The sequence below is a fragment of the Rhinoderma darwinii genome, chromosome 2, assembly GCF_050947455.1.
Source record: "Rhinoderma darwinii isolate aRhiDar2 chromosome 2, aRhiDar2.hap1, whole genome shotgun sequence".
Taxonomy (NCBI): Eukaryota; Metazoa; Chordata; class Amphibia; order Anura; family Rhinodermatidae; genus Rhinoderma; species Rhinoderma darwinii.
Window position 1 is genome coordinate 426,400,329 of NC_134688.1, and position 288,358 is coordinate 426,688,686.

Here is a 288,358-nt window from a genome sequence, read left to right on the forward strand (position 1 = left end):
TCTGTTTCACTTGCATTGAGAGCTCCTTTGACCTCATGTTGTGGGTTCTCAGCAACAGCTTCCAAATGCAAATGCAATACCTGGAATCAACTCCAGACCTTTTACCTGCTTAATTGATGATGGATTAACGAGGGAATAACCCACGCAGCCCATTAAATAGCTTTTGAAATAATTGCCCAATTAACTTTGGTCCCTTGAAAAAGAGGCAGCTACATATTTAAGAGCTGTAACTCCTAAACCCTTCCTCAAATTAAGATGTGAATACCCTCAAATTAAAGCTGGAAGTCTGCACTTTAAGCCCATATTGATTATATAACTGTATATTTAATATGTTTTGGTAAACAGCTAAATTGACAAAACTTTTGTCACTGACCAAGTAATTCTGGACCTAACTGTATGTGGCCATAGACAAGAGAATTTTGAAGGCCAATCCCTGACAATCTCATGTCTATAGTGTATGCCTAATGATCTCCGGACATCAAGCCATCAGGCCAAAAAAGGATTAAATAGGTTTGATTTTAACCTACATAATCCTCTGTTCCCTTTTGGAGATAAAAGGCATCTGGCTGATGCTTATATGCTTTCTTTCTACTGAAATGAACATGCAGGCTCTACCCATCTGAGCATGCATGTTTGTAAAGGAGTTGGGGCAGGATAGAGGTTGTTGGTCAACAGTTATCTTATGTTTATTGCCACCTTTGGAGTTCATGGAGAGAGTTAGGGTATTTTCAGACGGCCTATTCTCCGCTGTTTTTCAGGCCGTAAACACCCCAAAAAACATCTGAAAAAAGGGGCTGAGTGCCTCCAAACAGCTGCCCATTGATTTCAATGGGAAAAACGACATTCCGTTCCCATGGGGCATTTGTTACGCGGCCGTTTTTAAAAAGAGCACGTAAAAATATCGCTCTGCAAAAAGAAGTGCATGTCACTTCTTGAGTCGTTTTTGGAGCCATTTTTCATTGTCTCAATAGAAAAACAGCTCCAAAAACAATGCTTGATACTTAAAAAACGGCTGAAAATCAGAGGCTGTTTTCATTTGAAAACAGCTCCGTATTTTACAGCCGTTTTTTGTTAAGCGTGTGAACATACCCTTTGAAAAAAATGAATTTGCTCATCTGTCTTTGTTTTTTTTTTAACAAATTAGAACTCACGCAGTATATGATGTGTTTATTATTAATGTGTTTTTAATATATGTCGAGCAAAAGGAAATAATAATTAATAGTGGCATTCTCATCTACTAAGCTGTAAAGCATGGCTACATTTGCGCAGAGATCGGGCCATTTAAAATGAAGTTGATATATTGTTTCCTTGGCCACTGCTCTAGCTTATAATGAAGGATACTAACTGGGGGATCCTTCTCTAATACATCGATATGTCCAAAAATTTTGTATCTAAAGGAGTAGCAGACAACCCTTTTTAAGAGTAGGCATTTGTCATAATAAGTTTTTAATTTGTTATTTAAAGGGGTTGTCTCAAGATTAAAAGATTTCTCCTAACCACAGGATAGGTGATAACATGCTTGCTGATCGGTGGGGGTCTGACCGCTTGGACCTCCACCGATCACAAGGAGGAACAGCGGTCCTGTTCCTCCGAATGAACTGAGCTACAGATCGCGCATGCATACTGTCGCTCCATTCACTGTCTATACGACTGCCGAGTACAGCTGTCTATAGATAGCCGAGTACAGCGCTCTACTATCTCGGGCAGTGGCGTAGAGAATGAATGGCGTAGCAGGGTGCAAGCACCACCTGCCGCACCATTCGGAAGAACGGGACACCTAGTCTCGTAATCTGTGGGGGTCCCAGCGAGCGGATCCCCACCGATCATCATGTTATCACCTATCCTGTGGTTAGGAAATAACTTCAGCTTGAGACAACCCCTTTAAGGAGTGCTTTGCCTTTTTTTTATTCTAACCCAAACAGGCACATCATACACAAGATTGATGAACAAGTGATTTTACTATGATTTTATATATGCTCAGTGACAAGATGGCTAAACATAGTTGCCGAAGACCTCTAAAATGGGAAATAATAATTGCAACTTCTTGTCCCTGCTTACAGCAGGAACAGTGGGACTTTTGTTCCGACTGCTGATCTAAGTTGTGAAACAGTGCAAACTAAGATAAAAATCTAAGTTTCAATATTTGGGTGGAAATATTTAGCATTTTGTATAAAAAGAAGTTGTAATACAGCACACTATATGTAAATGACCAGAGAAGAGTCTTGAGATGAATGCAATGTGATCCTGCGTGTCACGGCCGTTCCTCACCTTGCAACGGCCGCGACTACAGACCGTTGTCATCCGACCAGCGTCTCCCTCCTAGCAGATGCCAGCAATCGAGGCCGTCCGGCCCTGCTTGGAGTGTTAAGGTATCTCCTGTATCCCGTGCTGTGTTTAATTCCTGAGCCTCCGTTGTATCAGAGTCGTGTCGTGCCGCCTTCTGGATACACCACGTCTAGTGTCATCTGCCATCCCTGATGCCATCCGCCACGTCTGGCGCAACATGCCACTCCTAGCCCCATCTGTGCCAGAAGCCCTGCCATTGTCTGGACTATCTCAGGTACCTTTGTACTACAAACCTCTTCCACAAGACTGTGCATAGAGCTGCCTCTTCGCTATGGCAGAGTGACCTAGTGGGTCCACATACACTAGACCGTGACACTGCGCATGCTCAGTGCTTAGATAAAGCCGAACCAGTACATCTTAAAACTCTTCTTACATATAGTGCATGCTATATTTTAACTTATTTTAAGACAAAATGCTACGGAAAGTTTTGAGAGGGGCATGTTTATGACCCTAAACCCCAGAAGTATAACGACATGCTGGTGGTTTAGTTCCTTAAAATCTAGTGACAGGTTCCCTTTAGGTACCTAGAATAACCAAATGAAAGATGGAACTTTAGGTTGGATATTTTTTGTGGACAGCCAGTCTCTATCCCCAAGAACAATATTCGGACCCAGGCATAGGGGCTAATCAACACACCTTTTGGCCTTAGCAGCAGCAGCAGCCTCCAAATTCATTGTAAACCACCACAAGTACTGGTACTTGGGGCTGTGCCATGATCAGAAGAGGAATATTTGGACTTCGACTGTAGACTGTCTCAAATGTAGTTTCACCTGATGACGGGGATGTGGTTGTTGTGGGCAAATACACACCAAGGTAGCAACTCGGACCAATTATCCTCATAAGTATTAGCATAAATTCAGAGATACTGCTCGAGGACTTGGTTGATCTGTTCTCTGACCAATACTCTGAGGATGGTAACCAGAGGAAATTCCAGAGAAATCCTTAAAGATTTACATAGTGCCCCCCAGAATTTAGAAACAAACTGTACTCCCAATCTGAGACAATATGAGCTGAAAGACCATGGAGGCTAAATATTTGCCATTATAGAGAAGGGATGCACCACTACTTATATGGTAGTGAATCCCTAAATACAAAGTAAATCGGTGACAAAATTCATTGAGATCACAGTCTAAGGTTTGAAGAGGCAAGGCCTGGAGGAGACATGATAGCACTTGCCTTGAAGGTTTGAATTAAACATAAGTAGGCCCCAAACTCTTTAACTTGTTATTATTGTGGACGCCAATAATATCACGAGAGTAATTCTCTGGTACGTTTGACTCCAGGGTGTCCCAACAACAATGAAGAATGAGCCTAAGATAATACCTTCCGGCAGAGATCAGGAGATACAAAGGAACATCTTCTGGGGAGAATTTCTGGAGAAATATCGGTAGCAGTCAGAATACAGTTGGGGTTGATGATATTTGCCAGATCTTCAGGAAGGGAATCAGACATATCATAGGATCTGGAAGGAACATCCATTCTACGATTCTTGTTGGTCAAGATAAAATCAAAACGTAAAAATAAAAGAGTCCAGCGTGCTTGATATGGATTGAATCTTCAAGCAGACTAGCGATACTTCAAATTTTTGAGGTCAGTAAAGGGAGTGACGGAAATTTTGGCCAATAGATGTCGCCATTCCTCCAGAGCAAGTTTCACTGCCAGCAATTCTTAGTCGTCGATAGAATAATTTTTCTTAGCAGAAGAGAACTTCTTACAGAAGAAGCCACATGGAATGTGTTTTTTTTACCCTTGGATGTTGAAAGAGAATCATTTTAAATGTGATTGAAGAAGCATCAACCTCCAAAAAAACAGCTTATTTGGATCTGGATGATGGAGAACCGGAGCCGAAGAAGAAACATGTCTTGACATAACAGAAGACTTGTACTGCAGAAACTGACCAATCCCAGGCATTGTCCTCCTTTTGGGTTAGGGCAGTGAGATGAGAGAGACATTTTTTATAATTTGACAATAATGCAATAACATTCACATCTGCATCGGGACACCATTCATGGGTTCCGTAGCGCAGTATTGACTACGGTATTGATTCCGTCAAAATGACAGAACCCTCACACAACGGTGACAAACGGAAACCATTTGCACTGGATCCGTCACCATTGAAATCAATGGTGATGCAAATGGAAACTTATGGTTTCCGTTTATTTCAATTTGGATTCTGTTCATAGGTTCCCCTGATGAAAAGCTCAGATGGAACCCATGAATGGAGTCCCGACGCAGATGTGAAAGAAGCCTAATAATTTCTGAAGCCCAGGAATCTTTGGAGTGCCTTAAAAACCACAGGTTGAGGCCAATTTAGAATATCAGAAACCTCGACTGGATCCATGTGGAGGCCCTCAGGGGAGATGATATAACCTAGGATTGGAAGTTCCGATTTTTCAAACAGGCATTTCACCAATTTGGCCTATAGGGATTATTTCGTTTGAGCCAGAGTAATAAAGAAGGGACACGAGAATGATGATTTTATTTTAGATCTTGGCAGTTAATTAAGATGTCGCCTAGGAAAACCAGGACCTATTGATTGAGAACATCCCTAATATGTCATTCACAAATTGATGGAAAACAGCAGGTGCATTGCAGAGACCGAATGGCATCACCGGGTATTCATTGTGCCCATTCCCAGTGTTAAAGGTCGTTTTCTACTTGCCTCCCTTCTTGATCTGGATCAAATTGTAGGCACCAGACAAGTCCAATATGGTAAAATAATGAGCTCCCTTGATGCAATCAAACAATTCTGAGATCAATGGTAGCGGGATCTCCCTTGATGCGATCTAACAATTCTGAGATCAATGGTAGCAGGTATTTATTCTTCCCAATGATCTTGTTCAGACTACGATAACTAATACATGGCCTCAAAGTTCCATCCTGCTTCCTGCCTGGGAAAGATGATTTATGAATAAAGTCTTTAACCAAATTCTCTTTGATACAGGCTTACATCGCTTCAATCTTTGGTAAGGAGAGCGGGTATACTCTACCCGTGGGACGAATGTGGCCAGGATGGAGCGGAAACAGAACAATTATAGGAAAAATGGTGTAGGAGACTTACTGCTGCCTTTTTAGAAACCATGTGTGCAAAATCTCCGTATTGTGATGGCAGCTCAGATAAAAGAGCAGCAGACCTGAGCGGCAATTCCAGGATGCGATCCAGACCGCAAAGCAAAGGTAATCCCAGGAGAATGGGACTGGAAGAGCGCGAAAGAACCAGGAAAGAGATTTATTTGACATGAACGACCCCCACTTGAAGCAGCACTGGAATCGTTTGAAGGGAGTTATATCCCTGGGGAATTAAAGATCTATTAACTAAATTAAACGTAGGGGCTTCTGAAGAGTCACAAAAGCAATCCAAAGTCTCTGGACAAGATAATATTGAGCTTCATTGTTCCATAAGTAGTACTACAGAAACCAAGTGACAAATCCATTGGGCGAGAGAGGAGCAAGGTCGAGGTCAGGATCAGGGTGGGTTGTGGACCCACTAGGCTATTCCACCGATGAGAGTAGCGGCTGGCAGTGGATAACCAGACACATGAAGTAATGGGTAGCTGGATACAGGCTGGTACAGAGATCTGAATACAAGCTGGAACCGGAGAGCTGGATACAGACTGGTAGCAGGTAAGTGGACACAGGCTGGGAATAGAGAGCAATAGCGGACTATATGCAGGCTGGTAATGGATAACTGGATACAGGCTGACCACACAGATAGCAACATCGGACTGGAATCCGGTGCACACAGGAACCTTCGCAAGATACAACTAGGTTGATCAAATGTTGTTCAGGCAGTGAAGTAGACTAATATACCTTGTGCAGTGGCGTAACTACCGCCATAGCAGCCGTAGCGGCTGCTACGGGGCCCGTGGCAGGAGGGGGCCCGTGTCGCCCGCCCGCACGGGCCCCCACAATGGCCGAAGGCTCCGCTAGCAGCTGCTATGGCTGCTACAGCGGGACGCCACTGAACACTATGGCAGAGCAGGGAGGTATCTCCACACTCTGCAATTAAACAAAAGACATGTATCCCCTATCCACAGGACAGGGGATACATGTGTGATCGCTGGCATTGATAGGGAGAACGGGGGACTGAAAGTCCCCTGAAGTTCTCCATCACAAACCTCGGACTTCCGGGGTCTGTGTCGGCAGCTCCGTAGAAATGAATGGAGCGCCGGTCGCGCTTGTGCGCATGCGTGACCAGCGCTCCTTTCATTTTTATTGAGCTGCGCAGACGCCGGAAGTCAGAGGTTAGTCATGGAGAACTTCGGGGGACTTTCAGTCCCCCGTTCTCCCTATCGCTGCCAGCGATCACTCATGTATCCCTTATCCTGTGGGAATACATGTCTTTTGTAGGACACACTGTAGGTCGGATTTTTTGGGGAGGGGGGACGCTGTATGGCGTTCCCTACAGGTTGCGGGCTGTATGGCGTTCCCTACAGGGGGGCTGTATGGCGTTCCCTACAGGGGGGGTCTGTATGGCGTTCCCTACAGGGGGGGGGGGTCTGTATGGCATTCTCCGCTGGAACTGGGCGAGATGAGTAACACTGAGAGAAAAATGAAAGCATGAAAATAGTTATCCCTGAATATTACTGCTCTGGAGATCCCCAGCTGTCCTCTACTAGACTGCAGCTGAAGCCAGTGTGGGCCATAACAACATCACAGCATAACCACACAGGAATTTGCATAGAAAATGCTTTGACTGTCAACAACCGTTGGCGCAGATGTTTTCATCTTTACTATCTTTCTATTACTATTATCATTACTATGCTATCTATGGACAGATTGGTCATCGATATAGGGAGTTATTGACAGCTGGGTAGCAGGAGGCATCAGAACATGCAGAAGGGGGAAGCACAGCAGCAAGGTGTAAAGTATCGTATTGTTATTAGAATGCAGAAAAGGGATTTTTTTTTAAGTGGACTTAGGCCCCTACTTTGCCTCTAATCTTCACACAGCTGTTTCTGTAACTCCCAAAAACTTAAATGGAGGGAGAGATGTGCACGTGTGTGGCCACCTCTCCATTCAGTCTCCACCAATATGTGGCCACCACAGCCTGGAGAACACTAGTCAGTAGACCCCTCTTCTCCCTATAGGTGGAACCTTCGCCTATCAGACCCCAACCTATCAGACATTTACTTTGGATATGCCAGAAATGCCTAAAGTGGGAGTAATTCCGCACTATGAATAGCATGTAATCGATTCAAATATTGAATTTAATACATTTTGCTAAACTAAACCTAAATTTCCTACACAGCTAATATTTCCTTGCACGCAGATATTTCGGGTTGGGGTTATGCTAGTTGTATTTTTCATCAGTGGAATTACTGACAGAATGTCCAGAAAAATGTCTGCCCTCTTTATCACTCTTTTATCTCTCATATCTCCAGTTCTGACAACCTCTATTACATACAGATTTGTGAATGATTTTAGCAGCTCGTTTTCTTGTAAATGTATTTTTACAAGCCTTATATATTAGATTTAGTGCTCAGTAACTATAATCTGCTGTTCCTACTAGCTAAAATGAGTTGCCTGCCATTGCGTCCACGCATTGTCCAAATATCAATTATATCTTTTTAAATGTATTGAAGCGTAAAAATTATTCCGGCAATTCCCTTCTGCCATTGACTCACGCTTTTGTTACACTTTAACGAGGGAAGGAATTAGCAGAGTGAACTGTACATCAGGTGATAATAGAAACAGAGCGCTATTGCATGACCTTTATACAATATAATGCAATAAATATCATAAGATATTATGGGATTATATAAGGTGACGTGCTGGCTGTGTGCTAAATTGCCCTGAGTTATTAAGTATGCCTATAAAGATCTGTCAGATGTCTTTCTGATGAATTTTGTGGAACTAGCAGGTCAGGTTTAGCACAATGGGAGATTTTTACATTAAAAAAATGCTTACAAAATGTGGAGCACATGATGTGTGCCAAATCTATTATACATTTAAGAAAAAGTTATTATGACATATGTACCATTTTGATCAATTTGGTGCAATTTGTGCAATTTTTTGCCGACTCTTAAATGCATGCATACTACAACACTATTGATTATTTGTTTTTGTATTTTTTGTCTGGATTCGAGGACAGAAAATTTGCAGCAGTATACAGTAGCATTAACAGTGGTGTAGCTATACAGGTTGCAGCGGTCATAGTTGCGACCAAGCCCCTGAGCCAAGGGGGCCCACAGACAGCCAATTGGCCATAGACTCTCTTTAAAAAAAAAGTATAATGTGTGGCTTATGTATTTTTGCAGGACCCCTTTGTATTGGAAACTCAGCTTGGACATGGACTCAATACATGGACATGGACCTTATTGTTATCATCATTGTGCTTATATTCACATAAGATATTGCATTGAATCACGCAATCTCATTGGAAGTCAACATTGTATTTACTTTCATATACACACAAGACTTGTCTTAAGGTGTTCTTACACCGGCCAATTTTGGCCGGTGCAACGAGCGTAGATCAACGAGACAGCTCGTTGATCGGCGCTCGTTCACTGCAATCACATGGAGCTATGGATGGGGACGAGCGGTCGTTACTCCGATCGCTCGTCCCTATATATTATTATCATGTCGGCAGAGCATCACTTTGTTTACACAGGGAGATGTGCTGCCGACAACGAGAATATTTAAGTTTTCTAAAACGATACGAACAGCAGATGAATGAGCGTTTGCTTGTTCACCTGCTGTTTGCTGTGCTGTTTACACAGGGCAATTATCGGCAACGAGCTTTCTATGAATGATCGTTTGCACGATAATTAGCCAGTGTAAAAGAGCCTTTAGTACAGGTAGTTGAATAACGCATTATTAAATGCCGGAATACGCACTGATAAGAAGGGCCATAAGACGACATGAATAGAAATAGAAGTTCTTTTATATAAGCAACTTCTGCTATTTCATTTCTAGGGGTGGCAGCAATCGCTGAAACATATCCTATTAAAATTTTACTTTTACTTCATACCAATAAAATTCCACATATCAATTATCACAGTGAATGCCATATATTACAATCGGGATAAATGAAGGATCCAGGCAATGAGTACAAATTACCATAAGAGTAAAGGCCCTTTTACATGGGCCAATGATCAGGCCAACTAGCGATCATATGAACGCTGATTTCCGAACATTAACCTGTGTAAACAGGGCAACGATCAGCCGATGAACGGGGAAAAGCTCAATCATCAACTGTTTACTAATAAATATTGAGAGTGTATTCCTAGGATATGCCATCAATATGTGATCAGTGTGGATCCGACGGCTGGGACACCCATCACACAAACGAAGGGGTTGCGAAGCTCTGCGAAGGGCCGTGGCACATTCAACTTTTACTAAACGCACCGCCTTGATGTGCACTGTGCCTAATACAGCAGCTCAGCTCCATACAAGTAAATATGACCTAAGCTGCAATACCAGACACAGCGCATGGACGAAAGTGGCGTTGTGGTAAAAGCCGGGAAACCTGCAGCGCTCCAACTGTTCTTGTGATTATATATTACCTATAGTAGGACATCGCCATATGTATGTACCCTCTGTTCATTATGTTGTTCTTCTTCATCCTAAATTCTTATGTATGCACAATAAATAATTTTGAATGCTTCCAATAAAACACATTTCCATCTAGAGTGAATAGTCGCTTGATCATACAGTTACATTAAACACAAAATTGCTCCCTGTAAATGGGGTTATTGAGCTAGAAAGAATGAATGTTACAGATTCTAAAACTAAATCCTTTTAATATTTCACATTTTTTATATGAGCAATTGGCAATAATCCACCACGATGGATGTTTATATTTTTGTTACTTTATTTTCCTTTGCATATTTGATCATAGGAGCATTGCAGGATAGTAGCAACAAGTTGTATGGTAGGAACATTTTATTTTCATGTTAAAACAATATCACGTAAATGTGAATGATCATTTTAAACCGTAATCAATCAATTTTTGAAGCGATCACTGTGTTGTTTATCATTCAGTCGTTCATCCTATTTACATTGACACATTTTGGCCTTTTTTTCTATAATTGTGCCGCTTATCGCTACATGTAAATGTCTTATTTGAACCGATTGTCCAAGATCCAGCCTTGAGTTTTCTCCAATGATTGCAGCTTGTCTTAATTGCTCAGTCATTCATTAGAGTTGATTATTGATGTGCCCCTATCTCCAGCAGTCTCACATTTACTGACATGGATTTCTACTAGATTTATAAATATTCGAATATTTACTAGCCAGCCATTGACTTTTTCTATCATGATTGTTTCCCTTCAGTCATAAAATTTCAATCTATACAAATAATTTCTCATCATCGTCTCTATTCCCAAGGGACGCTGATGGGATGTGATCCACACACTGTATAATGATCTGACATATTCAGCTTGGCAGTACTACAGCTTGCGGCTCATAAATTTGGACGGCAGCGGCAACTCAGGGGTTAAGCACCCTTTCCTTGCCGGCTGATCAGCGGTAGCCTCACTTTTTATGGATTAACGAGCAGTTTTCCTCAAATGAGAAGTAAGTGTGACAATAATAACGTAGAAAAGTGAACATATATGTCATTTCTGATAATTATATAAACGGGATATCCAGCGCTGAAGCGCTGCAGTGGTTAAACGGGTGTGGCTAAGTGACGGCTGACAGTCTGCGCATGCGTGGTCGGCTCATACACACAGCGCTGCTGCCTTTCCTCTCAGTGTGGGGATAGGCGGCGGGTGTAAAGGGTTTTCCGGCAGCAGCCACAGGATATAGGGCGCTGGACTACATCACAGGAATCCTTCTTCTCAGCGGGATATCAGCTCGCCTTCCATTATTCCATGGGATAATAATGACAGCCCGGTCGCGACTACAGTGTTCCTTCTCCAGCTACTAGATGGCTTTGGTTACGGTGCAGCGATCCCCCACCCCCAGCACGACCTCCAGCCCCTGCGTGTCGGTGAGTGATGAGGATGATGAGGGTCCAATGTTCTTCTATTGTCTGGTGCTGCCAGCTCTTCCTGCCTTCTAGTGTCCACCGGCGCCTTACTGCGCATGCGCGGGAGCTGCTGCTGTCTCCTCGCCATCCTTTTGCTTCCTTCCTTGATGTGCCAGGGCCTGCTCTGCCATTCTACACCCCAGGGGTACACTCTGCTGCCCGGTTATGCTGCAAGAGGGATGTACACTGCAGTTATTTGCGTCCCTGTCATTGTGACTACACTGGCTTCCTCTGGGCTTCTCTAGTGTTGTCTGCCACTGCCCTCCAGGGGTTCTCCTGATTCCATTGCTGCTCTTTCGGGGTACAACTGGACCGCCACTAATGCCGGGTGGTGGTACCTGGCAGGAACCGTGGCTTTTTGGTTCGGTTCCATAGAAATACACGGAGTCACTAAGTGTTTGCGTCCTGATGCATCTAGAAGCTGCCAACGCCTGCATATCATGCAACGTATTTATCGTACGACAATGTCAGATAAAGTCACGAGCGCTAGAAGTCGGTGGAAATTGTCTCAAGTTATCTCCATTGACTTCTATGAAGCGATGTACAAAGTCACATGACTTGATACGCACAAAAGCTGCATCTAATGTGAAGCGTTTCCTTGCTCAGGGCAAGTCGAGTTCTCATTTACTGATAAGTTTTGGGTTTTATGTGGCTTTTGTACGATATAAGTTGTGCGACTTTCTACTGTTGTCCGTGACCGGTCAATACTTGCGTGGCAGAGTTGTTTTCATCGACTTGTGGGGACAATAGTGTCGTAATATGCACGAATTTATAAGTTAGTGAAATTGGCACAAATTGCACCCAAAATCTAAATAGCGCACTTGGCATAATATAGTTGGGGCATTGTTACCCAGGCAGCTAGACTTTTTTTCTCGTGGGTATGTAATTTGTCTAAGGCCTAATTCACACGAGCGTGATAAACGTCCGTGAGATGGCCGTTGAAACAGCGGCCGTCCCACGGACCTATGTAATTGAATGTGGTCGTTCACACAGCCGTTGTTTCAAAGGGACCGTGTGAAGGGTCCGTGGGAAATAGGACATGTCCGTTCTTGTCACGCATCCCTGCATAGACTCTCATCTATGGTGGATGCGAGACATCTCGTCCCGCAGCGCCGAGCAAGGATGCACCTCGGACTTGAAAAACTGCAGTTTTTCACGTCCGAGATGCGCCACAATCGTGTGAATTAGGCCTAAGTGATTTAGGTCTATAAAGGGTTTTGTTAGGGCATCATAGGATGTGGCTGAATTTCGCCTCTGTACAAGCTCTGCGATGAAATACAACACCCAAGGAGTCCATATTACGTCCACGAGACCAGTGTTCTATGTCGATCTGAAACCGTAAATCACACAGGGTGATACTAATATAACACCAAAAATAAAATAGATGTCTATGCATGCGGTTATTGCTGTGTGATTATATATATATATATATATATATATATATATATATATATATATATATATATATATAATCTCTTTTAGTAATTTACTAAGAGGGACCATTCTTGGCAGTTTAAATGTTTTTGTGAAAATAGTCCAAAAACTTTTTCATAAAAGTATTCTTGTGGGTCGTATAACCGCTCGCAAGCCACACTCGTTTGAAGTAGATGGGTTCTGACCTGCAAGAACAGACAATGATTTGCGCTACAGTTGTTGACTAAATTAAGGAAATAATAAAACTACCTCCTTCATTTATGTTTCTAAACATTAAAACCACGTGTCCTAACGAGGCCATATGCGCAAAAAACACGCAGCCACGCACCAAACACTGATGCCACACGGAACTGCAACGCGCGCAAAACGTTTGTGGGAATTTGTAATCTACTCATCCAATCATGGAAAGCAGAAATTGGTCCAGTAGGTGTTTAAATCATTATCCACCATATATGTCCCCAATAACAGGGGACTTAGAGCAAGTCCAAATTGTGGACTTAAAGACGCTCTGTCACCAGATTTTGCAACCCCTATCTGCTATTGCAGCAGATCGGCGCTGCAATGTAGATTACAGTAACATTTTTATTTTTAAAAAACGAGCATTTTTGGCCAAGTTATGACCATTTTTGTATTTATTCAAATGAGGCTTGCAAAAGTCCAAGTGGGCGTGTTTAAAGTAAAAGTACAAGTGGGCGTGTATTATGTGCGTACATCGGGGCGTTTTTACTTCTTTTACTAGCTGGGCGTTCTGATGAGAAGTATCATCCACTTCTCTTCAGAACGCCCAGCTTCTGGTAGTGCAGACACAGCGTGTTCTCGAGAGATCACGCTGTGTCGTCACTCACAGGTCCTGCATCGTGTCAGACGAGCGAGGACACATCGGCACCAGAGGCTACAGATGATTCTGCAGCAGCACCGGCGTTTGCAGGTAAGTCGATGTAGCTACTTACCTGCAAACGCTGATGCTGCTGCAGAATCAACTGTAGCCTCTGGTGTCGATGTGGCCGACACGATGCAGGACCTGGGGCAGGAAGTGAGTGACGTCACAGCGTGATCTCTCGAACACGCTGTGTGTCTGCACTGCCAGAAGCTGGGCGTTGTGAAGAGAAGTGGATGATACTTCTCGTCAGAACGCCCAGCTAGTAAAAGTAGTAAACACGCCCCGATGTAACACACATAATACACGCCCACTTGGACTTTTACTTTTAAACACGCCCAGTTGTACTTTTGCAAGCCTCATTTGCATAAATACAAAAATGGTCATAACTTGGCCAAAAATGCTCGTTTTTAAAAAATAAAAACGTTACTGTAATCTACATTGCAGCGCCGATCTGCTGCAATAGCAGATAGGGGTTGCAAAATCTGGTGACAGAGCCTCTTTAAGTCCGTAGCAACGGCCATAGGATCGGTACAAATTCAGATGTGCTGAGCATCATGTATCGCCCCACTGGTTGAGGACTTGGACTGAGTTCATGTAGTTGGCTTGCAACTAATGCAAAATGCGATCTCCGTATTGGGCAGCAAAGCGTTCTGGCAAGTCCACGCCAAAAGAAGCCGCACCAGGATTGCTAGGCCACACTATTTACCAGTGGGACCGTGTATGAAGCGGTAACAATACACGGCAATCAAATGTCCATGTCTGAGGAGCCGCTTGTGAACCGTAAAACAAGCGGTTACATTAATCGTCCATAGAGGTCGCATGTGCAGCGCTAGCAGCAATACATTTTCCGAGGCTGTGCCCAGTCAAATCCGGGCGGGTGACATACAGGGTACAAGTGCTGAAGCGTTTCGTCACCACGTGAATTCATCAGAGCATTGTATGTGCCCACCACTCTATTCAATGTCTAAGGGACTGACAGAGCATTGTACTCCGCTTTTTCCGTAATTTCCATAGACTTTGAATGGAGTGGCAGCACACGTGCTCGACTGCCTCTCCATTCAATATGCGGTCGAGCAGTAAGGAGGAACAAGCGGTTCAGAACCCCTTAAGCAGTGGACCCCAGCAATCTGGTTATTATCCCCTTTCCTGTGGATAGGTGATAATCATTTATAGGGGTATTCCCAGAATCAATCCCTGCTAACTCCAGGTTTAAGAGACATTTGGGCGGTCCTACTCTGTTAGCTATTTCTGCCTTCACATATAGGGAAGCTGAGACCGCCCACTGGACTCTTTAGCCCTCAGTGAAAAGGGTTTTAAAACAATAAATTACATGTTTTCCTTTTGCACAAAATGATATCTCAATCTACTCTGCTTCTTCTGCTCTATAACCTGCTGCCTGGAGGCTTTTTCTTACAGTATTACATGTCATATTGCAAAGGTATTCTCCTCTAGAATCATTGTATCTTCGGCAGAATACAGTGCCTTGAGTTCGGTCCTAGCTCTCCGCATTGCCATGTGCATAAGATTTTCCCATGAAAACCGTATCTACTCTTTTTGGTTTATGGTTGAGGCATGTGTTAGTCGTTGTCTCATCAGATAATTCCCCTTTTATATTGAAGCTGCTGCTGTGTACAGCCGATCACCGCGGCACCGGCTCCCGACACCACCCCCCCCCCCCCCCCGCAAACATTGGATTTTTTTCTGGGGGGAAGCTTTCTCTGGCCAGACAGGATCAGGGAAAATTAGTATTACATGGCAACCATTCCGACTAATAGCCATCAATGTAATACATGGATGACTTGAGTGCAGCAGAAATGGATAACCTTTGTTTTGATTGATAGAGGGGTCCTGAACGTGGGACCACCCATGACGTCCATATTCCCTAATCCGGCATATGGACAGGGGTGGTCTGATATGAAGTAATGCTATGTATGTTTCCATGTGTATGTCCGGGGTATATGCTGGGAAATGCTCCCGGAGTATATGCTGAACGTATCCATAGCCTATAATGGGCCCAATTTATACCAAACAAGTATCCTTATGGCATGCATGTGGCTTTATTGGAGCTTTGTGGTAGACTTCTCTTCTTCCTCCTGCTGGGATTTATCCCCATCTTTGTAAAAAAATAAATAAAAATAAAATACATATAAAAAAATATTACGTCCTGGAATAAGTACTCACAAAAATGAGCCCAAACTTGTCTTTGTTTGGCCTCCTGTGCACGGTGTGTGTAGGGTCCGTGATTAGGGCATGGACTGGCCGCGGAGTGTCATCCGCGGGCCGGCCGCAATCACGAACATGTGCACACAGAAGATGTACTTTCATTTCAATGAACCTGTACCGCAAATGCAGACGCTATAATGACATGTCCTATTTTTTTGTGCGGTCTGAGCTCTCGGGCAATGCACGGACAGTGGAAACCACGGTCGTGTGCATTGGCCCATAGGAAAGCATGTGTTCTATACTATCTGCAATTGAGGATAGTATACGGCCGCCAAACTGTGGTTGTGTGCATGACGCCTCAGGCTTTGTTCACACCACGTTTTCCCTTCAGCGTATATGTCGGGAAAATCTCCTGATGTATACACTGAACGTAAAGACCCGATGTTTGCTATACAGTTGCATAGGTCATACATAGAACCCATGTTAAAAAAGTACACTTGGCTGTATTCGTTTTTTTGCAGTGACCCGCTGTACAGGAAAGTGCAGAGGACTATGCTTTTTCTTTAGGCCTTGTTCACACCGTGTTGATTTGCTGAAGATTTTGCATGCGTTTTTCAAGCCAAAACCGTATACATGCGTCCTCCGGGCTCATCTATTGATAACTTCAGCCTACTCTAATTGTATACACCGAACGTGGTGTGAACAGAGCCATAAACGTGTGTTAGCACAGCATGTGGGGCTTATTTTGGCTGTCAGTGCGATGTCTGAACATGTTATTTATATATTTGTAGAAATAACTTGTTTCCTTTTGAGATTTTTCTTTAGTAAAAAATAAATAAAAAAAAATATATATATATATATATATATATATATATATATATATATATATATAACCCCTTCTGATTTATTTGTCTCTTTGCATTGGAATGAATGACTTCCCGTATAATTATTCCTCGGTCTGCTGGTTAGCACCCACACTTACCTAGATTGGTGATCGCTGCCTGGAACAGTCATTGAATTTAGAACATTCATTGAGCTTTCATTTCCATCGTCGTTGTGTCTTAACCCTTTGCCTGCCAGGATGGAGAAAGCATTATCACCGTTTCCTGTTTTATTGATTTTGGAGCTAATCCTGTATTATCTGTCCTATAGTCCCGTACCACGCTGCATTTACATGATACGCCAAGCAGCTGGTTGTACTTTTGAATTTGGGCACACCGCTGCTTATGTACGCTGGTGGCAGACTTCAGTTGTGGAAAAAAACGTGCATAATTTATAAGTAGTAAACGTCGTGTTATCTTTGCTTTTCCTAAAGGAAGATGTGAATTAAGAGAGTGCCCTGTACGGTGCCGGCGCTTTATAATGATAATGTATTCTGCAGGCGGCAGCAGCTGTTTCGGAGCTTTGCAGATGACGGAGCCATTATAACCGTGCTTGAAATATGACTCGGCCCATTACGCCCCTTTGACATGCTGGCGTTACCGTGACAACCAAGTATGTGTAGTAAATTGATTAGCGCACTTCAAGATGGCCTCGTAGTTGTAACAACCTAGATTTATCTGTAGGATTAATAGTTTTGTGCTGCGTATGTTGATACGGATGCTTCTAGACATTTCCTCAATCAGTGTTTGTGCGCTACCAAGTTTTGGCACATGTCATTTTTTTATGCCATCTGTTTTTGCTATAAATCAGGCCAATTCCTATTCCTTGAAGAGCTCTTTTTCCTGAGGGAATTGCTGTTAATATAAGGGTATGTTCACACGGCTTCTGTACATTGATGATATGCAGTGTACTGCGTTGTCATATGGTTGTGTGCAGGTTTTCTACCCTAAGGCCTCATGCACATGTCAGTATTTGGAAGCCAAAACCAGAAGTGGAACATAAACAGAGTGAACCCATAGTGGAAAGATTTGCACCTCTTCTGTGTTTTTTGGCCTCCTGCACGTGACATTACGGTCCGCAGACTATACGCAATTGCAGATCCTATAGGACACGTTCTATTCTATGGTTTTCACAGTCCGTGCATTGGCCGGGAGCCCGAACCGCAGAATAATAGGACGAGTCATTTTAAGGGCCGCATTTGCGTTCCGGGCTACTTAGTCAATGCACATCTTGTATGTGCATGGTCCGCAATTGCGGACGGCCCACGGATGACACTCCATAATCACGGGCCTTAGGCCTCATGCACACAGCTGTGTTGGGTCTGTGATATACGGACCGCATGTCTGTCGCATTACCCGGACCGAACACTGTTCAGGGAGCCGGGCTCCTAGCATCATAGTTATGTATTACACTAGGTGTCCATGCCTCCCTGCAGGAATTCTGTCCTGTACTGAAACTGTGTATGGTGCGGGGAAATGTGGCCAACATGCAGTCCGTATGTCCTGGACCGAACACAGCCATGTGCGTGAGGCCTTAGGCTTCCAAATACTGACCAGAATACTGACGTGCGGGTGAGGCCTAAGGCCGTGTTCCCACGTAGAGTAAACGCTGCAGAATTTCCACAATGGAATTCTTGGTGGAAATTACACAGTATTTACAGTAGCAGCAAAGTGAATGAGATTTAGCAAATCTGCAACGAAATAGATCTGCGGTGCGGAACTTAAATCCCTAGCATGTCCCTTTTTTTTTTATATTGCGTTTTTTTCTATTGAATTCAATGGGGCTGTAAAACTCGCAATACACGTTGCAATTCTGCCACAAAAATTGCAACTCCAAAAAAATAAAATAATAATAAAGCTTCTACTTACCACCCCGGCTTTCTTCTGTTCTTCGTGCAGGCCGGCCTCCTGGGATGATGTTTCACCCCATGTGACTGCTGCATCAGAGGAGGCTGGATGGCACGAACAACGGAGGGACACGTTGCTATGACTATCGCCAGGGTAAGTGTGAACTTTTTATTTTTATTTTTTTCAAACGCTGCTTTTTGCAGCAGGAATTTTGCCCGAAAACACTACCACAATGTGGTACGTTTTTTTCTGACAGAATTTCTAGGTTGGATACGCTGTGTACCTTTTATGCAGCATATCTGACCCGTGGCAACCCGGCCTTACAAATTTGAATACATTTTCCAATGACCCTCTGTCAACCCACCACCCATCTAGTCCCTTGGATGCCGGATAAAAGGCGGTTTATTCTGGTGTATTATACGTATCATGCTGTTGACCATCCCATAGTGATCAGCCAGGTGCATTCCCACCTGGCTTGTATCATAAGCAGATATTGGGATAGCACCACAGGGTCACATTTAAAATAATATACTGGTTGGCTGTGCCAGCACTTGTCCATGAGTGCCGAATATTGGAGTCCTTTTGCTTGACGTAATCCAGGACAGTAAAAATTGGTTAATGTAGAAAGTCCATTAGTAGCTGTAGATCCAATCTATACGACAGCGTGTTTTGTTGATTAAATGGAAGACACTTTGATAATCCGCTTTTGTCCAAAGCGAATTACATAAGAGAACCTGAACCCATCCAATGATCACTCATTAAGACTGTGTACTTGATCCCTACTCCTCCGATTTGCGTCTAGATTTAGATTACATGTCTTCACGTAATTTTTTATTTAATCAAAATTAAAGTTTAGTTCTCTTATATAATAATGGGTAGATTGTGAGTTGAGGGGGAGAATTTAACAGCAATTCTATGCCAGTTTTCTGGCGTAGAAAAGTTTTGAACTGCCCAAAAGTCACAAAAATGCCCGCAGCTCTCGAACCTTTTTGAAAAAAAAAAAAAGTATATAGAGCTTAGTGGTAGAATGCATGGCCACTCGCTGCTGTTGTAGATTTCATTCTGTGACCTACAGACAGCAGAAAATGCGACCGTTATTAAGAGGCATGCGACTCCTAATAACGTTGCGTCTCGCTCCAGTTCGTTTCTTTTGAAGACTGCCGTATGAAACACCAGTCCGAATAAATCTCCCCTGAAGGGTTTTGCGCATGAAGTTGTGATTTTTAGGCACGCTTGGTATGTATATTCTTTCACGTGCACATTTGGTTTGACCCGCTACATGAATGCTAGTACAAAGGTTTTCACTTGTTTATTGCTGAAAAATAAAGGTCTGATAGGGTTAAGGAGCAAAAAGTCTTGGTATTGGATAATATCATAAATATGGATTCTTCTGTCTGGCACTCATTATACACATCAGGCACTGATAAAAAAAACAGTCAACTGCATTTCAGAATTTTCAGCGTGCTGGAAGTGATCAGAAGAGATTGGGGAAAATTTTCAAGAACAAGTTTTGTCATACGATGGTCACTATGCACCCATAGAAGTAGGAGCTGCTTTCTATGGCTGAATTCACACATATCTAGGTTCAGGTTTTTGGGGGTGATAATCCTACCAGTTTTTCATTGTGTGTGTGTGCTGTGTTTTTATATACGCTAAAAAAAAAAAAAAAAAGATATACTGTATGTGAAGGAGGCCTAAATACTTTTGCGGGACCTGTCTGGTGATCTTGTACAATCCGTCTTGAAGGACATTTTAGTTTTACTTTGCGTGCACAGAAGCTCTACAGAGACACGTGGAGTCCCTATGGCTCTGTATGGAAAAACATCTGTATGAAATTTGAGGCATATGAAGGTAAAGTATGGCCCTAAACTTTACTTTCATACGGTGCTATAGGTGCCCTATTACTGCTCCATACAACTCCAAGGATTTACAGAGTCATAATACATTCGTCTGCATGAGGCCTTAGGCTATGTTTACACAGGGTGGATACGGTGTATAAAAGTATGTAGCGTATCTGCCCTGGACCCTGCAGGCAATCCTGGCCGAGAAAACCCACCAAATTGTGGTGCAGTTTTTTTTTGTCCGGAAGGTCCGATGCGGAAAACATCCGTTAATCAGACCGACTTCCTGGGATGGCTGTTCATCCCGTGTGATCGCTGCCCCCTAGAAACGTCATCCCAGGAGACCGGGCTGCAGGATGTCAGAGGGACACGTCGCCACGACGGGTAAGTAGAGTTGTTTTTTTTTTAGTCGTCGTTTTTTGCGGCGGGATCGCAGCCTTTCCACAGCAAATATTGCACAATATACTAGTTGTAGCGGCTTTTACCTCCCCATTGAATTCAATAGGGGAAAACGCGCAACAGAAAACCAGCGATTCCGCAGCATAAATTGACATGCTGATTGAAAAACCGCACCGCAGGTCAATTTCTGAACGTTTTTTTCAGCAGATTTTTTTTAAGGCCGCATCTGGATGAGATTTGTTCAAGTCTCATCCACTCTGCTGCTACTGTATTGCCATGGCAATGTAAGTAGGAAATGTTTTTTGTTTTTTTTTCTGTATGTGCAGTTTTCAGCAGCGGACATTCCGGCCGAAAAACTGGACCACAATTTGATGTGGTTTTTCCCTTTTAGGCAGCATATCTGCCCTATGTGAATATAGCATATGGGTAAGTTCACACAGGGCGGATACGCTGCATAAAGGTACACAGTGTATCGGCCCCGGTGGCCGCAGGGAATTCCGCCTGAAAAACCACATCAAATTCGGCCGGAATGTCAGCTGCTGAAAACTGCACGTATAAAAAAAAATGTTTCGTACTTACCCCAAGCCATGGCGACACATCTGCAGCCCAGCCTCCTGGGATGACTTTTCATACCATGTGTCTGCTGCAGCTTTTGATTGGCCGCAGGGGTCTCAGGAGATGAAACCTCATCCCAGGAGGCTGGCTTGGATGTAGAAGCACAGTATAAGATTTTTTTTCTTCTGAGTTGCGATTTTTGCAGTGTAATCGCAGCTTTTCCGCTGCAAAAATCGCAACATCTGACATTTGTTGCGGGTTTTACCTTCCTATTGAATTCAATGAAGAAAACCTGTAACAAAAAAGGAGCAATTACGCAAATCCAATTGACATCCTGACTAAATAACCGCGCCGCACGTCCATTTCTGTGCGGATTTTCCGCTCATCATTTAGGCATCGTCTGGATGAGGTTTGTTCAAATCTCCTCCACTCTGCTGCTACTGTATTATGCTGCGGACTTTCCGCAACCAAATCAGTTGTGGAAAATCCGCAGTAAGGCCTTATTCACACGAATGTGTCCGTTTTGCGCCTCCAAAAAACGCTGCGTTTTGCGCGCGCTAACATTTAGTGTGACTTGTATATGGTGCGTGGCTGCTGCCGGCATCATTATGACACTCCCTTTTTATTTGACGACACCGTAAAGAAGGAGGGGATTTTATGTTTCCCTTCTCTTCTTTACCAGCTGTAGCGTGAATCACGCGCGTCACCCGGAAGTGCTTGCGTGTGCCGTGCTTGATTTGCACGCACCCATTGACTTCAATGAGTGCGTGCTGCGCGAAACACGGGCAAGTATAGGAAATATCGTGAGTTTTACGCAGCGCACATACGCTGCGTGAAAATCACTGACTGTCTGAACGGCCCCATTCACTAACCTAGGTCCGTGGGACGCGCGTGAAAATCACGGACGTATATCACGTTCGTGTGAATAAGGCCTTATTCTGCTACGTGTGAACCTGTTTGCATTTAAGGGCAATGTGTTTATTCACTGTACAATTACAGTGTAACAAAAGGCGGTGAGCACTTTACAATACAGGAAATTTCAACAATATAGGAAGAACAGTAGTATGACAGATTCCATAGCATATGCAGTACAACATATAACCTTGTGAAAGGAACATCTAAGAAAAAATTAAATAAAAAAAAAATGAATTTTTTTTCTTTTTTCATAATGTATAACAGAACTGTATGGCCCTCACGTGATCTGAACAGAGACGATCTGTCTGACAGACTTTGTAATGATTGCAGTCTTATTGTCTCATATAATGGCTTATAGAACCATATTTAACCTTTGTAGCAGTGGAAACGATTGTGCTAGAAATGCTTGGTATAACTATGGACGCTGACATGAGGGGAAAGCGGAGAGACGGAGTAATGGTCTTGTGTGCCCTCCCTGTGAGGTGCATGTTGTGTCCTACCGATGGAGTAGCCTTCAATTATTCACATATCATTTGAATCCTTGTCTGGCAATGATAATCATTTAGTCCTGTCTGTACTGCCAAACTGGTTCTCAAGGCCGTCGTGTTTGAAGCCATTTGACTGAGTTATTGCCTATTCAGACAATTACAGGCCTCATCAGATGTGGGGCTTTAACTGATGCAATTCTTTCTGAAATCTTTCCATTATATTAGAGCTTCAGCTCGTCTGAACAGTATGGCCTGGTTCACACGTGCCATCTGTCATGGACAATGGTTTCCCTGATGGCGAAGCTGACAAGACACAGGGTGTGACTCAGGGAAGTCTTGTGTCCGTAATAAGAAACGACCTCTTTGTTGATTGTAGAGGTGTGTGGGACATGGAGGGAGCTATTAATCTGGTGGCATCTTGCTGTGCAGATGGAGCTGCTTTTGGTTCTTTACCAAGATTATTTCAGGAAAGTCCAGAAAAAAAAAAAAATTGTGTGTGTGTATATATATATATATAGGTGTATATATGTCTATAAATTTCAGAAAATAATTCATTTTGTGATTTAAGCCCAATATCCCAATGCCCTCATATCGCATTCATGTTCATAAAGGTAATTTCCCTTTGTCTGCCTGTGTTATTGAGGGACGTGATGTCCTCCAGTGACCCCCCCCCCCCCCACCCCACGAACACTAATAATTCTTGATCTATTTTTTTTTATTAACCCATCAGTGCAGTGACCCAGTAAACAGAGGTATAGATTTCAGCTTTGTACACCCCATTACTTGGGGAGGTGATAAAAGGGTTAATTGTAGTCATGACTAAATTTTCACACAAATTCCATTCAACGCCCCACAGTTTTAAACTTCTTTCTTTTTATACTTTTGGTTTATGAAAAAAATGTCGTTACTATAGTGAGGGCTTCTGGCCATACTCCGTAGATAAACTTCGTCCAAACCCCCACAGGATCGGCCGACGATCTAATGTGTATGAGGGCCTCTCGACTGTTACCTGACGGCAGATGTCGGGGAGACAGAAGCATTGTGCATGTTGGATTTCAACATGCCCGAATCTTTGATCCTGCGTGAGATGAGCCTCTGTCGGACCCCTCCTACCCACTTAGGGGATATTCACACATGGCAGATTTGTTGCTTCTGCAGCATGCACATGAATGTCTGCCAGCCCCATTCAGATGAATGGGACAGTCACAGAAATGTATGCAACAAATCTGCGGTGTGTGTTTATACCCTTCTTTGCCATTGAACTGCATAGATTCGCTGGTCTTGATGAAACAACCCCTTTTAAGAATATTGAATTGTTCCTCCCATGATATGTCGGCACACTATCTTATCATGGCATAAAGTGTTCTGCGTGATGGAAAATGCTGATTCATTAATTGCATGTTTCTCTAATCATGTAACGCTGTCACTATATGTGTTCATTAATTGCACATACTATAGCAGCCAATTCAGTTGCTAAAGATGTAAAATGAATGCTTTATGACTCATGCCAGCCGGTAGTTTTCTTGGCGAACGTCCTGGATTTTAATTTTTCTACATGAGGCGTGAGACAGCCTTGCCAGAGAATCCCTTTTTTTTTTTTTTTTTTTTACCTTTTGATGTCCTGGTATCCGCTCCAATATTTAGAGAGATTTTTGTATCTATAAGGCTGGGTTCACACGTAGCGTAAATACTGTTGATTTTCCGTAACCTATTTCATTGCAGAAAATCCGCAGCGTAATACAGTAGCAGCAGAGTGGATGAAATTTGAACCAAGTCTCATTCACACGCTGCGTAAAAAAACAGCCGAAAAACCATCCATAAATAGACCTGTGGTGCAGTTTTTTAGGCTATGTTCACACGGGGTATTTTGCGGGAGGAATATCTGCCTCAAAATTCCATTTGGAAGTTTGAGGCAGATATTCCTCTCCCTGCATGCCGATTTTCGCGGAGTTTTTCGCCCGCGGCCATTGAGCGCCGCGGGCATAAAACAGCACGAAATACGCTTTCTCTGCCTCCCATTGAAGTCAATGGGAGGTCAGAGGCGGAAGCGCCCGAAGATAGGGCATGTCTCTTCTTTTTCCCCGCGAGGCAGTTTTACTGCTCGTGGGAAAAAGACGCCGACGCCTCCCATTGAAATCAATGGGAGGCATTTTCGGGCCGTTTTTGCTGAGTTTTGCAACGCGGTTTCCGCGTCAAAAAACTCGGCAAAATATCCCGTGTGAACATAGCCTTAATCTGCAGAATGTCAATTTTATGTTGTGAAATTGCTCCTTTTCTGTTTGCAAATTTTCCCCATTGATTTCAATGGGAAGGTAAAACCCGCAACAAATACATGATGTTGCAATTTTTGCTGCAGAAAAGCTGCGATTCCACCGCAAAAATCACAAGTAGAAATTTTTTATTGCCCATGCTTACCCAGAACTCTCTACTCCTGCGTCCAGTCCGGCCTCCAGGGATGATTTTTCATCCCATGTTACTGCAGCAGCCAATCACAGGCTGCAGGGGTCACACGGGATGAAGCATCATCCCACAGGAGGCCGGCCTGCAGGACGGAAGAGGGACGTGTCGCCATGGCTACAGGTAAGTATGGCCTTTTTCTCAAGGCACCCTCCATGACCACACCACAGGAGGTTTGACCCCGCCTCTAATATGGACCGGAAAAAGCACAAGAGATTAAATAGACCTACCCCACCGTTCATCCTCAGTATTTTTTCCTGTCCCTATCTGGCAACAAGAGAATACTACCATCTCTGGGCTGTTGGCAGGGAAGGCTAGTAACAAATAATCCACCAGGCAGTGGGGGTTTGGTCCTACCTACACCTTTTGCTGCTCCCATTCCCTTCTGGGTCTGGGACCTACGACAACCCCTCCTGCGCCGTTCTGGTAAAGCTGGGGTTGATACTGGCTACGGTCCCCTCTGGAGCTCCCTAGCCATGCTACTTCCACATGAGAAGTAGCGTTGACACCTCTACGTCTAGCGTGCGCTGCACTATGAGACGCACGCCGGCATCATCACATCCAGTCGGCATCATGATGCACTTCCGGTTTAGTGGCGATGCTCCGAAAAAACATGGCGCCCACCGCTAGCGTCAGTGAATATCCACATGGAATCTCCTTTCCCAGAAATCAGAAAGGGGTTAAAGGCCTACAGGAAGTCAAGCAAATCTCCCTCCTTTTAATGATTGGCTGATTTCCCTACGCTAATCCCGGTCACCTGGCTTAATGGTCTCCTGGACATAGGGTTCATTCTCAGGTATGATCTCTGTTACTGACAACTGTTTTTGGTTTTGTCAAGTCTTTCCTTGGGATGGATAATCCGACCCTCAAATCTGTTTGTTCTGAGCCTTGCGTGGCCTCTGGATCCGTAAATTTGTTCCAGGGAAAGGGGGTGAGATCTGCTTTTTTCTTTTTTAATACGCCGGCTTAATCCTGTTATCTTGTCTATTTCTTGTGTATATGCGGAAAAGGATCCCCCTTCAAAGCCTAAAAAAGAAACCCAGTTTTGTATATGTACTATTTTGCACCTAAAAAAATTATCTTCAATTAACAAGAATTTATGTCAAATGTGTATAGAAAAAGTTATCGGGGATGAGCAGCCATCTTTACTGGAGGAAATTAAAGGGATGGTCAAACAGGAGATACAATCCTGAGGATGCATCCTTTTCTCAAACATACCTCCCAACTGACGCCCCTCCCACACCTAAAAAACGAAAAATCATGGTGGAAGAGGATTCATGTTCTGAAGGTGGCAGTTATATTCCGTCAGTATCAGGTGTACTAGAGGACGCCACAGAAAGAAGAGAAATATTATTTCTTATCTGAATTTATGGTCGAACTGCTAGGGGTAGTGAGAAGTACAATAGCAGTGGAAGAAGTCCAAGAATCACGCTCTGTCCAACATGAGATGTTTGCGGGCCTAAGAACCTAGAGAAGACCAGTATTTCTTATACATAAAAACCTCAAAGGACTTATTGAGGATGAATGGAAATTTCCAGAGATCTCCATACCTCATGTAATTAGAGAAAGATTCCCCCTGGACGAAGAGAAAAGTAAATCCTGGTCTGAAATACCAAAAATTGATACTCCGGTGGCAAAGGTGTGGAAAAAGACTATTCTTCCGTTTGAAGACTCTTCCCAACTAAAAGAACCATCAGACAGGAAGGCTGACCGTCTCCTCAAAAAATCCTGGGAAGCTACCTCTACTCTATTACAGATGAATATCGGTGCCACCTCTGTAGCCAGATCTATGTTTAGATCGCTCTATCAACTTGAGGTTCACCTCCGAGAGGGCACTCCTAGAGAAGACATTATTGCGTCATTCCCCTTCTCTCCAAAGCCACCGGTTTTTTTTGGTGGATGCCTCCGCAGAAGCAATAAAATTGCTTATAGAGCTAGCGTACTCTCTAACACCACAAGAAGAGCCATGTGGCTAAAGAATGTGGTCTGGGGATCCACTATCAAAAAACAAACTCTGCGCAATACCCTTTCAAGGAGAATATGTGTTTGGTCCAGATCTGGATACCATTTTAGAGAAGGCATCAGATCAAAAGGAAACCATTCCCGAACCTAGAGTTACAAAAAAGAGAGGTTTTTTTTTCGCCCCTTTCCTAATCAACAACAATCCTATAGGGAAAAAGGTAAATCAGGCCGGTGGAGCTACCCCAAAGGGGAAGGAGGAAGAAATATCTTCCTTTACCAGAACAGACCTAACCAGCATAGACAATGACGCCAGGGTAGGAGGCAGAATTTAAATTTTTTTTTTTTCCACAATGGGAAAACCTCTCTTCTAATGAATGGATCTTGAATTCCCTATTAGAAGGGTTCAAAATAGGGTTCTCCTCCTACCCCCCAAACAAAATGGTCATAACCCATCTCCCATTCCTTACTCTTCAGAAATCTCCAGGCTCTGATACTGTCAAAATGGAACAAATCCTCCCTAACGCTAGACAAGAAAATACTCCTAACAGGTTCAGTAAAAAGTTCCCTTATCTGGTGGCTGAACCACAGGAGCCTGGACAAAGGAGTAGTTTGGCATCCCCCTCCTATAATCCGTGACAACAAACGCAAGCAAATTGGGATGGGGTGCAGTGGTATCCGGAAGAACATTGGCACAGATTTAGGGCGGATTTACACCACCGTGATTTACGTCCGTGCAACCCGCGTGATTTTCACACGGGTCGCACGGACCTATGCAAGTCTATGGGGCAGTGCAGACTGTCCGTGATTTTTGCGCAGCGTGAGTCCGCTGCTTAAAACTCACGACAGGTTCTATATTTCTGCATTTTTCGCGCATCACGCACCCTTTGAAGTCAATGGGTGCGTGAAAATCACGCGCACCCCACGGAAGCACTTCAGTGGGACGCGCGTTGTTCGCGCAACAGCAGTAAAAAAATGAATGTAAACAGAAAAGCACCACGTGCTTTTCTGTTTACAAACATCCAAATGGAGTGTCATTAATGATGGCGGCTGCGTGAAAAGCACGCAGCCGCGCACCATATGAACATGACACGGAGCTTTTAAGTGCCTTTTGCGCACGCAAAACGCCACGTTTTTTACACGCACACGCGCGTGTAAATCCGCCCTTAAGAGTATATTCAGGGAGGCACAAAAAAGAGAAATCTCCAACTCTTGGCCTCACAAATATTCTACTGGGCAGAACCAAGACTCTGGTCCATTTCAGCCCTCCATCTAAAAGGGGCTCTAAATACACAGGCAGACTTTCTGAGCAGGAAAGCTGTAAATTCCACAGTGGTGCCTGAATCAAAAGTTTTTTTTCTTCAGATTACCAGCAGGTGGGGTGCCCCAGAAGTAGATCTATTTTGCCAACCAGTGAAACACCAATACTATAATTCTTTTCTCTAAACCCCAAAGAAAAATCCATAGGGGTAGACACACTAACTCACAAATGGTAGTTCAGTCTAGCATATGATTTCCCTCCTATCCCCTTGATTCCACGGGTTTTACAGAAACTCAGGCTAGAGAAAACCAGTCTTATTTTGATCGCTCCTCTATGGCTCAAAAGGTTCTGGTTTGGTCTCCTAAACAATTTTATGATAACAGATCCTTTGATTCTACCATCACTCCCGGATCTTCTCTACCATGAGCCAATCCTACACTCCGAGCCGAAAAAATGTCACTTTGCAGCCAGGCTTCTGAGGGCCTGACAAAAAAGTAGGAAAAATTTCACTAACGCCATTTATGGGAAGGTCTGGAAGAAATTCTTATCCTGGTGTGGCGACTCCTTTCCTGAGGTTCATCATCCTAATTTTGCACAGATATTGGACTTTCTGCAATCAGGCCTTGAAAAAGGACTAAAACCTTAAAAGTTCAAGTATCCACTATGAGTAATTTTTTTTCTCAAGATCTGGCCTCCCATAGATGGATAAAAAGATTCTTTGTGGCAACATCTAGATTATCTCCCAGACCTTCTGTAGTTCTGCCTCTTTGGGATTTAAACGTAGGATTGAGAGGTTTGATGTTCTCTCCCTTTGAACCTATATCTTCCTGTAAGATAAATCATCTCTCTTGGAAGGCAGACTTTGGTAGCTATAACCACAGCTAGAAGGGTAGGAGAAATTCAGGCCCTCACTATTGGGGATCCCTTTCTTAGAATTCTAGATGATGGGCTTATATTCCATCCAGATCACGCCACCTTTCCTAAGGTAATGTCTAACTTCCACATGTCACAAGATGTAGTTCTTCCTTCATTCTGTCAAAATCCAACAAACAAAAAAGAAGAGTTTCACACACTAGATGTCGGCAGGATTATCCTACAGTATATGGAGTCCACAAGCTCGTGGAGGAAAGATCTTAATCTTATCATTCAATTTAATGGTCCCAATAAGGGAAATAAGGTGGCAAAAAATACACTGGCAAAATGGATTAAAAAGGCGATCTGTGTAGCTTCTAAAAACCTCCACATGTCTCCCCCAGATCTGAAGGCCCACTCAACACGCTCTGTCAGTATCCTGGGCAGAAAGAGCTGATGCATCCATTGAACAGATCTGCAAAGCAGCTACCTGGTCATCTGTTCACACTTTTACAAAATGTTACAGATTAAATCTGTTTTCCAGCAAGGATCTTTCTTTCGGTAGGAAAGGTCTCCACGCTGTTGTCGTCTCCCCCCCCCCCCCCCCCCTTTAAACCAATTATTATTTGGGAATTCTCCTGTGGTGCTGTCATGGAGGGTGCTTTGAGAAGATAGAATTAGACTTACGGGTAATTCGGTCTCTAGTGAACCCTCCATGACAGCACCCTTATATCCCCCCCCCCCTTATTTGTTATTTGAACATTATTTACGATGAGTAATAGATATGTAAGGTTAGAAGACCTACACTGAGGAGGAACGGTGGGGTGGGGCTACTTAACCTCTTGTGCGTTTTCCTGTCCATATTAGAGGCGGGGTCTTACCTCCTTTGGTACGGTCATGCAGGGTTTACTAGAAACCGAATTACCGGTAAGTCTAATTCTATTTTTAACGTGCTATTTTCCAAAGTGGACATTCAGGCCAAAAAACTGCACCACAATTTGGTGCGGTTGTTCAGTCGGCATTCACTGCGGCATCCAGGGCGGATACGCTGTGTACTTTTACGCTGCGTGTCCGCCCTGTGTGAACATGGCCTTAGGCTGGGGCTTCAAGCAGACACTTTCTAGTGCAACAGCAATAATTTTGACTGACCACAATGTGTTGATAGAATTGTTATGTACATGAGACGCCATCTCTTAGTATCCCTCAGTTATGCAGCATCACTTGAGTGAATCGCAGGATGCAATCGGTGCAAGACTGAAGCCCCACCCACTTTATCAGAAAAAACGTTGTGAAAAATAGCGTAGGGTCATTAAAAATATGGGGTCCGACAAGAGTCTTCAATGTATTTATATGCCAGAAAACATTGGTAGGCCATATTAACAATGTGAATTACGTGCAAATTTGCCGCGTGGATTTCCTGCAGCAAATTTGTAATCGTAATACAGTACTAGTGAAGTAGAGTTTTCAAGTAACATCATGGTAGTATTTTTCCCGCATGTAAATTGACCTGCGGGGATAATTTTAAAATCTAAGAATTGTATCTAACAAGTGTATGTATAATAAAAAATAAATAAAATAAATATATATATATATATATATATATATAGCTATAGCACCAAAGTCTGCAGCATCTGTTTCCGCATCAAAATGTAGGTTATGCACCTAAAATGTATTAACACCCCCAATATTAGGGATTTTTACCTGTGGAGTTACCTGTGTTTATCTGCAATTTTGATGCAGATTTTCCGCACCGAATTCCACAACATGTGCATTCCTATGAAATTCAAATGTCACTCAAGGGTTGAATTTGGTGTTGCTGCACAATAATACTGGGGGAGATTTATCAAATCTTTCTAAGGCCAAGATCACACAGGCAGTTTTGATGCAGTTTTAGGGGCAGTTTTTTTTTGAGCCAAACAAAGGAGTATCCGTCTATTCTTTATACCTCTCCTTCCTTTTTTGGATCCACTTCTAATTTATTAAAAAGTGCACTGCTGCAAATTCATTAAGAGGCTTGCACCTTTTAATAAATTTGACCCATTGTACTCGGGGCACTTCAGTTTAAGACTGGGGTATGACCTGCCAGTCTTTGGGTATGTTCACACGGCAGCGTCCGTAACGGCTGAAATTACGGGGCTGTTTCCAGTAGAAAACAGCCCCGTCATTTCAGCCGTAACGGCATGTGCAGGCGCTTGAACGCCGCGTCCATTACGGACGTAACTGGAGCTGGTTTTCCATGGAGTCCATGGAAAACTGCTACATTTACGTCTGAAGAAGTGACAGGCACTTCTTTGGCGTGGGCATCTATTTACGTGCCGTCTTTTGACAGCGACGCGTAAATATACGCCTCGTGTGAACAGACAAACGTCAGCCCATTGCTTTCAATGGGCAGATGTTTGTCAATGCTTTCAAGCCGTAATTTCGGACGTAATTCGGGGGTTAAAACGCCCGAATTACGTCCGTAAATAGGCCGTGTGAACATACCCTTAGGCCTCATTCACATCACGTTTTGGCCTTCCGTCGGAGTTATACGTTGGGAAGACTCAGATGAAAGGCCAAAAGGTATCCCGGTGTATGGTGGAATGCGTAGTCTGGGGACTGGCCCTGAGAACTCCTGAAGCCACTGTCCATCTACAAGCGCTATATATGGACAATGACTTCAGGAGCTTCCCTAGTCCCCGGGCAGAGCATCAGCTAGCGCTCTGCCCGGGGACTCTGGCACTGCTTCTGACGTCACTGTTTATATAGAGAAAGTGATGTCAGGAGCTTTGCAAATCCAAGGTCCCCAGCCTGAGGGTAGTCAACACGCCGGCCAGGCATTCCCGCGCTGGTAAAGCCCCAGACTTCGCTTTCAATATGTGGATATAGATGTCGGGAGCTACCCGAGGTATACATTTAACGTATACCTCTGATGGGCGCCATAGAGTGGCATCCATCACCCATAAGCTCCCATGTTAATTCTGTGCAGTATGTTTTGTCATTTTTTTTATTTATTTTTTGTGTGGGTTTTCTTCCAGATGGAATAGCATAGTCGTCTACGCTATTCCATGCTTCAAAAAAAGGTATACCAGCCCGACGCAGACCGATAAGGACTTTGTTGTGTGACCAAGTATTTATGTAGCTTTAGGGATCTTCCACAAGCTCATATTATGGATTCGTAATTTATCACCCATAGAATTCTATGGGCTCGTTTTGAGTTGGGGTTAATGCTCTGTACCCTTCCTGTCATGCACATAATTATATAATCCATTAAGGTTGCACTTAACTCTTTATCTGCCCATTCACTAGTAATTTTAGAAGGCAGATTTAGAGCATTTGCTGCTGTCTGTCGGTGCCTTTTGTGACGTGAAAGAACGTGGCCGATTCTAAAGTCAATTCTGTTTGTTGGATTATTTTCATTCGTGAAAGTTGTCTTGCCCAAGCATTCACCACTTCTGGAATCTGCACCGAAAATACGTCTGAACGTGCCCTAATGTCACTACGTTCTGAGAGGCTTGATGCGTAGTGTTAATTTTTTGTGGCATTTTTGGACCGCTGCCATTGAGCGCCGATGGTAAAAAAAAACGCTGTGAAAAACGTTTTCTCTGCCTCCCATTGATGTCAATGGGAGGTCAGAGGTGTAAACGCCTGAAAGTGCATGACGCTTCTCTTTCCCATGAGCGTTTTTCCGCTCACGGAAAACATTCGTCTCCCATTAAAATCGATGGGAGGCGTTTTTGGCACGGTTTCTGCATCAAACAGCGCCAAAAAAATTCAGTGTGAACTAGGCCTAATATGCACTAGACAATTGTCCTATGCTCGGTATTAAGCTACATTATGTATTATGCTACAGTCTGAAAGTGGAATTAGTTCGTTATCTAAACCATGCGGAAAGGTTACACATACACCGCATTCCAAATTATTATGCAAATGTTGTTTTTCGCTGATTTTCCTAAATAGTCGATGCAATTGACAGTCAGTATAATCTTCAAGCCATCAACCGTTGGAGTATAATGCGAATTTTATTGAACAAATCTCCTAATGATAACAGATTTTTTTTAGAAGTAAAAAACTCAAAATGCACTGTTTCACATTATTATGCACAACAGAGATCAAAACATTTTAAAGGTTGTAAAGAGAACTAACCAGCCTACCAGCTCTCCCCATGATTCCAGCCCAAAACATGACTCCGCCGCCACCTTGCTGACACGCAGCCTTGTTGGGACATGGTGGCCATTCACCAACCATCCACTACTCCATCCATCTGGACCATCCAGGGTTGCACGGCACTCATCAGTAAACAACACGGTTTGAAAATTAGTCTTCATGTATTTCTGAGCCCACTGCAACCGTTTCTGCTTGTGAGCATTGTTTAGGGGTGGCCGAATAATAGCTTTATGCACACTTGCAAACCTCTGGAGGATCCTGCACCTTGAGGTTCGCGGGACTCCAAAGGCACCAGCGGCTTCAAATACCGGTTTGCTGCTTTGCAATGGCATTTTAGCAGCTGCTCTCCTAATCCTATTAATTTGTCTGGCAGAAACCTTCCTCATTATGCCTTTATCTGAACGAACCAGTCTGTGCTCTGAATCAGCTGAAAATCTTTTCACAGTACGATGATCACGCTTAAGTTTTCTTGAAATATCCAATGTTTTCATACCTTGTCCAAGGTATTGCACTATTTCACACTTTTCGGCAGCAGAGAGATCCTTTTTCTTTCCCATATTGCTTGAAACCTGTGGCCTGCTTAATAATGTGGAACGTCCTTCTTAAGTAGTTTTCCTTTGATTGGGCACACCTGGCTAATTATCACAGGTGTCTGAGATTGATTACAATGATCCAAAGAGCCCTAAGACACAATACCATCCATGAGTTTAATTGAAAAACTAATAATTAAATGTTTGACACTTAAATCCAATGTGCATAATAATTTGGAACACGGTGTACATTAAAAAGAAAACAAAAAAAAAAGCTGCAGAAAATAATTTTGCACATTTTGTTTCTTAATGCATTACCCCTGATGCTATGTTAATCTTTTGATGCATAATATTTGACTAGGTGCTTTTCCCATGTAAAAAAAACCAAACGTTGTCACTACTTAGAGGTGGATATCTTGTTTGCCTGCTCCCTTTTTTGGATGTGGTAGCAGATTCTCCTCTCTGGAATTGAACCTTGATTACCCGTTACCTGTGGTCCGTACGGTAGGTGCTGAAAGTACCATCAAAAGTTCATTGGACAGACATCTGATTGTCATTTCGTTTTTCTTAGCTGAAGTTTTCAGGTGAGTGGCCCACTTCGAACCCTCTACTGTTTTTCAAAGTAAAATTTTTTGGCTCCTGGGATACTCTACCAAGCGCCTCTTGATCTAAAGACCCAACTACAAGCTTTTTAATTGCAGCAACTCTAATATACGCTATTGAAGTTGGAATTTTCTGCATCTGCTGGCACCAGACTAACTCTCCAGTGGATCCTTGTTAAAGGATTTAACGTTAAGGCTTCATGCCCACTTCAGTCTTTTCCTATAGTGTGCTAGCCATTTTTCTGACCGCTAGCACCCTGACCCATTCATTTCAATGGGGCCTAGCACACTTCAGTTTTTTTGATGGTACCGTTGCTCCGTTCCGACAAAAGTAGAGCATGTCCTACTTTCGTCTGAGATTCCGTGACCGTGAGGCCCATGCAAGTCAATGGGGCCGTCAAAAAAACTGAAGGCACACGGAAGGCATCTGTGTGCCGTCCGTGTGTGACTGAGCCGTTGCCTAGCAACAGCCGGGCGGGCAGAAGTACATTAGAGATATTACACTAATCGGCAGCCACTTTTCTCTATCCAGCACTGATAGAGAGAAGAGGCTGCTCATAAAAATAAAAAGCAGCTCATGCGTACCCCGGTCGTTGTCTTGGTGACGAGTCCCTCTTCTTCCTCCAGTCCGACCTTCCGGTATGACGCGGCAGTCCAAGTGGCCGCTGCAGCCTGTGATTAGCTGCAGAGGCAATCACATGGGATGAAGTGTGTGATCCCAGGAGGCCGGCCTTCTGTTATGACTATTATCCCATGTGACCGCCACTACAGCCTGTGATTGGCTGCAGTGGTGACCTGGGATGAAACGTCATCCCAGGAGGCCGGACAGGAGGAAAAAGCAGGGAGTTCTGGGGAAGAATGAACTGATTTTTTTTATTTCATTAGAATTGTACTTTGCGAGCACTGAGCATGGTCATTCTTCAGCGCTAGTCACTCACTGTCCAGGGTGCTGAAAGAGTTACCGCCGATCAGTGCAGCCCATTAACTCTTTCAGCATCCTGTACAGTGACTAGCGCTGAACAACCATGCTCTTTCAGCACCCCGGACAGTACCATGCTCGGAAACTGAAACACGGAGTGCACACGGATAACAAAACGGGCACACGGATCCGTCAAAAACGGCCTATAAAACCGTGAAGGAAGTGTGCATGAGGCCTTACTCATTCCAAATACAGGGCCTGATAAGCGTTCTGTATCATAAAATGGAGCAGAAATTAATGGATGGGTGGGCATTTCTAAATTAGATGAGCCGTTTATAGAAAAAGTTTAGGTGATTGTTCAGCTCTGGGCAGGACAAGGGGAAATGCTCTTGTACAGGAAGGAGTCGCTGATATTCGCAGTGCACTGGAATGCCGTTACCAACTATGTCAACATAACAATGAACTGAAATGACTGTTTCTACATGTTCAGCTGAGTGTTACAATAAGTAAAAGGTGACTTTTAGGTGACAGCAGACACTTGACTTGTTGGGAAACGCTGTCTTATACAAGTGCAGGGAAGGTTAATGAGGATTCGAGTGGTGAGATGCTTCATTATGTGACACACCTACAGGTGAGATCAACCAGGGATCATTTGTGTGTACATGGTGTCATTCAGCTTATAGCCACTTGAGTTAGGTCCATATGACCTAATATGAGTACCCTCATTTTATAATTAAACAGGAATCCCGCTCCCGAAGTGCACAAACGCATTAACGTTTGCTACAAACATTTGTGTAGTGTGCCCAGCAGTCAGAGGCTGCCAAGGACCCTGGAGAAAAGAGCGAAGCATTTTTTTTTACCGATTCTGTACCCCTGTACACGGCACTCAATGAGCGTTGTGTTTAGAATAGCGGCAGCGGCAGCGCTGCTACCTTTATTGGTCGCGGTTGTCTTGAGATTGGTCACGTGATCGCCGGGATGGCAATATTAGGAATCTACTGTTGGGTCTAACTAGACCTAGCACAGCCGTATTATTGACAATAATCATTGTAATGTCTGATTCTCCATGTATCTGAGGCTGCTGTGCAGCCCCAGTGAGGCTGGATTCACACGAGCACATTAACGTCCGTAATGGACGGTCGTATTTCGGCCGGAAGTCCCGGACCGAACTCAGTGCAGGGAGCCGGGCTCCTAGCATCATAGTTATGTACGATGCTAGGAGTCCCTGCCTCTCTGCAGTACAACTGTCCCGTACTGTAATCATGTTTTCAGTACGGGACAGTAGTTCCATGGAGAGGCAGGGACTCCTAGCATCGTACATCACTATGATGCTAGGAGCCCGGCTCCCTGCACTGAGTTCGGTCCGGGACTTCCGGCCGAAATACGTCCGTCCATTACGGACGTTAATGTGCTCGTGTGAACCCAGCCTTACAATGGAAAAGTTTAGTCTAAAAAAAAAAAAAAATTTTATTAAATAATCCCCCAATAGTCTTTTCTGACCTTTTGAGGGACAGGCCATAATAATAAAAAATGATTGTTATTTTTTTCAAATAAATAAATGTGACGCATGAAATATCTCCCCCCCATTAAAAAAAAATTGCCTAAAAATAGTATTTGAAAAGTACATCAACTTTTTATCCAGATTCAAATTAAGTTGGTACAAAGAAATGACACGTTAAAATCCAATGACTCAGTTTGAGGCTTACTTGCTTTCTGGCAGCTATTGTATTTTGCTACAGCAGACAGATGTTATGTTATTAAACCGTTTTTTCAGCAATCTGGCTCACACACTGTCGTCCAGAGACATACATTTTCTATGATTTACAGCATTTCTGCTCTATAAAGGCCACTTTCAGGGTACCCACATGTAGTGGATTTATTGCAGAGTTTTCCACAGTGAATCGGCTGCAGTACCTCGTAATCCGCACGTTATTTTGCTGTGGATTAAATGCGGATTTCACACTTTCTATGTTGAAATGAGTGAAATCCGCTGTAAACTTACGCCACAGAATGAGCAAGCTACGGATCAGAAAACCTGCAGCATGGGGGGGTTAATATGGCGCCCATTGACTGTAATGGGCCCATATTTAGCTTCTGATTTTATACAGAGGCCCACGGTGGTTTTTGCCCACAAATTTCATTTGGAATCTGAGGAAAAAAGTAGTTGTGACATGCTATATTCTAGAGCTATTCTCTCCTGGCAGCATTTACATAGCGGCACATGGTGTGAATATAACTCATTAATAGATGGTCCATGTGCATGGTCCCTGATGAACTCTTTCTAGTAGCTCCCTTTTTAAAAAAATAATAATTTGTAAGACCCACATTTACTAACCTGCTGTTTTAGCCACTATTTGGTGCATTAGTGTCGCGGCTTTGTGCTGTACCATGTGTGGCATACCTTGTCTAACTTTAAGGGAGAGTTCACACATAAATACTTTGGATTTTCCACAACTGATTTAGTGGCGGAAAATCCGCAGCATAATACAGTAGCAGCAGAGTGGATGAAAATTGAACAAATCTCATCCCCACTGTGTAAATGAGTGGAAAAAGCGCTCAGAAATTGACCTGCGGTGCGGTTTTTTTCATCTGTAGCACGTCAATTGTGTTTGCGTCATCGCTGCTTTGTTGTGGTTTCCCCATTGAATTCAATGGGGCGTTAAAACCCGCAACAAATAGCAGATGTTGCGATTTTAGTTCTCCATTGACGTAGAACAGTTAGGGTATGTTCACACGCAGAGTCAAAAACGTCTCAAAATATGGAGCTGTTTTCAAGATGTTTCTTGTGCCACTCGCGATTTTCGCTTCAATTTTCACGGCTTTTTTTACGCCCGTTTTTGGAGCTTTTATCAAAAGTCTACGGAAAACTGCTCCAAAAAACGTCCCAAGAAGTGTCCTGCACTTTTTCGAAACGCTCCGTCGGAACAGAACGCTGTTTTCCCATTGAAATCAATGGGCAGATGTTTGGAGGCGTTCTGCTTCCGATTTTTCGGGCGTTTACGGCCTGAAAAACGGCCGAAAATAGGCCGTGTGAACATACCCTTACTCTTTTAAGGGAGCCTGTCACCAGAATTTCACCTATTAAACCAGCAATATCTGGTGGTAGTGGGTGAAAAATCATTCCTATATAACCTAGAATTGTCTTCTTAGTCGGCTCTGTAGCTTTGGTATTCCGTTTTTTTAGTGTTCCCACACCGTATGCTAATGAGCATAAGAGTCAAATCTTCATTCCTCAAGTCTTTCCGAGTTTACCCCGCCTCCTTACTTTTGATTGACAGCTCCTCGCCTTCCCCAGCACACAAAATCTCGCGCTTGTGCATTGATGTCCTCTTCTGGTGTGTGCGCACAAAGGGACACCGGATTGTTACGGTAAAAGGCGCAAAATGTTTGCAGACCGTTATTTACAGTCGGAGGAGGAGTTTGGGAGAGGGGATAACGGCAATAGACTTTTGATAGCAGCCGCCAGTGAGGGATAAGTAAAGTTCAACCGGTGAAATGCTGGTGACAGGTTCCCTTTAAGCTGCTCTTGTTATGGGCAGTCTCTACTATTGACATTATGTACAGTTTGCGATACAACATAGAACTGTGGATTGCTGCATGTTTGTCCTCAGATGTTTTTACTTATTTTCAGTAACTATTTGGGTTATCCTTTATTAAGTCGAGACCTCTGCTGCCCCCCTGGATGTGGCTGTGGGTCTTATGATGGAAGCATGTGAGAGCACATGCAGTAACATATTTTTTTTTTCCCTCTCCAATTAAACCTCATGAATTCCGGGCATCAGATGAGACGTTCCTTCCAGTATAAAAACCCGTCCTTTTTAATGAAATTCAGATCTGCAATGTTTTCTTCACACTGCTTCAGTATTGTTACCTTGCCCGAAAGTTGGAAAATGTACACTTTTTAAATGTACAAAGCCCCAACTTATCACCCATGTATAAATGCCATCTTCCCTTGCCACCAAGTACAAATTTACGTAACCGTGCACAATAATGAATACTGTAATTACAGTTTAACATTTTAACAATTCCATTCTTGTATAAGATTGGAAAAAAAAAAAGTCCTGTACCCTCAAAACAACCCCGCAGTTGTCCATCCAAATAGTGCTAAACTGCAATACCAGACACTTACCATGTGTCGGGTTGGTATATGTCGACTATAATTTTTCATCCCTCCCAAAAAAGTTTAACGTGCGGTATTCTTTTCAACATTGGAGCCAATGGGTAATGTATGGCACACGTCGTACACACAGGTTCTCTCTCGATCCCAGTTTGCAATACAATCAAAGTCTATGGTGACTGACCACTGTTAGGCATCTGTCCCAGCCTATGTTTAACCCCTTAATGACCGCCGATAAGCCTTTAATGGGCTGTATTCTACAGCGCTGCCATTCCACGGCGCTGCATTAGAATAAAGTAAACAAAGCAGGGAGCCGTCAAATCTCCCTGCTCTCAGCTGCCAGAGGTAGCTGAGGGCTGGGGGCGTCCCTGCTCGACCGGGTGAGATTGATATAAGTATCGATCTCACCCGTTTAACCCTTCAGATGCTGTACCACATCGGAGTGGTTTTGGAGAGAGGGAGCTCCCTCTCATCCAACTGACACCCGGCGATAAGATCGCCGAGTGTCTGTGTCTCCGATGGCAGCCGGGGGCATGCCCCAGGTCTGCCTGTAATGAATGCCTGCTAGGCTATGCCGGAGGCATGACCTAGCAGATGCCTGTCCGTTTTAAACGGACAGGCAGTAATAGACTGCAATACAGAAGTATTGCAGTGTATTATAAAAGCGATCGGATGATCGCATATGAAAGTCCCCTAGTAGGACAAGTAAAAAAAAAATATGAAAAACCCACTTTTTCCCCTTTACAAAATGCAAAAAAACATAATAAAGCAAAAAAGTTACACATATTTGGTATCGCCGCGTCCGTAACGACCCCGACTATAAAGCTGTTACATTATTTAAGCCGCACGGTGAACGCTGTAAAAAAAAAAATAAGAAACCATGGAAAAATTGCTGTTTTCTGTTAATCCGGACTTTAAAAAAAAAATGTGATCTAAAAGTCGCTTCTACTCCAAAATGGTACCGATAAAAACAAGTCGTCCCGCAAAAAAAAAACCCTCATACAACTGCATCGGCAGAACAATAAAATAGTTATAGGTCTTCAAATATGGAGACACAAAAACAAATAATTTTGAAAAAAAGCGTTTTTACTGTGTAATAGTAAAACATACAAGATCTATACAAATTTGGTATCTTTGCAATCGTAACAACCCGCTGAATAAAGTTATTGTGTTATTTATAGCACACGGTAAACCGTGTAGATTTAGGACGCAAAAAAGTGGTGAAATTTCAGGTCTTCTTCTATTCCCCCCCCCCCCTCAAAAAAGTTAATAAAAGTTAATGAATAAATTATATGTACCCCAAAATGGTGCCATTAAAAAGTACAACTTGTCCCGCAAAAAACAAGACCTTATACAGCTATGTCGACGCAAAAATAAAAAAGTTATAGCTCTTCGATTGAGACGATGGAAAAACGTAAAAAATGGCTTGGTCATTAGGGCCCAGAATGCAAGCAGGGGGGGAAGGGCTTAATGTATACGTCAGATTCCCCCCCCCCCCCCCCGGCTTATATGTTAAATGTAGGCCAAAAATGTGATGTGAACATAGCCTTTTTTGCTTGTTTCATTAGAGGCTACACCTCTGACTGGAGGATCCATTTAACTATTTCAGGCATGTTGTTTCTGCTGTAGTGATTGACACTGGGTTTATTTGGATTTGTATACTTTTAGTATTGTTATACTTGAAAGAGTTTTGCATTTCAAACTGTATAGTAGATTTAACTTTTAGTTTCAGTTGCTGCCTAGAACTTTTAATAAATTTAAGGCTTCGTTCACATCTGCGTTGGGGTTCCGTCCGAACGGGACCCTGAGCAGACACATACTGACACAGACGGAAACCAGAGGTTTCCGTTTCCTTCACCATTGATTTCGATGGTGACTGAGCCGGTGCCTGTGGTTTCAGTTTGTCTCTGTTGTGCACCGGACCCGTCGTTTTGCTGGAAGCAATAGCGTAGTCTACTACGCTATTGCTTCTCTATTGCTTCCGACCAAACGACGGGTCCGGTGCACAACAGAGACAAACTGAAACCACAGGCACCGGCTCAGTCACCATTGAAATTAATAGTGATAGAAACAGAAGCGTCTGGTTTCCGTCTGTGTCAGTTTGTGTCTGCTCAGGGTCTCGTTCTGACAGAAACCTCCGACGGGACCCCAACGCAGATGTGAACGAAGCCTTCAACTGTTTAGGTGTAAAGGCACATCTCCGTTTTATGTTTTTTTTTTGTTGTTTTTTTTGCCGTGTTTATTTCAAGTTGCAGCAAAAACTTTAGTTTTCTTTAAAGAGGTTTTCCGAGTTATTTAAAGTAATTGGCCAATATAGGAAGGATGCAATTTTTTTTTTTTTAAAAAGCCATTACGTTCCTCACAGATCCCCGTCGTTCCTCCCTTCCCGCTGTTTGACATAGCTGCAGAGATGATGTGCCGTATACCCCCGAGATCGCTGCAGCCAAGCACTGGCCTCAGCGATCCTGTACCGTATACTCACCCAGTGATTGGCTGTAGCAATCATATGGGTATACAAGCACATCATTGCTGCAGCTATGTCCATACACAGCGGCGAGTAGGAATGGAAGCTGCTGCGCTGGAACGATGGAGGTCCTTGAGGTAAATAATGTTTTTTTGTTTTTTTTCTTCATCCATCCCTCCCTCCCCAATTGGGCAACTTTTTTTTTTTTTAATCCCTCAGAAAACTCCTTTTAGAAACGGGCTTGTGCGGTGTTTTTTTTTTTTTTTTGTTTTTTTTTTTTTAAACATTTAAAACCAGCATGTTGTAAATACACCCTAATGTGCAAGCAAATCGTAATTTACACCCATACAGTATTTGATTTGTATATTTGATTACATGGAGAAACTGGCTAAACTGAATTTCAGTAATTCTGTGAATGTCTATCTGGTTATAATTGTCTGTAATTGAACGTTATTAAATCTTTTCGGTAATTGATTATTGTTGATTTAAAACGCTCCTTCAGCTTGGAGTTACTTACTTGCCATAAACAGCAATTAAAAATAGTGTTATTGTAGGAAAATTGGTGAAAACTGGAGATTCCTATTGAAACTATAGTCTTCATCCTATACCCTAATGCATAATTGTTTGGTCGTCAGCAGCCGGAATTTGTCTGTCCACTACATAATGCAACCTATGGCCAATGCGAGATCCTTTTGTGGAAATCTTGATGTCCCTTATATGTTCTACAAGTTCCAGTACTTCTTGTTGGAGAGGACAAGATGGATGACGCTTCTCTGCGCTGAATGCCAACTAAAGTGGGTTTCCTATTACAGCATGGCACATCGCTAGGAAATACAATTACTTCATGATCGGTGGGGGTCTGACAACAGGACCCCCACTGATTGCTATAATAAATGAGCCAGTGCACTTGTAAAGCACACGGTCCACTTCAGATTTTTTTTTTTTCCCATGCACATTGGCACTGTAGACCAAACGCTGTGTAGGTACTACTACTCTGTACAAAACTATAACACCAGCAAATGGTGCCGTCTCTTGTCGGATGTAGTGCTATGCAGAGAAAAAGACTAAAGAGCCTTGGCCCTGCATTCTAGTCGTGGTTAGCAGTCAGACTCTGATCAATGTTCTATTCTTCTTTTTTTTTGCTCTATTATAGTACAGTGGGAAAGCGTGTGTATGTATGTTGACGGGTGTTAGAATTGCGCGCAATAAAGACCAATTTACACACGCAGCAAATCGGTTAGATTTCAAAGTTAATGAGCTATTGCGCACAATAATCTCTTAAAAATAGCTAAACTTTTGGCAAGTCATAACGACCTATCAGACGTCTTGATCGGTTTGGGTTCAAGTACTGAGAACCCCATTGATCGCTAAAATGAAGCAGCAGAAGCGCTCCGAGGAGCCCGTTCGTTTCTGATCTGCTTTCCTCAGAAAGCTGAGCAAGCCCTGTATGGGCTCATAGACTTTTTCTATTGAGCCCCTAAACTGCTCGCTTGGCTCTGCTCAGTGGAAAGCCGATCAGAAACTAAGCGGTTCGTCTGAGCGCATCTGCCGCTTAGTTTTAACGATCGGAGGGGGTCTCCGTTCTTAGACCCCCACCGAGCAAAACTTTTGACATGTCACTATGACGTGCCAAAAGTTTTTTTTTTTTTAAAGTTTAGTTTCCGTTTAATGTGAATAGGTGTAGAGACTAAACGACAAGCGATAAAGCGCTCACTAATCGTTCAAATTGTTTGTGCGAGCATAAAAATTTATCGTCCTGATATTGTAGTATGTAAACATGAATAGTTTGATAGCAGATATGTGACATTTAAATAGGTGACCAAACGGTAAATTTGTAACAATTATTGAGACTATAACGTTGTGTGTAAGTACTCGTCTGTAATCACGATTTGATTTTGCTTAGATCTATCGTATGGAAGAGCGCTATTACGAATATCTGCTTCTGTAAATGAACCTTTTAAGGCCCCTTTACATGGGCTAATGATCAGGCAAACAAGCGTTCATACGAACCCTCCTTCCTAATAATTGTGTAAACAGGGCAAAGATCAACCGATGAACAGGCAAACTCGCTCATCGACTGATATCTTATGAGGCCAATAAAAAGGGTCGCTAGTCGGCAGCAGTCCCCCCCCCCCCCTATGTAAACAGAAAGATGTGCTGGCGACGTGATTCAAATGCATGGGAACGGGCGATTGTAGGGATGGTCATTCGTCCCCGTACATTACCGATCATTGCTCCTTGTGACTACGAGCTGCATCGTCAATCGGCATTTGTTTTTCCGGCCTGTATCGGGAAGTGTAAAAACACCTTAAAGGGTGTTTCCGTAATTCCCATAGTATTGAATGGCCGTTACAGAAGCAGCGTAGCATGCGAGCTACGCCCTTTCTGTAACTACTATTCAGTTCTATGGGAGTTTTGGAAACCCGTGTAGCTCAGCGAGTAACACTGTTTCCTTAACACCCGACCATGTGATCAGTAAGTGGCCGGGAGTCAGTGTGAGCACAAAAAGCTAGAACAGGGTTTAGGGGGCCCTGTTCTAGAGATAGGTGTGGGCCCCAGGGGTGCGACCCGCATCTATCTGACATTTGACATATCCAGTGGATATGTCCTAAATGTCCCTCATGGGAAAACCCCTTTAATGCAACTGCAGAGAGGTGATGTCAGGCATTCCCATACTCCTCAGCTTGTCGGCAGAGTATTTCCATAGTTACTGCTTGTTATATGGTTAATTTTTCCAAGTACAAATTTTTTGAGAAAATTATAGAGCAAGGTATTGCAATGTAGACGGTGCTCCCCTAGAATTATAGATTTGTATAGATGGCATAAGAGTCCAACACAAAAAGCGCGCGCACACTACTTGTGTATATTCCATAGATGACTTGTTTAAAATGCCATTGCGGCGGGAGAATGAAATGTAAGCGGTCAGTGCGACTACAGCCAAGTGCATCTTAATTAAAAATTGCATGTTATCCGCCTCTGGAGCGCTCGCAGTCTGAGCTTTTAATAATCTGTCTGCTTCTTTACAGAATAAAATGTCCTCCGATAGAGATTGCCTTGAAAGTGCCCGACTTGTCTCAGTCTAATCTGATATTAAAGACTGTCTGGCAGAGGAAACCTCAAAGGATAGCAAACAGAACTGCATCTTTCCACATAAATATAATTATGACATTAGAGCGATTAATTGAAATAACCTGACTATGGGAATGTGGAACTACGTGTCTGCTCAATATAGCATTTTTTTATTTTTTTGAAACTCATTTTATTGAAGGAGTCACTTATACTCAAAGGCTTGAGAATAAAATGGGTTCCTGCGCAGCGGCTATACCCATCAAAGCATTAATCCGGATTGTGTGTTACAAGAAGTTAGATTTAACAGTATTATTCAACAAACAGCAGTCAAAACAGAAGTAACATTTGGTGTTTGACGTCTTCAATGACTAATGATCCACAGAGTGACAAAATACCAGTAAGTATAGATACAGTAGCAGCAAAAACTCAGACCCACTGTAAAATAGTACCCTATTAACCAGGTAAATGAATAAGCACTAACCGCAGTCAGGCCCGCCACCGCCGACCCCCCCCCCCCTCGAAAAGCAGAGCAAGAGGTTTACGTACTCATGGACTTTTTGTATTGGGTCCACCTTTTGCTGCATATTCAGATGTAAGTCTCTTGGGGTCTGTCTCTATTCGCTTACCACATGTAGACACTGGGATATTTGCCCATTCTTCCAGGCAAAACTGCTCTAACTCCTTCACGTTAGATGGGTTGCATTGGTGTACAGCGTCTTCAAGTCATGCCACAGATTCTAAATTGTCTGGATTTGACGTGGCTATTCCAAGACCTTTTAAATGTTTCCCTTTTAAACCCCTCCAGTGTATATTTAGCAGTATGTTTAGGGTCATTGTCCTGCTGGAAGGAGAACCATATCCCAGTCTCAATCCTCTGGTAGACAGAAACCGTTTTTCCTGAAGAATTGTCCTGTATTTACGAACATCCATCTTTCCTTCAATCCTGACAAGTTTTGCAGTCCCTGACCATCATCCCACAGCATGATGCTGCCGCCACCACCACGCTTCACTGTGGGAATGGTTTTCTTGTCGTGATGGAAAGTGTTGGACTACCATGTGTTTGGAGAATCTGCCACATGCAGTTTGGACTCAAAACGTGTTTTTTTTTTTAATATTAAGCAATTACTTTAATCCGGCCATTCTTCCATAAAGCCCCACTGTCGAGTGTACGGCTTATAGTGGTCCTGTAGACCGATACTCCCATATCTGCTGTGGATCTTCAGAGCTCATTCAGTGTCGTCGTTGGTGTCTTTGTTGAATTTCTGGTTTATGCTCTTGTTGCCCGGTATGTGAGTTCGGTGCGTGAGCCTAGGGGTTCGATAGCAAATGCGGTGAATACATATGCACTCACAAATTTTCAGTATATATATACCGCGTTCCAAATTATTATGCAAATATTATTTTTCACTGATTTTCCTAAATAGTCGATATAATAACAAACTCAAAAAGGTTGTAAAGAGAACTAAAATGGTAATTTGTTGAATTTGCAGCATCAGGAGGTCATATTTACAGAAATCAAAAGCTCTTTCAATCAAAAAAAAACTTAGCAGGCCAAGTTACATGTTAACATAGGACCCCTTCTGTGATATCACCTTCACAATTCTTGCATCCATTGAATTTGTGAGTATTTGGACCGTTTCTGCTTGAATATCTTTGCAGGATGTCAGAATAGCCTCCCGGAGCTTCTGTTTTGATGTGAACTGCCTCCCACCCTCATAGATATTTTGCTTGAGAATGCTCCAAAGGTTCTCAATAGGGTTGAGGTCAGGGTAACATGGGGGCCACACCATGAGTTTCTCTCCTTTTATGCCCATAGCAGCCAATGACACAGAGGTATTCTTTGCAGCATTAGATGGTGCAATGTCATGCATGAAGATAATTTTGCTACGGAAGGCATGGTTCTTCTTTTTGTACCACGGCAGATGGTACAAAAAGTGGTCAGTCATAAACTCTACGTACTTTGCAGAGGTCATTTTCACACCGTCAGGGACCCTAAAGGGGCCGCCCAGCCCCTCTCCCCATGATTCCAGCCAAAAACATGACTCTGCCACCTCCTTGTTGGGACATGGTGGCCATTCACCAACCATCAACTACTCCATCCAACTGGACCATCCAGGGTTGCACAGCACTCATCAGTAAACAACACGGTTTGAAAATTAGTCTTCACGTATTTCTGAGCCCACTGCAACCGTTTCTTCTTGTGAGCATTGTTTAGGGGTGGCCGAATAATGGCTTTATGCACACTTGCAAACCTCTGGAGGATCCTACACCTTGAGGTCTGCGGGACCCCAGAGGCACCAGTGGCTTCAAATACCTGTTTGCTGCTTTGCAATGGCATTTTAGCAGCTGCTCTCCTAATCCTATTAATTTGTCTGGCAGAAACCTTCCTCATTATGCCTTTATCTGAACAAACCCGTCTGTGCTCTGAATCAGCCACAAATCTTTTCACAGTACGATGATCACGCTTAAGTTTTCATGAAATATCCAATGTTTTCATACCTAGTGCAATACCTTGGACAATTTCACGCTTTTCGGCAGCAGAGAGATCCTTTTTCTTTCCCATATTGCTTGAAACCTGTGGCCTGCTTAGTAATGTGGAACGTCCTTCTTAAGTAGTTTTCCTTTGATTGGGCACACCTGGAAAACTAATTATCACAGGTGCCTGAGATTGATTACAATGATCCAAAGAGTCCTAAGACACAATACCATCCATGAGTTTAATTGAAAAACTAATAATTAAATGTTTGACACTTAAATCCAATGTGCATAATAATGTGGAACACGGTGTGTGTGTGTGTGTGTGTGTGTGTGTGTGTGTGTGTGTGTGTATGTATATATATATATAAGTCTGCCTTGGTAATGTAACATTTGTTACAGTAGAGATGTCATCGTACATATGTAGCCCTGGATTTAGATTCAGAATGTACAGCATGTGTGTCCTCATTACAGAACGCCTGGGGCCTATAAATATTTCCTCTGGCTCGTCTCCTCTGTTAGCACGGCCAGTTGTCAACCTCTGATGAATTTTATTCTTTTACGGTTTTATAAATGAGTCTAAATCACTTGCCAAAATGACTGGAATTTACAACCACGGAAAAAAAATGTTTGGGAGTTTCTGGCTGCTGTGGTCATCCCATATGTTATAGTCACAGGATTATACACTTGTTCTATGGAAAGCTGGAATATTGAAAATGCAGTTGTTTTTTTTTGTTATGTACTACTTAAAGAGCTTCTGTCATCAAAGTGCTTTGTTTTTTTTCACATATAGTTTTAGAATGATGTGATAAAAATGGTATAGTAAAAATATTATTTAATTCACATTGTAATATTTCTAGAAAATCGTCCATGATGATGGAGTCTTCACTCCCTCAATGCATTTGACGGCTATCCTCCCATGCTGAATGCATGAAGTCCGCTGTCCCTAACCGTTTAGGTCCCGTATCTTGTTTGATCCTGGTGGCCGCTTACCTAGCTATGATCATAGAAATATTCATGTTTTTACACCCTAAATTGGCATCTGGTACCCACACATGTAGCGGCTTTTCCGCAGTAATTTCACAGCATTTCAGCGAGTTACACTGTTTCCTTAACTCCCGACCATGTGATCAGTAGTTCACAAAAATTCCACTAGGTGTGCAGGGGTCCTTATGGTGGAGTCAGTGGAGATAGCTGCTGTTTGCGCAACAGTTCTCATGTTTATGGACCGTGTTAGCAGGCATTGTTGGTGACACGGGGAGCTACATGTGCATGCCGAAGATGGTAACGGAGGGCTTATAGCGGGAGCTTGCTGGTGTTGAGGCTGTAAAGTAGTGGGAGATGATGCTTTGACGACTGGGGGTGCAAAGATTGATCGCTCTTTTGGCCTTCAATTGTCTAAGGTGAATGACCGGATATGCCATAAATGCCCGATAGATGCGGGTCACACCTCTGGAACCCGCAGCTATGTCTAGAAGGGGGCCCCCTAAACCCTGTCCTACCTGTTATCGCTGGGCTCCGGTAATCAGGAGCTATGAAAATAGAGTAACTCGTGTGCAATGCTGTTTCCTTAACGCCCATTCACTTCTATGGGAGTCTAGGAAACTGCATAGCAAAAAGCGCTTGGCTGTTTGCAGCCCAGCGGCAGAAGGCTGGACGGGGTTTAGAGGGCCCCGTTCAAGTGATAGCTGCATGTCCCATCTCTGGGACTTGCATCTATCAGACAGTTATGGCATATCCTATGGATAAGCCATAAATGCCCAAGATGGGAATACCCCTTTCAGAAACGGCTGAATAGAAGTTTTAAGAATGTCCGAAGTAGGCATGCACGTTGCATCAAAACTTCGATACTGTGCATCCCCAAACGGTTCGATACCGTTGTTTCATGTATTTCGATACCTAGCTGTGCGTCCACACAGCGACGTATAGTAACACATTCATGTATGAGAGCGGGGCTGCGGCTGTGTGATAGTCATTGCCCTTCTCCTGAGTCCTGACGTGCGCGCCGTCAGGATGATACGATGCGGCCAGAGCCGCACTAGTGAGCGGCGGCACTGAAGACAACATGGCGGGCGCACTACAAAACACCCCCCTGTTCTGTCCTCAGTGCCTGCGCCGCCGCTTATTATAGTGCAGCGCCGGCCGCATCACCTCAGGCTGAGGTATGTCCTAACAACTGCCTGTGTACTATCAGTACACAGGCTAATGTACCGTAATATAGATATATACCGTACATTACTATCAGTATATAGATATATGCCAGTACATTAAAGTTTAAAAACAAAGTAATGTTAAATAAAATAAAAAAAACACAAATTTTTTACAATAAACATTAAAATAAGTCTCAATACATAAAATATACACATTCGGTATTGGCGCGGCTGTAATAACCTGCACAACAATTTTTTTGCATCATTTATGATGTGTACGCTGTAAAAAAATAAAAACTGCTTTCTATCACCTGTGGGGCACGAGGTGTGATGAATTTAACCTGCATGTGCCTGACATTAAGGCCTCATTTACACGAGCGTAATATACGCGCGTGCTTTTCACGCGTGTCGTACGCACCTATATTACTCTATGGGGCAGTGCAGACGATGCGTGAATCTTGCGCAGCGCGAGTGCGTTGCGTAAAACTCATGACATGTTCTATAATCGTGCGTTTTTCGCGCATCACGCACCCATTGAAGTCAATGGGTGCGTGAAAACCACGAAGGTCGCACGGAAGCACTTCCGTGCGAACTGCGTGATTCGCGCAAGAGCTGTCAAACTGAATGTAAACCGAAAAGCACCACGTGCTTTTCTGTTTACAAACATCCGAATGGAGTGTCTTAGACATGAGCGAACCGAACTTTACCGGGTTCGGCCGAACTCGTTTTGACCGAACCCGGCAGGAGACAGTCACTGTGCAGGGTGCTGAAAGAGTTTAAACTGGTTCAGCACCCTGGACAGTGACTTCCGATTCCAATATACGTGAAGGTGTAAAAAAAAAAAAAAAAAAAAAAAAAAGTTCGGACTTACCGATACCTCCCGGGATGACAATTCAGTCCAAGTGACAGCTGCAGCCAATCACAAGCCAAGCACAGGCTGCAGCGGTCACATGGACTGCCGCGTCATCCAGGGAGGTGGGGCCAGATGTTTTTTTAAACAGGTTACTCTATATGGTGATCGGAATTCACTGTCGAGGGTGCTGAAAGAGTTACTGCCGATCAGTTAACTCTTTCAGCACCATTGACAGTGACTGACATCAACTAGCCTCATCTCTATGATGGCGGCTGCGCGAAAATCACGCAGCCGCGCATCATACACGGATGACACACGGAGCTGACAAGTGCCTTTTGCGCACGCAAAACGCTGCGTTTTTTGCGCGCGCAAAACGCACACGCTCGTGTAAATGAGGCCTAATAGTAATTAACCCCATTATGTACCTCACACATTAACCCATTATGACTGAGAAACATGATGGGATTAATTACTATTCATGTGAGGCACTTTCAAAATTCATCACACCTCGCGCCTCACGGAAGAAGAACTTTTTTTTTATTATTACTGTTGGCAAAGTATCGAATTGGTATAGAAATCGCAATACTAAACGAAGTATCGGTATCGAAGTCCAAATTCTGGTATCGTGACATCCCTAGTCCGAAGAGGATAACTCCCAGAAAATATATTTATTTGATTTTTTTTTCTTTCTTCCTTTTAGGATGCACAGGATAAAATTGTCATAATGCTGGCATGTCTAGTGCAGGGAACTCAATGTAGAGACAGAGGAGCTATCATTCTAGTCTGGACGCTGCGGTCCGACACCCTGTGATCTTCAAACATGGCCTACCGCATATATGATTACACGAGGACTGTGTTTTGTATTCTGCTTGTGTGATATTTTTGGTTGCGTCTCATGTGGAATTCCATAGAAAAGTCATGTAGGGATCCAGCTGGAAGGAAGTGCGGATTCTCATGTGCAGAATTTATGGCTGACTCTAGGTCTACAGTTGAACTCCTTGTTGCTTTTGGATTTCACTGTCTTGGCATCACTGAGTAAAGTTTCCAAGTACACAGGGTTACCTAAGGCAACCAGAAATGTTTTCTCGGAGTGGGACCTTTCTATTTTGGTGCTTCACTTGTCAGAAACCTTCACTTCTAACAACTTCTTGATTGTTTAAGCCAAACTTTATCCAGAAAAATGTTCACAAAAGAAATTGAACATTTACATTTTATTTTAATTTTTTTTAGTAAAAACTTTAATATTTGTAAAATTCCCCTCCCCCGACCAATATTTCTGTTTCTTATTTTAGTAATATTTCTGTGAACACAACTTTACAACATACTTTAGAAGTGAATGTCCCTCGGGCATTATCACACATAGAAAACTGATGTAATGTGTAGAAAAATAACAAGACGACGAGGAAACTGGGAAGAATTAAAGGGGAAGGAACTACAAGAGGGAGGTCTTTTATCTGCTGTGTTGCGGAGATTCACTTAATTTCAGTGAGGGATGAAGATTTAAAGGGATTGTCATTTATTTATTTTATTATTATTAACCCCTTAACGCAAAATCACGTAACTGGACGTGGTGAGGGTTAAGGGGAAGTTTGGAGCGAGCTCACGGGCTGAGCTCGCTCCATACACAGCGGTTGATGGCGGTTACACACAGCCGACACCACAGCAACGGGCGGAATCAATGTTCACTTTGATTCTGCCCGTTTAACACCTTAAAAGCCATGGTCCATCGTGACCGCGGCATTTAAAGTGTTAGAATTAGGGGGGCGCCCCCTCAAACAAGCCATCGTGCCCCCCTGAGGCGCAACAGGCCGGTAACAACGGTTGCTATGGCAACCTGGGGGCCTAACAAAGTTCTGCCATCTTTGTACTGCTTTGAAGCTCTTCAAAGGAGACAGTCAGAATCACAATATACTGCAATACATTAGTATTGCAGTATATCATGCAAGCGATCCAACGATCGCTGCTTCAAGTCTCCTAGGGGGACGAATAAAAAAAGTAAATACTTTTTTATTATGTTCCAAAGAAAAGAAAGTATTAAAAGTTCCAAAAAAAACCCTTTTCGCATTTTTCTTTCCCCTAAATCAATGTTAAAAAATATAAAAGTTAACATAACTGGTATCGGCGCGTCCGTAAAAGTCTGAACTATCACAATATAGTTAAAACCACAAAAAAGGCCATACTCACTAGGTAGGTGGGTGGGTGAAAACCCGTTCCCATCAGCTTTAGCTAACACTAGCGGCGTTACAAATAGGCTGTTATTCGGCAAGATACGCCATGCCTGACGACCAGCACATTATCCCTCCACGTATTACACATAGTACTGACACCCCATGTACTATTCACAGCACTGACCCCTATTCATCACATTTATTTTATTTATTTTTATTACATTATTACACAGTTCTGACACTTTCATACATACATATTTATTTTTTACCATCCATTCACACCCTAGCACTACACTGACACACATTTATCGCACACCTTTGAGCACTTAGCCCCTCCCACTAGTCTTGAGGGGAGTGGCGGACTATCACTATTTAATGCACACTCCTTCTGCAGCATTCTTTGACCCGTCTGCGTCCTGATGGGAACGGGTTTTCACCCACCCACCTACCTAGTGAGTATGGCCTTTTTTGTGGTTTTGATATTTATGTCCCATTTTTTCTGTTTGTATCACAATATAGTTGTTTAACCCGCTGGGTGAATGCCGTAAAAAAAAATATATAAAACACGCAAATTGATGGTTTTTGGTCACCTTAGCGCTCTAAAAAAAATGATATACAAAATTATCAAAAAGTCACATATACCCCAAAATGGTATAAGTGAAAACTACAGCTCGCCCCGCAAAATTTAAGCCCTCCCATCGCTAAATTGATGGAAAAATAAAAAAGTTATGGCGACACAAAGATATCATATTTTTTTTAATTTAGCAAATGGTTTTATTTTTTTTAAGTGATAAAACCTAAAACAAAACATATAAATTTGGTATGGCCGTAATCGTATCAACCTGTGGAATAAGGTGAATATGTAGTTTTTATCACCTGATGGATGCCGTAAAAACAAAACCCCCCCAAAAAATGGCGTAATCGCTGTTTGTTGCCCATTTCACCCCATAAATATAAAAAAAAAAATATATATTTTTTTACAGCTTCCCAGTACATTATGCAGTAGAATAAATGGTGCCAAGAAAAACTACAACTTGTCCCGCAAGCCCTCGTATGGCTATATAGACAGAACAATAAAAAAATTATAGCTTTTGGAAGGTGGGGAGGAAAAAACAAAAGTGAAAATCCAATAAAGGGCTGAGGAGGGAAGGGGTTAATAAATATAATTATCTATCGGGGTATATGGGCATCAGAGGAACCTTCCTATGAGCCTTTCGCTTTTGTAACCCATTTATGTTTTACATGGTCGTCCATTTATTTAAATAGCAACCTTGTCATAGTCCACGTATGGTCAGAAACGGCTTTCTCCGTCAATATCCGCTGATCATGGGAGTTGAGAAGCCTGACCAATGGTTATAAGCTTCTATTTACAAAGGGGTTGTCTTCAAACAACCAGGTTTAAGACCTACCAGCTATAGTCTTTGAGGTTGTATTTTTCTTAGCTTTTTTTTTTTTTTTTTAAATTTTGCCCAAATTTTTCTTTTTCCCGACATTACTTGTGGGCACAACGGTCTAAAAGCGACCTCGCTGTAATATACACCTCCTACTATATCAAATTTCTGCCTTGATAACCATTAAATTCAATCTTCATCCAAAATAATCTCTCTGTATTAATTGGAGGTTGAACTTTGATCCCAATTGGGGGTCCCGTTTCTTCTCAAAATAGGATTTTGGTTTGGTCTGATTCAAGCAACTAAAGACCGGTTTACGTGGATCAATTATTAGGATTCCTTTGAGCGATCGTAACAATTGCCTGGTGTAAAAGCACAAAAAAAGATAAACGATAAAATGATTTGCTTTTAAATCTTCAGCCAGAGTTTCTGGTTTTTGGCTTGAGTGCAGACAATGAAAATCCGAAATCTACAAAGAAATTTTGCCATTGTCCAAAAATTGTTACGGTCTACTATCAACACACAAGCCACGTCGTCCTATTTAAAAATGGAATACAAAAAAACAAACCGATAAATAGGCAGGAAATACCCCAAACCGAGGCAGAAAGGAATGAACGTCTGAAAGCTGTGTTCAGCCTGGTGATCAGCGCTGATCACAGACGACGGTGCTGAGCGCTTCTGCACCTTAAATTCAGCAACGTTGAGGGTCTCCGCACCCAGACCCCCACCGATCCCAACTTTTGATGTCTCCGACATATCAAAGTTTGAAAGTGTAGTTACTCTTTAAATGAATTTAGCCATCTGTGTTGAGATAATACCCGGTATTAGAAAATACAGGGAGCGCAATGTGATCATCTTTATATTGTCTCACAATGCATTCATTGCGGTTTATTTCTAGTATATGAATAAATAATTAATTTGCATGTCTGAACTGTTAACAAGTGCGGCTAGCTCCAGATTCATCATAGATACAATAGTACTTTGCACCACTGTGTGCCTGGAGAATAGAGACTAATAACAGCAAATCTATGACATGCCCACTGTGTGCCATATTGTGCTGACCGACAATAAATGCTTTATTGTCTGATTTATAATTGCTGTAAATTACCCATTATGCGCTAGTCTTGTGGTAACTGTATTATAATGGGGTACATACAGATTTATGTGTTACTGTCTGTATTCTGTTGGATTATTCTTCATTAAACACAAGATGGGCAGCATTCATCTGGCATTAACCACTTTACAAATTTACTAAATTTGCCTACTTTCAATATTGAATTTTGACAGTGAATCCAGATATTTTGCCTAACAGGCTCTATTTGCTGTCTGCAAATGCGAACGTAAATGCGAATTGCGCCCAATTTGAAAGGGCGAATAATGTTACGTGCAAACCGAAGGACCCAATTATACGTCAACACGAACAACTGATCCTACACTGAATGTGTGTGTGCATATGTATGTGTGTGTGTGTGTGTGTGTGTGTGTGTATGTATATATATGTGTGTGTGTGTGTGTATATATATATATATATATATATATATATACTTACTTGAGAAAGGCCCCATGGAGTAGGGCTGAAACGTCGCATTTGGTGAATAAATCCACTTTTTTCACTATCAAGGTGTGCTGTCTCGTATTTTGAAAGGATTTACTTTATATATATATATATATATATATATATATATATATATATATATATAAATAATTATTTTTTTTTACTATTACTAGGTCATAATTTAAAGGGGATTTTTCTCCAAAAGTTATTAATGTCGTGAAATACTGTTCGTGGGTACTACAGAATGGTTTTAGTCCCTGTTACAAGTCAAGTACATACTGTGGTTCCTAGGGTTGCACTATTTTTGATGCTGTGCACCCTCAAACAGTTCAATACCGTATTTTGATTCTAAGCTGTGCGGCCGCACAGCTTCGTGTTGTAATGCATGAATTTAGTGACTAGCATGATGTGTAATGCGGCTGGCGCTGCACTAACTGGCGGCGGCACCGGCTCTGAAGACAGAACATTGCGCACGCACTGCAAAGCACCCCCATGTTCTCTGTCTTCAGTGCCTGCCGCTCATTAGTGTGGCGCTGGCTGCATCACATCTCGCTGATCGCGTGGGCACAACAAGTGTGTCTGCAAGATCAGGAGTGGAGCAATGACTGCAAAACACAGCCACAGCCCAGCTCTAATTGCAGAGAAACGGAGGATAGGCCATTCATTTTTACTGGCTGGAAAACCCCTTTAAAAATGTATCTAAAATTTTAAGCAATCATGTAAATGTACCAAAAACTGGCACCTTAATAAATTACATCTCGTCCCGCAAAAAACAGTCTCGTGCAGCTAAGACTAGCAAAAAATAAAAGTTAAGAACGCAGTGATATTGCGGAGGAGAAAAGATTTAAAAAATAATAATTTTGTTCCGAGTATCGTTTTGGTATCAAAGTCCAAATTCTAGTAACGTGACAACCCTAGTGGTTCCATTAAAATGAATGAAAGTATCAGATACCACTGATCAGTATTTTATGACCCGTCCTACAGTTTTGTGGAAAAACCCCTTTAAAGCTATTGTTTAATTTCTATAACCCGTTCTTTGGTTGTAGTGGCACCTCCAAAAATTGTTTTTAGAAGGAAAATAACCTACTATTATCTCCTCGTATGGACGCCGGGTTGGTATAAGAATTCCATAACATTCAGATCAGTGGAGTATGTATTTTATTGGGCTGTGTGGGGGCAGCTTTGGGGGCGTTATACTGTGTTGGGCAGCTGTGAGGCATTCTACAGCGTGGGGGCAGCTATGGGGGCATTATACTGGGTGGAGGGCAGTTATGGGGGAATTATACTGTGTGGCGGGCAGTTATGGGGGAATAGGCAGCACGAGGGCTATTAAAAGCTACTTTTTTCACCCTGATCTGGAGTGCTGCCTATTTTTGGACAGGTTCCCAGGGTGTGCACCCATCCATATTTTCAGACTGGTGCTGCTGGACGGTGGACTTTTTAATTTTATATATATATATATATATATAATTATCTTTTATACCCGACTTTGCTCGGGAGGTTGACTTACTGTTTAGAGCAGGGGTCTCAAACTCGGTCGGGTAAGTGGGCCGCATATAGAAAAAATGTGAAGTGGTCAGGCCGCATTACATTCAAATTTGATACAATACAAAATTATTGTTAATTAATTAGTTATTTGAACTACTATAACACTATGTGACTATAATAATACCGCTAGGTTTAAAATTTGAGAGATTTCTCCACGTGCTTATTTCAACAATCCAGCTTTCTAGTTTAAGTGTCGCTAAATGCAGTCCGGCAGGTCAGTTAGCACACATGTCAAGATTGGGCAGCCCCTTTTTAGTGCCACAGTGCCCTCGGTGGATGCTGCCACAGCAGTGCCCTGTGTAGATGCTGCCACAGCAGTGCCCTGTGTAGATGCTGCCACAGCAGTGCCCTGTGTAGATGCTGCCACAGCAGTGCCCTGTGTAGATGCTGCCACAGCAGTGCCCTGTGTAGATGCTGCCACAGCAGTGCCCTGTGTAGATGCTGCCACAGCAGTGCCCTGTGTAGATGCTGCCACAGCAGTGCCCTGTGTAGATGCTGCCACAGCAGTGCCCTGTGTAGATGCTGCCACAGCAGTGCCCTGTGTAGATGCTGCCACAGCAGTGCCCTGTGTAGATGCTGCCACAGCAGTGCCCTGTGTAGATGCTGCCACAGCAGTGCCCTGTGTAGATGCTGCCACAGCAGTGCCCTGTGTAGATGCTGCCACAGCAGTGCCCTGTGTAGATGCTGCCACAGCAGTGCCCTGTGTAGATGCTGCCACAGCAGTGCCCTGTGTAGATGCTGCCACAGCAGTGCCCGGTGTAGATGCTGCCACAGCAGTGCCCGGTGTAGATGCTGCCACAGCAGTGCCCGGTGTAGATGCTGCCACAGCAGTGCCCGGTGTAGATGCTGCCACAGCAGTGCCCGGTGTAGACGCTGCCACAGCAGTGCCCGGTGTAGACGCCGCCACAGCAGTGCCCGGTGTAGATGCCGCCACAGCAGTGCCCGGTGTAGATGCCGCCACAGCAGTGCCCGGTGTAGATGCCGCCACAGCAGTGCCCGGTGTAGATGCCGCCACAGCAGTGCCCGGTGTAGATGCCGCCACAGCAGTGCCCGGTGTAGATGCCGCCACAGCAGTGCCCGGTGTAGATGCCGCCACAGCAGTGCCCGGTGTAGATGCCGCCACAGCAGTGCCCGGTGTAGATGCCGCCACAGCAGTGCCCGGTGTAGATGCCGCCACAGCAGTGCCCGGTGTAGATGCCGCCACAGCAGTGCCCGGTGTAGATGCCGCCACAGCAGTGCCCGGTGTAGATGCCGCCACAGCAGTGCCCGGTGTAGATGCCGCCACAGCAGTGCCCGGTGTAGATGCCGCCACAGCAGTGCCCGGTGTAGATGCCGCCACAGCAGTGCCCGGTGTAGATGCCGCCACAGCAGTGCCCTGTGTAGATGCCGCCACAGCAGTGCCCTGTGTAGATGCCGCCACAGCAGTGCCCTGTGTAGATGCCGCCACAGCAGTGCCCTGTGTAGATGCCGCCACAGCAGTGCCCTGTGTAGATGCCGCCACAGCAGTGCCCGGTGTAGATGCCGCCACAGCAGTGCCCGGTGTAGATGCCGCCACAGCAGTGCCCGGTGTAGATGCCGCCACAGCAGTGCCCGGTGTAGATGCCGCCACAGCAGTGCCCGGTGTAGATGCCGCCACAGCAGTGCCCGGTGTAGATGCCGCCACAGCAGTGCCCGGTGTAGATGCCGCCACAGCAGTGCCCGGTGTAGATGCCGCCACAGCAGTGCCCGGTGTAGATGCCGCCACAGCAGTGCCCGGTGTAGATGCCGCCACAGCAGTGCCCGGTGTAGATGCCGCCACAGCAGTGCCCGGTGTAGATGCCGCCACAGCAGTGCCCGGTGTAGATGCCGCCACAGCAGTGCCCGGTGTAGATGCCGCCACAGCAGTGCCCGGTGTAGATGCCGCCACAGCAGTGCCCGGTGTAGATGCCGCCACAGCAGTGCCCGGTGTAGATGCCGCCACAGCAGTGCCCGGTGTAGATGCCGCCACAGCAGTGCCCGGTGTAGATGCCGCCACAGCAGTGCCCGGTGTAGATGCCGCCACAGCAGTGTCCCCCCCCCCCCCCCGTGGATGCCGCCACAGCAGTGCCCGGTGTAGATGCCGCCACAGCAGTGTCCCCCCCCCCCGTGGATGCCGCCACAGCAGTGTCCCCCCCCCCCGTGGATGCCGCCACAGCAGTGTCCCCCCCCCCCCGTGGATGCCGCCACAGCAGTGTCCCCCCCCCCCCGTGGATGCCGCCACAGCAGTGTCCCCCCCCCCCCCGTGGATGCCGCCACAGCAGTGTCCCCCCCCCCCGTGGATGCCGCCACAGCAGTGTCCCCCCCCCCCCGTGGATGCCGCCACAGCAGTGTCCCCCCCCCCGTGGATGCCGCCACAGCAGTGCCCCCCCCCGTGGATGCCGCCACAGCAGTGCCCCCCCCGTGGATGCCGCCACAGCAGTGCCCCCCCCGTGGATGCCGCCACAGCAGTGCCCCCCCCGTGGATGCCGCCACAGCAGTGCCCCCCCCCCGTGGATGCCGCCACAGCAGTGCCCCCCCCGTGGATGCCGCCACAGCAGTGCCCCCCCCGTGGATGCCGCCACAGCAGTGCCCCCCCCCCCGTGGATGCCGCCACAGCAGTGCCCCCCCCCCCGTGGATGCCGCCACAGCAGTGCCCCCCCCCCGTGGATGCCGCCACAGCAGTGCCCCCCCCGTGGATGCCGCCACAGCAGTGCCCCCCCCGTGGGTGCCGCCACAGCAGTGCCCCCTGTAGACTGGGACTCCTGCTCTGGGGAAGCCCCTGACATCATTGTCGATGTATGGACAGCGATGTCAGAGGCTTCCCCAGAGTCCCGGAGAAGAGCCGATAATAGCGCTCTGCCTGGGACTCTGCTCTGGGGAAGACCCTGACACACTGTCCATATATGGGCAGCGATGTCAGGGAATTCCAGAGAGTCCCGGAGCAGAGCCTGTACTAGCGCTCTGCCCGGGACTCCGCTCTGGGGAAGACCCTGACACAGCTGCCCATATGTGGACAGTATGTCGGGGAATTCCGCAGCGTCCTGGAGCAGAGCCGATACTAGCGCTCTGCCCGGGACTCCGCTCTGGGGAAGCCCCAGACATCGCTGTTCATATGTGGACAGCGATGTCAGGGAATTCCAGAGTCTCAGAGCAGAGCCGGTACTAGCGGCTATGTGTCCCACGGGCCGCAGATGACAGCCCCAGGGGCTTGAGACCTCTGGTTTAGAGTAAAAGCTCACCATTTAAATACCCAATTATGTGTTGTGAGGCCCCATGCAAACGACCGTAGAATTTGGCCGTAATTACGGACCCACTCCTATTGCCCATGAACACCTTCCTGTATATTTACAGGAAGGTGTCCGTGCCGTAGAAAGGCTCCGCAAAAGATAGGACATGTCTATAGGACTTTATATGGGAGCACGACCCGCATAATAATTACAGTATTAAAAGTTAACTTGCCTGCTTCTTCCTCCAGTCCGGCCTCCCGGGATGACGTTTTAACCCATGTGACCGCTGCAGCCAATCACAGGCTGCAGCGGTCACATGGACTGCTGCGTCATCCAGGGAGGTCGGACTGGATGTCCAGAGGGACGCGTCACCAAGACAACGGTACGTATGAACTTCTTTTACTTACTCATTGCTTCTCCATGCATTTTAGTCCCTCAATTATACGAGACAGGACAACTGTCCTGCCTCTGTGTAAACCCGCTGTGGCCAACATCGCAGTGCTGCTGTGTTAGGCAATACGGCGAGGAATGATGAACGTTGCAGCCAATTATGGGCTGCCACGTCAATAGGGGCGGAGCATATTCCCTGATTTTAAACCAATGAAAAATCGGGCTTCAAACAAACTTTCGAAAATATATATAAGATAGATATATATTATTAGTGTTTTTTTTTTATAGTTTTATAGTGCACAGAATGTGAACTAGATCCACTGTATAGCAGGATTCCCTAAACGCTGGATATAGGGTCACTTTTCTCCAGCATGTGGCTCTCTATCTGTTGGCAGAAATGTTAATCAATGACACCAGAGACGTCACCGCATTACTCACCATATCACTGGTAGTTTACACAAGTCTATCAAACCATATCACTAGTGCGTGGCTCATTCAGCAATGTGGAACTTGACACTACATTTTATTTTCATTATTTCACACTGACCTAATTTGGTAGCGTGATTTCCTCTTATGAATTGGTTATAAATTGCCAATAAATGGAACCCTTTTTCCAGACGTTTTAGTACGTTTCTTAACCCTTTCCGGACCAGACTAGTTTTCGTTTTTATGCTTTCGTTTTTTCCTCCACGCCTTCAAAAAGTCATAACTCCTTTTTTTTATATATTTTCCCCGTTGACGCAGCCATATGAGGGCTTAATTTTTACAGGACAAGTTGTACTTTTTAATGGTACCGTTTAATATCCTGTGCGATGTACTGGGAAAAAATTCAGAATGGGGTGGAATTGGAAAAAACAGTTTCGCCATTTTCGTATGGGTTTCTTTTTTTACGGTGTTCAATGTAAAGTGAAAATTTAAAGTGAAAATGACATGTTCTCTTTATTCTGCGGGTCAGTACAATCACGGTGATACCAAATTTATATAGTTTTTATGTTTTAGTACCTTTTTTAAAAAATAAAAAAAAAGTTTTAGAGAAACATTTTTTTTTGCATCACCATATTGTGACCCCCATAACATTTCTTATATTTCTGTGTACAGAGCTGTGGAAAGTGTCTTTTTGTATGCGGAAAAATGTCGTTTTTATTATCATTTAGGGGAATGTCTGGCACTTTATATTCAATTTTTTGTGGGGGTTGAAGTGGCAAAAAAAACTGAGATTTGGTCATTTCGACCTTTTTTCCCCCGGTACGATGTTCACCGTTTTGGATAAATATTTTTATAGTTCGGGCACTTTCAGACACTGGGATACCTAATGTTTGTTTGTTTTTGTTTCACTTTATAAGTGATCTAGGGAAACGGGGTTGATTTTAATTTTTATATACTTTTTGTTTAAGCGGTAAATATATATATATATATATATATATATATATATATATATATACACGAAAGAAATCCCACAGCACTCCGATGGTTCCAAAAAGTATGTAAGCTGTTGACTGAATTAATCACATACCGTACTTTTTGGAACCATCGGAGTGCTGTGGGATTTCTTTCGTTTTATGTCTTATAATCCACGGATCTGGATTACCTGCTTTCACCCATTACCGTGTTGGAATCTGTCGCAGAGTGCTGCTTATCTCTACCTATATATATCTATCTATATATAATATACATACATACATACTTTTTTTTTATTTTAATTTATTTTTTTCTACTTTTATTTACCCCCCCATAGATAGCTTATGCCATAGACTGCACGATCACAATATTGCAGTCTATGCCAAAATTAGTGCATTGCTATTATGAAATTTTTCTGATTGCAAGCATTGCATTGGGGCCCTGCTGTGTAACAAAGCAGAGACCCGGCGGCTATGGCGCCCTCTCTGCTTCTGAGTGGGCGCCATCTTTAAATACCATTTCCCAATGTAAATAGGCATATTTACAACGGGAAAGAGTTAAAGAGATTTTCCCATAGCAAATATTTATCACCTATCGATAGGTGATAAATATTTGGACCCCCACCGATCACGAGAACGAGCTTACTTTGTCGTTCCTGGGTGCCCCGTAGGAATTGAGCGGTAGTACGCATTCTGGGCCATCGCTCCATTCATTTCTATGGGGCTACCAAAGATAGCGCTAGACAGGCCCATAGAAAAAAATGTAGCGTTGGTCGAGCATGCGCACTACCACTCTATTCTTATGAGGCTCCCAGGATGGCAAGGTAAGTCGTTCTCTTGATCGATTGGGGTCACAATGGTCGAAACCCCACTGAATAGATATTTATCACCTATCCCTTTTAGGCATCCTGCACATGGGACGGAGATGCTGCAGAATTTACGCAAAATAAATTGACGTGTTAGATTCACAACCTGCTCCACAGGTCAAGTTTCACACTTGTTTTCTGCAGATTTTGGTCAAATATGATCCACTTTGCTGCTACAGTAAAGTGCTGCAGAATTTTTGCAGGGAAATTTCAGATGGAAATTCTGCTAGATTTCCATCCCTTGACTCCGCACTCCTGTTTATATTTGAATTTTACTCTTTTCTGTTTCTATTCCCTTTTTAAGGATTCTTCAGCCTACAAAATAGTTTCTTATAATCCCTAGGGATCGTCTATAAAACTGGTAAGATGACCATAGACATTAGTTATCGGCCTATCCCTTCAGCCAACAGCCATCAGGTGAATTATATGTGTTATTTTGATAGGGAGATAAGCAACTCCCTGAACCTATTTTTTATTTTATTTTTTTAAATATATAGGTTTATAGGTTGGGTTTTAACCAGTCCATTGTGTCTCCTAATGACTTCTATTGGGGGACTGTCTAGCACTCCTAATAGAAGTTAGATTTGTTGGAGTATCCTTTTCAATTTAGCACAGAGCGTGTATGTGTTCTCAATAGGGTGAAGGGAGTATCTGCTGCCAGACACCAGCTAGCAACTTATCTATTTATGTACAAAAGGATCCGGCATGTTGAAATCCATTGGGGGAGAGTTGGGACACCACCATACATATTCGCTGCTCGGCCGATCCCGCTGAAATCTTCGGTTTCGGCCGATATTCATCTAATGTGTATGGGCACCTTTTAGATAGAATTAACTTAATCTATTGACGTGACCCCCTCCATTTCTTGCCTTGGTAAAGTACAGATGTTTCTTTTACAACCCCGCTGGTATCTTATTGTGAAGGTAAATGTGAAGGTAAATGATTAATTCTGTAATCTAAGACGGGCTTGTTCCTCCGCAGCGTGCACCTGTGGTGCCGGCTGCTATATATAGACACGGCGCATGATGTCATTGTGTATACAAGTTTTTATGTAATTACATGCCTGTAGTGTGCAAAGATTAAATTTAGCATTTAACAGACGGCGGTTATCGGCTTTTGATGTTGATAATAACCCAGGTGCACGGATCACTTTTTTTTTTTTTTTTTGCAAGTAATGTTTAGATGGCATTGGAAGCACAGTATAGTTTAAATGATTTTACGCTGCCATATTTTAAGGACCGCTGTTGTCGCTGGTAAATATAATATTTGAAGGCGTAATAAGTTTTTAAACTACAAATAACAATTTAATTTCTTGATGCTTCCTGTTCTATAGAGATCACTTCTCAGCAGTCCTGTCATTATCATCACAGTCAGGTACAATGACCGGTAACATATATATTAAATGAGCTCAATTTCAAAAATGATTTTTAATACCGAAATGTTGTCCTACTGAAAAGTAAGTCCAGTATATGCCCTCAATATTTGGTCGCGGCTCCTTTTTCATGAATTACTGCATCAATGTGGCGTGGCATGGAGGCGATCAGCCTGTGGCACTGCTGTGGTGATATGGAAGCCCATGTTGCTTTGATAGCGGCTTCAGCTCGTCTGCATTGTTGGGTCTGGTGTCTCATCTTCCTCTTGACAATACTCCATGGATTCTCTATGGGGTTTAGGTCAGGTGAGTTTGCTGGCCAATCAGGCGCAGTGATACGGTTGTTATTAGTGTGGGTGAGTTCACATCTGCATCTGAGGCTCCGTTGGGCAAAACGATTGACCACATGACGGAAGCCAAACGGAACTTGCTAAAGTCAGTTGGTTCCATTGTGTGCCCTTGGTGTCCGTCATGTAACGGATCTGGTGGCTCTGGTTTTTCATTTTTCTTCTCCTATGGCAGAGCAGAACTATGGGACGCCATAACACAAATGTGAACACAGCCTTCATCCTTATCTACATTCCTTCATCCTTGACCGTATTCTCATGCAAGACGCACAAGACGTCTTATTGTTCATGAGCAGCAATTAATGCAGTCACTTGCTCTGAGCGCGCGAAGGATATAAAGCATTTTACAAGCAGATTTGCATCTGTCATGCTGGCGAAGCAACATGTTTTCTTGCAGGATTACATACACGGTACACGGAGCTTCTTCCTGTATATGATGAGTCTATACTCAAGGAAATGTGGCTAATGCAAAGTTCCTGCAAGATGCTGTTTCATGGCGACATCTTATATATATTTCCCAAATCTCCTGTATTAGTCCCAGATTAATTAAGGATAAAGTAGAATTCTTCACAGAACATACATATAAGATGGTTGTCGGCTGAAGAAAATAGGGGCATGTGCTGTACGAATACTGACCGCAAGGGGGTTCAGTGTCCGTTTTATTTTTTTTAAGTAACCAGAAAACAAGACGTGTTGTACTATGATGTAAAATGATGCAAAGCAGTGGTTTAGTATTGACTAGGGTTGTCACGATACCAGAATTTGGACTTCGATACTGATACTTTGTGTAGTATTGCCATTCACGATACCAAAACGATACTTTGCCAACAATAATAGAAAAACAAAGTTCTTCTATTTTCTGATGTGAGGCACAAGGTGTGTTGAATTTTGAACCTCCATGTGCCTCACATTAATAGTAATTAACCCTATCCTGTTTCTCAGTCATAATGGACAACATTGGGTTAATGTGTGAGGTACATGATGGGGTTATAGGGGTTGTCCACCTTCTGATGACCTATCCACCGGATAGGTCATCAGTATATCATCAGTGCGGGTCCTACACCCGGACCCCGCACCGATAATCCGCTCCGGTGGCCTGTGGGCACCGAATGTTTTGGCACATAATGCTATCTACGGAGCCGGAAACAGTTGGCTCCGTGCATAGCATAGCGGCCGTGCTGCAGAACTGCAGGTCCGCTCCTATTCACTTGAACAGGAGCAGATCTGCAGCTCGGCCGCTATTCCGTGGCTGCGGCCAGCTGCTTCCAACATGTACATCCGGTGCATGGAGGCACCGGACCAGCTGATCTGTGCGGGGCCCGGGTGTTGGACCCCCACAGATCCTGTACGGTTAACCTATCTGGTGGATAGGTCATCAGTTCTCAGAAGGTGGAAAACCCCTTTAATTACTATTAATGTGAGGCACATGGAGGTACTAAATTCATAACTCCTCGTGCCTCACATTAATAAGTGAAGGAAAGCAGTTATTTTTTTATTTTTCTACAGCCCACATATCATAAATGATGCTATAAATTTGTTGTGCAGGTTTTCACGGCCGCGACAATACAGAGTATGTGTATACTTTATGTATTGAGATTTTTTATTTTAATGTTTTATTGTAAAAAAAAAAGTGTTTTTTTAATTTAACATTACTTTATTTTTTAATAGTTTTCGTTTTTAAACTTTTAATGTTCTTGGATATATCTATATGCCAGTACAATAGCCTGTGTACTGATAGTACACAGGCAGTTGTTAGGACATAGCCCATATTTCCGGTTAGGGCATACTGAGATGACAGCCCTGGGGTCCTTCAATGGACCCTAGGCTGTCTGCCCATATATGGTATGTTCCTCGATAGTGTCACAGGGATTCACTGTGACGCGATCCAAGGGGCATCCCCCTTCTCATTTTCCCTTTTGAATGCTGTGGGCAGCTTTAATCATAACATTCAAGGGAATAACGGCGGCGATCAGAAGTTTCCCTGATCGCCGTGAGAGCGGGGCTGTGGATGTGTAATACAGCCATTGCCCCGCTTCTGACAAGCGTGTGTGCGCGTGGTCCGCATGAGGTGATTCGGCTGTGAGTGCCGGCGCAGGCACTGAAGACCGAACATGGCAGTGTTTTGCAGCGCACCTGCCATGTTCCTGGTCTTCAGTACCGACGCTCATTAGTGCAGTGCCGTCCGCATAACCTCATGCTAACCACGCACGCAGACTTGTCAGGAGCGGGGCAATGGCTGTATTACACAGCCGCAGCCCTGCTCTAACTACATTCATGTGTTCCAATACTAAGCTGTGCGGCCACACAGCTTGGTATCGAAATACACAAATTGGGCTTCGTTCACATTTGCGTTGGGACTCCGTTCATGGGTTCCATCTAGGGATGTCACGATACCAGAATTTGGACTTCGATACCGATACTTTGAGGTGTTTCTCTCCTGAGACCATAATGTCAGCCACAGGTAATAGATATGCAACCATGCTTAGTACTCATGTATGGTAGTTAGTTTAACATCTTTGACAGACCTGCCTAGGTAGAGGGGAGGTAGATACTATTAGGACTTTTCACCATTTTGTAGATTATATGCTCTTCTCTGGTGCTGTTATTTACCTGCTGTATATTATGCACGATTAGAACAAATAGGTTACGATGGTTTTTTGATGATCTCGGAGTTTGTTCAATTTTAAGTATGTTTTAATCCTGTATGTATTTGTATGGGTATCATTTGGGAGCGTTTCCAATTTTGTGGAATAATAAAATTTATATCTTTGGACGAACATATGTCTAAAAGGCTCTTTTTCTGTATACATTAATATGAGGCGTATATAGGTTTTCTCTTTTTTTTCCAATACTTTGTGTAGTATTGCGATTTCGATACCAAATTAATACTTTGCCAACAGTAACAGCCTCTGATGTGAGGCGAAGTGTGATGAATTTTGAATGTGCATCACATTAATAGTAATTAATCATGTCATGTTTCTGTACTAATGAGCGGCGGTTCAGGCACTGCAGACAGAACATGGGGGTGTTTTGCAGAGCGCCCTCCATGTTCGGTTTTCAGTGGCGCCGCTCATTAGTGCAGCGCTGGCCGCCACCGCATCATCCTGACTGAGCGCACTTGTCAGGACTCGGGAGCGGGGCAATGGCTGTATTACACAGCCGCAGCCCCGCTCTCATGCATTCATGTATTACTATACTAAGCTGTGCGGCCGCACAGCTTAGTATCGAAATACATGAAATAACGGTATCGAACCTTTTGGGGTGCACGGTATCTAAACCGTTTTGATGCATCGTGCATCCCTAGTTGCATCAGAGCATCCCATCAGGGGAACCCATGAACGGAAACCATAGGTTTCTGTTTGCATCACCATTGATTGACTGGCCCAGTGCAAATGGTTTCCGTTGGTGCCAGTTGTGCAAGGGGTCTGTCGTTTTGACGGAATCAATACCGTAGTGGACTGCACTATTCAATCCGTCAAAACAACGGAACCCTTACAGAACGGTGACAAACAGAATCCATTTGCACCAGATCCGTCACCATTGAAATCAATAATGATCTAAACGGAAACCTATGGTTGCCGTTTGCATTCCGTTCGTAGGTTCCCCTGACTGAAAGCTCAGACGGAACCCATGAACAGAGTCCCGACGCAGATGTGAACGAAGCCTTAACGGTATTGAACCGTTTGCGTGTGCACGGCATCTAAATGGTATCGATGTTTTGATGCATCGTGCAACCTTATTATTGATGACTACTTCTTCTTTAAATATTTGCTTCCAGGTAGACCTGCTGTTATTCTTTTAGTTGAGATGTTGTAAGTTCCCATTTTGCTATCGGGGCCCTCCATGCCACTGTCATGCCATAAAAACCAAAGCAAACAAAAAAAATCTTTTTTTCTTTGTTGATGTAAAGCAGCACATCTATGAAAAGCTTCTAGAACAGATTTTATGGAAAATTGCAATTTCTGCCTGTACGCGTGGTTTTCCTGTTCATTATGTGTACGGTCCTTTTACAAACCCTACACTCTAATATATAACACCTGATCTAAAACCTGAAAAAAAAGGATAGTCGACTAATGTTTATCTTCTATGACCTATAGAATGGGGCATATTTTTTGTATCGTAAGAACGACCCTTTACAAATTAAATATGAGATTTCATTTTTCACATTTATCAAAATAATATATGCTACATGATGGTGCCACTAATGACACTGAACACACGACTTCATGGCTATATGTACACCAATATTTTGCACACATATTTTGTATAGGAAATACTCCAACGGCTCGTGACCATAGATATTGGGAGGAATTTATTAACCGCATTACGCCACTTTTGTGGCAAAAAAATAAGTCCTGGATATTGACACACGCCATGTTTGCATTAGCATGTTCTACTTTTCTCTCCACTTTTGAAAAGTGTTGAGGGAAAGTGGGCAAGACCATCATGAGTGACGTGGCCACCACCGGATCAGTAGACCGATTTATAATTTCCACCAATGTCCCACCTTTGGTAATCAATAACGAAAATCTATGCCTTCTCATAGCAGACGTAGGTTTAAATTTCTGTAATGTGCAAAATTCATTGAGACGTTCCTTGCTTAAAAAATTTGGCGCAGCGCACATCGGTTTAAGACTGTCTTAAGCAATGGCATTTTTAATACATCTACCCCATTGGGTTTATTACGTGTATAGACTGTGTGTTCAGCAATAAAGTAACTTATTGGGGAGAAGGAGATCTTAATGCCTGCAGATGTGAGATCTTAGGGGTTAATGTATTTTATTTGTATTAGATTACAGAAAAGTGGTTTTTGCTAAAGGATATCGACATTTCGGTTAAAAGCCGGTAAGGCCATAGGTGGGTCAGTATTAGATTTTTAACACTGAACATGCTGGGATGTATTTACAGGCACCCTGCAGACACCAAATATACCATATATGATGTATTTATCTAGACATTATCCGATTCATTGCTTATGGTATAAATATTTTGGAACGTATGTATATGGATTATAATTATTGCCTGGTATATTTCTCCTCTCCTTTTTTTTTTTTTTTTCTTGCCTCGTGTGTTTTGTGATTTTTATAGCCGTGGTATTAGCCATGAATTTATAAAATGCATTTTGTACTGCCTTTAGCTGCAAAAACCCCAACTTGGCCAGTATCCGCTCCTTTTGGTCTATAGGCCTTTTTTTTATTTTATGTAGCTTGTTCTAGAGTTCTGGATATCATGTTAGTAGTACCCCACATGATTTACCATAAATAAAGCATCTGCTTGGCTTTCCTCTGCCAATGAACACAATACGTTTGGCATGCTGCTCAGGAGGAGAGCCACCTCTTAGTCATTTCTATCTATAGTCACTGTCCTTTTGGTGACTTAAGCTCTGGGTTGCTCCTGCGGCTTCCATCCTGCTGCTGACTGATGCTTCTCCTCTCTGCTTTTGGGCCTTCCTGAGCCACTTTCCTGCTTTTTTTAACCAGACACCTGAAAAGTGACATTATTTCATTTACGTTACAGAGTTCTCAGTTGGAAGAAAATGAAGTGTTCTGCTGCCAGTGTGAAGATACAGAGCTCTTAAATGGTACCCATGTACGTAGGTATACAAATTAGCATAGACTGCTTTATAAGCCCTCTACTTTTTTTTTTCCCTTTTTGTTGGAAGATGTGTGCAGCTGACTTTTTTTTTATTTTATTTTTTTCCTCTTTTTTGCATATATTTGTTTACGTTATTAAAAGTTCAAAAGAAAATCCTTTTCGCTTGTGCCAGTAGACTTGCAAAGAAAGTGCTTATCAGGCCCATTCAGCTGGAGCGCTCGTGCTGTTGGGTATTTGAATATTGATGCTTCCCCAAATTTTTATAAATTAATTCCTAGTCTCCGAAGGAACAGTATTTTCTTATCCACCCAGACTTTATATATATATATATATATATATATATATATATATATATATATATATATATATATATATATATATATATATATAATATTTGGTTTGTTTCATTAAGATTATGTTCACATCTGCACTAGGTTTTTTGTCATAGGAACAGAGGAACGAGAAAAACAAGAGTATCAAAATACGGACACCAGCGGCGCCTGATTGAACCTAGTGGTGCAGATTTACTATTTCTGTCTAACATTAAGACCGTGTAAACTTAGACAAAGCAGTCAGAAGATGAGCCAAGTTTATCATAGTGGCGCATCTTGCTAGACATGTTACACTTTTTTTTTTTTCCTCACACCACCTCTTGGTTGGGTTTAGTTTACGCCAGTTTTTAGCAGCATTATTTTGTGCAATTTTCGACACGGTGCCACATTTTAAGCCACATCCCTTTCTACTAGACCACATTCTATTTTTATCTAGGTCACGCCCCTTGACGAGTGAGGCACAAATTGTCTTAAACAGTCAATAGATGTGGTACATAACTGCCTCAAATTGAGGTAAAATTCTGATGCACGAGTTCTGGCGCATTTTGCATAGTACATCTGCCCCACTGACTTTAATGGGTTCTGTCAGGTTTCCGTCATTTTCTAGACTAAATATCTTTGCGTGTTGCGCTATTATGTCCAGCAAACCTACAGAATCTTTGGCAGAGGCTCCTAATGGAGTCTCCAACGCACATGTGAACAGAGCGTAACATTGATACTTGGGAAAAATGATTTTTACCTATGATAAAGCCTTCCACCTTACTAAATAGTATTTTGTGCCCTTCCTGTTTTTAGCATGTAAGGCTGGGTTCACATCTGCACTATTTCATTTATTTATTTTTCTGGCATTTTTGATTGGATCTGCCACTAAGGCTGCAGGCACACTTGCTAATGACGGTTCTGTGAAACACGGACCGTAAACAGATGGCTTCCGTGTGCAGTCCGTTGTTTCATGGACCAAATCAATGAAAAGGCCGAGACTGTTCCGTCAAAAAGGGACAGGGGTAGGACCTGTCCTATTTATTTTTTTTTTTTAAGGAATGGCCTCACAGTTTCGTTAAAACAATGGAAGTGTGCATGGCCCCATTGAAATTAAAGTGTCAGGGTGCTATCTGTTAAATCAACGGATAGCACCCTGACGATAAAAACTGAAGTGGGCATGAGGCCTAAGACTTCTGATGGAGCCTCCAACGTAGATTTGAACACCGCCTTAGCCCATTGGTAGAAGTCTGTCAGTCACATTCTTGTTTTTTGGGAGGCTTATAGTTATATTATTGGCATCCTCAAAACACAAACATGCCCTGTTCACATCATTTGTGATGTACATTTAGCGTTTGACAGGAAAGCTACGTGCTAAATGTGTCCATAGGGTCACATTAGTGTGATGGAGGGCATTACTGCTTTGTAAAATAAGGGTAAACGAGACAGGTGGTTGGGGGGATAGAGGATGAGAAAGTTTTAACTAGATTATCGGATGCAGAGAAAGGGGAAAGGTTTTAAGGATTAAATAAACAAGCGCTGCGCACAGCCAGAGATTAAAAATTGTGCAGGAGATCTGACTGCTGCCGTGTAATCTTTCCAGCCTCCTTGTCTTATTACTGAGCCCTTTCCATTCGATCTTCATTTGCTTCAAATAAAATGTAACGTATCTTTTGCTGCTATCGCATTTATTATTAAAATACATATTCTCAACTACTATGTTGTATCTATGTGGTTTAGAACTCTGTGTGTATATGTGTGTGTATATGTGTGTGTGTGTGTGTGTATGTATATGTGTGTGTGTGTATATATATATATATATATATATATATATATGTGTGTGTGTGTATATATATATATATACACACACACACACACACACACACACACACACACACACACACACACACACACCAGCAGCAGCACTCACAATGCAATTCCAAGATGGTCTCAAGTGCAAGCAGTTAATCCCGATCCAGGGGATATAGATCAATATTGAAGAAAGTCCCACAGGTCCCACATAAAGGTCCTATAGCAGGACGGAAACGTTGCAGCTTGTGCTGGCTTAATAAACCACCATTTATTTCACTAACACGGAGTGCTGTGGGACTTTCTTTAATATACATACATACATACATACACATCCACACACTGGATAGAAAAAGTCTACACACCCCTTGCATCAAAATTTGCAACAAATCGCTTTGTGTGAACATTGCCTAATGGGGCACATGGACAAGAGTGGTCATCTTGAGACAATCCGCTTAAGGCATCATTTACACGAGCGTAATATACGCACGTGCTTTTCACGCGTGTCGTACGCACCTATATTAGTCTATGGGGCCGTGCAGACAGTCCGTGAGTTTTGCGCAGCGCGAGTCCGCTGCGTAAAACTCACGACATGTTCTATATTTAGCCGTTTTTCGCGCATCACGCACCCATTGAAAACGCACACGCTCTTGTAAATCAGGCCTTAGGCTGAGTTCACATCAGCGTTCCCTTCCATTGATGGGTTCCGTCTGAGGTTTCCATTGGGTTAACCCCTCAACGGAAAGGCAAACTGAAACCTTCGCTTCGGTTTCCCTCACCATTGATCTCAATGGTGATGGAAACGTTGCTAATGGTTTCCTTTTCTCACCGTTGAGACAGGGCTCCGTTGTTCTTGACGGAACCAACAGCGCAGTCGACTGAGCTATTGATTCCGTTAAAACGACAGAACCTTGTCACAACGGTGAGAAACGGAGACCATTCGCCAGGTTTCCATCACCATTGAGATCAATGGTGAGGGAAATCGAAGCTAAGGTTTCAGTTTGCCTTTCCGTTGAGGAGTTAACTTGATGGGAACCTCAGACAGAACCCCTCAGCGGAAAGGAACGCCGATGTGAACTCTGCCTAATAGGCAACATGGACAAGAGTGGTCATCTTGAGACAATCCATTTAAAAAGCTTTAGGCTATGTTCACACAAAGCGATTTGTTGCAAATTTTGATGTGTTTGAGTCCAAGCCAGAAGTGGTTTCAAAAGAAATGGGAAATAGAATTTCTCCTTCCTCCTGAATCCACTTCTGGCTTTGGCTCAAAATCTGCAAAAAATCACGATGTATGAACATTTTAGGGGCCTCCTTCTCTGGACCCCGTCCTGTTAGCCAGAATGTAGAGCTGCTAAGAAGCAGACTCCTCTTATGTATTACATGGTCTTCATCGAATACTACCCGCTTCTAATAACAGCCTCATTGTAGGAGGGAAACCTGTAGGTCTGTTCTCTTAAAGGTTCCCTAACTTTTGCCTTTTTTAGGCACATTTTTTGTGGCAATAAACGTTGCGGCCAGATGTTGGCTTAGGCAATTGGGAAATCTAATATGCACTATATTTTTAGGTGGCGTTAATTATTTAGTTTTTTTTTTTTTGGGTCAGCAGTGTTTTTTCAAAATTGCAGCAACGCAGGCTTAGGCGTTTTTGTCCTGTAAACTTCCATCATATTTTTTTTTTTTTCCTATGCAAATGTGTCTGTGTGTTGCCTTTTTTGTTATGGCGTTTTTTTTTCGTGGCTTTTTTTCTGAGTAAATCATATGTGATACAAAGATTCTTCTTTGCAACACGATCTTCAAAACACACAAGTTGCAATGTGAAAAACGCCACCTAGAAAAATGCAGGTAGTAAAACGAGCGATTTGAAAAAAAATGCCACTAAAGACTCCATAAAAAACACGTGTACCATTTCACTAAAAAACGTGACACAAAGTGTGAAAGTGTCTAAAGAGTCTCTCAGCAGTTTTGACCCACCCCCTAACCGCTTAGATAGCTTACGTGAATAAAAGTGTAAACATACCTATGTTGCTGATCATAGTCACCTAATCACCCATTAGCCGTATGCAAATGAGCTGGCAAGTGTCTGCTGAACAGGGAAGGAAGCATCTTGCGTTTTTTGCTGCATACCCTCTCCAACCCTACTACTCTGCTGTTGATTGACGGCTCTACTGGTCTTCTGCGTTGTGCGCTGTGCTGAGGACCAGTCGAGCTGTAAAACAAGCAGACAAGCTTGACTGTTTCCACAACATCAATACAACTGAATGTAAAGAGCCTGCATGGCCACCTCTCCATTCATTCTTTGTCTGGATGTGTGTCCCATACCCATCACACAATGATGGCATATCCTGTGACAGTTAGGACTGTTCCTTTAAGGTACAGCTGATACAAAATTAAGGCGTATTTAGCCAAAAATAAACAAAAAATCAACAATAAATATTTTTGATACTACCCCTTTTTCTTCGTTGCCCTGTCGTGTGTACTATATAGCCAATTTTATATATATTTTTTCGGAAAGCTGACAACGAATAAGGTCCTTATTACCCTAAGGGCTCATTCACACATTTGTACTGAGGTGTAATAGGACTGCCATAAAAATGGATGAGCCCTCTTCTGTACCTTGTATGCCTCAGATTTCATACAGAGGCAAATCGTGGATGTGTTTGTAGAAGGAGGAGTCCTGCACTTTTTCTCCTAAGGTCTCTTTAATTGGTATTTAGCATTTGGCGCATGGAGGCATTAAAGCAAATTTTTAGCATTTTCATAGAGCCAAGAAATCTAATAAAGGTATATGGGCAATGCTTTCCACAATAACATACCAGCGATGCAAGCAATAACCTACCACCAATGAAAAATCTGGTGACCGACTTCCTTTAAGGTGGTCATATAGTTGATCAGGTTAGAAAAAGACACAGGTGTGTAAAGTCTAACTTATAATCTTACTGTGTTGATCCAGAGGAAGGCAAAAACCCCTGTAAATAAGATGCCAATTGCCCCATATTAGGGGGAGAATTTCTCCCTGACTCCATAGACATCCAAAAAAATAGGCAACACTCCGAACAAATTAGGTGACGTAAGTAAAGCCTTTATTAGCCCATTTGCACAACGTTTCAGCCCACTATTCTGGGGCCTTTTTTAGGCAATACCATGGTGCATGCAGTGAGTATAAATAGTATCGCCGTATATATCAATCAATTAACAAGTGATCAAACAAATTTACAATAAAAGTATACAATTTCATATATAGTGCATACGGGCTGCAAAAGCTGGTTAGCGCCATATAGCATAGTGTTTTAAATAAAGTGCTCTGTGCATATACGAGAAACATATTTTCATAAATACATTAAAGGGGTTTTCCCATGAAGGACATTTATGACATATCCACAGGATATGTCCTAAATATCAGATAGATGCGGGTCCCTCCTCTGGGACCTGCACCTCACTCTAGAACGGGCCTCTAAACCCCGTTCTACCTCTTTTTGTGTCGGCTGATTTCCGACCATGAGGGTGAAAAAAAGCTGAGCTACGTGTTTTTTGTAAGCCCCATAGAACTGAATGGTATTTACAGATACAGCGTAGCTATTCACTACTATGGGAGTTACGGAAACAGTGTAGCTCAGCAAGCTACGCTGTTTTCGTAACTCCGACCATTAAGTCAGGAAGTGGCTGGGAGTCGGTGATATCTGACATTTATGACATATCCTGTGGATATCTCATAAATGTCCCTCATGGGCAAACCCCTTTTAATGAGGTTAATCCTCCGAATGTGAACATATGCCTCCAAATATTGCAATCAGAGTAAATCTCTGGATCAATGTCCCATCCTCGGTAATCTAGTACCTATAACTTGTCATTATATTTTTTCAAGAAAGGCGTCCATGCCCGTCTTGAACTTGCTCACTCAACCATCACAACGTTTTGTGGAGAACCGTTCCATTGTCTCACTGCTCTTACATTAAAGAATCCCCGTCTGTGATTATGGTGAAACCTCGATTCCTCTAGACGTAGAGGATGCCCACTTGTTATGGTGACAGGCCTAGGTGTAAAAAGATCATTAGACAGCTCTCTGTAATGTCCATTCATATATTTAAACGTTGTGATTAAATCACCCTTAAACCGCCCTGGTTTTTTTTTTGTTTTTGTTTTTTTTTTTTCTAAATAATCTCAAGTTAATCACCTTTCTTGGGTCTGCAAACCGCCTATTTCCTTAAAGAGGCTCTGTCACCAGATTTTGCAACCCCTATATGCTATTGCAGCAGATAGGCGCTGCAATGTAGATTACAGTAACGTTTTTATTTTTAAAAAAACGAGCATTTTTGGCCAAGTTATGACCATTTTTGTAGTTATGCAAATGAGGCTTGCAAAAGTCCAAGTGGGTGTGTTTAAAAGTACAACTGGGCGTGTATTATGTGCGTACATCGGGGCGTTTTTAATACTTTTACTAGCTGGGCGTTCTGATGAGAAGTATCATCCACTTCTCTTCAGAACGCCCAGCTTCTGCCAGATCACGCTGTGACGTCACTCACAGGTCCTGCACCGTGTCAGACGAGCGAGGACACATCGGCACCAGAGGCTACAGTTGATTCTGCAGCAGCATCAGCGTTTGCAGGTAAGTAGCTACATGGACTTACCTGCAAACGCCGATGCTGCTGCAGAATCATCTGTAGCCTCTGGTGCCGATGTGTCCTCGCTCGTCCGACACGATGCAGGACCTGTGAGTGACGTCACAGCGTGATCTGGCAGAAGCTGGGCGTTCTGAAGAGAAGTGGATGATACTTCTCGTCAGAACGGCCAGCTAGTAAAAGTATTAAAAACGCCCCGATGTACGCACATAATACACGCCCACTTGGACTTTTACTTTTAAACACACCCACTTGGACTTTTGCAAGTCTCATTTGCATAACTACAAAAATGGTCATAACTTGGCCAAAAATACTCGTTTTTTAAAAATAAAAACGTTACTGTAATCTACATTGCAGCGCCGATCTGCTGTAATAGCAGATAGGGGTTGCAAAATCTGGTGACAGAGCCTCTTTAATTACCTTGGTCGCCCTCCTCTGCACCTATTCTAGTTCAGCCATGTCCTTCTTATACGCAGGTGCCCAAAATTGTACACTATACAAATCACTAGTCAGACCACACATGGAATATGGAGACAAAACGATGTTCTTGTCATGAGCATCTATGCCTCTTTTGATGTATCTCATGATTTTATTTGCCTTGGCAGCAGATTCCTGGCACTGGTTGCTTAATTTAAGTTTACTGTCCACCGATATCCATTTTTTTTAATAGTTTATTTTTTTCAGTAGCAGTTTGACCCAGTGTTTTACTATTTAGTACATAATTTGTTTCCATGGCCCAATTGAATAACGTTACATTTATCACAATAATCTTAATTTGCCATTTCTCTGCCCACACTTCCAGCTTCCCCAAATCCCTCTGTAGTATTACATTATCCTCCTCTGTGTTGATTACTTTACAGATCTTAGCATCATCTGCAAATACTGAAATTATACCCTGTAAACCCTCTAAAAGGTCATTAATAAACCGATTTAAAAAAAAAAAAAAAAAGAGGGCCCAATACTGACCCCTGTGAAACCTCACTGGTGACTATGACCCAATCTGAGGATTTTCTGTTTTCAAGCCAGTTATTCACCCAATTGGCGCCTGTCCACACACCATTTTCTGCAGTGTTTCTGCTAAAGCTATCCGACATTCCGCTGTGGAAAACTGCACCAATTCCTGCGTTTTTTTTACTGCAGAAAATGGTGCCGATTTTATGCTGTGTTTTTTTCAAGTCAGTGAGATGGTGAGATCTCCTCTGAAAAACGCAGCAATTCAGTCCACTTTCCGCAGCAGGAATTGACATGCTGCAGGACGGAAAAAAAAAACGGGATTTGTTAAATCCCACCCACTATGCTGCTACTGTATTCCTCTGCGTATTTTCCGTCCAATTCTGGACGGAAAATATGCAGCAATTCCGTTATGTATGGACAAGCACTTTTCCCTCAGTCCCAGCAATTTAATTTTATATACTAATGTTTTATGCGGAACAGTATCAAACGCCTTTAAAAAGTCTAGATACAGAACAACATCCAAAGCCTTACCCAGGTCCAGTCTAGAACTCGCCTCCTCATAGAAGCTGATTGGATTAGCTTGACAGGAACGATCCCTCATAAACCAATACTGATGCTGCATTTAGAAATGTATTTTCATTGAGATGCTCCAGGATAGGATCTCTTAGAAAACGTTCAAATATTTTTACCCACAATGGAGGTTAGACTTACCAGCCTATAGTTTCTGGGTTCCCTTTTTTACCACATTTGCTATGCACAACTCCTGTGGAACAGATCCTGTAATCTTAGAAATAGGGGTCTTTCTTTCACAGTCCCTAATTCCTGCAGAACTCGGGGGTGTTTACACACTTCTGTTTTTAAGGCCTCTCTGCACTTCTTACTTGGTTAACCAGGCGACATTTAATGGAGAATTTACATTCTCCCTAATCATGTCATCTGTCTTTGGATTTTCTTGTGTATATACAGTTGAGAAGAATGCATTTAATTTATCATATATTTTTTTTTATCCTTCACCATGATACCCAGATTATTTCTGAGAGGGCCAACACTTTCCGTTTTAAGTTTCTTCTTATTTATGTAGTTGGAGAGAAGGTTTGTAACTCTGCAGTTATTGAGTCAGCAGAGCGTTGGCGGCTTTTATGCACTATTCGCCTCAGCACTCGCCGACCCCGCTCTGTAACTTTGTGGTCTACCACTTCATGGCTGAGTTGCTGTGGTTCCTAAACTATTCCACTTTAAAATAATACCACTCACCGTTAATAATGGAATATCTGGGAGGGAAGAAATTTCACGAACTGACTTGTTTCACTGGTGGCATCCTATTACAGAACCACGCAGGAATTCAGTGAGCTCCTTAGAACGACCCAATCTTTCACAAATGTTTGTAAAGGCGACTGCCTGGCGAGGTGCTGGATTTGATATACCTGTAGCAATGATACTAAATGAAACGCCTGAATTCAATGATTAATAGGTGTGTCCCAATACTTTTGTCCATATAGTATAAAGCTGTGTTCACATGGTGTAGTCAAAATGCATGCGAACCCAGCCTGGGTTATACTCTTGGATAATCACGATCTGCCTGTAGACATATCTGTATTTAATGCCAAGCTCACTCCACAACTGCACAGAAGAAAATAGGCAAAAATACTGTGGTAAACCTGCGATCGTCTGCTCCCTTTTTCTTTTTTTTTTTTTTTTTCTTTTGGAACTTCTTTTATGGAAACCGCATCATGGTACCATGTGTATAAAGCCCAATCATAGCGGAAGAACTTAATATTTTAGAACGGATTTTTATTGAAGCACCTGTATTGTAACTCGGCTGTGCGTCTAAAGGTGGGATATATTGTGCAGCTGTCCCTTTAATTCCTGCCTGTATGTTGTGTTGTGATGTTATGGGCAGGTTGTCTGCACACCTGTCACTCTTTGTTAGATACTGAACCGTTCCTCTTTGCATACAGGCTGGACAAGTCTGGTTTTGCTTGCGGGGGTGTCTGTTTGTTTTGGGTGAGTGGGTTGAGCGTACAAGCACACACCCTCATGGATAAATATATCAGTGACCGAGGTCATTGAGCTGTTTGTATGAAGTTCACCTGCTGTAAACTTGGTTGCATGTTTGTTTTATGACGCATTATACAACATGCATTTATTATGCCCGTCTTGTTGAATCTTAGCAGTGACTTCTATCCGTCAATATAGACCGCCATCTGCTTTATTTTGAAGGCAAACACAGCAAATCAAGAAATGCGCTTACATGGCTGGTTAAGTTTGTTTTTCGAGATTTGTCATTGATGGGCTATCCTTATGATAGGCCATCAATACTTGATCACTGGGGTCCGCCACTGATCAACAAAATAAAGAAGAAGCAGTGCTCACTAAAGAGCTGTGACCCATTCGATGCCGTAGCTGAACTACATTGCCAGTCACAGCACCTCACCCCCTTCACTGCAGTACCAACACAGCATCTCACACGTCCACACCATTGTCTGGTCTGGCAGCTTAGCCCCGTTTTCTTGAATTGGTTAAGCTGCAATAATAGACGCCGCCAAGCGCGCATGGATGTCAATGTGTCAGGTACTGCCTTGAAGGGGTCTTATATTCTACTTATTGATGGAGTTGTGGACACCCCATGATCACATATTGATGGCTTATCCGAAGTAAAGGCCATCACTGTAACAATCTGGCATGCTCTGGGCCAATGAGAAGCCAGAATTGAATCCGTCGCTAAAGCGGAGTAAAACATTTGACCCAGTTGGCTGTTTCTCCTGATTTGCTGATGTTTATAATACATTAAAAGAATCAATTATCTAGATTATACCTGAGAATCAGCAAAAGTCAAATCGGGTGAAAAAATTGACTTCTCTCTAGTAATTAAGATTTTCCATGACCCGACTTATCCTGCATTACGCAGACAACCCATTGATATGAATGTGCACTGTGTAATACTTAATTTCCCCTGCGGTGGCACTGCAGGGAAATTTAACACTTACTGCCAGGTTACCCAAAAAATTACAGCTGATCGCTGGGGGTCTCAGCAGGAAGACCCTTTGTGATCTGCTTATTGTCAGGGGACCCTAACAAGTAGGAATTGTCCAAAGTGGAGAACCCCTTTTAAAGACAACTGGAACATGTAAAAGAATTTAAAAAAAGCAGCTTCTCCATTAAGTTACATGCATGTACATTAACATGATTTATTTCCTAGTTCGTCTAATAAATCTAATTTTGTAATTTCTGGAGTATTTAAATTTTGACGGATGTTTCCTTGTAGATATATAGGATGTTCATAAACGCCCGTCTATAATCTGAAAATATAATAACGTTAGTTGTTGTAGTGAAGGTTCTAGTGAAACTTTCCGACCCTTTTTTTTGTCTACTCTGGTGCCTGGCTTCTTTGATATGCTGCTTGTGCTTGCCGGTACTTGGCTACCAATGTTTATGCTAGTTACATTAAAATGTAACCACATGCTTCGGTCAGGCCTTATACTTGTACAGTTTGAGACGTTAATTTTATGTGGCAGTAAAAATAACAGCTATAAGCTATACATACTATGTCATAAGTACAATAATTTTCATCAGGGTGGAATGTGGGGAATAGGTCACGTATATTCTTCACAACCTTTAGTCAGACAGCTGATCCGACATATTCATCTCTTCTGGATTCTTAACCCCTACAGTCTACTGTACTTTGTCCATTCCTGTAAACCCATAGACCAATCCAGGAGCCAATTTAACTATTTGATGAACCGTATTCAACAACCCAAAAAGTTGTGCGCAAGCATCAAATTTCTTGGTGCGTTTCCTACTTGCATCCTGCAAATTGATGAAACCCTGCTTAGTCATTTGCATGTTAAACAGGATATACTAGGTTCTGTATTATAAGTTACCCGTAGAGCTGGGCAATTATTTTTTGGGGGAAAAAAACAATTCAGCGCAGATTAGAGGTCAATATTGGGCATTTTCGTTTTTTCGGTTTCAACTGTATCTGCGTCATCAGGACGCAGATACAGTAGAATCCTATAGTAGAGCAGGGAACGTCCGCTCCCTCCTCTACTATTCACTGTATAATGCTGGCCGCTCACAGCTCGGTGCAGACAGGCGCGATGATGTCTCTGCCTCGTACCTGGTAGTTCTTTCCGTGAGCAGCTCAGCACGAATATATTGAAATGAATGTAACTCCACTATATGCCAGAAGTGCAGCAAGGCTTGAAAATATGAGCCGAGCTACACGGACCGGAGGAGCAGAGGGATCTCCTCCACTCGTCGTTGGAACGGGGTTAGGTGAGTGTGCACGTTATTAGGCACTATTTGGGCTCTATGGGGGGCATTATATTGCATGGGTCAGCAATAGGGACATTATACTGTGTCAGGGAGTAAATTATATATAGCTGTACACAGCAGGCTCAGGGGATCTATATTAAATGACATAGCATGCAAAAAGGGTGTGGCCTAAAAATGATCGTTCAATTTATTGTGATTTTGATTTAGGTCATAATCGCCAGCCCTAGTTACCAGGTATGAACAGTAGATTCTTATTTACACTGGGCAAATATTGGCAAACTGGCGTTTGTGACAATCCGCCATTGAACGAGCAAACGCTTGTTCATCGGCTGATCTGCTCGTTTATGCAGCATTAAATATTATCATGGTCGGCAGTACATCTCCCTGCTGTGCTGTCGACATAATGGAAATTTATGGAGACGAACGATCGTAGGAACGTTTGCTCGTCTATACATAACCAATTATTTATTCGTGTGAAAGGAGCAAACGAGCGCCGATCAATGAGCTGTCTCGTTGATCGGCGCTCGTTTTTACAGCTCATATTAGGCTGTGTAATAGGGCCTTTTTACAACTTGCCATTTCACAAGATATTTATCTGCAGTTTCCAATTAATTTTAATGGGATCCGCCAACAGTCTTGGGTATGGAAACCATCAGACTTTCCTAAAGTCTCCTGCTGGGGAAGCAAAGGTTGGAAAAGTTAAATTGAAATATTTACTAGGACCTGTACCTTTTTAACTTGTAGCTTGTTTGTTTAACCAGCTGAATTTCAGGCTATTTTTCCCTGTAAACGATCAGACTCCGTTTCCTTTCTTTTATACTTTGTGCCCGTCATAAGAGAACTTTTTGCATTGCTGTTTCCCCTGGAGCTCATATATTAGCCCCAGTTACTGGGGAAAATACAGCCTCCATTCCTACACTGTAGAGCTGATCTGCTGTCCAGCGATCATGTGATTTGCAACATGATGGCAGGGACTGAATCCGTAAGCGGCATTGCTGTTTTTTGTACTGTATTTATGGTGATCATTGAGCACAGTGTATTCATCGATCATGAAGGCAGAATCGGTAATGAATAGTCTTTGCCCTAATCTGTCTGTGCCTTCATTATGTGGACAGACGGCTCTACTTTCCAGCAGCTGCATAATGGTTTGTTAACCTGCCCAATGGCTAAAGACGTTGAAGTATACCGGTCAGTCTAAGATCCCCCCCCATAAATCAGTAGTACATCTTTTAAAAGCGTCTCTGTGAATACACATTTAGTCCAATCAAATGTGGATTTAAAATATGATAGTCAGACGTGCTCCTCAAGACCTCCAAAATAGCTTTCTACTTTTGAGAGGCCAAATCTTTATCTATCACCCACACTGCAGGCGGTCATTACTCCGTTCTATCAAGACGAATGCATCCGTGCGGAGGAAATTATAGATAGGTATAAAATGAATAATGATTTCCAACATACAGTCGGAAAATCTTTTGGCAGGAGGCCCAGCTTTATGCCTGAATGCATTCTGGCTATTCTTGACGTATTTAGTGGTGTGTCCAGAAAAGGCTTGGTATGTGGGCAGACCACTTATTTTTATCAGTGCTGAACAAATGTCCTTATACAGTATGACAGTATATATTGTGCACATGTCAAACGATCAAATCACTCCCTTTATTGTTTGATGTATAGTTCTTCGAGTATCCTATACAGTTCTAAGTTTCTAAGGTCCAAAATCATGAAGATGTAGAAATTGCTGTCCTCCCTCACTAACACTCTGGTGATCCAGTGTCACCTATGTCTGAGCAGAACGGAAAGCCCTGACGCTGGTATGAACCTCCATTAGGCGCCCCCATCGCCGATTCCATCACTTTTGCCGGACAAAATGACAAACCTTGTGAACGAAACCCAACAGAACCCATTAAAGTCAATTGGTTCCTTCAGGCGCTGTTTGTCATACGATGAATCCGGTGGCTCAGTTTTTTTTAAGTTCTGCTTTTATGACGGAGCAGAACAATGAAAAGCCCTGATGCAGATGAGAACGTGTGTGAGGTCCGTCTGATATTCCCTGATAGCAGATGTTGGGAGAAAGTAGGGTCGGGCATGGTGGATTTTACCACGTGTGACCCTTTGCTTCCACGGGGGATACAGCTATCTGTATGTGGACAGCTTTTCTTTTGTTTATATTGTGTTTATTTTTTCCAAACTGTTGGGGGTTGTAGTATTACTTTATAACCTATTGGTCTCAGTGGGTAATACGCTTTCATCCTTTCACCTGGTCACCGCTAAATGACATTAAACGTTGCTAAACCCAAGCAACTGTTCCATGGGCTGCTCATTTTGTCACACGGTGAGCAGTTCTCCGCTTTCATTGATTCAGTTTCTTATAGGGCTGGGAGGCTCTACACTAGTTTTTCTTTGTTTATGTGGTTTGATGTTGCTGTGTCATGCTGTTGTGTTTTTTCCTGTTCTTTCCCATGAGACAGAAGTGGAAGTCCAAGCAACACGTTCCCCAGACAAGGCATTTTAATAAATTCTGCACATTCTGGGAATCCTAAAATAGACACCAGATCGGAGACTCCTAATGTCCAAAAATGCTAAAAGTGTCAAAAGTCTAAGAACCCAGAGATTTTATTTGTAGTCTCCTTGGATTTTTGGTTCAGTCTCCCAGTGGTGTATGTGACAGGAGGGAATGTAACTTAGATGACAATAGACGCAAGATATTTGATGGCTGATCCAGCCAAATATCTCTGACATTTAGATTTTGTCTTGTCCTTGGATCACTTAAGCTGGCCACAGATCAGATGACTTGTCACATTTCTGGCCAGCTTTCCTATACGTTGTTCAGGCTGGTCCTTAAAGGGGCCTCTATTTCTACATGTATTAGGTTATGTCCATGCTAAAAATTATCGTGGATGCTTTAAAAAAAGGTTCGAGAAAAAGACACCTCACAAAATGCGCTTCAAATAGCTTGCAAAAGTGAAAAATGCTTTGAAAAGACGCAGCGCCTGGATTTCAGAGGCCGATTTTCTCCTTGAAATTGGCCTAGTATTTTTCAGCCTTTAAAATATGCCATGTGAACTTCGTCTTAAACTCTATGAAGGATATTAATAAGCAATCTACCGCAGGTTTCCAAGCAGTAGGTGGGGCTTAGCAGAAAGGGAGGGGCCATGCACAGCACAACGCATGTACGATCATTTACGCCAGAAACTGGCATAAATTATAGCAAAAATCTAGGCCACCTGTGGACAGGTGCTCTTTTTTGAAGAGTCCTGTTTTTCCAGTCCTGGACAACCTCTTTTAAGGGGCACAAAGCCTAAAGTGTATCTTGTCAATCCTTGTTGAGAGCGGGAGAGGCTGAGTTGGAGAACAATATTGTTCCTGAGGCCTCCGATAGTTTGTTAACCCCTTCTCCCTGCACGCATAATGGGCCCTAACGACCAATCAATTTTTTTAGTTTTTCCATCGCGAAGAGGTAGAACGTGTTTTTTTTCTTTTCACATGGACATTGCTGTATGAGTTCTTGTTTTTTGTGGGATGAGTTTTATTTTTCAATGGTGCCATTTTGCGGGTATGTAGAATCGTTTTTATTAACTTTTTTTGGGGGCTGGGGATATAAAAAAAAACAGCAATTTAGCCATTGTTCTATGCGTTTTACATTTACACCGATTTACTGTGTGGTGTAAATAACATGCTACCTTTATTCTATGGGTCGGTACGATTACGGTGATATCAAATATGTATAGTTTTACTACTTTTGCAGAATAAAAAAACAATTTTATTTTGCATCGGCGCTTTACAAGAGCCATAACTTTTTTGTTTTTCCGTCAATGTCTCCATATGAGGGCTTGTTTTTTGCGGGACTTCATTGCTACCATTTTGGGGTACATGGGACTTATTGATTAACCTTTTATTATTATTTTGGGGGGAAATGGGAAAAAAATTTTAATTTTGCTGTGTTTTTTTTTTTTTTACTTTATTTTTAGGGTCATTACAATTGCGGGGATAACGTGTAGTTTTTATTTTATTTTTACACTTTTACTAAATAAAACCATTTTTTGATGGCAAAAAAAATGGTTTTATTTTTTTAAATGTGTACCTTTTTATTAATTTTTATTTCACATTAATTATTTTTTCAGTCTCGCTAGGAGACTTCACTATGCGATCTTTAGATCACAGATATAATGCTTTGGTATACTTCGTATACCAGAGCATTATTTCCTGTCCGTAAAGAAAGGACAGGAATCTGGCACGTCCTAATAATAGGTATATACCCAGGGCAGACCTGGAAGCCTTTGTTAGGCCCCTGGCTGCCATGGCACCCCATCGGATGCCCGCAATTGCATTTGCGGCCCGCCGATGGGTGACAGAGGGAGCTCACTCCCTTTGTAAACAACTTAAATGCAGCGGTCGCTAATGACCGCGGCATTTGAATGGTTAAACGGCCGCGATCAAAGTAAACTTCGATCGCTACTGTTGGAGCAGGAGCCCGGCTGTCATCAGACCCGTGCAGGACCTTGATTAGGCTGCCGTGAAAAGGCGGCGGCCTAGAATAAAGACCATTAATGACCGCCGTGAAAAGGCGTATCGGCGGTCATTAAGGGGTTAAACACAAAAGAAGTCCCTTTTAATCAGTTACACTGGAGAAAGCAAGTCCCAAACTAGTTCCTGCCAATGGTACAAATTTCTAAGGATCGGAACCAATCACTTTTACAGTCCGATAGTTATTAAATATCATCACACCCGTGCTATCGAGATAAGGAAAACTTATACGTAGAAGAAACCTATATGAGAAAATGGGATTTGATGGCAGCTGATAGTATCTACTCCAAACAAAAACTTTTGGGATTTATTTTTATAGTTCATAATCCTTCGTGTAACTGGTGCATCATTGTAATAAGGATGTATCCATCTCTTTTTCTTGCATTAGGGCAATTCCATAAAACATCCAAATCAACCAGACGTTTCTTGAACAGGACACAAAACTTTTTATATTATATGTTGACTGGACCTTGTATGGGGTTGTAAACCGTCCCCTTGATCGTCATGGCAGTAATGCCATCTGCTAGGTTGCGTTTAAGTTTTCTTTATTTTTCAAGGTCTTTGCAGATACATTGTGAGATGCCGGCATTTGGTTACTGTTATGTAATTCTAGCCCAGAACCATTTGGAGGCCCACCAGGGAATTTCTGTAGCCTCTGGCATTGCAGGACTTCTACAAAACATATTAGACGCATACTGAAAAATGTTAATGTGCGTGTAACACTCAACCGGTTCTCATGTAAGTTATGTAAAATCCCTATTCAAGTTCTATACGATTGCAACATGTAAAGAATGACCTGCATACCATGTATGAAGGAGTGCTCATATCGAGAAAATATCCTGTATACAATACATAAGTTTATAAAACTTTTTCTATGTCTCAGTATATACCGTGCGCTGTCAACTATTTTCTGTAATGTTGGTGAACATGTGATTGTGTAGTAATGAATACAATCATTGGGGGAGATTTACAGCAGAATGTGCCAGAATTGAAAAAAGTGGGAGGGCTTAGCGGGAGGGAAAAATGTACAATAATTTATGCCAAAAAATGGGGGTAAATAAAAGTGGAAATCTGTTGTAGATTTCACTTTGTTGCACGTGGACCGTAAAAGATGCGTCAATTTTTTTTTTTAACTTTATCAAAGATTTTTATTTTGAAAATATAACCAGATATAAACATTTCACATATTTGCAAAAAATAGAAATTTGCACGCAGTGCAATACATTAATTTTCATGTTATAATAACAATATGTAATATATAAATACATGTATATGAACATCATGAGGAGGTAGCCTCCCAACTATCAAAATTGAGTGATAATAGAAACGTAAAGGTAATAACTGTACCATGTTCACATCCAGATGCAATAGTCAGGGAGACAGTTCCCCAGTAAAGTGAGAAGTGGTACATATAAGAGCACTTTTAAAGGTATAGACACACAACACCAGACGACAAAGGGAAACACATACGGACACAGCGCACTCAGTTAGGCTATATCAGGCGTTCAGAACATTCCATCCAGCCAGAGAGGTAGATCAGCCCCACCCCGGAATCCAGACCATACTGCCCAAGTGTGGACAAAGAGCACTGATTTGCCCCTATCAGCGGACAGCAACTCCTCCATCCTCATAATCCCATTCACCTCTGTCACCCATACCTTCAGGGACGGTACAGTGTGCGACTTCCAGTGACGAGGTATCACCGTTCTCGCCGCAGTCAGGAAATGTCGAAAGATCCCCTTTTTGAGGTGTGGGAGTGATCCAGGAACCATGGAAAGCAATCCAATGGAGGCCGAGGTCGGAACCTCAGTATGGAAAAGCTTGTTGCCTAGATCAAAATTTTTTCCCAAAAGGGACGTAGCATGGGACTGTCCCACCAAATATGCAACATAGTTCCAGGAGCCTCCCCACACCTCCAACAGTCAGCAGACACATCAGGATATATCCTATGCAACAAGGTCGGACAGCGGTACCACCTGGTGAGTATTTTGTAGTTCTTTTCCTGAGCAAAACAAGACATTGGTAACTTGTGAGCTAAAAAGAAAGCGGTACCCCACTCCTCTTCAGAATGTCGAACCCCCATTTCCTCGTCCCATGCAGCAGTGAAGGACAATTGAGAGAGAGAGAAAATTTTGGCAGAATAATCCCATGTAAGTAGGACAACACATGAGAAGGGGCAGTGGACAAGGACAAGTAGTGTTCCAGAGGAGTCTTATCTTGTAGCAATACCAAACAGTCAACCATGGAAGAAAGATAGGACCGTAACTGCAAATAGGACCATCAGATCGATCGTCTCCCCGGGCAGGCATCAGAGACGGCATTCATTGATAAGATGGCACCTTCAGGAGTGAGGGTATCAGCCAAACGTCCTCCTTCCCCTCTCCCCCAACAGAGGAACGTATCAACACCCTCCGCTGGAGGGAAGGAAGGGTTATCGAAGAGAGGAGTCAAAGGACCCTGGCGATGAACAAGGCCCACAGTACCAAGGATCCGTTCCCATACCATGAGAAACTGACGTGTAAGGAAGGGCAGAGGAAGAGTTTGTCGCTGAAGGACAGACCGCCACGGCAGAGAGGACAATGCAAGAGGAGACAGCCTTTTCAATGCGCACCCATTGCTTACCCGTTTCCGAACGGAACCAATCCACCACCCTCCTGATCATCGCAGCTTGATGGTATCGTTTAAAGTCTGAAAGACCCGCGCCCCCGTCTACTTTTGGCCGGCTAAGGATAGCAAAACGGATGCGAGGCTTAGAGGAGCCCCATACAAATTTAGTTATGGCCCTATGTAAAACCTGGAAAAAACTGGATGGTACGGCAATGGGGACGGTCTGGAAGATATATAGAAATTTGGGCAAGATATCCATTTTGACCGCGTTGATACTTCCAAACCATGACATGCGGTTCCCACCGTACTCCGCCAATTCCTTCAGAGTACGCTGCAGAATGGGCGTATAATTCAAAGCAAACAGGTCTGACTGCTGCGTGGGGACATGTACCCCTAGGTATTTTAAGGACGTAGATTGCCACTTGAACAGGAAAACCTGAGCGAGATGGGCAGCCAGAGGGGCATCCAAAGAGATATTCAAGGCCTCTGATTTAGAGTAATTTACTTTAAAATTACTTAGATGACCAAAGCGCTCAAACTCCTCCGTCAAAGATGGCAAAGAAATCATGGGAGTTGTAATGTACACAAGGAGATCATCCGCATATAGCGCCAATTTATGATGCTGTGAGCCGCAAATCATTGCCGTGCACACAACTACGGTCGTGTGCATGAGGCCTAATGGCACCGATATCTCAGCAACTGTGGGTGCTAGAAGAACCCAAAAAACTGCAGTTGGCATCAGTTTTATTTGTTAAGGTGACCGGTACTCTTTAAGCAATATCTACTTTTATTCTAATTCTGATTTGTGGGTTTACAACCTACTTAGGCACTTTTTTTTTTTTTTTTTTGCACTTTTATTTATATTTTTGATTCATTGTTCGATCTACATTGGCTGTACATTTTTTTTTCATTATATTCTTTTGGGAAAGAATGTACATTATATCTTTCTACACTGGACCTTTTTCAGTATGGGATAAACTTTTTGTGGAGTTAGGGGATCAGGGACAGGCACATGTCAGATTCCCCCCTTAAAGTGATAGCAGTCACACATTATTGTGTATGTTTATTCATAACTTGGCGATTGGTGCCACCTAGATTAACCATAGAAGTCCAATATGCAAGAAAGGTCCACGGCACTGCCTGTAATTTTTTTTTTTTTAATGCTTTATTGTAGCGCACAAAATCGCATAAACACAACAGGCAGAAAATGTGTTTTCTATTCACTATATATATCGCATTATTCAATTACCTATGATGTCATAGGGGTAGTTCCCAAACACTGGATCCACTCCGTTTTATGGGTGTTGTCATATACGGCTTGATGAAGGCCTGCGTGCTGAAACGTCACTGTTACATGCTTATGTGCTCGACAATAAAGCATTAAAATATTAGCTGGCGGTGCCTTGGACCTTTCTTGCATATTCAAGTTGTACAGTCCTCTCCATGCATGTTTACAGTCATCTGAGATTATTTTTTAGCAGGAATTGGAGGATGGGATATTTTTGTGACGTTGAGGTTTGTACATACGGTCACACAACAAGTTTGGCTCTGCTCTCTATTATGGTTTAGCCGATGAAAGGGATGAGAATATATATCTATATATATATATATATATATATATATATATATATATATAATATTTATTTTTCTTTCGGTTATAAATGACTGATGGCAGATCATGGTTTAGGACTTCATTACATGCCTGGATTACACTGACGGGATGTCGCTAACCTCTTGGTATAGCTGTGATCTGCATGTTAAAACTCTCTTGACCTTTTAAAATATACAGGATTTCTTGTGTCCTTTAGAGAAACACCAAATTCAATCACTGCACTAATTTTTATTTTTTGTGGCTGAGCAGACTTTATTGCTTCTAACCTATCATTGGTCTCATCTCTGAGGACATACAATCTGCCCTTTGTGCCATCCCTTATGACCTTGCAGTAATAGACCATAATAGCAGCTGTGGCGGGTTATTTGTTCAGTCTTTATCTTCCCTTAGAGGTGGTGGGAGGATACAAGAATGCCTCAGCAGTGATATAATTCTGTATTTGTAGCATTGACTGGCTGCTTTTATACACTACGGTATTGCTACATATTTCCATGGAGAATGCTGACTATTATCCTCTAAATGGTTAAAGTCAGACGTCAGGATGACTGTCTCTTCACTTGATTGACAGTAATCACAGAAGTTGGCCGTGAGCAAGCTATGGCATTCATGGCAGACCCAAAAAAATAGCAATACCAGTTTACCACGGATCATTTCTGAGCTGCATATCTAGACTCGCAGACTTTGGGGCAGTGTTGTTAAAAAATACAATACATATTATAATAAGAGTTGAAGAAATTCTTCACAGTGTTCCAAGCATCCTTGGGTCCACTGGTTAGGGCCTATTTACAAGTTGGCGCTATACATTGGGAGAAACTCTCAACGTATACCTCCAACACAAGCCATAGGCATAGTGTCATACGTCGCCCATAGACTTCCATTGTAATAAAACGTATACCGCTCTATACATTTGTTTTACAGGTTACTTCTGTATGGAATAGCTTAGTCTACTACAGCAGAAAAAAGCTATACCGACATATACCAGTCCGTCTGATGCCAAAAGTACACTCTTGGCCTCCGTCGGGTGAATGGGGGCCTATGGGTACATTTAACATATACTTGGGGAGCTTTCCCGGCTAGGATAATGTACTCCCCTACTATAAATTACAAAGGACATTCCTATTGACGGGAGTATATAATATGTGTATAATCAACACATTCTGATGTCTGGGGTATTCTGACGGGCAATTCATGGTGTGTGGCTGGAACTTGGAGGGTGGCAATGGGAGGGCTGTGGTTGTAAGTTAGGGGTGCATTGTGACTGGCACTGTACCGGTGGTCACAATATAGTTGGCACTAAACACCACAGCTGTTAGAGAACATATTTTTAAGGGAGGTAGAACTTCATGTTGATCAATTCGCGTTCAGTCAATGACTGACATGCAGGACCTGAGGTTTGTATTGTACAGTACTAGGCTCCTGCGGATGTAGGAAAGCTACAATTTGTTTCTTTTTATACAATGCCCCAAGAAGGTGCCATCCACAGTGCCCCTAATAATGAAAATATTTCCACCTCTACAGTCCCTGATAATGTGAGCAGCCAGTGGATGACCTTTTATGTATAACTTTCTCTTACTGATCCTGATGTCGGCACAGGAAAATAAATGGTAACAGATCGTCTGTGTGCTGGTCATACAAATATACTTTACGTGTTTGCCTAAGAAAAAGCTCACTGATGCGTATTATATACATTGACTACAGAATGTACTCCTCTTTGCCTCCGTAGTGTGCAGTGTGATTTCCCGGTCAGAGGCGGCACACATGATGCGCCCGTTTCATGGCAAGTTGGTTTGTCTTTGGTTTGTGGTTGGAAACCCACACACCGCTATAAGATGTCATTAGGTTTATTAATTTGGTTGATCTATATTTAGAAACTATTAAAACCGTTCCATCCGTTTCAGAAAAAGACGCGTCAGAAGTTTTTATTTGTTGGGGGGGCCCTAGATCCGAGACCCCATTGTTCTTTGGAAGTAGCTACTAAAGTGCCTTACTCTTTACACAGAATAGCTGAAGATAGTTGATGGACTATAATGTAGGTATGTCGGATGTCTTCGCCTCTCAAGTACAGTTGTGCTCTACTGAACGACTTGGCAGCTTTGTTCTAGTGGGTGGGGGTCTTGGAGCCCGGACCCTACCGATGGAAGCTTTTCTATGACTGGACAGACAACGGTCGGCTGAACAAATACTCTGACCAGTATGGCGGGCTTTAATCACTCAACATCAGTTACTGTTCTTCCTTGTTCGATGTGGCGAAAGAGACCGGATTAACTTTTACTGTAGGAAAGTTTACACTTCGTATACGTTTACCTCTCTTCTGTCAGCGGAAGAGTAGATTCAAAGATTGAACAGAAAGCAACGGTTCCGTTAGAATTACCAGTAATTTCAATGGTAATTCTTTTGTTTCAGTTGCTTTCCATTTGTCACCGTTCGCTAGATTTCTGTTTTTTGTTTTTTTTAACGGAATCAAAAGTTCTGCAGACTGCACTTTTGCTTCCGTTTTCTGACAGAAGAGAGGTAAGCGTATACTAACGCTAGTGTGAAAGAAGCCTTACCCTTCCACTACTGCGTATCATAGGTGAGTTGCTCCAAACTTGGAGGTCTCTGGTTCAAGTTCAGCCAGAGCTACAACATCTGCATGATATGTGTATGATCTGTAGGTTTCATAATCTCTCTGGTGCTCCAGTTTCCTCCCTGCAATCCATTCATTCATTTCTAAGACTGACCTTTGGTGTGTGTATAGTGAAGTAGCGGGATTATTGTTTACAGTATGGCTTGTGTAGGTTTCATGTCCATATACTGAAGCATAGGGAGTTGTGGGGACTAACCTTCCGGAGAGCGATTTGTATTGAATGAAATGCTCCTGCCCTCTAGTGGTTAACAGCTGAATTGGCTTTCACCCTTATTTTTAGGATAAAACACAATGATATTGCCCTTGGCAGCCTTAGCCTGGCTCACGTGTTGCGGTAGTGTGCCACACCGCAAAACGGTTTTACCAATAGTTGTTGCAGTTTTGATGCGGTTACGAACAGTGCAATTTTTACAGAGGAAACTTTGTTTTTTTTAACATGTTTCAGCTGTGAAAACCCTGCAGCCAATAACGGCATCTCAAAACCGCAGTAAAATGCATGCGTGCCTGTACACAATGTGGCTGTGCAGCTGAGAACTGCGCGTCCAAACTGCACCTGGTTTTTCCACGGTTTTATGATGTGGTTTTTGGCTGTGCCGCCAGTACATGTGAAGCTCATAGTTTCAATGTGCATTACTTGTAGAAGCTGCGTGAACAAAATCGCCATTGTAAAACCGCCGCAATTCGTGATAAACCATGCCATTTTTTTCTGGGTGGAATCTGCCGTGTCTTGGTAGCATTGTGTACAGGGAAACCTTTGCTTTATTTTGTAGCTTCTGTTTGGTGGCCGTTACAATCCGTTACCGGTAAATGCCATTCAATGCACCGGTTTCTTAATAAAATGCTGTCCTTATACCCAGCGGTGTGACTCAAAGCTCCTGGGCCCTTCCTTAACAGGGCTCCCACCTACCATGTGCAATTTATAATAGTGCTTTCTAATGTACAACAGGGGCCATTGGGCCTCCTCAGACACATCGGCATGGGGGCTAATACCTCTGCACCCCCTGAGCTATGCCCCTGGATACACCCATTCACCGTAAGTCTTTCTCTTCCCTTGTTATGCATGTAGATGCAGTATAATGATGACAAAACTAAGAATTACTAAACCAGGTTTCTGCACATTGTATTTTTTTAGGACCACCCCCCCCCCCCCCCCAGTTTATGATGCATTTAATATCAATCTCTTAGGGCCCTTTTACGTGGGCCAACTATCGGGCAAACAAGCGTAAGAGTGAGTGTTTGTTCTTTATCTTTTCCCTGTGTAAACAGTGCAACGATCAGCCGTTGAACGAGCAAACGCTCATCGGCTTATTGCATTGTTTATACAGCCGACATGATAGTATGATCGCTCGTCTCCATACATTTCTAACAATCGCACGTCCCCCTACATAGCTGCTTTTGAAAGCGGACAAGTGCCGATCAACGAGCCGCCTCGATTTTTGGGCCATATCGGGCCGTGTAAGAGGACCTTTAGTTTCAGTCACAAATGAAGATGAATGAAGATGGAGGATTATACACCTTACAAAATACTTGTGGGATTTTCTTGGGATGAACGTGGCCTTAATATGCTTAGCCAAGTATCTCCCTAAACCAGCACTTGCGTAATCCAGGGTGACACTAATCTTTACTTAAAGAGGCTCTGTCACCAGATTTTGCAGCCCCTATCTGCTATTGCAGCAGATCGGCGCTGCAATGTAGATTACAGTAACGTTTTTATTTTTAAAAAACGAGCATTTTTGGCCAAGTTATGACCATTTTTGTAGGTATGCAAATGAGGCTTGCAAAAATCCAAGTGGGTGTGTTTAAAAGTAAAAGTCCAAGTGGGTGTGTATTATGTGCGTACATCGGGGCGTTTTTAATACTTTTACTAGCTGGGCGCTCTGATGAGAAGTAACATCCACTTCTCTTCAGAACGCCCAGCTTGTGACAGTGCAGATCTGTGACGTCACTCACAGGTCCTGCATCGTGACGGCCACATCGGCACCAGAGGCTACAGTTGATTCTGCAGCAGCATCAGCGTTTGCAGGTAAGTCGATGTAGCTACTTACCTGCAAACGCTGATGCTGCTGCAGAATCAACTGTAGCCTCTGGTGCCGATGTGGCCGTCACGATGCAGGACCTGTGAGTGACGTCACAGATCTGCACTGTCAGAAGCTGGGCGTTCTGAAGAGAAGAGGATGTTACTTCTCTTCAGAGCGCCCAGCTAGTGAAAGTATTAAAAACGCCCCGATGTACGCACATAATACACGCCCACTTGGACTTTTACTTTTAAACACACCCACTTGGACTTTTGCAAGCCTCATTTGCATAATTACAAAAATGGTCATAACTTGGCCAAAAATGCTCGTTTTTTTTAAATAAAAACGTTACTGTAATCTACATTGCAGCGCCTATCTGCTGCAATAGCAGATAGGGGTTGCAAAATCTGGTGACAGAGCCTCTTTAATTTATTGCACATTGGCTCGTAGCTAAATGTAATTTGGCATGTAAAATGGAGTAAACATTGCTAATTGTTACCCAGAGATTACTAAACTTCATCCAATCCTGTTATAGCTGCTCCTTCCTTCCTCTTATCACAGTCTGGCTACCTGTCGTCCTGCATGCGTACATATACAATTTATACATTCCGGTAGGCAGCGTTCTACTGCCATCCGCCAAACCTGGATTCATAGGTCAGACTACCAGATAATGAAACGTGAATCACTCCAGGGAGTGCGGCATGCTTTACACCATCTCCGCCGACGCTTGGCATTGCACATGGTGATCTTAGGCCGCGTGTAACGGCTCGACCATCGAAACCCATTTTATGAAACTCCTGATGCAAAATTCTTGCGCTGACGTCGCTACCAGAGGCAATTTATAACTCTAGTGAGTCATGTACCAGAAGATAGGAAAGTTATTATCGCTGCAATGGAGGCACTCCGCTGAAAAATGAAAACCATGTTCTATTCAGGAGAGGCTGCACTATATTACTGTGCTGCTGCTGCTGCTTTGATAGGCAAATTTCTGCTGACAGACTCCCTTGAACAGCACACAATCACTTCTGTATAGGTATGGTGCTCCACAATGTAATAGACTGTCTCAGTGGGCCAGCTCATGCCAAGAAACTATAGCCACAAAAATAAAATGAGGATGTCCGCATATCGATGGAGTTAAAGCGGTTTTCCAGCTTCTGACTACTGATGACCTATCCACCACATAGGTCATCAGTACATGATCTGCGGGGGTCCGACACCCGGGCCCCGCACAGATCAGCTGTTCTCTGGCCACGGAATTCCAGTAAATAGGAGCAGACCTGCAGTTCTGCAGCACGGCCACTATGCTATGTACAGAGCAAACTGCTTCTGGACTCCGTACATAGCATTATGTGCCACAACATCCAGTGCCCGTAGGCCACCGGAGCGGCTTATCAGTGCGGGGTCTGGGTGTCGGACCCGCGCCGATGACATACTGATGACTTATCCGGTGGATAGGTCATCAGTTGTCAGAAGTTGGACAACCCCTTTAATGCTGCTTTATTCACCAACACCTCTTTCACCCAGCTATGTTTTGGCTCAATAAGTCTTCCTCAAGCAGGAACTGCCAGCAGAGGGCGCTGATTTGACACTGAATCCAAACCACTAATGTGAAATTTAGCATGATGGCACAAGGTCCAATTCATTCAATTAATATAAACGGATTAAAGACACCAGGCACAAAATATGTGGATAAAAAGGCCGCATAAGGGTTACCAAATGTATTAATACTTGAATCAATAAAATAATAAATACTTGAACCAAATATATAATTAAAACTATTATAAATGTAAAATCATAATAATCCAGTTTAAAAATCAGTCCACCCAACAATAGCTGGGCGACAAAAACCCCACTAATAACCCATTGCGACATGCAGAAATTCTTAGAGAAATTTGGGAGGGAGGGTGGGGACGCTGGTCCTAGGAAATCTGGAACTCACAGCGAAGCCGTGGGAAAGATGGGTTTTTAAAGCCGATTTCTTCCCGCCGTTCGGACTGCACAGCCAATCAGCGACCGAGTCCAGGTGCTGGGCAGAGGAATAGAAGCTTCCAGAATCTCTCCGTTAAGTAGACAGCCAATCAGCGACAGTATCCTGGAGCCGGGCAGAATATCAGAATCTTCTGGAAAAGGTAGGTAAGTACCAACTGTAATAAGGGGGGGACCAAACCACCCAGAAAAACGTCTAATTAAATAACCAACAGTAAGGATTAAGAACATGAATGCTCCTATGCCATCATGTGTCCCCCAAGCAATACTGCTCTGGGGGGCCCTCTCATTCTGTATAAAAGATGTAAAGAATTTTTTTGTTAAAAGATGTAGCGAAAAGAGCTGCCATTGAGGTGACTTTCTCACACACAGCAGTAATTAACCTAATGGATTATGAGGCATGCTGCGGTTTTTCATTACCACAGAATTCCCTATAAGTCAGGTTTTAGTGGTGTTTAGGACACGGTTTTTCCCATTGACTTCAGTAAGTACAACCTTGGAAACTGCAGTTTTTACATCTGGTGCCACAACATGGATTTCCAAGGAAGCAGTTTGAGGAACTTTTCTTAGAACGGCTTCTTTAAAAACATGGCTTGTCTGTTTCAGTCTTGTAGGTTTAGTCTGCAGCAATAGACCACACTAGTAAATAAAAATTTTTAAAAAAATCCAGTTAATATGTAACCCCACCTATGAACATACGTTTTTTTCACATTGTCTTTGATGCGTTTTTTATTTTAACTGAGGAAATGCAAAAAACGCAGGCAGTTTTTGGTCAAAAACCGCTCCAAACGAAAATTGCATTTTCTCCCCCCCACCTCCCATTGATTTTCAATTGAGGTTCAGTGTCCGAAAGATAGGGCATGCTTCTTTTTAATTTTTTTTCCGTACGTGAACAAATGAAATCATTGAAAAGAGATTTGAAGGCTTTTTTTTTGGGTGCTGATTCTGATGCGGTTTCCACACAAAAATCTGCCAAACACCGCTGTGTGGACTGGGCCTTATGTGGTAAATTCTTAGGCATCCCCTAGTGGTGGCTGCAGGTAGCAGAATGTTGTGTAAAAATTAAATGATGTTCAAAGTTGGAGTTGAAGTCTCCCTTCTCCTCCTGGCCCAGATAGTTACTGTGTGTTGCACGGGTGGTAGCGTCCTGTGTACATTATAAGTGTCCTAAATGATAGACTATTTCTGCCTATTTAAAGGGGTTGTCTCGTCACGACAACTCCTCTCATATGCCCTATTATGCCTTATCAGGGCAGTCCCCTTTTGGGACCCTCCCCCCCCCTCTATGTGCTAGAATATACAGTCCCTCTGGTGAACCCAACGTGTCCATGCGTTACATGGATGGGCATTCATTAGATTGGTGGCATGTAATTCTACAATGCTGGCTGGCAGAGGCTTCCCCGGCAATAGAAGACGATGGTTAGAGACGCTGCGCTGGCTTCTTTTTAATAATGAATTTTATTGGAATTTTTTTATTTTAGTTCTGCTAATATCGTTCAATAAAATGTACTTGTATGTGGAGAAGACTGCAGTCGGCCTCGCTGCCTGAAATGACTAATAACTGGGAACTAATCTCATCCCGGTTACTAGAACGTTTCAATCATCAGAAATAACAGGAAACTTTACGTTTGTGTCACCGTGGACATCCTGCTCCTGTGGGAAGTCACGAGTCCAGAGTCTCCGAGCCGCTTCTCACGCTGTCTGCAAACAAGTCGCCTCTTGTGAGGTGCTCGTCAAATCTCCAGACCTGAATAGTGAGGGACAGACTTCACTTCTAGGATGTGGTCCTGCCATGACTGTTCCTACCTAAATCAAAGTTCATTTGTCATTGTTGTATTTTGCAGTAATGGTATAGACACTTGTGTATTAGCCTTTTTCAGTCTTTTTTCTGTGAAATTGCTGTCATTTTTATGCAATATCCTGCGGCTTTCTCTTTTTTTTTATTTTTTATTTTATTGATTTTACGATTTGTTTGTGTTCATTAAATATTTCAGAAAGAATTCTCACATAACTGGAAGAAAATTAAAACGCTTAATAGTCTTAGGCCTCATGCACACGACCGTAGTGTTTTTCTGGTCCGCAAATTCCAGGACCGTGTTCCGTGACATGTCCTCCGCAGTTCATCCGTATGTAATCCGCAGTTCATCCGTATGTAATCCGCAAAATGCGGATAAGAAAAAAAAGCCTAGGTAAAACAGGATGACGACAGAACTCATTCCCGGTCGTCGCCTAGCAACACTTCCACAAATCCGCAAACTGCGGTTGACACACGGAGGTGTACCCGCATTTTCCACGGGCCCATTGACTTCTATGGGCATGTCCGCATCGAATTTGCGGGCCGTAATAAGACATGTCCTGAGTTTGTGCGGCACGGATTTGCGGACATGCGGGGACCCGTGAAAACACGGATAGTGTGTATGGGCCCATAGATATGAATGGGTCCGCAATTCTCCCGTGGATTTTCGGGGGAATTGCGGACGCAAAAACACGTTCGTGTGCATGGGGCCTTACTTGGATCCAATTACTCTTCTGATATAAATCTCGCACATTTGCTTCCTGTAGTCTGACCGCACTTTTTCTTTATCTTGTTTACTTTTTCCTACACCACAATAGGGTTGCAATCATTTTAGGGGAGGTTATGTATAGTCCCTGCTGGTCCCTGGGACTTTCTAATGACTTGTGTTCTGCCTAATACACAAATAATAGCTGTTTAAATATGCGAGTGTGGAGAGGTGTGTAAGCTCCATCATGGCAGCTCTGTATGGCTGGTCATATGCTCGGAGTTCCTGAAATTACTTCGTTACCATCTCTCTTCCTGTGTTAATGATGGGCTTGAGATGTAAATTGGTTTTAATTGCTGTATCATTTTCTAAATTGGCTTTGCTTGGGTGAGAGGAGTCTATGCAAACTTGGAGCTTATTCAGAGGTCGTATTATGGTACCTATAGAAAGCTATAGGCCACACTGCACCTCTTTGTGCTTCCAATTTTTTTTTATAAAGGTTTTACCTTGCAGATTCTGTGAAAATTCTAGGAGAAATTTTTTTTTCTAGCATGTTCCATTGCAAGCTGTATTACGGACGTATTCTATAGAAGCATTGCTTGTACGGGAGAATGCGGTGGCTCGTGGAGGCACATATGGCAGCACACGGAGTGCCTGCTGGGACTGTATTCTGGACCCATCGTTCACAGGGCTGTGCGCACTATACATGGCATTATCGATGGTTGCTATAGACATTAAAATTTTATCTGAATATTCCACTGATTTCAAAGGGTTTTGGCTACAGGGTCTAATTACACGTTGTCATTGAGGTGCGGTTAGAATAATTAAAAAACCGTATGTATTTTGACCACGATTTAATGCGATTTTTGATGTGGTTGCAGTAAAGACTGCTTTGATAAACACAAAAATCGCTGTAAAAATTTCTTGCATTTTTCAGATGCAATTTTTGTTGGTGCAGTTCTAACCGCTTTGCAACATATGAATGGATTTTTTAGTCTGGGAGACTGTGAGGACTGTGAAAGGAGCCAGCATTGATGGATTGATTTTGTATTTTATTTTTTATATGATCCTTTTGTTTAACATTACGTTTTAGAAGCAAAAGTGGTGTCTGGAAGCATCTTATGTACCCTGCATTCTCGAAATAGCGTGTGCATGTTAATGGGGGAATTGATAAATGTTGGTTGAGCAGTTTGTATTTGACTGACAGTGATCCTATGTCTATGTCCACTTTAAGGGTATGTTCACACGGCTTATTTTCGGCCGGTTTTCGGGCCTAAAACGCCTCCAAACATCTGCCCATTGATTTCAATGGGAAAAACGGTGTTCTGTTCCGATGGGCCGTTTTTTTACGCGGCCGTTTTGAATAACGGGCGTGTAAAAAAACGCCCACGAAAAAGAAGTGCATGTCACTTCTTGGGATGTTTTTGGAGCCTTTTTTCATTGACTCTATTGAAAATCCGCCCCAAAAATGGCCGTAAAAAAACTGTGAAAAACGCGAGTTGCTCAAAAAAACGTCTGAAAATCAGGAGCGGTTTTCCCTTGAAAACGGCTCCGTATTTTCAGATGTTTTTGGTTAAGCGTGTGAACATACCCTAAAGGGGATATTCCCTTCTTAAACATTTATGGCATATCCACTGGATATGCCATAAATGCCTGTGAAGGTACGGATCCCACATCTGGGACTCACCCAACAGCAGTCCCACAGGGATCTGCTGCTGCTAGAGGTGACTGGCAGAGGCTTATTCGCCTCCCCTCATAAAAATATAAACATGCACGCACATTCGGCCTACAGCTGTGTCGCCTGTATGGCCTGTAAGTCAACATTAAATTTAGGGATATTAAGGGTATGTTCACACGATTAACAAAATACGTCTGAAAATACGGAGCTGGTTTCAAGGGAAAACAGCTCCTGATTTTCAGACGTTTTTTGAGCAACTCTCGTTTTACGCGGTGTGTTTCGCTGCGTTTTTTACGGCCGTGTTTGGAGCGGTTTTCAATAGTCTATGAGAAAACTGCTCCAAAAACGTCCCAAGAAGTGTCCTGCACTTCTTTTGACGAGCCGTCATTTTTACACGCCATCTTTTGACAGCGACGCGTAAAATGACAGGTCGTCGGCACAGTACGTCGTAAAACCGATTGAAAGTAATGGGCAGATGTTTGTCGGCGTAATGAAGCTGTTATTTCAGACCGAATTACGTCTGAAACTTGGTCGTGTGAACATACCCTTATTAGTGCTATTGATGATGTTGACCGTGAAGTTGCTCTTTTATTGGAAAAATGTTATCACCATCTGGAACACAATGAACAGTCCTGTGCGTAACTCCTTATTATTGCTGTACTGATTTATGGGGAGTAATGGGAAGAGTCGATCGGGTCGCAAAATCAGCTATTCAAATCTGAAGACCCATGAATGGCATTGGTTGCACGCTGCACAGTATATAGTTACGAGGAGTTATGTAACCTACACCATGTGAACCAGACATGCCGCTTGCATCATTTGATCTGTTTTGTCTTCAGGGCTTCCCCATATCTTACATTTAATTTCTGGTAATTTTGCGCTATATACAAGGTTATTTTACGGTGTTTCACAGCTGATGTTGCTACTGACCAAGTTCCAGTCACACAATGTAGTCTTGTGATATTTCTATTAGGACCGACCATGTATAAGTAAAGTACATGCTTCCTCCAGCTAGAAGGCCTAAACCACAATGATGCCACGTGCCTGTGTTCCACATAATGTCACCGACCTTTCATGTACGTGAGTTACGCATGTCTGCGGCTCGGAGCAGCATGACACAATACTCGGCAATGTGATCTGCCGCCATGGTTGCAAGTGGTCGATGTTTCCCAATCACTGAGGAACTCTGTGGTTAAGGCCGGGAGCCTAGACAGTAAATAGTTGCCCAGCTGTGACTGCAATCTCGATAATCCTTGTGGCTATATCCTACATAGTGTGGGCAGACTGTACTGGCATGCATGGTAAGCAGAAATTGGTAAATGTAGTAGCTTTACATACAGGATGCATACTTCTCACGCAAATGATATCCTTTTATAGTTTTAATGGTCGCCCGGCACTCTGGGCAGATTGGTGCACAAATAGGTTCCGAATCTGCATATACATGAAAAGAATAAAAATGCTGCACTCAAGTATTGTAATGCTTATGAGATTCTTCACTATGTACAATCAGTCAGAAGTGCTGTCCAGAGCCACTGCGGCGGTACCGACAGATTTGACAGGAAAAATAGCACTGCATGCACAGTCAAAAGGACCGGAACCCAACGGACCCCATTCTAAGTCATTGAGGTCTGTCGGGATAAGGTGGTTTCTGTTCTATATTGAAACCACGACGCAAGTGATGTTTCGGTCAATTCAGGATACCTTTTCAAACAATAATGGTGACAATTTTTCAAAAATAAATAAAACCTAATCACACAATATGCCAGGTCTTAATTGAAATGGCATACAGAGAAATGTAATATTACTCATCTGTTTATATGACAACATAACAATCTAATATGCTGCAGGATGAAATCTGATTGGCAATATTTGAATGCAGAGTTCTCATTCTTCTCACAGATACGATTATTATTTTATTATTTTTATTTGTAGGAATTGTTTCCGATCTTAATGAAACTAGTACTTGACACAAAATACATTGTGCATGAGCAAATCTAACATGTATATAATTGTCTCTATTCTTTCCGCAGGAGGCGGACAGTGGGGAGGAAGAGTGTCGGTCGCAGCCTAGAAGGTAAAATGTTCTTCTATAATATAATACAGTGACTTCTACAATGATCATGAATTAAGAAATTACTTCACATAAGTGAAGAATCCTGATTGTCCCAGTTCTAAAATGGTTATGATCCAGGAACCACTTCATGGACGGTCTCAGATGTGGGCACTAACGGAAAGCATGACTTTCTGTCAATGTAATGTTTTTGTTTTTTAAATCAGAATTTTTGTCTTTATTGTGAAAATCTGCATGATACATGACCGTATTCACAGAACAAAGTAGTGGAATCGTCACAGAAATCAATGAAATGTTTTTGTTTCATGCAGGAACAGCGCAGAGTTTTTGCTACTTTCTGCTTGTTTCTTCAGGTGTAAAGTAACAGGAAATTGCAACATCTGTAACTTTTAGGTAACTGTGGGATTGTTGCTGTCAATTCCTGTAAGTGTAATAATAGGCCATGCCAGTTAATGGATAATAACAGGTAGTCCTTAACTTCCCGTAACACTATAATAAGGTATAAAGGGGATTTTTTTTCACCTCCTTCGTTTCTAATGTGGAAATTGTGTGTGTAAAAGCTTTCCCATACTATGCAATGACGTCACTCCAGGATGTTTCCAACCTGACCCACCTTATATAGTGCTAATTGTTGTATCCTTCTGTTTTGTCTTGTTTTTCAGTGGAAGTAGTTGCAATAAGAAATTGAGAGGGAAAAATTAAGGCCTCCTGCACAGGGCCGTAGCTGTGATCATGGTCGGTGATTACGGAAAGGACGGGCCGAGGCGTGTCACCCGCAGGCCGTCTGCAATCATGGACCGTGCACACACGAAATGTGCATTCAATTCAATGAGCTCGGGCCACAATTGCGGACTGTATAATGACATGTCCTGTTTTTTTGCTGTCTGGGCTCCAGGCAATGCACGGACCATGAAAATCACGGTCGTGTGCATTGGCCCATAGGATAGCATGTGTTCTATATTATCCGCAATTGTGGATTGTATATGGCCACAAAACTACAGTCATGTGCATGACGCCTAAAGTTGAACATTATTAAGGCTCTGTTCACACTGGCATCATGGCTTCTGTTTTTACAAGATGCATGACAAATCTGGTACGATCTGGGTGATGGGTCCATGTGGATCCCCCCCCCCCCCCCATACCTGCCAGTTTTTTGTATTGGATAGACTAGTACAGCATGCTACACTATTATGACTGTCAAACAGCGAAACCTGAAGGAAAGGAACGGACATACCGTAAGTGTGGACAGGGACTATATTATGGAAATCTGAGTAGATCAGCTGTCTTTGTTGACTTACAAATTTAAAAGGGTCAACTTCTTGAAAGACGTCCTCTTTTCAAAATGCGTCCGCTGCAATGATCAGCTGATCGCCCACGTCTTGCTTTTGGCAGTCAGCCATTTCCTTTGCAGTGGTAGGTGCAGGGGAAATGTAGTATTACATGGTGTCCATTTTAGATTAATGGCCGTCCATGTAATACAAAAACTTCTCGAGTACGCCATAACAGGATCCACTCGTACAGATGTGGACAGGAGTTGACTTCAATTCCTAAAAAAAAAAAAAAGAGGTGAGGTTGGGTGGAGTTAAACAGCAAAGTGGTGCAGGAGATTTTCTAAAGCGCGACAGACGTACTACATGGACCTGCATCAGTCATCGTTTGACATGTCTTTATCATATATTACAAGTTGGGGTAGGAGTAACAGCGCACTTCCGCTTTTTTTTTTTTTTTTGCCTTTAAAAAATTTATTTTTCAACAAAGCATTCATACATTATTGTTTACACAAAAATGCATATCAATAACACCTCTTATATTTAATACCCCTTACCCATCCCTTCCCTCCCATGAATGAGGATGCAGAGGTAGATAAAGGAGGAGAGCGAAAAAAAAAAACGAAAACTTCCACTTTAAGCTAATGAACATTTATTTTATTCCCCAACAAATCCACACTAAACATTGACCGCGCCACAGATTTTATTATCTACGAATTTTTATTATTCTCACGGATTCCTCACTGACGACCACAAACTTCTGCTGCTGATTTCACAAAGCCCATGGCGGATCTACTTCTGGTGTTCTGATCATAGCAGAATCTTTTTTGTGAGGTAAACTTGTTTGTCTATGCAGCTATTAGATTGCATGAGGACAGTGAAGACAATTTCACTTTGTTTTTCTTTTACTATATTATGAGTGATGTGTTTATGGTGTCTAGGTAATACTTCCGTTCTCAGTCTGGGTTAGTAGAAGCAGCAGCACTGAGGCGTCATTGTGTTATCAGTACATGCTGTGCCCGACCACAAAACATCTTGCACAATAACACGGTTTCCGGTAGTGCTACAAGTTCTCACCGCGGATTTATCTCGTTTAGTTTTTTTTGTATTTTTTTCCAGGTGATAAAGTCGGTTTATGTTACATTACCCAGATGTTCAGGTGCACTTCATGTCAAGTTTCTTCTGTAGCTAAAGTGGGAAACATGATCTACATGTAATGAATAATGTGATACCCGTATTCTGCAGCACTGTGCCCTCAGATTATTCTATTAATCACAGTTTATCCCAGTGGGGCATTACAACAGTCCAAACTGGGCAGAACATTCCCTCCTACATGATGTAACCTCCTTCAGTGATGTCACCACTGAACCACATTGCCCAGCATCACCAGCTCCGGGTAGTTTACTGGGAGTTGTCAATATGATTTTTATGTTTGCCGTCATTATTTATATAGTTTAGATGTTTTTAACGGTTGTGTGTTGGCTTGAAACATTTACATTAGTGGTCTGCAGCATATGGTTCTCTAACTGTTGTTAAAAGTCCCATCATGGTATGACCAGTGTTAAAGGGCTGGTATAATGGTGGGATTCACTCACTCGTGTCGCCCAGCACTACTACCTCCTTTATAATCAGGGTCACTAGGGTAATGCCTAGTTCCCTACCTTTTGAGGTAGGGGTGGCAGGCAGTGTGAATGCATTGGATGTGTCAAATGTCTCCCCTCTCCCTACACCTTTCTATGTACATAGATATAAATATATAAAACACTTCCCTTTACAACCAGCAATTGTTTTGTCACCTTTGTCTAGGGTCTGATTGCCAGTGTAGTGTCAGGCGGCAGCTTTCTTCACCAACCCTCCCCCTATAAGGCAGATGTGCAGGTTTGGATTGGCCCACCAGAGGATCCCGAGTTGGGCCCAGGCCCTGGGATTATTTCACAAATAGACTATTAGTCCTTACTGATTATATGACCAATGTGTGTAATAATAACAGTAACGTTTATAATGGAATTAAAAAAGGACATACACTTGTTCTATATATCTGAAGGGTGGGCCCTCAAAACTATTTCCTGTAGGTGGGCCCAATTATCTCTGTTCAAGATTGCACTTGTCACACTAAAGTAGATGTCTCCTGAAATACAGTAGGAGTTTATTCTACCAGCTTTGTGTAAACGTATGGAGAAAGTAGATACAAGTGATGATATTTTTGGTGAATGCGTGCATAACACTACACCTAGTTGGCCATATGCATAGACCGTTTACACAATGAATGTTTGTGTGGCATCTATGTGATTTTATGCGTTCTAAGCTGTTGAGTCCAACTGATGAAAATTTGGTCAACTAGTCAAAAGTTTCTTAAAGAGCCTCTGTCACCAGTTTATAACTGCCCTATCTGCTATCTAATCTAATAGGTGCTTTAATGTAGATGAGTAATGTGTTGTTATTTTTAAAAAGTTATGAGTATTTTAAGTGTTATGCAAATTTGTTCTTAATGCCCAAGTGGGTGTTTTTTTACTCTTGACCAAGTGGGCATAGTAAAGAAGTGTAGGACGCTGACCAATCCGCGTCATACACTTTTCTTCATTCATGTCCAGCTTAATCCACAGCGCAGCGTGATCACTCTGTGATGTCACTTACTCCGGTAGTTCCTTCACACAAGCGACGGGAGTATGACCAGACATCGCCTCCAGCCAGGCACAGCTCAAGACACTGCTTGATTCCAGGGGCTTCATAACGGTTCCATATATTTTCAATGACATTGGTTTAAAGCCCAGATGCCATACATTTACAAAATAAGGCCCTTAATAGGTTAATCTACTAAATCAAATACTTCCAGTGGTTCTCTCCTGATGTATTAATTTATGCAAAATACTTCTAAATATGACCAGAACAAAAGAGGAATATTGTGGTGCGGGTACTGCCATGTCTTCTGTATAATTCTTAGCTTTTGAGAACAGTGTCAATTTGTTGGGCATATTGAGACTTTTCTAAAAATATTTAGATGCAAAAAAAGTTTTTTTTTAGGACCACTGAACTTCAGACGCTTTTGTATCTGAAGCTCCTAATCTCATTCACATATATGATTGTACGTGGCGAGCAGTGTATATATATAGTCATCGGTTGAAATTGTGGCCTTACTGTGGCCAAGGTAAACTCCACTTTTTAATTCCATTGCTTTTTATTAATCTTACCTACTTTCTGCTCAATATTGGTCACAACCCTGTGAATATTAGGGATTTTCCCATCACGTAATTTTTGGTCTTTGAATTGATGGACTTCAATGTCCGCATGACTGTCTGGTAAATAGATTCTCTTTAGATTTATGTGACATGAACATGAGACTTTGTTATATTTAGTTACTTCCTTGTAAAAAAAACAAAAAAAAAAACCTTCATAATAAAATGTCTTTCCTTATTCATTTGTTTGCCCTGAGAGCAGATAGCCTGCAGTATAAGGCTATGTTCACATGCAAACTCAAATACGTCAGATACGCAAATTACGTGGCCGCTCTTCAAAACTCCATTTTTCCCATTGAAATCAATGGCCAGATGTTTGGAGGCATTCTTCCTTCGATTTTTCACCAGTTTACGGCCTGAAAATAGGCCGTGTGAACATACCCTTAGGCCTGGTTTACACGAGCGTGCGCGTTTTGCGCACGCAATAAACGTGGCGTTTTGCGTGCGCAAAAGGCACTTAACAGCTCTGTGTGTCATCAGCGTATGATGAGCGGCTGCGAGATTTTCGTGCAGCCGCCATCATTATGACACTCCGTTTGGATGTTTGTAAACCGAAAAGCACGTGTTGCTTTTCTGTTTACATTCAGAGTTTGACAGCTGTTGCGCGAATCACGCTGTTCGCACGGAAGTGCTTCCGTGTGACCTGCGTGATTTACACGCACCCATTGACTTCAATGGGTGCGTGATGTGCGAATAGCGCACAAATATAGGACATGTCGTGAGTTTTTTTCAGCGGACTCACGCTGAGCAAAACTCACGGACTGTCTGCATGCCCCCATAGACTTACATAGGTCCGTACGACACGCGTGAAAAGCATGCGCGTCGCACGGACGTATATCACGCTCGTGTAAACGAGGCCTAAGGGTGATCTGAGCTTCTCATTTGTTAGTCATAAACTTAGACAAATCCCTGCTGAACCTGCCGAGTGGCGGGTTGCTGCCAATGATCCAATGTCTATGGGTGCCATCTCAATATCCCCTAAAGGCAGATGACTGGGGCGAGGAAGGTAGCTCAACCGTTATTTATCCTGACTGACCGCCAAGCAAGCATGTTTATGTGGAAGTTGGAAGAAATAACTGTTGGCTGAGCGAGTTCCCCTCTTTCTTCCGACAACTTTCTCAGAAAACCAAGTTTTGCATTCATTTTTGCTAACTCATTTTGTCAACCTCGACCTACGCTACAGATATATTTTTAATTCTTTGAAAATGGATTCCAGCAAAAAAAAAAAAATTTATGCGTGCCCACCAGAGAAGCCATGAGGGTTACATCAGTCTGGGTGAGACAGCTGGGACCCCAACCATTGTCAAGAGTGAGCAGGTTATAGCATGGATTACAAGGTAGTGCTTGACCACATCACCTTACTCTTAAGTTTTTCGTATTTACTATAAATATTAATGGAGAACATGGGGATGGGGTACATGTGGCAGAATAGACCAATAAATGTGGAATAATGGACCCAATCTATTTTTTTAAAAAATTGTGAATGAGCAATACGAATTTTTATAGCCATCAAAAGAAAACAATTCAAATAGTTAGGCTCCAATTTCCAACTTTTAAGGTGCGTTGGCTACCTATCTTCCGTTTTTTTTTTTTCTTTCCCATCCTTGCTTTATGATATCAGAGTGTTTCTAGCTATAGTATATCTTTCGTCATGTAATTCATCAGATGGTAAATTCTGACCAGGTATATGATTTCTCTACTATAATCTCCATTATTGACTTTGAATCCTGGATGTTATCACCAAGAGACTATAGTTCTGTATAAGAAAATAAATAAAATGGTTTATTTGTGAGTTGGACACTTAAAGATAATGTGGTGACAGAGTCTAAGTGCCCTATCTCCTATATAAGAAGATCGGCGCTATAATGTAGGTGACAGCAGTGCTTTTTATTTAGAAAAACGATCCATTTTAAACCACTTTATGAGCGATTTTTAGCTTTATGCTAATAAGTTTCTTAATGCCCAAGTTGGGCGTGTTTTTACGTTAGACCAAGTGGGTGTTGTACAGAGGAGTGTATGACGCTGACCAATCAGCGTCATGCACTTCTCTCCATTCATTTACACTGCACTAGCGATATAGTTATATCGCTATGTGCAGCTACATACACAAACACTAACATTACTGCAGTGTCCGGATAATGAATATACATTACTACCAGCTTGGACGTGATGTTTATTCAAAATCCTGATCACTTCTGAATCTTTTCTGTGAGATTCCAGCAAGGCAAGCGTAATCTCGTTTGAAATGACAGGTTACATCGTAATCTCGCGAGATTACGCTTGCCTTGCTGGAATCTCGCAGAAAAGATTCAGAAGTGGTCAGGATTTTGAATAAACAGCACATCCAGGCTGGTAGTGATGTATATTCATTATCAGGACACTACAGTAATGTTAGGGTTTGTGTATGTAGCTGCACATAACGATATAACTATATCGCTAGTGTAGTGTAAATGAATGGAGAGAAGTGCATGACGCTGATTGGTCCGCGTCATACACTCCTCTATACAACGCCCACTTGGTCGAACGTAAAAACACGCCCACTTGGGCATTAAGAAACTCATTAGCATAAAGCTAGAGAAATCGCTCAAAGTGGTTTAAAATAGATCGTTTTTCTAAATAAAAAGCATTACGGTCACCTACATTATAGCGCCGATCTTCTTATATAGGAGATAGGGCACTTATAATGTGGTGACAGAGCCTTTTTAAAGGCTACTTACACCTTTTGAAAACGTGTTTTGCTTTTTGTTAATAAAAATGTGTATGTGTGTTTGGTGCAACTTTTTATTTTTTTTTAAATGATTAAAATAATTTTAACTTTTTGAGTTACAGATGTTTGTATACCATACACAGAGCAACTGTACCTAGCGCTGAGACCTGAACCTTTCAGGTCAGCGGCACTGACTGTTTTAGTGTCAGTGGGTCCAGAGGTGGGATTCAAATTTTTAACAGGTTCCGTGTTTTTCGGACAAAGACATAGGCACCGAGGGGGGGGGGGTGTCACTGTGTTTTGCGGTGTATCGCGCCATTGAAAAAGATTCTAATAATAAAATAAAACAGTTACGATATTCCAAATACCCCCTACATTAAAGTGGACTCTAAATAAAGAAATTCCCTGTCCAGAATGCTTTAATGTGGATTGCCACGCTATGTATATAATTACATAATCGTACAGACCAACCCAAACACTATATTACGTATAGGCCTATATGGGCACATTCAATATCCTAAGCGTGCTCAGCCCATTTAGTTAGGCTGTGCACATGAGAAGGGTGGAGGGGAGTGCGCAGTAAGCCGTGACAACTCTCCCGGCTAATGAACAGATACAGTGCCAGGAGCAAGCTCTGTACATATATACAGCACCAGAACCAAGCTCAGTACATATACACTACCGTTCAAAAGTTTGGGATCAACCAGACAATTTTGTGTTTTCCATGAAAACTCACACTTATATTTATCAAATGAGTTGCAAAATGACTAGAAAATATAGTCAAGACATTGACAGGGTTATAAATAATGATTTTTATTTCAAATAATAATTTTCTCCTTCAAACTTTGCTTTCGTCAAAGAATGCTCCATTTGCAGCAATTACAGCATTGCAGACCTTTCGCATTCTAGCTGTTAATTTGCTGAGGTAATCGGGAGAAATTTCACCCCATGCTTCCAGAAGCCCCTCCCACAAGTTCGATTGGCTTGATGGGCACTTCTTGCATACCATACGGTAAAGCTGCTCCCACAACAGCTCTATGGGGTTGAGATCTGGTGACTGCGCTGGCCACTCCATTACAGATAGAATACCAGCTGCCTGCTTCTTCCCTAAATAGTTCTTGCATAATTTGGAGTTGTGCTTTGGGTCATTGTCCTGTTGTAGGATGAACTTGGCTCCAATCAAGCGCTGTCCACAGGGTATGGCATGGCGTTGCAAAATGGAGTGATAGCCTTCCTTATTCAAAATCCCTTTTACCTTGTACAAATCTCCCACTTTACCAGCACCAAAGCAACCCTAGACCATCACATTACCTCCACCATGCTTGACAGATGGCGTCAGGCACTCTTCCAGCATCTTTTCAGTTGTTCTGCGTCTCACAAATGTTCTTCTGTGTGATCCAAACGCCTCAAACTTCGATTCGTCTGTCCATAACACTTTTTTCCAATCTTCCTGTCCAATGTCTGTGTGCTTTTGCCCATATTAATCTTTACCTTTTATTAGCCAGTCTCAGATATGGCTTTTTCTTTGCCACTCTGCCCTGAAGGCCAGCATCCCGGAGTCGCCTCTTCACTGTAGACGTTGACACTGGCGTTTTGCGGGTACTATTTAATGAAGCTGCCAGTTGAGGACCTGTGAGGCGTCTATTTCTCAAACTAGATACTCTAATGTACTTGTCTTGTTGCTCAGTTGTGCAGCGGGGCCTCCCACTTCTCTTTCTGCTCTGGTTAGAGCCTGTTTGTGCTGTCCTCTGAAGGGAGTAGTACACACCGTTGTAGGAAATCTTCAGTTTCTTGGCAATTTCTCGCATGGAATAGCCTTCTAAGAACAAGAATAGACTGTCGAGTTTCACATGAAAGCTCTCTTTTTCTAGCTATTTTGAGAGTTTAAGCGAACCCACAAATGTAATGCTCCGGATTCTCAACTAGCTCAAAGGAAGGTCAGTTTTATAGCTCCTCTAAAGAGCCAAACTGTTTACAGCGGTGCTAACATAATTGCACAAGGGTTTTCAAGTGTTTTCTAATCATCCATTAGCCTTCTAACACAGTTAGCAAACACAATGTACCATTAGAACACTGGTGTGATGGTTGCTGGAAATGGGCCTCTATACACCTATGTAGATATTTGTATTAAAAACCAGACGTTTGCAGCTAGAATACTCATTTAGCACATTAACAATGTATAGAGTGTATCTCTGATTAATTTAATGTTATCTTCATTGAAAAAAAACTGATTTTCTTGCAAAAATAAGGAAATTTCTGAGTGACCCTAAACTTTTGAACGGTAGTGTATACAGCACCAGAACAAAGCTCAGTACATATATATACAACACCAGAACCAAGCTCAGTACAGATATATATACAACACCAGAACCAAGCTCAGTACATCTATACAACACCAGAACCAAGCTCAGTACATCTATACAACACCAGAACCAAGCTCCGTACCTATATACAACACCAGAACCGAGCTCAGTACATATATACAACACCAGAACCAAGCTCCGTACATAAATACAGCACCAAAACCAAGCTCAGTAAATATATCCAACACAAAACCAAACTTAGTACCTAAACCAAGTTCCAGTACATATATACAGGACCAGAACCAAGTAAAGAACTTATATACAGCACCAGAACAAAGATAAGTACATAAATACACCAGAACAAAGCTCAGTGCATATATACAGCACCAGAACAAAGCTCAGTACATATATACAACACCAGAACAAAGCTCAGTGTATATATACTAGTCCTTCTTCATGAATTAGAATATCATCAAAAGTTAATTGATTTCAGTAATTAAATTCAAAAAGTGTGTCTCATATATTATATAGCTTCATTACACACACGGATCTATTTCCAGCATTTTTTTTTCTTGTAATGTTGATGATTATGGTAACAGTTAATGAAAACCCAAAATTTAAGTCACTCAGAAAATTAGAATATTATATAAGCTCAATTTCGCAAAAATTATTTTTAATACCGAAATGTTGTCCTACTAAAAAGTATGTACAGTATCTGCCCTCAATACTTGGTCGGTGCTCCTTTTGCATGAACTACTGCATCAATGCCGCGTGGCATGGGGGCGATCAGCCTGTGGCACTGCTGAGGTGTTATGGAAGCCCAGGTTGCTTTGATAGCGGCCTTCAGCTCGTCTGCATTGTTGGGTCTGGTGTCATCTTCCTCTTGACAATACCCCATAGAGTCTCTATGGGGTTTAGGTCAGGTGAGTTCGCTGGCCAATCAAGCATAGTGATATTGTGGTTTTTACACCAGGTATTGGTACTTTTGGAAGTGTGGGCAGGGTGCCGAGTCCTGTTGGAAAATGAAATCCGCATCTCCATAAAGCTTGTCAGCAGAGGGAAGCATGAAGTGCTCTAATATTTCCTGGTAGACGGCTGCGTGGTCTCTGGACTTGATATAACACAGTGGACCAACACCAGCAGATGACATGGCTCCCCAAACCATCACTGACTGTGGAAACTTCACACTGGACTGCAAGCAACTTGGAGTGATGCCTCTCCACTCTTCCTCCAGACTCTGGGACGAGATTTCCAAATGAAATGCAAAATTTATTTTGTGAAGTTTCCAGTCAGTGATGAAGCAACCTGGGCTTCCATAACAGCTCAGCAGTGCCACAGGCTGTTCGCCTCCATGCCACGCCATTGATGCAGTAATTCATGCAGAGTCGGAGCGCCAACCTAAGTATTGAGGGCTTATACTGCACATACTTTTCAGTAGGACAACATTTTGGTATTCAAAATCATTTTTTAAATTGGGCTTATAGAATATTCAAACTTTCTGAGACATTAAATTTTGGGTTTACATTAACTGTTCCCATAATCAACATTAAAAGAAATAAATGCTGGAAATAGATCCCTGTGTGATAATATATGAGATACACTTTTTGAATTTAATTATATTTGTTTTTAGCTTGGTAGTTCTGATATTTATGTACTGAGCTTGGTTCTGCTGGGTATATATGTACTGAGCATAGTTCTATTGCTGTATTTAAGTACTGAGCTTTGTTCTGGTGTTGTATTTATGTACGGAGCTTGGTTCTGGAGTTGTTTATATCTACAGAGTTTGGTTCTGGTGTTTGTATATTTGTACTGGGCTTGGTTCGGGAGTTGTATACATGTACTGAGTTTCGTTCTGGTGTTGTATGTGTATGAGCTTGGTTCTGGTGTTGTATGTGTATGAGCTTGGTTCTGGTGTTGTATGTGTATGAGCTTGGTTCTGGTGTTGTATGTGTATGAGCTTGGTTCTGTTGCTGTATATATGTACGGAGCTTGGTTCTGATGTTGTATATATGTACTAAGCTTCTCTTTGGTGCTGTATATATGTACTGAGCTCAGTTGTTATGAAGAATAACCAAGCGCAGTACATATATATACAGCACCAGAACAAAGCTCAGTACATATATACAGCACCAGTACAAATACAGCTCCGTACAGAGATAATTTGCAAATTTAGTTTAACTCCTGCCATATAAGTTTGTACGGAATAAAACTACAGCTCCCAGTACGGCCAGAACGATGGTAAGGATATCCTGGGAGTTGCGGTTTCACAAAAAAGAGATACACACCATCTCGCAGCAAATCATACAGTGACTACAGTACTGAGCAGTCACAGGGAGAATAAACATTTATATTTAGTGACTGGTGACGACTTCTCAGATTTATTATTTTTCTCTCTACTTTTCCATCTGGTTCAGAACTCTGACGCTCCCTGGCCATGACCCAGTTCTGCGGAAATGGGTCAATTTGCTCAATCAGATGTCTTCGGAAGCTCACCTTTTCAACATCTCTGCACCTATAAACGAAGAGCAAATTCTTATGGTGCCACACTCTATGCCACTAAATATAATCGTATCATACACTGTGTCCCCAAATATAATAGTGCTACACACTGTGCCACTGAATATAATAGTACCATACACTGTACCCCTGATTATAATAGTACCATACACTGTGCCTATGAATAAAATTGTCAAACACTGTAAAGTAATGCACCACACACAGTGCCCCCTGTAGATAGTGCCCCTCATAGAGCCCCCTGTAGATAGTGCCCCTCATAGAGCCCTCTGTAGATAGTGCTCCCAGTAGTGCCCTCTGTAGATAGTTCTCCCCATAGAGCCCTCTGTAGATAGTTCTCCCCATAGAGCCCTCTGTAGATAGTTCTCCCCATAGAGCCCTCTGTAGATAGTTCTCCCCATAGAGCCCTCTGTAGATAGTTCTCCCCATAGAGCCCTCTGTAGATAGTTCTCCCCATAGAGCCCTCTGTAGATAGTTCTCCCCATAGAGCCCTCTGTAGTTAGTGCTCCCCATAGAGCCTTCTGTATGTAGTAGCGTTCCCTGCAGATAGTGCCCCATGTACCGTTCCCCGCAGACAGGGCCCACTGTAGCGTTCCCTATAGATAGTGCCCCTTGTGGCATTCACTGTAGTGTTCCCTGTATAGTGCCCCCCTGTAGATGGAGCCCCCTGTGGCGTTCCCTGTAGATGGAGCCCCCTGTGGCGTTCCTTGTAGATAGGGCCACCCGAGGCGTTCCCTGTAGATAAGGGCCCCTATATAGTCCCCTGTAGTTGATGTGCCTTATATAGTCCCCTGTAGCTACTGATCCCTATATAGTCCCCTGTAGCTACTGATCCCTATATAGTCCCCTGTAGCTACTGTTCCCTATATAGTCCCCTGTAGCTACTGTTCCCTTTATACTCCCCTGTAGCTACTGTTCCCTATATAGTTCCCTGTAGCTACTGTTCCCTATATAGTTCCCTGTAGCTACTTTTCCCTATATAGTCCCCTGTAGCTACTGTTCCCTATATAGTCCCCTGTAGCTACTGTTCCCTATATAGTCCCCTGTAGTTACTGTTCCCTATATGGTCACCTGTAGCTACTGTTCCCTATATGGTCACCTGTAGCTACTGTTCCCTATATAGTCACCTGTAGCTACTGCTACCTATGTATTGTCCCCTGTAGCTACTGTTCCCTATATAGTCCCCTGTAGCTACTTTTCCCTATATAGTCCCCTGTAGCTACTGTTCCCTATATAGTCCCCTGTAGCTACTGTTCTCTATATAGTCCCCTGTAGCTACTGTTCCCTATATAGTCCCCTGTAGCTACTGGGGACTATGTACAACGCTGCCCACGGTAGAAGGAAAAAAAAATGTCTTACCTGTCCCATTCCCGCACCAGTCCTCCAGTGGACCGATGCAGCGGCGCGATAACTGCATCATCACTAAAGCGCCGAATGGCAAGGCATCATGTGCCGCACCAGGGCAGTGCTAGTGAAGTCCATTGTATCCGCGTCCTAAGGACGCGAATACAATTGAGTGCAGGGGACCGGTTCCGGCTTCCCGCTTCACCCGGTTCTGTGAACCGGCTGTAATTTTAACAACTGGTTCGGGGGAACCGGGGTGAATCGGCCGGATCCCACCCCTGAGTGGGTCCTGCGTGTCTCTGACACGCAAGATCCACCTGTTATCGATCGCATCTAAGTTATGAACTTAGATGTGATCAGAACCGCTCGATCCTGCATGTCGGAGACACACAGGACCCGCTGTCCCTAAACCATTCAGTCCTGCTGACCTGACGGACACAGGTTACAGTGCTAGATACAGCTACTCTGTATACAGGATACAAAGTAGCTATATCTCAAAGTACAAATACATGTTAATAAAAAGTAATTACATACATTTTTATTAAAAAAATAATAATAATAATAATAATTTTTTCAAAGTTGTACGTAGCAAGTGCAGTTTTTACAAGTGTGTCAAAATGAACATTCCGCTGAATACCAGTTTGTGATGTCTTGGTTTCACGGCTGTCCCTCAAGGCAGTAACACCTAGGTAATGTGATCCCGGAGTCTTATTCATGTACTTTCACACTCTGCAGGGCAGGGGTAGTCTCCTTTCAACCACAAGCCTATCAATTCTTGTTGGTAGATGCTGGATGGCAGGGATTATGTATTTCTTCCGAACACATTTGTATGTCTGGATAAACGTTTGGATGTTTTGCAGGAATGGCAGGAAACTGGTTGATGGGAAACTTATTCAATTAAACTGTTTGGAGTCTGATTATCTTAATTTAATGTATTACATTTTTAATTTTGGACATTGGCTCATAGAGTTGTCACGATACCAGAATTTGGACTTCGATACCGATACTTCGTGTAGTATTTCGATACTCGATACCAAAACGATACTTTTGCCAACAACAATAAAAATACAAAAAAAAATGTTCTTCTATTATCAGATATGAGGCACGAGGTATTATCAATTTGAACCTCCATGTGCCTCACATTAATAGTAATTAACCCCATAATGTTCCTCAGTCATAATGGACAACATTGGGTTAATGTCTGAGGAAAATGATGGGGTTAATTACTATTATTGTGAGGCACATGGAGGTTCAAAATTCATAATACCTCATGCCTCACATTAATAAGTGAAAGGGCAGTTTTTATTTTATAGCAGCCTGTTCCTATTCTCTAAATCGTCATGTTCCAAGGCCATAGATTGCATTAGTGACTGTTGGGAGCGGATTTGGTTCTCCAGCATGTCTAATCTATCTCCATGTGAAGTTGTCTGCTGTTCTATGGCCGATACACGGGAGCACATTTGTTCCACAGTGCGATTCACCTCTTCCAAACAAGTGCGTTGCATTTTTTCCATCCTACCTAACATATTGTCAAAGAAGCTCTGGGATGGTAGATGCTTAAGGGCCTCAGACAGATCAAGTCTCGTCAATGGCGTCTCAGATAAAAACGGGGAGACAGGGCTAGATGACCATGCAGCTTCAACAGGGGAGCTCTCTGCTTCTTGTCTACTGACTGGTGTGTCCAGGGGGGGCCGCACTGGGGTAGACGCACCTGTAGTAGTACCGGGACGAGGCTGTGGAATCACTGCCGGCCGTTGTGGAGTCACGCTGTGAGCAGCGGTCGCCATGATGGATTCCTCCTGCCTCTGTGAAGTGCGTGGCCTCAAGAAGCGGGACAGCGAGGATGTCGGCGTAACCTTCTCCGGTGGCTTGAGGTTCTTCCCCCGGGGCATACCTCAGTATATCGGAGTTTTGTGAATCACTGGTGTATTTAATGGCACGATTTTAGTCACGGTCGGCGGGAGCTCCCTAGAACACGTCTGTCTTCCTCACATGCCGAGACCACTCCCCTTATTTTTTTTTTATTTTTTTTTAAACTTTAATGTACTGGCATTTATCTATATACCGATAGTACACAGGATGTTGTTAGGACATACCTAAGTATTCCCTAGCAACAGGAAATCTGGTCAGATAGCCCTGGGGTCCTTCAATAGACCCTGGGCTGTCTACCCATATATGGTATGCCCCTCGATCGTGTGACAGGGATTCCCTGTGACACGATCCAAAGGGCATCCCCCCTTTTCATTTACCCCTTCAATGCTGCAGTCCGCTTTGATCGCAGCATTCAGGGGAATAGCGGCAGAGATCAGAGAATTCTCTGATCTCCGCCGTTAGAGCGGGGCTGTGGCTGTGCAATACAGCCATTGCCCCGCTCCTGACAATATGTGCACACGCAGTCAGCCTGAGGTGATGCGGCCGACGCTGCACTAATGAGCGGCGGCGCAGGCACTGAAGACAGAACATGCGGGTGTTTTGTAGTGTGCCCGCCATGTTCTGTCTTCAGTGCCGGCAATCAATTGTTCTAGCGCTGGTCGCATCACATCATGCAAACCGCGCGCGCACTTTTTAGGACTCTGGAGCAGGGCATTGGCTGTGTCACACTACCGCAGCCCCGCTCTAACAACATTCATGTGTTACAATTCTAAGCTGTGCGGCTGCACAGCTTAGTATCGAAGTACATGAAATAACGGTATTGAACCGTTTCAGGGTGCACAGTATCGAAACCGTATCGACGTTTCGATGCATCGTGCATCCCTATTGGCTCATTAATATAACGAAATGCAAGTTTATCAATAAGTGTTTTCAATTTAGGGAAATTAGTTGGATCTAAATTTCATTGCAATAATTTCTGAAATGCAACAATTTTAATAAGTTGCAAATCTGAAAGTCATAAAGTCATATCGACTCTACTCCATACAGACCCTGGACTAGAAAAAAGTGGAGTAATGTTAGCCAGTGCCAAAGCTAATGCTAGTAATGTATGTTGTGATAGATTTATCAATGGGGGCACATGCAGTCATAAAATTGTCACAACATACGTTGATACAGTAGATACTATGTGGGCCTATGTCACTTTGTCAAGGTAGTTAAATTGATACCAGTATTAATGAGGTTTGCACTTCACTTGCCCATAGACATGCATACATACTATTGATCTTATGTCTTTAGGGAGTGCCAGACAGTCCCCAAATGCCTCCTATAGGAGAAAACTGATATGTTGGATTTTATCTGTCTGATCCTTTGCTTACCCTGAAGATAAACGGTGCCAGAAGTGTTTGGCAGCAGCGTATTCCCCTCCGAGTGAAAGAAGATGTGTGTTTAGCTGATCATGCATGCAGTTTGGCTAATAGTTGTTTTTGTTTTACCGCTATCCAATTTCTATGTTTATCATGAGCTAAGCAGAAAAGTCAAAATTGGGGAAAGTCGCTCAATCTTACCCAGTGTTTGATTCCATTAAGAGAATTTGGGTTATTTACTTCCTGTTGCTAATATAGCGCCAATATACTCAGCGCTGTACAGAGATTGTCACCATTCACATTAGTGCCTGTGCACAATGGGGCTCACAATGAAATTTGCTATTTTTGCAAATAATGATTTCCTCATACCTGTGTTTTTTTTTAAATGATTTTCAGGAAGTTATAATAAATAGCAATTGGTTATCTTATGTGTTGTCTTTTGTATCCTTATATTTAGCTGACAAGACTAGACCCAAGGTTAAATATATACTTACTGAGGCCTGACATGCCCTTTACAAACAGCCTTCAGTCTGGGTCATGAGTTATATAACAGAACAAGTCCAATCACGGGGCAATTATCCAGTACATAAGAGATCTTAAAGGCTTTGTACACATTTATAATTTTTTATTTTATAATTATTTTTTTTTATAAAAAAGTCAGTCAGTGTGATTGGTGCACATTTTATAATTTAGGTTTTATTAAAAATTATTTTAAATTTTTGAGATACAGCTGCTGTGTTCTCTATACAGAGCAGCTGTATCATTTGCTAAATCCTGCTCCAGTCCGGTCCGCAGGACTGACTGGTTCAGCGTCAGCGGGTCCTGCGTGTCTTGGATAACAGGTGGATCCTGCGTGTCAATCACATCTAAGTTCATAACGGGACTGACGGATTCAGGTCATGGCGAACGCTAATGCTGCTCTGAATAGAGAATACAGAGCAGAATTTTCAATAAAAAATATTTATAAATTTGCACCAATCACTCTGACTTTTTTATTTTATTTAAAAGCCATATAAATGTTTACATAGCCCTTAATTACATAGTCTTACAGAGAATTCGTTTTTTTTTTAATGTTGGGTGATTGTGAGATCTCCTCTGAAAAACACAGCAATTCAGTCCACTTTCCGCAGCAGGAATTGACATGCTGCGATACGAAAAATACGCACCGCAGGTGAATTTCTGCTTGGAAATTTTACGCAGCGTGTGGATGAGATTTGTTAAACCTCACCCACTTTGCTGCTACTGTATTCTGGAGCATATTTTCCGTCTGCAATTTCGGACAGCAAATACGCAGCAGTTCCGTTATGTGTGAACAAGCCCTAACTGATGTTATTGTTAAAAATGTAATATGCACTGATCTGAAGGCTATAAAAACTATTTGTAATTTCTCTTACCATGAACTTTGTATAACAGTCTCGTGTGTAAGGAGGTAGCTTGCTATTGTCAACTTAGCAAACTGCTTTGGGGAACCCTGACAAGCTGCACATGGCAGATTGGCAAGAAGCTGGCACACCCTTAAAACAGCTGGCAGCCAGCCCAGTCCAATTCTGCTCCATCTGTTAGACTTGACTCAGCATGCTGACTTCTCAAAGGAATGTCCCGCACCCATTTGACTGGGTGATTATTAAGGCAGCAGTGAAGGGAAACTCTTTCTAAGGACGCTACAATTTTTTGAATAAACTTACCTAACAGCAGAGGGTACGTGGCATTTGTATGTGTTCTCCCGCAACTAGTGACTGTTCCCTTATGGTTTTTAACCCCTTCCCGCTCCTTGACGTACTATTACGTCATGGCAGCTGTATCGTTCGCGCTCCATGCCGTAATAGTACGTCTCGGGAGTAACGGCCGTTTCGGCCGTCCTCCCGACACATACAGGAGCTGTGACGCTGCTGTCTTGTTCAGCAGCTGTCACAGCTCCTACAGCGGGGACCGATCGCTGTGTCCCCGCTGATTAACCCCTTAAAAGCCGCGTTCTATAGAGATCGCGGCTTTTTAGGGGTTAAGCTGCCATCGCCGGCCTGCTACGCGATAGCGGCCGGCGATGGTGACTATGGCAACCGGACACCAAACAATGGCGTCCGGCGATGCCATAGACGGAAGCCTAGTGGGTCCTGACAACGTCAGGACCCACTATGCTTGCTGTCAGTGAGTAGCTGACAGTTCTAATACACTGCACTACGCATGTAGTGCAGTGTATTAGAATAGCGATCAGGGCCTCCTGCCCTCATGTCCCCTAGTGGGACAAAGTAATAAAGTAAAAAAAAAGTTAAAAAAAGTTGTGTAAAAATAAGAAAATAAAAGATTTAAAAGTATTAAAAGTAAAAATCCCCCTTTTTCCCTTATCAGTCCTTTATTATTAATAAAAATATATAAAAAAACAAATAAACTATACATAATTGGTATCGCCGCGTCCGTAACGGCCTGAACTACAAAATTATTTCATTATTTATCCCGCACGGTGAACGCCGTAAAAAAATAAAATAATAAACCGAACCACAATCACAATTCTTTGGTCACTTCACCTCCCAAAAAATGGAATAAAAAGAGATCAAAACGTCGCATGTACCTAAAAATGGTACTGATCGAAACTACAGTTCGTTACGCAAAAAATAAGTCCTCGCACGGCTTTATTGATTGAAAAATAAAAACTTTATGCCTCTTAGAATAAGGTAACACCAAAAGTGAATGATTGTTTACAAAACTTATTTTATTGTGCAAACGCCATAAGACATAAAAAAAAACTATAAACATCTGGTATCGCCGTAATCGTATCGCCCCGCAGAATAAAGTGAATATGTCATTTATAGCGCACGGTGAACGCTGTAAAAAAAAACGAAAAAAAAAACAATCGTACAATTGCTGTTTTTTAGTCACCACGCCACCTAAAAATAGAATAAAAACTGATCAAAAAGCCGCATGCACCCCAAGAAAACTCCAATGGATTCCTCAAGGGGTCTAGTTTCCAAATTGGGGTCACTTTTGGGGGGTTCCCAATGTTTTGGCACCACAAGACCTCTTCAAAACGGACATGGTGCCTAATAAAAAAGAGGCTTCAAAATCCACTAGGTGCTCCTTTGCTTCGGAGGCCGATGCTTCAGTCCATTACCGCACGAGGGCCACATGTGGGATATTTCTCAAAACTGCAGAATCTGGGCAATACGTATTAAGTTGCGTTTCTCTGATAAATCCTTTTGTGTTATAAAAAAAATGGTATAAAGAGGATTTTCTGACAAAAAAAAAATGTAAATTTCACCTCTACTTTGCTCTAAATTTCTGTGAAACACCTAAAGGGTTCATAAACTTTCTAAATGCTGTTGTGGATACTTTGAGGGGTCTAGTTTCTAAAATGGGGTGTTTGATAGGGGTTTCTAATATATGGGCCCCTCAAAGCAACTTCAGAACTGAACTGGAACCTAAAAAAATAAATAAATGAGGCAATACTTCGCTTCTTACATTATACTGATAATGAGCCGTGCCCACCCCGAGATGACCCCAGTTTTGACCGTTTGTATAAACGGAGACCCCTATTAGACCGTTCCAGTGCCCGGTTTTCTCAAGCATACACCCCTGAGAAGTGTATTTCTATTGATGAGTCCCTGGTACATTTTAAAGGGAGGGTTCAATTCCGCGAGTACCTGCCGGGTAAGAGGGCAAGGTATGGCGTGAAGATGTATAAGCTGTGAGAGTGCATCAGAGTATACCTACAGGTTTAGGATATATGAAGGAAAGGCCACCCCCAAACCAGACTGCATCCTGGACTACAATAGGTACATGGGAGGGATGGACTTGTAAGATCAAGCCCTGAAGCCCTACAGCGCCATGCGGTGTGGTATAAGAAGCTGGCCGGGCACATCATACAGATGGCATTGTACAATGCGTACATGCTACGTCGATGTGCAGGCCAGACGGGAACTTTCCTGGAATTTCAAGAGGTGATTATCAAGAACCTAATCTTTAGGGACCAAGAAGGGGGGGGCACCCAGTACTTCTGGAAGCGAGCCCACACGCATCGTACCAGGGCAACACTTTCCAGGAGAAGTTCCCCAAACTGGCAAGAAGGGAAAAAGTCAAAAGAGGTGCAAAGTCTGCTATAAGAGGGGGTAAGGGAGGACACAATATATCAATGTGACACGTGTCCCGAATAACCAGAGCTCTGTATGAAAGTGTTTTAAAATTTATCATACATCCCTTGGTTTATAATTTACCCCAATTTTACTTACCCTGATGCACTCCACACAGCTTATCCCCCCTCTTCTTTCCCCTCTGATCCCTGCTGTGTGTCCAGGCAGCTGATAACAGCCACATGTAGGGTATTGCCGTACCCAGGAGAACCCACATTACAGTTTATGGGGTGTAGGTCTCCGGTCAAAATGGCCACTACACCTCTAGATGAATGCCTTAAGGGTGTAGTTTTTAAAACGGGGTCACTTCTTGGGGGTTTCAACTGTTCTGGTACCTCAGGGGCTTCTGCATACATGACTTCGCACTAGAAAATCCCCAGTAGGCCAAATGGTGGTCCTTTCCTTCTGAGCCCTCCCATGGGCCCAAATGGCAGTTTATCACAACAAATGGGGTATTGCGGCCCTCAGAACAAATTGCGCAACAGAATGGGGTATTTTGTTTCTTGTGAAAATAAGAAATTTTCAGCCAAAACTACATATTATTTGAAAAAAATAATTTTGTTTTCATTCCCAGCCCAATTCAAATAAGTTCTGTGAAAAAACTATGGGGTCAAAATGGTCACAACACCCATAAATGAATTCCTTGAGGGGTGTAGTTTCCAAAATGGGGTCATTTGTGGTTGGTTTCTATTGCTTTGATACCTCTGGGGCTCTGCAAATGCGACATGGCACCCGAAAACCAATCCAGCAAAATCTGGACTCCAAAGAACACACAGCGCTCCTTTCCTTCTGAGCCCTCCCATGGGCCCAAACGGCAGTTTATCACCACAAATGGGGTATTGCCGCACTCAGGACAAATTGGGCAACAGAATGGAGTATTTTATTTCTTGTGAAAATAAGAATTTTTGAGCTAAAATGACATATTATTGGAAAAAATATATATTTTTTTAATTCCCAGCCCAATTCAAATTAGTTCTGTGAAGAAACTATGGAGTCTAAATGGTCACATTACCCATAAATGAATTCCTTGAGGGGTGTAGTTTCCAAAATGGGGTCACTTCTGGTGGGTTTCCATTGCTTTGATACCTCTGGGGCTCTGCAAATGCGACATGGCACCCGAAAACCAAACCAGCAAAATCTGTACTCCAAAGAACACACAGCGCTCCTTCCCTTCTGAGGCCTCCCATGGGCCCAAACGGCAGTTTATTGCCACAAATGGGGTATTGATGCACTCAGGAGAAATTGGGCAACAAAATTGAGTATTTTGTTCCCTGTGAAAATAAGAAATTTTGGTAAAAAATTACATCTTATTGGAAAAAATGTCATTTTTTTAATGTCACAGCCCAATTGAAATAGGTGCTGTGAAAAAACTGTGTGGTCAAAATGCTAACAACAACCATAAATGAATTCCTTGAGGGGTGTAGTTTCCAAAATGGGGTCACTTTTGGTGGGTTTCCATTGCTTTGATACCTCTGAGGCTCTGCAAATGCGACATGGCACCCGAAAACCAATCCAACAAAATCTGGACTCCAACAAACATATAGCGCTCCTTTCCTTCTGAGCCCTCCCATGGGCCCAAACGGCAGTTTATCACCACAAATGGGGTATTGCCACACTAAGGACAAATTGGGCAACAAAATGGGGTATTTTGTTCCTTGTGAAAATAAGAAATTTTGATCACAAATGACATTTTATTTGAAAAAATGACATTTTTTTCATTTCAGAGCCCAATTCAAATACGTGCTGTGAAAAAACTGTGCGGTCAAAATGGTAACAACAACCCTAAATGAATTCCTTGAGGGGTGTAGTTTCCAAAATGGGGTCACTATTGGGGGATTCCTACTGTTTTGACACCTCAACACCTCTTCAAACCTGGCATGCTGCCTAAAATATATTCTAATAAAAAAGGGGCCTCAAAATGCACTAGGTGCTTCTTTGCTTCTAGGGCTTGTGTTTTAGTCCACGAGCGCAGTAGGGCCACATGTGGGACATTTCTAAAAACTGCAGAATCTGGACAATACATATTTAGTAGTGTTTCTCTGGTAAAACCTTCTGTGTTACAGAAAAAAAAATGAATAAAATTGAAATTCAGCAAGAAAAATGAAATTTGCAAATTTCACCTCCACTTTGCTTTAATTCCTGTGAAATGCCTGAAGGGTTAAAAAACTTTCTAACTGCTGTTTTGAATACTTTGAGGGGTCTAGTTTTTTAAATGGGGTGTTTTATCAGGGTTTCTAATACATAGGCCCCACAAAGCCACTTCAGAACTCAAGAGGTACCTTAAAAAAAAGGCTTTTGAAATTTTCTTAAAAATATGAGAAATTGCTGTTTATGTTCTAAGCCTTGTAACGTCCAAGAAAAATAAAAAAATATTCAAAAAACGATGCCAATCTAAAGTAGACATATGGGAAATGTGAACTAGTAACTATTTTGGGTGGTATAACCGTCTGTTTTACAAGCAGATGCATTTAAATTCAGAAAAATGCAATTTTTTCAAAATTTTCTCTACATTTTGCAATTTTTCACCAATAAACACTGAATATATCGACCAAATTTTACCACGAACATGAAGCCCAATGTGTCACGAGAAAACAATCTCAGAATCGCTTGGGTAGGTTTAAGCATTCCGACGTTATTACCACATAAAGTGAAATATGTCAGATTTGAAAAATGGGCTCTGAGCCTTAAGGCCAAAACTAGGCTGCGTCCTTAAGGGGTTAAGGCTTTATTTATCCAACCTGTTGCTAGTGGACCATGGGTGCCAAAATGTGGGTGTTCTCGTGGGAAGAGCTGAAATGTAATTGAATCAGTCGACTAGTGCAGCCAATTATTAATGTTACGTCTGAGTCATTGAGTCGTTCAATGAATAGCATAGACGCTCAGCAGTTACTTCACCTTGTTTTGATATAAAAGTTGTTCCCTTGTCTCCAGTATGTTGAACAGAATATTTTTTTATATTTATTTTACGAAAGAATTGGGCTCTGGGGGGATTTGGAAATTTTGTGTAATTGGAGTCACACAATTTCTTACAGAAAAATTATTTCCGAACTGTCACCCCACGGACAACTATTTCTTTTACATTATGGCTATCGTTAGCCTCTCATATTGAGCTACACTTTAAATTCCTATGGTCATGATCAATACACAACCTCCGATGCCATTAGTATGCAATTACTTTGTGGCTTAGGCGCAGTGTCGGATTCCACATACCACTGATACCACTGGTGCCCGACAGACCCCATTGACTTTTAATGGGGTCCCTCGGTTACTCAAGTTTAGACAGAAGGAACTGCATGTAACATTATTTTCTTCAAATCTGATGCCGTTTGTGATGGAAACTTCGAACAGAGCACTATTCCACCCATCAGAATTGTCAGTCAATTGGGTCCGTTGGGTGCCAGTGGTATCTGTGGTACAGCCAAGTTAGTTAGACTGCTCCAGAATCTAACTATGTGTTTTGGGTTTTTTTAGTACTAGAAAACATCCAACAAAGTTTGACGGTAGTACCAAATTTCTGGCACGACAGACAGTAACCTAATTGAGATTTAAAAATTATCATTCTTTTTCAGACGTTTGGGCATAACTGATAATCCTGGGGGTGGGGAGTGAAAAAATTATTTTAGGAAACTATTCCGGGAACTTAAAGGCCGAACTGTTGCATGTCTTCTAGAGAGATATTAGGAGCTCTGGTCGACATCGTATGATACATTTTTCTCAGTCCCGCTTCTAGGTCACATTGAAATACAGGAATGAGAACTCTATTAAGTGGTTGCATTGTTTTCACAGACCTGGACATGTTTATAGAGACGAACCACTGCCACAATAAGCTGTAAATGTTGTTGTACATGTTTTGATATTAATACTGCAATTGTCTAATATCTTCCTGTTGGCCACATTTCTCGTCTTCATACCAAGAGCTGGGAAGTACCCAGACTATTGGCTTACCGGTAAAATGAATAGTATTGTGTCTTTTGTCAACTACACCCTTCAATAAATATAAAACAATTTGGAAACAATTATGTATGTAAGAAATAAAGCATCATTTTTGGAATATACATTTATTGTAGATATGTTTCCCACGACCTGATTCTGTCTCGTATTACGCAATCAATACATTGGGAAAGGGGCATACACAGATTTTTTCCCATGGAGAATATTTTGTATTGTGGGACATTTGTGCCTGTGCATTGCCCTATGCAGCAAACACTGGCCTTGTAGAGCTAACTCGCCTTCCCATTTCCACTTTCTCTCCCAGTTTTTTTTTGGTTTTTTTTACATTTTGGGATGCAAATCCAGTAATAGGTTTGGAATTTTACTTGGAATTAAAACTTCCTTTTTATTTAAACTTTTATTAGCAATCTATTTGGATAGTCGTGGTAAATTTTTCTTTGTGTTCGTTGCATGGTTTCTTCAAATGGGTTATTTTGTGTTCATTTCTTTAACCGGCTGAGCACTGCCAACTGTATGTATACGTCCCGAGCAATTGGGCAGCTAAATATCCGGTTCCCAGTAGTCAGAGACTGCCAGGGACCCTAGAACGAAGACCGAAGGGGTTTTCACTGCTTTCATCTTCTCAGTGCTCATTGAGGGATGTGTACAGTGTGTAGACTAGAGGCAGCCAAAGCTATTGATCTGGGTAATCTTGACTGGTCGTATGATTGCTAGGATGTCGGTAGTAGGAGGTTGCCGCTGGGTCTAACTAGACCCAACACGTCCCACACAGTGAAAATAGTCACTATAAGGCCATGTTCACACAGGACAGATATGCTGCGTAAAAGTAAACAGCGCATCCGTCCTGGAAGTGTATGACGTTGATTGGTCAGCGTCATACACTTCTCTGTACAACGCCCAGTTGGTAAAAAGTAAAAACACGCCCAGTTGTCTATTAAGAAACTAATTAGCATAAAGCTAAAATTGTTTTTCAAAATAAAAACCACTGCTGTTATCTACATTACAGCGCAGATCACATTATGTGGGAGAGAGGGCGCTTATAATCTGGTGACAGAGCCTCTTTAAATTGACATCATACGGATTTTAAAACCGTTTTTCAGCAGATTTTTTGTTCACATCTCATCCACTCCACTGCTACTGCAATACACTGCGGAGTTTCCGCAATGAAATCCATTTTGGAAAATCCGTAGTGTTTTTGCAACGTGTGGGTGACCTTTTTTGAGGGTACAGGCTATAATAATTCAAAAATAAGTAAAATAAACCCCACAAAAATGCTTCCCCCCCGCCACACATTGTCTTAATACTAGCCCTGACGCAATTACCCTAACATAGACCTGTAATATTTCCAAAATGTACAGTAAACAATGACTATCACAAATAAAGTTTATTGTATACAAATGATAAGAAAAGAAACTTGCATTAATCAAGAAAAAAACATTGCAGTAATTACGTCGCTTGCTAAACAAATAAAAATGGATAAATGGTGCCTTGTCCAGAAATGGTTGATGATGGCCGCTATAGCTCGTGAAGTTTATAGACACCTTTTGGCAGCGGCTTTTCTCCCGTGAGTATAAAGGTTTGGTTATGTTGAAATCCAACTTTCCATCTTTTCCTTGAGATCTACCGTCATAGGAACAAGTCTTGCAATTTTTGCTGCTGGAAAGCTGCGAATTCATGGCAAAAATCTAAAGTTCCACAACAAAAAAGATATTCATTTATTCTGGCGTTCCCATAGCGATGCCGCAGTCCTCCACGCTGCTGGCCTCCTGTGATGACCTTTCATCCCGTGTGACCGCTGGTGCCAATCTCAGGGATATAATGTCATCCCAGGGGGCCGGCCCTGGGAGAACAAAGGGGGCGAGTATTTTTTATCTTTCCATTATCTGGTGCAGTTCTGGACAGAAGTCGGCACCAAATCGAACACAATTTGGTGCAGACTTTCAAATGAAATTCCTTGTGGTATCTGGGACGGATTTGCGGCAGAATTTTCTAAAGCAAGTCCGACCCGTGTGCAGAGGGTCTAATTTTCTTTTTTAATTTGCAACCTCAAAAGACCTAAATTTTAATTTAAAAGGGGTGTCTTTATTTATTTTTTACTATTTTTAAACATATACTTGCAAGCATGTGCGTCAGGGATGCAGGAGTATTTCTAGTGATTAGAAGGCAGTTTTCCCTTGTGTTATGAAATGTCCCGGCAATGAAGAAGAATCCATCTAATGCAAGCTGGAAGGGGGGTGATCACTGCTCCGAAGTCTCATAGACCTTCAGAGTGTGTTAGACACGTGTCCGCCTATGGTCTCCTCACAGATCCTCCCATTGCCTCAAGTCCTTGACCCCTGACAAACAGCTGATCTTTCGGAGAGGGAATATTCATCCCGTTGTATTGGATGGTAGCTATACAGATGAACAGCCACCATGTAACACATGAGCAGCTTCAGTCCACCAGAGCGGTTTTGTATGTGGGGAATGCTCCTCTTTGATGTCCATATGCCCAGGAGGAGAACATTGTGGATGAAATAGTGTTCAGCATCAGGTAAGCGATGTGTTGGGTTTATGTGCAGTCTTGTAATGTCAACAGACATGCAAAGCAGATCGTCCTTTCCCTTGGGTATAAATGCTCGGCTTGTGACCTCTAATTGACGTCTGATTTACATGGATTCCCAGGACCCTTTTGTTGGAAGGTTTAAGTCAGCAGCAACAAAATCAAACCAACAAGAAGGTTCTAATTATTTCTGAATATTTTGTACTTCCTGGTCTACTTTGCTGTCGCCAGCTGTAATCCTCACTCCTCCTCAAATTCCATCTTGAATCTGAAAGCTTTTGTGACCGACTTATTTTATGGATCATAAGTTACTTTGGCTACACTGTATCGCCTGGCCTTTTACACTCACTTTCCCAAAGAAACATTAAATTTGTATGGAAAAACAAGTTTGTGTGGGGACCAAAGGGGAAGAAATTATCTAAACCTTAATTAGAATCCGCATTACGTGGGTGAATTGCAAGTCGCATTCCGCATAAGATAGTTTATTAAATCTCACAAAGACAAGCCCTTTTTAAAAGAATCTGGTGCGGCGATCAGCTGATCCTCACTGGTCCAGCTTTTCTTTCCCAGCGTTCAGCTGTAGTCCTGGGGAAAGCCGCGTCTAGGCCTTCATATCCCCTGCAGCGGCCTCTGTAGAGGAAATGTAAAATTAATGAATGGCGATCCAAGTAATGCATGCTGGACACATAGAGGGGGGTTTCGAGCAGGGGACTCGCCCTCTTTTGAAGTCCAAATACCCTAGCCGGTTCTTCACATGAAATAACCCCATGCACACGACCGTAAAAATGTTACGTAATTGTGCAAAATTTTTGATTACGGCACGGCCTTGCGCATGAGGTGATCTCTTGAAATGCTTTCCTTATTCAGAAAATAAGTGGACGATGTACAGGAATCTCCATCTTCTGGCTGGTGTCGCCCAGTAGAAACGTTTGAGACGCTCTTTGCTACAGTATACTGTTGTAATAGTGCAGATTGTAGTTGTGCAATCCATAATTTGGTAAAATGACCGTGACAGGAAATTTTCTTTCATTGTGATGTTGACACCACACTTTAGTGATGCACAGATGTGGTTGTTGTCCTTATTGTTCTTAGCTAAGTCATGGCTTACAAGTAACTTATTACTAAGAAATAATAGTCACTTCACCAAGGTTCGCAACTCCAGCAATCCCCTTATTTGTTTAGGGTCAAATTTTCAGAGTAATGAGTATCCCACAGCCTAGTCCAGTGGGCACAGCAATTTATATGTAAGTTCGGTTTGCACTATCAAAGCCATGACTGATGTGTTGTATATATTTTCTTCCGGAATAAAACCGATGCGAGCGGACGCTTTTTACTTTAATGGGCTCCGTCTGCAGACTAGGCTATTCTTGCCATCAAAAATATGAGGTTGTTTGACCGGGAACTCCATATCGCAAGTGTTTACAGAGCCTTAATGGAGACCTACCAGAAGAAACTGAATATAGCCCAATTAATATTGCTTAAAGATGTGAAAAGAACACTTCAAATTACCAGGTCCAAATCCTGCGGAGAGAATCCGATGACATGTCCTCTTCTAATATCTGTCGGGTGACGTATTCTCATAGATACTTGTGTGGGTTCCATTGACCAAACGCAACAGTATCTACCGGTACATCATACCTGTCTTGAATAATGGTAGTTCTGTGGGGACATCAATATATTTAAGGATTTGGAGCCACACAAGTTTTTCCATCACATCCACTGCACCTGACCGAACAGGAAATGTCATCGGGACTGGGAGTAACTTCAATTTATCATATCTCGGCAGAGAAGTAACATTACTAAATGTTCACTAAAGGGTCTTTTTTATATTTTCTTCTGGTAAGGATCCTTTTTAATTGTCCTAAACTTCAGATCAGACAGAAGAGACTGAGATTTTGTCACCAATAGACAATTTAGATGATATCTGATTAATCACAGGAAGTGAGAGGAATGTGTCCTGGGACCTGTGATTCACCTTTCTCAGACGTAATCGCCTATTAAAATACTTCTACTCATTTGCTAATTGCTGTATCAATATTAATTGTTATTTCTGAGTATGTTTAGACATCCGATGCAGTACGTTCTACACCCTTTTCTGGTTTATATGACTCACTTTACACTTTGCTTTATCTAGTTGTATAATTGAAGAGTGTGGTTACATAATTGATCTGCATCACTCCATACGGTTGTAAACTATAGTCCCTTATATATGTAAAAAGTCAATAATTGGCCTTTACAAATGATTTCTTGAAAAAATTCCCCTGAACTGTATGAGTAGTGACCAGTAGCACATTATCAAATATCTTATGTTTTTTTATGGGCCAACCATAAACGGATCCTTGCCATTTTGTTTTGCCCACCTACAAGACCACACCGCCTTTGTTCTGATGGATGTGAGGGCATATCTGTATTGATCACCAGAGGGGACAATCCAAACAGCAGACAGATTTTATTTCCAAATCACGTCATGATTTATATATATTTTTTTATTTTTTATTTTTTTTTAGACTCTCAGGACTAGACAGACTTTTTATAGTGCAGTAGCTCCAATTTATCAAATGACCATTGCAGTCCATAAGAATGCATTGCGTTCATGTATTTGCAACTTTCATAGGAATTTTATGCTATTGTAGCACAACAAACACATCAAAAGGAAACACGATGAAATTGCAAGTAAATCCTGTGACATTTGCTGTTTGGGGCCGTTGTCTTGTATTCCCTATAAAACGTCTGTGTACCCCAGCGGAGTCTGCAGGCAAATGCATGAAGCCAAGAGACCTCTGGATGCGAGTCATGCCTTCCTCCGCAACTCTGCACATTGATGTAACATCCAAACACCTGAAACTCGTAGAGCTCCTGCCATTCACACCCTTCAGCCAAACTATGATTGACTAGAGTAAATGGAAAAAGAGCAAAGTGCGGACTGGTCAACATCAGCACTGTACCCCTAATTCGGAAGATCGGGTATTGCTGCTAAACTTTTGAAGGGTAATCCTCCTTCCCTTGATTTGAAAATAGAAGATTTCTGTATTTATTAACTGCACATATTAAATGACTTTGCCTCACCGTAATCTTTCAGACATAAGGTAATACGTTTACAGCTTTGTACTGCTATGATGTGCCTGAGACAAAACATTTACATATACTATGCAGGCTACTATTATCTGTTACCAGCCACTGTCTGATTTTTAATCTGAGGATATGCAAAACAATAGAGAAATGTGTCCAGAACTAATTCTCTGAGACATTTGACGCCTGTCTTGGGCGTGCATGGTAATACACTTAGATATGTTTATACTTTGGTAGATTTTGACCTGTCTGTGCTTTTTTTGCTGTGGTTTTCGACTGCGGCCGTTGAAGCTAATGTAAGGACTGCGTACAAAAAAACGCTCGGAAAACGGCAAGGACATGCCGCTTTTTTTTATTTTAGTTTTTTTAAAATCAATGGGGGGCGATTTTGGCCATTTTCTTGGTGCTGATTCTGACGTGGTTTCCCTGTCAAAATCAGTGCAAAAAAACCTCTGTGTAAACAGGGCCTAAAACAGTTTTTCCCGGAGCAAATAATTGAGTGATTACTTTAGAACTTTTAGAAGAGCATCTTTAGCTTTGCATGTCCACTACATATGGTTTATTAAAGTCTGATATGCTGAGAGAGCATTACTAGTATTTGCACCTCATCTGGATTGATGCTATATCTATTTAAGGTCTGTCTGCTTTACATGTGCTATTACTACACTGGGGATATATTGGGCACAGATGCAATGTAACACCGAGAAGGTGGAAAGTCCTTAAAATATATTGGGGGGAATATAGTAAGCATATTAAAAAAATGCTCCTTTATGGCTGTGTTAACACATATGTTGCATACTGTTGGCTTAGACATACCCGAAATAATAAGAACCCTGTCCCTGATACACAAGTGGTAAATCACAGCACGATTATTGTCTGCAAAGCTCTTCCGTGTGTGTGTGTGTGTGTGTGTGTGTGTGTGTGTGTGTAGATGCTATGCTCACATCAATAGTTCTCATGGTACTAGTGGAACTATTCAGAGGGGGGTTTGGACAGCCCCATCTCAGATTGCTATGGCTACACATGGCTGATGTCTTGTAGATGGGACTCTCTACAATCAAAATAAGTGGTCCGGCATGTTGAAATTCAACATGACCGATCCTTCTATCAGGGCATCCCCATACAAGTTAGTTGGCTGGTCCCGCCTAAATCAGTGGGTTCAGTTGACTCTAATGTGTCTGAGCGTCGTTAGGGTATGTTCACACGGAGTGTTTTCAGCTGTTTTTCGGGCCGTAAACGTCCCGAAAAATAGCTGACAAATCGTAAGCAGAATGCCTCCAAACATCTACGAACGGCTGCGAAAAACAAGTACAGGTCACTTCTTCCGTTTTTCATACTCTATAGAACAACCGCTCCAAAAATGGCCATTAAAAACGCTGCGAAAAACGCAACTTTGATTAAAAAATGTCTAAAAATCCGTTTTCCCTTGAAAACGGCTCCATGTTTTCAGAAGTTTTTTGTTAAGTGTGTGAACATAGCCTCATTCAGATTTTTTTCTGCCTGCAAAAAGCTCCATGTGAACAGGGCCTAAAACGAATAGAGGCGAGTCTAACTCCGGGAATAACTAAACCAAGCAAGCCCTTCTGATACCAGTAAAATAATGATCTTTAATATAGTAAAATAATTACACTGATAGACGTATTTTCAAGTGAAGCTGAATGTTGCGGTAAAGGCAAAGTATAGCACTCCTTGTAATATGTGTGCAGAGCATAACATTTTACTTGAAGTGAAAGCACGTCTAGAATAGCCACAGACTTGATTAAAAAAAAAAAAAATGCAACTAATTTAGAGAACAAAATATAAGATTTGTTTTTATAAATTTTTTTTTACTTTTATGTTATTTGAACAGTATTTCAGGGAGATTTTAAATGAAATCTCCACTTTTCTGAGGCCTTACATTCATTATGTTGGGGACCTGCCGAAATATCAATTCCTTTACAAGTACCCGGGTGCATTCATTGTGGGTGCCTGGAATTTGTGCTGCAGACCCATGAATAGACTGCAGACAATACATAATCACTTCCATGTTATAATTAATGTCTACCCTGCACACAGTAGATGCAGCCATATTAGGATCTAGTGGCATCACTAAAGCCCGCCATACACATAAGACAATGATCACCTGATCAGTCGTCCGTGGGATAGTTTTTTCGAACAATCCCTCCAGTAACAGTAAAAAGACTAAACTGGCCAATCAGGGAGTCAGTTTTAAAACAAAAAAAAAAATACCTTGGGCTGGCAAAGTGGCAAACGATCGGCCAAATTCAGACGATCATGCCATAGACCTGTAGTTTCAGCCGACCACAGCTAAAAATTTTCCAATGTGGCCAATCACGTTTTTAGCTGACAGAAGTCTGTGGTCGGCCATTGCGAACGGTTGTTAGCGTTAATTTTTTTAAACGATGGGCGACCAAAATGGTCAAACAGCAATTGTATGGCCAGCTTAAAGCTGGCCATACACATCTGATAAATGTATGGGGGTCCCCCAACTATCCCTCCAACAGCAGGTTTTGGTGGAAGGAGGGATCGGGCATGTTGGATTTCATTATGCCTGATAGTTTACTCCTGCTGGAAATAAGCCACTGCCATCTTATTGCGATTCATCTCAATGATATTTTTTCAAAATAAAATACTTTGACAATAAATGTAGTTGCTAGCTTTGCCCGCTCATAGATTTGTTCTGCCCATTTCTGGTGTATGCGATCAATACAGAGGCTAGGAGGGTGTGAGATGTAAAATCCTTAGTTGGACATAATGTATATTTCCTGTTTTTACACAAAGCGCAGACGACGTCATGCAGTGTATATTTTGAATCAGAAAGGAGGTTGTGGTTGAGGTGAAACCGGAAGAAAAGTCAGATATCCACATCCATCACTGAACAAACATTAGTTTGAATATGCAAAGAGAGCAAATTGTGCTGAGAAAACACACACAGCATGCACACCCTTTCATATGCAATGTGCTCCCTTTATCTGATGATATATGATCTGCCTGCTCTCGCTTCTGGAGGGGTCTCCGGATAGATCTAAATTCATTAGTGAATGGGAAGTGTGTGTGTGTGTTTTAGGCCCTGTTCACATCTGCATCAGGGCATTCCGTTGTGCTCAGTCAGAGGAGCAGAACAAGGGAATGCCATACCCAGTTCCATTGCAACACGGACAGCACCGGCGGCCGACTGAACCCAATAACTTGAATGGGTTCTGTTAGAATGTCCGTGGTTTTACCGAAAACAATAGCGCAGCATTCTGCGCTATTGTTTCCGGCAATTTCTGCCAGTTCTGCAACGGAGGACCCTAACGGAGCCTCCAACGTAGATGTGTACTGCCTCTTATTTATCCACTATAGTTAATCAAATAAATACATTATAAATCGAATAAATATAATATGAAAACCTATCCAGTTTTAGTCGATCATTAGGTCGTCTTCTTTTTTCATTTGACCAGTTTGACTGGAGCCTAAAAATCTCTGCTGTTATGGGGTGATTTAGGGGTCTATCTTGTGGGCCAATATGGTTGCCAATGGACCCCATCAGGCTATGCATGTCCCAAATACATAGAAAAACTTCAGGGGAGCCTAGCTAGAATGATTTGAAGAATCAGTCTGGGGGGCGCACAAGTACAGTATATGCCCATTTTGGGCATCCATAGGGTCTGTTATATGGCCATTATCAAGGTGCTAGGAAAAAGGAGGATATTGTTTGTTTGTATTGGAATTTGTCTTCCTAGCTAATCTCATATGTTTTAACTAAGATAAACTGGCACATAAGCTATCTTGTAATTGTTATTCTCTGGCTATCTAGTGTGCACTTTAATGGACGGGATATTTTAAACATCTAAACTCAAAAAGAGAAATGGTTTTAAACCATACCTAATAGACATCCCAAAATATACAATGAATATATAGCATGGTGCCGTTTCCGAAGATAAAATTTCCTTGGGACCATTCTTGGAGTGTTCCCAACTATTGAACCAATCCTTTTTGTCCAACGTTAAATGTAACCAATTTTTTGTCATTAAATTGCCTAACAGATTCCAGTGGGATCCATACCTTGAAATAAATCGCACTCTATTATCACTCTTATCTCTTTTCACTCTATAAAGGATTTCCCTCCTATTATGCCTTAGGGCTCTATTATATCCTTTTTTATAAAAAAAAATTAGGATACCCCCTGTTAATGAAACAGGATGTTAAATCCTGAGCCTCAACTTTAAAGCGGCTCTGTCACCGCATTTATAAGTGGCCTATATTGTACATGATATGATCGGCGCTGCAATGTAGATTACAGCAGAGTTTTTTATTTAGAAAAACGATCATTTTTGACGGAGTTATGACCTATATTAGCTTTATTATAATGAGTTTCTTAATGAACAACTGGGCGTGTTTTCCTTTTTGGTCAAGTGGGAGTTGTACAGAGGAGTGTATGACGCTGACCAATCGGTGACCAATCAGTGACCAATCAGCGTCATACACTTCTCCCCATTCATTTACACAGCACATAGCGATATAGCTATATCACTATGTGCAGCCACATAAACACACTATAACGTTGCTGCAATGTCCTGACAATGAATATACATTACCTCCAGCCAGGACGTGATGTGTATTCAGGATCCTGACCACTTCTCTGCACTTCTCTGTGATTTACAGCATAGCAGGCGTAGTCTCGCGAGATTATGCTGTAAGCTGTCATTTACAGCGAGATCTCGCTGTGCTGTGCTGTAGTCTTACAGAGACGCTACAGAAGTGGTCAGGATTCTGAATGCACATCACGGCCTGGCTGGAGGTAATGTATATTCATTGTCAGGATATTGCAGTAAAGTTATAGTGTATTTATGTGGCTGTACAAAGCGATATAACTATATCGCTATGTGCTGTGTAAATGAATGGGGAGAAGTGTATGACGCTGATTGGTCAGCGTCATACACTCCTCTGTACAACGCCCACTTGGTCAAAAAGTAAAACACGCCCAGTTGCTCAGTAAGAAACTCATTAGCATAAAGCTAATATAGGTCATAACTCCGTCAAAAATGATTGTTTTTCTACATAAGTAACACTGCTGTAATCTACATTTACAGTGCTGATCACATCATGTACAATATAGGCCACTTATAATGCGGTGACAGAGACTCTTTAAAGTCTTCAAATTTAGAACAATTCTGTAGAATTCGAAGGAATTCACTTATTGGGATTCCCTTAATTTGGGAAGGGAGATGATTACTGCTTGCCGCCAGAAGGGTATTTCCTGATGTGGCTTTACAAAAGGTAGTGGTCATAAGTCTGTTTTCTTCCCTATAGATATTAAGGTCAAGAAAACTGATGGTGGTTTGACTATATAAGTAAATGTCCAAAAGATATTTAGATTGTTGGTATTAAGATCTTTAATAAAATCTTCTAAGGATTCCACAGATCCTTTCCAACACAAGAGGACATCATCCATATATCTAAACCAGGTGGCTGCACACTTTCTGAAGAGGAGGTGAGGGTATACAATAAATTCCTCCCACCATCCTAAATGTAAACATGCATATGATGGTGCACAGGAGGACCCCATGGCCGTCCCCTGAACCTGACTATATTTGCCATCAAAGGAAAAGCAGTTGTGATTTAAAATAAATTCCAACATTTCAATGATAAATTCATTTTGGTGAGCCCATTCTCCTCTCTTCTCCAGAAAGTGTGCAGCAGCCCTTAGGCCACCATCATGGGGAATCGAAGTATTCAGTGATTACACGTCTATTCCTACAAGCAAAATGTCACCTTCAATTGTGAAATTCTAAATTTTGCTCGAGATCTCCTGTGTCCAAAACAAAAGAGGGGAGCACACGCACAAAGGGTTTGAGTTTTTCGTCTATGTACTTCCCAAGATGATCAGTCGGACCATCACAGCCTGATATGATTGGCCTATTTATTTATAAATTTCAATTTTCATTTATTTATATTTTATTAATTTATTTTTTCAATTTAGTTTAGGTTATTTTTATTTGATCTTTTTATATTTTATTTCTTATTAGTTAAAGAGGACATCGCTGATCAAATTATATACTCACAATCGTTACAAAGTGTCATTTTTCATCCCTGTCACATTTAAACATGAATATATATATATATATATATTAGTTTGAACATTTATGAGAATTTATAGAATAGGAAGAGATATACATGATTTCATGTCTTAAATACAAATTTTTGCAATAGAATTGATATCTATTTGCATATTTAAATATGTGGGACTTGTCCCCTTTAAATTCGGCACTATAAAGATGCCAGACCATACTGCATCTATGGAATGGCTTGGAGGAAATCCCGGCCAGGGATGAAACGCGTCAGCTGATTCGTGGCAATCATGGATGCCTATTGGGAGATCTAGGAGGAAAAAAATCTGACCGGACCGGTCTCTAAATACATTACCACTCACCGTTGCTCCTGAAGATAGGACGTAACCTAAAGGAAAGGATCTTTAGTGTATTCCTAACCTAGCTACGTAAAACCAACGAACAGATGAGTATGAAATGGATATAAAGCGAACATTTCAGTTCATATTGTGATTACCATCATATCAGAGGAATCGTTCTTGCCAGCTCCTGTTTGAAATATATAAATATGAAAAACCGCAAGTGTGAACGGAGACCAGCGGTTAATTAAACTAAGTAAAAAGCTCTTGCTAAATTTCTTATCTGATTTCTCTTATACTGTATGTATAAAGTCAACACCTCTCAAATTATATTTCATGATATATCTATAAGAATGCTCCCATTAACATATCCCCCTCCATGAACGATAATATGTGTTTGTATCCTGGCCAGGAGATATTTTAATTAAATAATTGTGTACATCCTGTTTGGAAAAAGTATTTCTATCCAAACTTTTCCTTTTTTCTAAAAAAAAAATTTTTATATTGATAGAAAAAAATGAAAAGGCTATATTAATTTTCAAAAAAGAAAAAAAATCTTTTTATAGAATTTAATAAAATTGATATATAATTCTTATTATCCCAGAGTGCCTGATTTGTTTCTGAAAAATCTTTTTTTTTTGTTTTTGAATCTTTGAACCTCACCTAGTACACCCACCTGCTATATATCTAGTTGTAAAATCACATTGTCGATCAGTATTGCTTTCTTGAGATTTTAATTCTAGTCTATGACGGACCCTCAGCCACACTGCAGGTTAAAACTCGACTCTATATGTGGTCAGGAGTCCAGACCAACATGGGAGATAAGATCTGAAGTATTCGGCAGCGGCTTATTGCGTTTCTCTATTGAAATAATCATGCGTGGTTGGCCGATCTGATCATACATGTTTTGGGAGAGTCTGGAGAAAGATGTATGGCCAGCATTCATCTATGAATTATACTTTCTTCAATTTCCATATTTTTTTCATTTGTATTTGCAAATACAAATGTATTATTATGTGACCAATGCTTTTAATTGCTTCATTCGTACAAAGAAAACTAGATTCTATATATCCCATGTCCCTATGTGACACTTATATTGGGGGGTACATGTCAATGACTAGATAGCGATACATATGCAGCTCTGCAGTCAGCACATTCATCTGAAATTTCCTGTACAATATTTATGTACAATATTGTGGTTATTCAGTGGGAGAAAATGTCTGTGGCTATTGAGGGGTGTGTGTGTGTGTGTGTGTGTGTGTGTTACACAAGAGTTAGAAAGTCACACAAATATAGTGTAGCCGGAGAGTTTTGCTCTTATTTTGTTGACTTCATGTTTTCACTCCATGCGGTTTACGATATCCATTTCTGATACATTTCTTATCGTGGCTTAACATGAGGTGGCTGTGAACCCTGCCCTGCCGAATTCTGGAAGTTGCCTCCCTTCTGTAGAAGTGTTGTCAGACCACAGTATCAAAAACCACAGCGCCCTTTTATTTTACTGAGAGTCATGTGCAAAAACATGATCATATATAATAGGTCTGTATTGGTGTTAATAGGTTTAGCGTAGCATTGGATTATCTTAGATTTGACCTTGAAGCCCAGTATGATACTAGACCACACAGCGCTGTATCACAACCTCACCTCGTTGTAGCGTCCCATATCCCTCCCTAGGAAAGACATTCGAGCTGCAGATTGTAGTTGGCCTTATTACAAACAATGCGTTTACTGTGATTTCTGTTTATTTTATGTAAAATTACGTTTTCCTATTAATGGGTAGAAAAACATTACATTAAAGCTGCAAAATTACAGGAGTTCTCCATGTAGCCTGAGGCTTACTCTATACTAATATTGGGTTGCAATGCTGCAGAAAACATTTCACACAATATCGCAATCCATAGAAATCGTCGGATTTACATTTGCATTTTAATTTAAACTGCAGAAAAGCCACACATTAGAAGTTTCAGCGATTAATGTGAAGATTTCGGATTGTAAAATAAGGGTGAAATAAATACGGAGGGGAAACATGATGGGAAGTGACAAAGGATTAAAATGTAGGCATGCTATCGCATTCAATTTGTGCGTAAAATTACACATGCTTTAGTTGCATGACTTTTTGGGATATCTGTATGGATATAACCTCATCCTTAGGCCAGAGCCGTGAGCACAGAGCTTATATGGCCACAAACTATGGAGGTAGCCTCCCCTAGAAGCAAAGGGAAAAACCTATGTAATATGGCATATGATGGAGCGTACCACTGTGTGTGTCTGATTAGAAATGGAGGTATATGAAGGAACAGTATGGCCCTTTGGAATTCTATAGGTGCCATTGAAGGTTGTACAGGGCTGTAACAGATTATAAGTGGCCTATCTCCCACATAATCTGATCGGTGCTGTAATGTAGAGAACAGTGGTTTGTTTGTTTTAAAACGATTAATTTTTGACAGTTCTAAACAAACAATTTTAGATTTATGCTAATTTGTTTCTTAATAGACAACTGGGCGTGTTTTTACTTTTTACCCACTGGGTGTTGTACAGAGAAGTGTATGAGGCTGACCAATCAGTGACCAATCAGCATCATACACTTCTCATTGTTCCAGCCCAGCTTCTTTCACTGAAATCACGCTGTAACAATGGGCTGGAACAATAAGAAGTGTATGACGCTGATTGGTCAGCGTCATACACTCCTCTGTACAACGCCCAGTTGTCTATTAAAAAACGTAAACCTAAATCTAAAATTGTTTATAACGGGCAAAAATGATCGTTTTTTTTAAATAAAAACCACTTCTGTTATCTACATTACAGCGGGCACTTATAATCTGGTGACAGAGCCTCTTTAAAGGAGTTGTCTAGGATTAAAGGGTCGTCTTTTTAACACCAACTGCATCACTCCTGTTAATGGACTATGTCTGGTATATCACCTTATTCCCATTGACGTGAATAAAGCTGCAATACACAAGACACAGCCCATAAACCGGACTGGCGCTGTAATCATGTATGTTTGCGTGTGTGTATATGTGTAAAATATAGGTGTATATATCTATATATATATATATATATATATATATATATATATCTCTTTCTGTCCTTGTACTATGCTGCCCTAGTATGAGTGATTTCTACATGCCTGATCTCCCCCCCCCCCAAAAATAAACATGCATGTTCGGCCAACTGTTAGGCAATACTGCAGCTTGAAAATATAGGGGGGAAAAAAACAATAACTTGTTCTTTCTTTATACAAATTTGTAGAAATCCCAATCACTTCTGTGCATAATCCTCCAAATGTGGTTTCTGTAAATGAGAATGAAGAAAAACAAAAATTGACTTGAAATCTGCCTGGTTTCGCCAACCCTAGAGTATGTTCATAATACGTTTTCCAGGTGTATTTCAGAGCTTAAGACGGTCACGTTACGCTCAAAAATAGACCTTAAAACGCTTGCAAACAATTTGGCGTTGAATTCAATGGTAAAAAAGCTGTGTAGCTCATACGAGGCTTCATTTTACACCGCTGTCTCAAAAACGTGCCGTAATAATACACCTTGTAAAAAAAGAAGTGACATCACTCACTCCTTGAGGCGTTTTGAGGCAGATTTTTAACATTTCCAATGGACTCTGCCAGAAACGCTTTAAAACACTTCAAAAACGCTTGGCAAATCTGCCTCAAATGCGCCTGGTTTTTAGAGGCTTATTTCTTTTGCAATCTGTCTCGTATTTTCCTGCCTAAAACAGTATGTTCACACGGCCTATTTTCGGCCGTTTTTCGGGCCGTAAATGCCCGAAAAACGGCAGAAAAACGGAAGCAGAACGCCTCCAAACATTTGCCCATTGATTTCAATGGGAAAACGGCGTTCTGTTCCGACTGAGCGTTTTTTGCAGCGTTTCTTTACGTGGAAAAAAACTGCCGCGAAAAAGAAGTGAAGGACACTTCTTGGGACGTTTTTGGAGCCTTTTTCCATATACTCTATTTGAAAAAGCTCCAAGAACGGGCGTAAAAAACGCTGCGAAAATCGCGAGTGGCACAAAAAACGTCTGAAAATCAGGAGCTGTTTTCCCTTGAAAACAGCTCCGTATTTTGAGACTTTTTCGAGTTTCTGTGTGAACATACCCTAAGGGTATGTTCACACACACACTAATTACGGACGTAATTCTGGCGGTTTTGCCCCGAATTACGTCCGAAAAATGCGCCTCTATAGCGTTGATAAACATCTGCCCATTGAAAGCAATGGGCTGACGTTTGTCTGTTCACACGAGGCGTATATTTACGCGCCATTGTCAAGACGGCGCGTAAATAGACGCCCGAGTCAAAGAAGTGACCTGTCACTTCTTGGGGCGTAATTGGAGCCGTTATTCATTGACTCCAATGAAAAGCAGCGGCAATTACGTCCGTAATGGACGCGGCGTTCAAGCGCCTGCACATGCCGGTACGGCTGAAATTACGGGGCTGTTTTCTCCTGAAAACAGCCCCGTAATTTCGGCCGTTACGGACGCTGTCATGTGAACATACCCTAATACTGATGTTTAGTCATTTACTGTACCGATCTAAAATCTTTGTGTTCTTATTATAGTATGTGGAAACCGTGTAGCCGGCAGCATTCCTCCCCTCCTGGCGGCCATAACAGACTTCATTTCCTCTAGATTATTTTGGACAGTTCCATTTTTCACAGTTCTGACATAAAGGCCTCCATTTCTAGAAAAATGCGCCCAGAGGTTATGTCTTGCACACTTTGTCCCCCGTGATAACGCGTGTTTGTTAACATCTCTGTGCGTCTCATTTCCTCTGGAATCCATTACTTCCTACAAGTCACACTGGTTTCATCGTTTTTATGGTAGTGACTAACGGGACAGGATGTGAGCAGATAACGCGGGGTCACAGGGCTGCTTACACAGAAGAATACCCCTCATTTCTTTGTAATATTAATGCATTGTCTGCCACGCAATTCCTAGAATGGATGAGAACTGGGACGACTCAGCAGATACCACACAACAATGAGACTGAAGTAAACTTTGATTTAACGCAATATTGCATCGCAGAAACTTTAATGCGTGAAATCACATGCAATTGGATTTTCTCATACTTATGGGTGAAGGTTTTTTTGAGAAGGAAAAATAATAACTTAAGAAACCGCATAATATTGCTTGTTAATACCTATTACAGTGATTTTAAATTTTTTTATTTTTTTTTTGCATGTACCCACTCCGCCCCCCCCCCCCCCCCATTTTTACACACAAAGGGGGAGAATTAAGACTGACACTTCATATGCCAGTCTTAATATACAGAATGGGGTACATGCCTCTTATTATTATATTAGGCGCAACTCTGGCTTGCCTTGTACTTCAAAGAAAAATCTACACCAGCTACGAGGTCTTGGGAAAAGTGGGATGAGCGGTGTAAATGCATCAAAAGTTGCAATTTTTTGTGCGAATCGCGACTTTAGATGCATTTTCGACAGGTTTGGTCAACATTGTGTATTCTCACTACCCGCCTTCTATGAGCCATAACTTTTATTTTTTATTTTTCCACCAATGGAGTGGTGTGAGGGCTTATTTTTTGCGGGAGGAGTTGTAGTTTCTACTGCCACTGTTTAAAGTGCCATATAGTGTACAGGGAAACAGAAAAAAAAGTCTTTGTGGGGTGGAATTGTAAAAAACTGTGATTCCTCCATTTTTTGGGGGGGTTTCGTTGTTATTTCTTTCACCGTGCGTCAAAAACAATTTTACTTTATTCTGCTGGTCAATACGATTATGGTGATTCCAAATTTATATAGTTTTCGTAATGATTTACTCCTTCTACAAAGAAAAAACTATTTGTTAGAAAAAAATATATATTTGTGTCACCACGTTCTGTAAGCCATAACTTTTTTTTATTTCTTTGGCAATGGAGCGGTATGAGGGCTTATTTTTTGCGGAACGAGCTGTGTTTTTGTTTTTGGTACATACTAATTTTTTAATCACTTTTTGTTACATTTTTTTTTTATCGTTCAGTTGACCAAAAAGTAGCGATTCTGGTGTTTTTATATATTTTTTTATTTTTACGGCGTTCACCGTGCAAATTAAATAATGCTATATTGTTATAATTTAGACTTTTATGGATGCAGCGATACCAACTTTGTTTAATTTATTTTATTTTTTACATTACAAAAATGGGAAAAGGTTTTTTTTTGTTAACTTTTCATTGTTTTTTTTTCACTACTAAACTTTTTTAACTGGGCTGCCATGACAACCATTGGTGACCCTGAGTCGCACTATAGGGCCGCCGATGTGCTTTTGGATGGGGGCGCCCCCTCTCTCTAGAACGCCTCAGATGCTGCAGTCTGGGTTGCCCGCAGCATTTGAGGGGTTAAACGGCCAGGAACAGCACGATCGCTGTTCCTGGCCGTTACTCCCGGGTGTCTGCTGTAAAACACAGCCGACACCCGCATCGCATGGAGCACGCTCAGCCTGTGAGCATGCTCCATACTTCTCCCCCTGCACCATGACGTGACGGTACGTCATGGTGCGTCAAGGGGTTAAGCATCCATTCACACGTTGCAATTGAGGTGCAGTTAGAACTGCATCGAAAATCGCAATAAAACGCTCGTTGCCGATAATTGCCCTATGTAAACAGGGCAGCGATCCGCAGATGAACGAGCAAACGCTCATTCATCTGCTGATCGTATTATTGTTGGCAGCGGGTCTCCCTGTGTGAACCGGGAGACGCGCTGCCGAAATGACAATGTATGGGGATGAGCAATCGGAGTAACAATCGCTCGTCCCCATACATAGCTCCGTGTGACCGGAGCAAACGAGCGCCGATCAACAAACTGTCTTGTTGATTGGTTTTCGTCTACACGGCCCTCGTCGGGCTGTGTAATAGGCCCTTAAGGCTTGTTGAAAAGGACCTTTGTATGTAGAACTTGTCATGACATGTCAGGAGTCCTACTGATGGGGATTCAGAGTTCAGAGTGTGGTCCTCAAAAGACCTTTGTAGTTCAGTTCCCTACGTGAATAACTTTTAGTTTCTCAATACTAGGGCAGATGCTTAATATCACTGTTTGTATTTTACTACACAATTACATTTTACATAGATATAATAGAAAACCATGAGAATTCCTTTAATCTGGGATCAGAACAGTTCTGTGAAACAAAACAAAATCCAGTATGTAGGTATTTTTCTGTGATTGATAATCCAGCATCCATCAGTTTCCATCAATTCTGGGGAAAAGGCATTTTACTGAATACAAAGCTATTTATATAACTTGTATTTAAATTCTGGTAGACCTTCTTTGTGTTTCTTTTAGTATGTAAAAGGTAAACCAATATCATGAATAAAGACTTGCTTGGGGTGGACCTTCTTTATCTGAGAGCCAGTGTGTTTGTGGGGCGGGGGTGGGTGGGCTAAATGGCTGCTCGGGGCTATGGTACATTACCATCCAAAATGTAGAACTGATCCCAGTCGGGAAGCCTCCATACACATTAGAGCGTTTACTGATCAACTGCCAACTTTAAAGCAGATTCCTACTGTCTATGAGATTGCACGTTAGCAACTAAGCCAATTAATTTCATTGAAGGCATTTCCAACTCAAACATTTATGGAAAATCCTCAGGATATGCCATGACTGACTGATAGGTGCGGATCCCAGAAGTGAACCTCCTTCTGGAGAACAGCCATTGCATCCAGACGGAGAATTATTGAAGAGGTGGCCATGCATATGTGCTTCTCTTTTAATTTGCTTCTATGGAAGTTCCGAAAATAGCGGAGCATAATTGCCACTTCACATGGTCACCTCGAGCTGGGTCGGGGACCTGAGTTCTCCAGATAGGTGCTGGTCTCAGAGGACCTTTCCGACGTTTGTGGCATATCCTGAGGATATGCTATAAATGTCCAAGATAGGAGTAACCCTTTAGGTGGGGGTGCTTTATGATTATCTATTAGAGAGCATGGGGGACCTCTATGTTAAACATCATAAATATAAACTTGACAGAAGACACCACAAATATATAAATCTACTGATATTCATTTTTGTATTCTGTAAAATTCTTATCCTAAGCTGTAATATATTATTTAAATAGTGATTATGTTATAGGAAACACGGATTTATTTATAAGGTTTATTTTGCCTTTTATGAGTACTGTATCTTTAACAGTCTTTTTTTTTAAACAAGGCTCCGCTTCTTCCCCTTTAACTACAGTATATTGATCCTTGTATGTGATTGTAATCTTTCGTCCTTGGCTATAATGTGGCGATCACGGAGTGTCGGCACTCTGCATTATTTGAAGGGGGTGATAATTGACTGTCACAAGTGTTCTCTACTGATTGTCTTAAAAGAGAGATCCTGCTGGTGTCTCCTACCACACAGACAACTACATAGAAGACAATATAACAATTATCAGTTAGTTATGGAGTTAGACTTTGTCACTGACTCCCATAATGTGTATTTTATCTCTCGGCTTGGATGTACAGACGTATACCAGTCTTTTCTTTCTAGATAGATCAGTATCTTGCCTCATAGCGGGAGTCACACTTCAAAGGGCTCATTCTATTTGCACTGTTTGCAGGCCTCCTCTGTGGATGTGTTTGTTTATAAAGGTCTGAACTTTTTGTCAGTGTTGCCATAAAAAAACAATACTATTACTACTTTTATTTGCAAACCAACAAGGAAATTATAAAAGCAGTTATCTCGTTGCTATGGGCAATACTCACATTTTTATGTTTACAGTCTCAGGACCAAATTACTACACAGACTATATTACAATCTGGGCATTTGCCCCTTCAATTTGATTTATTTAAGGACCACCCCTTTGTAAGACCAATTTAACACTGCAGTATTTAGGTCAGTATTTTGCATCAGTATTTGGATACCAAAACCAGGAGTGGAACAGACATAGATAAAAGTATAATGAAACATTTGTACCTCTCTCATGTTATGGACCCGCTCCTGGTTTCTGTTTCCAAATACTGATGCAATATACTGATGAGAATACTGCCTTGTGGAAGTGGTTCAGTACGGTCATGTCACGGTTTTTTGCAGCATTTTTCACAAAACCACTGCAGCCGCATGTAGTCCGACTATAATCTAGCCACATGCTAAGATAGAAATAGACAAAAGACTGATCAACTACCTCACTATATAAATCTGCATTTAAAGAGTAACTACATTTTTATCAAAGTTTTGATATGTCCGAGAATATCAAAAGTTTGGATGGGTGGGGGTCCGGGTGCTAAGACCCTCATCGTTGCTGAAACGAAGGTACAGAAGACCTCAGCTGAACTCCCTTCATCTCTGGCTGGGATCGGTGCTCCTTGTCAGGCTGAAGACCGCTCTCATAGAAAGTCTATGTGAACCATTTTCAGGCGGATGAGGAGCGCTGATCAAAGGTGCAAAGCACTCCGCAGAGCACATCTGCACCTTCGGTTCAGCAATGGTGGGGGTCTTCACACCAGACCGTCACCGATCCAAACTTTTGATGTGTCTCTAAAGTGGAGTTAGTCTTTAAATTTAATATGCATATATCATTCGTTAGTAACATAACATATAGTAACATAAGTGCCAGATCTCTGTTCCCTGTGACACACACAATGTAACACCAGCCATACACATATAATAGCTGTCGGCCGAACACCCATTTGGCCACCAGCCATTTCACCCGCCTTAACCATAAACCTTCACAAACTTGCATTGTTTATTTCAATAGGGAGATGGGAATAAGCTGCTGCCAGATGCCTCTGGCAGCAATTTGCCTAACTCCCTCATTCACCCGACATCTGCCATCACGGTAAAGATGGCCGATCCCATCAATATTGGTGGGTTTGGCCAACCTCGCTCTCATTTATTTATTTATATTTATATATATATAATATCCAGCTTAGGTTCCATATCGTAAATATTCACACCCTTGCTCCAATATAATAAAAAATCAATTAAATGAAGCAGAATGTGTAAGGAAAGCATCATACCCAGAACATACAGTATACACGAGTCTACTAGCACATTGCAATAACATTCATCCGTCAGTTTATACCAGCCGTTCCCAGATTTGACACTATTGTAACCTAGCCACCTAGTCTCATCCATGTTTAGACGCGTGAGATCTTGTCCAAAGGACAAAACTGTCTGACAAAATGGGAACCCAGCATATCGCACTATTCAGCACCTCCAAGCAGACGGCAGGTATTGCAGCCAGTGTGCACCTGTATATTCATGTGAAATCATGGCCTTCCCACTATGACACATTCTGTGGTGCTGACGTCTTGCTCAGCGTCTGTGGTTTGTTGTTCAGATGGGGAGTCTGATAGCTTTCTACACACCAGACAAGCCGGTCACCGTTTTCATGTTTATCTTTCTGCACTGATAGCATCACTGCCCTTTAGATCTTTCATGGAGTCCATGTTAATTATCCTATCACAAGGAGGTGGATTAAAGGGCTGACAAAGTTAAGAGTTTTCCTGCTAGGCCAATTGTAGTTATCAGTTTACATGACACAGATTAATAGGATTCTGGCTTTGTGATGTTTTGATTGCTGTGTGACGTCTATCTCCCTGGCGCACGCATTACCCAGAAGTTGGATAGATGGAAAAAGTTTCATGTGTTGCTAAAGCTGCGTTCCTTTAGTGGCACTGATCCTGCGCAGAGTGACGTTGGCCAGATATCCGAACCCCTTTAAAGTGTCACTTCTTAGCCTGATTTGTTTGTACTGGGCACATCGCACCATGCAGAAAGGTTTTGTCATCTGGATTTTGGAACCATCTTGGTGCTTAGTAACGCTATCACCAACACCATTATAAAAACCAAGTCACACTTATGTCAGCCATCTTGGAATACGAGGGGCCTTTTTTAGACTTTGGCTACGAGGCTATGTCAGACACATAATGACATGTATTATCAGAACTTGTATCCATAAGAATGCCTACATCACACGTTGGGGCACATTTTATTAAAAAGTGTTTCTATAGTGCAAAATTTATCAGACATTCACCAAATGATCAATGTGGTGGCACACACGTATGTAAATGTCATGTTAGTACTAGTGTTTAAAGCCACAATTGTAGATGTACGCTGGACTGGCAGGTAGCTGTCTGACAACTATCTCCCGTCTGAAGCTAGCTCTATATGTATGACTGAAGGCAAAGGTTGGATTTTAATCTGCCAGTTTCCCCTCAAAGAAAGCGTCACTAGAGGTGTTTGGCGGCTAATTATCTCCTTACCGCCACTGAAATACGCTGCACACTTGGCCAATAGCCCCAGTTCTCCTATTAACTATGTCATTGCCAAATGGCACCAGGTATGGCCAGTTTCTCCTTGACGGGTTGTCTCATGAAGAGAACGCCCTGTCCTTATGCCCTATTAGGGCACATGAGTGTCCAAGACCCCCTGCCACACAGACGGCGTACAGCATAGTGAATGGAACGGGCCCCGTTCGCATTCACTATGGGACTGTATGTGCCGTATTCCATGTCTGTATGTGTCGTTAATCGACACATACAGAGATGAAAAAAAAAATGGCAGCCCCCATAGAGAAGAAAAAGTTCAAAAATAAAAAAAAAAGTAAAACACAAACACACAAATAAATGAAAACATTTTTTAATAAAACACTAAAAGCAAATTGATATAAAAAATTTTTTTCCCGCGACACCCGTCCTTTAAGATTGGCTCCCACTTTCGTGGACCCAGCCCATCCATGCACTACATGGACAGCCATTAATTTGCAGCAGACGTTGCAGGGAAAACGAGTGCTCTGGCAAGGCTTCCCTTGGCTAAACAGGGGATTGCCGGGGGTTAGAAAAGCCTTCCTCTATTTGAAAGGGTTTGTCTTCACGAGACCTTCCCTTTTAATGACTTTATTGCAAGTCAGTAGATCTTGCAATATCGGTCGCCAAGCCCTTGTTTGCAGGATACAAGTAGATTTCCTGGCCAATTATGTCATCTGAAACTGATGATTCAGCCGTCCATTACATTACACAGAACTGCCTTACTCTATGTTCTTTACAGCATGAATAATTCTTAAATGACTCCCAGCAGAACAGACGTCCTTATGTTACATGATGGCAGAATACTAGAGTGTAAATATCCACAGTGATTTCTGTTTTGGCATTGTTAGTGCCTTTACTTGTTCTCCCACCTGATGGTATTTAGACTGCATCCAGAGATTTGGACAGATATACCCACATTGCACAACATACAGTTTTTAAAAAAATAAAAAATACCATTTAAGAGCATACAGTACATATTAAAATAAAAGTCTGCGTAGCTAATGCCAGCGAACCAAACCTCAATCTCTTTTGAAGTTTTTGTTCTTTCAGACTAGAACCAGCGCAGTGCTATGTCTGTGACTAGTTGGAGCATTGCTATGGAATAATATATCCCCAAATTCTGAAATTCTCAATCTATGGTAAAATACCTCAATCCCCTTCCTGCATACACATTGAGTTCCTGTTGATGGATCTTGTGGACTGGATCAACTGGATCTTTGGCAATCTAATAAGTATTTAGATAACCTGACTGTCCTACCGCCATCTACACAGCAGACTAGGGGTGCCGTATGTATCAACTGTTTATTCCCCTTATAAAAATAACATTAACGCTATCTTGTGCGTAAGACCAGTTAGTAACCACTAGAACATGGTTTTTAATCCAGCTCGCCCAGACTTTTGAAAGGTAAATATGCAGCGGGAAAAATGGTTTGCAACCCCTGCGGGAATTAAAGTGGCTGCCATATTGAGGGTCAACCAGCTTTTCCAGAAACAGATATAACCAAGCTGGCCAAATTGTAACTACAGATTATTACAAGTCAATTTTTTTTTTTTGGAATACCAAGGAGGATATGTGCAAAAAAAAAAAGTTGTTTGTTACCCTGGTTATGTAGTGTTGTATTTGTGTTTTCTTGTTTAAGATTTGTCCACCTGTGTGGTTCACACTATATGATCTTCCATTTGTCAATCGTCTTGTGAACCAGACGGAGTAATTGCTCTGCATGCTGCCCGTCTGCCTCCCTGTGCAGTCCATGTCAGGTCTGTTTCTCCAGTTGTCGTCCTCTTTTTCTTTGGTTAAACTCTGGTATTTTCACATGACGTGTGAAGCTGAAAAATACTAGAAAACTGTCTCTGAATCCAAGCGTTTTTTATTTTTGCAAGCGTTTTTAAAAGCATATTTTTAGGTGTGTTTTTCGAACTGTTTTTTTTTTTTGCATGGTCAATGGAAAATGACCTTGTAAAACGCTTTAAAAAGTAACATGTCACTATTTTTTTGCGAAGCATGTTTTATAAGGCGTTTTTTAACTTGCATAAACTACACAGTGCATTTTCTATTTACAACAATGGGAAACCCGTTGCAGGCATATTTTAAGTGTATTTTGGAGCGTAATACAAGTGTTATACGCTCTGACATATGCCTGAAAATAAGCTGCGTGACACTACAAAAACGGCTTCAAAATCCGCTTTAAAAACGCTTTGATCTGCTCCAAAAACGCTTGGATTTTGAGGCTGTTTTCTCTTGCAGTCAGCCCTGTATTTTTCTGCTTGACACATATGCCGTGTGAACGTACCCTATGTAACTTGATCAGCGTTAGCTGGTTACTGAACTGCCTCAGGCACTTTAGTGTCATTTAGACATGCACTTTTTACTAGGTGTAGCTACAAAGATGATGGGAACCTACCAGTTTCATAGCAAAGTACTGATGGTATAAAAAGGTCAATCAGTGCCTAAGGTCGGGGATGGAAATTTCCATTGGTGTAGAATGAGCAAGCAAAAACAAATGTGCCGTGTTGTTAAAGTATAACCTATAGAGGATTTGCAGCTGTCACTTACAGAACTTGCACCTCCACTTGAACCTTGATGGGAGAGTTTTCTCACATGTGAGGCACACCATGTTTGCATGCTTTTTTTTTTTTACATCTTTGTATTAGCCAAGTATATACTATAACGTTTCTATGGGGATAATGTATAGCGAAGTGTCTACTACAGACTCCGACTACAGACTGTGTTTGTTTGTGGTCTCTAATCATGGAGACAGGTCTGCATAGGATCTTTCAATTGGGATCTCATCCACTTGTAAAATGCATCAAATGATGTGTGTCTAATTGCCCAGAAAGATAATCTCCTTCCAAGTTTCTTTGATTGTACACACACACACACACACACACACACACACACCATGAGGATACCAACACAGCCTGACGTGGGCCATGCAAACGAGTGCCGAACAACAAGACCGCTCGTTTGCTCCTTTTACAAGGAGCTAGTATGGGGATGAGCACTCGTTACTCTGATCAGTCGCCCCCATACATTATCATGTCGGCAGCACGTCTCCCTCTTTTACACAGGGAGATGTGCTGTCGACAGCAATAATTATTTTCGGCTGCATAAGCCATACAATCAGCCGATGAACGAGCGTTTGCCCTGTCCACAGGGCAATGATCGGGAGTGACCGTTGTTTGAACAATCGTTTGCCTGATAATTGGAGATAATTTCCCTTTTACCCACATGATTTTTATGATTTCTTGGATTCTCTCACTGTTAGCAAGCCCCAGGAATGAAAGGCTGGAGTTACCCAACAGTCCTCTTGAACCAGTACTTGCTTAAATTTTAATTATGGGAAAACCCCTTTATCACCTATAATGGGATAGATGATAAATATCTGACATAGGACCCCCACAGTCTCCAAAAAAAATCAAAAACGGCTTACCTGGACGTTCATGTACACCCCATATGAATGGAGCGGTAGTGCACATGCTCAGCCACTGCTCCATTCGCTTTTTATGGGGCTGCCGCTCTATCTCCAGCAGCCCCAAAGAAAATGAATAGAACGGTGGCCGATCATGCGCGGTACTTCTCCATTCATATGGGGTCGCACAGGGAAGGCCAGGTAAAACTCATTCTCTGGATTAGTGGGGGACTCAGTGGTTCGACCCCCACTGACCCCCAATAACAAATATTGATTCATAGGAAAGTCCCCCTTAAAGAGTACCGGTCACCTTTCCTGACATGTCTGTTTTAATAAATAACAGTGTTCCCTATGAAATAATTAGAATTTTTCTTCGTGTTCTACGTTGTGCCGTTTCTCTGTTACTCCTTTTGGAAATGTATGAATAAATTGACAACTGGGTGTGACCAGTTGGGGGAGGGGGGTGTCTCCACACAGACTAAAAAATGTCCAATCAGTGCTGACAGAGTTAGACTGTAAGAACACACCCCTTGGACAAGTGGAAATGTAACACCTAGATGTCTCTATTTATTCCTAAATTTCTTCGAGGAATAACACAATGTAGTGTTCTAAGAAAATATGCTCTAGAATTGTTATTTTATGGAGCATACAGCCATGTCAGGGGAGGTGACCAGTCCTCTTTTAGGCTGTGTTCATATGCCCATTGCCTTTCCGTTGAGGGGTTCCATCTGAGGTTTCCGTCGGGTTAACCCCTCAACGGAAAGGCAAATAGAAACCACAGCTTTCATTTCACTCACCATTTATATCAATGGTGACACAAACATAGATAATGGTTTCCGTCTGTCACCGTTGTGACAGGGTTCCGTTGTTCTTGACGGAACCAATAGCGTAGTCAACTGCGTTATTGATTCTGTCAAAACGACAGAACCCTGGCGTAAAGGAGACCCCAGGTAGTTGGCGGGCGCAATATACAATTTACAAAGGTGGGGATTGCCTGCAGACAACCAAGCCCAATTTCCCAACTACCGATTGATAGTAGAACAAACTTTATTAAGCTACGTATAGCAAGACAGACCACATAGAATTGTATTAAAATTGTCGCTACCTAAGACCGGACATAAGGGTAATTTACCTGTGTGGATACAGGCATGTATAGTGATAGAATAGGAGCGTAGATTCCTATCATTGGCAAGTTAAATTGTTAAATTGGCTAATAGGTAGACAGTAGGTCCGGTCAACGGTAGGTATTAAAATCTTGACAGCCCCCCGACATGTTTCGCTACAGAGTAGCGTCCTCAGGGGTACACAGAACCCTGTCACAACGGTGACAGACGGAAACCATTAGCTAGGTTTCCGTCACCATTGAGTATAATGTTGAGGGAAACGGACGCTGAGGTTTCAGTTTGCCTTTCCACTGAGGGGTTAACCTGATGGAAACCTCCGACGGAACCCATCAGCGGAACACAGACAGTGATGGGAAAAGGCTCTAAGCTGTACTTTAGTGCTCCTTGTTCTAACTGCAATTCTAATTTCTGGTGATTACCGGTTGTCACCAGAGATGAAAGTAGATTGGTTGCTGGGCAACCACTTGGAGTGCGGGAAGTAGTGTGTTCAATGCTTGGATTCTGAAACTACTGGTGTTGGTGGGACAACGGTTTGCCTATGGCCATGAATTATATTTTTATATAAAGATATGAAGTTAAGGCTTTTGTCACAAATGTATGGATGAAGGGACAAACTTTTTGAAAATAATTTTTAACTTTGTGAATATCCAGATGTTTTCTGTTTCACCATCTGTATTTCCTACCTACCATTTAACTAGTTTAAACTTCAGGATGAAGAACTGAGGCAGTAGTACAATACCTCTAACCTGCATTATATCAGTCAAGGGGTAAAAATTGAAGTCCTCCGTGGAAAAGCAGTGAAACTGTCAGATGTAGCTAAGGTGGAACCAGATGTTTATGTATAACATAAATGTCACATTTACACAAGTGTCAAGAGTTTAGTGTTCTTTCAAGGGTTACATGTTTCTTCCTTGTGTGCAAACCAGTAGATAAACATCACATACATGCTGATGCACATGATGTGTACATTGCGTATATCCGTCACCAATTGCTTGTTTAATGTCAGGTGAGTTAAACTCTTAAACAGGAAATTTAAAGGGAAACCAACATAAAATGAAAGCGGGGATAAGAGTCACAAATAGTAAAAAGCACATTACGTAGCAGTCACAAGTTTTAAACATGGAGGAATATATTTTGCTACATACTGCAAACTTCCTGTCTAATAATCTAATAGGGCAATACAGGAATATTTTCTCAACATGAGATGCCTAATGACTTGGAATATCGGTTGCGCTCAGTTCATCTGTAGTTATCTTCAGTCATGTATAGGCTTGGGACGTTTCACAATGCACGCTTAATGCCGGCCGTCTTCTGTTCTACTTTTCTGTACATAATCTCAAAAGCCATCCTCTAACTAGCTGCAAGCCTAGGTGTATGCACCAAGATCAGACACACATCCTTACGATTGGTTTTCGGGACCTTATCGCTGGTCTGTGAGTTGGCATCCTGGGATGACTTCTTGGGCCATGTGGTTTTTCAGCAGTCACATGGGACAAAAGTCATCTCATGAGGCCAGCCTGGGGAGTAGCGACGCAGCATTACAGGAGCACTATGGAAGGAGAGTATAGTTTTTTTTTATTTTATTGTAGAAAAAGGTTCCCCTCCCCCTTCCAGTTGTGATTTTAGCTGCAGAAATGTAGTTTTTTTGCCGCAGGATACCTGCATCTGCCATCTTGTTGTGGATTTTTACCTCCCCATTGAACTCAATGGTGAAAATCTGCAACAAATGCGCAATCATTCCGCAGAATAAATTGACATGCTGAAGATTAAAAAATTCAAACTGCAGGTCAACTTCTGCATGGAAATTTTCTGCAACGTGCGGATGGGATTTGTTAAATCTCATCCAACTTTGCTGCTACTGTACTACGCTGCAGATTTTCCGCCCACAAATGCTGACGGAAAATTTGCAGCAATTAAGCAACGTGTGAACATAGATCAGCTTGTCATTCCTACAGTCATGCTAAGCCCTCTCAAAGACATTCAGCATGGGCACAGCTGTCGGCATATCACACAGAACGTAGGGCTGGAATGTAATGCCCGCCCCAACAATGTTTTTGAGTAGGGGTTCCCTCTTGGTGGGGACCACTGCCACTTTGTGAAACAACCCCTTTTTAAAAAGAAGCGGCTTCTCTACACCGCGTTCCAAATTATTATGCAAATGTTATTTTTCGCTGATTTTCCTAAATAGTCGATGCAAATGACAGTCAGTATAATCTTCAAGCCATCAACCGTTGGAGCATAATGCGAATTTTATTGAACAAATCTCCTAATGATAACAATTTTTTTTTTTAGAAGTAAAAAACTCAAAATGCACGGTTTCAAATTATTATGCACAACAGAGATCAAAACATTTTAAAGGTTGTAAAGAGAACTAAAACGGTAATTTGTTGAATTTGCAGCATCAGGAGGTCATATTTACAGAAATCAAAAGCTCTTTCAATCAAAAAAAAACTAAGCAGGTCAAGTTACATGTTAACATAGGAGCCCTTCATTGATATCACCTTCACAATTCTTGCATCCATTGAATTTGTGAGTATTTGGACAGTTTCTGCTTGAATATCTAGATATTTTGCTTGAGGATGCTCCAAAGGTTCTCCATAGGGTTGAGGTCAGGGGAACATGAGGGCCACACCATGAGTTTCTCTCCTTTTTTGCCCATAGCAGCCAATGACACAGAGGTATTCTTTGCAGCATGAGATGGTGCATTGTCATTCATGAAGATAATTTTGCTACAGAAGGCACGGTTCTTCTTTTTGTACCACGGAAGAAAGTGGTCAGTCATAAACTCTACGTACTTTACAGAGGTCATTTTCACACAGTCAGGGACCCTAAAGGGGCCTACCATCTCTCTCCCCATGATTCCAGCCCAAAACATGACTCCGCCACCTCCTTGCTGACATCGCAGACTTGTTGGGACATGGTGGCCATTCACCAACCATCCACTACTCCATCCATCTGGACCATCCAGGGTTGCACGGCACTAATCAGTAAACAACACGGTTTGAAAATTAGTCTTCATGTATTTCTGAGCCCACTGCAACCGTTTCTGCTTGTGAGCATTGTTTAGGGGTGGCCGAATAATAGCTTTATGCACACTTGCAAACCTCTGGAGGATCCTACACCTTGAGGTTCGCGGGACTCCAGAGGCACTAGCGGCTTCAAATACCTGTTTGCTGCTTTGCAATGGCATTTTAGCAGCTGCTCTCCTAATCCTATTAATTTGTCTGGCAGAAACCTTCCTCATTATGCCTTTATCTGAACGAACCCGTCTGTGCTCTGAATCAGCCACAAATCTTTTCACAGTACGATGATCACGCTTAAGTTTTCATGAAATATCCAATGTTTTCATACCTAGTGCAATACCTTGGACAATTTCACGCTTTTCGGCAGAGAGATCCTTTTTCTTTCCCATATTGCTTGAAACCTTTGGCCTGCTTAGTAATGTGAAACGTCCTCCTTAAGTAGTTTTCCTTTGATTGGGCACACCTGGCAAACTAATTATCACAGGTGTCTGAGATTGATTATAATGATCCAAAGAGCCCTAAGGGTATATGCACACGATGAGTCTTTTACATCTGAAAAGTCCGACTGTTTTCAGGAGAAAACAGCTGCGTCGTTTCAGCCGTAAAAGCTCCTCCTCGCATTATGCGAGGCGTCTGTGACGCTCGTAAATCTTGAGCTGCTCTTCATTGAGTTCAATGAAGAAAAGCTCAAATTACGTTGCAAAGAAGTGCCCTGCACTTCTTTGCCGAGGCAGTCAATTTACGCGTCGTCATTTGACAGCTGTCAAATGACGACGCGTAAATGACAGGTCATCTGCACAGTACGTCGGCAAACCCATTCAAATGAATGGGCAGATGTTTGCCGACGTATTGTAGCCCTATTTTCAGGCGTAAAATGAGGCATAATACGCCTCGTTTACGTCTGAAAATAGGTCGTGTGAACCCAGCCTAAGACACAATACCATCCATGAGTTTAATTGAAAAACTAATAATTAAATGTTTATGACACTTAAATCCAATGTGCATAATAATTTGGAACACGGTGTATTTCCTGACAACCAGCTACAATCGCCGGGGGAAGCCGCTTATATAGCATTACATGTCAGCCATTCAAATGTAGTGCATGGACGTGTCGGGTCTTCTAGAGCGGCTCTCCTTTCTGGCACAAAAAGTGGAGGACCCTTCTGTATGCCTAATAGGGCACATATACAGGGGTTTTAATCATGAGACCAGCTTATTTACTTATTTAATATTTTCTCAGGATTTTTGTAAATTAAAAATAACTTTTTACATTACGAGTGCTGCAGAAGATCTTTAGGCAACAAAGTGGCCAGTCTTAAATGTATTATCAGCTGCTGATCATGTGCTGTGTCTTGGAAGCCAACAAAGCCGTGCTAAACTGCTCGAAGCATGGGTCTTCCTTTATTCTTTTCCTTCTGAACATTCCAAGTTCCTTAAATAAATCTCCAGATTATTCTGATCAAAGTTACATATAAGTAGATGTCAATATTAAAAAATAATAATAATTCATAAATAACTCTAAATAAAAGTTCTACGTAAATGCTATTTCAGAATGGATTGAGCTGAGAGTTTATGGTTGTCGGAGGTGCAGTTCAAGAACTATATCTAAAGGGTTCCTCAAATAAGTGTGAAAATGTGGATTATTGGGACACTTTGTAATTTGCTGCTTACGTCAGTTCAGGCTACTCAGGATCAAGCCGCAAGGCTGGGCTCCCACGTGTCGGATACGCTGCATAAAAACTGTGCAGCGTATCTGACCGTTGTGCTGCCGTTTTTCGGACGCTTTTTTCCCGCATCAAATCAGCGCTTGAGAAAAACACAAACTGTCGATACTTCCCCACTCCCTCTTCTCTGACTGTAGTCCGGCCTCCTACGATGAGGTTGCAGGCCATGTGACGCTGCAGCCTGTGATTGGCTGCTTCGGTCCCATGGGATGAAACGTCATCCCAGGAGGCCGGACTGCAGGAAGGAGGAGGACGTTCTGAGTAAGTATTGATTTTTGTTTTCTGTAGATTAGTTTTTTGCGGCGTGTTTGCTGCGAATATGCCGCAAAAGTCGCAACACTTGGCTTTCTGTTGCGGGATTTGCATTCCCATTGAATTCAATAGGGAAAACCTGAAATGGAAAACCAACTAAAAGCAGCATAAATTGACATGCTGCGGAATTAACTAAATCTCATCCACTTTGGATCTGCTATAAATGCTGCAGAATTCCGTAGCGTAAATTTCGCCACGTTTACGCTGCGTGGGATCTCGGCCTTGGAAATTGACTAGAGTTGTGTTGAGATATACATCCACTTGCATAGGTTTTTCTTTATTATTTTGATATAGGCATTGATGCCACTTTCACAAAAATATCTCTATCTGTAAGGCCTTATTCACACGAACGTATATTACGTCCGTGAAAATCACGCGCGTCGCACAGACTTATGTAAGTGAATGGAGCCATTCAGACAGTCCGTGATTTTCATGCAGCGTATGTGCGCTGCGTAAAACTCACGACATGTCCTATACCTGGGCATTTTTCTGCGCATCACGCACCCATTGTAGTCAATGGGTGCGTGAAAATCCCGCACGGCACACGGAAGCACTTCCGTGTGCCGCGCGTGATTCGCGCTACAGTAGTAAAATAAATGAATGAAACAAGAAAAGCACTTCCTGCTTTTATGTTTGTAAACATAAAAATAGAGAGTCTTCACGCTGCCATATGCGTGGAAATCACGCAGGCACGCACCACATACTGAAGCCACACGGAACTTTTGCGCGCGCAAAACGCAGCATTTTTTTGCGCGCGCAAAACTGACACGTTCGTGTGAATAAGGCCTCATCGTATGGTAACGTTTCATCCGGCCATACGTTTTCCCTGCAGCCACAATGTGGTATTGCATGCTGGCCATTCAATGAACAGCTCACTATGTAATACATGGACTGGCCGGATCTGCCAGAGCAGAAGCCGCTCTCTAGAGCAGGGTATCCTGTTCTATAACATTCATATGTCCTAACAGATCATATGGACAGGGGTTGATTTGATGATGCAACCTTTTTACTGCTGTTTGCTAACCAAGTGCTGATCTCTGGGAATGCGGCTGCACTTTGTATATTTATATCTCTTCCCTACAAACAGGACATGTACATATATCCCTTTTGTTTGAGACGTAAGTAAATGCAGAGATGTAACTAGAATTTGTAGGGCCCCATAGCAAAACTAAATGGGCCCCCACCACCTTGTGGCAGAAAACTGAAACGGCAGCGTAATTCGCAATAATTAAAGGTATGGAAAATGGTGTCCTATATTAGTTCTCGCGCCTGAGTGTACCCCCTTAACCTCTGGGCCCCATAGCAAAGGTTATAATGCTAAAACTATAGTTATACCGTATAAAAAAATAACACCAAATTATAAAAATGCTGTAGTGTGATGTGCGCCACATCGATAATCATAAAAAAACAAAAAACCCAGTTAGACATTAGACGGTTTTTGTTTACGTTTAATGTGTACTCCCGAAGTACACGCTTAACTAGTCAATAGGGTTGTATTGTCAGATGGAGGCAAAAAAAAGAACATGGAATAGCAAGTAGACTACACTGTTCCATCCCGAATCCAACCCAAAAAATTTAAGTGTCTGTTTTTTTCCCAAATGGTAGGCTATGGGTGACACTGTATGGCATCCATTAAATGTATACGTCATGAGCTTTTCTGTTAACCCCTTCCCTCTTTGGCCACTTTTGACCTTCCTGACAGAGCCTCATTTTTCAAATCTGACGTGTCACTTTATGTGGTTTTAGCTTCGGAATGCTTTTCACCTATCCAAGCGATTCTGAGAGTGTTTTCTCGTGACACATTGGACTTTGTTACTGACAAAATTTGCTTTACATTCAGTATTTAATTGTGAAAAACGCCAAAATTGTGCAAAAATTTGCATTCTTCTCAATTTAAATGTATCTGCTTGTAAGACAGGCAGTTATACCACACAAAATTGTTGCTAATTAACATCCCCATATATATATTTTTTTGAACATCCTTTTATTTTTCTAGGACGTTACAAGGCTTAGAACTTTAGCAGCAATTTCTCACATTTTCAAGAAAATTTCAAAAGGCTATTTTTACAGGGGCCAGTTCAGTTGTGAAGTGGCTTTGAGGGCCTTATATATTAGAAACCCCCAATAAGTCAACCCATTTTAAAAACTGCACCCCTCAAAGTATTAAAAATGGCATTTAGAAAGTTTCTTAGCCCTTTAGACGTTTCACAGGAATTAAAGCAAAGTAGAGGTGAAATTTACAAATTTAATTTCTTTTTGTAGAAATTCATTTTTAATCAATTTTTTTTGTAACACAGAAGGTTTTACCAGAAAAATGCAACTCAATATGTATTGCCCAGGTTCTGCAGATTTAGGAAATATCCCACATGTGGCCCTAGTGTGGTAATGGACTGAAGCACAGGCCTCAGAAGAAAAAGAGCACCTAGAGGATTTTGGGGCCTTCTTTTTATTAGAATATATTTTAGGCACCATGTCCAGTTTAAAGGGCTCTTGCGGTGACAAAACCGTGGAAATCCCCCAAAAGTGACCCCATTTGGGAAAATACATTTCCACAAGCACTAAAGGATAAAAAGCATCACAAAATTTGTAAAGAAATTTCTCCCGAGTAAAACAATACCCGACATGTGGTCATAAACGGCTGTTTGGACACATGGCAGGGCTTAGAAGGGAAGGAGCGCAATTTGGCTTTTGGTGCTCAAATTTAGCAGGAATGGTTTGCGGAGGTCATGTCGCATTTGCAAAGCCCCCGAGGGGACAAAACAGTGGAAACCCCCAAAAGTGACCCTATTTTGGAAACTACACCCATTTGAGGAAATTATCTAGAGGTAATGCAGAAACTATTAGAATAGGCCGTAAAAATTTAAATCTAAATTTTTTTCAAAGAAAATGTAGGTTTAGGAAAAAAAAATTCATTTCCACAAGGACTAAAGGAGAAAAAGCAATTTCTCCTGAGTACAGCAATACCCCATATGTGGTAATAAACGGCTTTTTGGGCACACAGTAGGACTCAGAAGGAAAGGAGTGCCATTTGGCTTTTGGAGTGCAGATTTTACTGGATTGGTTTCTGGGCGCTATGTTGCATTTGCAAAGCCCCTGTGGGACCAAAGCAGTCGAAACCCCCCAGAAGTGACCACATTTTGGAAACTTAGGCGGTGCCTAATCGGCTTCCGTAATGGCAGAGCAGGAGGCCATTGTTCGAGAGCCCTGATTGCATGGCAGGGCTGGCGATCTTCTAGCAACCTCTAAGATGCAGCGATCGCTGCATATGAGGGGTTAATGGCAGGGATCCGAGCTAGATCCGGTTCCTGCCGTTACAGGTGGATGTCAGCTGTAACATACAGTTGTCATCCACCGCTGATGACGCCGGCTCAGCTCCTGAGCCGGTGCCATCTTGCCGTTGGCTACGGAAGCCTTTCAGGCCCCGCCGCCGGGTGGGAGGCTGGAAGTTTTCTGTGCTAGGCAGACCGGGAGGCCAGTATTAGGCCTCCGGTTGCCATTTCAGCCACCGGAACCCCAGCAATTTCATTGCTAGGGTTCCGATGAAATGCATGCAGCGATCGCGTTTGAGCGTTGCATTTAAGGGGTTAATGGCGGGAATCTAAGCTCATTTCCGTCCCCGCAATTACAGCCGGATGTCAGCTGTAAGATACCGCTGACATCCGGCGATGGGGGCACCGACTCAGCTTCTGAGCCGGTGTCCACCATTTGTCGTATGGATACAGCAAAATGCGGGATGCACTAGCTTTCCATGACGTATCCATACGGCAAATGTTGGGAAGGGGTTAAACAGATACCTTGATAGACTAAGGTGATGGATACCTCCATTTTTAATGTAGATGTTGGAATTTTTTCGGGCGTATACATTAAGGAGACAAAAAAAAAATCTTGATATGAACATAGTCTTAAGGTTTTTACACTGGCCAATTATCAGGCAAACAACCGCTCAAAAAATGCTCGTTCCTGGTAATTTCCATGTGTAAACAGGGAAGCGATCAGCAGATGAACGAGCAAATGCTCATTCATCTGATGATTGTATCGTTTTAAAAGTGTAAAATATTATCATTGTCGGCAGCACATCTCCCTGTGTAAACAAGGCGACATGCTGCTTACATTCTACTAATGTATGGGGACGAGGGATCAGAGTAACGAGCACTCGTCCCCATATATAGCTCCTTGTGAAAGGAGCAAACGAGCGCCGATCAACGAGCTGTCTCTTTGATCGGCGCTGATTTACGCGGCCTAGGACGGGCCATGTAAGAGGACATTTAGAGCTTCATAAAAAAACTGCAAACTGGTAGTTTTGTGAAACACAACAATATAATCTGGTGTTATGTAAATCCAGTTCAGCTTCCAGATGGTGATCTTCTAATCAGCCCAAGCCAACCTCTGCATGGCGTCATTGTGAATGCTGATTGAAAAACCGGCACTGCATGCCCGCTCTGTAACATTCAATAGAGTAAGTAAGAAAGGTATTGGTAGTCTAAAATGCCTTACACTATTCCCTGTATATAGGAAGCTATAAATATCCCTGTCCGCTTCTTCCTGAACAATATTTATACATATTTAGGTTTTATGGTTTTAGGCCAAATTCACACAGGTTTTTGGCGCGGTTTTTGACGCAGAAACCGTGCCAAAAATACGCCCGAAATCTCCTCCCATTGATTTCAATGGAAGGCGGAGGCTTTTTGTTTTTTCAGAAAAAAAAACGCTCGCAGGAAAAAGAATCGACATACTCTTCCCACGTTTCTGTCTCTGACCTCCCATTGAGGCAGAGACAGCGTTTTTCACAGTGTTTTAGGCCGGATTCACATGAGCGTGTTCGGTCCGTGATATGCGGTCTGTATGTCGGCCGCATTTTCCCGTACCGAACACACTGCAGGGTGCCGGGCTCCTAGCATCATAGTTGTCTATGACGCTAGGTGTCCCTGCCTCGCTGCGGGTAAACTGTCCCGTACTATAATTATGTGTTCAATACGGTACAGTAGTTCCGCGGGGAGGCAGGGAGACCTAGCGTAATACATGACTATGATGCTAGGAGCCCGGCACCCTGCAGTGTGTTCGGTCCAGGAAATGCGGCCAACATATGGACTATATATCACTGATCAAACACGCTCGTGTGAATCCGGCCTTAAGCCTGCGCCGCTCACTGGCTGAAAAACGCTGCAAAGAAAGTGCGGGCAGGTCAAAATCTGAATCAAAATTCCTTCAGGAATTATGTGGCAGATTTTTCTGCCTGCAAAAAACTGTGTGAACATACCCTTATTTAAAAGGATTTCTTCAAGAAGCAGCGCCACTCTTGTCTATGCGCTGTCTGCCAAGCTGCCCATGGGCATACACAGGCGGTAAGTGGCACCTGCATTCTGCTGATGGATTTACAGGGCATAGGTAAAACATTTAATTTCCCTCCAGCCTTGCTGGGAATTGAGATAATCAGAATATATTTGGTAATTGCTATATATATGCCTTGTTGTATCTACACTTCAGCTTTTGCTGTGATTCCGCTGGCACATCCGTGGCAGAAATCCTAGTTTCAGCCTCCGATTTCTGCCGTGGGTTTTCTTAGAAACTCACGGCAGACTTGCCTACATGTGTGAACATACTCAATGGCAAAAATTCTAATAAAACCCATTGAAAGCACATTTTACACTAAAATATCCCATCTGTATTATTGGTGGTAATGCCAGTACGGGACAGTGACTGTTGCACCTCCATAGGAATGCATTACAACAAATGAATTGGTCAATGCAGTTATGCCACTTTTATGGAATAGCTACTTTAAAAAAAAAATTAAATATGGAGTTTGTCAAAAAGTATTTATGAAGGTGACCTTCTTCCACACAAACTTGATGATGTTTAGTAACGTGTCACGTATTACAACAGGGAATACAGCAGGTTACAATACTTCACACTGGCGTACTTTTTAGGTTACGTTTCGCTGCAACTTTGGAGTGACTTGCAACAGTCCTGAAACAGCCGCACTACAATAGTGAATGGGGACCATGGCGGTCATGTGACTAATAAGTGACATTGACCCTTTCTGTTTAAAAAAAAAAAAAAAAATGTGGCTCCCATGTGGCACGCTTGCTTGGCTGTTTCCATTAGTCCCATAGAAGTGAATATCGAGAACTACACGCGCTGCCACCTCCATTTGTTTTCCCCGTGGACTGTGGTTGTACATAAATGTCGGAGATTGAATACTTCTTTATAGCAGTCTTCACACTACAGACCAGGTCCCACTGCTAGGACCAAGTGCGCTTTGTTGTTTCCATATGTCCCATTCACTATAATGTGACCCCAGGAGCGCCCGCCTCTCCACTGAGGATGTGGGGCCATGTCCACTAGTTCTTGGTCTATTGAGGGTTGCAGAAGTGGAGCCCCCAATTGCATTAACCCCATTATTGCATATCCTATGGAAATGTTTGTAGTGAGGAAACCCTTTTAAGACACTTGAGCAGTAAATGTTTGGATTTTAGAAACCTGATGAAGAAGTTTCTGGACTTGGCAATTTGCTTGATAGAGTTATGATGTGATGGGTATAAGGGAGGGCACAGGGTGCAGCGTGGTGGGAGAAGGTGTCCCCCTCACCCCGGAGGAGGAGGTGGTGAGAGTGGTAGTAAAGCTGCGCATGCGCGGAACTCGGCGGCTGGAGCCGGGACGGCGGAAAGCGCAGTGTGTAAGGAGCTGGGCTCAGGCTGGCATGTCCGCTCAGTGGTCTCTGCACCGGCATGATCCTGCCCCTGTACAGAGCATCGGAGGCTGAGCGCAGACACGTGTAGGGATCAGCACTTGCTACAAGTTTACTTCAGGAGTGACAGAGCCGCAGCACTGCGGGATGTGCAGCCTGAGGACTGGACGGGAGAGCGGCAGCCACTGAGTTTATGTGCCGGTGTGGGCAGAGCAGGGCGGGCAGCGCTGCAGAACAGTTCCCCATGACCGTGAACAGCACGTTACCCGGGGACGGGCAGGCAGGAAGCGGGCACCACTGTACGTTCTGTGGGGGGAAGATGATCCCTCATTTCTCCGAAAACTCCGTGATCTCTCAGAACACCATCAATCAGCTGTAAGTAGCGCTCAGCAATGATCTGGTTGCTGAATGTAGTTGGTAAATTTTGTGTCGTCTAGTTTGGTGATCTGGTTATAGTTTGGTAATCTGTGGTCTGGTTGATTTGGTCATCGGTTTATTGATCTGTGGTCTGGTTTGCAACTAAACTTTTCTCGAGCTGGAGCTATGGATATGTAGTTAGGACATTTTACCATTACCGTGTTTGCTGTACTAAGATTTCTTACCGCAGATCCTCCATTCATCTCTGATTCCTATTGTCCATGAGTGCTGTACCATACTATTGGGTTAGGGCTTCTAGGAGTCGGTGAATGTAAGGAGTCTCACACCATGAAGTGAGTAAGACTCAGCTGGATTCTTGGCAGTCAAAAAAAGAAGAAAAGATGGAAGTGACTTGTGATGTAAATCATTTAAAGCTGCAAAAAATCCTGACAATAAATGGTCTCCTCTTCCTATACAACAGGCAGCAGATAATAGAACTGAAGAGTGAAAAATAAAGCGATGCCAGACCATGCAGGATAGATAGTGCAGCTGCTGCTCGGGGGTCTTATTATGTATCGTTTACTACTTCTCCCTCCTAATGTCTCATCCCAGGGAGCTTGTCCCCGGGGCACATAGACAATAGATACATACATAAGACAATAGATCTTCTACCCTCGTGCCCACTTCAGGGAATCTTGCCACAAGCGTCTATTGATACAGAACTCTACTCAATGGGCTTGTTTCATTCTTACATACAGCAGAGGTCTTGTACAACTCCGAGAGCTGCTGAAAGCTCTATCTCGTATGTGTGTGTATATATATATGGACCCAGTGTGTATGGAGAAATTCTATCCGATGGATCATGCCAAGATATGCATAAAAAAAACCTACATGCCTTGGAGGTTGGCATATGGAGGTATAGTAGATGGCTCATGCTCATTGAACCTAGGCAGGCCTATTGCAGCTCCATACAAAATGGAGTTGTAATATGACCATGTGCATTCGCCCTTAGGGCTTATTCAGACGAACGTATAATACGTCCGTGCAACACGCGTGATTTTCACGCGCATCGCACGGACTTGTTAGTCAATGGGGCCGTTCAGACTGTTAGTGATTTTCACGCAGCGTGTGTCTGCTGCGTAAAACTCACGACATGTCCTATACTTGCCCGTTTTTCGCGTATCACGCACCCATTGAAGTCAGTGGGTGCGTGAAAACCGCACACGGACGCACTTCCGTGTGCAGCGCATGATGCGCGCTACAGTAGTCAAAACTATGAATGAAAACAGAAAAGCACCATGTGCTTTTCTGTTTACAAACATAAAAACAGTGTCATAATGATGGCGACTGCGCGAAAAACACACAGCCACGCATCATATGCTGCTGACACACACCGCTTTTATGGACCTATTGCGCGCACAAAACGCAGCGTTTTTTGCGTGTGCAAAACGCACACGCTCGTGTTAATCCGGCCCTAGACAGATCCTGGGAGCCATGAATTTAAGTTCTCCTAAACTTTTATTGACATCTGACTTTGTGCATTGTTCTATTGATGTCCATGAATGTTCTTGTGGGCCACTAAAGTCCCAGTGTCTTATTGTGCAATTTTGAGACGTTTGTTTTAACCATGGCTCCACAGATGACACACTGCACAGTTTCCAAGTTCATATCAAAAGCAGTTATAGTTCTTTTTTGTTTGTCATAGTGACAAATAAGATGGCTTTGAATATGTCAGGACTCCATAGTAGCCGTGGGGTCTTTTCTTATCGATCTGCCATTTAATGCACTTTATTACCTTAGTCATGTTAAATATTTAATGTGAATCTGCTCTACTTTTTTTTTTTTTTTTTTGGGATCCGGCAAACTTGTATCTGTGTGTGTGTGTGTGTGTGTGTGTATATATATATAAATAAATATAATGTTGGTTAACAGGGCAGATTTGGTGTTCAGAAGGCTAGGAAATGTGGTTGAAAGCCCCGGTGGGAGTTGTGATGGTGGCTATATTGGATGTCTATTGGCTTTCCTAGAAACAAAACTTCTATTCACCAGTTTCTTAATTTGTTCTAACAACTTAACTTGACAAAATGTGACCACTTAAGAGTTTCTAATTAATTGACACTGTTTTGCGTCAGCGTACCTTTTTTTTATCTCTTTCTATACAGAATAATGTAGTAGACTGTGCTATTCTATACAGATGTTTTTTTACAATGACATCTGCCACTGTATGCTTTTACACTGGTATATGTCACAGCCCTGTCGGAGGTTTACGACATCCAGGGCGTAGGGCTGTAGCGTGATGTGAATGAGCCAGGAGTGTTCAGTGGTGCCACATTAGCCACTTGGTAATTAGCCGTCTATCGTTTTTCTGTTTTCAGCATGTGCATTGCATTTTCTGTTATCTATTACTCTACAGACTTGTGAATAGAAAGCATTACCTCAAGTGCAAAGTCTAGCAGACTTGTTAATCATGTCCTGTGTTTCTGGGCTCTGTGTACCTAGCGAGTTGTCATACAAGAGGCGTCACTTGTTGGCACACATGGGATCCCTGATTTTGGTCATGTTACTTTTGACACCCATTGGAAAGGTAACATACTGGACAGCTCAGGGCTCTTAGGATACATTCACGTGTCAGATTTGTTGCAGAAATTTCTGTTATTGATCCATAAATCTCAATAAGGTTTGTAAAAATCCATACATACAGTATGGTGCAGAAACAACCCCATTCAGACGTATGAAACAGAGTTTCCATTGAAGAAATGTAATGGACAAATCTGCTGCTTGTAAAAATACCCTTTAAAAGTGGTCTTCCCATAATCATTATTTATCACCTATACACAGGATAGGTGATAAATATCTCATCGGTGGGGGTTTAACCTCTGATCACGAGAAGGGGCTTACCTTGCCGTTCCTGGGAGCCCCATATTAATGAAGCGATAGTGCGCATGCTTGACCACCGCTCCATTCGTTTCTTTGGGGCTGCCTAGCACAATATTCGGCAGCCCCATAGAAATGAATAAAGCGGTAGCCGAGCATGCGCACTACCGCTCCATTCCTGTGGGGGTTCCAGGAACAGCAAGGTAAGCCTGTTCTCACGATTGGTGGGGTCCCAGCGGTCGAACCCCCACCGATCACATATTTATCACCGATTCTGTGGATGGGTGATAAAGGGGTTTTCCCATAATTAATATTTAAGTGACCCTGTAACCAGAATGCACCGTTTTGGCTGTCATTATGGGAGTTTAATTAAACTTTAATATTACTTTTGTGAGAAATGAGACCAATTAGATGCTCTTACAGTGATCTCTAAGGGTATGTTCACACGTAGTCAACAAAAACGTCTGAAAATCCAGAGCTGTTTTCAAGGGAAAACAGACCCTGCTTTTCAGACGTTTTCTGACCAACTCGCATTTTTCGCGGCGTTTTCACGCCGTTTTCGCGGCGTTTTTTACGTCCGTTTTTGGAGCTGTTTTCATTGGAGTCTATGAGAAAACAGCTCCAAAAACGTCCAAAGAAGTGTCCTGCACTTCTTTTGACGAGGCTGTATTTTTACGAGTCGTCGTTTGACAGCTGTCAAACGACGACGCGTAAATAACAGGTCGTCTGCACAGTACGTCAGCAAACCCATTCAAATGAATGGGCAGATGTTTGCCGACGTATTGTAGCCCTATTTTCAGACGTAAAACGAGGCATAATACGCCTCGTATACGTCTGAAATTTGGCCGTGTGAACATACCCTAAGGCCTCATGCACACGACCGTAGCCGTGTGCACGGCCGTGATTTTCGGGTCGGCTGTCAGCGGACTGTCAGCCGCAGGCCGCCCGCACATGCACATGGCCGCGGCCATTGTTTTCAATGAGCCCGGACCGCAGAACCGGGCCGTAATAAGACATGCCCGTTCTTTCTGCGGTCCGGGCTCCCGGGCCGTGCACGGACCGCAAAAACTACGGTCGTGTGCACGGCCCCATAGAAAAGAATGGGGCCGCAATTCTCCCGTGGATTTTCGGGGGAATTGCGGCCGCAAAAACACGGTCGTGTGCATGAGGCCTAAAGCTCATGGTGTTAGATTCACCGCTCTTACCAATCGCCTATCTGAATATACTGTCAAGAACAGTCCTATAGTGTTATCTGAATTATTCCGATTTGTCGCGCTTTGGACAGTTGTCTTCTAACCAGGCAGAGGTTTGGAGAATATATTATGTAATTGATATTTAGGCAATTACTTGGTACATTGTGGTAAGTTTACCTAATGGGAACCTACACTTTTTGCAAGTCCGAAAATTGACTTGAATTCAGTAGTAGCGTGTGAAGTAAAGAGCTGTCTTTTATTTTTTATATATTTTTTTAGTGTGTTTACTTCTAGGATTATGTGCGGTTATATTTTTATCTGGTCTTTCGACATGAAGATCACAGGTCGGCGCTGGTTATACAGGCCTGACTAGATGAAATTATCACTTATGCAAGAGTAAGTATTTTTAGGATTTCTTGTTAGAAAAGTATTACCCAGAAGGGTTATTTGAAGTGGAACATTTAGCAAAACATAATAGAAGCAAATTTGCTGGGAGCCAGTATTAACGGAGACCTGCTGACTAACTGGTACTATATAAAGTGCGGCTATTATTATTTACCCCATCAGCTAATTATGCATGTTTGTCCAGTAGTGCATAAGTAGCTGCCAAACACTTCTGGTGCCCCTTATCTCCGTGGGAAACAAAAGTATCATACAGTGTGAATCCATTTTGTCAGAACCATCTTTCCCTTGACATAACATCTAGAGCTGGGGGAAGGGGGGAATCTCACAGCGTATCACACAGAAAGTATTCATGTGACTGGAATAGTGTTTATAAATATAGAAAAAAATACGTCTTTTCTCTGAAATAGCACCTCCCTTGCTGGAAGGCTGAGTCTGTTACTGCAGCTCAGCCCCAACCTTAATGGACCGGAGTTGCAACACTAGACACAGTACGTGACACGGTTTCTGGGGGGGGGGGGGATTTGCTAATGTTCTGTACCGAATAACAAAGCACAGTACAATGCAACTGAACAGGGGTCTCCCCAAATCCCATACACACTCAGTGGGGAAAATCCGGAGCACTCTGTCGCAGATTATTTCTGAGATTTGCTGTGAATTACACTCATTGCGATGTAAAGGGTAAAATCTGTGGCAAACGTGCTTTGAAATCCACATGTAACCGCGAGTTTCAGGGCATCCCAACTGCAGAAAATATCTGCTGTGTGTGCACACGGCCTTCATCTTTATTAGTGTATTTGCTGCTGACCACCGGCTCCGGGCTGAGCAGTAAACTCATGGCATTAGCAGGTCCTGTAATTATCCATATGGCGGCTCCCCGAGCGCTTGCTCCAGTCTACACATCTACAATTTGTTTTCAAGTTAATAATTAATAGAATAGTTTTGTTTTTCCTGTAGACGGCTCAGCTGCTCATAAAGTTTTAAGATTGTGAGATCCGATTTTACATTTTTTTTTTCCGCTTCCATTTATTTACAACATAGGGAGCTCAGTACATTTTTAAAAAACCTGACACAAGGAATCTGTTGACCAACACAAAAATTGTGCATCATAAGCAAGTCAGATGTTACACAAAGGACAATAGTTGTAGGCTGCTATTCATTGTTGCCCAAAAACCGTAAATATTCATATCCAGTCACCCACATGTGGCATTACATTATAGAAGCCCTTGTGATGTCCTATGACATTATAAACCCATTCTTGTCCAAGCAGCTATTTGATTTGAACCGTCTCAAGATGATATCAGTCATGATTTTTCTTCATGCAGTAAGCGAAGGTATTTTTCAACTTACCGGGTAAGTGACCACCTTGACCTTGGGAGGTCCTTTTATACAATAGCGGTAATATTGAGATTATACAACAAGGGTCTCCTGCTTACTCCGTTTGCAGCGAGGGTGGCGGTCATTTTCTGGTTAGTTGGAGGGTTCATTGGTTTGGTGACTTTGTTGTTTACTTTTGTATTGTCTTTTATATTGGAGGCTCTTTACAGGTGAGACGATGAACACTATATGAGAGCGGAAAGAACTGTAGAGTTTTGCACTATAGCTGCTGCTGTTGGTATTGTCATTCAACCAAGCAGTGAAAGTCGCATGACCGTGGTTCGAGAACCTGTTGACCTAACACATGGTTTGTCTTCTTGGAAGCCCAGGTTCTAGGAAAACCTCTCAACTGATCACCAGCCATTGTTCTAAGATGTCAACGTACGGATAAGAGGAGCTCAGCAGGCTGGTGATCGGCTTTAGATTTACGGAGAGGACAGGCCACGTACTATTGTATTCACTTTCACACTCCTTCAGTTGTGTGATGGGGGCAGGGAAGGTCTTCAGATACCGCACTAGATAACATCTGTTTGATGGCTCAAGCTCATTAATTTGTTTTACATTCAGACTTTATAAATTGGATTGGGGGATGGGAGAGGTCTAAATTTCTACATTTTATCTACTCTTGGCATTTCACGTTTTTTATTATAGGCTGTTCTGAATGTTTTTTTTGTTTTTTATGCATTGATATCTTGGTATGAAATAATTTTCCCATGGAAAATCATTACCATCTTTGCAAAAATCTTTACGTTTCCCCACATAGGGAATTTGAATGTTGTTGCTTGCATTTATTATTCTTCCTTACTTGATTGGAGATTATGTATTTCTTTACTAGTTTAATATTAAATCTTCATTTTTTTTTTAAAGCCTTCGTGTCCAGTTTTTAGAGTTATTGAGGGCCTAGTAAGTATATCTGCCTGTGGACCAGATGTCCGCAACCTTTGGCACTACAGCGGTTGTGAAACTACAACTCCCAGCATGCCCTGACAGCCGAAGACTTTATTCCAACCAGAGGCAGTCAGGGCATGCATTAAATTGTAGTTTCACAACGGCAGGCGCGCTGAAGGTTGCGGACCCTGCTGTGGACAGTCTAGAAGGGTCACTAAAAAGACAAAGCCCTATTTAAGAAGTTCTTTAACCACCATCTCAAGATGCATTAGGTTGTTTTTCTCTAGTCATATGGTTTTTGTATAGATGTAAGAACCTATCGCTTAAAAGGATACTTACTATCACAATAACCTGCAGAAGTACCACTAGCTTCTAAAATAGAACGGATACATCTATTGTTTATTACCCACACTGGCCAAAAGTTCCCTATTTTATCAGACCGTCCATAAATGTACAGGCGGTTGGCGATCCATGTTCTACAGATGATTCTACAATTTTATATGGTTTGATGTTTATTTTTAATGTTAAGAATATATACGCCGTATTATGAGACCGGCTCGCTCTGAAGTGTTCTTCAAATCCTTGTGTCATGCACCGCCCCCTCTAGGTATAATCGTGTATTCACTTTTAATGGAAAGTATTGTCTATATGGGTGTTTGGGCAGATATATTATACTATAATTGATGACTTGTCAATTGACTACTAAACATGAAGTCTTTAAAGTAAAGTTTATGAATACGTTACAGATTTAATATAAATTGGTGGATAGCACTCTGTGTATTTAAAAAAATAAATAAATAATTTTTTCAATATGTGGTGATATGTTGTGTATCCACTTACCTGGTGCTGTATTTCATGGGTAGTTGTGCTGTTCTGGGCCTCCGTGGGGTCTGACTCCCTAGATCCTACAGCGTTTGCTATAGTGACCGGTAATCCATGTTTTAATGCAAGTCTGGGAGCTTCTTTGTGAATCTCATAGACTTGCATTGAAGAACTAACCTCCGGTTTCTTCAACAGACGCTGTAAAATTGAGAGGGTCAGGGTATGTTCACACGGCCAAATTTCAGACGTATACGAGGCGTATTTTGCCTCGTTTTACGTCTGAAAATAGGGCTACAATACGTCGGCAAACATCTGCCCATTCATTTGAATGGGTTTGCCGACGTACTGTGCAGACGACCTGTTATTTACGAGTCGTCGTTTGACAGCTGTCAAACGACGACGCGTAAAAATACAGCCTCGTCAAAGAAGTGCAGGACACTTCTTTGGACGTTTTTGGAGCTGTTTTCTCATAGACTCCAATGAAAACAGCTCCAAAAACGCAGCGAAAACGGCGTGAAAACGCCGCGAAAAATGCGAGTTGGTAAAAAAACGTCTGAAAAGCAGGGTCTGTTTTCCCTTAAAAACAGCTCTGGATTTTCAGACGTTTTTGTTGACTACGTGTGAACATACCCTCAGAGTGAAGATCACTTCATCCAGCGACGGCCTGGTTTATACGCAACAATACGCTTGTCACCACATAAAACCAGGAGGTCGATGGGATCCAAAAAACAAACAAACTGTAGTGCCCCTTTAAACGCTTGGATAGAGCCCTGTATGTTTGGTTGTCCTTGTGGTGCTATACAACATCAGTCTGTGCAGTATTCTGTGGAAGGATACTATAAATGAAGGTGTTAGGTCATGTCCATGTGAGGCGTAAACACTGCAGAATTTGCGCCTGTATTTTCTGTGCTGAAAGGCCGCAGCATTTTTACAAGAGAAATTGACATGCTTCGTATCGAAAATGAATAGAGCGAGTCAATTTCCACACGTCTTTTTGTTCAGGTTTTTTCTACAGCATGTGGATGAGATTTGTTAAAATCCCATTCACTTTGCTGTTACTGTAATACACTGCAGAATGTACTACGTGTGAACATGGCCTTGGTGGCAGATTTAGTCGCGGAAATTTTGTGCTGCCGAAAACCCGTTCCGTTTATCTGAGTGAAACGTGAAAATCCCTGCACCTGTCACAGAAAATTTCTGCAACAAAATCTGCAGCGTGTGACTGCACCCATACTTGGGCCTCACAGTAGGTGTGAATTGGTTGTAAATGACTTGATGCAGCCATGTCTATAAAGAGCAGGTGAGAGTGATGGACCTGAGTGCGATGTCCACACATCCAGTTTTTTTAGTACTTATTCGGGGTTCATCTCCTCTCCATTCCTCAGAGCACGACAGTCCACTACCTAATTCAGACAAAGTCAAAGGGGGCTGGGTTCTTTTTTCAGCTGGGAAGTTCTGGGCATACCACAGCTAAATATAGTGTTGTCTACACTTGACTAATATGGAAAGGGACAGTATATTGACCTTAGGCAATCTCCCCGTCAGCTTACAGTAGACGCCCTGTCGCTTGCATTGAAATGCTTCATAGATGTTCTGACAGAGACCGTGTTGCTGACTGCCAGCTGGACACATTTCAGTTAAATACTAAAACGCTGAAGCTCTGGGATGTTGGGTTTATACAGGAAAAGTACTCGGAGGGGATTTCTGTGCTCCACCAATTCCAGTTTTGTTGTTTTGCGTTTGATTTCTTTATAAATCAATGCAAAATTATTTTCGGGAGTGCAGGAAAGCTGGGTGACAACCCAAATGACCGCTGTAATGGCATCCATATTGGTTGTCACCCAGCTCTCCAATAATCTTCTAGCAAATAAACAAATGCAACTAAATTACACTTGACTGGGAAGGACAACTCGAGCTTATTTTTACGGCCTTGTTTTATTTTAGCAGCACATATGTTTTAGCACTTATTTCTAATAGTGGAAACAGATGAAGAAAATATTGTGGTATTTCAATTGGTCGGAGTGTGACTATTATGCCTGTGTTTTATCCTGACTGGGAATATGCTTTCTCCAACCATCTTGCATTAAATGTCGGCCATTAACAAGCTGGTTACATTGGTATTATTTTGATACCACATATTACGTTATAACATGCCAAATGTAAAAGTTCCCTAACTTTCCATTCATTTATCTCTTGCGATGAAACGTGTGACCGACCCTTGGTTTGTTCCAGAACAATTTCTCGGCTTGTGACCCCACAGCTGTTTTTGTGAAAGGGCGGCCCTGTTTGAAAATGCTAAATATTTTAATGTCTTGTGTTTTAAAAATAGTAACAATGCGGGAAGAAGTCTGTTATGGGCCCTTGTTTACTACTGCTCATCAGGAAGCCATTTTGTGGAACACTGTAAACCTATTCATGAGGATGCAGCTTGTCTATTCATGAAGAACTAGTGACTAATCTGCTGCATTAGGCTTTGATGTCTGTGGTTTTCATTACATTGATAAGCCTTTGTTGTAATGAAGATTTCTTTATTGCATCCACAACAAAATGGCTGACTAGATCACGTCCCTCACGCAGGTCATTGTTTTTGGTGGTTAGTAATGTATGTGTGTAAAAATGATAAAATTAACAAGGAAATGGCACTGGCCGGCCTCATGGATGAGATCCAGATAAAAAGTGGAGTAGTTACCCAGCGCAGCCAATCAAATGACAGCTTTCATTTTTATTTATTGTAGGTAAGAAAAGTAATGTTGATTGGTTGCTACGGGTAACTTCTTCACTTTGTCTGCACTCGTTTTATGTATGATGCCCGATGTATTTACTGTCCTCCCCCCGCATGTATGATACATTTTCCGCATCTTTTCTCTTCTTTATACCACCTCTATGACTTTGTTTTGAGCCACACCCCCTCTTTCACTAAGCCACACCCCTTTTGAGACTTTATTTTTATTTTTATATATATATAATATAAAAAACTTTTAGTGGGAAGCAAACCTCTGTTCTTTTTGGCGGATTTGCTTCCTAAATAGGTATGAAGTGACGCCATGCGCCAGAAAAGCGCCACATTCCAGCTCATTTTACTACAAGGCCTAGGCGTCTGCCCCACTATGTTGCTATTCTACACTGACGAACCACATGGTACACCTCTGTTAGTGAATGTGGGCCTGATATATAAAAAAAAACTATTGCATACAAAAAGTCACAGTCAGACTGCTGAAAGGGGTTATTTTTCAAAATCGGCTGCAGGGCAGGGGATTGTGTAAATGAATAAACTAGCAGATACTCCACTCCTGTAGTGCCCACCGCACCAGCACGGAGACCCATGGCTCCAATCTGTTGCATCGGTCATGTGCCGTTCATGGCAGCATCACCACTGAAACCAGCAATTGGCTGCAGCAGCATGTGACCGATCAACGGCATGTGACTGCTGCAGGAGCTATCGGGTCTCCGCACTGGAGCTGGGGGCATTTTAGGGGGTGAAGTCTCTGCCAGTTTATTATTTTACACCATCCCCTGCCCTGCTGCTGATTTTGAAAAGTCTTGTATTTTTTTTCTCTGCGCTTACTGTTTTTTGGAAACCTAAAGTGCATCCTGTATATAATGGAATGTGTTTATGTATAGTTAATTTTATTATTACTATTCAGAAGTTATTTGTTAAATGCGTTACCTGCGGATCAGTACAATGTGGCTTCACGTACCGTGGTCTGGGTCTCGCTGGGCTTGCCCACGCTCTGCTTATAACAGGAAAGGGTTAATGTACAGCGCTGCCCTGTTAATTCTTGCACACATGCTGAGGTCTTTGGTTCACAGATGTTTCATGCAAATCTACACTTTTACAGAACGCGTTCCCACGCTCAAGTGTTCTGTTCATATTCTGCGCTCTGAAGACTGTCCCGTTACAATTTCACCCTGCTGCATCTTTTCTCTGCTGTTCCTCAATCTTTTTTTCTTTTGATGGCTTGAAAAAATGTCTGCCTTTTAATCCACTCTAATCTAGATTTGCGCTGATTTTGTGGCAGCCATGTTTCCTGATGATATTATACTACAGATTCCATCTGGGGCCCCATGACATTGTCCAGAATCCTCTGCTGACACAGGAAGAGTCGACATTTCCAGGCCAAGGAAATGTGCTGAAAAAGACTCTGAAGCTTTGGAGAGGAAGCAGGCAGATACTCTGCTTATCTTCATTTCTGCAGAAAGCCAAAAGCTGATTTCTCACGCTTCCTCCTTCCATCACTATAAACCATACACTTGAGGGATGAAGCAGGACGCTCAATTTCTTCACTACCAGTATATTTCCATCAAAAGTAAAAAAGCTCACCATAAGCCCTAAAATTCTGTTTCAGCTGTTTCTTACTGCCTCCAGCGCTGTGCTCTGCTGTTTCCGCAGGACCCATAGACTTTGAATGAAGCAGCACCGCGCATACCCTCCGCTTCATTCAAACTCCTCCTAGCCGCCATATTGCGGCTAGGGTGACCAGGGTCTCCATTTCTGGCGATCGGTGGAGCTCAGAGTGGTTGGACCCCGACAGATCTAGCATTTTTCACCTATCCAGTGGATCGGTAAAAAATGCTGGAGGCTGGAATACCCCTTTAATAGAGGAGGGTCCTCTGATCCCTAATCCTTATTTCTTGGTCAGAGTGGAAAGTGGTTATAAAGACCATCTCTTACTCTGGAGGACCTGTCCTGTCCTGCATTACACAGACAACCCATTGACACTAAGAATGGACATTGTGTAATGCTTAATTTCTCCTGTTGTGGCGCTGAAGGGAAATTGAGCACTTACTGACACGTTTCCTGACAGATAACAGCTGATTGCTGGGGGTTCCAGCAGAGGGAGACTTTGTGATCCGCTTATTGTCCAATGATCCTTCTAACAGGCAGGGATTGTCCAAAGAAGCGAACTAATTTAATAGAAATGTTGCCTGGTTATGTAGTGATGGGACAGCTATGCACTGATGCAGCCGTGTGGCATGGCCTAGGAAGGATGTAAAGAGCTCCTATCAGCTTTTTATGAGCTATTGAAGGCATTTATTTTACAAATATTTGTATGTTGCAAAAAAAATAAGAAAATGAAAAAAAATATTCTATAATCTATATAAAAAAAATAATATTTTGCTTATATTCCCCAACAGAGTAGGTTCACTTTAAATGAGTGAACGTCTTTTATCTCTTGCTGGGCATATGTTTGTTATAGGTAGAATGGGAATAGATATTAGTTTTATTTTTGTTTTTATTGCGGCGGTGGTGTCAGGTGGAAGGAAAGCTCCCCAGTGAGGCCACCTTATCGTCATCCCGCATCACTTCCTCCCCATCTGGACACATCACACATGCCATACGGCAGATCATTACATACTAGAAGCTTCTCACGATGTTTAGCAATAATAATATAGTTTCCTCTTTCTTTTGAAGTGTGTTGCGGAAAAGCATCACTTCTGGGTCTGTGCCCGTTCTGCTGTGGGTTGAACCGAGGGTTATGGGAACAGAGTTGGCATAAGAGACTGTTACAAAACCCAGGTGCCGTTCTTTATTTGTTCTTCTTTAAATGGGGAAGTTGAAATGTTATAACTATTAATTGCAGTGGTGATCAAATGTTTTACCTTTTACATGGCGAAATACAAAGAGAATTATCCTAAGCGTTTAAAATAAATATAACAAAACTGTAAATTTTAACTCCTTGATATATTTTTTTTATTAAAAATGTTTTTGGATGATCCGTGAAATGGGCAGAATGGCTGCTAATACAGCTCACCCAGCTTTCCTAAACACCTGCATGGTAAATCTGCTTAGTTATGCATTGACATGGCATGTATCACTAGCCAGCGTTGCCATTCAGGATTCCGAGAAATCTGGGTGACAAGCTGTCTGAGCTAGAATAGAAGCCTTATTGGTTGTCATCTATCAACAGATTAAGTTAAGGTATATGAAGTTCACACTAAAGGTAATGCATGGGTTAATACTTAGGCTTCATTGCGCTGTTGTTCTGCTCCTATGACCGAAGTGCCAGATCTGTTGCACGACGGACACCAATGGCGCCCAACGGATCCCATTAAATTTAATGTGTTCTGTCGGGTTTCTATCATGGTGTCCGCCATTTTACTTGGCAAAATGTTGCGCTATGGTGTGCTAGATCACCGGATCCCTGGAGCCTCCTAGGCAGATGTGAACAGACCCTTACGTGTGATCTTTTTATTTAAGAGGTCTGTAAAGAAAGAAGTTTTAATCGCCAAATGAATAAACTTTTTCAGTCCGTAACCTGTTCCAGGCGTCTTTTCTTGGATTGAGGCTTCTATTGAGTCGTTTGTATGGCCAAGTGTTTTCTTGTAGCAACACCTGCTGCGGTTTATGTAACTGTGATTTTAAATGAATACGATGCATATCTGAGACTGATTGATTCAGCATGATTAGTAAAGAAAGGACTGTGACAGGTCCCTGTTACTCCGCAATCCCAGGCAGCTGTGCTGCTCCCAGCCGTGCGGTTCACTTTCAGGGCACCCCTTAAATACCTTACATGCTGCAGCACAGCTCTGCCTGCGGAGCACACATCCATCTGCTGGTCCCAGCGTTGAATTACTAACCTTTCAGTGTCCTTATTCTACAGGTTTATTATTTTTTTATAAAGTGTTGTACTGAAGAGCAGTACATAGAGATATATATATATATATATATATATATATCTATATATAGCTATATATCGTGTTAAGTTTCAGTCTTTATGGCAGCATCATCTTGGAGTATGGCTTCAGGTAGAGGAATTCTATATGTACACACCTTCATCCACAAAGCCGGCCATTCACTCCAGATACATGTCCAGTTCTGACAATTTCAACAATCTAATGTGTATGGGGGCCGCCTAGCTGGGGTCACGAGGGGAACAGTCCTTTTTTTTTTATCCAAGGAGATTAGATCCTCCAGAGGGATCTGGTAGGCGCTTATGCCCTCGCAGTAAACCTAGTAATCGGCTGATCCAAGATAGTTGTCAGCTTACTACTATATTATGTATTCTATGGGCTGGATGGGTATATAGATCCCTGTATATAGGGTGTATAGATCATGTTCTGAACAAATTGCATCGATTGGAAACAATTATCCCCCCCCCCCCCCCATGCCATTCAGGAACCAGATCAACATTCAGTATAACTTAGGAAGTGATTTGAACCTTAGATAATGGAGAACTCTTATTATTTCACATAAATGTAAGATTTGGTAATAAAACATAATTTCGGTCAGTATATTGCAGCATTGATTGATTTTGTTATTTGCTGTCATTTCAGCATCAGCGAAAGTTTCCTGACCGTGAAAGGTGCTGCCTTGTTCCTTCCACGTGGAAATGGCTCATCTACACCAAGGATCAGCCACAGGCGCAACAAACATGCAGGTAAAGACTGACTTGTTTATGAACTGGTTGTTTTGGGTTTTTTTTCCGCAATTTTCGTAATCGCAGAAAAGCTGCAACATTTTTGTAAAGACAGTGTAAAAGAGAACAACTCCTGGAAATAGACCCTTACAGGTATGCTCAAAACCCCCCCCCCCCCCCCCGCCACACTATCCTCCTGTAAAAAGTACGAAGTATAATATATAAAGTAAGGTCGTTTGAAAACCAGTGCATTTGTTATTACCCAGGAAATAATTGTATATTTATTCGTTTGTATTTATCAACTTATCAAAAAATGGGTTTGTGGAATACAATAATATTGTGAAGGTTTATAGCCATTTACACTTCGACACCGGTTTTGCAAGAAGTTCTCATTTATTTATATTTTGTATTTTCTCTTCGGTCTTGTCCACACGTTGCGGACCGGCTGTGTATTTTCAGTCTGGAATTGCGGATGGAAAATACGCAGCAGAATACAGTAGCTGTAAAGTGGGTGAGATTGAACAAATTTCATCCACATTCTGTGTAAAGTATCTGAGCAGAAATGAACCTGCGGTGCGTATTTTTCGTACCACAACATGTGTATTCCTGCTGTGGAAAGTGGACTGAATTGCTGCGTTTTTCAGCAATGTCACCATCTCCCAGCATAGCGAAAAACGCTGCAAAATCTGCACCATTTTCTGCAGTAAAATATGCAGGACATGGTGCGGTTTTTCCACAGCGGAATGTCTGCTAGTTCTAACGGAATTGCAGCAGAAGTTTTCTTCAGCAATTCTGTTACGTGTGGCCAAGCCCAGAAGAATGCCCAGTATAATGGAAAAATACAGCACAGCTGTAGATGCCTAACAGGCTGAGCTCAACCCTACATTATTCTATACGCGTATTGTCCGCTCATGAGACAATTATGATAAAATCTTGGATGTTCTCACGGCAAAACTGCTCTATTTATAAACTGGCTTCCCCTTTGATGCGTTTATTCTATAATTATTTAACTACTTTAGATTATGTACTATTTTAGAGCATGTCGGTAAGGTAAAACAAGCAAATATCCATAGGCTGCCACTGAATCATGCCATCTAGCGTTTCCATCACAATGAGGAGAGACATGTTAGACACAAGGGACAAACAAATACTTATTTTATAGAAAAATCCATGCAACATTTCACTTTATAATATGTCATATTTAAAGGTTAAAGAGGCTCTGTCACCAGATTTTGCAACCCCTATCTGCTATTGCAGCAGATCGGCGCTGCAATGTAGATAAGAGTAACGTTTTTATTTTTAAAAAACGAGCATTTTTGGCCAAGTTATGACCATTTTTGTATTTATGCAAATGAGGCTTGCAAAAGTACAACTGGGCGTGTTTAACGTAAAAGTCCAACTGGGCGTGTATTATGTGCGTACATCGGGGCGTTTTTACTACTTTTACTAGCTGGGCGTTCTGATGAGAAGTATCATCCTCTTCTCTTCAGAACGCCCAGCTTCTGGCAGTGCAGATCTGTGACGTCACTCACAGGTCCTGCATCGTGACGGCCACATCGGCACCAGAGGCTACAGTTGATTCTGCAGCAGCATCAGCGTTTGCAGGTAAGTAGCTACATCGATTTACCTGCAAACGCCGATGCTGCTGCAGAATCATCTGTAGCCTCTGGTGCCGATGTGTCCTCGCTCGTCTGACACTATGCAGGACCTGGGGAAGTGACGTCACAGCGTGATCTCTGGAGAACACGGCTGTGTCTGCACTGCCAGAAGCTGGGCGTTCTGAAGAGAAGTGGATGATACTTCTCGTCAGAACGCCCAGCTAGTAATAGTAGTAAACACGCCCCGATGTACGCACATAATACACGCCCAGTTGTACTTTTACTTTTCAACATGCCCAGTTGTACTTTTGCAAGCCTCATTTGCATAAATACAAAAATGGTCATAACTTGGCCAAAAATGCTCGTTTTTTAAAAATAAAAACGTTACTGTAATCTACATTGCAGCGCCTATCTGCTGCAATAGCAGATAGGGGCTGCAAAATCTGGTGACAGAGCCTCTTTAAGGCCAGGGCTACACACACTTTTTAGTGCTACTAATGGATTTTAACTCTTGAGTGACAGCTGCAGTCAAAGATTGCATGCAAGTCAATGTACTCATTTGAACTTTGGCTGTAGCTCAATAGTTAAAATCATTGAGAGATTTAATGGCAACCATATTGTCACCCAGGTTTTCTAAAAACCGAGACAACTTAGAAATGTTAGTGTTAAGAACCTCACTTGTGCGAAGTAAGGCCCTGCTCACATCTGCGTCGTGCCATTCCGTTGTTCTGCTTTGTTAGAGGAGCAAAATAAGAGAATACTGGAAGCAACAGTTCCGTTCACCACGGACACCTCCAGCGACCGATGGAACCCATTGACTTTCATGGGCTCCGTCTGCTTTCCAGAAGGTTGTCTGTAGTTTTACAGGAAACCATAGCCTGCGCTACTGTTGCCGGTAATCTCTGACAGATCTGCAGCGGAGGCCCCTAAAGGAGCCTCCAACGCAGATGTGAACGAGGCCCTAAGAAAAGCTGCCTGGGAGAAAGCTTCTCTATATACTATATAAATATATAGAATTATACTGAAAATACACGTCTGCTTATATTTAAAGCCGGGCAAAAACATTTCTTAATATATGTAATCTTATTGGCAGTGCATCAGAACTGTGTTGCTATCAGTGTGTGAAGAGTGGGAGAAGAGGGTTGCATTGACAATCCAACAAAATGGGCAGCACTTCGAACACATTTTATAAGTGGTCAGAAACTTGTAAATAACTCATGAAAGAATAAAGTAACGTTAAAACCAAGCACACCGTTGTTTTTCTTATGAAATTCTCGATAAGTTTGATGTGTCACATGACCCTCTTCCCATTGAAAAAACTAAAGTTGGATACAAAATGGCTGACTTAAAAATGGCCGTCATGGTCAACACCCAGCTTGAAAAGTTTCCCCCCTCCCATATACTAATGTGCCACAAACAGAAAGTTAATATCACCAACCATTCCCATTTTATTTAGGTGTATCCATATAAATGGCCCACCCTGTAGATTGTTTTTCTAAATAAAAAGTATCACTGTCCCCTACATTATAGCGCCCATCTCCTTATATAGGAGATAGGGCACTTATAATGTGGTGACAGAGCCTCTTTAAAGAGGCTCGGTCACCAGATTGTAAGTGCCCTATCTCCTACATAATCTGATCAGTGCTATAATGTAGATAACAGCAGTGGTTTTTATTTTGAAAAACTCATTATTGTGCAAGTTATGAACAATTTTAGATTTATGCGAATTCTTTTCTTAATAGACAACTGTGTATGACGCTGACCAATCAGTGACCAATCAGCATCATACACTTCTCATTGTTCCAGCCCAGCTTCTTTCACTGCACAATCTCACTGTAACAATGGGCTGGAACAATGAGAAGTGTATGACGCTGATTGGTCACTGATTGGTCAGCCTCATACACTTCTCTGTACAACAGCCAGTTGGTAAAGAGTAAAAACACGCCCAGTTGTCTATTAAGAAACTAATTAGCATAAATCTAAAATTGCTCATCACTTGCTCAAAAATGATTGTTTTTAAAATAAAAACCACTGCTGTTATCTACATTACAGCGCCGATCAGATTATGTAGGAGATAGGGCACTTATAATGTGGTGACAGAGCCTCTTTAATAACTGTGGATGAAGTTACTAGAGAAATAATCTTTGTATATAACTTTGCACAAAAAGCAATATTTGCTTTTTTTACCTTATTACAAAAAAAATGTAAAAAATACTTTAGGGCGGCAATGACACAATTATTCACCTGTCTAGTACAGGCTGTTGTATGTATGTTTGTATTCATGGATCTATGATATAGTTTGATCTTTTTTTTGTGTATTTTTTTGCCTGTGGAATAATCCAGTTATAACGCTGCTCTGTACTTCTAGGGGACCTTCAGCAACACCTCCAAGCCATGTTCACGCTCCTCCGCCCCGAGGACAACATCCGCTTGGTGAGTCTCTGACCGCTTCTTACTGACAACCTGACGATGATTCTGCTTCTGTCCTGAGAAAAAAAAAATCTGGACTCCTTGCATCCTAAATACACTTGGTTTAAGTTGCTACTGCAAGAAATATTACCAATTGATCTTAATGATACGTTGAGAACCTCATGTAAACACTCCTAACCCCTCATTTTAGTTGCTCTGGACTCTGTATAACAAACCGTACAGGAATGTCTGCCTGAAGGGCGCGCACATTCATATGATATTCCCATATATAATAACAAGCTTTGAGGTTTCTCACGTGGCAAATTCTACTAAAGCAGTCACTCAGAGCTGCCAAAAATCATTCAGAAGCTCTTATGGTGTATAGAAACTTTTTCTTGGCGTTCCACACCAACTGGGATATTTCTGTTGTCTTTTTGTACCTAAATTGTTTTTAGGAGAAACCAATTGGCAAAATGTAAAGGAGGTTCTTCACCTACAACTGGTTAAATAATTATTAAGAGTTGGTTGTTCAAGTGTAGAAATGGTGTTTCAATGGAAAACTATACTCTTACACTTTTTTTACAATACTTTGCCTATCTGTTTTCTTAATTTCTGACATCCACAGCTGTTTTCACAATTCTGCCGATTTGGTCTTACCAGAGCAGTGCATTATGGGGGCTCAGATGACCCCTCCAAAGGTAGTTAAGAACTTGCAGCTCTCTGCCGTAGCGCATATATGAATTTTCAGTGTAAGACCATCCATAGCAGCTATGGTTCGGCCGATGTGCGGCTGCACTGCTGCGGCATGCGGTTTTATCCGGAATGGTTTCTTAATCCTGGTTTATGTTCATGCTGTTTTGCGGGTAAAACTGTGCAGACCTTAATAAGCATTGCAAAACTGACGATTCACAATGAAACCGCATGCTGCTGCAGTTTTTGGCTGCAAACCGGCCGAACTGCAGCAGTTATGGGTGGCCTTACATTTTATATATTCTCTACTGCAGGGAGCTGCAAGTTCTCTACTAACTGTGGAAGTGTCATCTGAGCCTCCATAATGCCCACTGGACTGCTTTCCTTGTATTTAGCTGCTCCGTTAAATCACATGTCTGACAGCAGAGTGGAGCCAAAGCTCTGTCTGTTTCCAATGGCAACCAGCAGAAAGCAGCTATGGGTGTAAAGAGACAACCAAGTCCTCTGTACCGTTCCTTCTCCACTAAATTAGATCCAGCTCAGCTCTAAGTTGTGAATATGGAATCAGCCCAATAATAACGGAGCTCTGAATGTAGAGAGTACGTCTTCTGATTGATGTGAAGTTCTGGTTACTGCTGTTCGTTAGACAATTGCTTTCCATGTTGCTAGGCATGGTAATTAGACTAAACCCTCTAATACATATAATTTTCTGTTCTACATTTACCCAGACTGGTCACGTCAAGTAGGACTTGCACACACACTATGCAATCTTTCCCGCTGGGGGCATATTCTTTACCGCTCACCCAATTAGTGTCTGCTCTAGTCGTATAGTCATCTAATGACTGTGGATTTCCAGGAATTTATTTTCTTTCTCCTCCACTCATCTTGTTGCTTGCCAATAGGACCAGCTGCAGGCACTTTTATCAGGGACAGATTGTAATACACCGCATACGTGTCTTAAGTGTTTATATTTCTTTTTAATGCAGATCTGGATTATAGCGATACTTTTTAAAAAATAATTTTTTATTTTATTTTTTGTACTTGGACCCCCACCGATGGTCAAAACAAGGGGGCTCTGATCACTGTCTGAATTAATAGGAATTACATAAACCTACAATAGCTCTTACTCGATGGAGAGTGACTTGTAATTTATTGCTTTAGATTTACTGTTCATGCTTGAATTGGTCATGGTGGTGACCGCTTAAGATTAAGGTGCACCTGGCTAGCTCACTCATCTGCCATATTGACTATAAAGCAATAATCTTTTGTTCAATGTGGCCATACACGACCGCTGGGGGCCTGGTCTTCAATCTTTCCAATAATGAAAAGTTTCATAGTTCTGTTACTTCTGTATTTAGATCACTAGTTGTCTGTTTTTTTTCTGTGTTTTTTTTGGGGGTTTGCTGGATTACTATATTAGATCAGCCCACCTTCAGAGTATGTGAAGGTTTTTGTTTTTTCCTTAACCCCTTCCCGCTCCTTGACGTACTATTACGTCATGGCAGCTGTATCGTTCGCGCTCCATGCCGTAATAGTACGTCTCGGGAGTAACGGCCGTTTCGGCCGTCCTCCCGACACATACAGGAGCTGTGACGCTGCTGTCTTGTTCAGCAGCTGTCACAGCTCCTACAGCGGGGACCGATCGCTGTGTCCCCGCTGATTAACCCCTTAAAAGCCGCGTTCTATAGAGATCGCGGCTTTTTAGGGGTTAAGCTGCCATCGCCGGCCTGCTACGCGATAGCGGCCGGCGATGGTGACTATGGCAACCGGACACCAAACAATGGCGTCCGGCGATGCCATAGACGGAAGCCTAGTGGGTCCTGACAACGTCAGGACCCACTATGCTTGCTGTCAGTGAGTAGCTGACAGTTCTAATACACTGCACTACGCATGTAGTGCAGTGTATTAGAATAGCGATCAGGGCCTCCTGCCCTCATGTCCCCTAGTGGGACAAAGTAATAAAGTAAAAAAAAAGTTAAAAAAAGTTGTGTAAAAATAAGAAAATAAAAGATTTAAAAGTATTAAAAGTAAAAATCCCCCTTTTTCCCTTATCAGTCCTTTATTATTAATAAAAATATATAAAAAAACAAATAAACTATACATAATTGGTATCGCCGCGTCCGTAACGGCCTGAACTACAAAATTATTTCATTATTTATCCCGCACGGTGAACGCCGTAAAAAAAAAAAATAATAAACCGAACCACAATCACAATTCTTTGGTCACTTCACCTCCCAAAAAATGGAATAAAAAGAGATCAAAAAGTCGCATGTACCTAAAAATGGTACTGATCGAAACTACAGTTCGTTACGCAAAAAATAAGTCCTCGCACGGCTTTATTGATTGAAAAATAAAAACTTTATGGCTCTTAGAATAAGGTAACACAAAAAGTGAATGATTGTTTACAAAACGTATTTTATTGTGCAAACGCCATAAGACATAAAAAAAAACTATAAACATCTGGTATCGCCGTAATCGTATCGCCACGCAGAATAAAGTGAATATATCATTTATAGCGCACGGTGAACGCTGTAAAAAAAAACGAAAAAAAAAACAATCGTACAATTGCTGTTTTTTAGTCACCACGCCACCTAAAAATAGAATAAAAACTGATCAAAAAGCCGCATACACCCCAAGAAAACTACAATGGATTCCTCAAGGGGTCTAGTTTCCAAATTGGGGTCACTTTTGGGGGGTTCCCAATGTTTTGGCACCACAAGACCTCTTCAAACCGGACATGGTGCCTAATAAAAAAGATGCTTCAAAATCCACTAGGTGCTCCTTTGCTTCGGAGGCCGATGCTTCAGTCCATTACCGCACGAGGGCCACATGTGGGATATTTCTCAAAACTGCAGAATCTGGGCAATAAGTATTAAGTTGCGTTTCTCTGATAAATCCTTTTGTGTTATAAAAAAAATGGTATAAAGAGGATTTTCTGACAAAAAAAATAATGTAAATTTCACCTCTACTTTGCTCTAAATTCCCGTGAAACACCTAAAGGGTTCATAAACTTTCTACATGCTGTTGTGAATACTTTGAGGGGTCTAGTTTCTAAAATGGGGTGTTTGATAGGGGTTTCTAATATATGGGCCCCTCAAAGCAACTTCAGAACTGAACTGGAACCTAAAAAAATAAATAAATGAGGCAATACTTCGCTTCTTACATTATACTGATAATGAGCCGTGCCCACCCCGAGATGACCCCAGTTTTGACCGTTTGTATAAACGGAGACCCCTATTAGACCGTTCCAGTGCCCGGTTTTCCCAAGCATACACCCCTGAGAAGTGTATTTCTATTGATGAGTCCCTGGTACATTTTAAAGGGAGGGTTCAATTCCGCGAGTACCTGCCGGGTAAGAGGGCAAGGTATGGCGTGAAGATGTATAAGCTGTGAGAGTGCATCAGGGTATACCTACAGGTTTAGGATATATGAAGGAAAGGCCACCCCCAAACCAGACTGCATCCTGGACTACAATAGGTACATGGGAGGGATGGACTTGTAAGATCAAGCCCTGAAGCCCTACAGCGCCATGCGGTGTGGTATAAGAAGCTGGCCGGGCACATCATACAGATGGCATTGTACAATGCGTACATGCTACGTCGATGTGCAGGCCAGACGGGAACTTTCCTGGAATTTCAAGAGGTGATTATCAAGAACCTAATCTTTAGGGACCAAGAAGGGGGGGGCACCCAGTACTTCTGGAAGCGAGCCCACACGCATCGTACCAGGGCAACACTTTCCAGGAGAAGTTCCCCAAACTGGCAAGAAGGGAAAAAGTCAAAAGAGGTGCAAAGTCTGCTATAAGAGGGGGTAAGGGAGGACACAATATATCAATGTGACACGTGTCCCGAATAACCAGAGCTCTGTATGAAAGTGTTTTAAAATTTATCATACATCCCTTGGTTTATAATTTACCCCAATTTTACTTACCCTGATGCACTCCACACAGCTTATCCCCCCTCGTCTTTCCCCTCTGATCCCTGCTGTGTGTCCAGGCAGCTGATAACAGCCACATGTAGGGTATTGCCATACCCGGGAGAACCCACATTACAGTTTATGGGGTGTAGGTCTCCGGTCAAAATGGCCACTACACCTCTAGATGAATGCCTTAAGGGTGTAGTTTTTAAAACGGGGTCACTTCTTGGGGGTTTCAACTGTTCTGGTACCTCAGGGGCTTCTGCATACATGACTTCGCACTAGAAAATCCCCAGTAGGCCAAATGGTGGTCCTTTCCTTCTGAGCCCTCCCATGGGCCCAAATGGCAGTTTATCACAACAAATGGGGTATTGCGGCCCTCAGAACAAATTGCGCAACAGAATGGGGTATTTTGTTTCTTGTGAAAATAAGAAATTTTCAGCCAAAACTACATATTATTTGAAAAAAATAATTTTGTTTTCATTCCCAGCCCAATTCAAATAAGTTCTGTGAAAAAACTATGGGGTCAAAATGGTCACAACACCCATAAATGAATTCCTTGAGGGGTGTAGTTTCCAAAATGGGGTCATTTGTGGTTGGTTTCTATTGCTTTGATACCTCTGGGGCTCTGCAAATGCGACATGGCACCCGAAAACTAATCCAGCAAAATCTGGACTCCAAAGAACACACAGCGCTCCTTTCCTTCTGAGCCCTCCCATGGGCCCAAACGGCAGTTTATCACCACAAATGGGGTATTGCCGCACTCAGGACAAATTGGGCAACAGAATGGAGTATTTTATTTCTTGTGAAAATAAGAATTTTTGAGCTAAAATGACATATTATTGGAAAAAATATATTTTTTTTTAATTCCCAGCCCAATTCAAATTAGTTCTGTGAAGAAACTATGGAGTCTAAATGGTCACATTACCCATAAATGAATTCCTTGAGGGGTGTAGTTTCCAAAATGGGGTCACTTCTGGTGGGTTTCCATTGCTTTGATACCTCTGGGGCTCTGCAAATGCGACATGGCACCCGAAAACCAAACCAGCAAAATCTGTACTCCAAAGAACACACAGCGCTCCTTCCCTTCTGAGGCCTCCCATGGGCCCAAACGGCAGTTTATTGCCACAAATGGGGTATTGATGCACTCAGGAGAAATTGGGCAACAAAATTGAGTATTTTGTTCCCTGTGAAAATAAGAAATTTTGGTAAAAAATTACATCTTATTGAAAAAAATGTCATTTTTTTAATGTCACAGCCCAATTGAAATAGGTGCTGTGAAAAAACTGTGTGGTCAAAATGCTAACAACAACCATAAATGAATTCCTTGAGGGGTGTAGTTTCCAAAATGGGGTCACTTTTGGTGGGTTTCCATTGCTTTGATACCTCTGAGGCTCTGCAAATGCGACATGGCACCCGAAAACCAATCCAACAAAATCTGGACTCCAACAAACATATAGCGCTCCTTTCCTTCTGAGCCCTCCCATGGGCCCAAACGGCAGTTTATCACCACAAATGGGGTATTGCCACACTAAGGACAAATTGGGCAACAAAATGGGGTATTTTGTTCCTTGTGAAAATAAGAAATTTTGATCACAAATGACATTTTATTTGAAAAAATGACATTTTTTTCATTTCAGAGCCCAATTCAAATACGTGCTGTGAAAAAACTGTGCGGTCAAAATGGTAACAACAACCCTAAATGAATTCCTTGAGGGGTGTAGTTTCCAAAATGGGGTCACTATTGGGGGATTCCTACTGTTTTGACACCTCAACACCTCTTCAAACCTGGCATGCTGCCTAAAATATATTCTAATAAAAAAGGGGCCTCAAAATGCACTAGGTGCTTCTTTGCTTCTAGGGCTTGTGTTTTAGTCCACGAGCGCAGTAGGGCCACATGTGGGACATTTCTAAAAACTGCAGAATCTGGAGAATACATATTTAGTAGTGTTTCTCTGGTAAAACCTTCTGTGTTACAGAAAAAAAAATGAATAAAATTGAAATTCAGCAAGAAAAATGAAATTTGCAAATTTCACCTCCACTTTGCTTTAATTCCTGTGAAATGCCTGAAGGGTTAAAAAACTTTCTAACTGCTGTTTTGAATACTTTGAGGGGTCTAGTTTTTAAAATGGGGTGTTTTATCAGGGTTTCTAATACATAGGCCCCACAAAGCCACTTCAGAACTCAAGAGGTACCTTAAAAAAAAGGCTTTTGAAATTTTCTTAAAAATATGAGAAATTGCTGTTTATGTTCTAAGCCTTGTAACGTCCAAGAAAAATAAAAGAATGTTCAAAAAACGATGCCAATCTAAAGTAGACATATGGGAAATGTGAACTAGTAACTATTTTGGGTGGTATAACCGTCTGTTTTACAAGCAGATGCATTTAAATTCAGAAAAATGCAATTTTTTCAACATTTTCTCTACATTTTGCAATTTTTCACCAATAAACACTGAATATATCGACCAAATTTTACCACGAACATGAAGCCCAATGTGTCACGAGAAAACAATCTCAGAATCGCTTGGGTAGGTTTAAGCATTCCGACGTTATTACCACATAAAGTGAAATATGTCAGATTTGAAAAATGGGCTCTGAGCCTTAAGGCCAAAACTAGGCTGCGTCCTTAAGGGGTTAATCATCATTCTCGGTTCAGACCTTGATGGATCAGTATAGTTCTCCTGATTTGTGTGATTTTTTTGCTTGTGAGGCAAGACAGACACCTTCTTGGAATCACATGCACACAGTGTGCTGTTCCCTGAAGACTTGGCACGGCTCAGACTTGTGTTCTTGCAGAGTCAGCCCTGACTGGGCACTCAGCTGACGTCTTGCACAGAATTTGAGAATACAATAGACGGTAATCCCTGCGGTGTCTGTTGGCTGTGCAGATGTCCTCCTTAGTATGGCACATGACGCTGTACAGGAAGCGCTTTCCTCCTGAGGACGGCGTACATCTGAGCGCTATGCAGCAGGCACTGTGTAAATCCTGATATGAAACCATATCTAATGCTCAACAGCATTCACTCTGCCATATAATTTGCTTTGTTCAGGGATTTTGTCACCGCAGCAAACAATAAAAAAAAAAAAATTCACTGAAAGTAATCAATGAAGGTTCCTATTGAATGACCCAAAGCAGAGCGGAATAATATAGAAAGTTTATTAGAAAACCCTAGCACCACCTATGTGGCTAAAATATTTGATAGTTCCTCTTGGCAGTGTGTGTATATGGCGTAATATTGTTTGGAGCAGTAGAGGTGGTGTCATCTTTTGTGATGAAAGGAGAACATCAGCTTCTATCCTTGTGAAAAACTTTCTACTTCAGTCCACCTGTCATCTTCTCATTGCAAACACTGATCTTGTATTCAGGGAATTTGAAATGCAGGTTGGTTTCCATTTGTTGGGTTTACTTGCTGTGTTGTTATTATTGCACATGTTTTATATCATGAGTACTAATCTATTGATCTGTTTTATTATAGGCCGTAAAATTAGAAAGCACCTACCAGAACCGTACACGTTACATGGTTGTCGTATCAACAAACGGAAGGCAAGACACAGAGGAGAGCATTGTGCTGGGGATCGATTTTGCATGTAATGACAGGTACATAATGACCGTGATAACGGCAGAGGAAAACAGACTTCATTATTAATTATCAGTTAAGAAAAATGGTCATTAGAATGACTTTAAACCTGTTTGGGAAATCCCAGCTAGTGACATTATAAAAATCATCCATACGCATGAAATTACGATCACTGACCACTATTTCTCCCGACTCCACCATAAACATGCACGCACAGCTCGGCCAAGCGTGCATGTTTATTTCAATGGGGAGAGGCAGCAGCATATAGCTACTGCAGGGACAATCCAGCATGCTGATCACTCTTTACCCCATCCCTCTTTATCCCAAAATCTGCTGCCAGAGGAGTGTTAGGAGGCCTCAATTCACATTAGATCTTCCGCCAATCACACCAAAACTGGCAGTTTCGGTAAACCTTTATCTTATGGTTATGACCAGCTTAATATCTAAAGTTCTCAGATATCTGCCATCAGGGTGAAGTAACGTTCTGACAGATTGGATTTTACCTCTCTCATCCAATTGTTTCACCCGTAGATAGATGGTGCCACAGTTGTCTCCCATTCGCTTATTGCTACCCACCTTTGTGTGCTCAGCAGAGCCAAGAACTGTCCCTGTAATTAATCTCAGCACTTGATGGAATAGCCTTATCTTGGAAAAATGTATTTGTATCCGTGTCACTGTCCTTTAGGAAGCCATGTAACATGACTTCCCAGAATGTTCTTCCCTTTGTGGTACCACTCAAGTTTTACGCTTAAAGAGGCTCTGTCACCAGATTTTGCAACCCCTATCTCCTATTGCAGCAGATCGGCGCTGCAATGTAGATTACAGTAACGTTTTGTTTTTTAAAAAACAGAGCATTTTTGGCCAAGTTATGACCATTTTTATATTTATGCAAATGAGGCTTGCAAAAGTCCAAGTGGGCGTGTATTATGTGCGTACATCGGGGCGTTTTTACTTCTTTTAATAGCTGGGCTTTGTGAATAGAAGTGTATGATGCTGACTAATCAGCATCATCCACTTCTCTTCACAACGCCCAGCTTCTGGCAGTGCACAGACACACAGCGTGTTCTCCAGAGATCACGCTGTGACGTCACTTACTTCCTGCCGCAGGTCCTGCATCGTGTCGGACGAGTGAGGACACATCGGCACCAGAGGCTACATTTGATTCTGCAGCAGCATCGGCGTTTTCAGGTAAGTCGATGTAGCTACTTACCTGCAAACGCCGATGCTGCTGCAGAATCAACTGTAGCCTCTGGTGCCGATGTGTCCTCGCTCGTCCGACACGATGCAGGACCTGGGGCAGGAAGTGAGTGACGTCACAGCGTGATCTCTCGAGAACATGCTGTGTGTCTGTGCACTGCCAGAAGCTGGGCGTTGTGAAGAGAAGTGGATGATGCTGATTCGTCAGCATCATACACTTCTATTCACAACGCCCAGCTAGTAAAACAAGTAAAAACGCCCAGATGTACATACACAATACACGCCCAGTTGTACTTTTACTTTAAACACGCCCAGTTGTACTTTAGAAAGCCACATTTGCATAAATCTAAAAATGGTCATAACTTGGCCAAAAATGCTCGTTTTAAAAAAAACAAAAACGTTACTCTTATCTCCATTGCAGCGCCGATCTGCTGCAATAGGAGATAGGGGTTGCAAAATCTGGTGACAGAGCCTCTTTAAAGAGGATCTGCCACCTCTCCTGACAAGTCTTTTGTAGTAAATACTTTGTTTTCCTGGTTAAATAACCATTCTGGAGCATAATTTCTTAGAAATCTGTGTTGTCGTTCCTCTGTTATTCCTCCTAGAAATGTATGAATAAATCGACAACTGGGTGTTATTCCTCTTGTCAAAGGGGCATGTTCCTATAGTCTAACTCTGTCAGCACTGATTAGACAATGTCAGTCTGTATAGGGACACACCCCCAATTGGTAACTCTATCGTAAATGTATTCATAAATTTCTGGGAAGAATAACAGAGGAACAGCACCACGTAGAGTTAGAAGAAAAGTTGCTCCAGAATTGTTAATTTATGGCGTCTACAATTATTTACTAAAACTGACATGTCAGGAGAGGTGACAGGTCCTCTTTAAATGCTTCTGTTTGCTCTCCCCTATTTCTTGAATGTAGCGGGCCTTGTCCCCCCTTTATGATTTCCCATTTTCTCTGGCAGCTGGAGACTCCCCACCTCTCATCCATGTTTCTAGCCAACAGTTAGTGGTAAAAGCAAAGAACTGCTATGCCAAGAATCTCAAGTGTAATGTTATCCATAACCTTGTAGTCTGGTTACTATGGAAAATATTTCACTGCTTGTTTTGAAACTCCACCTGCGCATGGTGTAATATCTGCTCCTCTTCTGACACGAGACCGGCATGTGATTTTTAGTCCCTAATGGCTTCTCAGAGAAGACTTTTTTTATTTTTGTTATCCTGTTCCTAAAGTATTGATGGGTTTCTCTGCTCTCATGTAACAAAAAGTTTAACAACAAATGACTGTTAGCCAACAGGATAGGAATGGACTCAGAAGTAGCATGCGTGTGTAGATAGATACTTTTGGGGACAGTCTCCGTCAAGGGTTTGCACTCCTGCTCCTCTATAGTAGTAAATCCGTTTCTATCAGCAGATTAGTAGAAAGTCTTGGTACTAAATTATTCTTGCTTTGCACGCTGGAAGTAAGGAACTTTATTTCAGAGAACAGTCATGTGACGTGATGTGGTTTCAAAGTAAAATATGACAGGATGAGTCGCCCCTTTTATAGATACCTAATGGTGATGTGACTAAAGATGCTGTTTGTCCCTTTCTCTTACTTGGGCCGACCTAAATACTTTTGACATGCAGTAACACTATTTCCTGTACTTTTTAAAATGCATACACCCCCCCCCCCCCCCCCCTCAGTGGGGACAGAGGGCACATACACAAGCATTTATCACTGCCCAAACCACACAGAAAAAGGCACCAGAACAGACTGTGCATAGTCAGATCACTGCGTAACTACTTTACAAATTTAGGTACCCATATGCGTTCTGAAGAAGGGCGAAGGAGACACACCCGGTAAAAATTCTTCAAATCTTAAATGTATTGCGACTTCTTTACTCTGCCACATCTCCACCTGCTCTCCTATGTCTGGTTTCTAATGTTATTGCCAGTGAGTTCTGATCTCTGTGGTCACTTATATATGCTGATCTAGAAGTTATTGTTCTTTATGGGTCTAAGACTTCATTTACATGGGACAATTTTGCAAACCACCGACGAACGATTTGTGGTTTGTTAAAAAGGAGCTGGCAGCTCTCCTGACGAGTTTTAAACAAATTATTGTATTCTCCATGACATAACAATTCTGGAGCATCTTTTCTTAAAACTCTGCGTTGTGCAATTCCTCTGTTGTTCCTCTTGAAGATGCAGGAATTGACAACTGGATGTTACCATTCCCCTTGTCAATAAGATGTCTCTACTCTCTCTCAGCACAGATTGGACAGTCAGACTTGCCTCTTTTACAAGGGGAATGGTTAACCGGAGAGCTGACCTGTCCTCTTTAACCAGTTCAGGACCGGGCTATTTTGAGCCTTCAGGACCAGACACCGTTTAGCCCTTTTTAGCACTCGTTCGTTAAATGGCTATAACTTTTTTTTATTTGTTGGGCTAGCGACGTGATTTTTTTTTTTCTGTTGACAATGCCAGTTTCTTTTTTTTATCGTTTTTATACACATCCTTTTTGCTATTTTAGAATTTTTATTCTTAAAGTTTGAAAATAATAGTAAAAAAATAAGCTTTTTTACGTTTCCGCAATTTTTTTTTTTGGTAATAACATAGTTTTACCCTAAAATAGACCTTTTATTTGTGATCGTCATTGTCTACCGTAAATTTTAATATATTACATGTCTATTAGGGTAATTGGGTCAGCGCTAGAGTTACAAAAATGATTGGCGGGGGGAACGTTTTTTGGGGTGGGTATTTTATGTGTATTGATAATTTTTTTTGCACTTTACGTTACTTTTTTATTACTATGGTCTGTCCCTCAAAGGTCAAAAAAGACCTTTGGGAACTATATATATATTTCTTTTACACCTTTACATCTTTTCCACTGTAACTGGAGCTGCACAGCAGCCCCAGTTACAGGGGAAATCAGCAGTCTGTCAGTAACGGCACCCGGCGATCATGTGACCAGTCACATGAATACCGGGAGCAATAGAGACAGCGGCGCGGCCGCTGCCTCTGTTCCTATACATAGCGTTCATCGCTTCTATCTTCTCCTCAGGGACCCCGGCAGTCACTGACAGCCGGAGACCCGACATTCAGCTGCCCGATCGCGCGGGCAGCAAGTTAAAACCCGAGCCGTAAAAAGTCTATGGCTCGGGTTTTAAGGACCCTGACCGCTGGCCGTAAAAACACAGCCAGCAGTCGGGAACCAGTTAAATAGTTCAGAAAATATAATGGCCACTTTCCATCAGAACAATTATTGGGCAAATTTGCACTCCCTTGCCGGCAGGGCTATAATTGCGAAATTAGAAGCCATGACGTAATAAGTTTTGCTATTATCGACGCATACCGTATGCATACACAATAAATTTAGAGCCGCAATAATTTTGTCGTTTTATCTTTTTGTGCATTTACCCTGGGCAGTTGTCCTGTTCTTGGAGATCTTACATTTCTTCTGAATCTTTGCTTTGCTCATTATGTAGTAGTCCACTTAAGGTAGACAAGCTGTTCTTCACTCTTATCCAGTTTTTCAGGTAGCATGGTTCCACAACTTGACAAGTGTAGATTTGACTTTGAAAACATGAGAAGTTTTAAATAACTTAACAAGTCTGTTGTTTTTAAAGTCCATTTTTGTGTCAGATTTTTTTCTTCCTGCTCTGTATAGTGGCTACACGAGAAATAAAATGACTAATCAAGGGTTCACTTTAAAGAGGCTCTGTCACCAGATTTTGCAACCCCTATCTGCTATTGCAGCAGATAGGCGCTGCAATGTAGATTACAGTAACGGTTTTATTTTTAAAAAACAAGCATTTTTGGCCAAGTTATGACCATTTTCGTATTTATGCAAATGAGGCTTGCAAAAGTACAACTGGGCGTGTTGAAAAGTAAAAGTACAACTGGGCGTGTATTATGTGCGTACATCGGGGCGTTTTCAATACTTTTACTAGCTGGGCATTCTGATGAGAAGTATCATCCTCTTCTCTTCAGAACGCCCAGCTTCTGGCAGTGCAGATCTGTGACGTCACTCACAGGTCCTGCATCGTGTCGGCACCAGAGGCTACAGATGATTCTGCAGCAGCATCAGCGTTTGCAGGTAAGTCGATGTAGCTACTTACCTGCAAATGCTGATGCTGCTGCAGAATCAACTGTAGCCTCTGTCGCCTGGTGCCGATGTGGCCGACACGATGCAGGACCTGTGAGTGACGTCACAGATCTGCACTGCCAGAAGCTGGGCGTTGTGAAGAGAAGTGGATGATAATTCTCATCAGAACGCCCAGCTAGTAAAAGTAGTAAAAACGCCCCGATGTACGCACATAATACACGCCCAGTTGTATTTTTACTTTTCAACACGCCCACTTGGACTTTTGCAAGCCTCATTTGCATAAATACAAAAATGGTCATAACTTGGCCAAAAATGCTCGTTTTTTAAAAATAAAAACGTTACTCTTATCTACATTTACAATCTACATCTACAATAGCAGATAGGGGTTGCAAAATCTGGTGACAGAGCCTCTTTAAGCTCCATTCACAAGGAGCTATCATTGGTAATGTATGGGTACGAACGACCATTACTACAATTGTTCGTCCCCATGCATTTGCATCATGTCAACAGCACCTCAACCTGTTTGACAGGGAGATGTTTTGCCGACTAGCGACCGTTTTTTGGGTCACATAACAGATGCGATCAGCTGATCAAGGAGCTGACCTTTGCCATGTTTACACAGGGAAACGATTGGGAACGAGTGTTCGTACGAACACTCGTTCACATGATCATTGGCCCATGTAAAAGGGCGTTTACATAAAGGTTTAAAGAGGTATTTCGGTTACAACAAGTTACCCCCTCTCCGTAGGATCTTGCTGATCGGTGGGTGTCTGACAGCTGGGACCACCACCATTTACGAGAATGGGTGTCCCGTACCTCCACTTGAACGGAGCAGCAGGCCGCTTGTGCACATTCATTCATGCTCCATTCATTCTCTATGGCGGTGCCGTAAATATCCATACTCTGCTATCTCCGGCAATCTCCTAGAGAATGAATGGAGCGTCGGCGCGCATGAGCGACCTGTCGCTCCATTCAAAGGGGAGGGGGGTATGGGACCTCCGCTCTCGTAATCCGTGTGGGTTCCAGCTGTCGTACACCCACCGATCAGCAATTTCCCCCCTATCCTACAGATATGGGGTAACTTGTTGTAACTGGAATACCCCTTTAATGACTACAACACACCTCAATGGTCCAAGTTGTGACGGTGTTTGCAAAGTGGTGTTCACGCTGAAGAGCTAGAGGTTTAAAAAGTCAAGGAAGCAAAAATCATTTACTTCACCTTGGGATGGTTCATTGAGGCCTGATCCTATTAATAGGGTACACCTTGGACATTGAAGCATAGATGATGTCTATTATGTGTGGTGACAGTTTCGCAGTAGAGAGCCGCATATAGAAGCCAGGCTGTTTTTAGATCAACAGGTCAAGTTTCGTGGGCTTACAAGCCTCAATATTTATGACAAGTTTCTGAGTAGGTTGCTAGGTTTCCTTAATCAGTTCCTACTAAAAATATCCCTCACACCATGAGATGCCATGTTTTTTTTTCCATGTACTCATCACATTCACAGTACAGACGACTTGAGTAAATGACTTCTTCAGGTCTTCAAGACACGTGTCACTTTGAAAGCTCTATTTGAGACTATCAGTATTTAGTTAAATCTGTGTAGACAGCCCACTGACCTGTAAACAATCACTCTTTATGAATTATAGGCCACCATGGCAAGAGGTGTACCAATTGTCTGCTGTTTTCATCCTGACAATTCATTAGGGACAAAAGAAACCAGCGAGGCATGATGTACAAGAGCAATAGACTGTATTTCACATTATCAAACCTTTTAGTCTTCTAAAACCACAATAGCTAAACCCTCAATCATTCAAGGGCCATCAGACCTTAAATATTGGTTTATATACAAGTTGTTACTAATATATAATGTGTATAATTTATTTGGTTTGTCATTGTGCATAGCATTTAACCTGTTTCCTTCTTGTTTGTTTTTTTTGTATTTTAGCAGTTCTTGTACCATGGGCCTAGTTCTTCCTTTGTGGAGTGACACCCTTATACACCTGGATGGAGATGGGTGAGCTTTAAATTATTCTATTAAAATGTACCTTATATGTGGAGGAGAAATCAATATAAGCATTGTGCCCCCATTGCATTAGTACAGAGAGCCTATCCTCTGTTCCTTTTCACAGTTCTATAGGTCCAATCCCATACTGACCAACATTTGAACGCAAAGTTACAGGACATTTTGGGCCCACCTCCATTCTGCCTAAAAGTCACAAGAAATGCCCTCTGTAATGAAAACTCTTACAGTCACTGCCTCTTTCGTGGTCCAGTTTTTGAAAGTCCCAGTAAAATCAGGGCTGTTTTATATATGGCTCCTGTTCACCTGGCTTCTGAACATTTTAGCTTTTTGATGTTTTTTCCATCTGCTTTCTGGACTTGTGTCCGATCTTAGCATGGCTGAAACATTTCGGTCCTGTTCAAGCTATATACTGCTCAGTGACTGTAAGGCCGGGTTCACACATCACATAAATATTATGCTGTTAAACCAGCCTAGAAGTCTGCAAAGAAATCCACATATATTACATGCAAATTTCATTGTAGATTTTTGTGTTCATTTAGAATTGGATTTGACGCATTGGAATGGCTGAAATCCGTGATGAAAATCTGCAGAATTACCACAGCATGTCTTGTATCTGCTGTGATTTTTTTTTTGTGTGTTTTATGTTCTAAGTGAATTGGGTTTTAAAAAAAAAATTAAAATTAAAAAAAATGCTTGCTTTGCTATTATGTGATCTATTTTACCAGTATTTTTTCCACTTGTTTACTAGGGGGTTCAGTGTATCCACAGATAACAGGATTCACGTATTTAAGCCAGTGTCAGTTCAAGCCATGTGGTAAGTATTGAGTCTCTTCGTTACTTTTAGGTCACAAATTTTAATTACATTTACTTTTACCTCTCGAAATATCCATTGAAATTAATAAAACACTTCTTCTCTAGGTCTGCACTGCAAAGCTTGCACAAAGCCTGCGAGGTAGCTCGTGCCAACAATTACTACCCAGGCAGCCTTTTCTTAACATGGGTTAGTTACTATGAGAGTCATATCAACTCTGACCAGACTTCGGTCAATGAATGGAATGCTATGCAGGATGTTCAGTCCCATCGCTCTGATTCACCTGTCCTCTTCACCGATGTGTAAGTTGCAGCACCTTTTGTAGCTTTAAGGCTCTAGCTACATGGTGAATCTGGCTGCAACACAGGTCGCACGGCTAAAGATCGTCGCAAGGAATGAAAGTGAATGTACTCTCTTTGTGACCTACAAGTTACCGCGACTCAACATTCGCAAGGCCCGCTGGACTTGTGACACTGGTGTCGTGGCAACTTGCGGGTTGCAAAGCAACCACATTAACTTACTGTGATGTATGTAGTACGACAGTAATATTTGGACGCATGGCCTGTGTCTCCGCCAAAGTCGCCATGTAGCACTAGCCTATAAGGGCATGACCTTCTATGTGTTCAATTGATATTCATATATCTGTATCATATTTACTAGGGTCAGTCACTGATACCACTGGTTCCTATACGTGGTTTTTTATGGATATACAAACTAAAATGGGTGTTTCCTTTGTTAGTGCGCAGCAGGTGCGGCTTAAATAATAAATGGTGTGCTGCATTGTCCAATCGTTACATGAGTAAATCACCTCGCTGTAGTGGACACTTGTTTTATCCTTTGTAGAGATGCTCTGCAGCAGCATCACAAGTGATTACTTGGGCTATTTTTGCTGCGTGTGATAAAGCCTCAGGAATCAAGGTTAATGGAATTCAAGTAGCGATTAAGTACTTTGCAGAACCATAAATGGACTGAGACTATATAGCTACTGAATAGGTGGGGGAGACATGACCCATGGTGTAGCAGCCATGAGAACATCACTGGCTGCTCTCTGAATGATGGCACTTTGATATAACATGGGGAATGTTCACCTCGCAGGACTCCAGCACCTGTCCCCGTGATAGCTTGGCATGTAACACAGTGAATTAAGTGCTGTCACTTTTCTTTAACAGCCCGACGGAGCGAGAACGCACAGAACGTTTGATTAAAATTAAATTAAGAGAAATCATGATGCAGAAGGACCTGGAAAACATCACATCCAAAGAGGTGAGGAAATATCATAGTCGACAGATTTTCATCTGGTCACCGGTCTTGAAGTGTGATATTGTATCAATAAATGTATTCATTGCTTGTATTTAGAGGGTGTTTCTAGCTGTTGTATGGTCACTGGGATCTGTTTATATGACCCCTATAAGATTAGCTGTTTATCATGCTGAAAGCCCCACCCCTGTGCTCTGATTGACAGCTGCAGCAGTCTCCTGGTTGGCCGCTTGAGCAGTTCCTCAGAGCATAGAAAATGCCCTTCCCCTCCCCTATATCACCTTGTCAACAGTTTTGTGGCCTCAAAATTGCTGACCGGTTCCCTTTTAAGGTCAATAATTTGTAAGTAGGCTCTTATTATATAAATATTAGTTTAATCCAACCCTCATCTATTGATACTGATTTGATCAATATGTGATCCTACTTTGTAGATCCGGACAGAACTGGAAATGCAGATGGTGTGTAACCTGAGAGAATTCAAAGAGTTCATTGACAATGAGATGATTGTCATCTTGGGACAGATGGATAGCCCCACCGAAATCTTTGACCACGTGTATCTGGTAAGAGTTCTGTTTTGCTATCTCTCTATTAATACCTGCTCCTTCATCCTGGCTCTGCCTGTGCTTCCTTATCTTCATGTATGTCCAGGCACACAACATTTGCGTCATCAGAAATTTGTTCAATGTCGACCACAAGGCGTTCCTGTAAATAATGTTTAATTCATAAATTATATGAACTTCCCTAATGTGACATTTAATAAAATTGACACATTTTCTGCTTTTGAGGAAGTGGTTTCAATGTGTAATATCGATTTGCTGCATCTTGGCAACGCTTTTATGGACGACGGTTTCCACATTAACCTCCCTAACACTGAGGTTGTGTAAATCTGCACTTTGGGCAATGTCCACTAAGCATCATGGTAGAAGGATTTAGTAACTGGGTAGTGATCTTCCCATATCCATGCGTCCGTTTAGGAACAGCAGAGTTGGACAACAAAAACCCAACCTGTGGGGGATCTATTTTCCCCCCAGGAAATGGACACTTAAAGGGGATGTCCAGTTTTTTCTTTTCTACAGACTGGCATCCTAGGGAAAATTGATAAACCAGCGGTAACCCACCGGCATCGGTGATCAGTATATTTATGGATAAAATGTCATGTGACATCGTAATGGGTCCACCTTGCCTATCAGCTCTCGGAGTTCTTTTGTCATTTGTGACTATTAAAAGAAACCATTTCCAGCCAACTGTGAACTTTTCTAGCAAGTGTATAGGGTTACGGAGTTCCTCATCAGTTTGTGATGTAAGGCAGGAAGCAGCTTGCCCCATGTGTAAGCTCCCTCCCATCAACATATATTACAGCATTATATCATTCTAGATCTGCAGTAAATAACATATATATTTTTTGGTAGTTTTTCGGCGTAGCTCTATTTTCACCACTGGAGGCAGAGGACATAGTGCCGACTGTGCTTCTCCTTCTCTTTGAAAGAATGAATCCCTGTGGCTTATTTTATCACATCAAGAGAGCAGGAAACAGCAACAGCGTTTAGAAGCTGAGTGGGGTTAATGCCAGATGACCGGCAGGCTCTCTGGGGATGTTAAACTATTTACACTGCAAGGACACTGATCTTCTGCTCTGGTAACAGGAGGATAGTGAACTGCAGTGGAATCAGCAGGCTTTGTTTTACAAGCAAGACTATCTTCAAAGCTGGGTCTATGGGGGTAAGAAGGATTCTTGGCAGCCTCCCTTATTCCCTGTAGGGAGAATGGATCCCGAAACACAATGAAATCTTTCCAGGGACCACTGCCAAGATATAAACAGTACCTTGGGGAAGAAGTGCTCATGAAACAAAGATGAGCGGAAGTCCTGACATCAGCAAATATGCAATGACTGTACATTATCCTAAAACATGAGGCCGGCGTCAGGTGACTATTAGCATGGCAACATCACATGGATGCTTTACACGTTTTTGTTCCTTTATAAATTTACATTAAATGGGTTGTCCATTATTGAGTGTTTTTTTTGTTTTTTTTTCTAAACATTGCAGCCGTTTCTCAGCCCATATACAAGACTCCCAATACTCCACCTTCTATCTGTACAATTGTACAGCTCCCGATAATACAATTCTAAACTTGATTTATTATGGCCAATACTATAATAAAAAAAACTTCCATTTCAGACAACCCCTTTAATTTTATAGGTATGAGGGCTTGTCATCAATATCATGTATGTAAGACCATCCTCTACCTCTCATGTGCCCAGATTTATAGTAGATCCCGAGAGGTCAGAGAAAGTCCAGCATGTGCTTTAGATTATTGTAAGTCATACCTGACCCCATGGACTCTTGGAAGTCTTCCATCACTAGTCCTTATCACTTTGCTGTATCATGGTTATCAGGGACTGGACTTCTATAGCACCGGATGACGTGTGTATTGGTGAGGTTTTGATGTTCTGTCCGATACTCGAGTTTATGTGAATAGTTCTGAGTTAGAGGGACTAAACCTAAAGTAAAAGCTTACAAATGTAATTCTTGGAAGATCTCAGAACTGTAGAGATATTAAATAAAGTAGTGATCATGGGGAGAGACCGTTTTCTGGACTTCTATTTACGCTGAGTTTATGGTACATATAGAAACTGAAAAATGTTATTATGGTGTTTTAAGCAACTTTGTAATTGATTTTTTATAAAAATTTGTATTTACTTTTTCAGACACCGCTTCTAAGCACCCTGGATACATAGAAGCTGTATCTTGTGCTCAATTCCATCAGCTCAGCGGGACTGACTGCTTTGGTGACTGGGCAGGATCCAGCTGTTATCAATCACATCTAAGTTCAGAACTTAGATGTTATCGATAACACGTAGATCCTGTGTGTTAGGGACCCGCTGTCACCGAAGCAGTCAGTCCTACTGAGTTGATGGATTCGGGTTTGAGCGCAAGATACGGCTTCTATGTATCCATAGAAGTGGATACTTAGAAGCTGTATCTGAAAAAGTAAAAACAAATGTTAGATACAGACAACAATAGATTGCATTCAGTTGCACAGCAAATGCAGATAAAATAAACTAGAAGACATTAGAACTTTGGGTGTAGGTCGGCCAGTCCACATTGGCATATTATCCTGCCAGGAATTTCATGTCTATGTTTGCTTTGGGGGACACCTATAGTTTATCAAGCAGTCGCTCCCACTTGTTCCATAGAATTACTATGGACATTCAAACAAACATGCAAAAAGACTCTTTAAAGAGACTGTGTCACTAGTTTAGTAACGGACAATCTCCTAGCTAATCTAATAGGCGCCGTCACACTGATGACGCTAGTGAAAATTAATTGTTTTAAGTTATGAGCGTTTTGCTAAATATGCAAATGAGCCTATACTAGACAAGTGGGTGTCGGCACCAGCGATTCTCCTGAGGTGGAGCCTCCTCACAGCCTCTGACGCTGTCCTATCAGCATGAAGCTGCTTCACACAGTGTGAGAGACTGAGGCTGGAGGGAAGGGGGATCACTTCAAATAGCCATATCTCCGGCTGTGGACCACTTAAAACAGTGGTGACCTATGAAAGATGAGATTCTAATCTTCTGACACTAGGATCGCATTTCTAGCTGTGAAACAACCTGAGGTACCACCAGTTGAATACACAGTCAGGAATGGAAGCTGTAAACTACATGATCAATCTATATTGCTGGGCAGTGAAGGGGAGAAGCTGTATGACGAGGACAGCGTCATACAGAAAACATTACACCGCCCTGAGAGAAAAGAAAGAGTCCCCTCCCATTTGTCAAGTATAGACAAATTATCAGCATCATAGATTAGTTAGGAGATAGGGAATTAATTAACTGACAGATCCTCATTAACTGTTGCACAAAATGTTTAATTACAGACATAATTTTTTTTCTATGGTCAACTTTGCAGTTTAGTGTCACTTTAAGTCTACAGGATTTTGCATGTTTGGCACCAGGATGCAGCTGTGTTCAGCCTTTGTCCCTGCACATGCATCCTGGTGCTTGTTGTGCTGTCCCCGGGGCCGGCTCTGAAAACTGCTTCTTATAACTCCCGTGAGATCAGTAAAATCGTAACCTTCAGTGGAGGATGTACCTGGTTTGACAGGTTGTTCCTCTCCTGGGTAGGGATTTTCAGATGGATCCAATTACGGCATGGATGATGAAGTCATTTGTTTGCCTTCATGGTATGTTTCTGTGCATTATTCCTGCCTTACCAGAGCTTTGTGGAGCAGATATGAACTTTACATTTTAACCCTTTCTTGTATAGCCAATGACATTCTGTCCTTTAGGGTAAGTTCACACAGAGTTTTTTGACACTTTTTTTTTTTAGACGCAGAAACCGCGCAAAAAAACTTCAGAAAATGCCTCCCATTGATTTCAATGGGAGGCCGAGGCGGGTTTTTCCCGCAAGTGGAAAAAATGTTTTGCGGGAAAAAGAAGCGATATGCCCTATCTTTGGGCGTTTACGTCTCTGACCTCCTATTGACATCAATGGGAGGTAGAGAAAGCGTACTTCGCTGCGTTTTTTGTCCGCGGCGCTCAACTGCTGCGGGCAAAAAAATGCAACGAAAAACGGCGTGCAGGCAGAGCAAAATCTGCCTCAAAATTCCAAACGGAATCCAGCCTTATACTATAGATTAACAGTAGGCAGATTGTTATACTTCCCCTTATTTTACATGAGGAGTTTGGCAGCTGTTTTTCTTTTTCATTTGTCAGTTTTTAGGAATTGATGATACAAAATAATTGGAGTGAGATTATTGGAGTGTTTGGAGTCCTTGCTTTGTAAAAGTAACTGCTTTAATAGTAACTGAATTGGTGTTTATTTTTACAGGGCTCAGAATGGAACGCCTCCAATCTGGAAGATTTGCAGAACAGAGGGTAAGGAGATTAAATGTGTAATTTAATAGAAGGATTCGGACATGTGCATGGATACTGATAAATATGTACCTGGATACAGGTGAATAAATAGAAGAATGCGGAACAGGCATATAAGACTGGTCTATAAAATATATATGTATGTGTGTGTGTATATATATTATGTATGTATATTCATGACCCTTACACACTTCTCAGGCTTAAAGAGGCTCTGTCACCAGATTATACGTGCCCTATCCCCTACATAATCTGATCGGCGCTGTAATGTAGATAATAGCAGTGGTTTTTATTTTGAAAAACGATCATTTTTTAGCAAGTTATGAGCTATTTTAGATTGTGTGTGTGTGTATACAGATTTTTCACTTTGTTATGATTCTGTACATAGTTGTAGAATATGCTGTTTTTGCAGACTGGTTTGGCAGCAGGGATATTTTTAAAGTCATTATTGTATCGGCACTGAGCCATGCGCGGGTGGTGTCTAAACCTTTACTCTACATTTTCTGAAATCAAGGGAAAGTTATAGGAATAGCCGAGCGCCATATTTGGCTGCCCTATAGAAAGTGAATGGAGAAGTGTCCGAGCATGTGCACTCCCGCACCATCCACATAGGGCACTCCGGGACCCCCGTTCTCTGGATGGGTGTGGGTCCTAGTTGTTGATCCCCCCCCCCCCACCAATCCGACATTTATCACCTAAACTGTGGAAAGGTTATAAATGATCATAATGACATAAACCTTTTAAGTGTTGTGAACCGTTTGCTTTCAGAGAACCTTTATACAGTTACGCAGTTGGATGTAGCGTTGTTTTTAAAAACATGGAAAGTTGGGCAGTCTAGTGAAGTGAACCCTTAACCTCCTAGTATCCTTTCACTTTCATGGCAAGATCTGCACTAAGTCTGTGTCAGCTTTTGGGATCTACAAAATGTGTTTTTGATTTTACAAGTTCAACACATTAATTACTTTGCCCTTCTTCTCTTGCTACAGGGTCAGATACATTTTGAACGTCACACGGGAGATTGATAACTTTTTCCCTGGTGTCTTTGAATATCATAATATTAGAGTATATGATGAGGAAGGCACGGACCTGCTGGCGTTTTGGAATGATACATACAAATTCATCTCTAAAGCAAAGTGAGTACATTGTCTATGTAGTAGTATTGACTCTTGTGATTTTGCATCCAACAACCACATGCCATAACCTTTTAACAATAATTTTGTGTTCTATTTCCTGATGAAAAAGTGGAGGGGGGTACAATATTCCACTGTTACTTTAGAAAAGATTTGGTTAAGACTGTTCACATTCGCATCATCGGATATATTTATAACGGGGGAAAAAAACGACACTGGCGGATGACCAACAGACCTCATTGACTTTTAATGGGTTCTGTCACTTTTGACATTGCTATTCTTTCCATCAAAAGTAGTGGAACTCCGTAGGACTAGGAATGTCACGATACCAGAATTTGGACTTAGATACCAATACTTCATTTAGTATTGCGATTTTGATACCAAAACGATACTTTGCCAACTGTAATAAAAAAAATGTGATGATGAATTTTGAAAATGCCTCACATTAATAGTAATTAACCCCATTATGTTTCTCCATCATGGGTTAATGTGTAAGGTACATGATGGGGTTAATTACTATTAATGTGAGGCACATGGAGGTTAAATTCATCACACCTTGTGCCTCACAATAATAAGTGAAAGAAAGCAGTTTTTATTTTATTTTTTTACTTCGTACACATCATAAATGATGCAAAAAAATTGTTGTGAAGGTTATTAAGCCCCGCTAATACCCAATATGTGTATATTTTATGTATTGAGACTTATTTTAATGTTTATTGTAAAAAAAGGTGTATGTGTATTTTTTTTAAATTTAACATTACTTTGTTTTTACTTTTGTTTTTAAACTTTAATGTACTGGCATATATCAGATATATGCCAGTACATTAGCCGGTGTACTGATAGTACACAGGCAGTTGTTAGGACATTCCTAAGTGTGTCCTAACAGGAAAAATGGTAGGACAGCCCTGGGGTCCTTCAATGGACCTTGGGCTCTCTGCCCATATATGGCATGTCCCTCAATCGCGTCACAGGGATTCCCTGTGATGCGATCCAAGGCCCCCCTTCTCACATCCTAATGAATGCTGCAGTCAGCTTTGATTGCAGCATTCAGGGGAATAACTGCGGAGATGAGAGGTTTCGCTGATCTCCGCCGTTATAGAACGGAGCTGTGGCTGTGTAATACAACCATTGCCCCGCTCCTGACATTAACGGGATTGTCCGAGATTTAATGACTTTGTGTTAATGCTTGTAATTTATAAATGTAAATACATTTGTAATATACTTACACTACCGTTCAAAAGTTTGGGGTCACCCAGACAATTTTGTGTTTTCCATGAAAACTCACACTTCTATTTATCAAATGAGTTGCAAAATGACTAGAAAATATAGTCAAGACATTGACAAAGTTAGAAATAATGATTTTTATTTGAAATAATAATTTTCTCCTTCAAACTTTGCTTTCGTCAAAGAATGCTCCATTTGCAGCAATTACAGCATTGCAGACCTTTGGCATTCTAGCTGTTAATTTGCTGAGGTAATTGGGAGAAATTTCACCCCATGCTTACAGAAGCCGCTCCCACAAGTTGGATTGGCTTGATGGGCACTTCTTGCGTACCATACGGTCAAGCTGCTCCCACAACGGCTCTATGGGGTTGAGATCTGGTGACTGCGCTGGCCACTCCATTACAGATAGAATACCAGCTGCCTGCTTCTTCCCTAAATAGTTCTTGCATAATTTGGAGGTGTGCATTGGGTCATTGTCCTGTTGTAGGAAGAAATTGGCTCCAATCAAGCGCTGTCCACAGGGTATGGCATGGCGTTGCAAAATGGAGTGATAGCCTTCCTTATTCAAAATCCCTTTTACCTTGTACAAATCTCCCACTTTACCAGCACCAAAGCAACCCCAGACCATCACCGTTGTAGGAAATCTTCAGTTTCTTGGCAATTTCTCGCATGGAATCGCCTTCATTTCTAAGAACAAGAATAGACTGTCGAGTTTCACATGAAAGCTCACTTTTTCTAGCCATTTTGAGAGTTTAATCGAACCCACAAATGTAATGCTCCAGATTCTCAACTAGCCCAAAGGAAGGTCAGTTTTATAGCTCCTCTAAACAGCAAAACTGTTTACAGCGGTGCTAACATAATTACACAAGGGTTTTCAAGTGTTTTCTAATCATCCATTAGCCTTCTAACACCGTTAGCAAACACAATGTACCATTAGAACACTGGAGTGATGGTTGCTGGAAATGGGCCTCTATACACCTATGTAGATATTGCATTAAAAACCAGACGTTTGCAGCTAGAATAGTCATTTAGCACATTAACAATGTATAGAGTGTATTTCTGATTAATTTAATGTTATCGTCATTGAAAAAAACTGCTTTTGTTTCAAAAATAAGGACATTTCTAAGTGACCCTAAACTTTTGAACGGTAGTGCACATTTTCCAAAGTGGTCCCGTTTCCAGATCCTGCCTTGGGGTACTTGACTGGTGACGTCACTCTCTGCTCTGGCTCTGCCGCTTTGTTGATCTTGAATTCTTTGCCGGGTATACGACACGTCACTTGTGACGTGCCGTGTATGGGCAGTTCTGCTTCACAGCCCGTAACGCGCATGTGCTGTCACTGCTGTTCTCGCGGTCCCTGCAGTTCTCAAGATAGCAGGGGCCGCGCTTGCGCGTTACAACAGAACAAGCCGACATGTCGTATACCCGGAAAATAATTCAAGATCAACAAAGCGGCCAGAGCAGAGAGTGACGTCACCCGTCAAGTACCCCACGGCAGGATCTGGAAACGGGGCCACTTTGGAAAATGTAAGTATATTACAAATGTATTTACATTTATAAATTACAAGCATTAACACAAAGTAATTAAATCTCGGACAACCCCTTTAAGTGTGCGCGCGGTCAGCATGAGGAGATGATGCGGCCGGCGCTGCACTAATGAGCGGCGGTGCAGGCACTAAAGATCGAACATAGGGGTGTTTTGCAGTGCGCCCACCATGTTCTGTCTTCAGTGCCGCCACTCATTAGTGCAGCGCCGGCCGCATCACATCATGCTGACCGCGCGCACATGTCAGGACTGAGGAGCAGGGCAATGGCTGTGTTACACAGCCGCAGTTCCGCTCTCATACATTCATGTGTTACAATGCACAGCTTCGTATCGAAATACATGAAATAACGGTATCGAACCGTTTGGGGATGCACAGAATTGAAACAGTATCGAAGTTTCGATTCATCGTGCGTCCCTACGTAGGACGCTTGTAGTTTTGGAACTAACCACATAATAGTAGACAGACTAGGAAGTTATTACCTTTTTCCTTAAAGCTCTGAGTAAGCTCAGGGGGTTTCTATGTTGTATGCTGATTGAGGCCTCATGCACACGACAGTAATTTTATCTGTAATTGTGGATAAAATACTGATCCCTTCATTTCTATTGGCCACGGACACCTTTCCGTATATTTACGAGTGTGTGTCAGTGGTGTAGAAATAAGCCGCAAAAAAATAGGACATGTCCTATTTTTTGCCTTTACGGACCATGCTCCTATGGTTATTATACCGTGAGCACTATACATAAATGAGGGTGACAGTCCACGGCCCATCTGTACAGTATTTACTGACCATAAATAATGCACGGTTGTGTGCATGAGGCCTTAGAGGGCAGCTTTCCTTTATCAAACTTTTGTAGAGAACCTGCTCAGTCTGAGCTATATTGGCAAATTGCTTATTATTTTGAAAAGTATGTTTTTGCAGAAAGGGTTTCGGTGTTATGTTGTCCTGAAACAGGAGGCGCAGCACTCGTATTAATGTTGACATAACACTGACAGGTGTGTTATCACTGAATTTATAAATCTCCAAACACGTGTCCAAGCTGTGCGCTATTATGAAGTCGCATCTATGTCCTGAAGTTTGGATCTTAAAGAAGTAATGCCCTCTAGAGGTGGAACTGTTCAGTCTCCTAATCATTTTTTTTTTTTCCCCTGCGCTTTGTTTTCTCAGTTTTTTTTGTAAAGTACATTTACACTGTCTTACAGTTAAAACAGATCTGTCCGCTTTTATTCTGCCCTATGTAAGGGCAGCATATTACAGTAACCGGTCTATTACAGCAGTCTGTCAGTCACCACAGAGAGGCAGGGGTAGCACTTTTTATTAATACAGCAGACTCATAACATTGAGTCTGCTGTCTTCTTTCAACGATCCTATTAGCCATATGGCACAATTTTTTTGTAGTGTTTTGGCTACTAGGCATACGGATCTGTAGTTGTGATGCTGCCCTCATAGGACAGCATATAAAAACTAACAGATCCACTTTAAAGCATTGTGACATGCAATATTCTCACTTTATTATGTCTGCTGTCCTACAGAAAACATGGAGCTAAATGTCTTGTGCACTGTAAAATGGGAGTCAGCCGCTCCGCTTCCACGGTCATTGCCTATGCCATGAAGGAGTACGGCTGGAACCTGGATAGAGCGTTCGACTATGTGAAGGAGAGGCGAACAGTTACCAAACCTAACCCTAGTTTCATGAAGCAACTTGAGGAATATCAGGGCATTCTTCTAGCCAGGTGAGTCTTTACGGATCGTGTTCTAATCTTAAGACTGTGGGTTAATGAAATATGTATTCGTATCATCAATTGTAGAGAAATTTGTGATATCAGAGTGACTGCCTGCATTTCCACATAGGTCTATAAGTTAGTGAGCAAAGTTTCAGTGGAAAAAGTTACCCAAATATTTATTCAATGTACATATTCGGGTAATTCTATATTCGAGAATTAGATACAACAATGTCCGTCAATGAGAACTATTCCATGCATCCGGCATTCTAGTATATTTCACTATGGTGTATGCTTTCAAGGTACAGTAGCCGTCTCCTTAGTCCCATATATTTTCATGTGAACTTGTACATCTGAAGTTCACTGTGTACTTGCCTCCTTCCTGGAAAAGTTTGGTCCTGCTGTGACTGACACAACAGGTGTCCATGGGCATTACTCATGTGATGCCTCTCGACAAGTCAATATGAAATGCAATGTCCTGGACTGCTATGCACGCACTCTTCTGCCAGTATCTGCTTTTTGGATACAGTTAATGGCCTAACAATACCAAGATCCACAGCCCAGCCACCTCTCCATAGTGTGCCAGCCCCAGAATCTGATACAATCCATTGAGAAAACATGCAGCACCTACACAGTCACAAATACCTTAAAACAACTACTCATTGAGTGACATCTCTTTAAGTTAGTGGAAAGTTTTTGTAAACCTTGTTGACCAGTTTAAAATATATTAATATATATTTTAATGTAATATAATAATCAGTTTGTTATTGTATCAACCGCAATAAAATCTTCACAGATAATTAATTATGTGTATTATCATTTTGCAGTAGTGTTAGTGTTTGCATAAGTGCTGTTGTAAGTTAGGTAATGTTTGTTTTTTTTTTTACTTTGCAGCAAGCAGAGGCACAACAAACTATGGCGTTCTCACTCAGATAGTGACCTATCCGATCACCATGAACCCATTGGGAAAACCGGAATGGATTTGAACAAAAAGGACATTACATCCTCAGCAGAGCAGCTCTCAGACATGCATCATTCCTTTACACTGGGACCTCAAACAGATAACTGTAACCCAACTTTCGCCATTAGCACCGCCTTGTGCAACACAACACAAGCACACTATGACTTTACATCTTGCGATTTTCACACTGGACAAATAGAGGATATTCTTAATCTCAACACAATGAATGGTTGCTCAGCACGATGCTGCTCTGGTGAGTCTTCGGCCTTCCTGGACAATTGCAGAACTGACAGGCTCACCGAAGACTTGTCTCCAATTTCTGAAAGCCTAACTGGTCAGTCTGAGCTACCTGACCTAACGCTGGAGGACATGGAGAAGGATGCACTGAAGAATGAGGTTGACTGCCATCTCCTGCCACTAAGAGATCTAGGGTCACACACGGGTGATCTCCAAGAATCTCCTGATCAATCCTCTTTTACCTCCCAATCCGAGGACATGAGTGGGGACAGAATTGATTTCCTAAGTGCACTGGAAAAGTTTGTTGAATTATCTCAGGAGAATCGGCCACGGACATGCTCCACCACCCGAGCAGATGAGCAAATCAGCAATGTACGGAATGGTGTCCTGAAAGGTTCTTGGCCAGAGACATCCTTGTGTGAGAGCCTTGCAGATAAACAGAGAGAAGATGTTAGTACACCACAGGCTTCTGAAGACTCATCTACAGATGAGGAGCAGCCAAAGGTAAGTACATCCTACAAACTCTACGCTTGATCATATATTCTTATACTACATTCTTGGGCTCAATACTCTCTTCTTGGAAGGGGTATAATAAGGCGTGTGTCCCTTTTTAAATGAAAGCCTTCATTTGGATGGAACAAACATTACATTTTATGGAATTGTCCGTCTTATAATTAAACATTTTTGACTTTTTATTTTACAAGTCTGTTCTGTGGTCAAAAAAGTGAGTTTTAGTTTATATAGGGGTTCTCCTGGACTTTAACGTTAATGCCTTATAATTAGGATAGGCTATCAGTGTTTGATCAGTGGGTGTCCAACGTCCCAACACCCCTACCAATCAGCAAAATGTCCCTGGAGCACCCCTTTAACATTTATTAGTCTTGCCCTTTATTAATTTTGAATTCTAGATTGGTGGGATGAAAGTGTGTGGCAAAGTGACGTGTATGGGGCTCCCTGTTGAGGGTAGGTGGGATGTTTGTTGTACTTTTATGTATTGAATGTTTATCTTTAATATAAAAACTTTACAATAAAAAATATTTGATTTAAAAAATAATAATATAGAATTGTAGGAAACGGCTAAAATTTATTTATTTATTTTTTCAGGAGGTCCCTGAACCAGTTGTTCAAGATCATCTCCCCAAATCACACTCTGAAAATGCAATATCTGTGAAAGAAATAATCACAGAGATCGAGTCCTTCAACCAGGGAGTGGGCCAGTGCCAACAGAAAACAGACAATCTGTCTAGCCAAGTACAAGCACCAAAGAGAAATACAATCCATGATTTGTCACTTGAATCTGTTTGGGAGCCAGAAAGCAACTGCAAGGAGCAAAGTGAGGCCAGCACAACACTGCCACATGACAAGTCAGACCAGAAGTGCAAACAAAGTTCTCAGGATGATTCTGAAAACTCAAGTGAAACAAATGACCATCAGGAAGTTCCAGGCCAGGCTCCCAAGTGGTTTGCTGGCTCTGTTAGAAGGGCCACAATGGAGTTTGAGGAACGCTTGAGGCAAGAGCAAGAGCTGCAGCAGCACACCACCGCTGTGCCAATAAGGAAAAATTCCAAGAATGACTCTGTCGTCTCTGATTCTTCCCCAAAAAATAAACTTGAAGATTCATTGCTTGATGTTGCAGACCATGAAAAGGATAAAAAGGTCAAAATAAAAGTTACAGGGTTAGAAACGTTGGAACTTTTCAGATCTGAGCCATCTACAGATTCACAGTCATCTCTGTTGCCGGAGCATCCTTATGTGCAAGTAAAGCAAGACACAAATCACTCAGAACTTGCAGTTAAACCTAAAGAACAAGATCTAGAGAATCAGTTACTTATTACCGAACCTTTAGACAAGAAAAATGGTTCAGTACAGTTTCCAAAGAAAGTAGAAATTCTAGAACACAACATTGGACTTCGATGTTATGATGACAATGACAATGACCTCTCTCATGAGTTTGGTGTTAATAGTGAAGAAGATTTTCTAGAGTTAAAGACTCCATCTTCAGAAGCACCTTTAAAAAATGTCTGTGCAAGTGCAACGGGCAGGTCCTCCGCACAAATAGAAAGTCTACCTTTTAAATTGGGTTCTCTTGATGTCCAGAAAGAGCATAGCCTTGAAACGGATTTAAAGGATTTCAATGTAGTCAGTCCTAGTATACATCTAGATTTCCCAAATCCTAATTACCCGTGTCATCCATGTTCCATTGTTTTAGAAGGTGCCACTGAAGAATGCACCAGTACAGATGAGAGTTTAGGCAACCAGTCAAACTGTACAAACAAGTATGATGGTGACCTGGGTGAGTTAATGCAAAGGGAAGCAGACAGTGCCTTGTCCCAACTGAGCCATGAAGATATTAATTTAATCAACAAACTTACTGAGAATATACGTGAACTGCGTGAAGTGTTGGATATTTCATCCTTCTCTTTTGGCCTTTCTCATAGTTCAAGTAGTGACAGCATCAAAGACTTGACTAGCAGCCCTGGCGTTGTCAAACAAAGAGCTAAGGAAATAGAGTCACGGATTCGGCAAGCTGGTCTCACCACTCCGTCCCAAATGAAACGTTCTGCATCTCTGGCCAAACTGGGCTGTTTAGAACTTTCTAAAGAGGATTTGTCAGAAAGGGGCTCCGTCTCATCAGAAAATAATCACATTTACCCTGACATGCTTCAGAATTCTCTCCGGATTGTGCCAGGAAATTATGAATCTGAAATAAAATCAGAAGATCCGCCTGAAAAGATTTGTATCCTTTCTGTACAATCCTCCTTGGGACTGGAACCCACAAAACATTTTGTAGAACAGATTAAAACCGCAGAGTGTGTTGTAAAGAGCAAGCCAGTGGAAAAGCCTCTTGTGCAGTATGCCAAAGAGTTTGGTTCAACTCAGCAGGGTATTGTAAGTCCTGAGCCTGAATTGACTGTTTCCCAGGAGCACCTTCACCCACCAGTTGTACTAGATCCTTCAGTCCCACTTATTATTGTCACTCCCAAGCAGGAACATGGTAGAACTCATCCTTTGAGAAGACTTAAAAAGACCAATGAGAAGAAGAGAACAACCAATCCCCTATACAATACCATGTAACCCTGGAACTTTTTAGTGTTTTTTTCTCGTTTTGTGTTTTTTTTCATTCTTATAAAGGGGCAGGTGTAATATGTGAGGAACGTGCACTTTATTGGTTCATTTTATATATTTCGACATATTGTTTTATTGTTCCTGATGCATGTAAGGTATGGGCTTCCCTTACTCTTCCTTTCCTTTGTAAGTAATTCCTGACTGCACACATATAAGTCATTGTACATATATAAATATAATTGTGTGTTTTATTTTTTAACTCTGAAACCTCAAATATTTGTTTTAAGAGATCCTTCGTAAAAGCAGGTTACTGTTCCTATATGGTTGTCAGGCCATGTTGTCCAACTGGCGAGTCTGTCAATGTTGTAGGAACCAGGCGCACTTTCAATTGCTTCTTTAACGCTTCAGATTGATGCTTTGTCTGAGGGTAGATGACTTTTCAATCTTTTCAGAACTGTGAAAGTTTTAGGATAGTCCGAGATTTATAACTAGTTTACTGGTATTACTATGTTCTGAAGCTGCCACCTCTGTGGGCTGCATGTAAAGCTTACAATAAATTGTAAGTTATTTTAAAATTTACGTATTTGTCTTTTAGAAAAAGTCCCTTTCATCCTGTACCTAATGCCTTTTGGGGTCAACAGTGTTGCCATGCATTTAAAGATGCTGTCGGCAAGTAGGGATCCAGTGTGCCATGTGGCTGTTGACTTTTACATATCACTATAAACCTTACAATTTAAGCAAGATGATGCCTGTTTTGTGGCATGTTGGATAAGATGATGACATTTTGGGAAAATCTTTGCTGAACTTACATGGTGTTCCCACGTCCTCCATTCCTTGCAGTATGAGGGAGCAGCCTTGTACTCGTGAAACAGGAGACTGCCACAGCCATGTCTAGCTTAACTTATCCTTTTACAAGAAGGTCCTAATGAAGTAGTAATCGTTACATCCAAGCCAACCATCAAAAAATCAGATCAACGACCACCTACATAAACTTGTAAATGGAAGAAAATGTGACGAGAGGAATATCCATAATGATCACAATGTTGGAATGTGCTCTTTTTAGTTGGTCTACTCTATGGGGATTGACCCTTCATTACTTGAATATGCTGTGAACTGTCAAGAGTTTATGGCCATTTTACTTATTTTGCCTTTCACCTCTTTCTACTGATCCACTTGTACCTGCTGTACTTCACACATTGTAATTCTAGTGACTCTCAGTGCTGCCTATGTGTCTGTACGAAACCAACCTGGAAATGTTACATAGTATGTGTGTGTGTGTGTGTGTGTGTGTTTGATATTCAAAGCAAAGCTACAATGTGTTTGGCCTACCTGGAAACTGTGTTCAGTCTAATAAAGTTTGCGTGTGAAGACGTACAAATATATTATATATGTGTATTTGTGGGGGTGTATATATAGTGTATGTACACGCCTACAACAGTCATACAAATGCATACATATAATATATGTGTTCTATATTACACTTTTACTGACTTTTGGAGTATTAATAGCAAGATTTGCTGCATACTGGAATACTTCATTTTAGTGATGTTTTACTGTTGATCATTTCCTGTTTTAGCAGTGGTTTTAATTTGCTGCTATGGTTATATTGCAGGGGCAGTTTAAAGAACCGCTACTCTAGAAATGCTGATCTATCACAAGTTGACTTTTGGTCAAGTTCATGGGTTGTTCGATCTATGGGGTACGGAGATATCCGAATACTTGTCTGTGAATCCATGTGAAAAATGTTCTGTGTATGCTTTATGGACTGAACTTATCATGCGACTAATATTTTGGCCTCTTGAGCATCCTTCAAGTGTACGTAATACATTTTTCATAAGGATCCACACACAACAGTTTTGAGGTGTTTAAAGTGGACCTTTCAATTCTCCTGACATGTCTGTTAATACTTGCATTCTTCATAAAATAACCATTCCGTGCTGTGCAATTCCCCTGTTATTTTCCCAGGAAATGTATGAACAAATTAACAACTTGGTGTTCCCTTTATCAATGGTGTCTGCCCAATCAGTAATGACTGTGTTAGACTGTGTAGGAACACACCCTATTGACAAGGAGAATAGTAATAACAAGTTGTCAATTTATTCATACATTTCTAGAAAGAATAAGAGGAATTGCACAGCATAGTTATTTATAGAGAATACAGGACAGTGCATCATAGGCTTAGGAAGGCCCACTCATGAGTAAAACCTGGACAATTGCGAAGTAGAAGTCCTGGTTGTTAAACTTGGATGAACTGGCACTTTAGGTCTAGTTGCCTTTTATAATGCCTTCTGGAACCCGCCAACCAGTCTCTGAAAATAAATGCCTGTTCCGTCCCAGCTCCTCATTAAAGGCAAGCCATACTGAGTTTTTGAGTGCTGGCACAGATATTCCTCCAAAGTATAGTCAAACTATCATGGCCTGAGAAACTCTGGCGTTCCAGTTATTCTTAAACTAGGACTCTCAGTATCCGGCTTAGAGTTATTGTTTTCCAGAAGTTGAGTCTGTAACTATTTCCTGTTTTACACAGTAGCCATCCATATACCCTGCTGCATAATGTGCCTGCCAAGCTGTTTGGAAATAAACGTAGTCCTCTAGGACTAAAACAGATCCACTTTTTACCGTTGCTTTTTTTTGTGGTTAACATTTCCAATTTGGTGGTCGGAGCATCCAGTGCAGCGCCCTTAAGTAAACCAGTGGAAGGGAAATGGTGTGGAGACAAGGTTTAGCTTCCTGGATGAGTAAAGGGTTTTTGATCTCATTGGATGTCTTGTCTGCGTCAGTGTAACCCAGTCTGGCCTCTGCTGAGAGAGGAGCGTCCACACAAAAGACTCTCGATAGCAGCTCGCTCTTCGGCAAGATTTATTTTGTAAAATGTAAACACAATAAGTTGTTTTTTTAAGGGCATTTTTGTACAAACGCTGTTCTTTTGTCTTTTACAAACAATACTGTGGTTGAGGAAATTTATTGTTTACATTGTGAATATTAAACCTGAATAAACAAAAACGCCTATTACCTTGTATGTTTTGCTTTTTTCTCCCTTACAACACATGATGATGATCACAGTAGAACTTCCATACTCAGGACTTTTTACACTTACCCCAACAGTTTTAAGTGTTAGTGATTCTATAAATTGTATAAATGTTATCAAAATATCTGCATTATATTCTATGAAATATATGTTTTAAGATTCTCTTAAAACAAGACATTTCCCATCATTTGAATACATAGGATAAATATAACGTCATCAGGCATTCCAAACTAATGACTACCCGATGTTCTTGAAGGGGTTCAAGGAGGAAGAATCTTGTTACCTTATATAGAAGTGGACTACACAGTGTATACTTGGCATCATCTGATTGGTTAATGTGTGTTAAGTGAAAGCATGAACCTATAAATAAAGGCTCAGTTCGCAAGCCATTTTAGATTTCTGTACATCAAACCATTGTATGTGCAATCTCTCCCTATCGGTCATTTTTGTGAATTTTAATGAATCCTAGACAAATTCTGGTAATGAGAAAAGGAACTCAAGAGTGATGGGGATTACTATAACATTTGGAGGCCCCAGCGAGATCTCATCAAATCCCGCCTGATCCGAAACTAGCGTGGAATTTCCCTTTTGGAGGAAGGGAGAGAAAAAACATTGAGTAAGCTATGGTCTTACTATTCAAACTCTCTTCCTCTCTCTGTGGGGTAAGTCCCTTGCGGGTCTGGTGGGCAGCCGAGAATCTCTGTGAATTTGTCTGGGATCCTGTACGTGTTATAGGTGTGTGCTTTATGTACACTAAGTGTATGATTGAAATATGAGGGGAATAGCGGTTTGTCTCTGTGTCTAAATTGTGCTGTGCAAGGTAATGATGTATATAGGTGTCTGCTTCTATTAATGTATGATATGAGCCATATCTGAGTCAGTGAAGTGGTCCTCTTCAGTATGGTGTTAAAAGGGGATTATCCCACCACAACTTCTATTACTAAGCTCTCCAGAACTGCTAGTAATCCTCACATAAAGGGTTAATAGTTAATCTTGTTGTGCATAGCTGAACTTTAGAAAAGGTGGGAGGGAAACAGAGGAAGTAGATGTTGTAGTACTACAAGCCCCAGTTTCTTGTACATTCACACAACTATGGTATGGCCTAAGGGAGAATTGTGTCTAATATGCTTAGCCAGTTGCACCGAATTGATCATGCATCTTACTGATGAATCTCAGTCTTTATTCTTTTCCAGCCTTGAGATAGGAAAAAAAAAAGATTACATTTTCTAAAGGAAAATACCACTTCATTAATACTTGTTCAGCTAAAATCTCCCTCCATCATACTGGAGAGTGCCATTATTTTGGATAATAATAAATCATGTTGACCTCCTACCCGAGCACCCTTCTGCTGCCCAGTTCATGCATAGCTTTATTTCTGATGAGTATATTTGGTTTCAATATATTGTCATATCTGCTAGTTTCATGATTTTATTTAATAGTACATAGGTCCTAGCTGACAGTCCCATTAAATAAGTACGGTATTTTTTATGGCTATTTGCCTCTGTTGGGTTTATATACTCCTGTATCTATGCCTTTTCAAACCGTTCATACTCAATGATCCTAACCCTTACCCATGCTCTCATCAGAAGTTTGGTATGAACTAGGTTATAGACCTTGGTAACATCACGGATTCTGCGCCCCTGACTAATATAAAAGACGGAATAACATTCATGAATCTGGTACAGAATCTGTTTAGCAATACAGTCCCTATGTTTGATCCAAATGACCCTCTGCCATTCTGTAATGTCCCTCTGTGGAACTGATAAGTCAATGTGCATTGATACATTCACTACATTGCTCTGAGACGTGGCAGCGTGTCCCCAAAGCTGTATATTAGCACTCACCCTGTATGAGTTCATGAGTTTTTGCCATTTGGTGCGATGTTGACAAGCTGCTGAAGGATGTTCACCTGGATGATCAGATAGAAGTGCTTTGAGGATCCATCAATTTAGTAAATGAAAGCGCAGGAATACAGAGTCTTGAATTTTTTCCATTTGGTGCTTATAAATTTGCAGATTTCACGGAGAATGTGTAAATTAAAAACTATTGAAAGCATATGGACCGGCATGAAAATGTTCATCTCGCATAATGAGCAATAGGAAATAAAATAACCTTATAGATATAAAACTATAAACCTTTTAAGCGAAGGCTCTAGACAGCGAGTCCATGTCCTTTTTCTAGCAGTTTCAATGGATGATCACGCCTTTCAACTTCTCCTGTATCCTGAACTAAAAAGGGGATTAAACCAGTGTACTCTCTCTGTGATAACATTTCAGTTCCCCAGAGCGATATTTCTTGTTTTACGTTAACTGGTCTGTACCATATAAATGAGAAAACAATAAAAAAATTGTTCATGCTTTAGTGTACAGTATGTAAATCTTTTAACTATACTCAGATGTAAATACCACTAGTTCTAAAAATTTAACACCGGTACGTATGGGTCACACTTAGTAAAGAGCCTGGAGGCACAGAATATCTGCCACCTTATACTCTGGCCACCAACCAGATCACACCTTTAAAGGGGTATTCTCATGTTATAAAATGATGGCATATTGCTAGGATATTCTGTCACATTATTATTAAAGGGAATGTGTCGCTAGAAAATTATTAGTTTTTGTTTTTTTTTAGTTAAGCAGTTAGTATATAAATGATTACACATTGTTCTAATTTTTTTAATTTTTTCACAAGTCAGGAAATATTATAAATTAGATTCTAATTTATAACATTTTCATGTGCTGGTCACTAGAGGGAGCAATTCCCAAAATTGCAGCATTGGCATGTGGCAAAGCAACCTCATTGCTTTATGCTGCAAAATTGGAGAAGACACACTCGCTCTTGTGTGCTCCAACAATCCCCCCTCCTTTATCCTGGCTAGTGCCAGGAGAAAGGAGGGGGTTGAATGTTCAAACCTCCTACACTGTGTGCCGCCATTTTTTTGAGCGAATGCACAGTGTAGGAGGATTAAATACAGTGGTAATCAGACCGTATAACACGAACATACACAAACATAACTTATCTGCTCCTGCCGCCGCTGCCTCCGCTCCCTGTTCTTGCTTCTGAACAGATGGACGGAAGCCGCGACTGGAAGTAGTCATCTTACTGTCCGGCCTTGGCTTCCAGTCCACATGAAAATGGCGCCGGATGTCGCTTTGCCGAAGACCTTCCTTTTGGACTGTGTGGGAGCGGCGCATGCGCCGTTCCCACACAGACGGCGTACACTATAGTGAATGGAACGGCTCCCGTTCGCATTCTCTATGGGGATGTATGTGCCGTATTCCATCTCTGTATGTGTCGTTAATGGACACATACAGAGATGAAAAAAAAAAGGCAGCCCCCATAGAGAAGTAAAACACAAATAAATAACATTTATTTTAATAACATACTAAAAGCAATAACATATATAAAAAAAAATCTTTGTGACACCTTCCCTTTAAGGGCCTAAGCTCTGGGACCATCACCGATCCTGAGAATGAAGGGGCTGCAGTGTTGACTTAGTGGCTGTGTAGGGAACTACAGTCGGCCCGATTTGAAAACCACGCCATTTTTTTCTCAGGATTGGTGCTGGTCTAAAGGCCTTATTACACAAGCAAATGTTCGAGAAAACAAGCGTTCATATGAATGCTCGTTCCCAATCATTGTCCTATGTAATCAGGGAAACTATCAGCTGATGAACAAGGAAACGCTCGTTTATCAGCTGATTTTTTTTTATACAGAATTGAAAATCATTGTTGTCGGCAACACATCTCTTTGTGTAATCAGGGAGATGTGATGAGAATGTATAGGGACGAGCGATCTTAGTAACGAGCGCTAGTCCCTATACTTATCCAACCATTGCTCAGTGTGAAAGGAGCAAATGAGCACCGATCAATGAGCTGTCTCGTTGATCGGCGCCCATTTACATGGCCCATGTAATAGTATCCTTAGCGTTCGGACCCCATGATTATATAGTGAGAGGAATACCCCTTTAATACTAATTTACTTATTTTACTTTTTTTTTTTTTTTTATTACCAGTCTGAAATGTAGTCTCTTGTGCTGACATCTAGTGGCCAAGGTCAAAACTGCACAATTTATTTTTAACCCCTTCCCGCTGGATCACGTATATAAACGTCATTAAAATCGGTGGCTTACCGCCTTTTCACGTAAATGTACGTCATGGAGATGAAGCTGGCTCAGGAGCTGAGCCAGCGACATCACCACCGGGTGACAGCTGTATGTTACAGCTGGCACCCTGAGGTATCGGCCAGGACCGGAGCTAGCCTCCGATCCGACCGATTAACCCCTCACATGCTGCGTTCAATAGAGATCGCAGCATGTGAGGAGTTTATAGCCACCGGCACCCCACCTCCCGATCAGCCTGTAACGGAATCCTCCTATGCCCCGTCGTCGGCGGGGCCCAGGAGGCTTCCGGTAACATCGGCAAGATGGCGCCGGCTCAGAAGCTGAGCCGGCGTCATCAGCAGTGGGTGTCCGCTGTATGTTACAGCGGACACCCCGATCTATCGCCAGGAACCGGAGCTAGCTCCGATTCCTGGCATTAACCCCTTCGATGCAGCGATCCATTGTGATCGCTGCATCCTAGAGGTTTGTAGAAAATCGGCAGCCTTGGCGACTGCTACCATGGCAACAGGAGCCCTACCACGGACTCCTGTCTGCCATTACGTAAGCTGATTAGGCCCCGCCCAGAGGCGGAGCCTGATCGGCTTGCTGTCAGTGAACAACTGACCGTTCCAATACATTGCACTACATAGGTAGTGCAATGTATTAGAACATCAAACAAACAGTTGGACATTCAAGTCCCCTAGTGGTACTAAAGAAAAGTGTAAAAAAAGTAAAAATAAAAGTTGGAAAACATACAATAAAAGTTTCAAATAATAACACAAAACACAATCGCCCTTTTTCCCTTATCAAGTCATTTATTATTGAAAAAAATAATAAAGCCATACATATTTGGTATCGCAGCGACCGTAACGACCTGAACTATAAAAATATTATGTTATTTATCCAGCGCAGTGAACGCCGTAAAAAAAACCTCAAAAACACTGCCATAATTACTGTTTTTTTGGTCACTGTCTTCCAAAAATTGAAATAAAAAGTGATCAAAAAGTCGCATGTATCCAAAAATGGTACCGATAAAATCTATACCTCGTCTCGCAAAAAAACAAGCCCTCACACCGCTCCATCGATGAAAAAATGTAAAAGTTATGGCTCTCACAACTTGGCGACAGAAAAAATACATTCTCTTTCCAAAAGTAATTTTATTGTGCAAAAAGTTATAAAAAAGTTCTATAAATTTGGTATCGCCGGAATCGTACTGACCCGCAGAATAAAGGTAACATGTAGTTTATAACGTACGGTGAACGGTGTCTATAAAAAAAAAAGTGCCACAAGCTGGTCATGACATATTTGACACTGAATTGGCATATCTAGGGAAACATTTTAATTTGTACCTTCCGCAGCGCAATCATTTATGGAAAAGACACGTGGGGTGAAAATGCTCACTACACCTCTTAATAAATGCCTTGAGGGGTGCAGTTTCCAAAATGGGGTCACTTCTCAGGGGTTTCTTTTATTATTTCACATCAAAGCCTCTGCAATTGTGAACCAATACTTTATAAGTCGCCAAATTAGGCCTCAATTTTACATGGTACTCTTTCACTCCTGAGCCCTGTCGAATGTCCAGGCAAAAGATTAGGGCCACATGTAGGGTGATTCTAAAACAGGGAAACACCGCATAATAATTGAGAGCTGTCTTGTTATGGTGGCACAAGCCGGGCACCACATATTGGCGTATCTAAGGAAAAATTCCCATTTTCATTCTCCCACATCGTGTGCACACGAATTTCTGCAAAACACCTGTGGGGTTAACATGCTCACTACACCCCTAGGTGAATACCTTGAGGGTGTTGTTTCCAAAATGGGGTCACTTCTGGGGGGGATCCACTGTTTTGGTCCCACAGGGACTTTGCAAATGCAACATAGCGACCAGAAACCAAATGCAGCAAAATCTGTACACCAAAAGCAAATGGCGCTCCTTCCCTTCTGAGCCCTGCCGTGTGCCCAAACAGCATTTTATGACCACGTGTGGGGTATTGCCGTACTCAAGAGAAGTTGCTTTACAAGCGTTGGGGTTCTTTTTTTCCTTTATTTGTTGAGAAAATTAAAAATTTGGAGCTAAAGCTACGTCTTATTGAAGAAAAAGGATTTTTTTTATTTTCACTGCCCAATTCTAATAAAATCTATGAAACACCTGTGGGGGCAAAATGCTCACTACACCCCTAGATGGATTCCTCAAGGGGTGTAGTTTTCTCAATGGAGTCACTTTTTTGGCGTTTTCACTGTTTTGGTACCTCAGGGGCTTTGCAAATGCGACATGGCCTGCGCAAACCATTCCTGCTAAATTTGAGCTCCAAAAGCCAAATGGCGCTCTTTCCCTTCTAAGCTCCGCCGTGTGTCCAAACATCCGTTTATAACCACATGTGGGGTATTGTTTTACTCGGGAGAAATTGCTTTACAAATGTTGTGGTGCTTTTTCTCCTTTAGTCCTCGTGGAAATTAGAAAAAATTAGCTAAACCTACATAATCTTTGAAAGAATGACGATTTTTATTTTCACGGCCTACTTCCAATAATTTCTGCAAAAAACCTGCGGGGTCAAAATGCTCACTATACCCCTAGATAATTTCCTCAAGGGGTGTAGTTTCCAAAATGGGGTCACTTTTCGTGGATTTCCACTGTTTTGGCACCGAAAGAGCCCTTGAAACCTGACATGGTGCCTAAAATATTTTCTAATAAAAAGGAGGCCCAAAATCCACTGGGTGCTCCTTTGCTTCTGAGGCCGGTGCTTCAGTCCATTACCACACTAGGGCCACATGTGGGATATTTCTAAAAACTGCAGAATCTGGGCAATAAATATTGAGTTGCGTTTCTCTGGTAAAAACTTCTGTGTTACAAAAAAAAATAGAATGAAAATGAAAATTTCACCTCTACGTTGCTTTAATTCCTGTGAAACGTTTAAAGGGTTGAGAAACTTTCTAAATGCTGTTTTGAATACTTTGAGGGGTGAAGATTTTAAAATGGGGTGACTTTTTGGCGGTTTCTAATTTATAAGGCACTAAAAGCCGCTTCACAACTGAACTGGCCCCTGTAAAAATAGCCTTTTGAAATTTTCTTGAAAATGTGAGAAATTGCTGCTAAAGTTCTAAGCCTTGTAACGTCCTAGAAAAATAAAACGATGTTCAAAAAACGATGCCAATCTAAAGTAGACATATGGGGGATGTTAATTAGCAACAATTTTGTGTGGTATTACCATCTGTCTTACAAGCAGATACATTTACATTTAGAAAAATGCTAATTTTTGCAATTTTTCACCAAATTTTGGTGTTTTTCACTGGTAAATATTGAATTTATCGACCACATTTTTCCACTATCATAAAGTCCAATGTGTCACGAGAAAACAATCTCAGAATCTCTTTGATAGGTAAAAGCGTTCCGGAGTTATTACCACATAAAGTGAAATATGTCAGATTTGAAAAAATGGGTCTGGTCCTGAAGGCCAAAATGAGCTTGGTCCTGAAGGGGTTAAATAGGTTGGCAACATGTAAAACAAACACTGACAAAAGAATAGTCTTTGACAAATATTGTTTAAAAGGTCACTTTCAAAATATCACTTTAGGCAAACCTACAGGTTAATATGTGTTTTTTAATTACTTATTTCCAATGGTCTTAAAGTAAAGTGAAATAAACCATAAAAGGTAAAGTGCCAGAATAAAAAAATTAAACATTACGGATCTTAAAAACTTGTGATTTTTCCAATCATAAAATCAGTTTATATTACAGATGGTACCAACAAAGTAAAGTCTTTGCTATTCTGGGTGTAGAAAGAAGATATTGATACGACAGTCTATTGGATGATGATAAAACTTCAGTTCAAATTGGTTTCTCCTAACAACATTGTGTTTCTGTGGATGTCAACTAGATAAACTATCTGCCTTTTTGTGAGTTGAATAAATCTACTTGAGCATACGGCTACCAATATATGTCTGACCACTCCTAAGTAATGGTTGGTGGGGGAGGTTTCTATAAAGTCTGCCTACCAGTTTTAAAAACTTATATTGTGATATGAAGAAATGTATAGTCATGGGTTCCACGAGCTGGCACACGTATTACTTTCAGGCGTATATTGGAGCGTAAACCGCTTTCTATTGATTTGAGAAATTAATGGTGTAGTTCATATGAGCCGTGTTTTATCGCTGCCGAAATAAAAAAACTTCTTGTTTAAAATGTTTTGCAAGTTGACTTTCCATTGACACTACAAAACGCCTTAAATGAAACTTAAAACCGCTTGCAAAAATAAAATACGCTTTGAAAATCCGTTCCAAACACGCCTGGCTTCAGAGGCTGTTTTCTCTTGAAACCAGCCTCATATTTTTCTGCTTCACATGAATGCCGTGTGAACATACTCTTAGAATGAATGGACCCCAACACTCTTAAGAGCTGAGCCCCTATGAATTATAGCACCAAAATCTCCAGATCTGTGGGTTAACGTTCACAGAAGTTCCATAGACTTCAGTGTGACTAAGGCTTTGTTCACATCGTGTTTGTTTGGTGTGCACACTAGGAAAATCTCCCTATGTATGCGCCAAACGTAAACCCTTGATGGATGTAACTGTATGTCACATGCCTCATGCACACGACACTGTGCGCCAGCCGGGTCCCGTCCGTGATCCGTGGAAAGAGAGGACATGTCCTCTCTTTCCATGGATCGGTAAGTCGGGTTCATAAAGAATATCAGGTGCCACTCAGATGCTGTGATAAACTGCCCGAGTGGCACACGGTCGTGAGCAACGGCCATTACCGTTGCATATGTCATATTTAGGCTGCCATGTCCAAATAAATAAAAAAACGTAAGCCATGCAGTATACTGTTTTTTGTTTTTTTTTTAATGATGGCTGGCTGTATAGGGAAGTGCAGCAGCTGAAGTTATAGTGATGATATCATTTTAAGGGTCTGCTTTTTTTTTTCCTCCCCAGAAACTGCGTCATTTTTTGTCCAGGCCCTATGTCGCCTGGTGTTGCAGCTCAGGCCTATGCCCTTTTTTTCTAATCTCATACAACCTCTTTAAGAATGTATAAATTATGGTTAGAGTGGACACCCATAGAAGTGGATTATATCCAGAAATGATTCCAGTTTTAGGAGATTAAGTATCTATAACTGCCACCAGGAATTGAGCTTTGTGCTTTACACTCCATTGTTTATTATATGCTAGCGTCACTCAAAGCTGCTCCACATGTACAATATCCCAAAGCAATTAAGTCACAGTCAAGTTCAACTATACATGCATTACACTACATTCCCCTTCCTGCACTAGAGATTGGCATTGAATGAAGTCATTGTTTCATGACAGTAAATCAGGATTTTTATCTATTTAGAAGGGTATTTAATAAGGTAACTTCTTCAACCCATACAAAGTCTGCCATGATGTGACCGTTCCACCATAAAACCATGCTCCGAAAGCACCATACAACCAATGTAGCTGTATTTTATGGCATGTATCTGGAACAATTACTCTGCCATATACAATGTGACCTTAATCACAGTGAATTACACCTGGTGTAAGTAGATGGTTTTGTAACGCTGTCCATGAGTCATGCTGTAAACTAGTTTGTTGGCAATATAGCGACTGGTAAGTTCAATGCCCATTGTGCCTCAACCTCAAATAAGGGCGTACTGTAAAACAATTCCTGTAAATCAGTGAAAAGATTACAATGTCCTTCATCTGGTCTAGTTTAAAGGACTGTATTTTTCGGACTATAAGACGCATCTGACCATAAGACGCACCCAGGTTTTAGACCACAGAGAATAGGAAAAAAATTATTTGTTAAATAATTTATTCTGTTTCACAACATTCTGAGCCAAATTCTTTTTATATTTTCTTCATCGATTGAGCGATGTGAGGGCTTACTTTTTCCGGGACGAGTTGTAGTTTTATTGGCACAATTTTTTGGTACATACGATTTTTTTTTATCACTTTTTTTTTTTTTAAGCACGAAGGTGAGCAAAGAACTATTTTGAGGTTTTACATTTTCAAACTCACCGTGCAAGTTAAATAATGGTACATTGTAATAGATCGGACTTTTACGGACACAGAGATACTAAATTATTTTATTTTTGACATTCTGCTTGGGGAAAACCTGGAAAAGTTTTGTTGGTTTTTTTTCTGTTAATATTTTTTTTACACTCAAATTTATCTAACTTTTTTTTTTACACATTTTATTAGTTCCCCTACGGGACTTGAACCAGCGGCCACTTGGCTACATGTGGAGTTACTGAAACAGCATAACTACGCTGTTTCCCTAACTCCCATAGTAGTGAATGACCGTTACGGAAGCCGCGTAGCATGTGAGCTACACTGTTTCCGTAACTACTGTTCAGTTCTATGGGAATTACGGAAACGGCGTAGCTCCACAAGTTACGCGGTTTCAGTAACTCCACATGTAATCAAGTGGCAGGGAGAGCACAGAAAGCTAGAATGGGGTTTAGGGGGCCCCGTTCTAGAGATAGGTGCGGGTCCCAGCGTTGGGACCTGCATTTATGACATATCCTGTGGATATGTCATAAATGTCCTTCATAGAAAAAACCCTATAAATGGCGCAGTCGCTATTGACCACAGCATTTAACGAGTAAAAGGGGTTTGCCATAAAACACATTTATCACCTATCCACAGGATAGGGGCTACATGTGAGATTGCTGGGGGTCCCAGTGATAAGGAGAACAGGGGACTGAAAGTCACCCAAAGCGCTACATGAGAAGACTGGACTTCCGGGTTCTGTGTCTGTCTTATTTGTTCCGCAGCTCCATAGAGATCAATGGAGAGCCGCTCGTGCATGCGCAGAAGAATCACATTGATCTCCATGAAACTGCCGGACACAGAACGCGGAAGTCAAAGCTTCTCATTCAGGGCTCTTGGTAACTTTCGGTCCCCATTCTCCTTATCGATCACCTATCCTGTGGATAGGGGATACATTTTTTTTATGGCACAACCCTGCCTTTAGAGCAGCGTGTCAGAAGCTGACACCTGCAGAGTATGGAGCGGGCTCCGCGTGTGAGCCCGCTCCATACATCATCCCCCCCACTCCATGATGTGCCGGCACGTTATGGGTCGGGAAGGGGTTAAGTAATGAAGCGATCATGGCGCCCGGTAAATTTATTCTTGCTAAAAACGGCGTCTTATAGTCCGAAAAATACGGTAAGTGCGGAACAGATGTAACTCGAATAAAGTTTTTCTAAGAAAGTTACTTTAATGAAAGAAAACATGTCCTTATGGAAATCATTGGCTCGTCTTTATAATAATCCAGCGGTTGGAAGCAGAATGTTGTCATACATCGCTGTAACATCAGAAAGTTTACCTACATAGCAGTCTCTCGATTCTTCTTGCACTGCAAAAAGAAAAAAAAAAAAAAGCTGTAACCTATTGTAGAATTTCTGAATGTCCTAATCCCAGTTTTTTTTGTGGTTTTGTATAATATGTCAATCTCCCTCTATAGAATCTTTAGATGTACATGAGAGAGAAACTTGCAAGACCGCTAAGGTAAGTTGGGGCTAATAACTAGTGTAAATGCAGGAGTCTTCTTGACGGGTAACAATGTCATAGATTTCTGTGGGGAAACCCTTTTGTTGGGAGGACACAGCCTGTCACAGAGGCTAGCGGAACTTATATATATAAAACCGATGAGGGTTAACCCAATAATCATACCCTTGAACTGTACTGATTTTTGAACTGGGCCCATTGTATCCCCCCTTTTTTTTTCTCCACTTCACAAAATGACTCATTGCTGTATAATGTGCACACATATTTTCTACATCCTTCAGTCTCTTATCCCTCGTTATTATACAAAACAGCTCCAATGTAATGTATAAGTGCTGTCCCATAATTTTCCGGCGCAATTTTGTTACGTGTGGACAAGCCCTTAAAAAAATAATCCTAAAATCTTGCAGTTTTCACTCTGGCCACTGAGCCTCACAATACACTTGACACTTCCTGTTCTGTAGAGATCACTTCTCATCAGTCATCACAGGCAGGATAATAATGATAGGTAACACCTCTTTAAAGATAACACAGGATCCACCATTGACAATAGGTAATGGACACGGCTCCCCTCCTCCCCCTTTCTGCACAATGACCTGCGCACAGGTCACACAGCATGCCTAGAAAACTCTCATATAGAGGACAATATGTCTCTCCTGTTTGTAGGTTCCTATAGTCCACATGGCTGCTGTAAAGCAAATCTCTAAATGCTGTTAACAGTATCTCAGGCAACATGACTGCCCCCATAATCATTTACAGAAAATAGAATTAAAAAAATCTACAATCAAAAAAATAAAATAATTATATTTCACTATCTGGTTTTAATTAGGAACAAAAATAGAGGTAATAAATACCATTTAAAGGACCTAAGTAACACCCACAGTGAAGAACGGGAGAAGGCATGGACTGTCATTGTCTCTGTTTACCTGACCTCACTAATACATTACAGGGTCCAACCGCGTAGGGTGCAAATTCAGGCACATTAAATATAATTTATTTTATTATTGATCTACACACATTAAATTAGACCTTTTTTTATTTTCCAAATGCTTCATATAAATAATAATAGTAATAAAAAATAAGGCACATTAAATATTCAGGTGGAATATTTATTAGAATGTATCCCAATTAAAAAGCTTTCAGGCATCTGTCTGCTATAAGAAAAAAAAATAATAATAGTTGTCACTGCCAACTGAGGGCTATGTGAGCTATTGCATGTAGCAGAGGGGCTGCTGCGTGCCATAGACCTAGTACAAGCCGCTGTGGGGATCATTGCCCTATTTTCAACTCCACTTAAATAATTGTTATGCGTTACAATAAACTTGAAGCTGTCAGTTTACATGCGTGTGTAGGAGAGAAGCCTCTTCTGAACATTCCCTGCAAGATGCTGCAAGTCAAGCTGAGACGTTAGAGTACAAGGATCATGAGTCAACAGAATGAGTTCATACCATGACAATGCATCTTCAGTAGGGCAACCAACCTGCACTTGGATACCGGATTGTTGTTGTTTTCAGATCGGGTAGTGACCGTATGTGTAATCCAGTAATCCTTTAAAGCAGCAGTCCCCAACCTTTTTTTTTAAACAAGGACCAGTTTCATTCAAGACAATTTTTCCACGGACTGGCAGGGGGGGTTGGTTTCGGAATTTCAGCGATTCCGCCGGAAAAAAACGCAACTCAGGAAGAAAAAAATAATCTTATACTTAGTCTGTTTCTTTCTCCAGGCCTGCATCCTGGGATGAAGTTTCAGCCCATGTGCCTGCTGCAGCCAATCACAGGCTGTAGCGGCGGTCACATGGGATGAAATGTCATCCCAGCAGGCCGGTCTGGTTGACGTCAGAGGGATGGCCTCCTGGGATGACTCTTCATTCCATTCATGCCTGAAATAATCATCTTGGTTCTAGCGAATATCATGTACGGACATTGCTGCACATGTATTCATGTATTTTCTGTATGATATGTGACTGTGTATATATGTATGTATATATATATATCTCCAAAAAAGAGAACGTGAAGCAGCACTCAAATAAAGTGAATTTATTCATCCAACATGGAACCACAACGTTTCACCTCCTCTATGAAGGCATTTTCAAGTGCCTTCATAGAGGAGGTGAAACGTTGTGGTTCCATGTTGGATGAATAAATTCACTTTATTTGAGTGCTGCTTCACGTTCTCTTTTTTGGATATCTAACACATAAGGAGAGGTCACTCCTTTATTTTTGAAGCTTTGCTCCAGCCTAGTCAGGCATTTGTTCACAGTGCTGCTCCAATCCTCTGCTTTTTTCTATATATATATATATAAAGAAAAAAAATGCCAAGCGTCGGATGGAGTGGTGTAAAGCACGCCACCACTGGACTTTGGAGCAGTGGAAACGTGTTCTGTGGAGTGATGAATCACGCTTATCTATCTGACAGTCTGATGGACCAGTCTGGGTTTGGCGAATGCCAGGAGAATGTTACCTGCCTGACTGCATTGTGCCAACTGTAAAGTTCGGTGGAGGAGGGATAATGCCATGGGGTTGTTTTTCAGCTTTTGGTCTAGGCCTCTTAGTTCCAGTGAAGGGAAATTGTAATGCTTCCATTCCAAGACATTTTGGACAATTGTATGCTTCCAACTTTGTGGGAGCAGTTTGGGGAATGTAATTTTCTGTTCCAGCATGACTATGCCCCAGTGCACAAAGCAAGGTCCATAAAGACACGGTTGGGTTACCGAAGTATGGAAGAACTTGACTGGCCCACACAGAGCCCTGACCTCAACCCCATCCAACACCATTGGGATGAACTAGAACAGAGATTGCGTGCCATGCCCTCTCGTTCAACATCGGGGTCTGACCCAGAGGCGTAGCTAGGTTCTCCAGCACCTGGGGCAAAGATTCCCCCCAACTTCTTTCCCGACATCTCCTTCTCCCTCACCATATTTGCTTTCTCTACCATAGAATGAGATGTAATTATTTTTTTCACCTTTTTTTTATGTAACTCGAGCATAAAACCATTTGTACATTTTACAAGCAATATAGTTATACAAGGTAGTTAACAGAACAATGAATTATAAGAAAATAAATTAAAGAGGTCAGTGACTGACTAGAAAAGATTGTATAACTGAGGCTAATGAGACCATATGGTCCCCCTGTAGATAGTGCCACACACAGTCCCCTATAAATAGTGCCATACACACCCCCTGTAAATAGTGCCACACCCCTCCTGTAGATAGTGCCACGAACACCCTCCTGTGGATAGCACTACACATCCCCTCAGTGTACATAGCGCCATTGGGGCTCCCTAGAGGAGCCCCTGACATCACTGCCCATACATGGATAGTGACGTCGGGGGCTACTCCCGGAGTGGAAACCCCAGCCAGAAGGAGTATTCAGTTGGACCTGCGCCCGGCGCCCCCCTAGCTTCTGTCCTGGTTGCACCCGGGGCATATGCTCCCCCCCCCCCCCCAGCTACGCCCCTGATCTGACCTCACAAATGCTCTTCTGGATGAATAGGGAAAAATTCCCACAGACACACCAAAATCTTGTAGGAAGCCTTCCCAGAAGAGTAGAAGCTGTTTTAGCTGCAAAGGGGATATTGATGCCTATGGATTTAAAATGGGATGTCCTAAAAGCGCCCTCAGGTGTAATGTGTAGGTGTCCCAATACTTTTGTCCAGAGAGTGTATATAATGTATGTGGAGAGGCACTTCAACAGTTATGTAAACATATGAGGTGACTTTTTGTTGAACAGCAGAAAAGTCCAGGAATGCGAGTCCTGTCCTGTGGGCAAACTCTGTATATTAGAAATCACTTACATGGGAAAACTCCCTACAACAGTTCTACTAAAGAATTGTGAAAGCATTTCCAGTCATAGGGAGTCTAATCTTACCTCACTAGTACATTTGATCTGGGTTGATATTTACTAGAGCCAATACCCACCTCAGCTCAAAGCATTATGAGCACAAAGAAGTTACTGGAAGTGAATACTATAATGAGGAGGTAATTATACTTTTCACGCAGCGCCCACTTTACTACGCGCTTCCGTTCCATATGTGATAATTCCCAGAAACTGCTCTTACAACTAAATCCAGCATGGGGCCCAATCCTGCACATCAAGCCATGAAACACATTTCTGAAGACTCAAGCCTCCTCCAAACCCACCACTCATGGTGTGAGAAGTGTAAGATATGGTTGATATAATCATGTATGAAGACACAAAGGAACACATCTCCCTGTTTTTTTATATACACACCCTGTGTGTGTGTGTGTGTGTGTGTGTGTGTGTGTGTGTGTGTGTGTGTGTGTATATATATATATATATATATATATTTATATAAAAAAAAGTAGTTTTAATTAAATGTTAGAATAATTCCTATTTCTATCAAAACGTATTACCTTAAATATTTTTTCTCTCCTTGCAAACAATCCGAAAGCGATTATGAGGGCGCCTACCACAACTGCCGCCGCGATTGCCTCGATAGGAAGGCCGGGCTTCCGATCTGTAAAAGAGACACCACATATAGCAATTTCTTTTTACTACATAGGCAAATCATCTGCCGACCTTTAGAGAAACTGACCAAGCCCATAATACCCAGTACAACCCATACCTGGACTGTTGGTATGCCTAAAGTTAATAGATTGCAAAAGGCACCAAGACCTATCCAATAAAAATCATCATTACTGGAAGGTTTTAAACAATATGGAGGTCCACTCACTTTAACCAAATGAAAGAATGACTTAACTGTCTAATGTAAAACACTTCAGTGTACCAGCCATTTATTAACTCCTACCAAAACATATTTCTACCTTAGAAAGTCAGTTGTCACCTTTAAAGCCTGTTCAGCCATTTGCCTGATAGACTAAGCTGAATTTCCATTCTTTGCCATTGAAGGATATGTATATATAATCGGAGCAGGTTGTCTAAGTTTAGAAGACCATGGCTGTTGTCTTCCTAAAACAGCGCCACACCTGTCCATGGCTTGTGTGTGGTATTGCAGCTCCGCTCCATTCACTTCAATGAAGCTGAGCTGCAATACTACAAACAACCTATGGACAGGTGTGGTGCTTCACATAACAGGAACAGTAGGAACATGATGGTAGACCGGGCATACACATCTCCGAGTTAACCATTGACAAGATTAGAAACTGTAATTACCAACTAGGTGACTGATCTTCAGTAAAGCTGAGAACAGAACAGATTCCACATTCCACCATAGAATCAGGACAATGCAATGTATTATAGTCCATATAATGAAACAGACATAAGTGCAAAAAGAAAAAAGACTGTGCAAGTATCTATCACATACATCTAATAACCAGTATATTAAGTCATGTTTAATTTATCGGCTGACTGGGCAGCGTCTTCTCTTAACCTCTCTCAGTACACAGATAGCAATGTTTCTTCTTACTCCATACTTCATCCTGAAGCCAGACCATTTCATGATCAGGGACTCCAGTTTATAGCATAGTCTATTGGGAGTCTGAGCTAGTTTGGAATTCACCATCTGTCCCTCACCCATGCTTTAAGGCTCATGCACATCATATTGCCACAGGAACGGGTAGGGTAACACATTGAGTCTCCATTGGTTGGTATTCCAGACCCGTAAACATTCCATGTGTCACTATGAGGCAGCTTATTCCTACCTTAGAAGTATATGTATGTAACGTGAGAGAGAAAAATACTTCCAGAATTTGGCATGTGAGGAAGTCATGATTTTATTCTCATGAAACCCATGAGAAAAAAAAATCCACGAGTCCATACAAAATAGGAGGCACCGTACGGGTCCTTAGTGAGCTATTGGCACCATATTATGGAGCTGTACAACATGGCCGTGTGTATGAGGCCTAACTCTGCTGTTTGTAAGCTGAAGTCCCACACATTTTCACCAGGATGTAGATAAAAGGAGAGCGACTACTCTTACATCACAAATGAATAGACTATAAACTAACTACGAAGAGAGTAGAAAAGAAGAGTAAAATAGACTTTCTGCACATAAGGAGCTTCAATAAGATGGGAGTTCCTGGAGCTCCTTATTCTCCATTGTTGGAAGCTATTCACATGTAAGATAATAATATAGTTGCATCAGTATTCTGAATTTTAAAATAAGCTGAAATATCTAGAAATGTTAGTTTTTTTTGGGTGACTTGGATAAAACGTGGACATATAGGAGACCAAAGCTCGACCATATGAAGCTTTGTGATGACTTTCAGTCTTACCTTCAACAATCAGCTGAAACACTCTGGTGGTCTCTTTGCCATCGGATGTTAAAGCTACACATGTGTAATTATTGGCATCTGACTTTGCGGCTTTTTCAATCGTGAGCTGCAGAATGTCGCTGGTCATGTCCTGCTTGTAGCGGGAAGGTAATGTGAATACGCTGTTATTTTGTCTCCAAAACATTGCGGCTGCCGGGTTGGCCTTGAACCCACAGGTGATCTGGACAGTTTTACTCTCTTCCACATTGATGGTTGCGTCTCCAGACAGCTTAGGAGAAACTATAAAAAAAAGTAACACGACCAAATGAAGTTCATACAACTCAAGCTGGCTATACAAATTAGATGTATGTTGGCCCAACCCGCTCATTTAGGCGGGACTGGCCGACCATCTAATGTGCATAGCGGCGCCCTGATTCTTTCCCTAGGGGGAGAGAGGGGTCAGACATATTGAATTTCAACATGCCCGTTTTGTTTTTTTCAAAGTTAGATAAGATTAGACTCGTCTGGCAGTGGCTTTCTCTCCGAGAACACATGCACGCTTGGCCGAGTCGAGCATGCCCATTGTATGGGGGAATCGGGGGGAACGAGCGTTCAGCTAACAGCTATCTAAAATGTATGGCCAGCCTAAGTTCCAAGTAGCTGATAACAATGTTTACTTCTGTCTGCTGAGTGCATCTCATCATCTTAAGGCTATATTCACACGAGCGTGACACATTTACGAGCGTAAAAAACGCATGTAAATCTGGTCTGTGTGCGTTGCGTTATTGCATCTGTGCTTTGCGAATGGCATGAGTTTTTCACGCACTCCCAAAGCACATCTTTTTTTTAAATGAAATTGATGCGCATATCGCACACAGCACACGGATGTTTTACGCTCGTCTGAATGAGCCCTTAGGCATTTAATTCTCCAGTATATTAATATCTGGACTCTGCAGGGGTCTGACACTTAGTTTTACAAATTAAACTAACGAGTAAATGTTATAAAATGAAAAAAACCAAAGGTTACTCACCTGTTAAAATCTCTGCCGTTCCAGCGTTGATGATTTATTCGGTGGTCCCTGCAGTATTTGTTTACTTTTCCTGCAGCAATGACATGTACTTGACCACTGCAGCCAATCACTGGCCTCAGCAGTGATGCTAGCATGTGCGGCACGAGATTACTAAGGCCAATAAAACCGCTGGGGACCACCGGAGCATCAGCGCTGGGGGATTTAATAGGTTAGTATCCATTGTTTTTTTAAATTTATAATATTTATGCCAGTTAGTTTACTTGATAAAACGCTCAGAAAAGTCCTTTAAGCCGTCAAGAACTATAAGGGTAGGAACACACACAACGTAAACACTGCAGATTTTCCACAACGGATTAATTTCAGAAAATCTGCAGTGTATTACAGTAGCAGCAGTGTGGGTGAGATTTCAACAAATCTCGTCCCCAGACTGCGGTAAATATCTAATTACTTCAGCCGCACAATTAATTCTGTGGATACGCAACTCTTCTATTGCGGGTTTACCCATTGAATTCAATGGGGTGCTTAAACCCGCAACAAAGCTGTGTGTTGCGATATTTGCGGCGGAATCACAGTGATGCACCGCAAAAGTCGCAAGTAATAAAAAATAAAGATATACTTACCCAGAGTTCCCTGTTTCTTTTCCAGTCTGGCCTCCCTGTGTGACGTTGCGGGCCATGTGACCACTACCGCCAATCACAGGCTGCAGCGTCACATGGCCTGCAACGTCATCCCAGGAGGCCGGACTACACGCGGAGAAGAGGGAGAGGGTAAGTATGAACGGTTATTTTTCCGGTGCCATTTTCCGGACGGCATTCCCTGCGGTGTTCAGGGCTGATATGCTGCTCAGCTTAATGCAGTGTATCAGCTCTGAATATGTTGTGTGTGTTCCTACCCTAAAGCTGAATGCACATGTTGCATATTACATGCGGAATCCGCAGCTTAAAACAGTACTAGCAAAGTAAATGAGATTTCAAGAAATCTCATCTACACGGTGCAGATTTTAAATGCGCGTAAATTGACCTGCGGTGCATATTTTAAATTCCGCAGCATGTTAATTTATCCTGCGTTTCCACTTGGGAATTGTATCTGACTAGTTTTAAAGAAAAACGCACAAAAATAGGCAGCATAAAACCGCACCTTTTTCCGTATCAAAATGAAAATACTGCACTTAAAAAACGCACCATTAGGTGCAGTTTTAGCTGTGGAATTACGTGTGTACACCTGCGGTTTTGGTGTGGATTTTCCGCAATAAATTACGCAACGTGTACATGTAGCCTAAGAACTATCCCCAACTCCTCCCCATAAACATGCGCTCTCAGCTCCGCTCAGCTCAGGACAGGGAGAGAAGCCGCTGCCAGACACTTCTGTCAGTGTTTCATCTCGCGGCACAACAAATGATCGGTCATGTTGAAATCCAATATTTGTTTCCCCTGACTACTGTGGTCGGACAGATAGATTTTCTGCAGATCCCGCCAATGTGTATGGGCTGGTTTACACACATATTGTGCCCCCAGACATGCCAGTATCAATCTATGTGTGTAAATGGACCATCGATTTTAAAATCATCTGCTAGTATATCTAACCTACTTCCATTTTTCTGTGTTAATCACCATTATAACTTTCTATACGACTGCAGTATGTCATTTTAGAGTTATATTAATCTGAATGGGGGCCAAATTCTGTATATGTAAAGCAGATGAATATAAAGATTCCTCATCCCAGTCTAACAAGAGTTTATGTTCTACTATCCGGACGCTTGTCAGGGAGGGAGCGTACGTTAATCGCTATAGTTACAAGATGAACAATTTTGATATATTTTGGGAAATATTATATCCCTAATTTCCTTAGGCCTAGTTTATATCTGCGTCGGAGGCTCCGTTAGAGACCTCCATCGCAGATTCCACCAAAAATACTGGAAACAATAGCGCAGCATGAACAGGTAAATCGAGGTAATTTGGTCCTTTACTAATAGAATGAAAACATAGAAAACAGAAGAATATGCATCTATTTATTCATCTGTTTTTTCCCATTATTTATATAGCACTAAAACATTATGCAGAATTGTACAGTCTATATACACTCCTCAGTCCCTACCAGGTCCCACAATCTAATATTACTATCTCAGCCACATACATGCTGGTGCCAATTTCATTGAAAACTATTTAACCTACACATTAATAATACACTTCAGAACAAAGTCAATCTTACGATTCTTCATTGTTTTGGGTCTACTAGACCAGAATAATTGTAGGGTCTCTACTCACATAGGACATTCAGCTGCACAGACAGCTTGGTGGTGGTGTTACGCTTCAATAGACAGGTAAAGCTCACTCCATTGTCTTCAGCTGTGATCTCTGTGATGCACACGTTACTGATGTTCACACTGTTTTCAGATTTAATGTCCACTTGTTGGGTCCCACGGTACCACATCAAGTCCTCATTTGCGGTGTTGTTAATAACTTCGCAGCGGAGAATTGCATTGTCACTGAGTTTCGCGTTTATCCGATTGTCATAAGATGCATTATTCATTAAGAGCTGTATGGCTGCAGACAACCAAAATAATATTATAATCATGTCATACGGACTATTCTCTACATCAAGCTACCAAAATATATTGTGAGTCTCCCCCTCATTTACTTAAAGGGATCCTATCACCAGCATTTTAGCTATAAACCCAGCAATACCTGGTGAAAGTGGGTGAAAAATCATTGTCATCTAAGCTATAAATATGTTCTAAGTGAGCTCTGTAGCTTTAGTATTCCGTTTTTCAGTGGTCCCACGCCGTATGCAAATGAGCAGAAAAGAGTCAAATCTTCATCTGAAAAGAGTCAGATTTTCATTCCTCCAGCGTCTCAGAGTGGACTCCACCTCCTTCTTTTTGATTGATAGCTCCTTAGCCAGTCAGGGCCGGACAGGTGGTGGCAGTGGGCGTGGTTAAGAAGCTGCATCCCAGAGGGAAAAATAATTACCATAAAAGGCGGGAAAAGTTTAAACGACTATATTTACTGACAGAGGAGGACTTCAGGAAAGAAGAGAACAGGAATGAACTCTGGACAGCTGCGGCCATTGAGGGGTCAGGCGACTTTAACAGGTAAGATGTTGATGACAGGATCCCTTTAAAGTGCCAGTGACATGTACTGTAGTTCTAACTACTACATGGTTATAGTGATTGTCTCCATTGGATCATTATATAACCTCCGAATTATTTTCCTCATGCGATCACTGTGATAGTAGCATGTTATCAAAGGTGGGAAGGAGCTCCCCATTACTGGTTGCTAAATGAAGAGTTTAGAGGCCAGTATGCAGATATTAAAGTTTATTTATCACTATTTCTTCATCTATGAAATAAGCATAGGGTGTGCGGACACAGACGTGGTGGGAGAGGTTTCAGGAGGCCAATGGACATTCACCTAAATGAGCGTGAATCTTTTTTGTAAACCCACCTTCAGGCTCAAATGAATGTTTTTATTCCCCTAATGGTGAACTAAACAGGAGGAAGAAAATGCCAACTCAGTTTTACTGTGTGGCAAAGACAGACGGCGGTATACTGCTCCCCCTGACATTTTACATTTTGGAAAGATGCTATAAGGACTCTAAATGGCAGTATAAAAAAAAAAAAAGCTGACATATAAAAAATAAACATATTAGGGCCTGTTCACATCAGCGTTGGCTTTCCGTTGAGGGGTTCCGTCGTGGAACCCCGCAACGGAAAGTCAAACGGAAACCACAGCTTCCGTTTGCATCACCATTGATATCAATGGTGACGGAAACATTGCTAATGGTTTCCGTTCAGCAGCATTCCGGCAGGTTTCCGTTTTTTCGACGGAAGCAATAGCATAGTCAACTCAATGGAAAGCGAATTCTGATGTGAACCGGCCGTAAGTCCCCTTCTAAAAACGTGGTGAAAATAACAGAAGAGGAGAACATAGAGAATTAAAATGCCAAATTGAATTCATATTAAAGGGGTTTTCCAGGGAGGCACAATTTTTGCTATGGGCAGTGCACGAGCACTGAGTCATCTGAAAGGACACAAACAAAATAAGGCGGGCATTGAAGCATAATTAAAGAATGAACGGGGTGGGCACTGAGGAGGCTGTGGACCAATAGGATGCCTCAAACCCAGGACTACGTCAGAAGTCCAGTGTTCCAGAGGCATCCTATTGGATCACAGCCTCCTCAATGCAAGCGCCGTTCATTCTTTGCTTATGCTTCAATGCTGGCAACATTTACTTTGTTTTCATGCTTTTCATAAGTGCTCGTGCGCTGCCCGCCCCGAAAAGAGCGAGCAGCGCACGAGCGTGGAGGAATAAGCATGAAGGCGAAGTAAATGGTGCCGGCATTGAAATATAAGCAGAGAATGAACGACGCGGTCATTTAGGAGGCTGTGGACTAATAGGATGCCCCAAACCCGGGACTTCTGACGTATACCCGGGTTTGAGGCATCCTATTGGTCCACAGCCTCTTCAATGCCAGCGCCGTTCATTCTTTGCCTATACTTCAATGACAGACCTGTGTCGATACTCAGTGAGGTATCGACACAGATCTGTCTGCATAATAACGCTCGTGCACGAGCCTGTGTCGAAGTAAAAAACACTAGAATGAAAAGCAGAACTTCCGGCCGGCCGGCCAGAGGTAGGGGGAATAGGAACAAATGTTTTCCGATTTTTGACACAATTTATATTAGGAAATTTTATTTAATTTAGACCTAGAGTATATAAGTACACAAAATTTGTGTCCCTGGGAAAGCCCTTTAAGCTCTTAAGTCACGTTAAGATTGCGGGGTTGCTGCAACCGCTACTTAAAGAGGCTCTGTCACCACATTATAAGTGCCCTATCTCCTACATAATGTGATCGGCGCTGTAATGTAGATAACAGCAGTGGTTTTTATTTAGAAAAACGATCTATTTTTACCACGTTAGGAGCGATTTTAGCTTTATGCTAATTACTTTCTTAATGCCCAACTGGGCCTGTTTTTACTTTAGACCAAGTGGGCGTTGTACAGAGGAGTTTATGACACTGACCAATCAGCGTCATACACTTCTCCCCATTCATTTAGTCAGCGCATAGTGACACTGCGTTATTCACTATGTGTTGTCTTATACTGATATATTAACGTTACTGAAGTGTTTAGATAGTGAATAGACATTCCTTCCAGCCAGGACGGGATGTCTATTCACAATCCCAATACTTCTGTAACGTTTCTGTGGTACTTACAGCAGAGCAAGCGTAATCTCGCTGTAACCTGTCATTTACAGCGTGATCTCGTGAGATTACGCTTTGCTCTGCTGTAAGTACCACAGAAACGTTAATGAAGTGTCAGGATTGTGAATAGACATCCCGTCCTGGCTGGAAGGAACGTCTATTCACTGTCTAAACACTTCAGTAACATTAATGTGTCAGTATAAGACAGCACATAGTGAACAACACAGTGTCGCTATGCGCTGAGTAAATGAATGGGGAGAAGTGTATGACGCTGATTGGTCAGCGTCATACACTCCTCTGTACAACGCCCACTTGATCTAAAGTAAAAACACGCCCAGTTGGGCATTAAGAAAGTAATTAGCATAAAGCGAATATCGTTCCTAACGTGGTAAAAATAGATCGTTTTTCTAAATAAAAAACATTACTGTCACCTACATTATAGCGCCGATCTCCTTATGTAGAAGATAGGCCACTTATAATGTGGTGACAGAGCCTCTTTAACATCAACATCATATTCCTATTGGAACAAAGCTCAAAGCAACCTTGTGACTATTGCAAAATAATCAAACCTTATGTGATGGTCGCAATACCGCTTTTGCCTTTTTTCCCCAAAGGGAAACATTAAGGTCATGTAGCTTTTATTCCACAATTTTACTTATGGGCGATGCCATGTCTAATGATGTACATACCATAGAGACATGCAGACCATGCAGCAGCTGTGTGGCCCTCGGACAGAGGGGTTCCAGCCCAGGTTTGTCTAACTAATTTTGCTACTGGTTGGCAAGACCCTGTAGTCGCAGCTGCATTGTTAGCGAACAAGGGGATGGGGAATTGGCCCATGGGTGACAGAAATGGATGTATAGATGAAAAATAACCATCAAGCTCTTCTGTCATGGTTTGCAAAACCCGGACAGTAATAGAGGGCCATTTTGATCTTTGCTATAGGGACTTCTCTCTTCTACATACGCCACTGGCCAAAACAGGAAAACAGAAAATATATCATGGTTCAGCTTTCTTGATTCAAACTTGCTACAGTGAAGAATACAGTATGTCCAACTATGAACAGTAAAAGGCAGAATGTAGACTATTCTAATATATTAAAACATTTTACAGCTACATAACAGTGGAAATTCCCTTACATTTCAGTTTGACATACATTATGTATGAGGTCTATTTACATCTAATAGTTAAAATGACATCTTAGAGGTAACCGAACATTTACCATAAAATATGCAGATTACATATTAACTAAAGTGGTGCCGGGTAAACTAGCTCAGCAGTGCAATGTGCTGCAGTCCATAAAGTTGTCAATAGAGATAAAGTATCTTTTGGTAGATTTTGGCTATAATATAATATCTATAGGGATTGTATGGCAGGGAAAACACGAATCAGACAAGTTAGATATTTCCTGTGGGATTGTTTCCCAAGAGATAAACACAACCAGCCACACTAGTGTGTTAAAGGTGGATCAGCCATTGCAATTGCCAGCCAACAATTATTTTTAGGACTGTGGTCGGTCTTACGTGATAGCCGACATGGTGGCGACATCTCTCATATATGAGCCTTGTGCACAAGTTCATTATAGTTATTTAGAGAAAGTTGACACAGACCTTTATAACAGTTGGTAATGCTGGAGATTTATACAGATTAACTTTATATGTTTTATATTCAGAAATTAGCTTCTGTATCTCTGGACTCCTCTAAAGGTGGCCATATACATTGGACAAAAGTTGAGGAAAGTGCAGGATCACAACCATAACGAATCGGTGGTTATAAATTTAACCAAACGGACGTTCAAACTGACCAATGTCCGACCGTAATCTTAGGTGACCACGGACGATCGTTCTCTAAATGCCAACATAGGAGGAAAGTAGGTGGCGTTGATTAAGAACATAGGCATGGAAAGTGACGGCCTTATATAAACCTAGATCGGCCAGGAATCTTTTCTCATTGGACATGAATAGGAACATGGTACAACTATAATGGCCAACATCATCTGAAATGTGGGGATGATGGGGATGTCAGCTTAACAAATATTCGTCTGCCGAACGATCGGTTGAACATCGCTCTACTGCTGTCTAATGTGTGTGGCTACCGTAAGATTTAATATAACAACTGAGATCTTTAAGAATAAGCAAGATCAAACATGGAAAAATGAATCCTGACTTAATTTATAACTTATGAATGAAAGATACATGAAGGTAACTGCCCTGTGTAAAAACAAAGCATAGAGCATTGATAACTGGGAATGAGGTGCTGAGAAGACCACTGGTCACCAGGTGCTGGGTATAGTACATATCACTGACCCCTTTATATACAACCACTGGGGTTAAATGGAGATCAGCCTTTACATGACTCCTTACTACGCAGTAGCAAGGACTACATAGCAATTGTCCCCTTTGGCATGCGATGGAGTATGCCACATTTTTTTTTCTTACTGAATCTGACAGAAAAAGCCTCCATATGCCTTTGTATGATATTGGAGGCCTACGAAGGTAGAGTAAGACCCCATGTACCTCTGCCTCAGGCTGTGTGCACGTGGTCTTTATGTGATGTGTATATTTTATTATTTTTATTATTATTTATTTTATAGTACTATGAACTTCTAGGGTGCTGTACATATTTACACTGAATGGCCACTTTATTAGAGACATCTAGTAGCCAATCAAAACACCTTTTGGTTTTCAGAACCGCAGCAATTCGACATGGCTTAAATTCCACTAGGTGTTAAAATTGTTCTGCAGAAATTTTGGCCCGTGCAGACAGGATAGCTTCTTGCAGTTGCCGCTAAAGTGTCCTTCTGCCATAGGGTAACAGCTGCCATGAAGGGATGAACTTGGCCGGCCACAATGCTTAGGTAAGCCCTACTGTTCAAACGTCCATCAGAGGACCCAGGGTGTACAAAAACATTCCCCATGCCATTACGCTACCTCCACCAGCCTGAACTGTTGACAGTTGACAGGAAGGGTTTATCAATTCATGCTGCTTGCTCCAAATTCTCACCCTCCCATCAGCATGATGCAACAAAGATCTGGGTTTCGTTGACCAGGCGATGCCTTTCCACTGCTCAGTGATCCACTTGTTGCGCACTTTTGACCACTAGCATCTTGCTTTTTTGTTTTCCTTAGACAGCAATGGCACTAAAAATGGTCATCTGCTATTATAGCCCATCCGTGCTAAGGAACGGCGAGTTGTGTGTTTGGATACATTAGTTGGCTACAATCTGCTTGACTGTGCACCGCCTGTTCGGCAGAACGATTATTGATATCCTCTTCTGATCCTTTTCATTATTGAGTTAATATCCCCAGGATCTCCTTTTGCTGGGTGTTTTTTCCTCGATCACACTATTCTCTGTATACTCCTGACACCGTTGAGAACAATAAACCCCACAAGGTTGGCAGTTTATGAAACACCGACGCCGGCTAGTCTCGCACTGTGGTCAATATTAGTGTTTATGACATTAAATGTTATAAAATTATATACTCATTACGTTGCAATTACACATTGTTTCTTTGTATATCACTCACCTGTAGTTTCATGCAAGAGAGGCAAAAGTATAGTTAATAAGATTAGAGGTTTCTCCATTCTCTCGTAGCTAGTAGGGACAAAAAAAAAACAGAATTCCATATTTTTATATATTCCACTATTTAATTAAATTTATTGTGTTTAGTGCATTTTACATAAGTGTTCATCATGCTTGGGAGAGAACATAAGAAAATATGACTTTATCCCATTTATATTCAGCATATCCTGTATTATTTCTATTATCTAGTTGCTCATTTTCCTATTTCTTGTTCCTGAGAGAGAGATTAGACTATGACCCGCCATGGGGACAAGGACTGATATGAGTGAATACATTTTATGTACATTTTTAAAAATGAGAAATAAATAAAAACTTTATATAGTATATAACTACCACCATTGGACTTCATTGCTTCACATACCATAAAATAAACTATATGGAGACTTCCATAAATTTCCCTGCTACTGTATATATGTAGAAAGAAGCCAAATGTATCACTATCTGATTATCTTTTTTCACGGTCCTAATAATCTGATAAGATATAAGAAAAGCACTTATGATTACAGCCGCTACTGAAGCGTCTATGAATATCGTAGATTTCTGTGAATGTGTGTTTAAGGCTTAAAGTGATATGCAGTTATTTCTAAAAACAGTCTGCAAACCTTTACGGATACAGTAAAATGATAGATTAAAACCCATGTGCGAGCAATATGAACCCATGGTAATGATTATTACATCTATGATACTACAAATTATTGGTTTCCGACCATTGGAAATCTTTAATGTTCATGCGTCAAAATTTTTCTTTCGTTCGTGGTTAACGCTACAATTGTATAATCGTAAAAATAAATGTTGAGCAATGCAAATACACACTTTTATACAGTACAAATAATTTTCCATGGGGAAAATCATTTGTACCATGGGAAATCCTTTTGTGTGTATGTCGCCTTTCCAAAGAGCGTTCCACTGTAAAACAATCTCGTCTCTTGTAAGACTTCTCGTCGTTTCCAGGCTAAAGCTTTTCGTCTATTGCAAGCTTAGAAAAGAAAGCCTATCACAGACAAATGGTCATATCATGAAAAGGGGGGAGTTGGAGAGAGAATACAAAAATATTTTTGCCCTGAAATTATTCTATAGCCAGGCTGATTTTACATTTAAAAGTCCGGGTGGGGGGGTGGGGGGACAACCCCTATACAAATTTCTGTCAAAACTAAAAAGAAATTAGTAAACTGCTGAACAAACTAAAAAAAAAGATTTGTAGGATAAGAACTTCCCATTGATTATTGCTTTTTTTAAATTTTAGGTGGAATTCCTCTTTAAGAGATGATTGTTGACCCTGAGACTATGAATAAAGTAGGAGTGAGCCCACAATCTAATATTTTCACAAATCTCTTACGTTTGGTGGTGATCTTGGAGAACCTCCGTTTAGCTGGATCAGTGAAGTGAGAATGTTTGAGTTCTTGGTCCTGTTCTTGTTCTCTTTAAATTCTTTATTAACGTCAGGGTCAATGCCTGAGAAGTTACAGGTCAAGGTCTACACTGTTTTATGGACTCTGAGTAAATATAAAACCACTCTCAAGAAAAAGCTTCCACATTGTTGAGTATGAACAAACTTGTTTCTTCTCCATTTAATGACTTTGGGTGAGGCTTTTGAGTGACTGAGAAATGCGAAGATTTCTGGCATCTAGAATCATTTCCGTGCCATTCACCCCTGTAAATCTGCAAAAGGTTGTGTCACTGGAAAACAGATTCTCTATTTTGAGTCCAGAAATATGGCGTACTGGGAAAAAAATTCCACAATTTTTCCTAAAGTCCAAAGTAAATATTTATCAAGTTATAAACTAACTGTGGGAAAAGTCAAACAGTCTTCTCAATGGACTAAGATCCGACATCATAAGTTTTTGTTATTCTTCTAGGTGAACATGTAGGAAAATAAAACAAAGTAATAATCCATTTGACACTACACAACGGACGTTGTATTGATATAAATAGATGTACGTTCACCTGTATTAAATATAGATATCACTGCCTATATGAACGATTAAAATATAAATTTTATTATAGTAACCAAGAACTAAAATAGGGCTAAATAGCCAAGAAACTATTAGAGGCGTAAGCACGATGATCAGCAAGGGGGGTGCAGATGGGTACTATTATGTATGTTGTCTGTGTAACCACACGATGCATGGAGATATCTCCCCCCTCTTGATTTATATCATAAACACCTGGTCAATACGTGCCACTAGAGCTGTGTCCCTACGCGTTTCCGCACCACTTAGTAAGCAGGGTGCTTCATCAGGGGGTCACAATTTTATTGAATTAAAACACCTAATGGTCGGTAAGCACCTGTTGCCTGCCTAGAACATTAACACGGCTCCCCCGGTGGCACGGCATGGTGGCGACAAAAATGTTATTAAGTTCCAAGGGATCGAACATATACGACCATCTGCTAGGGGGGGGGATTTGGATAAAAGGATCTTACAAAAAGAGGCCCAATGGATCTTCCACATGCATACCATGAAACCTGCGGGCCCCAATGAACAAATATCTTATAATTGTTTCCTATAATCCTTATCTCCACTTGATCGATCCGCATGCTGTTATCCAACATGTTCCTCTGTGCCATATATATATTTTTACAACTTTATATTGTGCCTCCTGTTCATTTTCAATCAATTATTATTTTTATCCATCTATCATTCGTCACTCCTTCACTTGGGAATGTGGGTTGCTTTTGGATATGACTCAATAATAAGCCGCCTTCTTAACCATCTAATAGTCTGACTATGATTAGTCCTTTTGCTGACAGTTTATGCCAGCTTTTTCCCTACCCTCATCCTAGGTCAGTAATCTCCTAGCTTGTTCTATAGCCGCCTAACGATCCCTGGTTACTAGGGACGCTTTGTTTACTCCAGTCCACGATTGCAGTCTGCATCCGGGGGCTCGCCCTGCTCAGGTCAAGTCACTAGCGTGGCTTGTGGGGGATTGGCTGTCCGGGCGCCGCGTCATCGTTTGGGGGGGAGGAACTAGTATTTATGTCCGGCATTCACTCGGCTCGTGTTCGACCTGCTGACTAGTGTCGTGCACGAGCCGCGTTAATGTTCTAGGCACGCAACAGGTGCTTACCGACCATTTGGTGTTTTAATTCAATAAAATTGTGAGCCCTGATGAAGCACCCTGCTTACTAAGTGGTGTGGAAACGCGTAGGGACACAGCTCTAGTGGCACGTATTGACCAGGTGTTTATGATATAAATCAAGAGGGGGAGATATCTCAATGCATCGTGTGGTTACACAGACATAAAAGTAATAATCCTGTTTCAGCAAAGATGATGATTTTTTTGTATAATGAAAAGTTAAACAATTTTTCTATGTACTTTCTGTATCAATTACTCCTGGTTTTCCAGATCTCTGCTTGCTGTCAGTCAATAGGAGCCTTCATTGTTTACTTCCAGTGGATAAAATCTGTCCTGGTCATGTGATGGGTTGGTAAGAGTTACTGTACAGTTATCAGAGCTGTGTCTCGCAACGAGCCATAGACCTGTGTCCATCACATGACCAGGACTGATTTTTTTTGGACATATACAGTATATCTCATTAAGAGATCAGAAATGTATAAAACACAAAAAAAAAGTAAAAATGTATCTACATTGAAAATTTACATTTAAAGAGTAACTAAACTTTCAGAAAACTTCTGACATGTCAAAGTGACCGATTTCTAAAACAAAGTGTCAGAAGCGCTTGGGTGAGCGCTGAGCCGCTTGGTTTCTCGTTGGCTTTTCTCGGAAAGCCGATGTAACGGTGTACGTACTCAATAGAAAGTCTATGGGCTTATACACTGTTACATTGGCTTTCCGAGAAAAGGCTATCAGAAACTAAGAGGCTAATCTCTCACCCAAGCGCTTCTGCCGCTTAGTTTTAGCGATTGGTGGGGATCTTAGTGCTCAGACCCCCACCAATCAAAACTTCTGGCACGTCACTATGACATATCAGAAGTTTTCTGAAAGTTCAGTAACCCTTTATAAGGCCCGTTAGTGACCGACGTAGAAACACGATGGGGCGGTCACTAACGGGCCTTATTCCGATGCCATAGATTTTTACGTCGCGGCATCGGAATAAGTTAACAGAGCATGGAGCTGTCAAATCTCCCTGCTCTCAGCTGCCAGAGGCAGCTGAGGGCTGGGGGCGTCCCTGCTCTGCCGGGTGAGATCGATCTCACCCGTTTAACCCCTCAGATGCGGTGCTCAATAGCGAGCACCGCATCTGAGTGGTTTTGGAGAGAGGGAGGGAGCTCCCTCTCATCCCACTGACACCCGGCGATACGATCGCCGAGTGTCTGTGTCTCCAATGGCAGCCGGGGGTCTAATAAAGGCCCCCAGGCTGCCTGGAGTGAATGCCTGCTAGATCATGCCGCAGGCATGACCTAGCAGATGCCTGTCCGTGTTAAACGGACAGGCAGTAATACACTGCAATACAGAAGTATTTTAGTGTATAATAAATGCGATCGCAGAATCGCATATTATAGTCCCCTAGTGGGACTAGTAAAAAAGTGAAAAAAAAGTTGAATAAAGTTAATTTAAAAAAAATTTGGAAAAAATGAAAAACCCAGCTTTTCCCCTTACAAAATGCTTTACTATTAAAAAAACAAAATAAAGTTAAAAAGTTACACATATTTGGTATCGCCGCGTCCGTAACGACCCCGACTATAAATCTATTACATTATTTAACCAGCACGGTGAATGCCGTAAAAAAATTAATAAAAACTATGGAAAAATTGCTGTTTTCTGTGAATACTGACTTTAAAAAAATGTGATAAAAAGTGATCAAAAAGTCGCATCTACTCCAAAATGGTACCAATAAAAACTACAAGTCTTCCCGCAAAAAAAAACCCTCACACAACTGCATCGGCAAAAAAATAAAAACGTTACGGCTCTTAAAATATCGAGACACTAAAACAAATAATTTTAAAAAAAAAGCGTTTTTACTGTGTAAAAGTAGTAAAACATACAAAAACTATACAAATTTGGTATCGTTGCAATCGTAACAATCCGCTGAATAAAGTTATTGTGTTATTTATATCACACGGTAAACGGCGTAGATTTAAGACGCGAAAAAGAGTGGCGAAATTTCAGGTTTTTTTCTATTTCTCCCCAAATAAAAGTTAATCAATAAATAATATGTCCCCCAAAATGGTGCTATTAAAAAATACAACTTGTCCCGCAAAAAACAAGACCTTATACAGCTATGTCGACGCAAAAATAAAAAGGTTATAGCTCTTGGAATGCGATAATGGAAAAACGTAAAAAATGGCCTGGTTATTAAAGGGAATGTGTTGCCAGAAAAACATGTTTGTTTTTTTTAATTAAACATTTAGTGTGTAGGTGATTAAACATTGTTCAAATTTTTTTTATTTTTTTCACAAGTCAGGAAATATTATAAATTAATTCTAATTTATAATATTTCCCATGGCTGGTCACTAGATGGAGCTATTCCCAAAATTGCAGCATTGCAAAATTGGGTAAGAAGCCCTCGCTCTAGTGAGCTCTCAGCATCCCCCCCTCCTTTATCCTGGCTAGTGCCGGGATAAACGAGGGGTTTGAACGGTCTAACCTCCTACACTGTGTGTCGCCATTTTGTGAGCTAACACACAGTGTAGTAGGTTTACATACAGTAGTAAACGTACACAAACACGAACATACATAGAAATCTCTTACCTGCTCCTGCCGCCGCGGCTCCCTCCGGCCCGTCCGCTCCGTCTGCTGCCGCTGGTCCAAGTGCACAAGTCCGGAAGCCGCGACCGGAAGTAGTAATCTTACTGTCCGGCCGCGACTTCCGGTCCACAGGAAAATGGCGCCGGACGGCGCGCATTTCAAATTGGACTGTGTGGGAGCGGCGCATGCGCAGTTCCCACACAGACGGCGTACATGTTAGTGGATGGAACGGGCCCCGTTCGCAGTCCCTATGGGACTGTGGCTGCCGTATTCCATGTCTGTATGTGTCGTTAATCGACACATACAGAAATGGAAAAAAAAATGGCAGCCCCCATAGGGAAGAAAAAGTGTAAAAATAAGAAAAAGTAAAACACAAACACACAAATAAATATAAACGTTTTTAATAAAGCACTAACATCTTTATCATATTAAAAAAAATATTGTGATGACACTGTTCCTTTAAGTCCAAAAGAGAAAAAAGCGTGTGGAGGAATCCTCCAGCTCACCTGACACACTCCTGTGTGTCGTTGACAGCGCCCGGTTCCCCGTGTCGGCACACGGATTCAAAATAGAGAAATAGGGGACAGAAGGTAGGATCCAGCGCTGTAGTGTAGATAAAATGGAAACAGCGTTTCCAAGTTTAATGTCTTAGGTTAAAATGGAAGATCCAGTGGTATAGGTCCAGGGTGTAGATATAGTGGGAAGAGGGTATCCTCTCTTGCCTACGCGTTTCGGGCGTCACTGCGTCCTTAGACTTGGCTGTAATTCTTTTTCAAAAAGAGCGCGCTGTCTTATATGGGTCATGGTACTAGCAACAGCTGATCAGTGAGGAAGTGATTGCGTTCCACGGTTGTTATGTGGTGGAACGCATGTGTCGAGCAGGAAACTCTTACTGACTTACGTGGGTAGTAGGTAAATATAACACAAGAATGTTGTAATCAGTGTATGTAATAAATTTATTATGGATGTTGGATAATATGTTCATTTTATTGGTAAGTATTGTAAGAGTGTTTAAAGAACTTCTTGGTTCGTGTAATTGTCATTCTGATTAAAGTTTTGGTTGGTTTATTTGCGTTCCAGAGACTTTAGGAGATGGTATAACGGTATGTAATTGTGTTATGCAGTTAAAGTTTTGTTTGGTTTATTTGCGTTCCAGGCCTCACTCTGGGAGACGACTATGGAACGCAGCCGAACACTTTAAACTCTCCTCTTGTCCGGGAAAGTCATCGCTCCTTGGTAAGTCAAAATAATGAATCATTATGATTTTATTTAGTGATGATCAATATGTGAATCATCATTTGTATCTTAAAGTATAGACTTTAAATTGTTTAAACCCCTTTTTTTGGTGATCGGTGATGTCATGTACACGCATCTGTTTTCCTATTAAATTATTGTTTGTTTAATTTGTTAAAGTGGGAGAACCGTGTACTTGCTCTAAAAATGTGTTGATATGTTAGAGGGATTATTTTCTGATGCTGTGATTATGTCAATAGATATATACATTAATGATGCACTGAGCATATGAAACTGTTTGCTGAGTTTGAGGATGATGACCGTAAGAAGCGGGGCTCTAATGGTTGTTGGAGAGGATTGGGATGTGAGGGAGTGTATAATGGACCACAACTAGTCTGGCATCGTGAGGGAACTAACATTAACATAGAATGAGAAAACAAACAAAATGGGTAATGTACACAGCAAAAAGCACATGTTATGTTGGTACATTCGTGAAGTGTATGGTTAAAATTCCATGGGATGGAAATGTAAGAATACCTCGTAATGATGTGGAAATATTGACTTGTATTTAGTTTAGTATAACATAATGGTATTGTAAAACCCATTGTATTTGTGAATAAATTGATAAAGATGCGTCAATTCTTTCCTTGGATGTATGAAACCCTTAGATTAATGAAACCTATGCGTATTGGATGGATTAATACAGGTACATCAATTCTTTCCTTAGATTTAACCCTTCTGGGTATCTTGTATTAAGTCTGTATATCCAATACGCTTCTCGTAGGTGGGTTTTGTGTTTCATGTCTCCCCCTCGCTTTGGTGGCTGTATTTTTTCAATTGCGTAACAGCGAAACGTATTGGTAGATCTGTTGTGATTGGTAATAAAGTGCTTAGCAGCGTTTGATATATTGACTAAATTTGCATTTCTGATGTAGCTCAGGTGTTCTAAAATTCTTGTTTTGAATTTTCTGATTGTGCACCCAACATATTTCAGTCTGCATGAAGTGCATTCTATTAGATAGATAACTGATTCTGAGTTGCAGTTGATGTAATTTTGAATTAAAAAGGTATCTGTATCTGAAGAATTGCTGAAATTTTTGGTTGGATGCACAAAGGAGCAGGTTTTGCATGGGTATTGGCCACATCTATAGAAACCTTTAGTCTCTAGCCATGTTGTTGTAGTATTGGTGTTGGGTGTATATAATGAGGGAGACAAAATATTGCCCAGAGAGGAAGCTTTTTTGGCAACTATCCTGCAGCCTCCTGACAGAATTGTGCGTAATGTGTCATCCTCCATGAGGATTGGCAAGTACTTGTTTATTAAGCTTTTTATTATAGAAAATTGGTTACTTTGTTGCAAGATGAGTGTCGGTTGGCTGGACCTCATTGAAGATTCTTGTTTCATCTTAGCAGATTTTGATTGTTCTAGGAGTTGATTTCTAGATTTTTGTTTGATGATATTACTGGCTCTAGTGAGTGTCCATTTGGGATAACCGCGTTCCTGTAATCTTGAGTGTATCGAATTTTGTTCTAGCTCAAAATGTTCCTGACTGGTACAATTCCTTTTGGCCCTGTGCAATTCTCCTAATGGTATGGCTCTGATGGTATGTACTGTATGGTCACTTTTGGCATGTAGGATATTGTTGGTAGCTGTTGGTTTTCGATGTGTTTTCGTTGTAATGGGGAAACCTTCGTCTCCTTTCAATTCTAGATCTAGAAAGATGATGTGTGAGGTGTCATGATGGTGGGTATATTTTAAGTTACACTGGTTGTTGTTCAGTGTAGTAATAAAATCAGGTATGATGTTAGTTGCTCCTTTCCAGATGATCAGAATATCGTCGATATATCGACCGTACCATTCAATATTATTGCTGTACAAGTTATTTGGTGAAAAAATATAAGAGTGTTCCCACCATGACATGACTATGTTTGCTATCGATGGGGAGAATTTGGCCCCCATAGATACACCCTTGAGTTGTAGATAGTACTTCATGTTAAATTGAAAATAGTTGTTAGTTAGTAGGAACATAAGTACTTCTAGTATGTAAGTTTGGAAATTTGTTTCATAAGTACTGTATTTGTTCAAGTGAAATTTCAGAGCAGTACAAGCTATTTCGTGGGGAATTGACGTGTACAATGACACTACATCACATGTGAGCCAGGAAAAAAATTTTTCCCACATTTTGTTGTGAAATAGGTTCAAGACATGTTTGGTGTCCCTCAGGAAACCTGGTGTGTTTTGTGCTAGCGGCTGTAACAGGCTGTCGAGCCATTCTGATAGTTTTTCTAAAATTGATCCTATCCCAGAGACTATCGGTCTCATGGGTGGAGGTACTATTTGCTTGTGAACCTTGGGTAATGCATGGATTATGGGGGTGATTGGTTTTTCAATGTACATATATTCTTTTTGTTTCTGGGTAATGAAACCATTCTGTAAACCATATTCTAAAAGATCTTTCATGCGATGTTTGATAGTGTCAACGGGATTTCTTGTTAGGATTTGATAGGTGGTTTGATCCTGCAGCATATTAGTGATTGATTCTTCGTAGTCTTTTTTGTTCAAGACTGTCACATTGCCACCTTTATCTGACATTTTGATAGTTATGTCTTTGTTTTCTTGAAGTGATTTGACTGCTTTTTTGAGTTTCGTTGACATGTTCGTTTTTGGTTGTTTGTTTTTGAGGCTATCTGCTAGATTGTATAACTCTTTTTCAATAACGGTTTGGAAGCGGTCCATTGACTCAGTGCGTGAACTGGTTGGATAAAACTTCGGATTTGAGGTGGTAAAGTTGTGTGCCATGGTGATGGTTTGGTTTTCCGTTTCATCGCGTAATAGGTCCAGAGATACCATGGTAGAAAGTTCTTGAAAAGAGAAATCCTTAGGTATTGAGGAGATCGTTGCTGTTGATCTGATTTCATCTGCCAATGTGTTTATGGTTGTTGATTCCATTGATGTAGGGTCCGAATCTATTTCTTTTTGAAAAAAGTGTTTTTTGACCGTCAGGTTGCGTATGAATTTGTTTATATCGAGTATGGTATTGAATAAATTGAAATTTTTTTTGGGGGCAAAATTGAGTCCTAAGGTTAAGGCTTCATTCTGTTCTGGAGTTAATACTGTGGAAGATAAATTGGTAACATTGGTAACATTGGTTAACGGTATTGAGGATATTTTCTTGGGCGGAGGCGACGGTTTTGTTCCTGATCTGTGCGACTTGTGTTTCCTACCGCCCCTCCTTCCCCGTTTTTTGAATGGTAATTGGGACGGGGACCGGTGTGAGTAATGTCGTCCTCGGAGGTACCATCTGCAGATTCTAATTCGGTCGAGCTGAAGCTGACTCTGTTTGGAAGATCTCTGTATCCTTTGAATTGTTGATTCCTTTTCTTGAGAATGGGTCTTGGTCTGTTGTAATTTCTTGTTTTGTTGCTCCAATTGTATACTTCATTGTTACTATAGTCTTTTGTGTCACGTTGAAATTTATTCCTCTTTATTTCTGCAATTGCATGGTCTAATTTGTCAATGGCCGCTGAGGTTCTGTTGTGAAGAAGTTCATGGGAAGGAGAGTTGGCAAATGTTTCTAGAGATGTTTTTGTTACTGATATTTGGACATCTAATTCTTTTAGTTTTTGTTCTTCTTACTCTGTTATTAATTTCATTAGGTTGAGGGAACAGGTTGAAAGAATTTGGTTCCATTGGTTTAGGAATTCTTCATTATATAGGAAACTTGGTGTTTTTCTAAGTCGTAATCCTCTGGGGATCATGCTTTTGGATATGTAGTTTTTTAGGGTGGTTAAGTCCCACCAGATTTTTGCTTGCTGTGCAAGGTCTTTCTCTAGTTTATGAAACAAATCTTCCATATCCTTGTTTTGTTCAGGAGGGTGGTCATGATGACCAAACACTTTTTCAGCTAATTCCAAGCGAGTATGTTTATAGTTTTGAGTCATAATGTAGGTAGATAGATAGAAAAAATGGGTACGAATTACTTTCGAGGTATGGATACAATGATAATAGTGGATTAAAAACAAACACACTGTGTTGCTGAAGCCAGGTTGCGTTTTTTTTGGGCTGAACGTTCGGTTAATGCAGCAAAGTTCTTGATAGACAGTATTCTTGTAAGGTTGTGGCCTTATACGTTGTAATAATAGAAATCTTTTGTATTTCAACACCACTTAATCATGCACCCAATAACATTGGAAGGATAACATATGCAACAAAATGAAATTTTCACTGGTTGTGGGTATGGGAGCTCGTGAGGAGACACTTGACCGATATTGTATCCAAAAGAGAAAAAAGCGTGTGGAGGAATCCTCCAGCTCACCTGACACACTCCTGTGTGTCGTTGACAGCGCCCGGTTCCCCGTGTCGGCACACGGATTCAAAATAGAGAAATAGGGGACAGAAGGTAGGATCCAGCGCTGTAGTGTAGATAAAATGGAAACAGCGTTTCCAAGTTTAATGTCTTAGGTTAAAATGGAAGATCCAGTGGTATAGGTCCAGGGTGTAGATATAGTGGGAAGAGGGTATCCTCTCTTGCCTACGCGTTTCGGGCGTCACTGCGTCCTTAGACTTGGCTGTAATTCTTTTTCAAAAAGAGCGCGCTGTCTTATATGGGTCATGGTACTAGCAACAGCTGATCAGTGAGGAAGTGATTGCGTTCCACGGTTGTTATGTGGTGGAACGCATGTGTCGAGCAGGAAACTCTTACTGACTTACGTGGGTAGTAGGTAAATATAACACAAGAATGTTGTAATCAGTGTATGTAATAAATTTATTATGGATGTTGGATAATATGTTCATTTTATTGGTAAGTATTGTAAGAGTGTTTAAAGAACTTCTTGGTTCGTGTAATTGTCATTCTGATTAAAGTTTTGGTTGGTTTATTTGCGTTCCAGAGACTTTAGGAGATGGTATAACGGTATGTAATTGTGTTATGCAGTTAAAGTTTTGTTTGGTTTATTTGCGTTCCAGGCCTCACTCTGGGAGACGACTATGGAACGCAGCCGAACACTTTAAACTCTCCTCTTGTCCGGGAAAGTCATCGCTCCTTGGTAAGTCAAAATAATGAATCATTATGATTTTATTTAGTGATGATCAATATGTGAATCATCATTTGTATCTTAAAGTATAGACTTTAAATTGTTTAAACCCCTTTTTTTGGTGATCGGTGATGTCATGTACACGCATCTGTTTTCCTATTAAATTATTGTTTGTTTAATTTGTTAAAGTGGGAGAACCGTGTAACTTAAAATATACCCACCATCATGACACCTCACACATCATCTTTCTAGATCTAGAATTGAAAGGAGACGAAGGTTTCCCCATTACAACGAAAACACATCGAAAACCAACAGCTACCAACAATATCCTACATGCCAAAAGTGACCATACAGTACATACCATCAGAGCCATACCATTAGGAGAATTGCACAGGGCCAAAAGGAATTGTACCAGTCAGGAACATTTTGAGCTAGAACAAAATTCGATACACTCAAGATTACAGGAACGCGGTTATCCCAAATGGACACTCACTAGAGCCAGTAATATCATCAAACAAAAATCTAGAAATCAACTCCTAGAACAATCAAAATCTGCTAAGATGAAACAAGAATCTTCAATGAGGTCCAGCCAACCGACACTCATCTTGCAACAAAGTAACCAATTTTCTATAATAAAAAGCTTAATAAACAAGTACTTGCCAATCCTCATGGAGGATGACACATTACGCACAATTCTGTCAGGAGGCTGCAGGATAGTTGCCAAAAAAGCTTCCTCTCTGGGCAATATTTTGTCTCCCTCATTATATACACCCAACACCAATACTACAACAACATGGCTAGAGACTAAAGGTTTCTATAGATGTGGCCAATACCCATGCAAAACCTGCTCCTTTGTGCATCCAACCAAAAATTTCAGCAATTCTTCAGATACAGATACCTTTTTAATTCAAAATTACATCAACTGCAACTCAGAATCAGTTATCTATCTAATAGAATGCACTTCATGCAGACTGAAATATGTTGGGTGCACAATCAGAAAATTCAAAACAAGAATTTTAGAACACCTGAGCTACATCAGAAATGCAAATTTAGTCAATATATCAAACGCTGCTAAGCACTTTATTACCAATCACAACAGATCTACCAATACGTTTCGCTGTTACGCAATTGAAAAAATACAGCCACCAAAGCGAGGGGGAGACATGAAACACAAAACCCACCTACGAGAAGCGTATTGGATATACAGACTTAATACAAGATACCCAGAAGGGTTAAATCTAAGGAAAGAATTGATGTACCTGTATTAATCCATCCAATACGCATAGGTTTCATTAATCTAAGGGTTTCATACATCCAAGGAAAGAATTGACGCATCTTTATCAATTTATTCACAAATACAATGGGTTTTACAATACCATTATGTTATACTAAACTAAATACAAGTCAATATTTCCACATCATTACGAGGTATTCTTACATTTCCATCCCATGGAATTTTAACCATACACTTCACGAATGTACCAACATAACATGTGCTTTTTGCTGTGTACATTACCCATTTTGTTTGTTTTCTCATTCTATGTTAATGTTAGTTCCCTCACGATGCCAGACTAGTTGTGGTCCATTATACACTCCCTCACATCCCAATCCTCTCCAACAACCATTAGAGCCCCGCTTCTTACGGTCATCATCCTCAAACTCAGCAAACAGTTTCATATGCTCAGTGCATCATTAATGTATATATCTATTGACATAATCACAGCATCAGAAAATAATCCCTCTAACATATCAACACATTTTTAGAGCAAGTACACGGTTCTCCCACTTTAACAAATTAAACAAACAATAATTTAATAGGAAAACAGATGCGTGTACATGACATCACCGATCACCAAAAAAAGGGGTTTAAACAATTTAAAGTCTATACTTTAAGATACAAATGATGATTCACATATTGATCATCACTAAATAAAATCATAATGATTCATTATTTTGACTTACCAAGGAGCGATGACTTTCCCGGACAAGAGGAGAGTTTAAAGTGTTCGGCTGCGTTCCATAGTCGTCTCCCAGAGTGAGGCCTGGAACGCAAATAAACCAAACAAAACTTTAACTGCATAACACAATTACATACCGTTATACCATCTCCTAAAGTCTCTGGAACGCAAATAAACCAACCAAAACTTTAATCAGAATGACAATTACACGAACCAAGAAGTTCTTTAAACACTCTTACAATACTTACCAATAAAATGAACATATTATCCAACATCCATAATAAATTTATTACATACACTGATTACAACATTCTTGTGTTATATTTACCTACTACCCACGTAAGTCAGTAAGAGTTTCCTGCTCGACACATGCGTTCCACCACATAACAACCGTGGAACGCAATCACTTCCTCACTGATCAGCTGTTGCTAGTACCATGACCCATATAAGACAGCGCGCTCTTTTTGAAAAAGAATTACAGCCAAGTCTAAGGACGCAGTGACGCCCGAAACGCGTAGGCAAGAGAGGATACCCTCTTCCCACTATATCTACACCCTGGACCTATACCACTGGATCTTCCATTTTAACCTAAGACATTAAACTTGGAAACGCTGTTTCCATTTTATCTACACTACAGCGCTGGATCCTACCTTCTGTCCCCTATTTCACTGTTCCTTTAAGGTCTAAAATATGCTGGTCATTAAGGGGTTAAACTAAAAAGTACACATATATATATATATATATATATACATTTTGTATCATTTAGTTGGAATGTGCTGTTCAAATTTTTGTTGTGTTTATGGGATCCATATATGTGGGGTTAGTGACTGCCTCCACTTGTTGTTCTTGCACTCCTCCCATTCTGCCCTGGGTGATTTTAATCAGCACAATGCTGGATCCTACCATCCCCAGGTATATATGTAGGCTTAGTCCCAGTTCTGGGTGTATGTGCAGCGTAGGTTGCCACCTTAGGGTATGTGCACACACACTAATTACGTCTGTAATTGACGGACGTATTTCGGCCGCAGGTACCGGACCGAACACAGTGCAGGGAGCCGGGCTCCTAGCATCATAGTTATGTACGATGCTAGGAGTCCCTGCCTCTCTGCAGGACAACTGTCCCGTACTGTAATCATGTTTTCAGTACGGGACAGTAGTTCCACGGAGAGGCAGGGACTCCTAGCATCGTACATAAGTATGATGCTAGGAGCCCGGCTCCCTGCACTGTGTTCGGTCCACTACTTGCGGCCGAAATACGTCCGTCAATTACGGACGTAATTAGTGTGTGTGCACATACCCTTACAGAGGTCGCCTTGTCGTGGCAGGTGGGCTAACACTTTTTGATCAAAATGTGCACTAAGAACCTCCCTATTTGTAAGTAGATTTAGCTTTAGTGCATATTTATTTATATTTAGTGGTTTAGGTGGCATTAGTGTTGCAGGGTGCTGTCACCATTCTATGTTTGCTATATATATATATATATATATACACACACACACACACACACACACACACACACACACACACACACACACACACACACACACTAGTCCATCTCAATGAATTAGAATATCAAAAAGTTAATTTATTTCAGTAATTCAGTTCAAAAAGCGAAACTCACATTATATAGATTCATTACACACAGAGGGATCTATTTCCAGCATTTTTTTTCTTTTAATGTTGATGATTATGGCAACAGTTAACCCCTTAACCCCTTCAGGACTGAGCCTGTTTTGGCCTCCAGGACGAAGTCGATTTTTCAAATCTGACATGTGTCCCTTTATGTGGTAATAACTCCGGAATGCTTTTGCCTATCCAAGTGATTCTGAGATTATTTTCTCGTGACATATTGTACTTTATGTTAGGGAAAAAATTTGGTCGATAAATTCAATATTTATTTGTAAAAAACACCAAGATTTGAAGAAAATTTACAAAAATTAGCATTTTTCTAAATTTAAATGTATCTGCTTGTAAAACAGATAGTAATACCACACAAAATAGTCACTAGTTAACATTTCCCATATGTCTACTTTAGTTTGGCATCGTTTTTTGAACATTCTTTTATTTTTCTAGAACGTTACAAGACTTAGAAATCGCTGCTAAAGTTCTAATATTTTCAAGAAAATTTCAAAAGGCGATTTTTACAGGGGCCAGTTCAGTTCTGAAGTGGCTTTGAGGGCCTTATATATTAGAAAGTCCCCATAAATCACCCCATTTTGAAAACTACACCCCTCAAAGTATTCAAAACAGCATTCAGAAAGTGTTTTAACCCTTTAGGCGTTTCACAGGAATTAAAGCAAAGTAGAGGTGAAAGTTATAAATTTCATTTTTTTTTTTACAAAATTCATTTGTAATACATTTTTTTCTAGACCACAGAACGTTTTACCCGAGAAATCTAACTTATTATTTATTGCCCAGATTCTGCAGTTTTTAGAAATATCCCACATGTGGCCCTAGTGCGCTAATTTACTGAAATACAGGCCTCAGAAGCAAAGGAGCACCTAGTGGATTTTGGGGCCTCCTTTTTTTTTAGCATATTTTAGGTACCATGTCAGGTTTGAAGTGGTCTTGTGGGGCCAAAACAATAAAGACCCCCCAAAAGTGACCTCATTTTGGAAACTACACCCCTCAGGGAATTTATCTAGGGGTATAGTTAGCATTTTGAACCCACAGTTTTTTTGCTAAATTTATTTGAATTAGTATGTGAAGATGAAAATCTACTTTTTTTCTGAAAAAACTTAGAAATCTTTAATTTTTTCAACGAATAAAAGAGAAAAAACACCCCAACATATGTAAAGGAATTTCTCCCGATTATAGCAATACCCCATATGTGGTAATAAACTGCTGTTTGGACCCACAGCAGGACTCAGAAGGGAAGGAGCACCATTTGGATTTTGAAATTCTGATTTTGCTGGAATAGTTTTCAGTGCCGTGTCGCGTTTGAAATGCACTGGAGGGAACAAAATAGTGGAAACCCCCGGAAAGTGACCCCATTTTGGAAACTACACTCATCAAGGAATTTTTCTAGGGGTAAAGTTAGCATTTTGACCCCACAGTTGTTTTGCTGAATTCATTGGAATTATTCTGTAAAGGTAAAAATCTACTTTTTTTCTGAAAAAAGGTAGCCATTTTTAATTTTTACAAGGAATAAATGAGAAAAAGCACCCCAACATTTGTAAAACAATTTCTCCCGATTACGGAAATATGCCATATGTGGTAATAAACTGCTGTTTAGACCCACAGTAGGGCTTAGAAGGGAAGGAGCGCTATTTGTCTTTTGGAGCTCAAATTTAGCTGAAATGGTTTTTGGGTGCCATGTCGCATTTGCAAAGCCCCTGAGAGGCCAAAACAGTGGAAACCCCCCCAAAAGTGGAAATTACACCACTTAAAGAATCTATCTAGGGATATAGTGGGCATTTAGACCCCACAAGTCTTTTGCAGGATTTATTAGAATTAAGCCGTGAAAATGAATATCAACATTTCTTCCACTAAAATGTTGCATTTTTTCAATTTCACAAAGGATAAAGGGGGTAAAAGCTGCCCAACATTTGTAAAGCAATTTCTCCCGAGTGTGACAATACCCCACGTGTGGTCATAAATGTTTTTTCATTAGAAAATAATTAACCCTTTCTGGACTGATCCATTTTTTTCTTTTCCTTTTTAGTTTTTTCCTCCCCGCGTTCCAAGAGCCATAACTTTTTTATTTTTCAGTCAATACAGCGGTATGAGGGATTATTTCTTGAGGGACGAGTGGTCGTTTTTATTGGTACCATTTTTTGGTACATACAACTTTTTGAGCACTTTCTATTACATTTTTAGGTAGAGCCAAGGTGACCAAAAAATCGTGATTTTGCCGTTTTAAATTCTTTATTTTTCACGTGAGACGCTCCATACATTACCCCCCACACTACGACACGCTATGTCGTGGTGTGCGAAGGGGATAATGTGCAGCGGATGGTGCAGTGTGAAAATTACAATTTTCCACTCATATGCCATTTTAGTGCACTACATGTTATACCCAGTTTGTGCCACTGAAGACAAATACCTCATAAAATATTAACCGGGTTCTCCCGGGTATGGCGATGCCATATCTATGGACGTAAACTGGTGTTTGGGCACGCTGCAGGGCTCAGAAGGGAGGGAGCGGCATTTGGCTTTTGGGGCGCAGATGTAGCTTGGTAGTAGTTCTGTTTGGGGTTTTACTGGGGTTTCAGTTTATAATGTGGGGGCATATGTAATCTGTGCGGGGTACATCAGGGTATAATAAGAGGGTATAATAATGCAGTAAATAAATAATAATCCGCAGATATGTGGCCGGTGTCGCACTGATAAATGGCGCCCAATCTTATCCGCTTTTGGAACACTCTGCACATTTTGCATCGCCATATTCTGAGAGCCAGAACTGTTTTATTTTTTCTCCACCGGAGCTGTGTGAGGGCTTATTCTTTGCGGGACAATCTGTAGTTTTCATTGGTACCATTTTGGGGTACCAGAAATTTTTTGGATCACGTTTTATTCCATTTTTTGGCAAGCAAGGTGACCAAAAACCATCAATTCTGACAATGTTTTTTATTCTTATTTTTTATGGCGTTCACCCTGGGCTATAAATTACCATTATATTTTATACTGCGGGTTGGTACGATTACAGCGATACCAGATGTATATAATTTTTTTATGTCTTGCAGCATTTGTGCAATAAAATCACTTATTTATAAAATAAATTATTTTTTGTGTCACCATATTCTGAGAGCGATAACTTTTTTATTTTTCAGTCAAAAACGCGGTGTAAGGGCTTGTTTTTTGCGGGACGGGTTGTAGTTTGTATTGATACCATTTTGGCGTACATGCGACTTCTTGATCACTTTTTATTGTATATTTTGGGAGGGTTGGTAACCAAAAAATTGTGATTCGGGCACTCTTTTTCGTTTATTTTTTTTGCGGTGTTCACCGTGCGGGAAAAATAATATTACAGTTTTATAGTTGGGGTCGTTACGAACGCGGTTATACCAAATATGTGTACTTTTTTTAACGTGTTAATTTTTTTCCTATAATAAAATACTTATTATAGGAAAAAAAGCATTCTTTGTTTATGTCACTTCTAACTTTTATTTTTACACTTTTGAAAAACATTTTTATTATCTTTTTTTTACTTTTTTTACATGTCCCACTAGGGGACACTTAGACTTGCAGCTCTGATCGCTGCTAAAACACATTACACTACAAACGGTAGTGTAATGTGTTCTAACTGTCATTGTGACGTAACTGTCACACTGACAGGAAGCATCGGAGGACCGGCCGGAGGCTGCTCCTCCGAGGCTTCCATACATGGCAACCCGGAGGTCATTGTCTGGCCTCTGGTTGCCGTGAGAAGGATCGCCAGCCCCCGCAAATACATGTGGGGGGCTGCCGATCCGCTGTAAACCTCTTCAATGTGGTGATCGCAATCAACCACCGCATCGAAGGGGTTAATTGCCAATTTTAGCGGCGACAGGCCGCTGATCGACAACGGGGAGAGCAGGGCTGACACCCTGCACAGTTAACCTCCGCTGCGGTGTAGCGCCGCGCGTCGGTTAACTGTCAAAGCACTGACGTTACTGCACGTCAAGGTGCGCGAAGTTACTGCACACATTGACGTGCATTAACGTCAAGGTGCGGGAAGGGGTTAGGGTATGTGCACACACACTAATTACGTCCGTAATTGACGGACGTATTTCGGCCGCAAGTACCAGACCGAACACACTGCAGGGAGCCGGGCTCCTAGCATCATACTTATGTACGATGCTAGGAGTCCCTGCCTCGCTGCAGGACAACTGTCACGTACTGTAATCATGTTTTCAGTACGGGACAGTTGTCCTGCAGCGAGGCAGGGACTCCTAGCATCGTACATATGTATGATGCTAGGAGCCCGGCTCCCTGCACTGTGTTCGGTCCGGTACTTGCGGCCGAAATACGTCCGTCAATTACGGACGTAATTAGTGTGTGTGCACATACCCTTAAGGACCGAGCCATTTTTAATTTTTTGTTTTTAGTTTTTTACTCCCCGCCTTCCAAGAGCCATAACTTTTTTTCTTTTTCCGTCAATGGAGCAGTGTAAGGGCTTATTGTTTGCGGGAGGAGTTGTAGTTTCTAATGGCACCATTTATCCCCTTCCCGCCGCAGCCCTTTTTCAGATTTTCAATTTAGTTTTTTCCTCCCCTCCTTCCAAAAGCCATAACGTCTTTATTTTTCCATCGATATAGTACTATGAGGGCTTGTTTTTGCGGGACGAGTTGTAGTTTTTCGTAGCATCATTTATTTTGCCATATAATGTACTAGGAAACGGGAAAAAAATTATTTGTGGGGTAGAAAATGAAATAAAAACAGCGATTCCTCCATAGTTTTTTGCGCGCCGTTTTTACGGAATTCACTGTGCAATTAAAACAACATGTTAATTTTATTCTTTGGGTCAATACGATTATGGTGATACCAAATATATAGTTTTTTCTATATTTTACTACTTTTACAAGTAAAAACCTATTTGTAAGGCCTCATTTACACGAGCGTAATATACGCGCGTGCGACGCGCGTGCTTTTCACACGTGTCGTACGCACCTATATTAGTCTATGGGGCAGTGTAGACGATGCGTGAATTTTGCGCACCGCGAGTGCGTTGCGTAAAACTCACGACATGTTCTATAATCGTGCGTTTTTCGCGCATCACGCACCCATTGAAGTCAATGGGTGTGTGAAAACCACGCATGCCGCACGGAAGCACTTCCGTGCGAACTGCGTGAATCGAGCAAGAGCTGTCAAAAGGATGAATGTAAACAGAAAAGCACCAAGTGCTTTTCTGTTTACAAACATCCAAACGGAGTGTCAAATTAGAGATGAGCGCACCGAACTTCACCGAGTTCGGCCGAACTCGTTTTGACCGAACCCGGCAAAAAATGTTCTGGTATGCGACGGCAGGAGACAGTCACTGTCCACGGTGCTGAAAGAGCTAAACTGGTTCAGCACCATGGACAGTGACTTCCGATCACAATATACATGAACGTGCAAAAAAAAAAGAAGTTCTGACTTACCGAGAACTCCCGGCTTCTTCCTCCAGTCTGACCTCCCGGGATGACAATTCAGTCCAAGTGACAGCTGCAGCCAATCACAGGCCAAGCACAGCCTGAAGCCAATCACAGGCTGCAGCGGTCTCATGGACTGCCGCGGTCTCATGGACTGCCGCGTCATCCTGGGAGGTGGGGCCGGATGACAAGAGAGGGACGCGTCACCAAGGCAACGGCCGGGAGACCGGACTGGAGGAAGCAGGAAGTTCTTGGTAAGTATTGACGTCTTTTTTTGATTCACAGGTTGGTGTATATTGTGATCGGAACTCACTGTCGAGGGTGCTGAAAGAGTTCCTGCCGATCAGTTAGCTCTTTCAGCACCTTGGACAGTGACGGGCGTCGACTAGCCTCATCTCTATGATGGCGGCTGCGCGAAAATCACGCAGCCGCGCATCATACACGGATGACACACGGACAGTGGCGGATCCCCATATGGGCGTTTCGGGCGGTCGCCCGGGGCCCAAGGCTTGCAGGGGGGCCCATAGCTTCCCACACCGCAGACAATTGAAACAAAACTCTCCAGGGCTGCTGCTGCCGGCCGCATTCTAGAGGCGGGGGGAATGTGCAGGGGGAGTCAATTGCGGCCGGGGAACAGGGGCACAGCACATCAGCTGTAGAGAGCAGACTGTCAGAGATTGTGATGGGCAGGTGCTGGAGTCTCCCTGACAGTCTGCTCCTCTGTGCTGCTGTGCACTGTCCCTCCTGTCTAAACCTCCAGCAGCTGCCTGATAACGGCAAAACTGAAACTAGAGGGTGAAGGACCTGTGGTGACGTCACAGTCACATGATTAAGGTCCTGGAGGCTGCCAGAGACAAGCACCGCAGAGGAAGAGACTGGTAAGTGTGTGTGTGTTAGTTAATGTAAGTCTATATAGTGTGTGCTGTGTATATAGTGTCTATAATGTAAGTCTATGTAGTGTGTGTGTGTGTGTGTGTGTGTGTGTGTCATAATGTAAGTCTATATAGTGTGTGCTGTGTATATAGTGTGTGCTGTGTATATAGTGTGTGCTGTGTATATAGTGTGTGCTGTGTATATAGTGTGTGCTGTGTATATAGTGTGTGCTGTGTATATAGTGTCTATAATGTAAGTCTATGTAGTGTGTGTGTGTGTGTGTGTCATAATGTAAGTCTATATAGTGTGTGCTGTGTATATAGTGTGTGTTGTGTATATAGTGTGTGCTGTGTCTATAATGTAAGTCTATGTAGTGTGTGTGTCATAATGTAAGTCTATATAGTGTGTGCTGTGTATATAGTGTGTGCTGTGTATATAGTGTGTGCTGTGTATATAGTGTGTGCTGTGTATATAGTGTGTGCTGTGTATATAGTGTGTGCTGTGTTTATAGTGTCTATAATGTAAGTCTATATAGTGTGTGTGGTTTGAATATATAGTGTTTGGTGTTAGTGTGAATTGTATATAGGGTGGTTAATCTCACATTTTTTGTGTGCAAAATAATTTCCCACCCATAGAGCCCTCTGCAGTAAGTCAGATGCTCAGAACCCCCCCCTGCAGTATAATCTCCCCCATGGAGCCCTCAGTAGTTATTATTCTGCAGGGGGGGGGTCAGAGCGTTTGATTGACTGTTCAGGGTTCTATAGGGGAATAACTCCTTCCCCCCCCCAGAGCCATAAGGGCGGATTTACACGAACGTGTAATTTGTCCGTGCAACGCGCGTGCTTTTCACGCGCCTCGCACGGACCTATGCAAGTATATGGGGCAGTGCAGACTGTCAGTGATTTTTGCGCAGCGTGTGTCCGCTGCGTAAAACTGACGACATGTCCTATATTTCTGCGTTTTTTGCGCATCACGCACCCATTGAAGTCAATGGGTGCGTGAAAATCACGCATGCCACACGGAGGCACCTCCGTGGGACGTGCGTGATTTGCTCAACAGCAGTATAACTATGATTGCAAACAGAAAAGCACCAGGTGCTACAAACATACAAACAGAGTGTCATAATGATGGCGGGTGCGCGAAAGGCACGCAGCCACGCATCATATGGTGATGACACACGGAGCTGTTAAGTGCCTTTTGCGCGCGCAAAACGCCGCATTTTTTGTGTGCGCAAAACGCACACGCTCGTGTAAATCCGCTCTAAGTGTCAGACACTTAGACCCTCCCATAGGGCACTCAGCAGTCAGTCAGATGCACTGGGGAGGGGTGTCTGACTGCTTAAAGGGTAACTAACGAAACTTTTTTAAAAAAATTACATGTCATAGTGACATGTCAAATGTTCTAATCGGTGGGGGTCCGGGCACTGAGACCCCACCAATCGCTGAAACAAAGTGGCAGAAGCGCTCAGGTGAGTGAGGAGCCACTTTGTTTCTGATCGTCTTTCCTCTGATAGCCGAGCATGCGGTGTATGGGCACAACAGAAAGTCTATGAGTCCGTACACCGCGACGAGAAAAGACAGTCAGAAATTAAGTGGAACAGCGCTCACCCGAGCACTCCTGCTGCTTTGTTTTAGTGATCGGTGGTGGTCTCAATGCTGGGACCCCCATCAATCAAAACTTCTGACATATCACTCTCACTATGACACGCCAAATGTTTTTTAAAAGTTTAGTTACCTCTTGGGGACTGAATTTATTGATTTGAGTTAATGTATGGGCCTGGGTCTTAATTTGCTTAGGGGTCTGGGGTATAAGACAATTTATGGTGTTTATGTCTGAATTTTTATGTTGCTATAGACGCTGAAAATGGCTACAGAATCAAGGGGAAAAGATTTCTCATCAGGAAACTGCAGTCATCAGGAGAAGTCGCCATAGCGGTCTGTGTAAGATGGAGAAGAAAAGAGAACGACCTATCAGTGAAGACATCACCTGTGAGTCATTGCATTTATCTGTCACCTCTCCTGACATGTCTGTTATCGGAAATCCTTGTATTCCACATAAAGTCTTTGTGTATCCAGGACTAATAGACAAATGCGTGTTACCATTCCCCTTGTCAGGAGGATGTGTCCCTACACAGTGTGATACTGTCAGCGATGGTTGAAGACTGTCAGTGTGTAGGGACACAGCCCTTTGACAAGGGGAATCGTAGCACTCATTTGTCAATGCTCACACAGAAAGGTGGTGTTTAATATAGACATGACGTGGCAGGGCGGTGGTGGACAAGGGGGCCCAAGCTTGTGGAACAGCCCAGGGCCCATGGTTTACTTAATCCGCCACTGCACACGGAGCTGTCAAATGCCTTTTGCGCGCGCAAAACGCAGCGTTTTTTGCGCGCGCAAAACGCACACGCTCGTGTAAATCAGGCCTAAAAAGGAAAATGTATTTCATTTTTTGTGGGAGATGAGATGACCAAAAAATAGAGATTCTGGCGTTAACAATTTATTTTTTACGGCGTTCACCGTGCGGGTTAAATAATGATATATTGTAATAGTTCAGGCTTTTATGGATGTGGCGATACCAATTATGTTTATTTATTTATTTTTTTACTATGCTCTAGGGGGGAAATGGGAAAAAAGTTTGTTTTTTTTAACGTTTAATTTTTTATTATTTTTTTTTTACACAAAAAAAAAACTTTATTTAACTCATTTATACTTTTTTTTTTTTTTATTAGTCCCCCTAGGGGACTTCAACCAGCGATCGTTGGATCGCTTGCACGATATATTGCAATACTAATGTATTGGAGTAGATCGTGATTCTGACAGGAATCTATTAGGTGCACAAAGATGGCTGACCTGGGGGCCTTCATTAGGTCACCAGGCAGCCATAGCAACCATCGCCCCCAATTGCGTTGCGGGGAACGCGATGAGCTGTTAGAGGGGGTCGCCCCCCTCTTTCTAACGATTTAAATGATGCGGTCGCTATTGACGAGTTACGAGCACGATGCCGCTCGTTACTCTGAAGTGTCGGCTGTAACAAACAGCCGACATCCATATCGTATGGAGTGGGTTCACTCTGTGAGCCCGTTCCATACTTCCCCTACCCGACTTTGGCGTATGGATACGTCAAATGTCGGGAAGGGGTTAAAGTACTATATAATGTAAATTTGGGATAGATGGCTGCAACACAGAATCTCGGATTCGCCCCCGAGCCCTTGATCTGTTTGCTGCCACGGATTTGGCTCATATTTGACCCATGTCCAGTTGGCCCCTCTTACATTCCATGTATGCATTATACACTATGGACCTCTACTTTCAACGGGGCATGGATATAAATCCTGATCTTCAAGTTTTAGTTAACCCTTTGTATTATACATTAGGTAGTGATTGACTTTACATGCTGGATCTTAAATATTCAAGGAGTGTAAAATTACCAAATACCCTGCTCGCTTTATATTGCTTTGTATGCAATTGTTTTGTATGACATTTCTTTCTTTTTTTTACTGCGTTCACTGTGCATGTTAAATAATGGTATATTGTAATAGTTTAGACTTTTACGGACGCAGCGATACCAATTTTGTTTATTTTTTACATTACTTAAAGGGGTTGTCCCAAGTTGACTCAAATTTTTTTTTTTATACATTCTAAGCAGGAAATGAATTTTAAAACATTTGGTGTTAAAACAAAATGTAAAATTCATTTCCTAAGTGCCTTTTTTTTACACTTGATAACTCAGCAAGTGCTGGTTATCTTTTCTAAAAAGGGGCGTGAGCGGCTCGATGTCAATCAAGCCGCTCCGCTCTGCAGTGTGCGCGCTCCCGATGTTGCTAGATACTGTAGTTCTAGCAACATCGGGAGAATGTTCGTCTCAAGCGGGCATGGTAAGCCCGATTGAGACGAACTTACCGTGAATGTACTGTACACTACACTACACTACACTCACCCCGTTTCGGCAAGCCACTTTTCCCTCCCCCACCCTGTCACTACATTTTTGTACCCGCCGCATCGGTGCTGCATCAGCACCCGGCGAACAACTAAAAATATATAAAATAAAATAATAATCACCTAAGACGTTCTAACGGCGCTCTGAACGGTCCCGTCACTTGCCATCTTCCTTCTTCTTGGCGCCGCTCGCATTCATAGTAACAATGCGTTGTGGCGCAGATGACGTAATCATATCAGGCACACGTGATTACTTCATCTGCGCCCACCGCTCTGTTATTGTGAATGGGAGAAGAAAAGTGACGGGACCGTTCAGCTCTTCGTGGGAACGTCCTAGGTGAGTTTATTTTTGTATGTATGTTGTTATGTATGTTGGTATGTATGTATGTATGTATGTATGTATATGTTTTCTTGTATGTATGTTGTCATGTTTGTATGTGTATATGTGCATGTATGTTTGCATGTATGTATGTTTGCTTGTATGTATGTTTGCATATTTGTATGTGTATATGTGCATGTATTTTTGCTTGTATGTATGCTTGCTTGTATGTATGTATGTTTGCATGTATGTATGTTTGCTTGTATGTATGTTTGCTTGTATGTATGTTTGCTTGTATGTATGTATGTATGTATATGTTTTCATGTATGTATGTTTGCATGTATGTATGTTTGCATATATGTATGTTTGCTTGTATGTATGTTTGCTTGTATGTATGTTTGCTTGTATGTATGTTTGCTTGTATGTATGTTTGCATGTATGTATGTTTGCATATACTTATGTTTGCTTGTATGTATGTTTGCTTGTATGTATGTATGTTTGTATGTGTATATGTGCATGTATGTGTATATGTGCATGTATGTTTGCTTGTATGTATGTTTGCTTGTATGTATGTTTGCTTGTATGTATGTATGTATGTATGCTTACTTGCTTGTATGTATGTATGTATGTATGTTTGCATGTATGTATGTTTGCTTGTATGTATGTTTGCTTGTATGTATGTTTGCTTGTATGTATGTTTGTATGTGCATGTATGTGTATATGTGCATGTATGTTTGCATGTATGTATGTTTGCATGTATGTATGTTTGCATGTATGTATGTTTTCATGTATGTATGTTTTCATGTATGTATGTTTGCATGTATGTATGTTTTCTTGTATGTATGTATGTATGTATGTTTTCTTGTATGTATGTTGTCATGTTTGTATGTTTTCATGTATGTGTTTTCATGTATGTATGTTGTCATGTTTGTATGTGTATATGTGCATGTATGTTTGCATGTATGTATGTTTTCATGTATGTATGTTTGCATGTATGTATGTATGTTGTCATGTTTGTATGTGTGTATGTTTTCATGTATGTGTTTTCATGTAGGTATGTTTGCATGTATGTATGTTTGTATGTATGTTTTCATGTATGTATGTTGTCATGTTTGTATGTGTATACGTGTATGTATGTTTGCATGTATGTATGTATGTTTGTTTGTATATATGTCTGTATGGCCATGTATGATACTGTCTTCTGGCGCCCTGTATCTAAGCCAACTTTGCCGCAGGCTTCTATACATGGTATAACAGTCAGTATCACACATGAAAGTGAAAGTAAGCCTACGACATGTTTTATTTCATTTTTTTTTTTATATTTTTTATTTTTTACAGGTTTGGTGTTTGGACTACGTCGGTTTCGAGGACTACTTAGATGACGCTTTTTTTTCATCAATAAAATGGTTAATGAGGGTTGTGTTGGGGGTGCTTTATTTCAATAAAATATTGTATCTATATCTTTGTCTTTTCTTTTCAAGTTTTATTACTACCACTTTAGTAATGGCCGCTGTCTGAGTGACAAGGTCCATTACTAAGGGGAGGCTTAGTGTTAGCCGGTACAGAGGCTAACACTAAACACCATTATTACCCCGGTACCCACCACCACCAGGGGTGCCGGGAAGAGCCAGGTACGATCCAGTACCCGACCATCTGTTGTGATGGTAGGGCTCTGGGGTGGCCGCAGGCTGGTATTATGAGGCTGGGAAGGGCCAAAAACAGTGGACCTTCCCACCCTTGTAATGCTAGGCTGCTGCTGCTGTGTTGTATCTGGCTGGTTATAAAAATGGGGGGGACCCCACGTCATTTTTTTTTATTATTTATTTATTATTTTTATTAAAAAGACATGGGGTTCCAACCAATTTATCATAACCAGCCACATACAACATAGTGTTATTAGCCTGGGAATGTACTAAACCAGTGGCCCCTCCCACCCGTGTAATGCCAGACTGCTGCGGCCTTGTATATGGCTGGTTATTAAAAATGTGGGGGACCCAACGTCTATTGTTAAATTTTACAAAAAAACGACGTGGGGGTCCCCCCCATTTTTATAACCTGCCAGATACAACACAGCAGCAGCAGCCTAGCATTACAAGGGTGGGAAGGTCCACTGTTTTTGGCCCTTCCCAGCCTCATAATACCAGCCTACGGCCGCCCCAGTACCCGACCATCACAACAGATGGTCGGGTACTGGATCGTACCAAGCTCTTCCCGGCACCCCTGGTGGTGGTGGGTACCGGGGTAATAATGGGTGGTTAGTGCTAGCCTCTGCACCGGCTAACACTAAGTACCGCCTTAATAATGGACGCTGTCAATCAGCCAACTGCCATTATCTAGGCACTAATAAAGTTTAAAAAAAAAACACAAAGACAATTTTTTTTTATTGAAATAAGAAATCCCCAACAAAACCCTCGTTAACCATTTTATTAAAATTTTCAAAAAACGTAGATCTATGCAGTAGTCCAACGAATCGAAAGACGTAGTCCAATCGGTACATCAAAATCTGCAACAACATAAAAAAAAAGTTAGCAATGTGAACAATACCGATACTTATGCTCACCTACACACACACAAACAACCACACACAAACATATACACAAACACATATAAACACACACCCATATATTACACAAACACACACATAAACACATATACACACATACATATACACACACACATATACACACAAACATATACACAAACACATGTACACAAACACACCCATATATACACAAACATATACACAAACATATATACACACACACACACACACACACATATATACACAAACACACACACATATACACAAACACACACGTATACAAAAACACACACAAACATATACACACAAACCTATACACATATGCACAAACACACCCATATATACACAAACACACACACACATACACACACACATATGCATACATATACACATATGCACAAACACCCATATATACACAAACACACACATATACACACACACACATATACATATACAAAAACACACAAACATATACACACAAACATATGCACAAACACACCCACATACACAAACACACACACACATAAACACACACACAAACATATACACAAACACACATATACACACAAACATATACACAAACACATGTACACAAACAAACCCACATATACACAAACATATACATATATACACAAACACACCCATATATACACACACACACACACATATACACAAACACACCCATATATACACAAACACACACACATAAACACACCAAAAAAGCACACACACATATACACACAAACATATACACATATACACACAAACATATGTACATAAACACACCCATATATACACAAACACATACACAAACCCACACATATACAAAAACACACACACACACACAAACATATACACAAACACACCCATATATACACACACACAAATATACACAAACACAAAAATATACACAAACATATACACACAAATACACCCATATATACACTCACACATAAACACACACACATATACACAAACACACCCATATATACACAGACACACACACACACACACACACACACACACACACTTACCTTTAGCGGAGCACAGACTTCTCGCGACGGGTGCCTTCCACTTCATCTCCTTGCATCTCCTGCGCATGCGCCGAGATGCGCGTTCATGAGTAAATGACATCCTCTGCTCCGGACGCAGAGGATGTCATTACGCATGCGCGGCCACCGCTAAAGGTAAATAGCGGTGGCCGGGAACCTAGGCAACGAGCAGGATACAAAGAGGGACCGACCGCAACTTCAATCAACGATATCAAGAAAACGACATCGCTGGACGACGGACAGGTAATTAGAATTCTTCTTATTTTTACATGGGGGAGCTTTATAGCTCCATTTATCAACTTGGGACAACCCCTTTAAGAGAAAAATGGGAAAAGTTTTTATTTTTATTTACACAGTTTATTATTCCTCCCAAGGGACTTGGACCAGCAATCGTTAGATCGCTGGTATAATATACTGCAATACATAAGTATTTCAGTATATCGTAATTTTCATAGGCTTCTGTTAAGCCGTGCCGGAGACACGGCTTTACAGAGGCAGACAAAAGGCAGAGAGGGTGGGCGGGCGTTGGTCTTCAGGCTCTTCTTAGGCTAGATTCACACGCTTTGCGCATCTCGGACGTGAAAAATGACAGTTTTCCACGTCCTAAGTGCATCCGCGCTCTGCGCTGCGGGGTGCGATATCACGCATCCCCCATAGACTAGAGTCTATGGAGTGATGCGTGAAGCGTGAAAAAATAGGACATGTCCTATATTCTCACGAACCCTTCACACGGTCCGTTGAAACAACGGCCGTGTGTATGGCCACATTCAATCATATAGGTCCGTGTGACAGACATTGTTTCAACGGCCGTCACACGGACGTTTAACACGTTCGTTAGAATAAGGCCTTAAACTGCCCATAACCATTGGCAACAGGGGTCTAAATACTGTCATTTTTCACGCCATTCAGTCCAGCTGACCAATCAGCTGTTGTCACTAAGGCTCTGGAGAGAAAGCAGATTAACCATAACCTGCTCATGCCAAAACACAGCTGACCCAAATATGACCTTTCAATCAGATGAAACCACAAGAAAAAATGGGGGGGGGTAGGAACATATACAGGGCAAAACCAAATAACAAACATTAAAGAATTGAATAATGAACGAAATTAAAATAAAGGAAATCAATAGGGTGAAAAGGGGGACAGAGCCACAATATTGTTCCTCAAGCTAAGCGCTCTGAGGGCACCGTCATTGGGTGTGATGACACATGATACTGCAATGCGATTGCAGGGTGTGGTAATTGTGCCGGATAAAATCGATGTTGAGGATAGATTGTTTACACTCCTGGAAAGGGTAAACTCCAAAGGCACGGCCATTATTAAAAATCACCTATATAAGACAAATTTGCATAGGGTAAGATTTACTTTGCCTAGATGGTGTACGGCCTTACACTTATACCCGATGAACCCTATTATCCATGCATCCCTTATACACCACACCACTTTATTTCTATACTACAGGGTGGGCCATTTATATGGATACACCTAAATAAAATGGGAATGGTTGGTGATATTAACTTCCTGTTTGTGGCACATTAGTATATGGGAGGGGGGAAACTTTTCAAGCTGGGTGTTGACCGTGGCGGCCATTTTGAAGTCGGACATTTTGTATCCAACTTTAGTTTTTTCAATGGGAAGAGGGTCATCTGACACATCAAACTTATCGAGAATTTCACAAGAAAAACAACGGTGTGCTTGGTTTTAACGTTACTTTATTCTTTCACGAGTTATTTACAAGTTTCTGACCACTTATAAAATGTGTTCAAAGTGCTGCCCATTGTGTTGGATTGTCAATGCAACCCTCTTCTCCCACTCTTCACACACTGATAGCAACACCGCAGAAGAAATGCTAGCACAGGCTTCCAGTATCCGTAGTTTCAGTTGCTGCACATCTCGTATCTTCACAGCATAGACAATTGCCTTCAGATGACCCCAAAGATAAAAGTCTAAGGGGGTCAGATCGGGAGACCTAGGGGGCCATTCAACTGGCCCACGACGACCAATCCACTTTCCAGGAAACTGTTCTAGGAATGCTAGGATCTGACACCCATAATGACATAAATAACTCATGAAAGAATAAAGTAACGTTAAAACCAAGCACACCATTGTTTTTCTTGTGAAATTCTCGATAAGTTTGATGTTTCACATGACCCTCTTCCCATTGAAAAAACTAAAGTTGGATACAAAATGGCCGACTTCAAAATGGCCGTCATGGTCAACACCCAGCTTGAAAAGTTTCCCCCCTCCCATATACTAATGTGCCACAAACCGGAAGTTAATATCACCAACCATTCCCATTTTATTTAGGTGTATCCATATAAATGGCCCACGCTGTATATTGTTGTATTGCACCCTGAAAGGTTCCACACGGTCTTTTCTCATAGAACTTTCAAGACTGCCATGGATAGGACATTAACTTACAGGATAGTCACATATAGGTGGCACTAGAGAGACGGTTTTCTTTCTGGAGGGAAGCTAATTTGCAAAACTGACAAGGATAATAACACTTTGTTCCACCAGGGGGCGCTCCAAGACCAATCTAACGACAATATCACAAACATTTTCTGTAACTATGGTTTATTCTGTATAAATGATAGACTTAAACTATAAAAAAAATAAAGGAACATCAAAATAGTGTTGCTATTACTCTCCAGTTTGGATATGGACGTATACTATACCTCAGATTTCATATTGAGGCACAAAGAACTATAGCCTTGATGAAAGAAGGAGATGGGGACATGATCGAAACCTTAACGTATCTTATAGGTTTAAATAAGGTTTTTAATAAGAAACTAAACACAAGAACAAGTAATTAAATACGTAATTTGGCCATACATTTGAAACAGTTGTCGGCCAAATATTTGTTCAGCCGACAGCTATTCCTCGCGACTTCCCCATACACATACACGCTCGGCCTGGCGTGCAAGTGTTCGTGGGAAGAGCCGTTGCTAGACTTGTCTGAGAGCGGCTTATCTAATGAACTAAAGGATTGGTCATGTTGAAATTCCCAAGCTTTTTTTCCCCCCGACATCTGCCGTTGAGGAAGAGTCGGGATACAGCCGAACACATTAGATGGCTGGTTCAGCTGAAATAGTCAGGTACGGCTAACATACATCTAGTGCGTATGGCCAACTTTAGGCTCTCTCTTAGATCCTACATCCCCAGAAGCAGAGAAGAAAACTATGAACATGGAAGATGATGCGGCTTCCTGAATTCCAGAAAGTTTCATTTCCGATGGAAGACATGAAATGTGGTGCCCCTCCTACAGAGACAGATGTGACTGTTGCTGCCAGGCTGCTTATATTGTGAGAGTTGCAGTCAATAGGAATACACTGCATCATATAATTATTGCCCAACATAATTTCATCAATACAAAAATGTAACGTGCCTGACACCGCTGTGACCATTGAGCGGCAGTTTCTATTGAAAGTAATAGTCCATGCAGAGCAGCTCACAGGGGTACTACGGGTCTGTATTATGAACCCATAGGCACTCTGTGTGTTGTACTTGTCACGATCTGTGGGTATGTGGACCCACTGGGCCGTACTGCCGTAGCGAGACAGCAGCTGGCCAATACAGAGTACCAAGTAAAGTCTATAGATCGAGCAAGGATACCTGTGGTAGTTCAGACAGTAGCGATGACTAGGCTCTGATGGGACCTTGGCAGCAGACACCAGACATGGTGTAACACAGCAGACAGACTGGTGGTACAACACGACTCCAACTCTTTAAGGCACAGGAACAAGGTAGCACGGGATACAGGTAGCAGGTACGAGAACACTGGGAACTGGAAAACACTAAGGGACCATTTGCTAGACTAACACAGGAAAACAACGACGCTCAGACAATGAAGGAAGGGGCAGGACCCTTCTTATAGTCCAGGGTGATCTGGAAGCAATCAGTTCAATCTTACACATGTGTGGGCTCTGGCTCTGTAAAGCTAGGACTGAGCTCGCGCGCGCACCCTAGTGGTCACTGCGGGACAGGACGGCCGCACGTGCTGGCATCCCCGGAGAGGAAGGCATCGGCTGGATGACAGGAGTCTGCGGTCAGCGACATTATAGTATCCCCCCTCTTACGCCCCATGTTCTTGGGGCCAGAACGAGAGAGAAACTTCTTAATGAGGGTAGGAGCATTGAGATTCTCTTCTGACTCCCAGGACCTCTCCTCTGGACCAAACCCCCTCCAATCTACTAAATAAAAGGTTCTTCCTCTTACTTTTTTGGTGTCCAGGATCTCCTTAACCTCAAATATCTCGGCAGAACCGCTGGGGGCAACCGCAGGGCTACGAGTCTTAGGGTATGTTCACACGCAGAGTCAAAAACGTCTTAAAATACAGAGCTGTTTTCAAGAGAAAACAGCTCCTGATTTTCAGAAGTTTTTTGTGCCACTCGCGATTTTCGCTGCGTTTTTCACTGCGTTTTTTACGGCCATTTTTGGAGCTTTTTTCAATAGAGTCTATGGAAAACGACTCCAAAAACGTCCCAAGAAGTGTCCTGCACTTCTTTTTCGCGGCCGTTTTTTTACGCGTCAAAAAACTCAGCGAAAAACGCTCCGTCGGAACAGAACGCCGTTTTCCCATTGAAATCAATGGGCAGTTGTTTGGAGGCGTTCTGCTTCCGGTTTTTCGGGCGTTTACAGCCCGAAAAACGGCCGAAAATAGGCTGTGTGAACATACCCTTAGAGTAGCGGTTCAGGACCACAAGTTCCAGAAGAGACACGTGAAAGGAGTTTGGATCCTGAGGGTAGCGGGCAGCCGAAGCTTATAAGAGACAGAGTTGATCCGCTGCAGGATCTCAAAGTGTCCGAGGAACCTGGGAGCGAATTTTCATGACGGCACCCTTAGCCGGATATTTTTTGAAGACAGCCAGACCTTGGTACCCGGAAGAAACTGAGGCGGCTCTCTTCTCCTTTTTTTTTTTTAAATTCTTTATTTTCATGGCTAACAGCCAAATTTTTACAGTAGAAAACGAATACAGAAACATGTACATATACATAAGGGAGGGTGATATACATGTGCAAGGTTAGAAATGCATTGAATTGAGTGGCATATCCAAAATTTTGCCGTATATAAGAACCTCGTCATTACTAGAATATAGTGCTATATACTCCCCCCCCCCCCCCCTGTGTATACAAGAAATGATACAAGACAAAATGAAGGAGGAAAAGATGAAGGATTGGAAAAAGGGGGGGTGGAGAGATAGCTGCTCCCTCCGGGGACATCTCCGCTCCCCCAGACCGCCTCCAATAAAGACTATTCACCAGTACCCGTCTGTCCCAGAATGTCTTTGTAGGAGTCAGAGTCCTGAAATATAATCCACGGAGCCCAAGTGTGGCAGAATCTGGCATGATTATCATAAATGGTCGAGGTCAGGTCCTCCATGTGTAATAGATCGTTGACCTTGGAGACCCAGAGGGACAGAATGGGAGGAGAGGAATTCTTCCAGCGCAAAGGAATACAATGTCGCGCCGCCATCACTAGATAGTGAAGCAGGGAGCGTCTGTAGATGTTTGTTGGGATGTCACAATGATGGAGGAGGAAGAAAGCCGCATCCATAGCAAAGCTGGTATCAGTTACCTCGCAAATCACCTTTTTGACCCCATCCCAGAAGTCTGCAAGTAGTGGGCATGACCAGAACGTGTGGAGGAGGGTACCATTGTCCAATCCACATCTCCAGCAGAGAGGTGATACGTTCGGGAAAATCCGGTGCAGGCAAACCGGGGTCCTATACCAGCGCGAGAGTAGTTTAAAACTAGCCTCTTGGTATCGCGAGCTAATTGAGGTTTTATGGGCAAGAGAGAGAATGCAAGAGCATTGGTTTGTGGTTAGGGAAATTCCCAGATCCGACTCCCATTCGGAAATATAACCAGGCGCTGTCAGGTCAGGCGGGTTCAAGAGGAGGTGATATATCGTGGACAATGAGTGGCGAACCGGTTCAGAACCCACGCACAAGTCTTCCAATGGAGACCTCGGAGCTAGGAATAGCTCCGAGGGTGGTAAAGAGGAGTAGAAATGACGGAGTTGAAATATGCGCCAGTAACCCAAAGGAGGGAGTTCCGGCATCTGCGTCAGTTCCTCAAGGGATAGCCACTCCGAGTTCTTCAGAAAGTGCTCTGCCCTGAATACACCCCTCACCGCCCAGGACTTGAACACCGAGTCACTCAACCCCGAGGGAAAAGATGGGTTCCCCAGGATCGGTGACATGGGGGAGCAAAGAGACAGGAGGTGTGAACGGACCGCTACAAGGGCACAACATCTGAGCGTGGGACCGATCGTGGGGTGGTGATGTAGGGGTTTGAGAAGTCCGCGTTTCAGCCATGGAGATACTTCGAGAGGGACCATCGAAAAGCTTTGTTCAATACCCACCCATGCCTTAAAAGGGGCATGTCTACACCAATCCACTATGCGCACCAAGTGAGTAGCGTTGTAATACGAGCGAATGTCAGGAAGAGCCAGTCCTCCCGACTTCCGGGAGCGACACAGAAGCGAACGACTAAGGCGTGGATGTTTGCCATTCCAGACAAATGATATTTGTATGGAGTTGATCGCTTTAAAGAATGAAGGTGGCACTGCTATAGGAAGGGCCTGGAATAAGTAGAGAAGTCGAGGCAGGATATTCATTTTAAAAATAGTACATCGTCCCATCCACGTGAATGTGCCTCTCGACCACCTCGCACAGTCCGGCTTAATCTCAGTAAGAAACCTCGGAAAGTTCAAGTTAAATAATCCCTTTAAATCTGCCGGGATATGTACTCCCAAGTACTTGAGCGCAACCGAGTTCCATTTAAAGCTAAAGGATTGTTCTAGCGTAGATAGAATGGGGGCGGGGAGGGAGACATTCATGGCCTCTGATTTGGCAAAGTTTATTTTAAAATTAGAAAGGCTGGAGTAGCGACGAAACTCCTGCATCAGATTCGGGAGAGAAGTGGTTGGGTTGGTCAGGAAAAACAAAAGGTCGTCTGCATATGCTGCCACCTTATTGACATGGGAGCCGTCCCCTAGGCTCTGAATGTCCTGATTGGCACGAACATGCCTTAGAAATGGTTCCAGGGTCAGGATAAAAATCAGGGGAGAGAGTGGGCAGCCCTGGCGTGTCCCATTATGGATGGCAAATTCTTCCGATAGAATGCCATTCACCCGGACCCTCGCCGAGGGGCAAGAATACAAAGACATGATCCAACTCATCATCTGAGGGCCTAGGCCAAGTCGGAGCAGTGTTTCCTCCATGTATGTCCAATTGACTCTGTCAAAAGCCTTTTCAGCGTCAGTTGACAAGAGCATCAGTGGAACCCAGGACAGCTTAGCCTTATGTATGAGGTTAATCGCTTTCGTGGTGTTGTCTCGGGCCTCTCTGCCCACCATGAACCCCGCCTGGTCAAGATGAATGACCCCACTGAGCAACGGAGCCAAACGCATTGCCAAAATCTTCGCGAAGAGTTTAATGTCAGTGTTGAGAAGCGAAATCGACCTGTAGCTAGCGCACTGAGAGGGATCTTTCCCTGGTTTGGGAATCACTGAAATGTGGGCCCTGAGTGTGTCTGGTGGAACGCGAACTGAGGAGGAAAAGGAGTTCAAGGATGCTAGGAAGTTTGGGCTAAGGGTCGCGATGTATTTTTTATAGTAGGGGAGTGTGAACCCGTCAGGCCCCGGGGCCTTACCATTAGCGGAGCTCTTAAGTGCATCAGCTAGTTCTGGTGGAGAGATTGGAGCCTCCAATACGCCCAGTGCCTCCTCTGACAAAGAAGGCATACCCGAGTCTGCAATGTAGTTTTTGATACGTGTACGGAAGTTGTACGCCATCGTGGTCGGATTGGTAGAGTCTGTGTTGTATAGGGAGGCATAAAAGTCGCGGAACTGTGAGGCTATGTCTAATGGCAAGTTAGCCCGAGTAGTGGGGGATGTTGCAATAAAGGGTACGTAGGTACGCGCTTGTTGGAGTCTCAGTGCTCTGGCCAGAGACCTGCTACATTTGTTCCCATATTCGTAAAAGTGGCGCTTGCATTTCGAGAGGGTAGCTTTGGCCTTAGACATTAATAGGGTACGGAGCTCTTCACGTTTCTGGAGTAACGCGACTTTACATGCTAATTCATGGGAACGCTTGTGAGTAGATTCTAGAACCCTAATTTCCGATAGAAGCCGAGCAGTGGTCACCGCACGCTCCCTTTTTAGTCGAGCTCCGTGTTTAATAAAGGTGCCTCGTACAACACACTTGTGTGCCTCCCACAGTACCCGTGGGTTTGTGTCTGCAGGGGCATTGGCCGTGAAGTATTCTTCAAGTGTACGCTGCACATCTGAAGAAACCAAGGAGTCA

General features: G+C 41.9%; 2 protein-coding genes across 7 annotated transcripts; one reads left to right on the forward strand and one right to left on the reverse strand.

The window, feature by feature from the left end:
* The first annotated feature begins 11,016 nt into the window (after positions 1-11,016).
* Positions 11,017-220,379, forward strand: SSH2 (slingshot protein phosphatase 2). Of its 6 annotated transcripts, none has more exons than XM_075854338.1 (16): positions 11,017-11,284; positions 70,357-70,428; positions 103,976-104,019; positions 183,389-183,492; positions 187,438-187,502; positions 195,559-195,680; positions 202,898-202,966; positions 203,724-203,789; positions 203,894-204,088; positions 204,956-205,049; positions 205,475-205,603; positions 209,876-209,922; positions 210,903-211,049; positions 215,348-215,548; positions 216,431-217,238; positions 217,839-220,379. In XM_075854338.1, exons 1-16 carry the CDS (start codon positions 11,222-11,224, stop codon positions 219,807-219,809), a joined length of 4,197 nt encoding a protein of 1,398 aa, XP_075710453.1. In that variant the 5' UTR covers positions 11,017-11,221; the 3' UTR covers positions 219,810-220,379. The 6 variants fall into 6 exon arrangements, with proteins under 6 accessions (XP_075710453.1, XP_075710455.1, XP_075710456.1 ...); XM_075854340.1 differs by having other exon boundaries at positions 202,901-202,966; XM_075854341.1 differs by lacking the exon at positions 70,357-70,428.
* Positions 220,380-234,149: 13,770 nt separating this feature from the next.
* Positions 234,150-250,405, reverse strand: TMIGD1 (transmembrane and immunoglobulin domain containing 1). The gene is made up of 5 exons (XM_075850865.1): positions 250,344-250,405; positions 243,879-244,157; positions 240,605-240,883; positions 238,784-238,887; positions 234,150-234,262 (listed from the first exon to the last, which is right to left on the reverse strand). The coding sequence occupies exons 1-5, from the start codon at positions 250,399-250,401 to the stop codon at positions 234,233-234,235; spliced, it is 750 nt and encodes a 249-aa protein (XP_075706980.1). The 5' UTR covers positions 250,402-250,405; the 3' UTR covers positions 234,150-234,232.
* Positions 250,406-288,358: the final 37,953 nt, after the last annotated feature.

Bases quoted from the DNA above. Each gene is read 5' to 3' on its own strand.
- SSH2 (XM_075854337.1), top strand. From the start codon at position 168,394: ATGTGCCGGTGTGGGCAGAGCAGGGCGGGCAGCGCTGCAGAACAGTTC. The intron at 187,503-195,558 runs GTGAGTCTCTGA...GTTTTATTATAG, and splicing joins CCGAGGACAACATCCGCTTG to GCCGTAAAATTAGAAAGCAC. The intron at 205,604-209,875 runs GTAAGAGTTCTG...TTATTTTTACAG, and splicing joins TCTTTGACCACGTGTATCTG to GGCTCAGAATGGAACGCCTC.
- TMIGD1 (XM_075850865.1), bottom strand. From the start codon at position 250,401: ATGGAGAAACCTCTAATCTTATTAACTATACTTTTGCCTCTCTTGCAT. The intron at 244,158-250,343 runs GTGAGTGATATA...GGTTGTCTGCAG, and splicing joins TCTCTTGCATGAAACTACAG to CCATACAGCTCTTAATGAAT. The intron at 238,888-240,604 runs GTAAGACTGAAA...TCTCTTTTACAG, and splicing joins GTTTCAGCTGATTGTTGAAG to ATCGGAAGCCCGGCCTTCCT.